The sequence below is a fragment of the Sminthopsis crassicaudata genome, chromosome 2, assembly GCF_048593235.1.
Source record: "Sminthopsis crassicaudata isolate SCR6 chromosome 2, ASM4859323v1, whole genome shotgun sequence".
In the NCBI taxonomy this organism is placed as follows: domain Eukaryota; kingdom Metazoa; phylum Chordata; class Mammalia; order Dasyuromorphia; family Dasyuridae; genus Sminthopsis; species Sminthopsis crassicaudata.
Window position 1 is genome coordinate 388,528,049 of NC_133618.1, and position 237,190 is coordinate 388,765,238.

The window sequence follows — 237,190 nt, forward strand, 5'->3', positions numbered from 1 at the left end:
CAATTTGGAACTTTCTTCAAAGGGCTGTAAAACCATGTGTACCTTTTGACCTAGCAATACCACTTCTTTCTGTATCCCCAAAGAGAAAAAACAAACAGGAAAAAGACTACATGTACAAAAATATTTATAGCACTTCTGTTCTGTTGGCAACAAGTTGGAAATTGAGGGGATGCCCATCTACTAGGCTAAACAAATTGTGGGATTTGATTATGATTGAATACTATTGTGTCATAAAAAATGATGATCAGGATGTTCTCAGAATAAAATCTCTAAAGACTTACATGAGTAGATGCAAAGTAAAATGTATAAGTTATAGCAATATTATAAGATTATCAGCTATGAATAACTTAACTATATAAGATAGCTCTGAGGGATTTATGATGAAAAATGCTATGCATACCCAGAGAAAGAACTGATGATGTCTAAATACAGATTAAAGCAGACTTTTTAAACTTTATTTTTCTTTAGGGTTTTGGGGTTTTTTGTCTATGTTTTCTTTTACAACATTCTATTTTGGAAATGTTTTGCATAGCTACACATGTATAACTTATATGGAGTAATTTGCACAGGGTCACACAGCCAGGAAGTGTTAAGTGTCTGAGACCATATTTGAACTCTGGTCCTCCTGAATTCAAGGCTGGTGCTCTATCCAATGCGCCACCTAGCTGCCCCTGCTTGCCTTCTTAATGAGGGGGAGTGGAGAGGGAAGAAAGGAGAGAATCTGGAACTGAAAGTTTTAAAACTAGTGCTAAAATTTTTTTACATGTAATTGGAGAAAAAATACCAAACAAAGTGGCATAGAAAAAGAAATGGATAGAACTCGAAGTTAATTCTATAGGGAAAGGCACTAGTAGTTGAGGCTTCTAGAAAAACCCTCCTAACAAAAGGAAATGTTCTCATAGAATATTGAAGCATGTCAGAGATTCTCAGAGGCAGAGGTGAGAAAAGGGGGCATTCCAAGCTTGGGGATAGACAATACAAAGGTAGGGAGGCAGAAGATAGAAGTTAGAAAGATATGATAGGGGAAAAAAGAAAGCAACTCAATTTTAAAATTAATTTTATTAATTATTTAATGCTTACTATGTACAATGTTCTAAGAACTGGGGATGCAAAAAGAAAGCCAGTTCTAGCTTTCAAGAAGTTCACGTTCTAATGTAAAGAATCTAAAAGAAGAAAACACAAAAGGATGCTGAAAAGTAGGGTTGGGTGAGGAGGGAGCAAGGAGGGGGATAAAGGTAATTGGTGGCCTGGTTTTGAAAGAGAAATTCAAGAGAAAGATGGGGACATGGACAGCCCGGATATCTTCAACATAGAGAAGATCTAATTCAGTTACAGTTGATCAATGATGGACAGAATCAGCTACACCCAGAGAAGGAACACTGGGAAATGAGTGTAAACTATTCGCATTTTTATTTTTCTTCCCAGGTTATTTTTACCTTCTGAATCCAATTCTTCCTGTGCAACAAGAAATTCGGTTCTGCACACATATATTGTATCTAGGATTTACTATAACATATTTAACATGTATGGACTATCTGCCATCTAGGGGAGGGGGTGGAGGGAAGGAGGGAAAATTCAGAATATATGTGAGTGCAAGGGATAATGTAAAAAATTACTCATGCATATGTACTGTCAAAAATTATAACTATAAAATTAATTTTTAAAATGTAAAAATATAAATAAATAAACTAATACAGCCCAACCAGAGACCCTTCACAAAAAGTCTGTCTCTGGAAGACCAGATTAAAGGGAAAAGAGGCGGAGTCTTATGGAGGGGCGTTCCCTGGTCAGTGGGTCTAGTGGTGATGGGCTGTTCCAGGACAAGAAAGTCCTAGGCTCCAAAGGAAGTTTCCGAGTGAGTCAGCAATGGTGGGAACTAGATTTGGACGTTCCAAGAAAGTCGTTGCACAAGCTGTGCAAGCCGTGGTTATGAAGCACTTCAGATGCAAGAGAGTGAAACTTCTGGAGAAATTCAATCTGAATGTAAAGGAGAGGGATGAAGACTGGGCAGGGACGCACTGAGCCGTGACTCACACTTGTCTCACCGGGTTAAAGTTTCCATTTGAAGTTGATGGTCAATTTCTGAGGGTTGGGCATCAGTAGTAACAAAGGGACGTGCACTGGTATGGACTGGGGAAACACACCCTGAGAGTAAATTGATTTCCTACAGTAAAACCTGGAGAAGGCAGTCAATGAACATGACTCCTTTCTGTTCTATGTGCATTTTTCTTTAGTCCAAACCCAAGTCTCCCCAACAACGCCCAGGGCCTGTGGTAAGTCAGCTTTTTCAGATTTCTGGGCACGTCTGTTGAATGGGTTTTTTTTTCATTAATCTTATAATTATAAAATTTTTTTGACAGTATATATGCATGAGTAATTTTTTTTGTAACATTATCCCTTGTATTCATTTTTCCAGATTTTCCCCTCCCTCCCTCTACTCCCTCCACCCCCCATGACAGGCAATCCCATACACTTTACATGTGTTACAGTATAACCTAGATACAATATATGTGTGTAAATACCATTTTCTTGTTGCACATTAAGTATTAGATTCCGAAGGTATAAGTAACCTGGGTAGATAGACAATAGTGCTAACAGTTTACATTCGCTTCCCAGTGTTCCTTCTCTGGGTGTAGCTGTTTCTGTCCATCATTGATCAACTGGAAGTGAGTTGGATCTTCTCTTTGTTGAAGATTTCCACTTCCATCAGAATACATCCTCATACAGTATTGTTGTTGAAGTGTAGAGTGATCTGGTTCTGCTCATTTCACTCAGCAACAATTGATGTAAGTCTCTCCAAACCTCTCTGTATTCATCCTGCTGGTCATTTCTTACAGAGCAATAATTTGAATGGGGTTTTAAAAATGTTTTGAGATTTGCTAAGACAAGATACCTTAAAACAAACGAGTTCTGGTCAAAAAGCACCCTCTTTCACAGCCGTGAATTAAAACTACAGCCCCACTCCCCACTCCCTGCCAAGTCCCTTCAATGTGAACTCTTCAAGACTTCCCATTTCAGAATAAGAGTATTCAAAGCATTTTAAAAGCCCCAAATCAAAGGGAGCAATTGTTATTACTGTTATTTTGACACGAAGTCTCAGGGCTGGGACGGGAGAGCCAAGGGAGTTTTATTTTATTTTTGCTGTCAAGGTAGTTTTTAATTCCAATTAAATTCTTAAATCTAATATGTTTGCAGGAGATATTAACATTTAAAGCATTTTGAGGCGCTTTCTAGTTTTAAGCCATTATATTTAAGCCTTGGAAAGATACAGCGTAAACCAGAGAGAGGGTTAGTAGACCAGGTAAGGTCAAGACCCCTGGGGTAAGGGCTGGCCTCAGCCACACCCCCTAGAGAAAAATCTGTTCCAGTCTGGCCCGAAGCCCGCACACGCGCGTCAGCGCCCGGGGCCCAAAAGAGCCCGGAGCCAGTCCCCGCCCGGCTCCGCTCCGCCCGCCCTTTCCCGCTCCCGGGATCTCGGAGCCTCGGGCGGGTTCGGTAAACTAAGCTGGAAGGGGCTCTGTGACGTCACCTCCTTGGCCACGCCTCATCTCGTAACTAGGGTGATCCCGTGACTTCGACCCCGGTTTCCTTCCCCCTCCCCCTGGAGAGCGCCCGTCTGACGTCAGCACCCGGTGGTTTCAGCCTTCGAAGCGGCAGGTGCAGCGGGCGCTCGCGTTCCTTCTCTCGTCCGGCGTCGGAGTGAGGGTGTTCCCAACTGGTCGCGGCTCCGCCGAGGTGAATTCTCTCAGCCGTCCCTCTCTCTCCCCGAAGGCGGGGTGGGAGTCCCTGGCCAAGGGAGCGCGGAGCCCCGCGGGAAGCTGGGAGATGTGGTCGGGGTCGCTAGTCCGGGAAGCCTGGGTTGGGGAGGGGGGCACCGGCGGAGCCCGAGGGGCGTCCTCGGGGACGCGAGGGCGTGAGGGCGTGAGGGGAGACCGTCTGCCTTGGGAGGTGTCCCGGGCCGGGGGCTCCGGGAGCGGGGAACGAGAAAGCAGAGGGCTCCTGTGGGTCGGCCTTGGGCCGGAGTGGCTCGCAAAGTTGGATCTGGGTGCTGGGACCGGGAGGAGGAGTTGGGGGAAGACTGTCCTGGGCACAGACTCGGGCCAGAAGCAGAGCTCTGCTCGGTGGGGAGAAGGGAGCGCATTGGGATGGCTTTGGGCTTCAGGCAAAACCGGATTTCTCTGGGTAAAGTGAGGAGTCTGGCGACGAAGGAACTCGAGGGATAGGTTGGGTCCCCCCTCCCGAAGGCATGAGTGCCGAGAATGAAATAAACATCCTATCAGTTTTCCGGTAACTCTGGGCGTCCCAGCGAACTCCCTTCTGCTGGGAGGGTTGGGTTGCTCCTAGCTGTTGACCCCAGAGTGCACTTTGTCTGATGTGAAACCTTCAGAGCTTCCAAAAGGCTGACTCCCAACATTGGAGACTGAGGACTTAGGAGCACTTAGGAAATGCACCTGCTATGTGGGGGTAGTGGGTGCACTTGGGGTTGATATTTGAAAAGGTTAGAGAACGGGCCCTTTGTACAGCCCTTGCCGATGGAACGATAACTGTTTTTGCATTAATTTTGCAGTAGTTGTTCATAATGTTTAACGTAATGCTTTTAAAAACTTATACTATGTTTCTACTTTTAATTGATTTGATTTGATAAGTTCTTCGTGTAAGTTACAGGCCGCATAGTCCTACATTTTAGTCTGTTGACAGAAAAATAAAAAGATCTTCAACTAGGACTTGCCGCACCCTATCTCTAGGGATATTAATGAGATGAAAGTGGATCTCAGAACCCTGTATCTCTCTGAGAACTATCCAGATGTGATTCCATGATGATGGCCTTTTAAATATTCATAATAAACCAGTATTGACAAGAGTCAGTCTAGTTTTAAAAGTATGTTAATCCTATATTTAAAGCATTGTTTCAGATGGGCAGTGCCATACAAAAATGAAAAATAGTGCTCTCAAGGAGATTATTCTAGAAGGGTGGGTGGAATAAAAGGAGGGAAAATGGGACTCTTATTCACAAAGAAGTTAAAAACAAGTTATTTGAGAAAGTATATTATCGTGGAGTGGACTTTAAAAATTAAAATCCATTCTTTATTAGTAATGGAGCTTATGTTTTTGAATAATTTCTTTTATGAGGTTTAGCAAGTAATGTCTCAAAGCTTAAGAGATCTATGCTCCCCACTGTTCTGATTTTAATTAGTTTGACTTTAATAACTTGTTTTTAGCATAAAGAAAGGATTCAATAATGTTTTACCAACTGTTACCAGAGGTGAAACAGATTTAATGGTCTGAGCATATTTTTGGGAAAAGAATTTGGGCCCAGCCCAAAGTTAGGGGAGGGAAGGTGAGAACATTTCCGGAAAGGTTAAGATCTTTTAAAATGTAAAAAGATCAGATGCAGCTGGGAGGAGCACCTAGCATTTGTGTACCATCCTCCCACTTATCCTCCCCCATCATTCCCTTCTTACTGTGTAAGAGCTACTTAAAAAGCATTATTTGTGCATTATAAGTAGAGCCAGTATGTTTTTCTACTCAGAAATTATCTCTATAAAATAATAAGTTTGTACTAAATGATCTTTAGAGATATTGGGAAGAGTAAAAAGAAATGAGACTTGGGAACTAGGAATTCATTTTGACTGTAGCTTTCTGACTGCCCAAGATCATTTAACCTTTCTGAATTGGTTTTCTCATTTTTCAGTCAGTCAGTAAATATTAAATGCCTCTTATGTGTTAGGTGTTGTTCTAAGCTCTGGAGAAAGAAAGAAGAGTAAAAGAATGTTTCTGCTCTCAAGAAGCTCACATTCTTGGTAACATGCAGATAATTATGTACAAATAAGCTATGCATAGGAGAAATTGGAAGAGAATAGGAAAGGTTAAGATTTTAGATAGGACTTGAAAGAAGTCAGGAAAACCAAGAGGCAAAGATGAGGAAGTAAAGCGTTTCAGAAATGGGGGACTGCCAGTAAAAATGCCCAGAGTCCGGAAATGGATTGTAGTATTTTAGGGATAGCAAAAAATGTTGGGGGGAGGAGGTGTGAAAAGACTGGAAAGATGGGGAAGTAGAGGGCAGGTTATGTTAGGTTTTGAATGCCTAACAGTATTCCATATTTGATGTGGAGGGAATAGGGAATCTGTATTTGTTGAGTATGAGGTAAGGGGAGGGGAGTATGTGTAACTTGGTCAGGCCTGCATCTAAACATGGTCACTGGCAGCTGAGTGGAAGATAGACTGGATTGTACATTTAAGGCAGGGAGACCAACTAGAAGGCTATTGAGGGAGTCCAGGTTTGAGGTGACCTGGATGGTGTCAGTATGAAGGAAGGGGGCATATGGGAGAGATATGAAGGTAAAACCAATCGGACTTGGCATCTCATGAGATTGGGGGGGGGAGGTAGAGATGAGAGAGTCAGGATGTGAGTCTGAAACCTAAGTTTCAAATCCAGATGATTAGAAGGATCACTTGACTGTAAAGGAAGTTAGAAAGAGAAGAAGATTTGAGGGAAATATTATAAATTCAGTTTTGAATATAATGAGTTTAAGATGTCTACAGGACATCTAGTTCAAGATGACCAATAGACAGATGGAGATATAAGACTGGAGGTCAGCAGAGAAGTTAAGGAAATCATTAAGGAAATGATCATTTTTAATTTAAGAATTGAGCATCGTCAGCATAAAGATGATTATTGAATCATTGGGTCCTGAGATCACCAAATGTAATGGTGTAGAGGGAGAACAGAAGAGGACCCATAACAGAGTCCTATGAGGTACCCATCCATAGTTAGCAGGCCTGACTAGATGAATCCAGCAAAGGAGACCAAGAAGTGAGATTAAAATTTTTGAACTTCTTAGATCACAGAATTGTATACAGATTGTTATCTCCTGAGGTTCTTTCTCTAAAATTCTGTGTCAGGTGATAGCTACCTGGCATATGTATTGGTGTAGTAACTTCTCTTTTTCCTGACAGGAAACTATTTTTCCAAGTATTACCAGTAGTTTACTTTGTTGCTTGTGACCAAGCTAAACTCTGAAAAGGGGAGCCAGAAAGCTGGTGACCTTGAGAAAGGTAATTTAATGCCTTATAATTATTTTGAGGGCTGACGCTCTTTACCCTACTTTGTTTTGTATTCCTAGTGGTTAGCATAGTGCCTAGCACAGTAAATAAATACTTCTTGACTTAAATGGACAGTATGATGATAGGTTGTATTTTAAGGCAAGGATTTTTAGTCTTCCTATGGTGTGGATACCATCCTCAGCTCCTCAAATGAGGAGACTAAAATGGACTGGACAGTCTTTAAGGTCCCTTCTTGCATTAATGTTCTATATCATTATGTGTGAAAGACGAACATGTGACGAGAGGATCCATAAAAAGCTATGACAGAATATGCTGTTTAGTGTTTAACAGTAGACTTCAGAGAAGAAATATAAATCTCATAAAGTATCATTTACAAAAAAAAAAAAAAAAGTTTACCGGAAGTGACTTGAATTCTCTGTGTACCTGCTTTAAAGACTCCACTGGAGAAACAGGTTAGGGAAGTACTTATCACTGAGTGACCTAGCCTCCACTGAATGTGGACTATACTTGGGACTTTTTGCAGGAATTCCAGGGGATATGACTTGAATGATTAGAAATTAGATACCCAAATCACATTAAACTAGCATGTGTTCTTCCTAGACAGTTTCCAAAACAGTTAATTTGATAACATATAGTTTGTCCACTAGCCAATATTTTCCAACGATAGCTTTTAATTTTTTTAAGTCTTGTGGCAAAAAAGAATTGCCTTTAGGGCAAGGGCAATGAAGTAGGACAGCATTTTATGGAAATTTTCCATTGGTTCACCTTTCCCCTACTCTACTCCTAACTTTCCTGTTGGCCCAAAACTGAGTTGAGTGGGGAAAATATTTGTGGGACTTGTGTCCTAAAGTTTTCTAAGCAGGAAGTATTTCACATAGGAGCTATAAAGGAGAAAGAAATATGCTTCCTTAAAGAATCTGACCTGGGTCAATGAGTACAAGACTTTAATGTTGAAGAGGATAGAAATGACAAAAGAACAATAGAGAAAAGAAACATCTTGAATTATGTTTCTAACCTTCAATACATTGAAAATTTCACTGGTTACACAAGATATTCTCCTATTTATAAATACAGGGATTATAGTCATTTAACTACTTTATTACAGGAATGCTGTAAAGAATTAATGAAACACAAGATACTTGAACAAACATTATTCAAACAAAATATTTTCAGTGTAAGGGTGGTAAGTGTTGAAATTTTAAAAAAAGGTTGTAAAACTGGACTAAATATAAGGTTGGCATTACTGTTGATTAACCTAATCCTAAAACCTGGAAAATATTTTAAGTATTTCATTTTCAGTCTTGATCTTTGTATTATATAAATTGGCTCAAATGTACATGAGTCCAGCTTCTTCTGGATCTATTAAATTATTTCATCCCTCAGTCTTTTTATCAGTAGGTAAAAGCATTAGACTGCTCTGAGTTTTATATTATTATCAGTGATTGCCACATAGACTTCTACTTTGGTTCAAATAAGTATTTCATTTATTATTTTCTTTTTCTGAGGCTGTGGTTAAGTGACTTGACCAGGGTCACACAGCGAGGAAGTGTTAAGTGTCTGAGACCAGATTTGAACTTGGGTCCTCCTGAATTTAAGGCTGGTGCTCTATCCACTGTGCCACTTAGCTGCCCCCTCAAATAAGTATTTTAAATAGCATTCAAGGAAGTATCCTCATTCCTTAGAGTAGGAGAGTCCAAATGAAAATAATGCTAATTCTAAGTTAACATGATGAATAAAGTAGTCCTTTCTTAAAATTTTTAACATTAGTAGTCAAGCAGTCGTATTCCTTATGAGATGATGTGACTAAGGACAAAAAAATTAAAACAAAATATAGTTGTTTCCAGTTTACAGATGAAGAAAATTGAGTCACAAAGAGAATATGTGAGCCCTTTAATCCATGGGAGCAATGATTAAGAATTTTGATTTCCATTTGCCTAGCTTTTGACTCTTGAGTTCCAGATCAAGGGTGCCAATTATTACACATATAAAATGGATGGCAACTATTAGAAAGCAAAGAGGTAATTAGGCTTCTCAAATCCCAAATGTAATTTTTTTGTTCTGGGTATTTGTATATTGGGAAAGAAGTAAGACATACACTAAAATCACATACAATATTATTGGGAATTATTGGGAATCCTTTTTAACTCTGAATTTCAAAAGAAATTTATCTCTTTTAGAGTTCCTCTAAAAAGTACTAGAGTAGCTAAATAATTTTCACCCAATGAATAAGTACTTCACCCATTGATTTTCTGGTAGAGGTGGGAGCTTTTTAAAATGTGTGTGCAATAGATACAGCTTCTTTATGAAGACTATGAAGACTAATGAAAAGAAACGTGGCTGGACCAGGAGCCCGAAACAAGAGAGAGTATTTTACATGTGTTTCTTTATAGCTAGCACCTAAGAATAACTAGAATAGTTTTCACTTTTCTCAACACTTCTGTTTTAAAGGTTAAATTAAGGAAATGATTGTTTGAAATGGAAGGAGGAAATTCTCCTTTTAAAAATATTTGTTTAAATGTACTTTTTCCCAGCTCCTTAAAAAGGAATTTAGGAACAAAAAATAATCATTAACAAAGGCCTTGAAGGACTAACCTGGAAAAAATTTCTTACTTAAAAGCAAATAGTTGTGGAATTAGATGAATAAGTTCCCACCTTCACATTATTCCGAATGTAAAAGGAACAATCTGTACATAAAGGGTTTGAAGAAAGAAAGCTACTCTGATGTTACTGAATTTATGGCCCTGTTTGTAAAATCAGAAGTATAGATTAAGAGCCAGCTGCAGACCTTAGACCATCTAGTTCAGATTGCTAGTGAAATGGATTTAAATGAGGGTGGGCTGTGCAAGGTCATTTGTCTCACTTTTCCCCTGCAGAGCTATCTAGGTCTGGGACCAGATACAGATCAGGATAACTAGAGATGGCCCTGAGTGGTATAGGAGATGCTGGCCTAAATAGCAATAATTTCTGCTTTGGCCAGAAACCCTGAGGGTTTTCCCCTCCCTGATTTATTTATTTAAGTTGTTAACTAATTTACCAGTCACCGAATCAGAGATAGGTATGTGCCCTTAGGTTACCTAGATTTCTAATCTCTGAATCCCAAATCTAAGTCTTGATAAGTATTTAGGGAGTTACCTAAACTTTTCCAGCCTGAAATAGCCAGGAGGTCAATGTCATTGGATCAAAGGATACTTTTCCAGAACTCCAATGATAAGAATCTTCCAATTTTCCTAAGCAGCCCATTTCTTGGCATCAGGGCAGTTAAAAGTGGGTTTTCCCTCCAGCTGAGAACAGTAAGGTCCTCAGAGAAATTAAATGACTTACCTGTGGTCACCAGCATAGGAGCAGAGCCAGATTTAAATTCAGGTCCTCACACTCCAAACTCATACTTTTTTCATCTCACATCTTGGGTCTTAAGTTGAAAAACCCCTGAAGACAAGGGATTCAAGGAGACAAGATTTGTTATTCTGACTCTTCCTGACCTGACCCCATTTGGGTTTTCTTGGCAGAGATACTGGAGTGGTTTGCCATTTCCTTCTTCAGCTCATTTTACAGATGAGGAAACTGAGGCAGACAGTGTTAAGTAACTGGCTGGGGTTACATAGGTTTGAACTCAAGAAGAGGTCTTGTCTTCCTCATTACAGCCAAGTGCTCTATCCACTGTGTCATCTAGTGTCATCTAGCTGCCAGAAACAAAATTAGCTTTTTTTTTTTACTCTAAAGAAACAAGATTGACTAGATAAAATTTGTAGTAGTTGACCCTCTTCAGTCTCCTTTGAATCTACCACCTTTTGATTGTGTATGCAGGCAACATGTACTCTTGACTTTTTAGAATTCCAAAGGTTGATGGCCTTCTTTTCCTCATAATTCCTATATTTTCTTCTCCTTTAATCTTTGAAAAGTTGGCTCGTATTTTATTAAGACTAAGCCCACTATTTATATCTTTGATCCTATCCATTTCCTTGTACCCAGCAGTTATTCCCCCCTTTCTTTGTAAAACTTCAAGGTATTCTGACATCCCCTCAATTTAATCCGTTTACTCTTTGTCAAATGCCTGGGAAATTCTGTCCATAGTCATTGCCTTCACTTCTTTGTTCAATTCTCAATCTTCTACACTTTAGAGTTCTGCTGTCACTATTCAATTGAAATCTCTTTTTCCAAAGAGACTAATGGTTTTTGAAATTGCCCACTCCACTTATTTCCCTGCTCTCCTCCTCTCCCCCATTTGCATTTCTGGCTTCTTTGAATTATTTGACACTGTTAACTATTTTATCTTCTCTGGCTTTTTCCTCTCTTTGTTCTTTTTCTACCTATAGGACTATTGTGCCCTTTCCTGGTTGATCTATATACTACTATAATGTAAGGATACTCCAAGATACTGTCCTAGGTTCTTTTCTCTCTTCTTTCCATATTTTCTTGGTTACCTTGTAAGTATCTGTGGATTCAGTTGTCAATTTTATGCAGATGACTCTCTAGATCTCTATCACTTTCCTGAATTCTACTCCCAATTAATCAATCAATTATTTATTAAAATTTATTAAAACCTGTTATGTGTTAAAAACCATTTATTAAATGGTTAAAACCATTAATGTGTTAAAACCATTTATTAAAACCTGTTATGTGTTAGACTTCTGTTGGCACACTGAGTTCTCATATCACCAACTGTCTGTTGTACATTTTAAACTATAATCTGAAACCTAAAATGTCCAAAATAGAGTTTATTTTCTTTCTCATCCCAATGCATCTCTTCCTAACTTCCTAACGTTCAGACCTACAATTTTTTAAAAAATCACTTTAGTGGTTGAATAAAGAATGAATTAGAGTGATGAGAGATTTAAGGCAGGCTGGCCCATTAATAGGCTATTGCCATAGTAGAGGTATGAGGTGATAAGGGTCTGCACCAGGGTAGTGGCTATGTCAGAGGAGAGAAGGGGGTGTGTCTGACAGAACTTGCAAAAGTGAAATTGGCTGGCTTAGTTAGAGAAGGTAAGAAACAGGAATCCAGGTGAGTCCTAGACTGCAAGCCTGATAGACTGAGAAGGGAAAATGGGGTTGCCTTCCATAGTAAGAGAGAAGGGAGGGAAGGAAGATTTAGGCGCAAAGATAATGAATTCTATTTTGGACTTTGAGTTTAAGGTATTTCCTGTAATCCTGTGTGAAATATCTGAAAGGCATCTTTTGTGGAGATACAAGATTGGAGGTCATCAGAGAGATTGGGGCAGGATAGGTAGATCTGAGAAAGCATAAAAATTAAGTCCATGAATTACCTGTTATCTAGGGAAGGAGGGGAAAAGTTGGAACAGAAGTTTTTGCAAGAGTCAATGTTGAAAAATTATCCATGCATATGTTTTGTCAATAAAAAGTATAATAATAAAAAAATTTAAGTCCATGGGAACTAATGATATCAGTATAAGAGAAGAAAAGTATCCATGACAGAGCCCTAAGGTTCTCCAGGTTAGAGTATGTGATCTGGAGGAGAATTCAGAGCAATCAGAAAGGTAGGAGGAAAACCAGGAGAGAGTGGTGACTCAAAAACCTAGAGAGAAAGGAGTATCAAGGAGAAGAGGATGATCAGATCATTGGTGACTTTAGAGAAAGCAATGTCGTGGGATTGTAAGGTCAGGAACTAGAGTGTAAAATGAGAGTGAGAAGGGAGAATATAAACACACCTAATGTAGACGGCCTTCTAAGAGAAATTTAGCTACAAAGGGAGATAAAGGCCAATAGGTAGTCTGAATAAAAGATTTATGTGAGGGTTTTTTCAGGATTGGGGAGATGTGGGCATGTTTGTAGGCAGTAGAAAATGAGCTAGTAGTGAGAGGTTGAAAATAAATGAGGGGATGACAGAGGAGGGCAATCTCTTTAGAAGGGGGCAGGATCAAATAGGATCATTTGAACTAGTAGAAGGATTAGCTTTAGTAGTTACTTCATCATGTGGAGCCAGGGGAATCTATGAGAGGTTTGAGGAGAGAGAAAAAGGATTGGAAGAGTTGCTGTGGAAAGTGAGATTGTCAGTTTATAACAGAGCTATAGTAGGATTGCCTAGCAACAATGAAGGCCTAGTTGGGGTTATGTAACATAATTTGTAGTAGATCCAGTCAGAATGGTTGTGTGATTTGTTTTACTTCCATTCAGCACCGTGTGTGGATGTGAAGGTAATGAATGGTTAGAGTGATCCAAGGTTTTGCCCAAGGCTGGGAATAATTGAAGATGATAGAGAGTCTAGCCTCAGTGTAGAGTGAGTTGAATTAGTTCATCAGAGTCAAGATGGAAGGAAAAGGAAAGAATCAGGGGAGAGAGTCTGAGAGAGAATTGAAGAGTAATGCGATTGGCAGCCACAGTGAGAAAGAAGAATGGTATTATTTAAGGGAAGGAAGAGAAAAAGTGAAGAGTGAGCAGATAAGAGGAATTTCAGAATTCTTGAACAAGGTAATAACATTTTTGAGTATTGACAAGACTAAGACTCAGCATATTTGTGTGTGACTGAGGTAGAAGGAATAACTCATGGGAGGTAAATAGGCTGAACTGAGTGATTAGAATTTTAAAAGAAGAATCAGGAGTTGGGGAGTAGAGAAAAATTATAGACCAGGTATTGAATTCACTGAAGTAAGAAGGGGAGTAACCTGGGGATCTGTATATAATAGCTACCAGAATTTTCACTGGGTGAGATATGAATAGCATGAATTTCAAATGAAGAGATGACACTAAACACTAAGTGATGGAGTAAGGAGGAGAACCTGAAAGTAACAATGGGGTACAAGGAGCATTCTAGTTCCCCACCCCCCTTGACCACTAAGCCAAGTGTAATTGAAGGTACAGCCAGTCCTGCAAATGATGGCCAGGGAGGCCACATCAGGGGCTGCCAAGTTTTAGTTTTCTAGTAGATGGAAGGAGTAGGAGAGGAACAGAGATATAGTTAATAAAACTGTCATTCAGAAGGCACAGTGGAAGGGCTGGGTCCAGTTAAGATGCAACTTTGGAGTGAGAGGGTTGAGGGAAATGGGCATGAAGAATTGAGTGATAAAGGGTGTGTAGAGTAGGATTGGGTTGATGACCTATGAGAATTCAGGCACTGGAATGTGAAAGAGAGGGCCACATGTGAGAACATGAGTAGAGAGTTTCACTCTCCACCTTCAAAGGACAGGTGCAGCAGCAGAAGGGAGACCTGAGGTGGAAAAGAGGATTGATTTTTGTATTTTGAGGTTCTCCACGTCCCCAGGCTATTTGGATAGGAGTGCTTGACAAACCTAAAAATAATAAGGTGATTCATTATTATTGTTATTATATCAAAAGAAAGTAGTTTGAAACCAGCACTGTTTTGTTGTTACATTTCATAAAAGAAAATGTTATACTGAAATAAATATACTATATTAAACTCCTGAAACTATACAGTGGAGTTTAGCTCTATTGACATTGTCTGTTACTATTCCCTCTATTCATGTATGAAAAATTTAAAGTTGTTTTTCAAGGTCTTGTGGGGAATAAAGAATAGTAATCTTTTAGTCATCGATATCACAAACTACTTTAAACTCCTATCTCCTGCACAAAGAGAACTAGTTTGGTGACAGTGTTTCTAATTACAGACAACTGAAATGTCATGCTAACATTTGTCCTTGGTAACCTTTTAGCTCTGAAAGGCCTCAGTTTTTAGAAGTCATTGGCTGAAAAGAGAAGGATAGAGAAATTTGTGGAAGGAATATGGATACAGAGAAATGAGTCAATTGACTTTAAACTATGATTTCTTCATTAGCCATTAAATGAGCTGACTTGACAATGTAGATTATACTTTGAATGAATGCATGTTGCTTCCTTAAAAAATTAGTAGCTTACCCTTTAATGTTGATGCAGTGGATTTCTTTGCATTGGTAACTAAGAACCCCTGAGTTAGTTATTTGTGCATGGAGCTGTGGGTACCCTTCTGAAATTTCTTGTTTTCATATAAACCCTAATATGAGGCCAAGAGAAGTGAGTAGCCATCATCTTTTGAAGGGCAGCCCCGTTGGGAAATTGTGCCCTGAAAAGTGACAATGTCAGGTATATATTGGGAGAGATTGAGATCTCTCTAGTCTATCTTTTTAACTGGGAATAGTGGAGGAAAAAAGAGAAGTTCTTTTCTTCTCTCCATAGCCCCTAACTTCTCCATTTCATTGATTTCTTCCTACTTTTCTTTCTAGTCACTACTAGCCCCCTTTTCTATCATCTCCTTTGCTAACACTGCTTTTCTGTCAGATCTTCCTTTGAGGAATAAATAGTCGAAATATAACAGTTACAGTGCCTATCTTTGTGTCCCTGTAGTTAAATTTTTTGTGAAGAAAGGTATTTTTGATTTTCTCAAGTCTTCAGAATATTGAGGTAGGGATGGAGCTAGAAAAAGGGCTGTTAGTGGTGACTTACTGTAAAGTCTTTGATTTTCTTGAACAGTAGCTTCAAAGAGATACTGATCTGTTCTGTTCACTTATCTGTTTGACCCCTCCATCTCAGTCTCCTTTGCTGGATCTTCATCCAAATCACATCTACTAACCCTGTCAATTCTAGATGTACCTCCCATAGGACTGGGTGCTGAGACCTCTTCTTTTCTACCTTTCCACACCAGCATCTCCACTGACCTCCCGGGTCCCATCACCAACTGCCTACTGGGCATCTTGAATTCAATGTCCTATAGACATGTTAAAACTCATCTTCGATTCTCCAAAACCTCCCCCCCCCCCCCCCTCTTCCTGACTTCCAGGTGTGCCACCATCCTTCTGGTCATTCCGACTTGAAACCTAGGTCTCACCTTCTTATGTTTCACATCTAAGCTGGTGCCGTGTCCTGTTGATTTTACCTTCATATGCTCTCTGCCATGTTTCCTTTCTCCTGATATGGCCACCTGTCTGGTGGGGGCCTTCATCGCCTCACACCCAGACTATTGCAGTAGCCCTCTGGTAGTTCTTCCTGTCCCCTCTTTCTCTCCAATCCAATCCATTCTGCCATCCTCTACTCAGCTCTCCCCCACCACCAGAGCTCAGTAAACACCACAAGCTCCCAATATCTCTATAGTCAAATATAAAATTCTGTTTGTCCTTCAGAGCCCTTCATAACCTCCACTTTCCCAGCATTTTCTTTGTTTCAGTGACGTTGGCCTCCTTGCCATCCCTAGAACACTTTACTTGTGACTTTGGGCATTTTTACTGGTTATCCCCAGTGCCTGAAAAACTCTTTCCTCATTTCTACCTTTTGGTATCTGGCTTCTTTCAGATTTCATATAAGATTCTACTATTTACAGCCTATCTACTTCCTTTAACAATTGTTTTTGTGAATTTCCAGTCTTTCCTCCTCATTATTATGTGGAGAACCTTCATTACTATTACTAGCTAGGCTCCATCCCAAATCACTTTATTGGCTGCAGATGCCTGCTGCCTCTGTTCTGGGATGGAAAGCAATCCTTTTATAGTATCATCTTCTAACCACGGAAGTTTAATTTTGGTGTCATCCTCAACTCACTATCATTTATACTAAATAACAACAATAATGATAGCTAGCATTTGTCTAGTGATTTACAAGTATCTCATTTCACCCTCATAACTCATTAGGTAGAAGTTATTATTGTCCCCATTTTACATATCCAATTGCCAGATATTGTTTCCACCTTCACAACAATTCTCTTATACTTATAATAGCCACATTTCAAGCTTATTTCCAGTCTTCATCACTTCTTGCCTGGACTATTGAAGTAATCACCAAATTGTTCTTCCTGTTTCAAGTTTCTCCCAGCCTGATTCACAGACCTGCCAAAGTGAGTTTAATAAAGATCAAGTTGATCCATGCCATTCCCCTACTCAGAAAACTCCTGTGGCTCCTATTGGTGTTAGGATCAAAAAGTATTTAATTTATATTTATTCTTTCAAAAATTAATCTTTTTTTGTATAAGCTTTATAATAAATAGAGTAGAACATGAACATAATTTGTGGTGTGGTTCAAATTAATTTTTTATTTTACTGATATTCTCAGTCAGAAAATTTGAGGACCACTGCTTTAGAGCATGTGAAGGGATACTAATTCTGGCAAGCTCTATATATAATTAGGATGTTGGGGCCATAAAAACTATATTGGAAATCTTAACAGGTAAGATTTTGAGAAATTGAGCACTCTTGCTCTAAATGAAGAAGGCTGTAGCAATTTGGGAGAGACCCTTAGCTCCAGGTTATGTTTCTGTTGTTTTCAGGGGAATCATTTACCACAGTTTCCTTAATGGATTGGTGTTCTGAAAATGGATTTTAGTGAATTTAGTGCTGTGTTTAAAGGAGTTTTTATCAGCTAATAAACTAACTGGCATGTGATTAGCTACGTTCATCAGCCTTCTGGTATAGGCAACTTTTTGCCAGCATGGGAACCTGTTTTTTCTACTCAGTAAAGAAGGCATTTACAACAGTCAAATGATAGGCCCATAGAAAATGGAAAGCACTAATTTTTGTAGGGCATGTTTTAGTTTATATTTAATGTATTTTCTAACTAAAGGCAAGAAGAAAATATGTCAGGCTTAGCTTCTTTGTACCATGGAAAGGGTTCTTTAGACCTCATATAAAGTTCCCAGGTGTGGGTGAAATGAATTTTTGTCTTGCAGATTCATTTGAGATTGGAGGCCATATTGGCTCACAGTCAAAATAGTCTAAAATAATCTTACATACTTAGTATATCAAAACACTTTGTGTATTCCATTTTAATTCATAAAATTCATTTCAATAAAGACAAATGATAGAAACAAACATATAACAACCCAATTATTCTGTGATGTTTGCCTACTATTCTCTTTCTCCTTATTTCTGCCTCTTGGCTTCCTTCAAGTTATAATTAAAACCCCACTTTATACAAGAAAACTGTTCCTGTCCTCCTTAATGCTAAGGCTTTCCCTCTTGGATTATCTCCCACATTTCTGTATCTTGTTTATATTTGGTTGTTTGCATGTCATTTCTACCATTAGACTGTGAGATCCTTGTTAACAGGATGGGTTTTTGTCTTTGTTTATGTTCCTGTTGTAGTGTCTGACAGAAGGTACTCGGTAAATGCTTGCTGATCTGACTGACTTGTACTCAAGTTTTGTGGTAAAGTTCAGTGATTCACTTTATTTTTTACTCATCCAGAGGATTCCTAGTTTTCTACCCTCAATGAGTTTGAATATAGAGTGTTTAGTGTGTTTAATGTTTAGATATTTAGTCTTAATCCACCTAAACTAAAGCAAGTATTTCATGGTAGAATCACCAGAAATCATAGAGTTGAAAAGATCCTTAGAAATAACAGCAGTTACTGATATTTATATAGTACTTTAAGGTTTGCAAAGTACTTAATAAACCTCTCATTTTATCTTCACAATAGTCCTAGGAAATAAATGCTCTTTTACAGATGAGGAAACTGGGAAAGCAAGATGGTATTAAGTGTCTGAGACTGAATTTGAATGTCTTTTTGACTGTTGAGTCCAGCATTTCACTCATGTGCTATTTACTCTCATCTAATTCAGTCACTACCCAGAGGGGATGGAACTTGAACTGGGTCTTAAAAACAGTTAGGCTAGGTGGCAGGGTGTTGCATCACTTCTCCTCTTTTATAAAAAACCTTTTACATTGCTTTTCCTTATAGCATTACTCCCAAATGACTTATCTAAGCCAAATTTCCATTCTCAGGTATCCCCTGCCTAATTTTTTGCATTCTGCTTTCCAATGCCTAGATTCAATCAAAATTATATATTTGACAGTCATTGATTTCATACTTCTTCCTTCTGTTGGTCACTGCTGTTATTTTAAAATTTTTTTTTATATCACTATAACTAGCTTTCTGCTACTACTACTCACTTTCCTTAAAGTAAAAAACAAAAGAAAACAAAATAAAAAAGTTCCTTGTAATCCTTTAGTCATACTAATCCAGTTATGCAAAATACGGGTTCACATATTAATCATATCTGAAGAGATATGTCTTTTTCTGCACTACTACACTGTGGGCTTGTTTTTAGTCCTCTGGAGTCATGGTTACATTGATCAGTGTTTTTAAGTTTTTCAAAGTTTTTTCTTTACAATGTTGTAACTATATCTTGGTTCTCCTCACTTCACACAAGTCTTGTCAGGTTTTTCTGGCTATATCCTTTCCATCATTTTTTATGGCATGATCGTATTACATTTAGCATCTACATACCAATAGCAGTTCTCCAATTTCCTTTATTTCTGCTACTTTGCTACTGTAAAAAGTACTGCTATATTTTTGTAACATGGGTACTTTTTCACTTTCTCTTCCTAATAACAATTTGCTAGGTTAAAGGGGTAAAGATCACAAGTTAATGTGTGTAGAGTTACAATGCCAAGATACAAAAAACCTATTTTAAGTCGTCATTCTTGTTCTTTGCCATAGTTGACTATACCTTTAAGCTCTCTCATTTTGCTATCACATCCAAAGAACTGATGGAATCTGAATGCAAATTAAAGCATACTGTTTTCACTTTATTTTATTTTTTTGTGGTTCTTTTACAACATGAATAACATGGAAATATGTTTTACATGATATACATGTAATCTCTATCAAATTTCTTACTGTCTTAGGGGAAAGGGGGAAGAGGCAGAAAATTTGGAACTCAAAATTTAAAAAATGTAAAAATTATTTTTACATAATGGGACAAAAAATACTATACCTTAAAAAATTTCATTTGTCATGAAAAAAGGAAAAAATAATTCTGTTCAGTGGACAGAAGTTATTTTTTTTTTGTGTGTTAACTCTGGCCTTTTTGCCAGGTAAAATGAGACCCCCCAGAATTTTTTGACATGATAAAAGAAGCTATCCAACAAGGTCTTTATTCAGATACTTTAAAAAGAGCTTATTTTTGAAGTTGAAGTGGTGTAGACTTTCTATAATTATGCTCACCTCCCCTATTTTCTCCTTCTTCCCTCCGGATATTTTTATTTACAAAATATATGCATGGGTATTTTTTCAACATTGACCCTTGCAAAACCTTCTGTTCCAACTTTTCCCCTCCTTTCCCCCACTCCCTCCCCTTGATCGCAGGTAGTCCCAATACATGTTAAGTATGTTAAAGTATATTTTAAATCCAATATATGTATTCCTTTATGCAGTTAATCTTGCTGCAAAAGAAAAATCGGATCTAGGAAGAAAGGAAAAAACCTGACAAGCTGTAATGTTCTTTTCTAAAATGTAATCTCCTCTGGGAGCAGATTTATTTGGGGAGCTTCTAGAGACAACCTTAGTTTCAGTTCAGTTCAATAATCAGCCAGGAGTTAAATGCTTTATTGTTTCCTTTTAAGTCTTGTCTCCTTCCTGGGGCTCAGTTAGCTTTCTTATAGGCCTATCTCTCTCCTTGGTTCCTGCTGCTAGTCTAAATACTAAGTACATCTAGAGAACTGTTAAGCACCCTGCTAAACAATCACTGTCTCTATCATTTTCACTGACTTAGCACCTTGTAAGAATTCTAACATTTCCAACTTTCTTTTGATTTAGAACATAGGTGGTCATGACCTCCCTGACTTCTCAGAGATGGGAACCCCAAAAAAGGAGGTGATCACGCCCTCCCTGACATCTTAGGAAAGGAGAAAACACCAAAGGAAATGGGAAATCAAATCAGATTAGTGGGTTTCTGTAGGGGCTCACTCTTTTTTTTTTTTTTTTTTTTTACACAATCATTTTCCCATTTTATTGATTAGTTTTCCTACTTTGTCTGTGGATTGATTGCTGTCATAAAAGAAATTCTGACAAAGTTAGCAAGGCTAACAATTGCAAAGAAATAGCATCAATAGCCTTTCAATTATCAAAGTTAGGGGCTCACTCTTAAAATATAAATCCATCAATATGAGAGGTATTATACATAATTACATAAGCACATAGTAACATAACAGAGGCTAGTAGTGATATAACAAATAACATGAATCAACATGAGGAATTGTATATGTCCTAGAAATAGTCCAAAAGTAATCTATTGTTCATTAGTTCACATGCCAGGAATACAGTAATTCCTGCAGGTTTTGAAGTCCTGCAATAGTCTCATCTTGTGTTAGGGAATCCAATGATTCCTGCTGGTTTTCAAGTCCTGCAACAGTCTTATCTTGTGTTACAGAATCCAATGATTCCTGCAGATTTTGTTCTTAGGACTTCTTTGTTTCCAGATTTTTCTCTTTTTCTGTCTCTCTCTGATGGACAAGGCAAATACGGCTCATTGGCACCCATCTGATTCCTTCTCTATCTGTAGAAATATAAGCACACCCTCTCTTCCAGGCAGTTAACCTATCTAGTCCTTTCTATTTACCACTTTTGTGATTTTTTTCCTCATTACCTGATAATTATATTGAAGCTGTTTGTCCTAGACATTGCCCTGTTGGGTTTTAAAAGCCTGTATTCTCCCCAATTGTAATCTCTTTCTGCTATCAGTCAGCGTTTTGGCTGACTGATCATGTAAATCCCTTTCTGCCATGTGATAGTTTTTTTGTTGTTGTTGTTTTGTTTTTTGTTTTTTTTTGTGCTGATTTGATTGATCACATCAGAGTATTAAGTTTCTAAAGACTCTCTGGGTGTAAACTCATCATGCCCCACCTGTCTTTTGTATATCTTGGGGTTGGACCCTGCCTCTCATTTCCCTGGGTCAATCTACATTCTGAGGCCCAGTGGAAGCCCTTGTGGCATTTTGGACATAGGGTTTTGGGTTTTATTCTCTCACCCTGTCCTCTCACTCTATCTCCATATCTATATTGGGCTCTGAGATGTTCAATTTTTCCACACTGAAAACATTGATGACTCTCTCTAGAAGTCCCTTGCCAAGAGGGACCCTGTCTTCCTGTGTTCATCATAGTCTGATAATAAGCATTTATGCCCACTGTGGTACAGTGTTTTATGAAAGGAGCATCTTTGTGTAGTCCCCATATAATTCTTCTGCAAACCTCATTAGCATTTTCCTTAGCCAGATGCCTAGTCACCATTTCTGTAGCTGAATTTTCTCTAATTAATCTGTTCTGAATTCTCTACATACTGACCTTCACCTCCTAGTTGGTCAAAAGTGATTTGTACATTATTAACTCCTGTTTGCCTATTTCATCGGGCTTGAATTCTACATAATTCTTGATACTCTGAAAGCCACAAGAAGTTTTGTCCAGGTTCTAAACATGTTCTTGCTATGGATTTCCAATCACTGGGGTTAGGATTTCATAAGCCAGATTATCTAGTAACATCTTAACATAAGAGGATGTAGCCCCATAAAGAGTGCAACCCTTTTTCAAATCCTTGATTTTTTTTTTCCAGATCGAAAGGAATGTATTTTCTCCCTTTTTGGCTTAAAGAGTCAAGCTCTTCAATCACAGGATATGCATTTATAAAATCTTAATAAGTGATTCTGTTTGTGTCACTGCCTCTCCCCATCCTCCTCCTCCTTCTCCTCCTCCTCCCTCCACCCAGGAAGGGTGAATTGAGGGAAGTAGGTCAGGGGAGGGGGAATGCTCCTTTTGTGAAGTGCCACACTCAGAATTGTACTTCACTCCATTCTTATTTGATTCTTCATCCTTTTCATCTAGTTTAGTTGGGACCTCCCCCTCCTGTTCTTTCTTCTTTTTCCTTATTCTATAAATTATATATAATTTCCTAAAGCCAGTTGTAATAAATTATATGTATTAAGTGTGTCTTTGGAAATTGAGTCAGGTCCATTTTCATTGTAGAATTGACATAGTTGCTCTTCTAGATCCAATTCTTTTCCCATAGAGAACCAAGGAGATGTGTACTGTACAGTTTCTAAAAGTTCAGTGATCTATTTCCAAATTATAATCAAACCTTGGCTTTTCATAAGTCTGACAATGTTTTCTATACATTTCCCTTGAAGAGAAACAGAAGGCTGTTTTCTAAACATCTGTCTCATTTCAGCTGAAATACTATTTTAGCCCTTTAACAAAGTTTCCTTGTTGTACTCACCCTAATTTCTGGGTCACACATGAAGGTTCTTGGTCCCACATTCAGATGCCAAAATGTAATGTTCTTTTCTAAAATGTAATTTTCTCTGGGAGCAGGTTTCTGGGGGGAGCTTCTAGAGGTAGCCTTAGTTTCAGGTCAGTTCAATAATCACCTCAAATGCATCCAGGAGTTAAGTCCAAATCCTTTATTGTTTCCTTTTAAGTCTTGTCTCCTTCCTGGGGCCTGGTTAGCTTTCTTAGAGGCCTATCTCTCTCCTTGGTTCCTGCTGCTAGTCTTTTGCCTCTGCCAGCTTCAGCCTCTAGCTCCCTCACAATCTCCATCCAGCACAAAGTTGGAAGTTGGAATGAATCTGTCTCCTCCTGGGAGAATGGACTTGTGTCTTAGTGGGCTCCTCCTTATATATGCTCTCTTAAAGGTGTGAATCTTGTGGAACTCTAATAAGTACTAAGTACATCTAGAGAAATGTTAAGCACCCTGCTAAACAACCATTGTCTCAATTCCACTGACTTAGCACCTTATAAGAATTCTAACAAGAAGGAAAACAAAAGTGCAAGCAAACAATAACAGAAAGAGTGAAAAATGCTATGTTGTGGTCCACACTCATTTCCCATAGTTCTCTCTTTGGGTGTAGCTGATTCTCTTCTTTACTGAACAATTGGAACTGGTTTAAATCATCTCATTATTGAAGGGAGCCATGTCCATCAGAATCTATCCTCATACAGTATTGTTGTTGAAGTGTATATTAATCTCCTGGTTCTGCTAATTTCACTCAGCATCAGTTCATGTAAGTCTCTGCAAGCCTCTCTGTATTCATCTTGCGGGTCATTTCTTACAAAACAATAATATTCCATATCATTCATTTACCACAATTTATTCAGCCATTCTCTATCTGATGGGCATCCACTCAGTTTCCAGTTTTTGGCCACTACAAGAAGGGCTGCCACAGACATTTTTGCACATGTGGATTCCTTTCCCTTTAAGATCTCTCTGAGATATAAGCCTGGTAGTAACAGTGCTGGATCAAAGGGTATGCATAGTTTGATAACTTTTTGAAAATAATTTCAAATTGCTCTCCAGAATGGTTGGATCTGTTCACAATTCCACCAACAATGCATCAGTGTCCCAGTTTTCCTTCATCCCCTCCAACATTCACCATTATCTTTTCCTGTCATACTAGCCAATCTGATGTAGTGGTATCTCAGAGTTGTTTTAATTTGCATTTCTCTGATTAATAATGATTTGGAGCATCTTTTCATATATTTTTCCATTTCTTCATTCAAAAATTGTTCATATCATTTATCAATTGGATAATGGCTTGATTTCTTATAAATTAGAGTCAATTCTCTATATATTTTGGAAATGAGGCCTTTATCAGAGGCTTTTGACTGCAATGTTTTCCCAGTTTATTGCTTCCCTTCTAATCTTGTTTGCATTAGTTTTGTTTAATACAAAAACGTTTTAATTTGATATAATCAAAATTTTCTATTTTATGATCTGTAATGATCTCTAGTTCCTTCCTCCTGCACAAATCTGAGAGGTAAACTATCCTATGTTCTTCTGATTTATTTATAATCTCATTCTTTACGCCTAGATCATGAACCCATTTTGACCTTATCTTGGTGTATGGTGTTAAGTGTGCGTCAATGCCTAGTTTCTGCCACAGTAATTTACAATTTTCCCAGCAGTTTTTGTCAAACAGTGAGTTCTTATCCCAAGTGCTGGAGTTTTGGGGTTTGTCAGGCACTAGATTATTATAATTATTGACTATTTTGTCCTGTGAACCTAACCTATTTCACTGATCAACTAGTGTATTTCTTAGCTAATACCAAATGCTTTTGGTGCCTGCTGCTTTATAATATAGTTTTAGATCTGGTACAGCTAGGCCACCTTCATTTTTTTTTTTTTTTTCATTAGCTCCCTTGAAATTCTTGCCCTTTTGTTCTTCCAGATGAATTTCGTTGTTCTTTTTTCTAAGTCAGTAAAATAGTTTCTTGGAAGTTTGATTGGTATAGCTCTAAATAAATAGATTAGTTTAGGTAGTATTGTCATCTTTTTTATATTTGCTCGACCTATCCAGGAGCACTTTTCAGTTTTTTAGTTTTTTATTTTCAGTTGTTTAGATCTGACTTTATTTCTGTGGAAAGTGTTTTGTAGTTTTGCTCATATAGTTCCTGACTTTCCCTTGGCAGATAGATTCCCAAATATTTTATGCTATTGACAGTTATTTTAAATGAAATTTCTTTTTGTATCTCTTGCTGTTGGATTTTGTTAGTGATGTATAAAAATGCTGATGATTTATGTGGATTTATTTTGTATCCTGCAACTTTGCTAAAGTTGTAGATGATTTCCAATAGCTTTTTAGGTAGACTCTCCCCCAGATATTTTTCTAGAGAAAAATAACATCAAATCCCCCAAGATTTACAAGATCCATTTTTAAAATTGCATCTTTCATAATATTAAAGGACAAGATTTTTGCCTGTTTTTTTTTTTTTTTTTTAACTCCCGTTGAAATTTGGATATTTTTAGCTTCCTAGACAGAGTTTTGCCAGACCTCCAGGGAAAAAACCTGATTGGGATAAATTACCCAATATTTTTCTTAATTCCTTGATTTTTTTTCCCCCCTCTCCAGTCTTTCTTGCTGTCATTCTACTTTTACTTACACCTCGTCCAATCTTTGCCAAATCTGGTAGATTCTGCCACCATAATATATCTTAATGTCAATCCACTTCTTCCTACTCACAGTCACTTGTTTATGCCCTCATCACCTCTCACCTATACCGAGTTTCATAGCCATTCCAAAGGTTTTCAATTTCTCATCTCTCCACCTTCTCCAAACCATCCTTTATAAATAGCTGCCAAATTGATATTCGTACATCATATATCTGACTCTGATTTTCCCTGCTCTGGAGGCTTCAGTGGTTTCCTGTTGCTTGCTGTTTAAGATAAAATACAAATCTTTTCTACCTTAACTCCAGACTACCTTTTAAAACTTGATTTCATGTTACTTTCCTTCATGCCTTCGTGTTCTAGCCAAACAGGCTTACCTGCTTTTCTCTGGACAAGCTGTTCTGTTTCCTATCTTTGTGCCCTTTGCTCAAGCTTTCTGTCCCCCGTATCTGGAATGTACTCCCTCTACTTCAATCTCAGTAAGATCAAATGCCTACTTTTAAAGGAGAAGCTTCCTAGTTGTTAGTGCCCCTCCCTCTGGAAAATTACTTTGTATGTATTTTGTATTTAAATTTCTATAGATACTTTTGTTTTCTCCTAATGGAATATAAACTCTTCGAGTTCCAAGAATCTTTTGGTTTTGCTTTGTCTCCGACCAGAGCCTTCCTGGCACATACATAGTAGGTACATAAGTGCATGGATAAATTCAAATAGTTCAGCTTCTATTCTTCCCCATACCCTTCTATTTAGAATGCAAAATCAGACATTCAAATTGGACTTCTAAATTCATCAGTTTAGACAGAGAAGTAAGATAACTTTCAATATGATGACATTTTTATTTTCTGTATAAATGGAAATGTTTCTTTTGGTTGATGTTTATCAAGATTAGAATAACAACAACAACAAAAAAACCTTCATCAGCCAATACCTGTGCCTTGTTTTAGCACCCTTCACACACATTTTTAAAAATGGCTTTTTATTTTCAAGATATATGCAAAAATAGTTTTCAACATTCATCTTTGTAGAATCTTTGTGTTCCAAATTTTTTTCTCCCTCTTTTCCCCCCAACCCCTCCCTTAGACAGCAATATCTTTTTTTTTTTAATTTAATTTTTTTATTAAATCTTTTTATGTACAAAACATGCATGGATAATTTTTTCAACATTGACTCTTACAAAATATTCTATTGCAAAATTTCCCCTTCTCCCCAACCCCTCCCCTAGATGGCAGGTAGTCCCCAATACATGTTAAATATGTTAAATCCAATGTATGTATACATATTTATACAGTTATCTTGCTGCACAAGAAAAATTGGATCTAGAATGGAAAAAAAAAAACCTGAGAAGGAAAAGAAAAATGTAAGTGAATAATAACAAAAAGAGTGGAAATGCTACCTTATGATCTACACTCAGTTCCCCTGGGTGTAGATGATTCTCTTCATCACTGAACAATTGGAACTGGTTTGAATCATCTTATTGTTGAAGAGAGCCACGTCCATCAGAATTGATCATTATACAGTCTTCTTATTGTGATATATAATGATCTGTTTCTGCTCATTTCACTCAGCAGCAGTTCATGTAAGTCTCTTCAGGCCTCTCTGAAATCATCCTATTGGTCATTTCTTACAGAACAATAATATTCCGTAACATTCATATACCATAACTTATTCAGCCATTCTCCAATTGATGGGCTTCCACTCAGTTTCTAGCTACTATGAAAAGGGCTGCTACAAACATTTGTGCACATGTGTGTCCCTTTCCTTTCTTTAAGATCTCTTTGGGATACAAGTCCAGTAGTAACTGCTGGGTCAAAGGTATGCACAGTTTGATAACTTTTTGAGCATGTTCCACATTGTTCTCCAGAATGATTGAAATCCAATATCTTAAATTATTTGCAATTCTTCTCCACATATTTTCACAACCATCATGCTGCACGGGAAGAATCAATTCAGAAAGGAAAAAAAAAATTGAGTTTTAGAAAAAAAATAAAAAGCAAGCAAATAAAAAAGGTGAAAGTACTATGTTGCTATTCCCATTCAGTCCCCATAGTTTTCTTTGTAGATGCAATTAGCTATAGTTCTCTTCATCACAAGTCTATTAGAATTGGCCTGAATCATCTTATTGTTGAAAAAACCACAGCCATCAGCTTTGATCATCATATAATTTTGTTATTGCCATGTGCAGTGATCTCCTGGTTCTGCTCATTTCACTTACCATCAATTCATGTAAGTCTCTCCAGGCCTTTCTGGAATCATCCTCTGTAATGTTCTCTGGTTCAGTTTTCTTGGGGTCTCTGGAGGCAGCTTTCATTTCAGTTGGAGTAATCAGCACAAGAGTAGCCAGGGGTTAAAATCCTTTATTATTTCCTTCCTGGAGAAAGGCTGGGCAGCTTTCTGGAGAGCCTTTCAGACCAACCTGGTATCATTCTCCAATTTATGGGCATCCACTCAGTTTCCAGTTTCTTGTCACTACAAAAAGGGATGTTACAAACATTTTTGCACATGTGGGTCCTTTTCCCTTTTTTATGATCTCTTTAGGATACAGACCCAGTAGACATATTGCTGGATCAAAGGTATGCATAGTTTTATTGCCCTTTGGGTATAATTCCAAAATACTCTCCAAAATGGTTGGATATGTTCACAATTCCATCAACACATGTTCATTTTTCTCCCATCCCCTCCAGTATTCATCATCTTGGCTAATCAAGAGATGTGTAGTGGTACTTCAGAGTTTTGATTTGCATTTCTCTGATCAATAGTGATTTAGAGTATTTTTTCATATGACTGGAAATGGTTTTAATTTCTTCATTTGAAAATTGTCTGTTCATATATCCTTTGACCACTTTTCAGTTGGAGAATGGCTTGCATTATAAATTTGAGTCAATTTTTTATATATTTTCAAAATGAAGCCTTTACCAGATTAATTTTTTAATGGAAAGCTGTGAGCAAGAGCAAGCACTGGGCCTAAGTTTGAAATTCTACCTTTTTCCACAAATCATTTGTCAGTTTCCTTGTCTTTAAACTGAGGGCTTTGTACTTAATGATCACTTAAGTTCTCTTCCAGCTGTTAATCTGTATTTTTATGTCACTCTCCTTTTCAAAAACATCCAGTGGCTTCTATTGCCTAACTTCTAAGGCTGGATTTCATTCAGTGGTCTTCTTGCTGTATCTTTCTAGCTTCATCCTTCTGAATAATTTTCCTATGTAAATGAAATGAGTAAAAAAACATTTCATTACTTATTGTGCTAAGTTCTAGGAATGGATACAAATAGAAAAAGAAGATAATCCTTGTTCTCAAGGCATTTATACTCTTATTGGGGAAAACATCACTTAGAAGCATTTGCTTATGGAACATAAGGAAAGGCCCAGTGGGTACATTACAGGGTCAGTGGCAAGACTGAGATTTCTTAGTATGAATAAGAGGTTCTGTTCCATTAGAACAGCCCAACATTTTTGGGAAAAGGGGAGTGATTCTAATAGTGTGAAGAGAATATTCTGTGTTTCTGACAAGTATAGAAGTTCATTGTTTACCAAGAGGGAACAGGGAATTGGCCGGAAGACTGCACATAGGCAGGAAAGGGAGAAGGGGGATGGGTTGGGGCAAAACCTGGTGCCAAGTTTTTCCTGTAGTTTTCTAGGCACCCTCACTGGGCTTCCTGGACCTATGCTACATTAAACTGAAATACTTGTTCATTATATGTGTGACGGATTGGGTGCAAGTCCCTTTCCCAATCCAATGAACTAATCAGAGACATCAGGTACAAAGAGAGAGAATTTATTTAATCCCTACAGGGAGAGGCCCAGACACATCTGGGAGCACGGGATGGATCCCAATATGTGCTCCCACCTGTGCTCCCAGAACTTGACCTGTTTCTACCTTGTCCAGGGTTTAAAAGCAAAAGACTCGAGCCTTCTCATTGAATAGACTAAAAGAATGGAACCATCCTTGACCAATAGCTACCAATGCTGGCTGCTTCCCACAGATCATGTACTGAGAAATACTTCATCCAATCAGTCCCATTCAGTCCCCCCTCTTTTTCATCAGTTTGAAGATTTCTCACCCCAATATGTACATCCCACATCAAGCAATCCAGATCCAGACTTATTTGGGACAAAGGGACGAAGGTCTCATCTTCTGGAGTTGCTTCAGGCTGACCAGGGGCAGAGAGCTGACTCTACCCAGTGGGGTCCGGACTGAAAAGAGGAGAGGAGTGAGTTGTAGGTAGAGAGAGGTGCTTGCAGCAGCAGCAGTATCTGGTCCTGAATGTCAGAATTGGGTCTCAGTGAATTTCAGGATGACCAAGTAGTTGGAATTTCATGACTCAGTCTGGAAGAAGCAATTCTCACAAAGTATATTAAAATGCATGGATTAAATATGAGTAAAAGAGAAAGAATAAACAAAGGTAGAGTTAATATGGAGGTTACTGGGGACAGTAACCAGGAACCCCACCCAGAAGAGGGTTGGGGGGGGAGAATGAGGCTATCAGAAATGCCTCTCATCCTAACAGCTTTCTTAGGATTGATGCCAAGGAATGCTTTTCCCAAATTCTTGCTTTTGTTTCCTCAAAGTAGATGCAATGGGTAGAATATGTGCCCTTCAGTGAGTGCGATCTCTCCCACAAAAACGTTAGAACCTTACATGGGAAGGTTTTTACCCAAGGTGTTTTGTTTTTTTTTTTTTTTTTTAACAGGTATTAACAAAGCAAAGCAGTTTGAAGTCTCTGCAAGAGGTAGGTGTGCAGGCCCTTTTCAGAATTTACTTGCCTGGGAGCTATATGAGGGAATGCTGGACTCAGGGAATTAAAGTTGCCATGGTCAGGGGCAAATAATCAGCAACATGGGCAGCTGATCTGTAGGCCTGCTTCCCTTCACCTGGAATGAATTCCCTTTCATTTAAAAAACAACAGAAACCCCTCTAGGTCCATGGATAGCTGGCAGTAATTATTTTCCCTACATATTTAATGGGGAATTGTTTGGGTGTCAAAAGTTTTCTTTTCATGTAGCCTCCTATAATCATGCATAACATGAAAAACACAATTGAAGACAGTATAGATCTTTGATAAATAAGTCAGGGATCTAGGATTGGGGTTCTAGAGACCCCAAGGATCTAGCTCTGGCTTCCATCGATATACAGTGTAAAAGACTCTACGAAGATTAGTTTAACTTTTAGGGTCCTTAAAAAAACAGCCTAATCAGGGCATGATGAGATTGCCTGGTTTCTCTCAAAGAACAAAAGGCAAAGTGAGAGTGGCCCCAAGTACTTGGGCAAAGTAAGCCTTTAGATAAAGAACCTCTAGCCCCAGAAAGTAAAAAGGTTAAAAAATATAATAGCAGCAACCAGAAAGTCCTCTAGGACTGGGCTGCAAATTAAAATATCTACATACTTGTATTTTATATCTCACTGATCACTTGCTCTGATTACAGACATTTTCTGTTAAGAGAAAAAATCAGGGACATGATTTATTTAAAACAGTTTTACTTCAGGTAACCATCTTAATTTTTTAGGCAAATGGCAAATTCACTAAGGATTTGTGCCTTTTTGTTCCTCATTTTTGGAAAGCTATTTTCCTCTCTTTTTCCTTCTCACCATCTCTTTCTGTCCCATCTCTGTCTCTCTCCTCCCAGTGCTTACTTTCTCAAACCCTCTCCCACATACTTTAAACACTTCCAAACCAATAATCCTTCTGACTAGATGCTCCATTTAAACTATTAATTACTTTTGCAAATCAATCTCTCTTGTCCCTTGTTTTCTTTAAAACAACTTTTTAAAACTTTAAACTTCAAGGTTTGCAAATCACGTTGAACCAAATTTCATAAAACTTATACATATACCCAACAGAGCTGACACTTTTTAAGGCATAACTCATAGTTTACAAACTGCTTTTGCTATCATATTTCAAATAATGAATTTCACTAAACAGCATAATTTCTTTCTCTCCCTCTGGCCCATGTGGCCCCTGCTGCAGTCAGGAAACGAGGGAAATAAAAGAAAGAAACAACCATCTTCACTCTCTCTTCACAATCCTCCCCAGTTTAATTGAATTTCTTTGGAATTTTGAAATGACCAATTGCCAAATTCTCTAACCATTATTCCTGGTGGACTTTTCTAAAGCTCCATCTTTGGCCAATTAGAGCTATAGAAAAGTCTCTTTTTTTTTCCCTAACAAATTATAGCTCACAGAGAAAACATGACGAAGACGTTTTTGCACAAAAACACACAGACAAAAATCAAATGGAAGAGACCATCTCTTCCCCACTTTCCCACATACAACAAAAATGACCAAGTGCACTTTTTTTTTTTCCCTTTTTGCTCTGAAGATTTGAGTTGGACTGCCCTCTCTCAGAACATCCAATCTCACCCTGATGAGAGTTAGGGAAGGGGGAACCCCTTTTGCATCGGTGCAAAGATAGTTGCATGATGGCGCAGAGTCCCCTATAAAAGGAATTTACAGGCCTGAAAACCTAGATTGATAAAAAGATTTATTGTAGGGATTTGGAAGTAAAGTTAAAGGTAGAAAGATGCCAGGGCCAAAGGTAGTCGCTGGGCGGACAGGAGTCCTTACGTGGCTAGAAGGAGACCATGTTTGGGGGAAGGGCTCCTGCAAAGAGAGAGCTCCAGTTTGGCTCTTTTATACCTAAAGGGGCTTGTGGGTGGTGTCCCAAGTTGGCTCACATCCGGTGGGGACTGGGACAGGCCCCATGACCAGGATTTGAAAATCAAAGGTCAGCCATGGGGGTTGGGAAAACCCAAGTTAATTCAGATCCTATTGAGGCTGAGGGACCAGGATTTGTCAATCAAAAGATCCTAGCTTAAAGGGACCTCAACCCCCATCAACCCCACTGGTCTCCAGCAAAACGAACATCTGACACTCCCCTTCCCCCCATGGCTTGGCAGACCAGAGTCAGAAGGAGTTGCCTATCTTCATAGCCAACCATCCTGTGCTGTTAACAGAAACCCTTAATCACCCAAGGCTTGATGATCCTAGGGCCCACAAGGATAGTTCAAGGGCACAGTAACAGACAGTGCCTCTAGGATCACGTATGGATAAGTTACCTGACTTTCTTTCACCCAGGTTTTATCTTCAAAGACTTGTGTGCCTTCTGTTTGTATCTGAGTGTCTCTTCTTCCTAGGCCCATTCTTCACAGAAAGGGAGGCTGAGAGTCTGATCTCAAGGTCAGTTGCAGAAACCAACCTGGTGCCTACCTTGAATCAGGGGTCCACTAGCTGTCTCTCTGGGAAGCCAGATAGACGAACCCCCATAAACTATATGGGACAGGTCAGGTGCAAGACCCCTTTCCCAATCCAATTAACTAATCAGAGACATCAGCAGGTACAAAGAGAAAGAATTTCTCATGTCATCCTGATTTATGGAATGGCCTCTTTTCTACTCCCACTGCTATCTCTGACTTTGTTAAAACTTGCCCATTTTTTAAGGCCCAGTTCAGATATTAGCTTCTTTTTTTTGGGGGGGGTATATACAAAATTATTAGAGATTAAATTGAATTTGCATACTAATGAGATGGATATGTTTGTTTTTTTATATATAAAGAAATACACATTGTTGAAATATTTGATACCTTTTACTGTTGCCCTTTTTTTTTTTTTTTTTTGTGATGCCCACATTCAGATACAACACCCCATGTGGGGTCATGACCCATAGCTTAAGAAGCTTTGATTTAGTTCTTTATAGTTTTTGGTTTCTTCTTTTGAAAACTGCCTCTTCATATCTTTGACAATTTATCAATTAGGGAATGCCTTATATTCTTTTTTTTTTTTTTTTGCTTAGGCAATTGGGGTTAAGTGACTTGCCCAGAGTCTCATAGCCAGGACATGTTTAGTGTCTGAGGCCAGATTTGAAGTCAGGTCCTCCTTGTGTTCTATCCACTATGCCACCTAGCTGCCCAATGACTTGTATACTTAGGCATTTTACTCAGTTCTCTATATATTTGAGAAATGAAGCCTTTACCAGAGACACTTGCTGTTAAGATTGATTTCTATTTTTTTTCTTTTTAATTTTGGTTTTTTTGTTTTGTTTGTGCAAAATAAAAAAAATTTTTTAACTTAATATAATTAAAATTATCCATTTTGCATTTTGTAATGTTTTCTAAAAATTATCCATTTTACATTTGATAATGTTTTCTATCTCTAGTTTGGTCATGAACCTGTAACTCATTTAAGTTCTTTTAAGAATTTGGATTCGATACCACTTGGTGCATAAGTATATTTAGTATTATTATTTCATTGCATATTATGCCTCTTAGCAAGCTGTAGTTTCCTTCCTTTTAATTAGGTCTAGTTTTTATTATTTTTGCTTTGTCTGAGATTTATTGTTGCTACCTTTACTTTTTTTTTTTTAACTTCAGCTGAAGAATAATAGATTCAGATCCAGCCTCATATCTTTATTCTTGTGTGTCTCTGCTTTAAGTGTATTTCTTGAAAACAACATATTGTAGAATTCTTATTTTTGATTCCCTCTGCTACTGCTTTCTTTTTATGGGAGAGTTAATTCCATTCACATTCATAGTTAGTAATGTTTGTCCTTTTTATCTCCTTTTGCCCTTTCATTTCAATCTCTCCACTGTACTAAATTGTTATGATTTCTTCCTCGAATCTCTATGTCATTTAAAACATTTTAAATTGCATTTTTAATTAAAAATTTATTGCATTCCTTTCTCTCTCTCCTAGTCCAACAGCAACAATCCCTTGTAACCAGTATGCCTAGTCAAACAAGATATTGGCTGTGTCCAAAAAAACATCTTTCATTCTGGACCCTGAGTTCAACTATCTCTAGAAGTAGATGTCATGTTTCTTTATTAATCCTTTGGTCATTGCATTGGTCAGAGTTCTTTGGTCTTTCTACATTGTTTATCTTTATGATGTTTTTGTATTAATTACTTTCTGAAGTCTGCCAATTTCACTCTGCATCCATTCATTTTTTGTTTCTCTGAAACTCTGTCCTCATTTCATACAGCATAATTACATTCCATTACATTGATATACCATAATTTGTTCAACCATTACCCAATTGATGTTATTCCCACTGCCACTACAAAAAGGAGCTACTATATTTTTTATTTATATGGGTTCTTCTCTTTAGCATTTGGTAAGCAATAGTCAGGATTTATATCCAAATAACGGCTTTGCTTTCAAATTCAGGATTCTTTTAATTGCATTATATTCTATGGTTTACTGTTTGTATGACCTTGGTCAGATCACTTCATCTTTGAGAGTCATTTTCTTATCTGTAAAATGAAAGGATAAGATTAGAAGATCTGAAAAGTTTCAAGTCTAAATCTGTTCTCAGACAAACATAAATGAATATTTCAATCTAGGAACACCTTTGCTTTCATTCATGTCAGTTGGTGGGGTATAGAACACTTGGGAGTTTAGAAATGTATTGCTATACAAGTCAAACTGCCAGTAAGTTATTTTAGAAATAGACAAATTCTTAGCAGAATTCTTTTGGAAGAGCAAAAGACCTAGACCTTAGACTCTGAAGGGGGAAAGTGGGAGGAGATCAGGAATGAAGCAAAACATTAGATCTCAAACTATAGATCTATAACCATTAAAATTGTTTCATATTGATTAAAAATTAGGCAAGTAAATAGTAGAGTGATCTTAGATAAGAAATTTGAATTCTCTAACCCTCAGTTTCTTCATTTTTAAATTAGGTTAGTATTAGCTACTATTATAGAGGATTTTTATGAGACTCAGTGAATTTTTTTTTTTTTTTTTTTTTTTTTTTTTGAGGCTGGGGTTAAGTGACTTGTCCAGGGTCACACAGCTAGGAAGTGTTAAGTGTCTGAGACCAGATCTGAACTCGGGTCCTCCTGACTTCAAGGCTGGTGCTCTATACACTGCACCACCTAGCTGTCCCGAGACTCAATGAATTAATATCTAAAACACTTGGCAAACCTTAAACACTACATAAATGTCAGCTGTCATCAACAGAACATTATATAAGCAAGATTCAGAGACAAATACATTGTAATGTTTGATACTCTTAAGACTCTTCTATCCATAATTGCAAAGATAATTTCTTCTTTGCTTTTAATTTGTGATGCAGTCTTTTAAATCTAAGTCATGTTTCCATTTGGAAATTTTTATGGTGTCAAGTGTTGATCCAAAGCTAATTTTTCCGTTAGATTGCTTTCCAGTTTTTCCAGAAGTCTTTGACAAATAAATGAATCCTTATTCTAGCAGCTGTAGTCTTTTAATTTATTGAACACTAGGCTACTAGATTTGTTTACTCTTAGTTCTGTATGTCATATAGCTGATCTGTTCCACTGGTTGACCTTTAACCAATACCAGATTGTGTTGATGATTTCTGCTTTGTAATGTGACTTGAGATCTGGTTCTAACACACCCGTCTTTCCTTCACACTTTTTTCCCCATTATTTCCCTTTAGGTTCTTGACTTTTTGTTCCTCCAAATGAATTATATTATTACATGGGTGTCTCTTGATCCAGAAATCTTACAAGTAGGTATCTATCTTAAGGAAGTCAACATACTTAGGAAGAAAAAAAGTGTCCTTTTATTGCACTAGCTTTACTCCCTTTCCAATTTAAGCTCAATCTCAGCTTTGAGACTTGGTTTTTATAGGACTGTGCCGTTGCACATTGTAAGTGCTTAATTGGTGCTTGCTAATTGATTGTTAGTAACACATTTTTATATGTACCTTCTGTTACCTGTCCTTGCTTTCATCTTCTAAAAATTTCTTTTAAAAATTGAATGCTATTTTCCTTGTGCATCCACAACCATCTCTTCAGACAGATCATATTTTCCCTCCTCATTGGAATATTCCCTTTGTCACTAGTTTTTTTCTTGAACATTGTCCATCCTTTTTAGGTTGACTTTCGCTGTAGCATTTTCTTCCATGGGATCCAAAATCTAGGTGCTATTACATTATATACCTAGATTTCCTTTCCTTCTGTACCACAAAATCAGTTCCACAGTAGAGTTTTTCTTTGTTGATTTCTTGACTTTTTTAAATATAAAATTATAAGGCAAGTCAAGAAGTTATTAGCCATTCTGCTTTTGTCAGAGAAATAGAGAATCAGATGATATCTGTATAATTGGAGTTCTCCATCACTACTATATCCTGCCTTTATGTCAGTCTTGTGACCTGTTTCCCAAACACCTCATCTATATTCTTATGGACTATAGTATTTGCTAATGATAAAATCTCTTCTACTGTAGATCTTCAGTCTAATGTTTTTCCTGTTGCCCTTTATGGTACCTGTGCTTAAACAAGCTAAAAGAAAAACCTGAGAGTAGTATCAGGAGAAGCAGAGAGTATTTGGGAAAGAAAAGGTGATTAGTAGTGTTGTGTCCTACAGAGTAGTCAACTTTGACAATTAAAGAGATTGAGTAACTTTGAATAGTACAGTTTCAGTTGAAAGGTAATATCAGATTGAAAGTCAGATTGTATTAAGCTTAGAAAAGAGTGAGAAAAAAAGGTGAGAAGGAAAATAAGTGGAATCACTTAGACTTTTACTAGGTGATTGAAAAGGGAGGATAATGAGGATGAAAGCTTAAAGTGATTGATAGTAGAGTATGGTGAGTGTTTTTTAAGAATGAGGAGACTTGGGCATGTTTTTCGATGGCAGGAAAGGAATCAGTAGGCCTGTAAATTTCAAAAATACCCTCTTTTCTTCAGTATGCCCCTGAAATGAGCGCCGTCCCTTACCTGCTTATGCACTTCTTTCACCCCCTTCTCCCCTCTGATACTGCTGTTTAGTCTAGTGTAGGTTTATTATCTCATGTTTTGATTACTGAAGAACCTGCTGGTGAGTCTGCCAGCTTCTCTCCCCAATCCTATCCAATCTCCACTCAGCCACCAAAGTACTTTTCCTAAAAATCCACTCACCTCACCCCTCCTTCAGTAAACTCCAGTGGCTTCCTATTACCTCCAGGAGCAAATACAAAATGCTCTGTTTAGTATTTAAAGCCCTTTATTACCTCGCCCCCTTCCACCTTTCCAGTCTTTTTTTATACCCTGCTTCTCCATTTGATCCAGCAACATTAGTTTCCTGGTTGATCCCTGAACAGGACACTCTTCTGCTCTGGTTGTCCCCACTGTGGATAGATTGCTCTCCCTCCTCAAATCTGCCTGTTGTTTGCCTAGCTTCCTTTGAGTTCTAATCTAAAATCCCATCCTTCTGTAGGAAGCATTCTCTAACTGCTCTTAATTCAACTCTTTTCCCTGTTAATTATTTCCTATTTATCTTGTATGTAGCTTGCTTTGTAGATATTTATATATTGTCTCCCCAATTAAGTTTAGGTTCCTTGAAAGACTGTCTTTTGCCTCTTTTTGTATCCTTGGTACTTAGCACAGTGCCTGGAACACAGTAGGTACTTGGTATTTTTTGAATTGAATTGAGAGGCAGGGTTGTGGAAGGGGAGCATTCTAGAAACATAAGATAGCCTCTGTAGATGTACAAAGATAGGAGATAGAGTGTGGAGTTGAGAGCCCTAAATTAGAATATAGATTGTATAAAGGAAAATCATGTGCAGTAAGCCTAGAAAGATTGGTTGGAACCAGATTATGGAGGACTTTAAATGAGAAAGGGGTGTTTTATGCTAGAGGTAATAAGAAGATAATTCTTAAACTTGTGTCTGAGTTAGGTGATAATGGAAGCTATGGTGGGTTGAAGAAGAGAAGCTACTAGAAATTAGGAGTCCAAATGTCAAAACAATCCAGGCAAGAGATGATGAGAGTTGAGCTGTCATGGTAGTCTTGGGATTGGAGAGCGAGAAAAAGGAAGCAAGATACCACAGTAAGGAAAAATGCTGGATTTGAAATCCAAAGGGTTGGATTGTGGATATTTGCTCTGCTACTTACTATATGTGTAACTTTGGCCAAGTCATAAGCCTCTGGGCCTCAGCTCTTCATCTGTAAAGTGAAAGTTTTAGATTTAGATGGTCTCTAAGAGCACTTTTCTGCTTTAAAACCAGAATCCTATGATTATGTGTATATACACACTATACATACATATAGATAGAAATATAATTCTTTTTAAACCAGTTCACATGAGAGTGAGGTTCGTGTTGCCCTCCTCTTCCATTTTCCCCTCAAACTCTTCCTTGCATTCCTCTTTTATGTGAAGTTATTTTTCCCACTCCTCTCCCTTCTCCTAGTGTATTCCTTTTTTTCACTCCTCCATTTTTAAATTTATATTATCCCATGATACATAATCAAGTCACATCTGCCCTCTATGTAGACTTCTTCTAATTGGCATAATAATTATAATAAAGTTCTTAGGATAATTTTTCTTTCACATTTATCTTTTTTATGCTTCTCTTGAGTCTTATGTTTAAATGTCAGATCTTATATTCAGCTGTTTTTTTTTCATCAGGAATGCTCAAAAGTCTCATATCATTAAATATCTATCCCTCCTCACCCCTTCCAAAAGGATTATACTCAATTTTGCTAAGTAGATTACTCTTTGTTATAATCCTGGCTTCTTTGCCTTTTGGTATAATATCATACCATATTCTAAGCTTTCCGATCCTTTATTATAGCTCTTGTGTGATCCTAACTGGTTCACAGTTTCTTAGTCATTTCTTTTTGACTGCCTTCTATATTCTCCTTGACTTAAGACTTCTGGAATTTAGCCATAATCCTGGGAGTATTTCTTTTTGGATCTCTTTCAGGTATATTTTTTTTAATTTTTATTTTGCTCTTTTGTTTTATGATTTGGGCAGTTTTCCTTGATAATTTCTTGAAATAAGATGTCAAGGCTCTTTTGATCATGGCTTTCAGGTAGTCTAATAATTCTTAAAGGATTTCTTTTTGATCCATTTAGCTAATTCTGTTTTTAAAAAAGTTTTCTTCAGTATTTTTTCTTGTCTCTTATCAAGCTGTTAATTTTCTTTCCCCAATTTATCTTTTATCAGTTTTATAATTATATATTATATACATATACATATATATACATATACATATAATTATATTTATATGTTTCCTTTTTAAAAAATCTTTTAAAAAAAATCTTTATATATTGCTTCCTAGAATTCTTGTTGGGCTTGTGTCCAGTTTGAATTTTTCTTTGAGGTTCTGTTCATAGCTATTTTTGTGTTTGCTTATTTTTCCAACAGATAATATGATGTTATGCTTAGAAAATCAACTAAAAAACTACTTGAAATTATTAACAAATAATTAAAATTATTAATAGTTACAGAATACACTATAAATTCACCTAAATCATCAACATTTCTGTATATTACCAACAAAATCCAGCCGCAAGAGATAAAAAAAGAAATTCCATTTAAGATAATTGTAGACAATATAAAATACTTGGTGTCTAGTTGTCAATAGAAACCCAGGAACTATATGAACATAATTATAAAACACTTTCACACAAATAAGATCAGAGCTAAACAATTGGAAAAATATCATTTGCTCATAGGTAGGCCAAGACAATATAATAAAAATGGTAATTCTTCTTAAATTTATTTATTTAGTATCATACCAGTCAAACAATCAAAATTCTAGAACTGGAAAAAATAATAAAATTTATCTGGAAGAACAAAAGCTCAAAGATGTAGAGGCAACCAGTGAAAAAAACACAAAAGGAGATAGCCATGCTCGATCTCAAACTGTATTATAAAGCAGTAATTATCAAAACTATCTGGTGCTAGCGAAGAATCAGATTTGGAATAGAGTAGGCACAAATTACATTATAATAAATGACCATAGTAAACTAGTCTATGTTAAATTAAAAGATCAAAGCTTTGGAACAAAAACTCATTATTTAACAAAAACTGCTGGGAAAACTGGAAAACAGTATGGCAGAAAACTAGGTTTAAACTAATGTATCATACCATATACCAAGATAATGATGTATATGGGCATATGTACCAAAATGCATACATTATTTACACGTAAAGAGTGATACCATAAGCAAATTAAGAAGGCATAAAATAGTTTTATGTTAGATTTATAGGGAAGAATTTAGGACCAAAGAAGGTAATATAAAGCATTACAAAATGTAATATTAAAAAAAATACAAAAAATAAAATTATGTAATCAAAATTAAAGTTTTTGCGCAAAGAAACTAATGCAATCAAAAATACAAGGAAAGCAGCAAACTGAAAAATGTTTTTCTTGATAAAGATCCCATTTCTTTATATGTGTATATATATATATATATATATATATATATATATATATATATATATATATATATATATATATATATATATATATATATATGTATGTATGTATGTATATATATATATAAAGAGAAAGAATTAGATTTATAGGAATAAGAGCTATTCCTCAATAATGATCAAAGAATATGAACAATCAGTCTTCAGAGAAAGAAATCAAAGGCATTTATAATCATTAATAATAAAAAATCTGGAAAGACTTACATGAACTGATGACATAGTGAAAATGAATAGAACAAGAGAACATTTTACATAGTAATAGCAACATTTTTCAATAAAGAACTATGAATGGCTTAGCTATTCTCAGCAATACAAAGATCCAAGACAATCCATAAGACTACTAATGAAGCATCCTATCTGCCTCCAGAAAAATAACTGCTATTTTTTTCTTGCTTTTTTCCCCCCATATTTTTCTTTTATTTGAATCTTCTTGTAGAACATAATATGGAAATGTTTTACATAAGTGCATTATGTATAACATATCAATTGCTTATTGTTTCAGGGAGAGAGATGGAGAGGTAGTGATGGAACTTGGAACTCAAAACTTTATTTTTTTCTTTTTTTTTTTTTAAATTTGAAAAAAACAGTAAGAAAAAAAAGAAAAAATACAAAACAAAGCCAAACAAAAAAGAACATTGTCATGTGCCCAGCAGAATATCAGGGAGGATTCAAAATGTATAACAACAAATTACCAGATCAAGACTGTGTGTGTGTAAATTGTCCATTAGTAGAAAAAATTATAATGCCCATTTTTTTCTTTACTTTCTTATAAATTGCTCTTTGGTACTCTGCTGGAACTCATTAAATAATAATGTTTTTTTTAAAAATGGGGGGCAGCTAGGTGGCACAGTGGATAGAGCACCAGCCTTGAATTCAGGAGAACCTGAGTTCAAATCTGGCCTCAGACATTTCCTAGCTGTGTGACCCTGGGCAAGTCACTTAACCCCAGCCTCAAAAAAAAAAAAAAAAAAAAAAAAAAAAAGGTTCTGTTCACCTGGGAGTGAGTGGTGGTGAAGCACTATTTCAAACTTGAGCACTGCTGTTTTCAGAGCTGGTTCTTAGAGTTTGGAAGTCTTTATAAGGTGGTGATGAGGGGGAGATATGACCACTGGTCTGTCCTCTGGTCTTTACCCAAGAAGGTCCCTTGATCCCTTGTAGCTACCAGCACTATATAGCTTCTCAGGGATCTGCTCCATTGTGATCCCATTGCTACCACTCTGGAGCTTGCCCTCAGAAGTGGTTATGGGTAGTGGAGTAGCCAAACAGTACCCATACTTGTGCCCAGTGCTAGTGCAGGGTATTCTCTTTCTGACTAGTTATTTAATTCCATTACCATCTTGGGATAGGTGCTCCCAAAGCTGCTGTCTGTATCCTATCACTGCTTCTTCCCAAGACCCACAGATGCCTACACAGCCCCCACTCCCTCTGATTTCTTAAGTTGCTTTTGGCTGGACATGGCTTTTGTTGACTGTGTCACTCCAGAATTCAATTTGACATATAATGCATTTAAAGTTGTTTGGAAGCAATATTGGTAGAGTTCATCTTTGGTACTTCCTCTTGGTCTCCATCATTTTGGTTTCCTCCAGAAATGGGGAAGTTTGGAGGAAAGGGTAGGTTTAAGGAGAAGATAATGAATTTTGGGGGGGAATGTTATGTCTGCAAATCCTGTCAAGAGTCTTGGGACTATGTAGATAATGCAACTAGGAGTTCAGGTAAGACTAAAGGTGGATGTAGAGATCTGGGAGTTATCAGCAAAGAGGTGGTATTTGTTACAAAGTTTTTTTGTTATATATATATTCTGAGTTCCAAATCCTCCCCCCTTGAAAAGGCAAGTAATTTGTTATCGGTTATACATGTGTAGTCATGCAAAACACATTTCCATGTAACTCATGCTGTGAAAGAAAATAAAAATCCAAAATAAAGAAAATTTAAATTACCTTCAATCTGCATTCAGACTCTACAAGGTTTTTCTCTGGAGATGAATAGCACCTTTCATCATAATACTTTTAGAACTGTGTGAATCATAGTATTGCTGGGAATATCTAAGTTATTTATGGTAGATCATCATACAACATTGCTGCTACTGTATACAGTGTTCTCCTGGTTCTGCTCATTTCACTTATACTTAGTATGTAAGGACAGGTATTACTGAGAGCATTTTGTCATTTTTTTTTTCTAGCTCATTAATATTCCATCACAATAATATCTGACAGGTTGTCCAGTCATTCCTCAGGTAATGGACATCCCCTCAATTTCTAACTGCCACCACTAAAAGAGCTGTTATGAGTATTTTTGTACACATTTTTGGTTTTTATCCTTTTGGGATACAGACCTAGTATTGGCATTGCTTGGTCAATGGCTATGCATGGTTTTATGACCCTTTAGGCAGTTTCAAATTGTGCTCCAGAAAGGTTGAATCAGTATATAACTTCACCAAATTCATTAATGTTTTAGTTTTTCACATCCTTTCTGACATGTTATTTTCCTTTTCTGCATATCAACCAATCTGTTAGGTGTGGAAGTAGCTCAGAGTTGTTTTAATTTCCATTTTGCTAATCAATAGTGATTCAGAGCATTTTTTCATGTGACTATAGTTTTGATTATTTTGTTTGAAAATTGTCTATTCATATCCTTTGACCACTTATCAATTGAGGAATGACTCATTTATATACATTTGACTCTCTGTTTTCTATATGTTTAAGAAATGAGGTCTTTATCAGAGAAACATTGTAAAATGTTTTTTCACATTCATGTTTACCAGGTATGTCTTTCCATCCTTTTTTCCTTCTATTTATCCTACTATCTTCTCTTCTTTCACCCAATCCATCCCCAAAAGTGTTTTGCTTCTGACATTTCTGACCAGGTAAGATTTCAAAGGCATTATCTTCTCGTGTTTTCTGGATGCTAGTTCTCATTCTAATAATGGTAGCCTCAGATCATGGTAGCTATTTTTGGTCTGCTTTAATCATATTGCTGCCTTAGGTTGAGCTTTCTGTTCATTTTTTTTTTTGTGTGTGTCCCTCCCCCCCACCCCCCATGAACTATTTACCCATAGTTTTTGATGAATTCACTTTTTGATATGTCAGTAGTCTGTTGTTTCTCCAGGCTAACCACCCCCAATTCCTTTAAACATTTCTATGTATGTTCTCTAGCCCTCTTAACATTCAGATTGCTATTCTTGGGCATGCTTGCTTCAATTTGTGACTTTTCTAAAATGTGGTGGCCCAGACTGAACACAGTTTTGATATGACCAGGCCAGCATATGAAACTTTCTTTACTCTCTGTGTCTGTCTGGGATAGTATTTACTGTCATGTAGCTTATTCCGAGCCAAGCTTCATGACATCGGCAGAATTTACCTGCATAAATTATGCCTTCATACAAATTTTGATAAAGATGCTGACCAGCATAAAAAACAAGGGATTTTTCACTATCGTTATTCAGTCATATGTGACTATCTATGATCCTGTTTGGGGTTTTCTTGGCAAACATACTAGAGTGGCTTGCCATTTCTTTCTCCAGTTCATTTTTACAGGTGAGGAAACTGAAATAAGTAGAATTAAGTGACTTGTCCAGGCCACATAGCTAGTAAGTGTCTGAGATAAATTTAAATTCAGGTCTTCCTGATTCCAGGCCTGGCCCTTTATCTACTCTGCTATCTAACTACTTAGCACTACTTCTGAGTTTACCTAACTATGTGATCCTCAAGCCCACAAGCTCCATCTTATTCATAAGTGTATTAAGACTTTTCTGAAATCTAGGCATTATGCTTTCTGCTTTCGTATGGTTTAGCAGTCTAGTAACCCAGTGTGGTGTAGTCTCATGGAACTGTTCTTGGCAAAGCCATACTGACTCTTCCTGTTCATTTCTTCCTTTTTCTAAATATTTGTAAGTAATAATAATTTTCATGTTTTTGTCAGGAAGTAATGCTCTCTGGGCTTTCATTTACATATGATAAAGACTCTGTTCTTTTTTTGTTTATTTCTTGGTCAGAGAAACAAATTTTTCAGACTGGGAGCTGTAATAATCCAGGGTTGCAGTTTATTTTCTGAAATGTTTGTTTCTTTTTCCTTCTGTCCAGATATTCTGGAGTAGACAGCATTGCTTTCTGTGTCTCCTTCTGTGCTTTTTCCATCTGAATCCTGTAATTGCATTTCCATATATAGTGTTCCTTACCTTCTTTCCCCCTTTTATCTATTTTCTTCCTTTTGAATACCCTTCTATGCTCATATTCTAGCTATGAAGCATTATCTCTACTTGTTATATATGAATGAGATGTAGACATTTGAGGCCATAGTTTTTATTACTGGTTCCCCTTTTAGATGTTGTCTTCTGATCCTTTTCTTCTGCTATTCATGTCTTACTGCTTTCTCTCATATGGTTGACAGATATTTGTGGTCAGTTGTCACATTTCTTTTCAGTTTCATATCTTCTGGATCAGGTTCGTAAAAATACAGACAGCTATCTGTCCTTTTAATCATACTTTGTTAAGTGTACTGCATCTTTGCAAGAGTTTATTACTATTTTATTTAAGGTCATGATCTAGGAACAAAACGGCTATTTTTCCTAACCTTTATTTATTTATTTTTGCCACTTTTAATTCTCCCTCTTCTAGAGCCACTGCCTTTAATCAGCATTAGTATATACTATTAGGGTATAGTATATATACTATATGTGCTCTGAAGTCAGTTTGTTGCCCAGAACTTCATAGTCTCTAAGAATACTTCCTAGGTCACTGTTGATGGCATCATTTATTGCCATATAAATCATCACACTGACAAGTCTTTGGAGGCATTCATCATATCCTAGATACAAATTAAAGGCAGGCAAACAGTCCCCCTCTCTGTTTTGTCTTCTTAACAGAGAGTGCTTCTGTACCTCTCCACAGGGCGTCCTCAGCTCTCGTCATTCATTCATCTCTCCTTATACTAGCTATTACTGAACAGCTTCCCTTCTGGTGGTGCTTCTGGGGCTACATTGTCCTTCCTAGGAGAATGGGAATTTCCTTCTGCCTCAGGTGTCCAGCCTCCCTCACTGCACCAAGAGCTTTCTGCAAACTGTTACTTACCCCTGGGTATTCAGGGGCCCTTCCTTTCCTTTTCCCTCACATAATTCCATCTTAAATTTCTTGATCCAGGGAAGTATTCCTCTCTGTCTGAAAATCTTTTCTTGAGACTTTCTTTTCATTCTCTCAAGGAGCTTTATTCGCCCTTATGACGTTTCTCTTTCTTTTTGAGGGAGTCTAAACTGGACTTTGGGCGCATAGATTTATTACTTGGCATTAAAAGAAATATTTGTACATTCTTTACAGGTCACAGCAACATTTTCTTTTTTTTTTTTTTCTTTTTTTTTTTTTTTTAATTTCAATTTTTTTTAAAATTCATTTTTCCAAATTATCCCCTCCCTCCCTCCACTCCCTCCCCCTGATGGCAGGTAATCCCATACATTTTACATGTGTTACAATATAACCTAGATACAATATATGTGTGTAAATACCATTTTCTTGTTGCACATTAATTATTAGCTTCCGAAGGTATAAGTAACCTGGGTAGATAGACAGTAGTGCTAACAATTTACATTCACTTCCCAGTGTTCCTTTTCTGGGTGTAGTTATTTCTGTCCATCATTGATCAACTGGAAGTGAGTTGGATCTTCTTTATGTTGAAGATATCCACTTCCATCAGAATACATCCTCATACAGTATTGTTATTGCAGTGTACAGTGATCTTCTGGTTCTGCTCATTTCACTCAGCAACAGTTGATTTAAGTCTCTCCAATCCTCTCTGTATTCCTCCTGCTGGTCATTTCTTACAGAGCAATAATATTCCATAACCTTCATATACCACAATTTACCCAACCATTCTCCAATTGATGGACATCCATTCAACTTCCAGTTTCTAGCTACAACAAAAAGAGCTGTCACAAACATTTTGGCACATACAGGTCCCTTTCCACTCTTTAGTATTTCTTTGGGATATAATCCCAATAACAGCAATGCTGGGTCAAAGGGTATGCACAGTTTGACAACTTTTTGGGCATAGTTTCAAATTGCTCTCCAGAATGGCTGGATTCTTTCACAACTCCACCAACAATGTATCAGTGTCCCAGTTTTCCCACATCCCCTCCAACATTTATCATTATTTGTTCCTGTCATCTTAGCCAATCTGACAGGTGTGTAGTGGTATCTCAGAGCTGTCTTAATTTGCATTTCTCTGATCAGTAGTGATTTGGAACACTCTTTCATATGAGTGGAAATAGTTTCAATTTCATCATCTGAGAATTGTCTGTTCATATCCTTTGACCATTTATCAATTGGAGAATGGTTTGGTTTCCTATAAATCAGGGTCAGTTCTCTATATATTTTGGAAATGAGACCTTTGTCAGAACCTTTCCTTTTAAAAATATTTTCCCAATTTATTACTTCCCTTCTAATCTTGTTTGCATTAGTATTGTTTGTACAGAAACTTTTTAGTTTGATGTAATCAAAGTCTTCTATTTTGTGATCAATAATGATCTCTAATTCTCCTCTGGTCATAAATTCCTTCCTCCTCCACAGGTCTGAGAGGTAGACTATTCTCTGTTCCTCTACTCTATTATTATCTCATTCTTTATGCCTAAATCATGGACCCATTTTGATCTTATCTTGGTATATGGTGTTAAGTGTGGGTCCATATCTAATTTCTGCCATACTAATTTCCAGTTTTCCCAACAGCTTTTTTCCAAATAATGAATTTTTGTCCCTAATGTTGGTATCTTTGGGTTTGTCAAAGATTAGATTGCTATAGATGTACCCTTTTTTGTCCTTTGTATCTAATCTGTTCCACTGATCTACCGTTCTATTTCTTAGCCAGTACCAAATGGTTTTGGTGACTGCTGCTATATAATATAGCTTTAGATCAGGTACACTTAGACCACCTTCCTCTGACTTTTTTTTCATTAGTTCCCTTGCAATTCTCGACCTTTTATTCTTCCATATGAATTTTGTTGTTATTTTTTCTAGGTCATTAAAATAGTTTCTTGGGAGTCTGATTGGTATAGCACTAAATAAATAGATTAGTTTGGGGAGTATTGTCATCTTTATTATATTCGCTCGGCCTATCCAAGAGCACTGAATGTCTTTCCAATTATTTAAATCTGACTTTATTTTTGTGGCAAGCGTTTTGTAATTTTTCTCATATAATTCCTGACTATTCTTTGGTAGATGGATTCCCAAATACTTTATACTCTCAACATTTGTTTGGAATGGAATTTCTCTTTGTATCTCTTACAGCAACATTTTCTTTACCCTGTAATCTTTGATGGCAGCAAGATTTTGTTGTCTTCTTTTCATTAGCTTTCCTGGCAAACAACCACTGTAACCAAGATCAAGTGAGAAAAATATGTGACACTTTGCAGATTGCAAAGTAGTATATCAGCATTACTTAGAATTTTGCCATGCCTGTTTGTGGGCCTAGCAAATCAGTAGCTGGAGGCTGATGACAGAAGCTTTATTATTATTATTTTTTTAATAGGTGACTAAGTTTGCTTACATTCTTGGGAGAGACAAGGTCACATAGATATATAAAAAACAAATACAAAGAAATTAAGTTAGCAAACATGACAAAAGAAAAAAAGTGAACAGATATTATTACTGTTAGTGAAGCAATGAATTGGCCCATTCTGGAAAGTAGAAAGTGACCCAACTTTGCATATCCTTTGGACTAGCTACCCTGCAATTGGACCTATACCCTAAAGAAAGAGGAAAAGAATGTATATGTAGAAAAATATTTGTAACAGCTCTTTTTTTTTTTTTTTTTAAATGAGAGCCAAAAATTGGGAACTAAGAGATTATTCTCTTAAGAGAAGGCTAATCAAATTGTGATATATGACTGCTATGGAATATTATTGTGCCATAAAAAATGATGAAATGAATAATTTCAAAGGATCTGATATGGAATGAGGGAACTAAGTGGCACAATGAATAGAGCACTGGCTCTGGAGTCCAAATCTGGCCTTAGATATTTACTAGCGGTATAATCCTATAGGCAAGTCACTTAACCCTTATTGCCTCCCACCCCTCAAAAAGTGAAGTGAGCCACATTTGGAATAATCTTACAAAGAAAAATAACTTTGAAAAACTTTAGAACTCTGACCAATATAATGATAAAGCACATACAAGTCCAATAAATGAAGATAAAACATATTTACCTCATGACAAAGAGATCTACACTGTGCCCATGGTTCTTGATACTGATTATCATTCTTAGATTTAACTTCCTTTTGGGTCACTGACCAACCAAGAGAACAATCTACCAGAAAGTGTGTTCATTTCCTGCTTTGTTTTCTTGGGATTGCTAATGATTTTATTATTTTTTTTTCCAATAATTTTTGTTGGTGAGGTTTGTTTGTTTGTTTGTTTTTTTTTTGTGTGTGTGTGTGTGTGTGGTTTTTTTTTTTTTGTATTTATATCTCATTTCTAGACATCCCCCCTTTGAGAAATTAATATTTCTTTTATATTTAATAACTAATTGTATTAGGGTTAGAGTTTTTCCTCTTTTCTATTTCCTCATTCAGAAACTAACCAGCCCATGATCCAATCACTCAGTAAAAGAAATTCTAAATTTAGAGCCTAATGGGTATATTCCTGTGCATTTGTGTTTGCTCAGACAGGTCCAGAGAAATATTAATACTCTGTATTATCAAGACATGATATGGAAATTGTTTCTTTGAATAAGATTTGAGTAACCAAAGTCATAGTCCTAAGAGAGCCCATCTCCCATTGTATTAACAATTCAGAAGTAATTAGGTATCTCTTAGGAATACCTCCTCTTTGAAGGGCATATAAACTGTGAGTCTGAGATGACCAAATGACTGTCTTTTGATTAATAATTGGCCGAATTTATTTATAAAGTTATTAAATTACCCAGAAACTGAGTCTTGAAACTTTTTAAATACCATACACATTCCACTGAAAAACAGTTGAGAAAACCAACCATTCACTAACCTTATCTGACATTCCTAAAAATGTCTTTTTTTGGTGTATGAGGTAGGGTGGGGTGGGGGTGGGAGAAGATTTACTCAGTATATCTCTGATAAATATTCCCTTTATTGCCTGGTCTGAATGACTCTCAAGAAAATCTCCTACGGTCCCTTCTTATATGGTGATGTTTAAAAAGAGGACTTCATCCATTTTGATCTGATGAACCAGTACATCCTACAGGGAATTGTGCCAAATTTTGCCTGAAATATAAAACTAAGGCCTAGAAAGTGTTGTAAACATTAAAGTAACACATTCCTTAACGGAAGATATAGTTGATTTTTGTCTTGGTGACTGAGGTTGGATAATTACATCCATTTTTCCTGACTTCCTCAACAGTTCTAGTTGAATTCAAAAACATTTGTTTACATTTGTTCCTGAATTTCAAAGAAAAGTCTAAACTTCTTTTGGATTACTATATGTGGCTTTATCTCTTTTATATCGTTTTGAGAGCACTGTTTGTAGTCATAGAAGGCTCATTGCACTTTTCATTTTAATTCTGATATTTTTACTGCTTAGTTTTGAATATTGGTCTCTTACCTAAGAAATGAAACATTTCTGTAGCTCAATCATTTCTCATTTTCTATTTTATTCCTTAATGAACAGTTCAAAGATTTCTTTTTTTATCTTAGCTAATTTAATCTCATAGTACCCTCTTAAAGTTGTTAGGCTATTTAGCATCAATCCTTATTTTAAATGTGCTGCTCTTTGTGTATGAAGATTACTAGGTAGTAAAGAGGAAATTAGTATCTTTGAAGAATTAAGAATTCACATACAATATCATGTATACTGGTAGTGTAATTGCAAAATGTGCTAGTCTCATGAAGGTGAATTATTGCATTTCCTGAAAGTGATTGGTAGCAGAGTAAAGCACCCTTGCTTTATTTTTATAATTAGAGGGCCCTAGTAAATTTTAACATTTTTAAAATTAAAATTTTAACCCCACAATGTATATTTGTGTCTATATGCAGGGGAGAGGGAAAGGGAAAGAACCAATGAATTAGCTTAGGCCTAGTAAGCACCTAATGAATTTATTTAGTGGTAAAACTACTAATTTAGTCTAAGTTGTTGACTTCATTTATCATCCTTTCACTAGAGTTTTTTTTAATTTTTAAAGAATCCTTCCAGTGAGCAGCAATATTAAATAGGAAATAAGTCACTGCTGTGTTGGGATATGAGGCATAATCAGCACTACAGGAAATGTGGAGTTTGGAGTGATAAGAAGCTTCACAAAAGGCCTCAATTACTTTCTGCTAATAAGATCAACCTGTTGTGAAGTTGTGAACTTGTTATATATTGGGAGAATGGGAAAAAATTACATTAATTTTTTTTCCTTTTTATTAAGTTAGTTTGATAACCAATTACTGTATTTTGGGTAATTTGCTTTTAATAAGAACTTTGGGATGTGAGTGTGTACAAGACAAAAAATGAAACTTCAGAGCTCCATAGTATTTTATAGCTAATAGTTGTCCATTAGTGATAAATTGATGCTAAAGTGCTGAATATCATACATGAAGATTATGCTTATTAATAGTTATATAAGAATATACTTAGGGGACAGCTAGGTGGCTCAGTGGATAGAGCACTAGCCTTGAATTCAGGGGGACCCGAGTTCAAATCTGGTCTCAGACACTTAACACTTCCTAGCTGTGTGACCCTGGGCGAGTCACTTAACCCCAGCCTGGGGGGGGGGGGAGATACACTTAGGATAGTTTTTCTAGAAACTGAGGAACCTGCTCCTCAGCCAAGATATTGTTGTTTGTGGCTAGAAGAATTGAGGGAGAGATGAGTAAGGCTCTCTCAATATAAAATACAAAAAGAAGCACCCAAACATCTTTGTTATATACCAAAGACAGCACATTTAAAATGAAATTTGATGCTGTCTTGATTAATAGCTTTAGCAGAGCATTATGAGAATAAATAAGGTAATACTTATTCTGTATAATTTTTGAGCTATGTCTTAGGAAAGTGCAATATTAAAATTCCCACTTTTTAATACAAAAATTTATTGAAATTGAAATTTTTAATTTTGAATATTGATATTGAAAAAGAAAATATTTCTAGCAGTGAAAGGGAACTTGTTGGGAGGTAACAGTCAAACCTACACACAAGAAAATTATCATAGCAATTTAGTGAATAATGGACTGGATGGGGCAGTGGGGGTCAGGTTAGCACAACTTGGAATTAGAGACTAACCTTAGAAGATAATTGCCACAATGCAGGCATGAGGTGATAAGGAACTGACTGGAGGGCAGGGGCTCACTGTATGAGTAGAGATAATGAGATGTATACCAAAGATATCATGAAGATAGAAACAAAACCTGATACAGATTGACTATATAGAATGAGTGTAAGATTAAACTAAGATTGTGAGCCTTGATGATTGGGAAAATGGTGGCACCCTCAACAATAAAAAGATGTTTTAAGAGGAGAGGGGTAGAGGGAAAAGGTAATGAATTCAGTTTTAATCATGATAAATAATCCTTTAAAGGATATCCATGGGAAATGGATGTGACCTGAGTGAAGAGCTAGCAAAGGAGACTAAGAAGGAATGGTTAGAAAGTTAGAAAAGAGCAGGGTCACTGTAATTTAAGTGAGTATCCAGAAGAAAAGATTGGTCAACAGTATCAAATGCAGTGAAAGAGGTCAAGAAGAATTAACAATATTCATTTAGAGAGCAGTTTGGTTTATTTGAGGTCAGAAACAATATTAAGAAAGTTTTGAAGCATGTGAGCAAAGTATAAATAGTTATCTCAAATTTAGCCAAAAGTGACAGGAAAGATATAGAATGATAGATAGTATGGATGGTTGGGTCATCATTTGAGTTGGCAATGCTGGGCTGGAGTTTAGGAAAGAGAGATATTAGATCTGGAAATTATCAACTTAGAGGTCATACTAGGAGGACTGATGATATCATTATGAAAAAAGATATAGAGCTAGAAGCCTATATCTGGGATTTATAGATTTCAGGGGGTCTGTGAACTTGCATAGGGAAAGTATATAACTTTATTTCAATATGATTAGAATCAGAGTTAGCTTACTGTTAACTTTGTTGATTTAAGCTTGCTGTTAGGATGAAATGAAGCATTCACAAGTCATTGAACAGTTAATGAAAGGAAAGTTGTTTGCCCAGAGAGAACAAAGATTTGCATCAAAATGCAAATTCTTAGCTTCATATGGAAATAGAATTGATAAAATTGATCTGGGCATCTAGGCAGGATATAATGAAATATGTAGTGACTCCCATGATGTTCAAAATTCCAAGTTGGTAGAGTCCCAACTTCCCTTCTTGGTGACTTTTTATGCCTTTTGGTGACTGGGAACCTCAGGCCAATCAGATCCCAGGGACACTTCTTCTCTTTTTAGGGAAAGCTAATTCCAGTCAAAGGAAGGGAAGAAGAGAGCCCTGGACCTGTTTCATGTTTTGGGTTGGGGAAAAGATGATATGTGAGGAAATGCTAATATCCTAGAACCACAGGGTAAAATAGTTAATTGAAAGAAGCAAAGTACTTGTTGGGGGAACAGGGTGAAAGGAAAGAAAAAAAGCATAAGCAAGGGAAATATAGAATGGAGGGAAATGCACAGTAATCATAATTGTGAATGTCAGTGCGATGAATTCTACCATAAAATGGAAGCGGATAGCAGAGTGAATTAAAAACTAGAATTCTATAATATATTATTTACAGGAAACACATTTGAAACAGAAAATCACAAGGTAAAAGGTTGGAGCAGAATATATTATGTGTCAGCTGAAGTTTAAAAAAAAAAAGAAAGAAAGAAAGCAGGGGTAGCAATCCTGATCTCAGATAAAGCAAAAGCAAAAATAGATCTAATTAAAAGAGATAAGGAAGGAAATTATATATTACTAAACGATACCATGGACAGTGAAGTAATATCAATACTAAACATGTGTACTAAGTGGTATAGCATCCAAATTTTAAAAAAATAATAATAGCTTTTTGTTTTTCAAAATACATAAAGCTAGTTTTCAATATTCATCCCTGCAAAATCTTGTGTTCCAAAATTTTCTCTCCCTTTCCCAATTCCCCTTTCCCCCAGACAGCAAGCAATCAAATATAGGTTAAATAGGTGCAATTTTTCTAAATTTATTTCCACATTTATCATGCTGCACAAGAAAAGTCATCAAAAAGAAAAAAAAAAAAAAAAAAAGCAAGCAAGCAAACAACAACAAAAAAAAAGGGTGAAAATGCTATGTTGTGATCCATATTCAGTCCCCCTAGTCCTCACTCTGGATGCGGATGGCTCTCTCCCTCACAAGACCATTAGAATTAGCCTAAAGCATCTGATAAGAAAAGAGCCATGTTCACCAAGAGTTGATCATCTCATAATCTTGTTGCTGTATCCAAATTCTCTTGGTTCTACTAGTTTCACTTACCAGTTCATGTAAGTCTCTCCAGGCCTTTCTGAAATCAACCTGCTCATCATTTCTTCTAGAACAATAATACTTCATTACATTCATAACTTATTAATTTATTCAGCCATTCTCCAATTGATGGGCATCCACTCTGTTTCCAGTTCCTTGCAACTACAAAAAGGGCTGCTACAAACATTTTTGCACATGTGGGTCCTTTTCCCTTTTTTATAATCTTTTTGGGAGATAGATCCAATAGTAGCACTGTTGGAACAAAGGATAAGAACAGTCCAAATTAGCATCCAAATTCTTAAAAGAGACTTCAGCTTTGGGATAAGAACTCACTATTTGACAAAAACTGCTGGGAAAACTGTTAAGGGTGGAAACTAGACAGACCAACATCTCAAACCAATATACCAAGATAAGGTCAAAATGGGTATATGACTAAGACATAAAGGGTGAAACCATAAGCAAATTAGGAAAGTAAAGAATAGTTTATATATGGAGGACAGAATTTATGACCAAAGAAGAGATAAGCAAGCATTATGACATGCAAAATGGATTTTGATTACATTAAAATAAAAGGATTTTACACAAATAAAATCAGTGCAGTGAAGATTTGAATGAATGCAGAAAGATGGGAAACTAATTTTTATAGCAAGTGTTTCTGATAAAGGCCTCATTCTCAAGTATAGAGAATTGAGTCAAATTTTCAAATAATATAATTCGTTCCCTAATTTAAAAATAGTCTTGAGGATATGAACAGGTCTTTTTCAGATGAAGAAATCTTTAGGTAAATATGAAAAAATGCTCTAAATTATTATTGATTAGGGAAATGCAAATTAAAGTTATGCTAAGAAATCACCTCATACCTATCAGATTAGTTAATATGACAGAAAAGAAAAATGATAAATGCTGGAGATGTGGGAAAATTGGGACGCCAATACATTGTTGATAGAGTTGTGAATTGATCCAGCCATTCTGGAAGAACAGTTTGGAACTATGCCTAATAGGCAATGAAACTGCATACCCTTTGATCCAGCAATGTTTCTACTGGACTTATATCCCAAAAAGATCATAAAAAAGGGAAAAGGGCCCACATACACAAAAATACTTCTAGCAACTCTTTGTGGTGACAAAGAATTGAAAATTGAGGGAATACCCATTAGCTGGAAAATGGCTGAACAAGTTGTGGTTTATGAGTGTAATGGAATATTACTTTGTCATAAGAAATGATGAGCAGGCAGATTTCAGAAAAGCCTGGACTGATGCTGAAAATGAACAGAACCAGGAGAACATTGTACACAATTACAGAAACATTGTACTATTATCAACTATGATTAACTTGGCTCTTCCCAGCAATACAATGAGACAATTCCAAAAGACTCAGGATGGAAAATCCTATCCACATTTAGAGAAAGAACTATGGAGTATGAATGCTGATCAAACATTTTCACTTTTTTGGTTTTCTTCTCCTTTCACAACATGATTAATTTGGACATCTGTTTCCATGATGTATAATTTTTATCAGGTTAGTTGTCATCTTGGGGAGAGCATATTTTTTTCATTTAATCTTTCTCTTGGTTTTTTTCCTCCTTTTTGATCTGTTTCTTCTTTCAAAACTGTAACTAAATACAGAAATATATTTTCTATGATACATATATAAAAACTATGAAATTGCCTACCATCTTTGAAAGAGGAGAAGGAAGAAAAAAAATGAATGTTAAAACTTTTCTTGATGTGTAAAGGGAAAAAATGAAATTTATGCAAATTTTAAAAAAGTAAAAAAAATTGTTAGGGACAAAGGGGAAAACAAAGGTATGATCAAAAGTATGACAGTCATAACAGTGAATATGAATACAATGAACTCACACATAAAGCAGAAGAGAATAACAGATTTAAACAATATGTTGCTTACAAGAAACACCCTTGAAATAATTAGATTCCTACATATTTAAAATGGAGGATTGAAGCAGAATTATTATTTCAGATGAATTCAAAAAAGGAGAGGAGGCAATCCATCTTAGACAAAGCATCGATAAACATACGCGTAGTTAAGAGAGACAAATAAGGAAACTATATTATACTTAAAGGCACCATAGATAATGAATTCTTATTTCAATAATTTGTGCATCAAGTAGCAGGAAGAAATAGAAAAACTATAATAGTTGGGGGTTTTAATGTGCCCCTCTCAGATATAGCAAAATCTAAGGCAAAAATAAAACAAGAAAAAAGTTTGTTATTGGATAGAATTTTAGAACTGTTAGGCTCTAGCATTAGTGAATAGGAACTTAAAGAAATATATATCCACATATACATACACACACATCACAGAAATAATCCATAATTTCTTCCATGAAAATGACAATAATGAGACAACCTACCAAAACCAATGGGATACAGCCAAAGCAGTTTTTAGGGGAAATTTTATATTTCTAAATAGCTATATAAATAAGACACAAGAGGAGAGCAATGAATGGATTAAGCATGCAACTATATATACATTAACTGTGCATGACATCATTAAAAAAATTAACTAGGGCACAAAAACTTCATAAATGCTAAAAAACATAAATAATAAACTCATCCTTTATACCACACCACAGTAACAATTTCAATAAGTAAAGGGCATATAAAAGAAAGAATTCAAACTTAAATGGAGACCAGTGCTATCTTAAAGAATATATGGATGAAAACAAATTCTAGAAATAATATGCAAATTCATTAGAGAAAATGATGAGAGATCATGTGAAAACATTTGGGATGTTGCCAAGGGAAAATTTATGCCTTTAAATGCTTTTTAGCAATAAGAGAGAAAAGATCAATGAATTTGGTGTGTGATTTTTAAAACCCAGAAAAATTTAAAACCTTTCTCTCCTTTCCCTCCCTGAACAAGTAGACATTCTGGAAATTAAGGAAAAGGAAAACAAAATTGAAAACAAAAATTGAATTGAAAATCAAGATCATATTAGCAAAAACAAATAGACTAATTTGATTTTTTAAAAAATCAAATTAGTCTAAGTGAAAAAGAATTCACAAGCAAAGAGGAAATAAAGTTATTGTAAACCATTTTGCCCAAATATATGTGAAATAAAGCTAATAATTCAAATGACATGGATGAGTATTTGTAAACTCATGAAAAATATCCAGATTAACGGAAAAAGAAATCAACAATTTAACTCAAAAACTCTCAGAAAAATAAATTGAACAAGTTATGTCACTTCCCTGAGGAAAATGCCTTACTTAGAAGGTAAACTCCTTGAGGACAGGCACTGTTTCACTTTTATCTATGTGTCCCTAGCACTTAGTACGGAGTAGTAGGAAGTGCTTAATCACAGTTTATTGATTTATTGAGGTGGCTGGCATTGAGTGCTTTGTTTCCTCATTGAAGAGATAGGATTGCTTTTTGGGCATTTTGTGAGGAAAATCTTGTTCTGTGGTAGGTCCCTTCCAATGCAATTAAGTGACTTGCCCAAGATCATACAGTTATCAAGAAATAACTAGAATTTGGACTATTCATTGCTCACGCTCCTAGACTATGCTACTTGTCACAGAAAATCAGACCTATGCTCTAGGTCTTGCCTAATTGCACTTTCTAAACAGGTGGATTTGTGCAGGTCATCAGTTACTTAACTTCCTTGAACTTAGTTGTCTCACTTAGAAATTAAAGAAAGAAAAGTTGAGCTAGATCATTGAGATATCTAACCTCTAATGCATTCTTGAGTTCTTTAGAAGGTTTTGGTTAACAGAGTTTTCTCCCTATTTTGCTATTTCCCATACTTTATAGCTGGGAGCATGGAAAGGGAAAATATCTTTCCCACTAAAACTCCTTGGTGATAGAAACAAGAGAAAAGTATGGACTCTAAAACTTGTTTCCCAAGTAAGCTAATCAGTCTTTTTGTCACTTATATCCCTGATAAAAGAATTCTGAAATTTAAAAACAAAACAAAACAAAACCACCTTGTACATTTACATAGAAATACAAATGAATAACAATAAAGACAGCAGTAGAGGAATTTTACAAAATATGTAAGCTAAGTGCCAATTAGTTGTCCATACTGTAAGTGGTATGGATTCTGAAAATGAGAAAGATCACTTGGGGTTTAGAGTGGGTAGGGAAATAAGGCCTGTGCTAATGAAAGCTAAAAAAGTGAAGAGCAAGTTGTAAATAAGATGAGAACCCTAGAGGCATACCTAGAGATTCCCTGTAGACATCTTTTTTCCAAGGAAGTGCTTTGCAGCAAATGTAAATAGTTTTGTGACAAGAAGTGGTTAAAATAGTGCAATGATTTTGGGCCTACAGAAGACAACAGAATCACCAAAGTGAAGATGAGTCAGTCAGCTTTCTTGGTTCTTAATTCCTGTGGCTGCAATAACCGGCTCTGTCCAGGATTCTCATTTAACCTGATTGACTCTGAAAATTTCAGAATTATGGTGATATAGTTTAGTTTCTTGAGACTTGCTTGCAGTGTTAATAAGTTAGCTATAAATTAGATATCCTTGCCCTGTGGTTAATTCTGTTTAGTCATGCTATAATTGTTATTTTAGTTGTCTCATCACATACACAGAATTATCAGAGGATTTTTAAAAAAAAACAAGATTACATCTTATGATGCATTGTCCTAAACATAGTGCCTGCCTGTTTATTAATTATTAGCAATTTCTAATTTGTTTGGAGGTTTTTTGAATGATTTAAAGTGAAACAAAATTAATTGTGTTTTTTGTTTGTCTTTTAGGCAAGGTTTTCATTCCATCATGAATTACGGAAATCCTCCACCCTACTCTGACCCAGGCCCAACGGCCCCATATCCACCATATATGCAGCAACCAGGAAGTTCTCAGCCATATCCTCCTGCTGGGCCTTACCCTGCTGGGCCTCCAGGGCCTTCAGGACCTTATCCACCCCCTAACACAGGGTATCCATACCAAGGCTATCCACAGTATGGCTGGCAGGGTGGACCACCTCCAGAAGCTCCCAAAACCACAGGTACTGTAAGCATTATATGTAAATTATGTCATAGTGAGAAATATTTGCATGGTTTTCTTGCTGCCCTCCTCTTCCCCCCCCAAAAAGGCAGGTCATCTGGCCTTTATAACAGGGTTCATTTTTAAGCTTTAGTGATTATTTTTCCTGCCTTATAGAGAATTTTTATTCTCTAGCAAGATAGCAGATATCTTTTTGATATTCTAAGTCTGTTTTTTTGTGGAATATTTTCCTTTGGGACAGAAATCTTGTTTGGCATGTTTTCTGAGAGTCACTTGAAAGTCTCAGGCTTCTGTTATTTATTGTTGCAGTAGTAGAAAATTTTGTTTTTCAAGATTAGATTTTTGGAGCCAATTTATCTGTAAGTTCCAACTCATCTTCATATCAGCCTTTTCTTTTCAAAAGCAGCTAGCAGACATTTAAAATTAGATCTAATGATTTTCTAAGCTATACTTAAGATTTTTACCGGCATTTTCAACAAGCCAATTAGGGCTGAGGGCCCCACATTTCAGGTCCTTAATTTTCCGTACATTTGCTGCTATCTGGTTCATCTGGCCTTAAAAAAAAAAAATTGAGATGATAATAAAGAATCTGATTCTTACTAACACCTGTCTTTTTTCTGTACCAAGTATTTGATAAAATAATAAAATTTTTTGAGCTGGAAAGTATCTTTATCTTATCTGTCTCAGACTCAATAAGAACTTGCTGGGTTTTTAAATCTTATATTGTCAGTTCTTTTTGCAGACACTCTTTTTGGTTTCTCATAATGATTAGATTCATATAGACTTAGAAATGAAGGCTGTCCCTGATAGAAGTCAAGTCGATAAATATTTTTAAAGTGTCTATGTGTCAGTCATTGTGCCATGCTAAGCCACTTTACCCATGTCTTAACCCCTCACTAACCTTAGAAATAGAACTGAAGGCTTATTTGTATTCTGAAAGTTATTTTAAACCCTAGCATTCCAGGATTTAGGGATTCATCCAAGGTAGGTGTCACATACCAAAATCTCTTTCCCTAGTTAGATTGAGGTCTATAATCATAGGAAAATACTACAGTTAGGAAAGACAACTTATTAATCTTATAAATGAGGAATTTCCTAAATAAAATAAAATAAGGCATTAAATATATTTTGAAGAAAAATCTTGACAAATACTAGGTTCTTTTTTCTTGGCTTTCTCTTGTAACAGTTTATATTACGAGTACACAGAATAGTGCAGGAAATGTGTCACCAAGTGCTGCCTGAGAAGTAACAAACAGAATTCAGGTCTTTGGCACTGAAGGAAGGATTTCTAAATTAAGTTTCAGAAACTGACAAGTTTTCTGTTTAACACAAGGCAATCCTAGCATTTGGGGACTTAAGAGGTTTAGACAAACTCTTAATCCAGTAGCACATGGCACCTTCTCAACATGTTCATCAGATCATTTGTTCCTGATGCTCATGATGGTTGTGTTAATTTTTATCTAGTAATGCTTTAATTTATATACAAGGTTGGCTGAGTTCTTTTGGTTGATGCTCTGCAAATTTGTAGGTATTCTGTATTCAAAATATCTAGCACTTTTTTTAGCCATTAATTTTGAAAGTTAGTGGTTTTTGTAGCTTGCTTCATTTTGAGGAAGGTGTTTTGTTTTGTTTTGTTTTTTTTTTAGTAGATTATATTTTAATTTTTAAAATTTTTATTTTTCCCAAAGGCCTCATTCCCAAAATATATAGAAAACTGACTCTAATTTATAAGAAAACAAGCCATTCTCCAATTGATAAATGGTCAAAGGATATGAACAGACAATTCTCAGAGGAAGAAATTGAAACTATATCCACTCACATGAAAGTGTTCCAAATCACTACTGATCAGAGAAATGCAAATTAAGACCACTCTGAGATACCACTACACACCTGTCAGATTGGCTAAGATGACAGGAACAAATAATGATGAATGTTGGAGGGGATGTGGGGAAACTGGGACACTAATACATTGCTGGTGGAGTTGCAAAAGAATCCAGCCATTCTGGAGAGCAATCTGGAATTATGCCCAAAAAGTTATCAAACTGTGCATACCCTTTGACCCAGCAGCGCTACTACTGGGCTTATATCCCAAAGAAATACTAAAGAGCAGAAAGAGACATATATGTGCCAAAATGTTTGTGGCAGCTCTTTTTGTTGTAGCTAGAAACTGGAAGATGAATGGATGTCCATCAGTTGGAGAATGGTTGGGTAAATTGTGGTATATGAAGGTTATGGAATATTATTGCTCTGTAAGAAATGACCAGCAGGAGGAATACAGAGAGGCCTGGAGAGACTTAAATCAACTGATGCTGAGTGAAATGAGCAGAACCAGAAGATCACTGTACACTTCAACAATACTGTATGAGGATGTATTCTGATGGAAGTGGAAATCTTCAACATAAAGAAGATCCAACTCACTTCCAGTTGATCAATGATGGACAGAGGTAGCTACACCCAGAAAAGGAACACTGGGAAGTGAATGTAAATTGTTAGCACTACTGTCTATCTACCCAGGTTGCATGTACCTTCGGATTCTAATGTTTATTGTGCAACAAGAAAATGATATTCACACACATGTATTGTACCTAGACTATATTGTAACACATGTAAAATGTATGGGATTGCCTGTCATCGGGGGGAGGGAATAGAGGGAGGGGAGGATAATTTGGAAAAATGAATACAAGGGATAATATTATAAAATATATATATATAATAAAAAATTAAAATTTTTTTTTTTATTTTTCCCAGTTAGATGCAGAAACAAATTTTTTTTTTTTTTGGTTCTTTATGTACTTTTTTTTTTTTTTTAACATATTTCCTTAAGAATAATGTTTAAAGAAAAGAAAAAATCATAACAAAAGGGAAAAACAACAAGGAAAAAAAAACAGAAGAAAAAGGGGGGAAGAGTGAACATGGTATGTGTTGATTTACATTGTCTCCATAGTTCTCTCTATTTGGATGACATTTTTCCACCTAAAGTTTTATTGGGATTGTGTTGGATCGCTGAACCACTGAGGAAGAGAAGCTTGCTTCGTTTTTTGAAAATGTTTTATTTATACCTTTTGTTTTTATGTTGGTCTTTTTTCACACCCATCCTCAATCTAGTGATTGAATGTCACATTCTGCATCAGTGGTGCCTCTGCCTCTTGCCAAGATGATGGTGGATTTGTTTCCTCGTCTTGGACTAACATAAGTCCTTGCAGATACTGTTATTTCCTTTTACTGTTTCTTTCCATTATTGTTACTATGTTTTTCATTTTTAGGTACACAATAATATTCTTTAACATTCATACACCACTGTTTGAAAGAAAAAATTTTTTCTTTTCATGCTTTCTGGAAATAATATTTTCCTATATTTTTTAAAGGAGATTGATCTGACCTTAATAAGAAAACAGAATGTAAAATCTTGCCAGAATTTTGGTTTTTTTTTTTTTTTTTTTTTTTAATATATTTTTTCAAGCTTTTGTTTTTGGTAAAAATACCATTAGGATAGTGATTGAGATAGGAGCAAGTAGCATGCTTCCTTGAAAGGCAAGTATATCAATTTTGATGGAGGGTTTGCTGATCTTTAATAGAATGGGGCTTCCTAAACTTTCATCTCCTTGGATTGTGATATTTTCTACTAAGTTTGGAATCCTTGCCCCATTATGGGGAGATTGTTTGTTTGCTTAAGAGTATTTTAATCAGGATTGGAGAGTTATGATGTTACAATTTAACAAAATACTTTAGGAAGAGAGCAGAAAATCTTGCTGGATATGCTGGTCTCCTGAATTTGCCAAAAGAGTAGTTACTGGGCTAGGTGGGGACAGTTGTTAGCCTATATCTTTTGATATTTGCAATGTCATATTTAAGATATCTTATTTTTAGTAGAAACTGCTATAATCTTGTGTTGTGATCCAGACTGTACTTCTTTGATTCTCAAACTTCTTTGGATGCTTACAATATTTTTTTCTTTGATATGTGTCTGCTCTTGATTTTGACTTTGATTGATATCCCTGGGTTTTTTTTCCTTTTGGGGATTTCTTTGAAAAGTCAATTGATAGATTCTCTTTAATTTTTTCTTTATCTTCTGATCCTGGGTAGTTATACTGTAATTACCATAATTTTGATTGGGTATTAATTATTACTGAATGATAGAGACAAACAAGAGAGTTACAAGTGACATTGGGGAATAAAGAGAATTCTAACTCCCCCCTTTGCAGTCTTGTTATCCTCAGCTAGGAGAGATGGTATAGCTATTGCTGGAGAGAAAAGCTGAGAGTGCCATCAAAGAGGATCCAGAACTTTATAAAGGCTGATACAAAAGATTGAGATAACGAGGTCCAGGATAAAGGGAAGTTTATTGAATGAACTGTTGGAGGACATAGTTTGAAACTAAATGAAGGGATGGAGATGAGAGAACATGAGGACGGAACAGATGAATGTACTTCTAAATAGCCACTGAGTCTCTTTTGCCACTCTGCATTATTTTATACAAATTTTCCCAGATTTCTCTAAATATTTCCCTTTCATTGGCTATTTTTTCATCTCGTTTTTCTTTATAATGTTCTTTGTAGTGTTCTCTTCTCTAACATATAATCGTTCTCTGTGAGCAGATCCCTTGGGGAGCTTCTGGAGGCAGCCTTAGTTTCAGTTCAGTTCAATAGTCATCTCTAGTGCAGCCAGGAGTTAAAGTCCAACTCCTTTATTATCTCTTCCAAAATCTTATCTCCTTTACTTGGCTCAGCTAGTTTTCTGGAGGCCTTGCTCTCTCCTTGGTTCCCGAGAGCTCTTGTCCGAATGTCTCCAGCCAGCACAAACGTGGAAATGGGAATGAATCTTGACTCTGAATCTCCTGAAGTTCTCAAGTTCTGGCATCTTCTTGTAGGATCAGATCAATCATACTGAACCACGCTAAATTAGATAATTATTGTCTCTATACATTCCAGTAACTTAGTACCTTGTAAGAATCCTAACAGTTCTGGTCATTCTAGTGTGAGGCAGTGTGGCATCCTAGGCAGAAATCTGGTCTCTAATCCAGAAAGGTTAGGCTTTAATTGTTATCTTTGACACATATTGGCTATGTGACCTATAAATTTCTTAGAAACAGGACCACTAAACTATAAATAAACATCCTTGTAGGCTACAGAGTGTCTTTAAAAAACTTAAATTGACATTACCTAGGTTTCATTGTCTGGGTCAATAGATAAAGCAGTAGGCTGGAAGCCATAAGGCCTGAACTCAAATCCAGCCTCAGACCCTTACTAGCTGTTTGACAGGTCACTTAACCCTGTTTGCCATGATCCAGCAGAGAAGGAAATGGCAAACCACCCCAACATCTTTGCCAGGAAACTCCATGGATAGTATGGTCCACATGGTCCACAAGGTCATGGGAAGAGCTGGACAGAACTGAATGAATGAATATTTCATTTTATATTTTTTTTTATTTTGTTAAATATTTCCCAGTTACATTTTAGTCTGATTCAGGCTGCACTCAGAAGTATTGTAAACCATACACGCTTGTTAAGATACCTCTGCTCTCTCTCTTTGATAGAAGAAGGTGTTGGACTTTCATCAGTAGAGGGTACCTCTTCCCCTGAGACTTTCCTAAGTTCGATCTTTTAACTCTGTTTCTGTTCTCATTTTTGTGTATGTTGATTTCTTGTTTCTGCTTTCTTTGTTTTCCATCAGGGCATACCAGTGTTTCTGAGTTTTTAAAAAATTCACTATATTAACATTTTTGCAGTAATATTCAGTTATATTTATATAGCTGTTGTGCCATTCTTTAATCATGGACAACTGTCTACAACAAATTTTTAAGTACAGTACCTACTATATTAAAGCACAATTTCATGTGGATCAATGAATTTTTGTTGTTGCTTTTTAAAAAAAAATTTCACATTTATCTTACCCTCCCATTGCTTCCATGCTAATAGAACAATAATGAATGAATGTATGAACAGAACCTCATAACAAATATTCATACCTCAGAAGGAAGTTCCCACATTAACTATGCCTACAAACATGTATTTTACTTTGTTTTAAACCCATCAACTCTCTGAAGTAGTTCTTTAGAATAAGATGCTTTTGGGGATTGCATCATGGTGAACATCTTTTACTTTTGGGATATGCAGTTCTAGTCTGCAGTTTTTCCTAAGTTACTCAAATTGAAGTGGTGGGAGGGGTGGTGGGAGGGGGAAGGGGAAGCATGGCATCAAATTATACATAAGGATTCTAGGGGGTCACATATTGACTTAGAAAATCATATATTAGCATTATCTCGTTTTTTTATTTTATTTTATTTTTAATTTTTTCATTAAATATTTCCCAAATACATTTTCTTCTAGTTCTTCTGACTGTTTAACACCCCTGCTTTAGAGTCAAATGATATGAGTACAATTCCAAATTGTTTTCTCAAATTACTAAACAAGTTCACAATTCAAACAACAATGCACAAAGGTGCCTGTTTGTCTCCAGCTCCACCTACATTTATAATTTTCCTTTCTGCCAATCTGATAGTATGAAATAGAACCTCTGTGTTACTGTAATTTGGATTCTTTAATTATTGGTAATTTGGAGATTTTTTAAAAAAGCAATTGATTTAATTGTTTAATCTTAATGATTATATCCATTAATGTCTCTTGTATTTCTATTTTTTGGAATGTTTGCAAATCAACTCAGTTTTTAATTTTTTTTTTAATTGTTTAAGGAATGCCTCTGATACTTCCCTCTCTTCCCCCCCCCCCCCCCCCATGGCCCATCTTATTACTGATGATTAAGCTAAGTTTTGAAGGATTTGCTTATTGGGGGTTGCAGTGAGATTAATATTTTTTACTTTTTTGATATCCTGTTCTATTCTGCATTTTTCTTAAGTTACTCAGATTGACGTTTCTTCATGGGAAAAACCTTTTTCTCCTACCTGATTGAAAAATTTTTTCTTTGATCTTGAAGTTGTGAAATTTAATCACTATGTGTTTTGTTTATGTGCTTAAAACATTAAGCGTTTTCTCCTTTGCTTCCATTGTGAAGAATATTTAACTTTTTTTTTTTGACAGTACATATGCATGGTTAATTTTTTACAACATTATCCCTTGCACTCCCTTCTGTGCCGAATTTTCCCTTCCTTCCCTCCACCCTTTCCCCTAGATAGCAGGCATTCTCATACGTGTTAAATATGTTATAGTATATCCTAGATACAATATATGTATGCAGAACCGAATTTTTTTTTTTTCGTTGTTGTTGCACAGGAAGAATTGGATTCAGAGGGTAAAAATAACCTGGGAAGAAAAACAAAAATGCAAACAGTTTATACTCATTTCCCAGTGTTTCTTTTCTGGGTGTAGCTGATTCTGTCCATCATTGATCAATTGGATCTGAATTAGATCTTCTCTTCGTTGAAGATATCCACTTCCATCACAATACATCCTCATACATCCTCATTGTTGTTGAAGTGTATAATGATCTTCTGGTTTTGCTCATTTCACTCAGCATCAGTTCATGTAGGTCTCTCCAAGCCTCTCAGTATTCATCCTGCTGGTCATTTCTTACAGAACGTTAATATTCCATAACATTCATATGCCATAGTTTACCCAACCATTCTCCAATTGATGAGCATCCATTCATTTCCCACCATTGTGAAGATTAAATCAATAAATATTTCTTTGTTTTTTGTATTCAAAATGTTCCTAGCAGTGTTCTTATTTTCTGGAATATATTTGTGTATTTTTTTATATATTTTTTCTGGGGGATCTGTGATCCTTAAATTAATTCTCTTCACTGCCTTATGTCTTTATACAGTTTTTGATGGAGCTAGATGGCACAGTGAATAGAGTGCGGGGCCTAAAGTCAGGGATACCCAGCCTTAGACACTTACTAGGAATGTGATCTTGGACAAGACATTCGGCCTTGTTTGTCTTAGTTTTCGCATCTTTAAAAAGAACTGGAGAAATAATGGCAAACCACTGTAGTAGAAAATCCCAAAAGGAATCATGAAGAGTCAGACATGACTGAAAAAAAAATTACTAAACTACAACAGAATGGTTTTCAGTAGCTTAGATTTTTTTCCTTAGAAAATTATTCATATTCTTTTACTAGTTATTAGGAATGGCTCTTAGTCTTAAAACTGTTGAATGTTTCTTGTATATCTTGGATATATGACCTTTTTCATATCTTTTCTAGTTTCTGGTTCCTTTCTAATAGCAAATATTTATTTTCATATAATCAGAATTGTACATTTTATTTTCTGTGATCCTCATCACTTTTTTTGTTGACTTCACTCCTGTAATTTGCTTATGAGGGCACCTTTTACATTAAATGGTGTGAGATAGTGGCCTTTATCTAATTTCTGCCAAAGTGCTTTACAGTTTTCCTAGCAATTTTTTGTCAGTCAATGATTTTTTACTCTACTTTGGGTTTCTAAAAACTTTGATACTATTCTTATTTGTTTCTGTATATTATCTATCTAAAACTTACTGATGAACCTTCTCAAATTTTAAACCAAAATGAAATAGTTTTAAAGATGTAACGTATTGTGAGGTCTGACACTGATAGACCTTCTTTCTACTTGTTTTCATTATTCTTGACCCTTTGTTCATCTATAAAAATTTCAGTGTTTTATTTCCCCCCCCCCCAGGTCTATAAAAATAATCTTTTTGTAGTTTGGAAACTGATTAAGCAAATTAATTTTTAAGGCATCTTGCAAATCTTTATTTTATTTTTTGCTTAGTAGTATTTTTTTTTCCAATTATAGGTAAAGATAGTTTTCAACATTCATCTTTGTAAGATTTTGACCTTGAGATTTTTTTCTCCCTCCATTCCCTTCCATCTCCAAGACAGCAAGCAATGTTATTTATATAAGTTATACATATTCAATCATGCCAAACATTATTTCCTTATTAATCATGTTGCAAAAGAAGACTCTAAATAAAAGGGGAAAACCTCAAGGAGAAAAAAGTGAAAATAGTATGTCTTACTCTGCCTTCAGACCCTATAGTTTTTTCTCAGGATGTGGTCAGAATTTTCTATTACATTTCCATTGGAATTATGTTAGATCACTGTATTGGTGAGAAGATCATCACACAGTGTTACAGTTACTGTATATGATGTTCTCCTGATTCTTCTTGCTTCATTCAGCATCAGTTCATGTAAGTCTTTCCAGATTTATCTGAAATCTACCTGCTCATCATTTCTTATAGCATAATAGTATTCCATTACATTCATATATTACAACTTATTCAGTCATTCCCCAATTGATTGTATGCATTCCCTCAATTTCTAATTCTCTGCCACCACAAAAAGAGCTGCTATAAATATTTTTTGTATATGTGTGTTTTTTCCCTTTTTTTATAATGGTATTGCTAGATCAGAGGGTATGGATGCCCTTTGGGTATAGTTCCAAATTACTCCCCAGAATATTTGGATCAGTTCACAATTCCACCAACAGTACATTGATGTTTCACTTTTCTCACGTCTTCTCCAAAATTTAACATTTTTCTTTTCTGATTAGCCAGTTGCTAGGTATGAGATGATACCTCAGGGTTGTTTCAATAAGCAAATTAATTTGAGTAGTGTTGTCATTTTTATCATATAAACTTGGCCAACACATGAATTTATATTCATTTCTTCAATTAAATTAGTCTGTCTTAATTTTTGCAGAGTCTTTTATGGTTGAATTTACATAGCTCTTAATGAATCCTGGTATAATGAATAATAAATAAAAGCTTTTGATGTCATTTTGATTGGATTTTGTTTTTGTTTTTCTCTTCCTGATAGTTTTTCTTTTTATTATATAGGAATACTGATTATGTTATTTTATATCTTGAAACTTGCTGAGTTTATTATTAATTTTTGATTGATTCTTTACAATTTTCTATAATAGTCATTTCATCTATAAAAAACTGATTTATTTTTTTTTTCCTTTTTGCCTATGTTTATTCTTTCAGTTTCCTTTTTGTCTTATTGCTATAGCTAGCATTTCTAGACTTAACTTTAAAAGGCCACTGCATTCAGGGCCATGGCCAGTCATCCTGATTTTGCCACTGGACCCAAGTGACTCTGGACAAGAAAGTGAAGCTGTTGATTTTGCCCAGCTCTGCCTCACTTATATACAATTTGCTTGCAAGTCATGTCATCACCTCCTTAATGTCATGATCCTGTTTGAGAATGACAGAATAGTATTGATAAGAGAGATCCTTGTTTTATACCTGATCTTATTAGAAAGACTACTTCATTTTTCTCCATTGCACATTAATGTTTAATCTTGGTTTTAGGTAGATATTTTTACTATTAAGGAAAGGTCTGTTTATTCATATGCTTTTTAATGTTTTGAAGAAAAAAAGTGTTGGATTTTTGCCCCAAAGCCTTTTTAACATCGATTGATATGATGGTGTAGTTTTTATTATTTATATTATTAACATTTATAGCTTTCTTTTGTTGAACCTGTCCTGCATTCCTGGTATAAATATAAACTAAGCACAAACTTTAATCTTTCTAATATATTATTGTAGCTTATTTGCTAAATGTTTTATTTAAAAGTTTTACAACCATTTCATTAGGGATATTTGTAGTTTTCTTTCTCTGCATTATCTTTCCCTGCTTTAACTATCAAGACCATATTTTCATAGAAAGAGATTGGAAGAGATGCTTTGCCAGTTATTGTAAATAACTTATATGATAATTAATTCATTGTTCTTTGAATGTCTAATAGAATTCCTAGTAGTGAATCCATCTGTTCCTGGAATATTTTTTTAATACAAAGATCCTGGAGTATTTACAAAGAAAGGCAAACAAGTAGCTATTTTTTTTTCTGTTTCTTTTTCTTTTTTAATTAATTTTATAATTACAACATTTTTTTTTGACAGTACATAATGCATGTAATTTTTTTACAACATTATCCCTTGCACTCCTGTTCCAAATTTTCCTCTCCTTCCGTCCACCCGCCCTCCCCTAGATAGGAGGCATTCCCATATATGTTAAATATGTTATAGTATATATCCTAGATACAATATATGTGTGCAGAACCGAATTTTTTTGTTGCACAGGAAGAATTGGATTCAAAAGGTAAAAATAGCTTGGGAAGAAAAATAAAAATGCAAACAGTTTACACTCATTTCCCAGTGTTCCTTCTCTGGGTGTAGCTGATTCTATCCATCATTGATCAATTGGATCTGAATTAGCTCTTCTCTTTGTTGAAAATATCCAATTCTATCCGAATACATCCTCATACAGTATTGTTGTTGAAGTGTATAATGATCTCCTGGTCCTGCTCATTTCACTTAGCATCAGTTCACGTAACTCTCTCCAAACCTCACTGTATTCATCCTGCTGGTCATTTCTTACAGAACAATAATATTCCATAACATTCATATACCACAATTTATCCAACCATTCTCCAATTGATGGGCATCCATTCATTTTCCAGTTTCTAGCCACTACAAAAAGAGCTGCCACAAACATTTTGGTACATCAGGTCCCTTTCCCTTCTTTAGTATTTCTTTGGGATATAAGCCCAGTAGTAGTTTGATAATTTTTTGGACATAATTCCAGATTGCTCTCCAGAATGGTTGGATTCTTTCACAACTCCACCAACAATGCATCAGTGTCCCAGTTTTCCCACATCCTCTCCAATATTCATCATTATTTTTTCCTGTCATCTTAGCCAATCTGACAAGTGTGTAGTGGTATCTCATAGTTGTCTTAATTTGCATTTCTCTGATCAATAGTGATTTGGAACACTCATGAGTGGAAATAGTTTCAATTTCATCATCTGAAAATTGCCTGTTCATATCCTTTGACTATTTATCAATTGGAGAATGGCTTGTTTTCTTATAAATTAGAGTCAGTTTTCTATATATTTTGGGAATGAGGCCTTTATCAGAACCTCAAACTGTAAAAATGTTTTCCCAGTTTGTAACTTCCCTTCTTTTTTTTTTTTTTTTTAATTATATATATATATATATTTTATAATATTATCCCTTGTATTCATTTTTCCAAATTACCCCCCCTCTCTCTATTCCCTCCCCCCGACGACAGGCAATACCATACATTTTACATTGTAACTTCCCTTCTAATCTTGTTTGCATTAGTTTTGTTTGTACAAAATTTTTTTAATTTGATGTAATCAAAATTTTATATTTTGTGATCAATAATGATCTGTTGTTTTCCTTTGGTCACAAATTCCTTCCTTCTCCACAAGTCTGAGAGGTAGACTATTCTCTGTTCCTCTAATCTATTTATGATCTCATTCTTTATGCCTAAATCATGTACCCATTTTTGATCTTATCTTGTTATGTGGTGTTAAGTGTGGGTCCATGCCTAGTTTCTGCCATACTTATTTCCAGTTTTCCCAGCAGTTTTTGTCAAATAATGAATTCTTATCCCAAAAGTTGGATCTTTGGGTTTGTCAAACACTAAGTTGCTATAGTTATTCCCTATTTTGTCCTGTGAAGCTAACCTATTCCACTGATCAACTAATCTATTTCTTAGCCAATACCAAATGGTTTTGGTGACTGCTGCTTTATAATATAGTTTTAGATCAGGTACAGCTAGACCACCTTCATTTAATTTTTTTTTTTTCATTACTTCCCTTGAAATTCTTCACCTTTTGTTGTTCCATATGAATTCTGTTCTTATTTTTTCTAGGTCATTAAAATAGTTTCTTGGGAGTCTGATTGGTATAGCACTAAATAAATAGATTAGGGAGTATTGTCATCTTTTATTATATTCGCTTGGCCTATCCAAGAGCACTTAATATTTTTCCAGTTATTTAAATCTTGACTTTATTTTTGTGTCAAGTGTTTTGTAATTTTGCTCATATAATTCCTGACTTTCCTTTGGTAGATGGATTCCCAAATATTTTATACTATAGAGAGTTGTTTTGAATGGAATTTCTCTTTGTATCTCTTACTGTTGGATTTTGTTGGTAATGTATAAGAATGCTGAGGATTTATGTGGATTTATTTTATATCCTGCAACTTTGCTAAAGTTATGAATTATTTCTAATAACTTTTTAGCAGAGTCTTTGGGGTTCTCTTAAGTATACCATCATAGCATCTGCAAAGACAAGTAGCTATTTTCAAAGAGGAACTAACATACAAACTACTGTGTTTGAAAAAGCTGTATGTGTATGAATGAGTGTGTGTATCTCAACATATATCCATACACACACACACACACACATATATATATATATATGTATATATATATGTGTGTGTGTGTGTATATATATATATATATATATATATATATATATATATATATATATATATATATATATACACTCTTAGTAAATTGAAGATTATTTCAGAGGAAAGGCATTACCATTAAGGAAAATTAGAAAAAGCTTCTCATAGAAGGTGAAATTTTAGCTGAGACTTTAAGGAAGCCAGGGAAGTTAGGTAGTGGAAATAAGAAAAAGCATTCTAAGCCATAGAGGACAGCTAGAGAAAATGCACATAATCTTGTAAAGGGAACAATAAGGAGGTAGTGTCACTTGAACTATAAGTACATTGAAAGAGTAAAGCATAAGAAGACTGGAAAGATAGGGAAGAGAAATAGTGTATTTCTTCTCTCTATGAGTGTTCATGGGTTCCCTCTAAATTACCAGTTTTGTTCCATTTCTTTCCTCTTACCTCTTCTTAACTCTGCAGTCTGACTTTTGGCTCCAGCCTCATCATTCAACTACTCTTTCTAAAGTTACTAATGATCTCTTAATTGCCACATCAAATGACCTTTTCTTGGTTCTCATCTTTCTTGATCTTTCTGCAACCTTTGGCATTATCAGTCTCTTTGATACTGGCTTCTGTGGCCCTTCCCTCTCCTGATTCTCCTCCTACCTCTGACTGCTTCTTTACTTTACAGCAGTTACTCTGCTGGATCTTCTTCCAAGATTGTGCCTAATAATCACAGTTCTAAAGGAGATTCTGTTTTCTTCTCAGCTCTCTCCCTTCCTCTCACCCTTTTCTGTGTTGTTTCTCTCTCTCTCTCTCTCTTTTTTTCCCCTGAGGCTGGGGTTAAGTGATTTGCCCAGGCTCACACAGCTAGGAAGTGTTAAATCTGAGATCAGATTTGAACTCGGGTCCTCCTGAATTCAAGGCTGGTGCTCTATCCACTGCGCCACCTAGCTGCCTCTGTGTTGTTTCTCTTGATGATCTTACAAGCTCCTGTGGATTCTGCTATCATCTCTATGCAGATAATACCTAGTTCTTTTTATGAAGCCCTAACTTCTCTCTCGACCTCCATTCTTACATCTCACTGTCTTGAACTGGATGTTCTGAAGAATTCTCCAACTCAGTATGTCCAAAAGAACCCATTATCATTCTCGACAAATCCTTCTGTGTATTACTTTCCAAAAGTATAGTATCATTTGCCCCGTCACTTACACTTACAACCTATATGTCTTCCTAAACTCCCCCTTTACCTTGAATTTCTAATGTCTTGCCAAATCTTATAGATCCTACTGTCCATTCCTCATACACATCTCTTTCCTCTGACACTACTACCCTGTTGTAGATGCTTATTATTTCACAACTCAATTTTGTAGTATCCTGATGAATATCTGTTCAACCCATTCTTATTCTACATTCGGCTGTAAAATTGATCTTCCTGAAGAACAAGTTTGACCATGTTATCTCCTTTCCCATTCATTAAACTCTAGGGGCTCCTCTGGATTAAATAAAATGCTCTGCTGTTTAAAGCTCTTTATTCCCTGGCTTCCTTTTACCTCTCTAGATTTCCTATAGGTCAGTGACATTAATATTCTTGTTTTTCCCTTGTGTGAGACATTTCTATTTCCTTAACTTGTTGCATTTTCACAGACTATCTTGCATGTGCATAGTTATTTACACCAATGTTGTGCTCTCTATTAAACTGAGTTATCTCACAATCAACAGTTTTTGCCTTCCTTTTTATCTGTAGCATTTGGTGCAGTGCTTATTTCCTCTTAGTTGTAGTTAATCATCTTTTTCATTTTGGATACACTTTGCTTTTCTTCTCTTAATCAAACTAGCAACTGTTTATCCATTTTTCCCTCAAAAAGTCAGCTCCTCATTTAATCAGTTTCGTCTTTTGCTTTCAATTTTATTAGCCTGTCTTTAGTTTTCAGAATAAGGAAGGACTGAGTTCAATTTTTTTTCAATAATTATCTTTTGATAAGATATATATTTATATATTTGTTGCACATATAAAGTATTGATAATGATTTTTGTCTATGGTTCCCTGCCCACAGACATTGGTTGCATGTGACTGAATCTACCATATAAGTCTAGAGTTTCAAATGACTTATAATTGTACCCTTTTTTATGTGAAAGTGAGGCATGTAAGATACTGTTCCCTTTAGTCTTTCTTCCATAAGCAAATTCCATTTTATGTGCCTCTGTTATGTCATAATGTCTTGTCCTTTCCTCCTTTTTTCCCAAAGAAAGTCCCTTATTTTTGTCTTTTCCTTAAACTTTTCTTGAATCAGAATAACTTTCTCTGGGGCCCTTAGAAATATTAATATTTTAAGAATATACTTATTTCTTATCTCCCATGTAAACAGTTCATCCCCACATAGTATTTCCAATTAAATAAATAGCTGTAATTTTCTGTATTTCTCTTTGCTCCCCTGTGTATATTTCAAAATATCTCTTCAGTACTGGATTTTTATGAGGAACGCTTGGAAATTCTGTATTTCATTAAAGGTTCATTTTTTTTTCCTCATAGGATTTTTCTTAGTTTTGCTGGGTGACTTATTCTTAATTTATAAGTTTTTATCATTTGTCTTTTGGAATATTGAGTTTTCTTTTTTTTTTTTTTTTTTTCCTCTGTGTGTTTCTCTCCTCTCTCAGACTCAAGATTCTTCTCTCCATTTTGAGGCACCCATAACCCACTGTCTTCTTTATGTGGTTGGTTTGCAAACATTTGTTTTCATGTTAACTCTCCTCATGAGACTGTGAGCTCTTCTGGTGCTTAGTGCCTGGAACATTGTGGGCACTTTAAAATGTTTATTAAATGACTTGACTTGAAAGCTCAAAGGCCTATCCCAACTAGGAAATCCCTATCCACTCATCCCAGAACCTAAAGCTATGAAGATCTTACTATCACTCTGAAAATTACTGTTGAGGCTATCTCTGAACTGGTTCCCTTCCTTTTATAGATGGGGAAACTGAAACTCAGAAGGCAGAAAAGGAGACATACCACTGCTGCACAGCTTTTACTGGTTTTAGAAAGATTATGGTTGCTCTATTCTTCACTTTGATTTTGCAGTTTAGCAGAATAGTAATTCAAGTGGATTCTTGAACCATCTGTCCTCTTTAAAAGGATTTTAATGTGTTACAGTGTTTAATCTTTCCTCCTGTGGCTATTTGTTTTCCTTTGAGCGCCTATATAAAATCTTGTCGAATTGCAGCCCCAACTCTTAACTAGCTGTCCTGTGCTCAGAATACTTGGAAGAACTGTTGATTAAATAAGAAAAATATTATGACTTAGAATGATAAAAATACAGCCTCTTCTCAGCCTTTTTCCTTATCATTCCCAGTTTTTTTTCTCCTTCAGTCTGCCTCATATATACTCTGCCCATTTCAGAAATCTGCAAGTCCAGCATAGAAGAGTGCTCACCTATGCTGCGAGATCTGAAAGTTTTGCAGAATACCTACACATATAAGTGGGGTGGATTTAATTCTGGAGCATCTGGTGAACCTTTAATTAGCATGGTTCAGATACTCCCCTGAATGCTCAGAAAGCCTCCTTCAGACATAGTGACAAAGTATTTCTAGCTTTATAGACTCTGGTTACATACACATATACATTAAAAATAAATAGATAGATAGATAGATAGATAGATAGATAGATAGATAGATAGACAGACAGACAGACAAACAAATAAATAAATGAAGCTTTAAGGGGAGGGAAGGGCAAAAAACCCTCAATTTGACTTTTTTAAATTTACAAATACTATCTTAGCCTTCTTTTTGTACAATTTTACTATTTGAGGGGAAAAAAAACCTATGATTTATATAGTGTTAGTTCTATTTAAAATCTTTTGTCTCATGGTTAAACAGCCTTTATCTAAGTCTAAGCTTTAGACTCAGACCAAATATTCTCCTTCAGCCCTATATTCTGAAGCTATTGAAAACAGAGTAAGACAGCAGCTCTGAGAAATGGTCTGATCGTGAACAGTAGTTTCGTGGATAGGCGTTGCTCGTGTCTTTGCTTGTTGGCAAAGTATCAGGTGGGCCCCTGGAGCTGACTTTACATGCTTACCATCACAGCTTGTACTCTAAAGAGCATGACTATCAAGATTCCTTGGAGATGGGCAGCTCGAAGGTGCAGTGGATAGAGAGTACCTTCTCTGAAGTCAGGAGGACCTGAGTTCAAGTTACTTAACCCAATTGCCTCAAAATCGGGGGGGGGGGGGGGGAAGGAAGGAGATTCCTTGGAAAAGAGATGGGGGGGAAGGAACAGGCCAGTAGACAGAAGTTGTGTTCCTTGTAGCAGGCTAGGATTTTAGAGAAGATTGCAGTGACTGGCATTTTCTCCTAGGCCAGGTCAAGTTTAAAACTATCAAGTTTTAAAAGAGATGTCTCAGACAATTGAACTCAAGTACAGGGTACTATATTAGCTGTTATATCTGGACTAGCCTGAGATTTGATTTTACTTTTTTCTTTCTCAGGAAGAACCTTGGTGTGCTTACCATTTTCATTCCTTCAAACCTTTCAGTTCACCCTCAAGAGCCCTGAGCTTCTGGCCTTGACTACTGGAGACATTTCCAGTTTGGGATTTAACAATATATGCTTACTATGTTTGTTATGTTTAAATGGAGGTTTTCTTGAAGTTAGCACTTCCTGTATTGGGACAGTGAAGTATTTGGAAGTACCTGACTTAAGTGTAAAGATATACCACCTAGCCTTCAGGCCCACTTCTCAGTTCTGAAATGTATAGGCAGGTACTAGAGAGGCACTTGAGAATATGATATATTTCTTCTCCTTGGACTGAACAAGCACTCGGGGTTTTGCTTTTCTGGCTCTGCCCTCTCCCAAGGGAGAGGCACTATAGTGTTGTAACTTTGGAAGTTTTATTTCCCTACTGTTTTGCAGAGAGGGATTGGAAGCTAGAGAACTAAACAGGAAGCCCAGTGGCTGGTCTAATACTGTGACCAGGACATGATATCAGTTCATCTTTAGAAATGGTTTCTGGACAATTTCTTAACTCTCAAGTATGTGTATTGTGATCATCTGTGAGGTTTTACTGAAAGAGGAAAGTTTCCAACTTTCCCCTCATGTTTCTGCTATGGGGATAAGATGCTAGTAATGAACCCTGATCTTGAAATAGTGTCTTACAAATTCCTATTCTGAGATGTACTTTCCTGTCTTGACAGGGGCGACCACAAAATAACCCAATCCTATCTAGGTGTTATTAGGTGCTGTATTTACAAAGTAAAAAAGATGTGTATCTATCATGGCAGCTTACTATTTGAATCAAGTGCAAATAAAGTCCAAAAAAGTAGGTGCCCAAAATAAATTGCTTCCATGCCTCCAACCCTCTCTCCAGCTACACAGTGCTATACTGAACATACTGCATTCTCCTTGAGCAGCTATTACTTACTTAGGTATACAGTTAATGCTTACAAACTATTGTTAATCACTTTTTCTTATTATATCCTTTGTAGTAAGGATAAGCCTGTTGTTTCTTTAAAGCATCATTCATTTTATTAGTCTTTTATGCCTCAAATTTCAGCAATTAGCTGTCTAGATAAAGCAAGAGGGGAAGGAATTGAAGGGAATAAATACCCACCTTATAGAAGCTTGACAATTTAATAAAAGTTATCCTGAATTGTGTTATTGTTTGACTTGCTGCCCTATTCCTGAAGGCCATCTCCATTCTTTCTGTCTTCCTATTTTTCAAGAATATAGAGCAAAATAGATGTATGGGTAACATTACCTTTATCCCAGTGGGAAGAGTCTCAGTTTCTTGGGTATTTTATATACTCAGAAATGAACATTGGTGTTTTCCAAGAATCATTTTAGGTTTATTTTATGTGAGATATCTATAGAATTCATGAGATAGATGTAAAAATAAAGCAGTATTTTTTAAAAGTAGAAATCTTGAGCTCTGAGAGAAAATTTTAAGACTAGCTAGCATTTATGTGGCTCCCCTAAAGCTTGCAAGGTGCTTTCCAATTATTATTTACAGTTATCCTCACAACAATTCTGGGAAATAACTACTATTATTATCATTATTTTATAAATGAGGAAACTGTGGGAGACAGAGGTTAAGTAATATTCCTAGGATTGTAGTTAGTAAATTTCTTGTGGCCAGATTTGAATTCAAGTCTTCTTGATTCCAGCCAGTACACTTATTTTTACAAATAAGGAAATCAAAGCCCAAATGCAATTAGCTAACTTAGACCCTACAGCAAAGAAGTCATCTGCACTTTGAGCCTACTTAGGTTCATAAATTCAAATTCATAAAGGCTGAATTTTTATTTTCACTAAAATAATAGTTTATACAAATGTCATTATCCATTGACAAATTTTGGTTAAACTTGATAAATGTTTCAGTTTGTTGTTTTTTTTTTTTTTTACTAGAATCTCGAAAACTATTTTTAAAATGGAAATAAATTTCAGTTCATAGTTTTTAGTCTTAGCATTCAGCTACTCAGTAAAGAAAAAGCCTGAAATATTTTGTACAAACTTACATATTGGAGTTAATAGGTAACAAGAGAATCTGGTATCTGTAGAAACCACTTGTGTATACCTAAGATAAGAATACTTTTTGTTCCATACAAAAGATAGGGCAATATTTGTTCTTGCATTGAGAGTATTTGAAGGAGACCCTTTGGTCTGGTACTTCCCTATGAGTCAAAGTAACTCAAAAGATAATGCAAAACATGTGCCAGTCCCTGCCCTAAAACAACAATCAGGAAAACCAAACATTTACATCTTATCCTTTCTCTTCAGTTTTGGGAGTTCTAAAAGCCTAGTTAGTCAACTTCTTTGCAAAATTGCTTTCAAGTTTTCTGTATCTTCCTGTCTGAAAACATTTAGCCAATGAATTAGTATTATTTCAGCTTTATATCTGAGGTTGAGCCAAGGAAATGACGAAATCATTTATTTAACTTGAGCCACTATTGCTTCCCCCAAAACAATTTAACATGAACTTTTTTTTTTACTCTGTGCCTAGGACTACCTTAATGTTACTTAAATTCAGATTCTTAAAATGTCTGTTTTTGTTTGTTTGAATTTTAATGAACATTGAAAGGAAAAAGCCCACATAAATAATCCTACTTTAAGGAACCATCTCCTAGCAATGATTCATAATCTCAAAGAGAGGGTCACATAGCTTCAGTTTCCATCTATTTATGTGTTATTTGTTTCTTTTCCTTGTTAAGCTTTTGTGATTTACTTGGTTCTGAACAGTTTTGCCATGTTCCTATTCTCTTTGCCAGCAATTCAACAAATGAACTTTGAGTTCTTGGCATTCTCAAAGATGTCTGTTCACTTCTAAGTTCATGTAATAAAGTTAAAAGGCATAGGGAGACTTTGAATCCTATAAAATACTCAGATTTCTAAGATAATCATGTATAAAGTAGATTAACTATTGCCTCCTTCACTGTTTCTGGCAGGAACAATAAAATATTCTGGCTATAAGCAAAATGACTCATTTATTTGTTGAGTTCCTACTATGTGCCTACCACTGCTTGTTAGTTCATCTTTGTTTTAGTCATTTGGAAAATATAAAAAAAGTAGAAGACTGGGGAAAAAAGTAGAGTCTGACTGGGAGATTGAGTTTAGACGGTGGTCTGGAAGGAGAGTCTAGGCTGGGAGAGTGAGTTGAGATGACAGTCTGGAAGGATAACTTAGAGACAATCGGACCTTTACATTTTGGCGCCCAACGTGGGGCCAGGACTTATTCTGAGCCCTTCAGAGGAGCTAGCCCGGAGCTAGACCTTCACATTTTGGCAAAATGTTAATTTTGTTCTTGATGAGTATACTTTTTTGTTGCAAATATTCAATTTACATTCATAAAACAAGAAAATAATTATAAAATGATTATAATTTGTTCAAATAGCCTTATAGAAACAAAGTTGGCTGGTTGACTGTAAGAGTGAAGGATAACTGATAAATAATCTGCATACTCCATTGGTTTCCAATTAAAGTCGAGATCTAGAAGAAATTCTCTCCCTGACTCCTCACTCCTACTCCATCACTCCATGGCCTTTACAAAATCTGGAAGGACATGGATGAGTTAAGTTTAAAATATATATATATATATCATGGTAAGTTTTAGTCATTCAAAGACTTTCAGGGCCAAAAAAAAGGCAGGGTCAAGTTGAACACTGACAGTGAACAGCTAGGATTTGGCTAAACAGACTATAGAGAGGAAAATAGGGGCTCTTTCTCATCTGCTTCCCTTTACAACTTTTGGTTAGGTACTTGCTTCTACTCAAGGGAAGTCTGGACTTGAGACATAAGAAAGTGTGTCAGCCTGGGTTGACCTGAGGGAGAACAAAGAGAAGTTTAAAAAAATGAAATGCTAAGAAACAGGCCAAGGAAAACAGAATGCATTTACTATGCTTATAGATGGATTCCCCAAAAAGCAACTGCCTTTTCATTACCACATAGCCACCACCTGCTTATGACAAGAGGTGAGGACAGAAGGCCCTGTGTCAGACAGGACAAACAACAACCCCAGATTCTAGATGGTCCTCCTATGTTGATAAAATGGGGAGGAGAGGAGGGAGGAGTAGAAGGGCAGTTTTAATTGATTTCTGCCATAAAGCATTTGAGGTGTTTTCTTTTCAAAGCCTGGTAAGAACAAGTAAGAGCCAGGATTTTGGAGTTAAGACCATGTAGGAACCTGATCTCATTACACAACGGACCTCAGCTTGGGCTTCTGCCCTAAGCAGTGGCAAAGAGCCTATTCATGAATCAGTCTATTTCTGGAATTATCAGGGAGAAGGAATTAAAGACAAAAAGGGAAACTTCTGTCTGAAATCCAGGCAAGTTGTTCCAGGTAGAAAGAAGTTTAGTGCTCATAGCAAGAATTATGTAACTCTTTATGCAGGATAGTCAAAAGTCTCCTATGCATTATTGCAACAGATTGTTTGTACACAATGAGGACTTTACTACATACTATTAATTGTACTTTTATTAGTTATTGGACTAGTCAATATAAAACCTGGCTCTGTTCCCTGGCTTCTCCATAGTCCCTTTCTGGGTTTGGAGCAAATGCATCATCCTTCTTTTCTGGTTTTTGCTTATGTTTCCCCTTATCCAAAGTTCAGCCAAGAAGAAGATGAGTCCCTAATCCTTAAATCTTCTCTGAACTATGGGACTGGATTTTCTCAAGTTTTAATAGTTCTCCCCCTTATGCTATCCTTCCCTCCTCCCCCCAATCTTTTCCCTGAAATTACCAAATAATGGTTTATCCTATGTCTCTTGAGTAGGCCAAAAAGAAGGGTATTAGAAGTTTTATGTAGTAGAATGGAGAGGGAGCATTCTACCTATGCAGGAAGAAGGTAGAACGACCATAAGACTTACTCAGAAACTGACTTTTAAGTCACTGTGCCTACATAAAGAGATAGTCCTTATGATAAGTTTTACTGCTTAAATAGACCTTAATGCTTGAGGTTCTCAGGACAAAACTGCATTCCCTGGCATAAGTGGTTTAGCCAGGTATGGGTATGGCAGAATTGGGATGATTTTAAAATGCCATATATTAGTATGATCCAGAGGTTCTCAGATGTGGTTTGCATGCCCTTGATACCTTTTCAGGGGTCCATGCAATAAAATCATTTTCTAAAATGTTTTACTATCTGATAAGAAAAATAAAAATGATTATCACCCACATAAACAAAAACTCTTGGGAAGTCCTTATTAATTCTTAAGAGTATAAAGAGTCGTGGAGCAAAAAAAAAAAAAAAAAAAAAAAAAGCTTGAGAACAGCTAGTCTTGTGAGTACTTCTCAGTTGTTGGGATATGAGCTGCCATACTCACCATTAGACCAATAAATCAGAAAGTGCTTATTAAATACTTACATAAAAACAACATACAGAATAAAGTGGAGGTCATCTTAGAGGGAATCATTATCATTGAGGGGAACCAGGAAAGGCTTCTTGTATAATGTAAGATTTTAGCTGGGACTTAAAGAAAACCAGGAAGTAAAGTGAGGACACTGAACATTCCTGGTCAGTGGAAATGCACAAAGTAAGGAAATGGAATATTCTGTGCAAGGAAGAGCAGAAAGGCTAGTGCTTGCTGTATTATAGAACAGATGGAAAGGAAGGAAGATATAAAATGATTAGAAGGGCAGGAGGGAACCAGGTTTTGAATGGCAAACAAAGTTTTTATTTATATTTCATAATGGAAGTCATAGGGAGCCACTAGAATTTATTGGAGGTGGGGAGTAACATAGGTAAATTTTGACAGCTAAATGAAGGAGGGACTTGAGTCTTTTTCTTGGAACTGATCAGGAGACTTGCAGTAGTACAGGCAAAAAGTAATGAATATCTACATCAGGGTAGTGGCAGTGTCAGAAGAGAGAAGGCAATTTCTCCAGTAGATGTTAAGGAAGTAGGGTTAAGGGCAACTAGACACTTACCAGCTGTGTGAACCTGAGCAAATCACTTAATTCCAATAGGCACCAAAAAAAGGGAAAAGAAAAAAAAAGACAGCAACAAATTAGAAATTTGGAGAAAGTAAGAGAGGGAATAGAGAATCAATGATGACATTGAGGGCAAAAGATGAGTTCAGTTTTGGATATGTTGGGTTTAGAATGTACACAGGCCATCCATTTCAAGCTATCTACTAGGCAATTGGAGAAGTGAAGTTGCAAGTCAGGAGAGAGGCAAGTACTGAATAAAGGGCTGAGAACCATTAGCATAGAAAGAGGTGACTGAGTCCAAGAGAGTTGATGATATTAATTACCAAGTAAAGTATTATAATAAAGAGAACTAAGTCGACCACAGTAACACAAAAACTTAGAAGACAGTATCTAGAGAATGATCCAATAGTCTCAAGGCTGCAAAAGGTCAAAAAGGATAAGGATTAAGAAAAGGCCCTTAGATTTAGCACTTAAGAGATCATTGGTAACTTTTAGAGAGCAATTTCAGGTGCATGGTAAAATTGGAAGCTGGCCTGCAGATTGGAAAGTTCTGGAGTGAAAGTACTGGAAATGAGGGCAAATCTAAATCTAAATGAGAAATCTGATGAAGAATAAGAGAAGATATAGGGTGGTAGCTCTTGTAATGGATAGATCACAAGGTCGTCTGGGATATGTTTTTTTAAGATGAGGGAGACAGCATGTATGTAGGCAGCAAAGAAGTAGTTACTAGACAATAGTTAGAGTAGGAGTCATAGCAGATTCCATCTGCTAGGAAGATGAGAGAAAATGGGATCAAAGTGCAGAAGAGAAGTTAGCCTTGGCAAGTAGCGCCACTTCTTCACATGAGATAGTGCTGAAGGAGAAGATACTGAGGGAAGGCAGCTGAATGATATGAGGAAGGGGAAAGAGGGATGAATGACTGGATGAATGACTTCACTGTAGTATAGGCAAAACTCTCAGATGGCAGGTCAGAGAAAAGGAGCCAAAAGAAGTTTAAGGGAGTAGAGAAACTGGTGAGTGCAATAGTAAATCAGTTTTGGCAGAGTACTTTTCTTGCTGTAGTGAGAGACTATTGAGATTAAATAACATAAATTTGTAATGGACCAAGTCAGTACACTTTCATAAATTTCTACAATTTTGTTCAGCAGATGGTGGGTATCCTCCAAGGTTTAGTCTTATGACGGCATGATATGAGAGGGAAGAATAACCCAAGACTGAGTCTTGGGCAAGACTTGATTGCTGATAGGATAGAGAAAGCAAGGGATTTGAATTCAGTAGATAAGGAACTGATTCACCAGGGTCCAAGAAATAACTGAAGGATAGTAGAGATTGGAGGTCATATTAAGGACAAAAATCAAAGATAAGGTTTTTAAGGCTATAAGGGAGGGATGGGATGAGAAAAGATTGATTAGGTAAAGGAATTTCAGAGTTCATTAACATGCAAGGGGGGGGGGGACACTTAGCTGAAAAGAAGACCAAAGATTCGGCATCTTATTGCAGTATAATAGTATTTCATTAGTTTCATATGTCATATAATTTGTTCATCTAGTCCTCAGCAGTTGAATACAAATTTGTTTCTAAGATTTCATCAGAATCAGGTATAAACATTTTTATGCTTGTGGGTCTTATTGAAAACAGTCTCCTTCACATGGAGACAGTCTTCATTAGTGAAATCTCTGAATCAAAGGATATGAATTTTCTTACACTATTCCAATCAGTGAGTTAGTGTTCCTGGCTTCTCTTTGCCAAGGTCCTTGAATTTCAATCACTTCTGTTTTGTAAGAAGGGCATCGTGGTGTAGGAGACACAGTGAATTAGGAATTAAAAGATCTTTATTCTAGCCTTGGCTTTCCTATTTAACATCATTTGTGAGTTCAGGCAAATAACTCTCAGCCTCAGCATTTTCATCTGTAAAATGTAAAAGTTGGACTAGAAAAATCTCTACCGTTTATTCTAGCCCCAAATCTCTATAATTCTGATTCTATGTTTTTGTGACTCCTCACCCCACTTATTATTGAGAAACCATCACTTATATTTGTCATAAGAAATAGCAATTGAAACTCTTTTCATCTTTAGTGAATGCACTTAGTACTTCATAACAGAATTGAGTAATATACCTTAGAAAACTGCTCTAAATCTTTGTTCTAATCTATTTGGCAAATGAAAGCAGCTTTAGTTGCTCTTGTTCGAAGTAAAAAACATTTGTGGGCTTAGTGGACAGTCCATTCTGCTCCTTGAGTATCTTGAGAGAGTAAAAACAAACCTTTTGACTTTATTTTGGGGGTCAGATATGATGTTTGCTCTTATGATATGAAACTGGGTCTTTTATTTATTTTTTTGAGCTAAAACCAAACTTTAATCATTAAAGATCACTCCTGGGCTGGGGAAGAAAAAACAAAAATCTTCCATGTCATGTCAAAATCTGGAAATGGTGGTGGAGTTGTGAAAGAATCCAGCCATTCTGGAGAGCAATCTGGAATTATGCCCAAAAAGTTATCAAACTGTGCATACCCTTTGACCCAACAGCGCTACTACTGGGATTATATCCCAAAGAAATACTAAAGAGCGGAAAGAGACATATATGTGCCAAAATGTTTGTGGCAGCTCTTTTTGTTGTAGCTAGAAACTGGAAGATGAATGGATGTCCATCAGTTGGAGAATGGTTGGGTAAATTGTGGTATATGAAGGTTATGGAATATTATTGCTCTGTAAGAAATGACCAGCAGGAGGAATACAGAGAGGCCTGGAGAGACTTAGGTCAACTGATGCTGAGTGAAATGAGCAGAACCAGAAGATCACTGTATACTTCAACAACAATACTGTATGAGGATGTATTCTGATGGAAGTGGAAATCTTCAACATAAAGAAGATCCAACTCACTTCCAGTTGATCAATGATGGACAGAAATAACTATACCCAGAGAAGGAACACTGGGAAGCGAATGTAAATTGTTAGCACTAATATCTGTCTGCCCAGGTTGCATGTACCTTCGGATTCTAATGTTTATTGTGCAACAAGAAAATGATATTCACACACATGTATTGTACCTAGACTATATTGTAACACATGTAAAATGTATGGTATTGCCTGTCGTCGGGGGGAGGGAATAGAGGGAGGGGGGGCAATTTGGAAAAATGAATACAAGGGATAATATTATAAAATATATATATAATAATAAAAAAAATGTTATAATTATAAAATAAAATAAAAAATTCAAAAAAAAAAAAAAAAAGAAATAACATTACTGGCTAGTCTTCTTGAAAGGCTTTGATTTTTAAGGATATTTCTCATTTTTTCTTTTCAAAGTAATGGTTTAGTATTTTTAAAGTATTTATAGTGGGAAAAATGGTGAAAGTCATAATAACCACTTTGTATAAAGATTGTTTAGCTTTAGAATCAAATCATTATAGCCTTTTAATAGTTGTAGTGGGTTGCTACATACATGAGATTTGATTTGATTTTGTACGGTGGAACTTGTATTAAAATTTTTATTTGCATTTTAAAAAAAAAAAAAAAATCTGGAAATGGTTATAGCAGGTTATGAATTCAATAAATGTTTGATGAAAATATTAAGGAGGCAAGGTAAACATATAACTTAAGTATTTTATTGGGTTGAAACTAAGCTCATTAACTACCATATGATGAAAATGTGTATGGGATAACATTGTAGTTTTTTTGATTAGATTTAAGTCAGACATTTGTCAATAACCAGTTTGTAAATGTGACTATTCTAAAAGCATAACTTTTATTTTAATCTAACCATCTGCCCTAGTAGTTAAAGTTATTGGAACTCAATTGACTAGAGAGTGATTTGTCACTGCTAGAAATAGAAAATTTACAGATGGAATTGGGGGAAAACCTGAATGAACTCACCAAGTTCTGTGACAGAACTAAAAAGGAATCTGTGATCTGATCTATTTGGAACCAGAGTGTCTCAGTCATAGTTCTGCGAAGTAATAAATTGTAGAAGTTTCTGATGGCTGCTTCTATCCTTCAAGATGTTTGGGAGAATGGGAATAGTCAGTGAAGTACTCTTTCCTGTCTAATCCATACCCATCAAAAATCTAAAAGCAAGATGCTAATGTAAGGGACCTTAAATGTTCTAATTCTAACATTAAAAGGCTCTCCTACTTTCTTCTAGATCCCTTGCCCCAGCTAGCTTTAACAAATTAGACAGCAGCTGAGAGAGTAAATTTAGAAGAAACCTGGGAGCTAGGCCCTTCACATAACTATCCTTCCTGCATTCTCATTTATTATTTCTTGGCCAAGAAATAAAACTACTTTGAACTGGGATAAAAGAGCTTCAGACTTGTAGTCTTTTCAACTCATCTCTTTCTGAAGCAACCTCAGGGGACCTATTAGAATAGCTTTAGACTCCTCCTCCCCGCTTTTTTTTCTCCCTGATGCTCCCATTTGCTTTTTTTTTTTTTTTTTTTTTTTTTTTTGAAGAACAAGTTAAAATTTTGTCATGGGTTTAGGAGAAACCTTAGGAGAAAGGCCTGCACCTTCTGCTTCTTGTTGTGGGCTTGATAGAGTATCCATTGTCTCAGTTTCTAAAAGTCAGGGTTCCTGGGCTCTTCACTGAGTGCTTATTTTCTATAGAGGGGAAAGGGATGTTGAATTCTAATCACTTACCAACATCCATGAGAACTGGTGGCCTTTTTACTTAGGCCATTGAGCACAGAAGACATTTCCCTTAAAGGCATTTTGTGTTACAGGAATTCTTGGTCTGATCTCCTTGGGGCCTGGGAAAAAGGATCGAATAGGTAAACTCAGGACTATGTTACCAAGTTCCAGGCTTATTTTTGTATCACAGTCCCAAGAAATGAATCCATACATATTGAGCTCAGCTCAAAATTGAATGTTGAGTTGACTTCAAACATTCACCTGGTGATTGAGAGTAAAGCAGAGGCTGAATTTTGGCAAAAGCAGTCTTAAGAACAGTAGCTTCTGAGCAGAGACAGTATGAATGAGAACTCTTCATGAGCTGAAAAGTAGATAGGTGGATGGATAGAAGGAAATAGACAGTGTCTTCAGAATCTTGTAGGAAAAAGGGGAAAGGGAGAAATAGACCAAATGTCCAGGCACAGATCTGTTGAGAAAGGAATAAAGGAAGTGGCAAGATGAGAGGGTTAACTATTTCTGCCTCTCTAAGGAAAGTAGGCTTGCAGCTTATTTTCTTCTTTGATCCTTTCTCTCTCTCCTTCCTTCTCCTCCCTTAGTGTTCATTGAACAGCGCAATGAGAAGAAAGGTTGCTGGGAAGCACTTGCAGCTTGCTGGACTGTTTTATGTTGCTGCCACCTTATGGACATGCTTGATTAATCAGCCAGGACCTCCTTGTGCCAACCAGGGGTTCTACAATTTTTCCTAACAGCATGTCCATTAGTCCTTACCACTTGGTTGCTATAATAAATCACTAACACAGCACAGTCAACTTATTGCATCACAGTGGGACCAGAGGTGTAACTTTTTTTCCTAAACATTTCATTTTATAATGTGATCTTTCTGGCGTGTTTCACATTATAGGCCCACTATTGCTAGGGTTTTTATGTTCAGATGAGTCTCACATGTACATCATCATTATAGAAATCAAGGCAGATGGTGACAAGTATTCAGGCAACGCCAGTGTTAACCACTCTGCTGAAAGGCAATGACTATCACTGCTTGCTCCAAGTGTCCAGGGCACCTGGACCTCAGTATAAAAGCACTGTGGCATCTACTTGTATTCCAGAGAAGAGTCCAATGGAGATCGTATCTCAGAATTAAAAAGTTAGATCCTGAAGAGTTGGAGAGAACTTTAAAGGTCATTTAGACTAGTTCCTTCATTTTATTTACATGTGTAAACCAGAAACATCATTTAAATGCAGTAAAGATTCAGGGGAAAACCTACAAGACTGGAAAAGATAAATACACATGAAAACCTTAGGGCCCTTAAGAAACAAACTAGCTTAAAAGTTGCAGTGCTGAAAAGGTTTGAAGAACTGAGGAGTAAGAACAGAAATCCTGGAATCTGGAAGTGTAGCTCTAATAGGGGTAGAAATACAAGAAGAATAAAGAAACCCAAAATGAGCACCTGTAGAAACAGAAGAGTGGGAAGCCCAGGGTAAACTGTTGTAGGGCTCCTCACTTTTCACATTTCCATATAGCAAAATCTGCTTGACTGGTTTTGGAGAGGAAGCTGGTGGGTGGGAGGAGAACCATAGTTCTATCTATTCAATGCACAGGCATGATAGAGAATATATTTATATGAGCTTTACCTTTAAAGAATATTTTTTCTTGTTTTTGGTTATTTATTTTAAGTACTAGCTGGGAAAGTAATGTTTCTCCTTCTCTGGCAACCTTCTGAGTTACTGCCTGCTGCTCAATCAGTTAATAAACATTAAGTTGTATGCCAGGCAAGGGGCTAAGTGTTAGAGTATAGAGGTAAAAGATCTTCCCTGCCTTCAACAGGATCAATAGGAAATAATTAAAAAGTCAAAGCACAGAAATTAAGATGGGTTGAGAAAGACTTCCTCTAAAAGACAGGATTTTAATTGTCTTCAGAGAAGACAATTGGCAAAGATAAGGAGGGAAAAGCATGTTCCAGGCATGGGGAACATCCAGAGAAAATACCTGAAGCCAAGAGATAGGTTTTGTTCCTGGAACAGCCAGAACACCAATGTCACTGACCTGAAGAGGATATATTGAGGAATAAAGTGTGAGAAGATTGGAAATGAAGGAGAGGGCTAAGGTATGAGGGGGTCTTTTCTTCAAACAGAGGGTTTTGTATTTTATCCTGAAGGCACTGAGAGTCACTGGACTATTGTGAGTAGTAAGGTGATCAGGTCAGACCTGTAATTTAGGAGGATAAATTTTGGTGACAGAAGGAGGATGGATTGGAGTGGCAGACCCATCAGCAGGCTATCAACTTATTCTCAGCAGGAGATGATGAGGACCTGTACAAGTTGGCGGAGTCAAAAGAGAGGAGACAGTATATTCAAGAGATGTTCCAAAGGTAAAATGGACATACATTGGCAACAGCTTAGATATAGGGAGTGAAAGGGTGAGCCATCAAGGGAGACACGTACATTGTGGCACTTCAAGGATGTAGTATTATCTGCATTTAAGGGGAAAGATGAATTCTATATTAGACAAAATGAGTTTAATTTGCCTCTCGGACATCTGGTTTGAAATGTTTGAAAGGAAGTTGAATGTATTTACTGATCCCTGCATGGTGGCTAAGACGATTTTACATAGCTTTTACATAGTGAGTATACAAATAAACACGATATAAGATGTCCCAGCTAGATTTAGCCTACCAAAAAAAATGTAATATTTTAAGTTGATAATGAGGTATAAGAATGAGAACTAAAATAATTTTCTTTGATAGAGTAATTCCAACAGGCATTCACAACATTCTTTAACTGACTTTAAATGTAATATGTAATATTGCAGATTTCCTTTAACAATGAAAGATGAGAAAAACCAAAACTATTAAGCAACAACTTTATTGGTACTTTTGATTTTGTATCATTGTCACTTCCTGATAACCACCCTCCCAACCTTCCTTTATAATAAAATTGGTTAAGCAAAATAATTAACATAAAAGCTATTTCTAACAGTGCTCTTCTTGTGACCTTTGCCCTTTGATTTAAGCTATGGAAGATCATGGCTCATCTTAAACTGGTTTTTTCTGCTTCACAATTTACTTCATCTTCCTTATGCAGATATAGTTACAAGACTTTGGCCAAAATGTATGTAAGAGATCCCTTTATGAAGAACTGAATAGAGATGAGCTTTTGAAAAGCAGCAACTTCTAAATTACCATCATATACATAGACTTTCTCAGTTTATTTTATCTTTCCATATAGATCTTTCAGTTTATTCCTTTCATATAAGGGAAAGTTTGGGTTGGCTCTTATATGCTAAAAATCTTAGTTTATAGCTTGTTTGCCAGAATTGTACCATAACATGGAGTTACTTACTATTTGGGGGGTAAAAAAGACTTTTATGGTATTTAATACTTCATAAATACCCTTTTTATGATCGCAGTCCTTGATTTGCTGCTATGTATAGCTAACAATCTCTTTTAAATGAATAAAACCAGTATGTACCTTGTGGTATCTCTGGAAATCTGGACAATATTTATTGTGCTTTCTGTTTCAAGGGGCTATCATAACCTAATTATTTCTAGGCCAGTACTTCTTAAGCTTATATTTGTACTTTGGGCTTCTTTAAGCTATACTGTCATTCTGGGATTTTCTGTTTATTTTTACGTGGAGGTTACTATCTCGCCAATAATAACCATTTTAGAAATTTGAAGAGTTTATGATTCTTGGCTCAACAATAATTGGCTCTTGGCTACCTCACCAGTCACAATTAGTTTGAGCATCTTCTGATTATCATCCATTTTTTCTTTAATGTGCTGTACCTTATTTGTCATAATAAGGGAAATTAAAATCATATAGGCTTGTGCTTCAATCTCTGTAGTCCTTTCTATTGATAAAATATAAATTTACTGCCCTTCACATAATTTAGCAGTAAATGAGAGTATGTCTGGTGTATACATTGCAAGTAAATAAGTTTTATAACTTAATTGTCATTCATCAAATCTTAAAGTGCAGCTTTCAAGTGATTTGCTAAATATCACTATCAGAACTCTGCTTGCAGAGGCATACCATTTACATATTATAATATGAAAATATTATCTACTCATTAAAATAATATACAAATTAAGCCTGTCATGAACAAAACATATTGAGTACTTCTCAGGTTCTATATGTCTAGTTTTTACATCCAGTTGCATGTTGGCACTGTTTTGTCAGTTCTGATGCAGAAATTTTCATAAGCTAATTTGACACAAGGTGCTGTAACAGGGAATGATAACTCTGGTGGTGCATCTAAGTCGTTGATCATGCTCTTTAATAATACCCCTCACTGTCTCATCTATTGAGTACTCATGTGCTGAATCTTTAGTCAGAACATAACATGTAGCACCAAATCAGGTATCATCTAGTCTACTCTGGAACAAGGACAGCAATGAAGTGAGAGAGAGGGGTGTTTATTTCATTCCATCATTTTAATTTTTTAAAAAAAATTTTGGCATGGCTATCTGTATATAAAGTTGATTACTTAATAAATTCTTGACATGTTTTTAAACTTTTATAGTCACCTCTTGGGATTTTCTTATGATAGATTTCACAGGCAGATTCTTTACCAAGTGGAAGCCAAATTTATATTATCTAATAAAGATATACTGCCTTGAGTGGTTTTCTGCTAATTAACTTCAGTGGCACGATCCTGACATCTAGCTTGCTAAAAGAACCACACATTTTCAAGCTGGGCCACATTCCTTTAGTATATGTTTGGAAATACTTTAGTATTTCCTTTAGTATTAGTTTATGGAAGTCCCTCATGTTTATACATCATAGATCCCAAAACATTATATTTCTTTGAATAATAGTGATGATGATGATGATGATTTATTTATTTAGCACTTTAATATTTGCAAAATGTTTTTCATATTTAATCTTATTTCATCCTCAAAAACAACCCTGGGAGGTAGTTTTACCCCCTTTTGCAGGAAAAAACTAGGGCTAAGTGACTTTCCTAGATTCAAATAGCTAATCTGAGGCTGGATTTGAACTTGGGTCTTTCTGACTTGAGATATAGCATTTTTATCTACTGCACCACCTACCATATAACTATCTAGTCTTTAGGATCTTCCACTTTAATCTCCTTTTAAATCTCCCAACCTGCAGACCCTGAATTTTAATTCCAGAAAATTGAACAACTATAAGATGGGGGAAGCATGGTTATTAGATAGCAGTTCTGAAGAGGACTGGGAGTGGAGGAGGGGAAAGGTTAGTGGATTGCAAGCTCAACTTGCATTAGAGGTGTGATGTGGAAGTCAAAAGAACAAACTAAAGCAATCTTGGGCTGCATTAAGAAAAGTCTAGCTTCCAGGGGTGGGAACGCTCACAGTCTCTGTCCTCTGCCATATATAGCACTCCTCTGGAGATTGTGCATCCCAGAATAAGGACAACATTATATCCTGAGCTCCAGAAGAGAACAACCAGGGTGGGGAGAACCTGGAGCCCATCTCATCTCAGATTGCATCCAAGAAACCAGGATGTTTAGGCAGAAGAAGAGAAGACTTGGGAAGCTCATGATGAGGAATTTCAAGATGTGCCATGTAGAGGAAGGAATCAGACTAGAGCACAGAACTCAGAACAGGGGCATGGAAGATGCAGAAAGATCAGTTTAGGCTTAAATTCATGAAAAACTTCCTCCTGTCCAGAGCCATCTGGAAGTGCAGTGGGAAGTCTTTAAGCAGTAGCTGAACAACCCATTTATCAGTTAAGTTCTACTAGAGATTCTTTGCATATACAGGTTGGATTAGATGGTCACTAAGTGAATATGATTCTGTGATTTTAGTCACTGACTCCTTGAATTTGAGTATTTTATATAGATGTCTGCACCCAGCAAAGGGATTCTTGATTATCCAACTTAAGCTGCCTTTTATTAAATGGTTAATATGTTCTCCTAAAAAAAAAAAAAAAAAAAAATTCCCATCTTGCATTTCTTTCAGCTCAAATGTTTTGCATTTTTGTATGTCTATCATGAATACCTTTGGTAGCCTAAGTGACATATAAGAATGGTTTTCATTGCATAAGATAATAAAATTGCAAAGGAAATAATTATCTCAAAATATTTTGAAAATCAGGTTCATGGATTCCAGGCTAACCAAGCACCCCTTCTATCTGGTTTCTTTGTTTCTATATATAGCCTTATCTATTTATAACAAGTAATACTACTGAATGATCAGCCCATTTCCCAGGATACAATTTCTGATGCCAGATTATTCCTTTTCAGAAAGAAATTCAGTTAATTTACATGTGCCACAAATTTCTGGCTAGCTTTTTGTTCATTGTAAGGTCTGTATCCATTCTGATCTACTTTTACACTCTAAAGCTTCATACTACTTAAACTTTTAGAATTCTTCTAATGAATGGTTCTTGTTTACTTTCATATTGTCTCTGCAAAATAAATGTATTATGAAATGTTTGAAGTCTCATGCCAAATAATAAATAAATGAATTATGCTAGATCCTGGAGCTTACAGATTTTAAAAAAGGAGATGCTCATTGAACATATATTCTCATAAGAGAAGACAACCCAAAAAGGAGAGTGGTGGCTGGAAAAGGCGATTTGAGTCTTGAGGAAGCTCTGGTATTAGGCAATCAGTTGTTAAAGCCTTTCTTTGCATAAGCAAGAGTAATATTGGTTTGGTTTGTATTCTGGGAGCAAAAGTTGGAGTTATAACAGCAAGGTTTTTTGGTGGATAGGGTGTTAGACCTGGAGTCAGAAATTTCAAATTCAGACTCAGATCCTAACTAGCTGTGTGATCCTGATAATCACTTAACCCCAGTCTGCCTTGGCTTCTTCATCTGTAAAATGGAGATGATAATAGCACCTGCCTTAAGATTGTTGTGAAGATAAAATGAGATAATATTTGTAAAAAGCCAAATGCTTGAATTATTCATTGAATGATTTCCCCTCTGCCCATTTCTCAATGTAGGGAATTTGATTCTTGTTTCTTTGAGCTACTCGGTTGCAGTTAGTTCACTGAAGAGAAATCCAGAAAAGATGGTTGCCCTTTTTTTTGGGGGGGGGGGAGCAGTTTATGGCTCCCACACCACATTCCTGTTTATTCTCACTGTAATGCCCTGAAGGAGAATGAATTTGGTAGGCAAATTCACAGCACCCTTAGCCCCGTTTTCTTTCACCTCAGACCTGACTGACTTGGTTTGTCTGGACTGGGTTGCAAAGGAGGGAGCTATATATTTTATTTCTAGTAAGCTCTCTTACTTTGAGCAGTTGACTTATCTTCTGAGCCTGTTTCTGCAAGCTATAAAAAAAAGAACTTGAATTATGTGAATTCTAAAGTACCCTCTGTTCCAGTATTCTATAATTCCAAGTTGTCTCAGGTGATTTAACAGCACCTTGGCTAGTATGAAAGTTCATCTCCTTTAGTATCTTGTCCCTTAGAAGGTAAGGAGAAATTAAGGCTTTGCCATTAAACAGACTTATGGCAGTGAATGGCTATATCATTTCTGCCAGGTCCCTCAAAGCAATTGCATTCCCCAAACTTATAGGGAGAAGTAGGATTCTAAGGACTCTTAGAAATCTAGGGGAGAAGCAAAGGTGAGCAATATCATGTAATTGGTGCATTTTAATTTATTTTCTTCTTTGATAAGTTCTTTTTTTCTTTACTCATTCTTTTCCTCATTTCTCATTTTATTTCATTTCTCACATAATGTCACCAAAGACATTATCATTTGACTTTAGCAATCTCTTTAATAATTTACAGGGTTTTTTTGGGTTTTTTTTGTTTTTTTGTTTTTGCATTTAGTGCATATTTATCTTCTTTACTCCTGAACCTTTTTTATTGCTGAAAGAAATAATCTATATTGCACAGATTATCTAAGTACTATATAAATCCTTGATCAGTTGGGTTTTGTTGTTTAATTTAATGACATAATTCATGTAATATTTGATTTCTTTTTTTATGAATACTTTAATATGTATTATCAAAAGATCATTCTTGCACATCACTAAGAGTTTGGATTGGTTAACTTCCAAGGTATCTTCCACCTCTGGAATTGTATTATTCTGCTTCTAGGATTCTCTTTCAATCTGTATCTCTAAAATTGGCTGCTCCTTTATTTCCAAAATTTGGAGAAAGGATAGCCAATCCCTATATTTTATACTTTTGTGTGAGACTTTGTGTGGGGTGGATGCTAGACCCCTTTCCCAAATTTACTAATCAGAGACATCTTCAGGTATACAAAGAGAAAGTATTTATTTAGTCCCTGCAGGGAGAGGTCCAACACACCCAGAAGGGATCCCAGCTCCCACCATTTGCTTGACCCAATTAAATAGGAAGCCTTTTCATTGGATAGTGGTCGCTTCCTGTGGGTCACATCACTTCCTGTAACTTCACTAACTTCCTGCATCCCAGGGTTCAAATCCTAATTTTCTGGCTCTGGGAAACAGGGGTCATGTGACTTAGTCTCAAACTGAGAAAACTTCATCCAATCAGTCCCATTTATCTTTGATTCCATCTTTTTTCTCCTTCCTCCTCAATTCTCTAAAGGAGTTTAAACTCATCATTTTTTCTTCTCAGTTTCATCTTAACTGACTATAAATAAACATATCCTGGTCTATCTCATTCGCTTAAAAAAAAAAAAAAAAAAAAACCTTCCCCTTTATTTTATTTTATTTTTTTGTTTTGTTTTTTTCCTAAGGCTGGGGTTAAGTGACTTGCCCAGGGTCACACAGCTAGGAAGTGTTAAGTGTCTGAGACCAGATTTGAACTCGGGTCCTCCTGAATTCAGGGCTGGTGCTCTATCCACTGTGCCACCTAGCTGCTCCTCTTCCCCTTTATTTTAACATCCCATCAAGCCATTGTACTTTATCTGTAATCTTTGTAATCCTATGTAGTAGGACATATCCAGTCTCCTAAAAAAAATCATTATAACTGTGCTTCTTGAGCTTTCTCGTTTTCTTAGTAATCCAGCTTTCTACCCCAGCATTGGATTAAAACCTCTTCAAGGTTATTGGAGATTTAACTTCTGAATCATATGGCTTTACTCAGTCTTCATGGGTTTTTAATTTTTAGGAAGTTTTTCTTAGTGCTGACTATCCCCTTCCTTTTGGTTTTTCTCAGTTCTTGGCTTTCAGGACATTGGCTCTCTCACTGCTTTTTTGAACTCTCCTCAGTTTCCTTTGCTACATCATTCCTTTCCCACCCACTCACTCCAGAGCTCAGTCCTGGGTCTTTCTCAGAAATCTTCACATCTCTTGGTTCAGTTTCTTATGCAAATGGATTTGTTGATCTGCAACTTTTGAACTCCATTAACAAAAACAGAATTCACTAAATTTTCACTAAAACATACTTCATCTCCAAACTTCCTTACTTTTGTTGAACACAACTGTACCCCACATGTACAAGCTGCCTCATGTGTTTTTGCCTCAGCTGTATTCACTAAATTCCAACACTATTAAGAAGAGCTTAAGAGTTGTCTTTATTTCTTTCCTCTGATTCACCTTTTCCATTCAGTCAGATACCCAGTCCACCCAGTTTTGTCCATTTTCTTCAGCTATGTTTCAAGTATTCATCTTCTCTCTGGCACCATTGGTTATCACCCTAGTCCGGGCCATTACCTTTTCTTAAAGCACAGGTTCTGTGAACACAATGTTCCCTTCCCCTTTCTCTTTAGCCTTTGCCACAGGAATTGGAATTAATTCTCTTATGAATCCCCTTGCTCCTTTCAAAGCTAAGTTCACATGCCACTTCCACCTTTCCCTTCTCAGCTACTACAATCCCCACCCCCAAACTGCTTTTCTGTTTATTGTGTGCATATTACACAATATAGATATAGATACAGTATACAATACAGTACAGAGAGAAGCTAAGCTTCTTTAGGGATAATAAAGCCCTTTAGGGAGTCCTGGAGGGTGGGCACTGCCCTTTCCCAGTGCTTGAAGTGAGGTTTCCCTCTGTTTGTGTTTGCACTGTCATCCCCCTTGCCTCCCTCTCCCCCCAATCTCTATCCTGGTGTTTTCTATGTCTTGAGGTTTTTTGTTGTGTTGTGGTTTTTTTTTTTTGCTGAGGCAATTGGGGTTAATAACTTGCCCAGGTCACATAGCTAGAAGTGTTAAATGTCTGAAGCCAGATTTGAACTCGAATCTTCCTGACTTCAGGGCTGGTGCTCTATCCACTGCCCCATTGAGCTGTCCCTTCTTTCCCTACTCCCAGTGTCTTTTCATGAGCATTTTCTACTAGGTAATTGAAGAAGCATTTTCAGAAGAGGAATAGAATAAGCTGGAGGAAAGCAAGCCCCTTTTGGATTCTTTAACAATTTGAATGACTTAGTTAATAATTTGGTGTCAAGACAAAACCTTTAAAACTTTAAAATTACAGGCAGAACTTCTCCCTGCCTGGTGAATCCGAGCTGATAGCTGCCACATAGAAACCAGAAAAGAGGCTGTACCCCTTTCCATTTGAGTTATTTCACTACTTATCACTGTTCTCCTAGGATGAGTCATTAAGATGGACAATAGACTGTGATTAAATTAAAACAGGGGAAGAGAGCTGGAGACAGTTACAACATGGAAGGAGGACAGTCTTTTTTCTGTTTGAGGATAGTTTTTGACAGGGATTATGACAAGTGATTGGATTAAAGTGAGGGAAGGTCAAGAGTTAGGCACATGGGTTGGGGTAGAAGAATCCCTTCCTTTGGGCATGCTCATGGCTATCAGATTCAAAAGTACCAAAGGGGATATAAACAAGACAGGTGATTACCCCTTTCCATTTGATGTGCATCAAGAACTGCTTTGGCTTGCCCATGTATACCTTTTCTTCTTCATCTCCTTGTACTTGAGGCCCCAGATCAGGTTGAGTGCTGGGTTCTTTCCTTGCTATGATTACACTGACACCTTTGGGGCATCAGGGAAAGACCTACTTTCCTAATAGACACTTGATCTTACCTGGTCTGCTTAGGCCCAACTCTTTTGCTAGGAATGGTGATTCCAAGCCTCAGGCCTTGGGAAGCGCCAAACTGTACCCCTGAACTTGTTCTGCTGTATATACATTATGTTTTTCATCTGCTCCACTCTCCCAGTGCAGGGGTTGTTACACAAGCTAGTGCCAGGGCCCTAAGGATAGAGTACAAGAGAGAACAAAGTGAATTTAGAAATAGCAGGTAACACTCCTGAGTCTGGCCCAAGCCTAACCATGGTCAGGGAGCTGAGTCCTTGCTTTTCAAGACCACTCTACAGGAAGAGGAAACTACGCTTAGTAATTAGATAGTAACTTGCAGCAACAGTGAAGCAGGGATCCTATGTGAACCACAGAAAAGATAAGCCCAGGGCCTCTACAGCCATGGGGGAAGAAAAAGGGTATAGCATTAGTTGGGATTGACCTTAGGGATGGCATCCATTACTAGTTAAAGTAAACCTGGAATCCCCCTCCTCCCCCAGTTTGAATTCCACGAAAAGACTTCTGCTCCCCTGCTTGACCCACCCACTCCTTTTCCACTTCTTTCCATTGTAGAGAGAGCACGCATGGCTGAACCATCTCAGGGCATTAGGAAAACAGTACTGTCTGTTTGCAAAAATCGAGCTTCCTCCCAAGATACTAGGAACCTCTGCCCATCAGCCACTACGTCAGCTCCGAGGAGCCTCAGTGTGTTTCCTCTGCTGCCCTAGATTCAGTCTTTTACTCAGAAGTCAGGATCAAACTTCTGCCACAAACAAGCTTTCTCTTTCCCAGGTACCATAGATAACAATGGTACTTAGTATTACCAGTGCCTGGGAGATGCCCACATGACAGCCAGTGAAAGTGTCCTTCACAGTCCTATGGTTTGGCAGAATAAGTTACGTGTCTCTTTGGTCAGAAGAAAGTGATAACATTGGAATGCTCAAGCAGAAATTCACTTCCTTGTCTTGGGTTTCTATCTTAACCTATAGCACTCCTTCCTCTGTCTTTGTAGGTAGTGACTTGGGTTCTCTAGATAGAACACTGGGTGCAAAATAAGTGTAAACTTGTGATTTGCCTATCTGAAATATATATTAGAGCATAAGGATAAATTTCTAAAACATACTTTGCCTCCCACATGCGCTACTGAAAAGCTTCTAAGAAGGGCTTTCCCAGAGTGCTTTTCTGTCCTGATCTTCCAGGCCATGAACATCAACCCAAATTTCCCCTGATGTCTCATCATGCTCTTTTAATTACAATAGACTGCTGGAAAGCTAAGAAAAACATAATTGGAATTTGGTTGCTAGGGAATCTAACTGAACAGTGATGAGATGCCCTTGGCCCACAGACCTAGTATTTCTCTTTCATATTCTCAGGTTGCTGGTACCTTAGCCCTCACATCCTCCATCCGTCTTTAGTTTTCATGGGAGGTATCTGACTACCTTGAAGCTAAAGATTGTAATAAGAATTTGGATACCTTGAAGCTTGTAAAATGTTTGACTAAAATATTTATGAGTACAAGGCAGATTAAATTTTCTGCCTTCCTACTTGCTTCTGGTAGAATGGATGTAGCACTTAATGTTTTAAGCCTGCCTTTCCATTTGTAGACATTGGCTACAAATATATAAAATGTTCATTTTATTTATATATATATATATGTGTGTGTGTGTGTATGTATATATAGATATATTTGTGTATTGTTACATGACATAATATATACATTATATATTATATAAATGCACAAAATACAGAAGATAATCAGAGGGCTAATCTGAGGAAGACTAGAGAGGGGAAAAAATACATGAAGCAGACAGACCTCAGCCTTCTCTTGGGCAGTCTGCATTTACTATTGTGATTTTTGTTATAGTAGTTCCCTGATAAAGCAGCTTAGTTGAGGAGGGAGAGGACAGAGGGCAGATGTATTCCTTTAAGACAAAAAACAGGGATTGCTTCCCTGCATGTCAAATGGTAGTAATTAGGTTAGGGTGGAAACTTTCAGTTCAACCTGATAATAGAGCAATTGGGATTATCCTTTTTCTGAGGCTACCAGTGAAAGCCCTAGAGTGAAATGTGGCATCATCCACCTTAGAAGAATCAGGGCATATGGGGTGAGACCACATAAAGATCATTACAAAGATGACCCAGCCTCCAACCAGAATCACAGGTAAAAGGTTGCAGATAAGTCGAGCTTTCTATTTCTGGGAATAAAGAGGAAGGGAAAGGTTCTGCTTTAAGTTCAGGGAAGCAGTCATAACACAAGGAGTAATCAATTGTTTAGTGTTCATTGAAAGGGAACATACACAGGTAGTTTGAAACGTCTCATTTGTATTTTATTTTGATAAATTGTGCAAGATGAAGCTAAAGTCTTGATATCACACTCCAGGAGGATTAAAAAAGATTGTTGGAATTCAGCTTTGGAATGGCTACATTATTTAAACACATTATGGAGAAGTGATTCTTTCACTGAACTAAAAAAGTAAGGAAACTTGCATCCTGAGAAAATGCTCTGAAGTCCCTCCTTGCATTCTCTCCTTCTATTCAGGATTCAGCTTCCAGAGGAATGAATGATTCTGTAGTCTTTACTTCTGTTCTGAATCCCTGGTCTTACAAACAGTACCCCTCAAATTTTTTTGATCTCAAGATCTGTTTATACTCCTAAAAATTATTGGACACCCCCTCTCTGAGCTTTTCTAGAGTCAATACTTAAGTTATCAGAAATTAAACTACCTTACTATTATATAAAAATAATTTTGACCTAATAAGTACTGCCCAAACTGCTCCCTTCCCCTCACCCCAGAAGAGGTCCTCCAAGGAGTGATCCCTGAATTTGAGAATTACTATCCTAGAGCATTATCAACAAAGAGGATTTGTAAGAGGCTCAATTTTTAAAAATTAATTTTTTTTCAGTTCTTTTCTGTATAACCCCAGTCAGTTAAAATTTTCCTTTATTGCTTACAGTAACCATATTACAATTTATTTGTCTCTCCTTTTGAACAAGAGAACCCAATAAATGATGGTGCATTAACTATTTTGTATGTATGTGAAAACTTACATCTGTTAACAATCACCAGTTTAAAAACTAGTAAGCAGGCAAGTCTAGAGCTATGTTGTTTGTACTAAGTCCTCCAAGACCCAGCCTTCTTAAATTGTGGTTTGCAACCCCATATGGAGTCTTGTATCTTAATGTAGGGGTTGCAAAATTTATTATCAGTAAATGTTTAAATGAAATGTTTAAAATGATACCTATTTTATATTCACTCACAAATTTCTCAGGCAAAAAGGGGTCATAAGTGGAAAAAATTTAAGAAACTGTGCTCTACTACACATTAATTAAGTCTTGGATTGCAATTTTTTTTCCCTTATCATTTCTCTTTCTTCCCTAGTATATGTAGTGGAAGACCAAAGAAGGAATGACACAGGCCAAGCTTCCTGCCTTACAGCTTGCTGGACTGCTCTCTGTTGCTGTTGCCTTTGGGACATGCTCACTTGACCATTTTCAACCTCTTCTTACCAGAAGGCTTTGAATCCTCAGATGATGGAGTTCTGAGTCCTGATCTCTTTCTCTTGCTCTAATGAATGACGACAGGTTCTACACAAACATCTCAATTACAGCCTAATGGAATCCTAGATTATAGTGATTTTTGCCATTTAAGTTAGTGACATGATCTTTTTAATGTTCATTTTCTATTTTTTTGTTGTTGTACTTTAACAAATGTGCTAAATGATTTTTTTTGCCAGAGGCTTGAATATGAAATTTATATTTATCATATTAAATTGTACTGGTTATGGTAGTGGCAAAATATGCAACAATATAAGCCACGGAATGATTTCTTTCCTAACTCCTTAATTATGTTTCGATATTCCCTTGTCAATAAAAATTTTCAAAATTCAAAGACCAGACCAGAAATCAAAACCTTTTGTTAGTGACTTTTGTGGATGATATTGTGGGCACACAGTGAGACAGGAAGAACCTTTGTAGTGCTTAAGATGCCAAAAGTATTTCTGTTCATTTGCTTCATCATTTAAAAACCAGGACAAAACTTTAAAAATTTTCATCACTGGCCTACTTTTAGCTTCAGTGATTCTGAGTTGAGTTTGTGGCTACCATCTAGAAGCTATGAAAGACACACACATTTCTGTGTTTGGTTATGTCACTGAGCCCAAGCTGGGTGGTAGACTAGGATGAAACCAATGAAAGTATCCCTGAAACTGTATCAGTGCCTAAAACTACCTAACAGACAATCCAATTTAGTAGGTAGGGAATGATAACAGCTTTGCAGATTGCCAGTAAAAGATATGGTGTCTGTCTGTTAGCACAGAAGACACTGTATCAATCAGACACCCCCCCCACCCCCGCTCATTATGTATATTCCAATCTTTATACCTCTGACACTATTTCTTTGTAAGGCCTATTCTGAGGCCTCTCTTGCCCTGATTAGGCTGTATCCTTCCTGAGCCCCTAGTGCCCCTGTCTGGCATACTGTTTCAGAAGTGAGTGGCCCTCATAATATTGTACATATGTGGCTAAGTGGAATTTGCTCTTTGTCCTCAGGATAGAAAGCCTCCAGATGCCCAGAGAGAAAACAAGTTCCCTGCTATAACACTATTTAGCAAAACATCTGCCTTCCAAGTGGTAATCTAACCCCAGATAATATTACCTAATTATAGTACTTATCCCACCTCCAGCCACTAAGTGGCACTAAACTACCAATCATGAAGCAAAAATGGCAAGGAATCAACTCAAGTTTACTCGGTCTGAAACTTCTTGTCTTCCCTGCTACAAATAATACTGATCTATGTTTTGCAAGTGAGACCCTTTCCTTATTCAGAAGATGGAGAAAAAGAAAAATCACACTTTCACAGCCTCCCAACAAATTCCAAATACTTAGGATTTCCCAACATTGACAAAAAGACCTTGACATCAAGAGCCTTGCTTTTTAAAAGAGACCACTAGGGACCCTAGCCTTTCTTAGGGTGATACCTAATAGCTTCCCTTTTTTTATTTTACTAGAACCTTAACTTGATGTCTTGCTGTCTAGAACACCAAGTTTGCATAGCAAAATCTTTTTGGATTTGATGCTAGTAGGCTCTAACTCCAGCATTAAGACCCCTCCCCCATTGGAAAATCTGTCACAATCTTATTATCCTCCATAGCCACAAAGGTTCAAGATCTGAAGATATTTCCATACAAAAATGAAGTCACTTTTTTGCTCATTAATCAGGATAAATGGACCCCTAAATCTCTTTCCTTTCATCTCATTCATTTGCTATATTCTGAAGCAGGGTAGGGAAGTTTCTCAGGAATGAAGATTTTCTCAAGGCTACAGGGGAAAAAAAAAAAGAATATAGGTACAAATAAAGGAGGAAAACCAGAAGATAGATTTCTTGGGGAGGAGCAGATTAGAATGTTAAAACTGAAGGAAACCAGGTCAATCTCATTTTACAGATGTGGAAATTGAAGCCTGGGGGGGGGGGGGGAAGCTAAGAAAAGGAAGCTTTGGGACAAAAGCTGAAGAAGCAGTAACATTCAATAGTGGAACTGGAGTACCAAGAAATCTTAATTATAGAACAGAAGTACATTTCCCTCCCATTCCCTAAGAAGCAAATCTCACAGGAAAAGTAGACTTGGAAGAAGGGGATGGATAACTTTTATTTGTGTAATAAAAATGGTAACATTGGAGTCATTGGGCAGGGGGTACTTCCTTTGCCCAGGGCTTTCTTCCTCCTCCTCATTCTTTTCCTCTTCCTTTCATCCTCAGAAGGTCATGATCAAGCCCCAGGCCAAGGATATGCCATTGGCTCAGCCAGAGGTACAGGATAGCTACCACATGAAGGCTGAAGCCTAACTGTGGTCCAAATAAAAGTAGAGTTTCCAAAACGTCCTCTAGGTAAAAGCCATCAGTCTGCTGCTCTGCCATACCCAACAGGAGCAGAGGAAGGGGGTTAAATATGGGTTTTCTCATGGTACTTTTTACTGTGCCCTTCTGGCCATCAGCATTTCCCGAATGTTGTCCTCTGCATCCTTCACACTGCGCTCAAGGTATGATTTTCTCTGCTGTAAAGTGAGGGAAAAAATATAATTAGAATCAGGGTGCTGGAAAGCATTGATGTCACATTTGTCACGTTGGGCTTTCAAAGATGTCCATCCACTTCCTAAAGAACTTGTAGCTTCTTCAAGCCATAGCAGGCTTGGTACATATGCCTGCCTCCAGTAAAGCACAGGAGCTTTGGTGGGACCAGTTGCCTCAGTTTCCCAAAACCTTCTCAAGGGTCCAACATGTCATGCCTGAAGGCACTAACTCAGGGGGATCTGAGATAATGGGAATTGCTTTTCTCAAAAACTAGTTTGTCCAATATGAGGAGGAAGACTTGGAAGGAGCTTAATTAAGAAGTCAGAATAACTTTAAGTGCCTAACAGCAAAAGAAAGCTGGAGAGAGGTAGGTAGATGCCTGCTTGCCCAGGAGTGAAGGGTTACTTGGCACAGGAAACAGAATGTGCAGTTTGGGAGACTGGCAACACAAATCTTCCCCCAGAAGGAAGTTAACACTAAAAACAAATCTCATAACACTGAGGCTGTAGCACACAAAGGCCAGGAAATTCCAGGACAAAGCTCCTGCCCCACAGCAGACAGTCTCCTTTCAAGGTTTTCCATGGCCTGGGCCAGGCGCCTGATTGAATGCAATAGCATCAACAGCACTAAAAGCTGTGCCCAGGGAGACCAGCTGGTCTTAGAGCACCAGAGTGATACCACACAACCACATCTTTCAAGCCTGAAATACTACTATTTTCATTAAATTATCCCATCCCAGAAATCTAGAGCAAAGCTCGAGAGACAATTGTGAGTTTGAAGGAATCTTCAGAAATTTACTTTTCTTTGGGTCCCCTGGCTAGAGGTCTTTCTCCCAGCCTTTTCCTTCAAAAGCCATATTAAAACAAAACAAAACAAAAAAAAAAAAACTAAGGTTTGCCTCTTAGGGACATTCTGACACAAAAACTACTTAAAACTCTTATTTCCCAGAGTTGGAACTTTTTTTTGAACCCAGTCCCAATTATGCTCCGAATCCTGGAGAGATCCAGATCTCAAGATACGTTAAAAATAGTCCCCACACCGATCCTGTGATGAAAGGGGAAATCCATACTAATGAGAAAAAAGCAACACCAAAAGCCTCCTCCTCCAACCATTCCCTCTTTACAATATTTTCTTATTGTCTTTGGCAAAAGTCATTGTTCTGACTTGATTAGAAGAATACTTTTGCAGCCCTAAAGTTCAAGGAGACAATGCCCACAGCAAAATTCTTTTGCTTCATTCTTACTAGGCCTTACTAGTTTCTTAAAAAAAGAGACAGACCTGATCAACCAGAATGCTCCCTGAAACTCATTAGGGTAATAAGTAAACTGGAAAAGTAGTATACCCTTTCCCATCCTAGATTAGACTGAATAATTTGAAGGAAATGATTCTTCATAGTATACTGAAAGTTATAATTGTTATTCTATTATACTCTGCTCTTCTTAAATCCTGACTACAGAATTTTGTCTTTGTTCTCAAACCTAAAAAACTAAGTAAAATGGCTTGAATCAAGAGAGTTTTTTGGTAAGCAAGATGGAATTGTCCCTTTGTATTTCTTTATAAATATTAAGTGCCTACTGTGTGCCAGGCATGAACAGATCATGATATCTCCAAGTAGAAGAGAATACATAAACTTCTCTGCACAACACATCCACTAAATTAATAGTGCATTCTTTTTAACTTAATTCCTGGGAATTCAGGAATGCAAAATTGAATCTAAGTTAACTAAATATTAGGCATGAATGAATCACAGCCACTAACTGGGGAAGAGAAATAATTCCTGAAAAATCTTTTCAGGAATACTTTGCCATTTTTACCTTATCAAGTTCTCTACTTTATTTCTCCCCACATATCCTCTCTACTATATATCCTCCCCCAACACTTACCCTTCAATCTAACCAAGAATTTAAGCATTTATTCACAGTGTTGAGCACTATAATGTATGTATGCACTTGGTGTAAATTCTGTACCTTTTATCCTGTGTTCCAATGTCTTGTCTATCCACTTCAGATCTCAAATTCCTTTCTCTTTAATGCATCTCCTTTCTGTATCCCAACAAGACCTTGAACAAAGGGCTTAATAAATATTTTTCAGTGATCATGATGATCATGTAGGGGCAAATGTATTGCTGTCATTAAGAATTTTCATTTACTTACATGACTAAACATGATACAGACATCAGTGCCATATCACAGTGGGAACTTAAACTTCCTCTGTTAGCTAAAGAAAGATAAACAACCCTTAGACTTTGCTTTTGATGAGTAAAAAAGGAGTTTAATATAAATAACTCCTGATGCATCACTAAAGAATGTGTTGCAGAGAATGGGAGTTGCAGCTCAGAGACATTGCCATGTGCCATCTGGGCATGGTATGGGTCTCAGCAGTGCAGGGGTCAGTGAGTCAGAAACTAACACGGCTAAACCAGGTGTAATCAGGAGACTGCTGAGCCTCTTATACACTGTTCTTATGCCCAATACACTATATTTCAATAGTCTTTTCATAACAAACCTGTCAAAACTTCTTCCTAGAGACTGAGGGAATCAACACTATTATTACACACCATAATCATGTTTCTTACAACCCATATAAGTATCCAATTCAGAAGTCCCAAGAATAAAAGCAGTAAAATTTACTAAACTGGATGCACTTGTTATAAAGGTGAGGGAGAGAGGCTAGGAAGGAGAAGATTAAGGAAAAAGGATAGGTTTTGGTAAACTTTAAAAAACTGTTATTAAAAATAAAGTTTTTCTTAATCACCAAAACATTTAAAACAATAGCAAATAAGGGATCAATGGTTGCATGAATGGTTCCCTCATTCTGCCATATTAAATCATCTTCTAAACTAAAAAAAGATTACTATTGAGATGTCTCTTTAAAAAGCAAAGAGATATGTGATGGTCATGGGGATCTATTTGTTGTCCCGATCATGCAATGAGTCCTTTAATACACCCAATTCATACTATTGAAATGTCTCTTTAAAAAGCAAAGAGATATGTGATGGTCATGGGGGTCTATTTGTTGTCCCGATCATGCAATGAGTCCTTTAATACACCCAATTCACAGATTGGGACAGCAGATTAGACAAGCCATATATGGCTAACCAGGGATTATTCAATCCCACAGATGGCAATAAGAGAAAGATTCCAGCAAATTTTTTCACTCAACTTTTTTCTGGGAATGAATATTGCTAGAAATGGCCTCCTTTAACTTCAAAGTTCTAATGCTTATATCCATAGTATGTTCCTTCTGCCACATCATTACTGGGCACTCCCAAATAAGGACTAACACAGCTGTATCCTGACCCTTTATCTGACCACTACTTATAAGAAAAAGCACTAAACACAGCTGAATACACATGAGAACAACTGGGCTAATTCTACCATTTGAGTCAGAGGCTCTATTTAGAGATTAGTCTGTAACTGGCTAAAGCAGAAATATCAGAGGCAGAAAAAGTAAATCCTCCAACTAATGTCTTAGCACCTTACTAAATAGAAGTATGTCTTTCAGGTGTCATCTGCAAAACAAATGTGTAAACATTACATTCCTTGGGGTAATTTCCACCATTCATTTGCTCTTAAAACTCTGCACAATTAAGAGAGAAATGTTCTGTTCTGCACAATTTTCCTCATGGTCCCTAAGTAAACCACCAAGTGGTTTCAAAGTAAAAGTATATAAATGAACACATACTTGTTCCCAAACCTTATTACTTTAAAATTAAATATAACAAGTCTCCCTTTATCCCAATAAGATTCTGCATACTCAGGGAAAGGAACAATTCCACAAACTACTTCTTCATCCAATATCACATTTTTCACAATTCCATCCAGCAAAGTAATTTTACTCCACTATAAAGCACTCAATTTTAAATGCATGCTCCAGATTCATTTAATTATTAGAAAAACTGCTCCAATGGTTTAGTAATAGCTAAATGCATGTATGTGTTGAGATAAATGGATATGGATCTCCCTGATATTGCCCTTCACCTCTCCTCTCTTTTTTTTTTGGGGGGGGGGGTCATTAAACATGTGTAACTCTTCTAAATGTATTTCCATATTTATCATGCTGCACAAGAAAAATCAGATCAAAAAGGGGGGAAATATGAGAAAATAAAAAGCAAGCAAACAACAAAAAAAGCCCCTCCCCCCAAAAAAACTATGTTCTGATCTACATCCAGTCCTTTCTGGATGCAGATGGCTTCCTCCATCACAAGTCTATTGGAATTAGCCTGAATCACCTCATTGTTGAAAAGAGCCAAGTCCACTAGAATTGATCATTGAATAATCTTGCTGCTGTGACAATATTCTCTTGGTTCTATTCACCTCACTTAGCATCAGCTCATGTAAGTCTCTCCAGGCCTTTTTGAAATCATCCTGCTAATCGCTTCTTATAGAAAATATTCCATAACATTCACATACCATAATTTATTCATCACAGACATACATTCAGTTTCCAGTTCTTTGCCACTACAATAAAGGGCTGCTACAAACATTTCTGCACATGTATGTAAGTTCTTCCCCCCCCCCCTTTTCCACTCCTTTCAAGAAATGATTTTCAGTATTTCAGATGCCCCATAATAACACACTTCTCAGTACACTCAGTACACTTGTTTAGATATTTCAATTGTATGCTAATTCTTCATGACAGCATTTAGGGTTTTCTTGGCAAAGAAACTGGAATGATTTGTCATTTTCTTCTCCAGTTCATTTTATGGAAACCTAGGGGGAACAGTTACTTACTCAAGGTCACAAAGCTAGTAATTGCCTGGGCCACATTTGAACTCCTAAAGAGTCGTCTTCCTGACTCCATTGCACCACCTAGCTGCCAAAGCACAAATTTAATATTTGCTGAAAACTGAATACTTCAAAATTGTAGAAATTCTTGGTAAAATCAAAGCCTTTTCCAAACGGGAAGAAGAGAACCCTGGAGGTTATTAGCATTTCATCATAAAAGAATATAAATTCTAAGTGTTTGTTGATCTAAGGAACATTGGAAGAACAATTCTACCTGATGTCAGCAACAAAGGCTACAAAAAAGTAAGGGAAACAAGGGAGTGCTGTATAAACCTCAGAAGGCACTATTCATCAAAATTATACTCCACAGTGTTGGAAATCATTTGTTCTCTTTACACATGCAAATGCACAAGGCTGACATATTAAGCATAATTCCCACAGACTTTTAAGCCACTTTTTTCAGCAAGTTCTTTGGCTGACACCAACCAACCAAAACCCACAAACCTCTGTGTACACTAACGTCCTCACAATGCCTTATGTCCTGACACAAAATACTGAGATTTCCTGTGGGGGCTCAATGTGATCAAAGGGAAATGAACATTCTTGAAGTCACTGCTCATCATAACCCTGTGGTTCCTAAGAGTCATCCTGTAGGAGGTTGGTATTTCATTCTCACAACTAGAATGAAGGAAGAAGCTAAAGTCTCTAGAACTATTCTACTATGACACAATCTCTCAAATAGAATACTGATGTAACTTATCTTGTGATATCGTCTCATTGGATTTCTTTTTCTAGGAGCTTTCTCTTTCTAAACTTAATACTTCTCCCATTTTGTTCCTTAAAGGCTAATCAGGGGAGACATGAGTCAGAACGACATGGGGTAGGGAGTGCAAGGATGTTTATATTAAGCCCCTCTTTTTACTATTCAATGTTTCTTATCCTTCACCTGAATGGCTTAGTCTAGGAAAGCCAGATTTCCCCCCTACTCTCATCAAAAATTAACCTTTGGGTTTCTCCTATCTATCTTTATGTTTTCCCATTCTTGTGTTATGTATGGCACAGCAGTTAACTCATTAAAAGATGATATCTGTGGTTTACATGGATGCATCAGTTTAATCACTTAAGCAATAGACCAAGACTTCCCTAAAAGTTCAGAAGGCATACCTTATTGGCCAGAAAAGAAGGGAAGAAAGGAAAAGAATAGTGGGAGGTGGTTTTTCAATGAGAAGATACATGTGGTTTAAAACAAAAAAACAAATGGGGAAATGAGATCTAAAAAGATAGGAAATGGGAACAGTCATGGGCAGGTTAGTGCAGAGCAAATAGAATCCAAAAGGGCAGAATCTGGCAAGAAAATCAGAATGAAACTAGGAACTCATTTCAGATCCAAACAAACTGTGGTCTAATGAGTTTACTCCACAAAATATATCAAGCTTCTTGAGATTGTGGTTAACCTAGAGAATTCATCATTTATAACCAACTTCCATAGCTCAAAAAGGTAGGGAGATAATTACATAAAGCGCCAGCAAGGAAGCACTATGCCACTTTCTCCAGTAACAAAAATCTGTTTCTGCAATAAGAAGATGAAGTTCAAATCCCAATCAAATATACACATGCTCTTAGGAAAATCAATTAACGTTCCTCAGTCCCCTCATTTGTGAAGTAGTGGGGCTATGTCTTCCCAATATGTAAAATAGGGATTGAGCTGGATGATCTTTAAGGTCCTGTCTAACTTTACGTTATTTGGGTTTTACCATTTTATGGCTATCTTCATTCAGTTACCAAGCAAGCATTACCTGCACATCTATCTGGCTTTTACCTTCAAGTCAACTAGGAATGCAAGATGTTGCCTTCATTTCCTCTCTCCATAAGATACACCCTCTTCTCTTTGTCTATAACAGTGCTAGTTTGAATGTCTTGATCCTTTCCCTGGATTCCTCCCCCCCCCAAAAAAAAAAAATTGGTTTTAGACCATCTGAAGTATAAAAATTGTGTTTTACTTTGATTATAATTATAATCTATCAGAATAGATTTTTCTTAGCTATGGATATCTGAAAAGAAAACAAATTAAAAACTTCTTGCACAAGATTTGCTTATTGAATACCTTCATTTTATACTTCAAATGTATTCTGTTTTCATGGAAGATGAACTATATAGAAATTCTTCTAAAACTGTAGTCTTAGTAGGAAAGAAATAATGATTCAATGATAAAAGTAATACTAGTGCACATTTGTATAGTTCTTTACAGTTTACAAAGTGCTTTCCTAACAACTCTTGTGAGGTAGAAATAAGAATGTTATTCCCATTTTACGGATCAGGATACAAAAATTAAGTGATTAAGTAATTTTTAAAATGACAAAGCCAGGACTTTATCCCAGGTTTCTTGACTCCAAGTCCACATTAAAATATAGCTAACATGATGTGACATGATATGATATGATATACCTTATATTAATATTGGTGATAACACTCTTTATAAACCTGAGACATAGTCTAACTTTCTGGGGGACATGTGTACTAAATACTTTTAAGAACTGATTTTTTTTAGCAGAGGTAAACCTGGGTATGAGCCAACTCTCCATCAACTTTGATATTAAAGTCTAGAGAGCTGCTACTATAGGTAAAGAGATCAAATGACTTTCCTGATCTCAAAGCTAGTATCAGAAGTGTGCTTTGTATTTTGAAAAATAAAAAACTTTTATTAAAAAAAGAAGCAGCAGCTAGGTGGCGCAGTGGATAGAGCATCAGCCCAGAAGTCAGGAGGATCTGAATTCAGATCCGTTTTCAGACACTTTAATACTAACTAGCTATATGACCCTAGGCAAGTGACAACCCCAATTGCCTTAGCCAAAAAAAAAAAAAAAAAAAAAAAAGGCAATGGGTTCCCCCTCCTTGATGGTTAAGCAGAGGCTGGATAACCCCTTGATGTGACTGATGGCAAAACCAAGGATTAAACCCAGGCTTTCTGAGAATAGCATTCTTTCCAATATATTAGACTATCAGATTCTATTAGCACAAAGGGTTAAAAAAGACCCAATCACCAATAGTGCTACACAACAGAGAAAAGAGCTAGAAAGTTAAGCCCCCCACTAAGTCACTCATTTTAAAATTATAAGGCTATAGTGTATAAAGAAAAAGACATCATAAATATTCAAAGTGGCAGTGACATAAACCTAGACAGGGTGCAATCTCTTTTTCAATCAACTTCTTAAAAAGAAACAGCAGGTAAATTAAATAGCATTGAGAAAATGAGTAAAAATGAAGTTGAAAGACAATGAAACAAATATGGGAAAAGAATCTTTGTGTAAATCACATTACTGTTTTCCAATCAAATTAAGCATTTATACAACTAACATGACAAATATATGGCTAGCAGAAAACCATAAAAGCACCTGGAGACAGTGAAAATATTACACAAACCAAGACCTCAAAGCCATTGAAACCACAGAAGTATGATTCATCTGCCCAGGGTCATCAGAGGGCTAAAACAAATTCAAGTATACATGAATAACTAATTACTGAATATTTTAAAACCTTTCCCTAAAGCTAAGTGTAAAGACCTATTCCATATCAAACTTTTGATTTTCTTTAGAAATTAGTAAATATCATGAAGATATGCAAAATGTCAGATTTATGTAAAATAATACTTCCCAACAAGCCAAAGCTAAAACTTTAGATTGGGAAATTACTTGAAATTTTTCTCATATGTTCTGAACATAAGAACATAATGGAGGGGCATGTAAGAGGTAGAATAAATATCTTGCTTGAACTGACAAAACTCACTAGAGGATGACACAACTACTGCTTCAATTTCTTTTCTTTTCTTTTTTTTTTTGGGGGGGGTGGGGGTTGCATGGTTTGGACTGTGATGAAATCATTCACCAGTACATGGACCATAATCTAATAGATGCCAATTGTCCCCAACTCCACACCCACCAAGTTACCATAGATACAGAGCAAACAGAAAGGAGGTTAATATACTTATTAACTCTGATCTAAGTAGCTGACATAACACTAATTAAAGTTATAATGACGTTGAAGTAATAAAAAAAAAAAAACACCCAAGTCATATTTCTCTTTGCAAATATGATCTTTAATTTTCAGGTCTTTCTTTTTATATTTACAAAAGGAGAAATAATTCATGATCTCCTTGGGTACTGTGTTGCCATGGAGAATTGGAGTAGGGGGGAAGGGAGAATAAAGTCTGTCATTTTAAAAAATATACAAAGACACATCAAAAGAAACCAGTTTTTAGAATTGTCCATACACAAAGAATAACTATTTCTTCTCTTTATTTCAAATGCTTTCAGATAAAATTATTGTGCACTTGGAATCTTACATTTCTACCACTCTTTTCACATCTTGTCTTTGCATTCCTAAGTATATTAAAAACTCCAATCTCAATAACACAGGTAGAACTAAACCACAAAAATCAAGATGGCTTCACACAGGATTTAATCGTCATGCACCCCATGATGTTCAAGAGGGCATCTTCTCTACCTCATCCCCTTTTCAGTTTCCATGTGTTGCCTTCCCACCTTAGAACCGGAACTTGTGGATGTTAGGAAACAAGCAAAAATTTAATCAACTTGTTGATTCATAGTAAATAAAGGAATAACTGCAACTCCCAAGCCTTGAAAACTCCTACAAAAATTGGTTATGTTTATACTTCATCTGTAAAGGACTTTACTCAGCTCGGTGGAGTGGAAAGCATCAGGTCTGAAATAAGTGAAACCAATCTTCTTGATCACAAATATTCACCAGTTGGGTAAGTCACTGAAACCTGTTTGCCTCAGTTCCCCATCTGTAAAATGAGATAGAAGAAAACACGGCAAACCTCTTTGTATCTTTGCCAAGGGAACCTTAAATGAGGCTTCAGTAATATGTGAACTGAGAATGTTAAGAACAGGTTGGTTTTAGAAGCAGAGAAACTAGAGACCAAATTGTCAATTATTAATTGGCAGACAGAGAAAGCAAAGGAGTTCCAGAAAAAACATCTACTTCTGCTTCATTGACTACACTAAAGTCTTTGGCTATGTAGATCACAACAAATTGTGGCAAGTTCTCAAAGAGATGGGAGTAGGAGATCATGTTACGAATCTCCTGAGGAATCTCTATGTGGGTCAAGAAGTAATAGTTAGAACTAAACATGGAACAACTGAATGGTTTAAGATTGGAAAACAAGTACAGCAAGGCTTTCTACCATCACCTTATTTAACCTATATGCAGAATACATCATGGGAAATGCCAGGCTAGATGAATCAAAAATTGGAATTAAAAGTGGCAGGGAGAAATAGCAAGAATTTCAGATATGTAGATGATTCTACTCTGATAGCAGACAGTGAAGAACTTATTAAGAAATCTCTTGATGAGAGTGAAAGAGGTGAGTATAAAAACTGGCTTGAAGCTTAACATCAAAAAAATTAAGATCTTGGCAACTACACATTTCTTCTTGACAAACAAAGGGAGAAATGGAAAGCAATGTCAAATTTTATTTTTTTGAGCTCAAAGATCACTGCAGATAGCAACTATAGTCATAAAATTAAATTGCTCCTTGGAAGGAAAGCTATGGCAAATTTGGATAGCACAGTAAAAAGCAAACACATACTGACAAAGGACTATGTTGTTAAAGCTGTAGTTTTTCCAACAGCAATGTGGTTGTGAGAGGTGGACTAAAAGAAAAGCTGAATGCTACAGAATTTTGAGTAAATAATAAAATTCAATGTTATTTTAAAATCTGTCCATATCATGTTTTCTACTCACCTATTTTATGCATATTTAAATGAGTCAATGACCTTTTCCCTTTTTTTCCCCTCATATTGGAAAACATCACTAACTTTGCTCCCCCTTCCCCAAATCCTCTCTCAAAGAAAAATAAAATTCTTATATATGCAGCCAAGCAAAACAAATTTTCACACTTAATTATGTCCAAAAATATAGATCTCATTGTATACTTCGACTTCATCACCTCTGTCAGAAGATAAATAGTATGTTTCATCACCAGACTTTTAGAACCATGTATTATATTGCACTGACCAGAGTTCTCAAGTCTTTCCATATAAATTGTTCTATAAGTTTTTCTCACTGTAACGTCTATATCCCCTGATTCATCAATCCTATTGGCAGATATATCCTCAGGTGGTAATTTAAGTGGCACTTTTTATCTATCACCTGAGGAATGGCTAAACAAATTGTAATATGTAAATGTAATGAAATATTACTATACCCCTTCATTAATGAGATCTTCACATCCTGAAATATTCCTCTCTCCCTGTTTTCATATTGGTAACACAAGACTCCCTCCAGTACACTTTGGGTGACCTAACTCTTCGATTCTGCAGTGACTTCAGTATTCTATCAGTCACACAGTACCACCAAAAGGATACTGCTGTTAAAAATACAAACTTTTCCCCAGGAAGAAGTTCAGGACTATCAAAAAATACTATAATAGTTCCTCAAAAACAATCCAATCCATTTACCTCCATTTATTAAATTATAATTCAGTTCACTAACCAGGTATAAACTCTGCCTAAGACATATGAGCTGATGGGTCACCTTTATGAGCTGTACATCCAATTTCATTTCAGTAATAACAGTTTAGAGGTAGGAAGCCTTTTCTATCCAAATGGTTTTTCCTAGGTGGACAGTTAAGCTCCAAAGTTTATCATTTAGGATAAACTCTGTAATGAGCAGTGAGGTGTTCTAATGGATAAGAGTGCCAGCCTTGGAGCACCTCAAGTTCATCATTTATAAAAAGATCTGGAGAGGGAAATGGCAAACCACTCTGAATGAGATATAGTGAGAGCTCTCAAAACAGCTGTGAAAATTGAAAAGGCTTCATCTACCACAGAATTGGAGTAGGCCTAAAGGTCCTTGGGCATTGACTCAAGGGCATACCTACTTCCATTTCCTGCTATCCTCCCATGACATCATTTTCTTCCTACCTAGATCAAATACGGGCAACTAAGTACTTATTGGCCAAAGTTCAATTTCTTGGGTAGTTCCCACGTTTAGAATGTAAGACCCTCAGCCAATGAGAATGATGGTCAGTGGTGGGAGAAGTATTTGCCTTAGGGACTATTTAAAGTTTAAAACCTATCCCAGAAGATGCCTCCTCCTTTGCATTGCTTGTCCAACTACCACTGACATCATTTTGGATTTCCAAATTAAAAAGCTTCCTGTCTTTAACACAGTTCAATGAAGAATTAGGGAAAGGTGGTTTTGATGTTATAGAGGCTTCCATTCAAACAACAAATCAGTAATCCTAAATCTTCTGCCTCCAGAACTCCCACACTCCCAATCAAAAAACAACAATCTGTCTGATTCTGAATAGACCACTCTTCAATTCACTGCGGATTGCCAGGTAGCTTCTGGCCTCAGGATAATCCCTTGGACCAAACTCCAGAGATAAGGGATAATCTGATTATCAGTGAGAACCAAATTCCACAGACTACTCCCTAGTCATACCCTTGAGCCACAGAATTAGCATGCTAATGATATAAAACTGGATAAAAGTGTCTTCTCTCTTTCAGCATTTTACTATATCTCTTGGAATTTAGTCCACTTATAATAGCATTATAATTACAAAAAAACTTTGTCCCTTGACCTGGAAATGGATTCAAACCTGCAAATTCTTTTGAGACACCTTACAATTCCAGTCCATGATCCCAAACTTTTGGAGTCTCCTTCCCAATCTCAATAGTTTACTCTGGTGATCATAGTCTTGTAGTTAAGACAGTACTTTTAATTGGACTAGATCTAGGAACTGCAAAATTTTTTGCTCAAATTTTTAATATCTAGAATTGGATCTAAGAACTTGATGGGACCTCCAAGGTCATATCCCTAGCAAATAATTGTCTGGTACATTTGTTAATTGTTAAGTTTTTCAGTCACATCTGATTCTGTGACTCCAGTTGCCGTTTTCTTGGCAAAGACACTGTAGTGGTTTACCATTTCCTTCTCCAGCTCACTTTACACACAAGAAAATTGAGGCAAACTTACCGGGGTAAGTGAATTGTCCAGGATCTCACAGCCAATAAGTGTCTGGGATCAGCTTTGAACTCATGAAAATAAATTAGGCCCAACACCACCTAGCTGACCCTACTACTAACTAACATATAGTAGGCCCTTAATAAATGCCAACTAAATGACTAAACTGCTGTTTTCCTTCATTTTCAAAAAGTAAAAGTAACATCACAGATGATGGCTTGATTCATGTGTGAATTGGACTTACATGAGTAGAACTGCACAATTATCAACCTCATTCTCTCTTCTAGAATCAGCAAAACAGCAAAACAAGAGTCAAGAGAGTCCTCTTGATAGCTTAAGAGGCAGTAAATGCCAAAGCCCAAAATGTTCCACAGCACCTGCTTCAGTCAATTTCATGGTTATTACAATAAATTGTTTTAATTCGCCCATTCCATCAGAAGTCTTCATATGCTTAGGGTAGTCATCCCCTAACTCACCAATAGGTTTCAGACCTGTTGGTTATCCTCAACCTGGTTTATCATATCTGCCAGAATGGTTTTATCAGGGTGTGATCACTACATGCAACAGCTTCTTAGAACCACAGATCAAAGCCCAGAAAATGGCTGAGCAAGCTCTCACACCAGAGATGCTTCGTCCTTCTAGAACACCCCATATACACCTGACAACTTAATAGAATAAACCCTTTAGGATGCCTACTAATTTTTGAAAAGTAAATTTTTTTACCCATGCAGCTTTTCTTATGTGGATCATAAAAGCCAGCATTTATACAATGTGTTGAAATTTGTAAAGTGCTTTCTACATTTTCGTGTAACCCTCATAACATCCTTGTGAAATAGATATTATTGCCATCTCAATTTTATTCAAGAGGAAACTGAAGCTCAGAGAGCTTAAGTGGCATTGCCAGTGTCACACAGCTATTATTCTAAGGCATCATCATCTGAACACAGATCTTCCTGACACTGCCTTTAGACCAAATGCATTTCATTTAAGAACTTTTGCAATGTCTCAGAGCTTGACACAAATGGCACAATGTCATTTGCAAACAGATACATCTGGAAGATCTTATACTTTATATAGCAGGTATTCAGGTAAAACTATGTATTTTATAAGTCTATGTATCTAAAAATATTCTGAGAAATGATTCACAGGTCAACTTTACAAAGGAGTCCATGATAAAATAGTGAAGAATATGTGACCTATAAGTAACCTCTCAACATGGAATTTAGTCTAAATATTCTCCATCTCATTGACAAAAAAAATTTGGCAAATATCCACCTTCCCACTTTATGTCTCAGTTGATATTAACGATCAAGTGTTGTTAAGCAAGGTTAACTCTATAGTAATGTTTTGAATAAATTTGTATAATGCTGACATGAGACACCAGAAGAGCTTACAAAGCTCTATAAAATTATGCAAAATTATGCATATTTCCATAATCAACAATTGGCTCAAACCTTGTAGTCTCTATTTTTCAATCAAATGTGTAGTGATACAAATATGCAATCTATTGTTCTATTGCAGAATTTCACTTGAAGTCTCCCTGTTCTTAATACCTCCATCAAAAATATCTAGGTGAATGTATATTTTTTTCCATAAAAATTGTACACATCTGGACAACATGTACTACAGCATATGTGATAGAATATGTATTACAGCAATGTAGCAAATTCTGCAACATGGATTTTGGAAAATGATGTCCTAATTTTGCATTAATCTGTTTCATCAGGTAAATTAAAATAACATATCTCTATTTAATTAACATTGGGAGGCAGGGGAAATGAAAGCAGATAAATCCCACTAGTCCTCTTCAAAAATGAGGGATAAACACCAACTTGCTACAGACACAAAAGTGTCCTAGAGTTAAGGCTTCTTAACACCTATATCCCAAAATACATTCCCTAAGAAAATCTGACAAAAACAAATCACTTTTTCATTTTGTGGTAAAAACAATTCAATTTCACACTTCAAATGTTCAAATGTAGTACCACTGAATAATTTCATATAAAAGAGATTTAATGGGAATATTTTAAATTTCTATTTCTGTACAACTTATAAGTTTTTAAAATATTTTAATTATATTCCAAACAATACAGATAATCAAATTAAGCAGTAAGAAATCTAGCATCAGACATTGACACTTACTATGTGTCCCTGAGTAAGTCATTTAACTCCAACTGCCTGGCCCCCACCTCCAAAAAAAAAAAAAAAAAAAAAAAAAAAAAACCACTAGTAAAAACAAAAGAAAAAGACAAAGGAATGCAAATGATAACATATGAAACAATGAACTTCCATTATTTATCATTTATATTTTTAAATCTATAACATTAACAATATAGTAATTATATATTTCTGTTTGTTGCCATGTCATCTTACAAATATCTTGGAATTTATCCAAGTATTTGTTACTAAGCAAATTTACAACTTGAAGATATATGAGACACCAGAAATATAAGTGTGAATTTGTTTTCAATCTTGGACATTTCACCACTGGTAATTGCCTATCACAAAGCAGGAGAGACACTCCAATTAGATTTTCAAGGGTTTCTAAATAGTTTTATAGATTTAAGTTGCATATGTATGTTTTAAGGGAAAAACATTTCTAAAATTAAGAAGAAATTAATTACAGCAAACACCAAATGAAAAATAAAAAAGTACAACTTTATGTTATCAATGCGGGTTCAAATTGAACCTAGGTACATTTTTTGGGTGGTTTTAAAATTTTTTTGTTTATATAATCTGATCAAACACTTGATTCTTTGGTTAGTACATCTGGACACAATAAGTGTAAAAAACAAAACAAAAACTCAGGATTTCTGATTCTATAGAAATACCTCCAAATCTAACCTAGCCCTGAGTTCTTTCAAAAGTGAAATGCACAATTAAGACAACTCTGAGATACCACTGCACACCTGTCAGATTGGCTAGAATGACAGGGAAAAATAATGCAGAATATTGGAGGGGATGTGGGAAAACTGGGATACTGATACATTGTTGGTGGAGTTGTGAACATGTCCAGCCATCCTGGAGAGCAATTTGGAACTATGCTCAAAGAGTTATCAAACTGTGCATACCCTTTGATCCAGCGGTATTTCTACTGGGCTTATATCCCAAAGAGATCTTAAAGAAGGGAAAAGGACCTGTATGTGAAAAATGTTTGTGGCAGCCCTCTTTGTAGTGGCTGGAAACTGGAAACTGAATGAGTGGATGTCCCTCAATTGGAGAATGGCTGAATAAATTGTGGTATATGAATATTATGGAATATTACTGTTCTGTAAGAAATGACCAGCAGGATGATTTCAGACAGAGCCCGGAGAGACTTACATGAACTGATATTGAGTGAAATTAGCAGGACCAGGAGATCATTATATACTTCAACAACAACACTATATGATGATCAATTCTAATGGACCTGGCCCTCTTCAACAATGAGATGAAACAAATCAGCTCCAATAGAACAGTAATGAATTGAACCAGCAACACCCGGCAGAAGAACTCAAGGAAATGAGTGTGAACCACTATATAGAATTCCCAATCCCTCTATTTTTGTCTGCCTGCATTTTTTATTTCCCTCACAGGTTAATTGTATACTTTTTCAAAGTCTGATTATTTTTGTGCAGCAAAATAACTGTATGGAAATATACACAGTATATTTAACATATACTTTTAACATATTTAACATGTATTGGTCTACCTGCTATCTGGGAGGGGGTGGGGGAAAGGAGGCGAAAAATTGGAACAAAAGGTTTTTCAACTGTTGATGCTGAAAAATTACCCATACATATATCTTGAAAATAAAAAGCTATTAAAAAAAAAGTGAAATGTACATTTCCATTATACAAAGGCTCATCTAAAGGGCACAACTGCTTGCTTAAGTCTCCAGTAAAACCACAGGATCACAGCATGCACTTTCAGAGCCTGAGGCTCTAGTTCCACTCTGTAAATGTTCATGGGCATGCATGAACTAGCAGTGCTCAGGAAATGGGAGCACTGAAACAACGTTTTTGTCAGCATTTTAAACAAAAAAATCCATTCAAAAAGAATGGCACCATGATCCTTTTGCCCTTTCTCTGAAGGAACTAAATTAAACAGATTACAGACAGTGGCAAGAGCTGGCCCCAGAACAGCCTCCCCCTTATTTGTTATTTTTAGCAATTTAGTCCGACAACGCCTGACAACTAAACATGCCTAGAATAGCTGATGGGAGGGGGATTATCAGATACTACCAGTGAAAAAACAGTAGTCATCACTTCCTCCAACCCTAAGAAGGATTCATTTTCCATGTCTTTACAACATCACATATTGGGGACTTGCAAAGCCTTATATAAAAACAGATTATATATAAATATAAAATACAGTGGAAACTGATAACATTTCCTGACCTGGAGTATTGTTCCACCACTCATACATGACATTTCCTTTAAAACAAAAAAACAGAAAAAATGAACTCACATTTGAACTTTGCTAAACAAAAGCTAGAGAATTATAATGCAGTTGTATGTCAGTTTTGAAATGCTTCTCTCAAAAAAATGAAGATGTTCAAAAAGAATGGCTTCACAAAATGAGAAGAATAGGGATGCTTTTACCCATTCATGCTGTCCAAGTTTAGGACAAAGTAAAGATGTGGCAATTCTCTATGTTAATCATTATCATTGACAAAATGATAAAAGCAGTTCACATTTATATGGAACTTTTTAAGAGTTACAAAATGCCTTACTCATAATAACATTAAGAGACAGGTAGAACAAATACACAAATAAGAAACTGAATTTGAAAGAAGTCAAGCGTCTTGCCTAGTGTCACATATGGCTAAGAAACTGTGGAGAAAAAGAAGATGTGAAGACAAGTCTCTCCTAAGTATTGTATTTCTTACCTATTCAGTGTGTGGGAGAGGACTAGAGGGAGGGAAACATTTGGAAATTTTGGAAAAAAATAACAATAATTTAAATAGGAAAAAAAAAAAATCTCTCCTGACTAACTCAAATGCTTTTCCCTTTTTTTTTTTTTTAAATAAAAATTTCAAATTGGAACTCATTACTGAACACCAAATAGATAATTTTGATTAATGCAGATAAGATCAGAAGGGAAGCAATAAATTGGGGAAACATTTTTACATTTAAAGGTTCTGATAAAGGCCTCAGTTCTAAAATATATAGAAAACTGATTCAAATTTATAAGAATTCAAGCCATTCCCCAACTGATAAATAGTCAAAAGATATAAACAGACACATTTCAGGTGAAAAAATTGAAATAATTCTACCCATATGAAAAGATGCTCCAAATCATTATTGATCGAGAAATGCAAATTAAGACAACTCTAAGATACCACTACACACTTATCAGATTAGCTAAGATGATGGAAAAGATAATGATGAATGCTGAGGGAATGTGAGAAAACTAGGACACTAATACCTTGTTGGCAGAGTTGTGAACAAATCCAACTTTTCTGGAGAGCAATTTGGAACTATGCTGAAAAGGTTATCAACTCTGCATACCCTTTGATCCAGCAGTGTTTCTTAAAGGAGAGAAAGGGATCCACATGTGCAAAAAAGTTTGTGGTAGCCCTTTTTATAGTGACAAGAAACTGCAAACTGAATGGCTGCCCATCATTTGGAGAATGGCTGAATAAGTTATGATATATGAATGTTAGAGAATATTATTGTTCTATAAGAAACAATCAGCAGGATGATTTTAGAGAGGCCTGGAGATAGTTTCATGAACTGATGCTAAATGAAATGAACAGAAGCAGTACATTGTCATTGTACATGGCAATGGCAGGATTATGCAATGATCAATTTTGATGAATGTGGCTCTTCTCAACAATGAGACAATTCAGGCCAGTTCCAATGATCTTGTGATGATGAGAGCCATCTACATCTACACTCACATGGGAACTCAGTGTGGATCACAACATAGTATTTTCAGTTCTTTTGTTTTCATTTGCTTAAATTTTATTTTCTTTCTCATTTTATTCCCCTTTTGACCTGATTCTTCTTGTGCAGCAAGATAATTGTATAAATACGTATGCCTATATTGGATTTACATATAGTTTTAACCATGTTTAACATATATTGAATTACTTGTCACCTAGGAGAGGAGGTAGGAGGAAGAGGGAGAAATTGGAACACAAGGTTCTGCCGGAGTCAATGAAAAATTATCCTTGCATATGTTTTGAAAACAAAAGGCTTCAATAAAAATGAATAGTTTAAAATATTAACATAAAAAAAGAAAAATGAAAAATTTTACTGGTGATAGTTTTTTATATCAAGTTCACTACTCAATAATTGCACAAACCCAGGGGAAACCTTCCCTACAACAAATATAATCAAGAAAAAGAAAACACAGTAATATCTAAAAATGCATTCTTCATTACACATCCAAAGTCCAACCCCTCTCTACTGAAGAGGCAGAAAGCTTTTCACCATTAATGCATCAATCCTTCAATCCATTAGAGGTCACTGAATTGATCAAAGGTCTGAAGTCATTCATGTTGTTTTCTTTACTTTTATCATTAATGTGTGCAAATTGTTCTCCTGCTTTTTCTTGCTTTGCCCTGTATCATTTCAAATAAGTTTTCCTAAAATTCACTGAAATCTTCATATACATAATTTCTTCATGCATAATAGTACATTACACATTAGTCTGTTCAGTGTTCCCCAATGGGCCCTCTCTTTCTATTTCTTTGCTAATATAAAAATACTGCTATAAAAATTTTTTGGATGTAGAGAAATTCTCTCTACCTCCATTTTAGAGTACCTTCCTGAAAGTAGTATTGCTAGATTTAAGGATATGCATAATTTAATGACTTTTTTTGCTATAATTTCAAATTAGATTTTTTTCCAGAATGGCTGGACCAATTCATACAATATTGCATTAAGTGTGCCTAACTTTCCAAAGCTTCTCCAACATTTTTATTTGCAACTTTTAATATTTTTGTAAACTAGAAACTGGAAGGGAACGTGGCTTTAAAAAGTTCTTTTAGCATTATCAATTTGGAGAATTCTTTCATATAGCTAGTGTCAGCTTATAATTCTTTTTAAAATTGTATTTCCAATTCTCACTGGGCTATACACAATGAGAATGAAAAGCATTTTCCACAACCAAATCAATGACAACTCAGAAAATGTAAATGTCTTTCTAAAAGGCTGAACAACTATGAAGGGCAAAAGGGGAATTCTATTCAATTCAATCTTATCAAGTCTATCCAATTTCAAGCTTATCAATGTTGAGTTCAGTCTCTTTTGGAGAGAGGATAAAAAGCTCCAGTGTGACAGATAGTAGAGAAATTGAAAATGACTTCCAAAAGTTTACACAGTCAGTAATCATGTGCAAAACACAATCAAAGCTATCAAACTAAGTTTTTGATGATGTCTATGAGTGCTCATTTCCCCATCAATGCTGTTAAAATGAATGGCTCATCTATTTGAAATCAGAAACTTCCTGAATAACATTTGAAAAGTTTGCATGGAATTACCATGGGATGATTCCTTTTTTTTTTTTTTTTTTTAAACTAGTAAAAACATTCAAGGGAATTAATGAAGAAAAAAGCAAATGAAGGTAGCCTAACTATACCAGATCTAAAACTATATTATGAAGCAGTGGTCATCAAAACCATTTGGTACTGCCTAAGAAATAGAGAAGTTGATCAGTGGAACAGATTAGGTTAACAGAATAAAATAGTCAATGACTATAGCAATCTAGTATTTGATAAACCCAAAGACCCCTGGTTTTGGGATAAGAATTCACTATTTGGCAAAAACTGCTGGGAAAATTGGAAACTAGTATGGCAGAAACTAGGCACAGACACACACCTAACAGTATACGAAGATAAGATTGAAATAGGTTCATGATCTAGACATAAAGAATGATATAAACAAATTAGAAGGGAAGCAATAAACTGTGAAAACATTTTTACATTCAAAAATTCTAATAAAGGCCTCATTTCACAAGGAGAATTGACTCAAACTTATATTAGTTCAAGCCATTCTCCAATTGATAAATGGTCAAAGGACATGAACAATTTTCAGATGAAGAAATTGAAACTATTTGTATTCACGTGAAAAGGTGCTCCAAATCACTATTGATCAGAGAAATGCAAATTAAGATAACTGAGATACCACTACACACCTCTCAGATTGGCTAAGATGACAGGAAACGATAATGACCAATATTGGAGGGGATGTGGGAAAAGTAAGGACACCAATATCTTGTTGGCAGAGCTGTGACTGGATCTAATTATTCCAGAGAGCAATTTAGAACTATGCCCAAAAAGTTATCAAACTGTGCATTCCCTTTGATCCAGCAGTGTTGCTACTGGGATTATATCCAAAAGAGAAGTTAAAGGAAGGAAAAGGACCCACATTTGCAAAAATGTTTGTGGCAGCCCTTTTTGTAGTGGCTAGAACTGGAAAATGAATGGGTGCCCATCAATTGGAGAAATGATTGGGTAAATTATGGTATATGAATGTTATGGAATATTATTGCTCTGTAAGAAATGACCAGCAGGATGAATACAGAGAGGCTTGGAGAGACTTACATGAACTGATGCTGAGTGAAATGAGCAGAACCAGGAAATCATTATACACTTCAACAACAATACTGTATGAAGATGTATTCTGATTGAAGTGGATATCTTCAATATAGAGAAGATCTAATTCAGTTCCAGTTGATCGATGATGGACAGAAACAGCTACACCCAGAGAAGGAACACTGGGAATTGATATACGGTAACACATTTAACATGTATGGGATTGTCTGTCATCTAGGGGAGGGAGTAGAGGGAGGGAGGGGAAAATTTAGAAAAGAAGTGAATACAAGGGATAATGTAAAAAAAAAAAAAAATCACCCATGCATATGTACTGTCAAAAAAATTATAATTATAAAATTAATAAAAAAATTTTTTTTTAATTTTTCAGAGAGGCTTGGAGAAACCTACATGAACTGATGCTAAGTGAAATGAGCAGAACAAGGAGATCATTATATATGACAAGACTATGTGATGATCAATTCTGATAGATATGGCTCTCTTCAACAATGAGATGAGTCAAACCAGATCCACTTGTCCAGTGATGAAAAGAGCTATCTACACCCAGAAAGAGAACGTTGGGAACTGAGTGTGAACTATAACATAGCATTCTCAGTTATTTGCTTGCATTTTGTTTTCTTCCTGTTTTTCTTTTTTCCCCCTCTTGATCTGATTATTCTTGTGCAGCAAGATAACTGTATAAATATATATATACATATATTGGATTTAACATGTATTTTAACATATTTAACATGTATTGGACTACCTGCCAGCTAGGGAAGGGGGTGGGGGGAAGAAGGGGAAAATCTGGAACAAAAGATTTTTGCAAGGGTCAATGTTGAAAAAAATTACCCATGCATGTTTTGTAAATAAAAAGCTTTAATTAAAAAAAGAAAAAATAAATAAACTAGTTAAAACAAAAATGTTAGGGTGGTATTTATTTTAAAGGTTACTGGGTCAATAACTACACAAAGCACATTACAAAATTTCATTTAAAACCAGTGCTTAACAAGCATTTATCGAGCAAATTTATTAATTTTCTAATTTTCTAAGAAGCCACTTAGTAAGAAGGCCTAGTTAAATATGAAAACTTGAGAAAAATTTAGAACTCTGCCAATTTCAAAGAGAATGTAGACACATTTAAAATTTTTTTCAACCATTCTAGTTACAGAGAAATGGAATTTATTTGCGATTAACTGATACTACAGTTAAACTTTCTACCTATAAATCCAAATGATAATTTCTAAAGTTCCAAAAAATAAATTAATTCTTAGATAATTTCACACCTCCACCAACAACATATTAGTATTCCAGTTTTCCCACATCCCCTCCAACATTAAGATAAATTAATTCTTGAAGGAAATTATAATTAACTTGTATCAAACTCACATGCCCTAATACAAAAGAAAAAAATATATATGTGTGTGTATGTATATACACATATATATATATTTAAAGGATATCAATTGTTAGAGTAGATATGGGAAAACTGGGGCACTAACACATTGTTGGAGTTGTGAATTGATCCAACCATTCTGGAGAGCAATTTGAAACTATGCCCAAAAGTGCTATCAAACTGTGCATACCCTTTGATCCAACAGTGTCTCTGCTGGGCCTGTATCCCAAAGGAATGATAAAAATGGAAAAAAGACTCACATGTGTAAAACTGTTTGTAGCAGCCCTTTATGTAGTGGCAAGGAACTGGAAACTGAGGGTATACCTGTCGACTAGGGAATATCTGAATAAGTTATGGTATATGGACGTAATAAAATATTGTTCTGTATGAAATGAGAATTTCTGAAAGACCTCAAGAGACTTATATGAAGTGATGTAAAATGAGGCGAGTAGAACCAAGAGAGTATTATACACAGCAACAAGATTATGTGCCGATCGTTTCTGATGATGATACTCTTTTCAACAATAAGGTGATTCAAGCCAATTCCAACAGACTTGTAATGGAAAGAGCCACCTGCATCCAGGAAGAGGATTATGGGGACTGAATGTGAATCACAATACAGTATTTTAACCATATTTATTGTTTCCTTGTTTTTTGTTTTCTTTTTCATTTTTTTCTCTTTTGGATCTGATTTTTTTTTTGTGCAGCATGATAAATGTGGAAATATGTATAGAAGAATCGCACATGCTTAATCTGTATTGGATTACTTGCTATGTAGGGTTAGGAGGAGAAAAAAGGAAGAAAAATCTGGAACACAATTTTGCAGGGGTGAATGATGAAAACTATCTCTGCATGTATTTTGAAAAATAAAAAGCTATTGTTATTCAAAAAAAATTTTAAAAGGATACTAGATATATTGCTTGATAGTGGATAGGGGAAAGGGAGGGAGAAAAGGAAAGAATTTGGAACTCAAAATTTTAAAAGAAACATAAACTTAATATAAATAATAAAAAATTTGAAGGGGGAAAGAAAAAAAGACTACCTCCCCAAAAAAAGGATGGTAACTGTTTCTGAGAAACCTATGATACAATATGATACAATGAATTCATGTAAAAAAGCTATACAGATGCCAAAGACAGTGTCCTAAAAATTCAACATTTACTCAGATGTTAAAATACATTTGGCCAAAAATAAATAAATCTTTAAAATTATCCATTCGTATCTTCTTACCATTGGGGAATAACCTTATATATTCGTTTTAATACCTTAAATATCTGACCTTTATTAGACATACTTATAGTAAAGACTTTTTTTTTCTAATTCTAGTTGAATTTATTTGTTCACATAAAAGCCTTTTGATGTTATATAATTTACCTATTTTATCTTCTACTATCATCACTATCCTTTGATTAAGAATTCCTCTGATTTATACAAACTGATCCTAAGTGAAATAAGCAGAAACAAACATTATATGCAATGATTAAAACAATGTAAATGGTAAATCTCAAAAATGAATGCCATATATAGTATTATAATTACCATGCTTAATCATCTTTCCCCCCCAAAAAAAAGATAAAGCGAAAGCTTTCTATGTCCTCCCCTCTTTGTTTATTATTTCCCTTTAGATTTCTGATGCTATTATTATTTCATCAAGTTCCATAAAGTATCTCATTGATAATATTTACTATAGGACTAATTAATTTAAATAGTATCACTGTGTTCATTATTATATTTTGATGGCCCAACCAAAATTAATCATCCTTCGAATTATTTGTCTTCCTTTATTTCCATAAAATATTTTATTTTGTTGTTGATTAAGTCTTAAGGATGTTTTGGTAACTTGGCTTCTAGATATTGTTAGCTATTTTAACTACATTTCTTATTTTAATCACTTTCTGCTCGATTTAGTTAAAAATACACAAAAAGGCAGATGGTTTTCATAAATTTGTTTTATATCCTACTTTACAGAAGGGAAGCTCTACTGTTCTTTGAATTATACCAAGCTATCTCTAGTTTTTCTTTTTTCATCAAGGAGTACACTAAACAATTTTTCAAGTATAGTGTTAACAAACAAAACAAAACAAAACAAAACAAACAAACAAAAAAAAAAACCCAGCCTAGTTTAGTATGGAGTGGGTACATAGGTACAATGGCAACTAAAAGACAAGTTGTTTGACCATGGAAATGCATAAAATATATGAAAACATGAAAAGGCCCTATGTTGCTGTAGTTTTAATGGTAGCAGAGTAATCTTTTCTATTAGAGAGTAGAGAATGCTAAGAATCATATGGTTTTAATACTATTTATAAATACTAATTTATCTCTTTTACCCCAAATGTGAAACCTTTGTACAGTGATTGAAACATGAGACTACTGAGGAAATACACTGCATCCACACTGAAACTATTTTTACATATGGAATCAGAAGACAGAAAAAAGTTTTTGGGAAATTAAAAAATGGCTCATAAGCTTCATTCAGAGAAGTGAATAAAAGAAATGGTGAAATAATTTCATCTTGTATTCAAAGGCAACAAACAGCAGCATTTCGTGTTATATTTGGTCATACTACCTTTTCAAGTACTCATGATGAGCTTAAGCAAAAAATCACCATGAAGATAACTTAAGTTTATGCACCAACATCTGTTGGAGACAAGGAAGAATTACACTACTTCTATGAGGAACTTAAAAAGATTCTCCAACCCAAGAAAGAAGATGCCTTAAACTCTAGCCACATGAATTAGAAATATATATATATATATATTTTAAATATGGCACATTCTGGAAGAACAAAAGGTCAAGAATATCAAGGGAATTACTCTTTGATACTCTAACAATCTTTCTACTGGGCTTATATCTCAAAGAGAACATAAAGGAGGGAAAAGGACCCACATGTGCAAAAATGTTTGTGGCAGCCCTTTTGTAATGTGGATGCCCATCAGCTGGCAAATAGCAGAATAAATTATGATATATGAATATTATGAATGTTCTATAAGAAACAATCATCAGGATGATTTCAGAGAGACCTGGAGAGACTTATATGAACTGATACTGAATGACATGAGCAGAACCAGATCATCATTGTACATGACAACAATAACATCATTTGAAGATCAATTCTGATGGACATAGCTCTTTTCAACAAAGAGATGTCTGAGGCCAATTCCAAGATCTTGTGACAAAGAGAGCCATCTACACCCAGAGAGAGGACTGTAGGAATTGAATAAGGATCACAACATAGCATTTTCACTTTTTTTGCTGTTGTTTGCTTGTATTTTGTTTTCTTGTTTTGTTTTTTCCCTTTCTGATCAGATTTGTCTTGTGCAGCAAAATAATTGTATAAATATGTATACATATATTGGATTTAATATACATTTTTAACGTGTTTAACATATACTGGATTGCTTGCCATCTAGGGAAGTGGGTGGGGGAAGATGGGGCAAAATTTGGAACACAAGGTTTTGCAAGGGTCAGTGTTGAAAAATTATCCATGCAAATGTTTGGAAAATAAAAAGCTTTAATAAAATAAAATAAAATATGGCACATCAAAAATTTTTATAGCAGCTCTTTTTGTGGTAGCAAAGAATTGGAAAATGATTAGATGCCCATCAATTGGGGAATGGCTGAACAAATTGTGGTATATAAAGATAATGGAATATTATTGTTATATAAAATATGATGAACAAACTGATTTTAGAAAGGCCTGGAAAGATTTACATGAATTGATGCTGAGTGAAACAAGCAAAAGCAGAATGTATTGTACACAATAACAGCAAGAATGTGTGATGATCAACTATGAATGATTTGTTTCTTCTCAATGGTTCAGTGATCCAAAGCAATCAGAAAATGTCATCTGCATCCAGAAAAAGAAGTAAGTAAATCAACACATGCTATATTCACTTCTTTTCTCTGCTTTTTGTTGTTGTTGTTTGTTTTCTTTTTCTCTGCCATGGTTTTTCCCTTTTGCTCAGATTTTTATCTCCCAAGATGATTCATAAAGAAAAAAAATTAAAACAAGGATGTTAACAAAAAAAGTTCCCTCCCAAAAAATTTGGCACATTATGAAGAAATGAAATAAAACAAAAGCTTATAAAATAGAAACCTCATACATATAAATCATAAATAATTTCTTAAAGAGAGTGATAAGGCAGCATGGCATAGAGGATAGAAATTTGGCCTCAAGCAAGTCAAGAAGACCTATGCTTAAGTCTAACCTCAGACTTTAGGGGTAACTCACTTCTAAATACTCCAGAGTAAGAGTATAAATTTTAAACAAAGTATGTACTGGTAAAGAAAGTTTCCTACACCAATGAAATTAGAAATCCAAAAACCTTTCACTTCAACTGGCATCTCCATTTGTCATTTCTTCTCCGTTCTAACTTGCCAATCTGATGGTTGTCATGATTATCATTACTTCTAAGAGACAATTAACAAATGTAAAAATCAATGGCACAATGAAGTGAAATGAGTTCAGAAATGCATCAGAAAGAAAACACTTTTATCACCTTTCCAAGGAAGGTAGCAAGGACAAAAAACAAATCGGTAAAAATCTTATTCTAACACATCACCTGAGTTAATTTATCTTAAGCATTAATGGATAAAGATAGATAACAGATATCAAAGGAACAGATATGCCAGCATTTCTACAATTTGTTCTCATAAACAAAAATAAATTAATGCTTCAAAGCGATACTATTTTAAAAGCACTCAAACCTCTCCATAAAGGATTACAGGTTTAGAACTGGAAGGCAATTCAGAGATCTCTGGTTTAAATTCCTTATTTTACAGAGAAGGAAAGTAAAATTCAGAGAGCTCAAGACTCAAACCAATATTTAAAGAGTTAGGCTTTAGACTCAAGTCCTGTAACAAGTACAGCACTCCAAGTTTAATTATGAGCTTTTCCCACTGTACATTATCTCCCACATCTCAAAAAAAGGAAATGATTTCAAAAGAACAGATCACAAACAGCTTTACTCCTCTAAACAGTAATCCCAAAAGACATCTGCAACCATCAACCTATATACTCACATTTCCATCTCTATGATATCTTTATTATAATGACCTATAAACATATTGAGGATATTTAAATTTTTAAAAATTTTATCTTTTTTAAATCAACAAAAATTTTCCTTCTCTCTCTTTCCCATCCCTGCACTCAAAAAGAAATACAAAACTATTGTATTAAACATATATAGTCAAGCAAAACAAATGATAGCACTGGCCTCATCTCCAAAAATATCTTGTACTACTGGTTTCTTCAATGAGATTCACAGCCCCTGAAAAGAAATCAGCTTAATAATCCTTTGTAGAAAAAATAAAATGGATAAAGAAACCATATTACCTTAATTATGACACACAACTAGACTGGCAGTCAACTGTGTTAGTCATAAATACGTATGTTGAATAGGCACTCAGACAATGATCTGGACCATATTTAAAAAGGACATAGGACTTTAACATATTTACCATGTATTGCTCAACTTGCCATGGGGAGGTTGGGTGGGGGAAGGAGGGGAAAAATCAGAACAAAAATTTTGGCAATTGTCAATGCTGTAAAATTATCCATGCATATATCTGGTAAATAGAAACTATTTTTAAAAAAAGAACATAGGAAACCAGGAAGACTGCAAATACATACTGTTTTCAATTACAAATGACTCCCTAAAACAAAAGCCCAATCTTTTCAACATAACATTCTTCCAATGATGCTATATTGTTTCAAATCAGGATACATACCACAATCATCAAAGAGTCAAAACTATGAAAGATTTAAAAAGATCCATTCAGAGATAGATGGTGGCTACAAATAAGTTGCAATGTATTTACCAGAAACAACGTCTGCACAAGAAGTGGCAGAAAATAGATAATTAAAGACACCTATAACTGAAAAAAAGTAGAAGACTTTTATAGCAATCACAAGAAATAATGTTAGGACATACACTTAGGAGAATATACTGAAGAACTAATGGTATCTAAACCCATTAAAAGAGCTAGAAGGAAGGACTCTAGAACAGTGACTAAAACATTCATAGAGGTTCTACAGACTGGACTAAAATGACAACAGTGGATTAGCATGGATAAGTTGTGTTATTTTTTTCAATGGAGCAATACTTTCATCATTGTAATCACATAGCTATCAAAGTTCTGAAATATCAATAAAATTCATAAAAATCTCTTTAATGTAAATAATTAGAGACACTCAAGAAAGTTTATCATTATTCATAGATATATCTTAAGAGCCAAGAGGTCCCAAGATACTGTTTACTATTCTGGATATATGTCCCTTATAAAACAGACCTGTAATAAGGCAGTCAGTATAGCCAGACAAAATAATAAATGTGCATTAAGTAATTTGACACTTTGTATGTGGAACTGATAATATTTTAATACAAAGGTATATGCCTCTAAGATAAATTATACTTAATATGAACTGCTCAGACCATACCACTCCACAAACTCCTTTTAATCAGTGTTGTCACAAAATATTGCACACTTAAATAATTCTTGTTAAAAAAAAAACATCAAAAAAGCTTTAGATTATATACACCTTACATTACATACAGCTAATAAACTAAACTTACTAAACACTAAAGAAGTATAGTAGTCAATATGAACAATACTGATTCATTCTCATTTTCAAAAACAAGTCTTAATTTAACTCTGAAATTATATTGGTGAACTAGATACTCAAATTATTTCCTTATTATTATTATTATTATTGAGTAAAGCTAGAGCTTTAATTCTCAGAGGGTCATATAGAGACAGACCCAGACCAGATTTTTAAATTTAGATGATCCCATGTATATAAAATTCTTATATTTTGAAGAAATGTCTACTACATTAATCCAAAATGCCTGCAATTTAATTATTAAACATTCCTTTGAACTGACTAACTAAACGCACCTATCATTTAAAGTTCTAATTGTTTATATTAATTTCTACCTATATACCCTTTTCTCTTATATATCTTTTAGGCTAGTTTTGCTTCAGTTGGGCAAATCTATGAAATGAAAGCAGATTGAGAAATCCACTTAAATTCTGCCTTCTATCCAACCAAGTGAAAGATAGTACTCAACAAAGCTAAGAAATCAAAAGAAATGATTCTCTAGACTATATACAGACACCTCAAGAAACTCATTGGAGGTAAAAAGAAAGTAATTCATTTATCTAGAAGGCAAGATCATGTAAAATATAAAGCTTCCAGAAGTCTAAAGAAATCCAAGTTCCTAACAGAACAAACATGACCACAAAATGATATAACATGTGATTGGAGAAGAATACAAGAAAATAGCAAAGTGTAAAGAGCTACAATCTGAGTTAAGGTTCTTTTCTTCACATATTAAACATGAAATTAAAATTTACCCAAAAAAAAGATTAAATCAAGGATTTCAATATTTTAATACTATACATCTGGCTATACATCTACAATCTATTGTACGAAGAAGAGTTTGTGATTAAGTACCTTACTACAGAAAAAATTAAATCCAAGCTTATAACAAACTACTTTTAATTCTTGATTTCATTTTTCTTTAACAAAATTATTTTTAAAATTAATTTTGACTTTTCCCAACTTGAATTAACCTCAAAACCCTCACCAAATCCGAGGTGTTCATGCCATTCCTTGAAAAGGGAAAAGATTTCCAATATGGGAAAATGTGGTCATTTGGACCATAAATCATTAAGTACTTGGGATATAAAGAGATTTTTTTCAATCACTGAAAACTCCTCACTGCAAATGACCAGCAAATATGGACTGGTATGTAATCAGCCTTCTCAAAAGGCACACTAAGTACACAGAAGAGGATTCTAAATCTGTCTCTGACACAATACAACCATATATCCATAAATTCAGGATATTGACAAGTCAATGTGAATGCTGGGATTTCCAAATGTCAGTCTCTTTTAGACTTAAGTACTAACAACTATTTTGAAACAAATATCCATTCTTGTGGATATCAAAAATGCAAACACTGTACAAGAACAATACATAGCACATGGCTGAAATCATAATTTATGGAACTGTAAGAAAAATCACTCCACCCAACAAGCCTCTTTTTGGTGTCTTATGATTGTTGTGATGGTAAAGAAATAGTTTAATTCTGGAATTCAAGTTTATCAAATGAGATAGAAGAGACCACCAAATCAAAAATGCTATTTGAATTTTTACTGTAGGACAAAGTAGCAAATAAGCTTTTGCAATGCACAGGAGTTTTTCCCACTATAATCATGATTCAAACTCTGGTGGGATCTTTATAATCAATCAACGAACACATATTTACTAAATACCTTCTTTATGCCAGCCATGTGGTAAGTGCTAGAGGTACAAACTAAAAAACAAGTCTCTTCTCTTAAGGAATTTATATTCTACTCTGGTAGAAGAGTTATACATACATAAGTAAATATAAAATTGATTTTTTAAAAGTTATCCTTAGCAAGTGACTACAAAAAGTCAACTGCACAACAAAGAACATGTCAGGTTATTGAGGAATTCTGATTAGTTAGACCTCCTTAGAATTAACTAATTAGTTAGAATCAATTAATGGATGCTACTCTCTTTTCTAATATGGGAAGGCATTTATTCTCCTCATAGTTTATCACTACCTCTAATCTCTCAACTTCTTTACAAAAAAAAAATACAATGAAAAACTGTCCATAAGTTTTCATTTGATGCCTCACTTTTTCTCATCTGTAAAAAAAAACTAGGCTAGATGGTCTATAAAGTCTCTTACAGATTCAGATCTATAATTTTAAGATTCTAACATGACACCACTCTTAAAGAAGGCCTGCCCATAACTGTACCAGCTCAAAAATAAAGTGGTTAAGGCAAAACTGGACACATATCCAAGTCCCTACCAGCCACCACCCGGACTATGGAAAGAATGACCCTCTCTAGGAGGGGCAACATTTCCTCAATTATGGGAATTCCTCCAAAACATTCTCTCATCTGAGTATCAGAAGTAAATCAACTGCAAAGTGTTACAGGGCTCCTCCCACCCAGTTCTCTCACCACTATTCCTGTTCTCATTATTAACCACTTTTAAAATTGCCAATCCAAAACTAATATTTTTGCAGAAAATGTTGTTTCTTATTATGTCTTAAAAGTATACACCAGTGTTATTTTTCAATCTGTATGCTGCAAAAATTAGGTGCATAACAAAAATGGGTCAAAATTTTCTGGATTTCCTTATTCCCTTACATCAATTTTTAGCCAGAGTGGGGTGGGTAGTAATAACTAACCATGGATGACTGATATTTGTCAAATGGTAATTAAATGTAATTAGACATGGCAGGACTAGCATCAGGATGAGGCTCCAAGAGTGAAATTTTAAAAGGGCTGGATTTGGAGCCAGAAGACCTTCAGTAGAATAATGGCTCTTCCAAATACTACCTGTATTTTCTCAGAAATTATTCATCTCTTTAGAGTTGTTTAATGATTAAAAAGTACTTAATGCATGCTTGTTGACTTGCCTTGCTTTTCAACTCTAATTCTATGATTCTACAAACTTCTGAATGGGAAGGAACATCAAACAAGCTTCCTAATATAATAATATAATATTCCTAGAATGGAAAAGATCAAAAAACATAGGGCTTGATGGAGAAGTATCAGACTAAGCTAAGATCTGAACTCTGGTTTACCACTTACAGGAGGTACCACTCACATGAGGCAGTTTCATGATAAAATGAATCTGTCCATTGCTACAAAATTAGATACAAGAAAAGTCAGATTGTATAACTTCTGATCTCACTCAAAGTGCCAGTTCATATTCCCTCTATTTAAATATATATATATATATTTAAGAACTTCAGAAACACATTTATATAGGTAGATATTTTTCTAATAACAGAAAAATTTTTCATGATGCATCTCAATACTCAATTTTCCCTTTTTAAAGAAATTATTTGTCTGCACTAACCTCCTGATAGAAGTAATAAATATGAAGAACATAACACATTTTTGGACATAACAAATATGGGAAAGTATTTTGCTTGACTATATTTATTTGTTACATGGGTTTGATCTGGTTTAATTTTCTAAGGAAGGGAGAAAAAAAATAATATTAAAAAATAACTTGTTTGCTATCAGTTCTCAAAGGGATGAACATTTTCCCAAACAACAAGGAAGGTTAATACCGCACATTAAAATCTCTGCCTTACATTTTTCTACTTAAAAATAAGAATATCATTATCAGACTTCCAATTATCTCAACAATGAAATGGCCACTAATCTATTAATCGGAAAAGAAAAATCTCTAACAAATTAGTATCCCTTAATTTACAAGCCATCTAATCACAACACTCTGATTTAACAAAAAAACTAAGAAGCAAAGACTAGTTAAGTGTCTTAACAACAAAAAATAATCCCTCACTCCTTAAAAATATTTCTTGCTAGTATAAAATAATTACCGATAAAATCTTAGTTGTCAAATGTAATGGCTTTTTAAAAATCCTCATCTTTCTTGAATTCTGTGCAGCCACTGACAATGCTGATCACACTGTTCTCCTTGTTATTCTCTTCTCTCTAGATTTTGATGATATTGTTCTCTTCGGGTTCTCCTCCCACCTGTCAAACAACTCCTCAGTCTCCTTTGTTAGATCTTCCACAGGACTTTGTCTTGGATCCTCTTCCCTTCTCCCTAAATACTATTTTACTTGGTGATCTCATCAACTACATGAACTAAATTATCATCTCTATGCAGATAATTCTCTGTATGTCCAGCCCGAACTTCTTTCCCAACTTGCAGCTCTGTCTACTGAATATCTTCAAGCTAGATGTGTAAACATTTTCATCTCTATATGTCTAAAACTGAAAACATTATCTTTCCCTTTCCCTATTAATGTTGAGGAAACCATCACATTCCCAGTCACCCATCCTTACATATTTAACTACTACTACTCTCTCTCTCTCTCTCACTCCAATAGCCAATCATATGTCAAGTCCTATCATCTCTACCACTTAATATCTCTCATATACTTTCCATTCTCTCCTGTGACATATAACAAGTCTGACAATTTCTGGGTACTTAATCATTTTATTAATTATGTTTGCAGATAATTAATAAAAGGAGTCAGTGGCACTCTAGAATGCCCAAGATCTTTCATGGAAACCACTGAGCGACTCTACATTCTTAGAAGAGTAGGTGTTCCTAAGGGTGGCAATGAACACTGATTCCTTAACAATTGAAAGATTATTATTATAAGAAGGGCCCATACTAATGAAGGGCTGAAAGATATGACTGAGATCACTTCTTCTTTTTTTTTTTTTTTAAATGAAAGTAACTGGAGTTAAGTGACTTGCCCAGGGTCACACAGCTTATAAGTTTTAAGTGTCTGACATTGGATTTGAACTTAGGTCCTTCTGACTTCAGAGCTAGTGCTTTAATCACTGTGCCATCTAGTTGCCCCCCTTAGATTATTCTTGCTCCCAAACCAAACCCAGCCTGCCTCAATCAAACTCAATCCTAGCCTGCCTGAGTGGAACATAATGGGCCCAAATTCACTTTAGGTTAAAGTCTTTCTTAACTTTTCTATTTGAGTGAGTCTCCCACCCAGAATATGTATCAGAGATTTGGGCAATCTCATCCATCAACACTGTCCTTCAGAGAATAAACAATCTACAGGCTTCTGAAAAAAAAAAAAAAATTCTGATTCTAATTCAATAATTAATTAACAATATAAGAGAAATGACCATTTTTCTTATCCCCCTGGTGCAGGTCCTCATCACTTCACAATTAGATCACAATAATCTTATAGCTATTCTCCCTGCCTCAAATCTCTTCCCATTCTAATCTGTTCTTCATTTAGCTGTTAGACTGATCTAAAGAGCAGGTCTGACCATGTCACATACTGCCTGCCACCATTCAAAAAAGTCCAATTTTGAATCTCTATTACTTTCAGGATCAAATATAAAAACTGTATGCCTTTTAAAGTGCTTTATAGCCTTACTTTGTTTTCTGGTTTAAAAAAATGGCTAATACAGAAATGGTTTGCATAATTTCAAATGTATAACCAATATCATTTCTTGCCTTCACAATGGGGAGGAAGGAGATGGCAGGAGAGAAGAAAATATGGAACTAAAAACTTTTTAAAGAATGTTAAAGTTCTTTATAACCTTGCCCCTTCCTACCTTTCCAGTCTTCTTGTACCTTACTCACCTCTTTATGTTCTCTGTCTTCCCTGCTGTTTCTAGAATAAGGCATTTCATCTCTTACTTCAGATATTTTCATTGGCTATCCCTCATATCTGGAAATTTCTTTCATTCTCCTTGTCTCCATCTCCTAGCTTCCCTGGCTGACTTCCAAAGGCAGCTAAAGTCCCACCTTATACAAGAAATCTTTTCCAGTCCTCCTTAATCTTGGTGCCTTCTCGCTCAGATTATATCCAATTTACTTTGTTTAAACATATTAGTTTACTTGCTGTCTCCCATATTTACCTAGGAGCAACCTGAAAGCCAAAGACTGATTTTGAGAGAAGTTTTGCCTTTATATGCACCTACAGTGCTTAGCACAAGAGCTGGTACACAGTAAGAGTTTATAGAGTACTGATCCTGGAGTCAGGAGGAACTGAGTTCAAATCTGTCTCAGACACTAGCTGTGTGACCCTGGGCAAGTCACTTAAGCCTGACTTCCTCCCCAAATATACACACACACACACACACACACACTCACTCACTCTCTCTCTCTTTTTTAAAAAAATGAGGTTTTTCATTTAATTCAATGGGCAAAATCTATGCAAGCTCTTTGAATTCTTAAATAAGTTCTCCTTATTCCCCATCCTATCCATTTAAAGAGCACAAACCTCTTCCAATTTACATTTCAGTGGTGAAAGAATATAGATATAAGATCTTTTATTGCTTTTCACTTCCATATAAGTTAAGTGCAGATTGCTCCTTATCCCTCATTTTTAATTTTATTTCAGATATCATTTGCTTAAAACTTACTTCCAGTTCCTTAATTTTTTCTTCTGCTATTTTCTGTTTCTCTAAAAGCTGGTTGTGAATTACCTCCTTGGACTGAAGAATAAACCTAGAAAACAAAAGTTGAAAATTAAGCAAGAAAGTTTTGTTCACTACAAACTATTATCCATAAATAAAATTCATTAAAGGAAAGGAAGTTTTACTAGTCAAACCAAAGGAAATAGTTTGTGTGTTATTATGTTTCAGAGGAAAGCAACTCAGTGTTCTTGGTGGGGAAAGAATTATGTTACAAGTTTATAGAAAGAGGAAAACAACCCCCTCCCCCAAAAAGATATCAAAAAGTAATAGTTTAAACATCTTTAAACTACATTTAGTATTTTATAAGTTGTAGCTCACTAATTATTTTATCCAGCTATATTTAAAGCTATATTTATATTTAAATCTGTAAGTTGCTGTTCTCCCTCACCCATTTTTCTAACAACAGTAATCCTTGACCTTTTAAAGTCATACAATCAAGTACTGTGTAAGGATCAGTGCATTTAGTGTATGTATGAATTCCTCACACAAAAGGCAGTGTATAAGTCCTATTATTTTTTAAAAGGCCAAAAATACAAATAAGGAAAATACATTTTTCCTCTTTATATTCAGTCAGTGTTATTAAAAAAAAATGGGAAAAAAAATTTAAATGCAAATTATCTGTTTCACTTTCTTTATATTTTACCACTGACTTAACAAGTCTGGGGATAGGAGTATAAAAAACTGAATTTAGAAAATCTGAATTAAAGTTCTTGTTATACAACTTACTAGGTATAGGTCCTTACTTAGTATCTCTCTTAACCTCAAGCTTTTTTATCTGTAAAATGGAAAAAATAATAGCTGGACTACAAAAAAACAAGAGATGGGAAAAATCTATGTATAGAAAGATTATGAAAAGACAGGCAATGCTGGTAAAATCGTGAATTGTTCCAACCCTTCTGGAAAGAAATTTAGAATTATATTGAGGAAGTGAGTAAAATATACACGCCACCCTTTGATCCACAGATTTCACTGCTAGGCTTAAACCACAAGAATAAAAAAAATTCATATGCATCAACATAAAATATAATTTTAGCAACAAGTTTGTAGCAGCAAAGAGTTGGAAACAAAGTAGTTCTGCCCTGATTTTGAATGGCTAAGCAAACCAGGGCACGTGAATGTAATAGAATATTACTGTGCTATAATGTAACACAGAGTATTACTGTGCTATAATAATAATAATAGCTAACATGTATACAGAGTTTTAACATTTGCAAAGTGCTTTTACATGGGTTATGTTATCTGATTATAACCACTCTTTTTACAAATGAGTCGACTGAGGCTTACAGGGTAATAACTTACCCAGGTTCACATAGTAGTATGTGTCTAAGGCTGGATTTGAACACTGACTCCAACAATTTATAAACTAGAGACTCAGCTATGACGAAAGAAAGGATTAATGGCAAAATACAACAGTCACCTTTTTTAAATAAAGTAGATATCCACTAATTGGGGATGGATGCAGAAATGAAATGGAAAATGATTGAGCTTTAAGATAAGAAGACTATGTTGAGCATAGAGAAGCACAAGAGGAAATGTAAATTGATCAAAGTGAAGTAGAATCAGGAAAACAATATGCATAATATTTATAACAATATAAAAGTAAAGAATAAAGCAAAACAAAAGAAACTGAATACTGGGAAATTATAATAACCAAACTTGGCCCAAAAGAGCTATGAGAAAGCACTCCACCCCCCAACTTCTTTGAAAAAGAAAAACATAGGTATGAAGCATTGCATATATAGCCATTTCATAATACTTTGATAAAGTTAATTGAAAATTTTCCCCCCCCTTTTATTCTTTGTTTCAAGTGATACTCTCAGGGAAAGAAGAGGAAAAGGATACAATGAAAAATATGTGATATAAAGACAAAAATATAAAATAAAAATTTTAAATAATATATAGATTAGTTTCCTTGGTAGGGTTGCTATAAGTAAAGTGCTTCTTTGCAAATGAAAAGTGTCGACGAAAAATGAGTTACCACAATTTTAATTTATGTTCTCAAAAAGATTATGTATTTTCATTTCCTAGAAATAAATTTTTTAAGTGGAAAAACCTAAAATAAACAATACAAGATATCTGGAAGATATTCCAAGAGAAGTACTTTATGGGTCAAATTTTACAATTAATGAAAAACAAATGATTCTATTTCAGCACTAGTTAATATTTGTATGTTTGAACTTCAGAGAGTTAGCCAGTTGTTCAGCCACAGTGACACACACACAGTAAGTGCTTAATAAATGTTTACTGAATTGAACAAAAGGCCAAATATGTTATTACCTGAATCAACTCTATAATACTAAGAGATATGTGTAGTAAAATGTTCTACATTCATAGACTTTACATACACAAGATTTTATATACCTATATATCTATATCTATCTATCTATGTACATCTATATATAAATCAAGTGAAATCAGTACAAATCAAGGGCCAATTATTTTTTTGAAAATGCCCAGGATACAATATCTTCTCTTCCAGCTCCTTCTCCTTCCACTCACCATACCCACAGACTGCCAGAAGACAATCCCATGGTACTCTCCTGGGACCTGATATATTTCTTTTTAACCTGAGTGTTTGAAGCTTGTACCTTAGGTAAAGAGATCAGTTATTATGATTGGTGATGCTATTCTTAATTATATGAAAACTCTGATCCTTTAAAAAAAAATCTTACTCATTTATGGGCCTAAATGACTTCTTATATTCATACAGATTAAAAATTTTATGTAAGATATTTTGCTTTGATAACCATCTCTAAAAATTCTCATTTAATCCTAAGAATACCTGCTCTTTGTGATTTTAAGGCTAAAACTGACAATATAAGTAAATTTTACACTTCAGTTTGTTAAGAGAATAAAGAGAGCTATTTGGGATGGTACTTGCTCAGTCACCTTGTAAAATGCAGAAAAACAACAGGTCACACAGCTGTCAATTAAATCCAAGACACAAAATTCTCAGACTGACAAAAACAAGATTACATCCAAAAGTCTCTTAAGCCAGACATGCTTTCACAGTAAAATGTACATTTTTCAAAATGCCCTTGACTTATGGCCTAAGAAGAATATTTGAATAATAGGTCACCAACGCATCATCTTTATTAGCATCTGGAAAACTTTCAAAGCTAAGATTAGCGGTCAAGTCATTATTATGTAGCCTTTAAAAAGAAAGGATCTGAGTAGATATTAAATCCCTTGAGTAGAAAATAAAGTTACTAGAAAGCAAGCACATTCAGCAAGCAAAACATACTTTCCACATCTCCATGCCTTTCAAGTGCCTATGTTTTTCTGTATCATCCTCAAAGGTCAGACAGAATTCACCAAAGCTAGAAACAAATACATTTAACAGACTCCTAAAAGCTTGTCTCAATGAATACTGACTTAAAACAAAAGGAAAAAAAAAATCTATCACAATAGCTAGATGATGTCAAACTTAATAATCAAGTTGAAAGTAGAAGAGATCTGATGCCTGAAAGAAATTTAGGTTTATATAAAGCTGTCAGAAACCACTGTAATGCCAGATATACTTGAACATTTATTTCATAGGATCTGTGATCTTACTAATATAGCTATTTTATCTAACAACAGAAATCACAAAATATTTATGCATTCTCAGCCTATGCTATTCTTATCTATGTTCTTTCTTATCTATATATAACTATAACTTCTCTACAGGAATACATATTAGAGGGAGGCTTTCTTCTGCATTGCTTGACATTATGTGGGTACCAGTGCAGCATATAAACTATTTGTTATCCAAAAATGCTATTCCTCACTATAAAAACTACTAATCTCTTTCAATTACATAGCACTTTATTACTTTTGCCACTTTTTGGAAGCAGTATGTTACTGGTGCCTATTTGTGTCCACCATGCATCTTTCTATTGTCACTCATGAGGTAACCATTTTGTTTCTTCAGAATGCAGTATTATTCCATGATTTGTAATCCTATAAGAACCATCACAGGAAGAACTGGAATTAAAAAGATGAGATTTTGTTTTAGAGAAGCAAGAGGCCAGCAAAAGTGCTATGTGGTTTTCCTAATGTTTATTCTCTTCCTCCTAGTCAATTCTGGGTCCAATTAGTTGTAAACTGCAGAATTTGTCTATCCAAAGCATATGTACTGATAATCCAGCTCAAATGGGCTTTCCATCCAAATGGATGTATCATAGTGTATCATAGACTGGCCAATATTAATTCACCCTCCTAGTTTTTCCTCTGTAGAAAATCAGGCTGAACACTTGAGTGATTATGAATTTTAGAAAGTGAGATAGGAAGGTGGCACAATGAATAGAGCACTGTCCCTGGATTCAGGAAGATTTGATTTTCAAGTCCAGTCATACTTACTAGCTACGTCACTCTGAACACTTGCTTAACTCCATTTGCTTTCCCTTCCTCTCCTCCCCCCCAAAAAAGAGGCCATGAAATATTTCAGAGCTTGAGAGAAACAACACAATGTCTACATTGTCCTCTACAGGAAATCAATCTTTCTTCTACTCAAACAGTACACTATTATCTTCTATGATAATGGCAAACATACCTGATAAACATGTACTTCTATTTTTTGTTTAACTTAATATAAATAATCAGAATATCAAACAAAGTTCTCTCCAAGTTTTCTTCTAACAAGGAATCCTCTAACAAGAAAAACTTTGTTGGAGGAGAATCCTCAAGGTTGCACTGTCTTCAACTAAATCAAAGGTTTGTTACAATCAACAATTGCAAGGAGAGTACAATAAAAGTATTAGTTGCATCTTTTAGTCAAAAATTTAATTACAGAGATGTGATCTGGTTTAGAACATCATTTACAAAACCATTCCTGTCCTATCTCAAGTTTTCAGCAAGGATGCCCTTGGAATGCACATATATTTTTCATAATACAGAGAAAGTCTGTAGTAAGTAGTTACTGGTATCTTCCTAAATGCTTTTTTCCCCCTTGTAGCAATATCATATATGTCTTTTTTTTATCTTTACATACATTAAACTCTGTACTCAGTATCTTTGTATTACATTCAGCGTCTTTCCCTCTTTCCTTCTTTTTATGAGAATAAATTCTTCAATGTCCTCAAAATTATGTCATCTTCAGTATAGAGATCCCCTAGATACCCCTAATCTCGTTTAATTATTCTTCCTCAAAGAACAACTTATAAGTCAATTAAAATTACAGCTCCCAGGACACATATCCTCCTTTAAAAACATAATCATAAATACAAAAAGCATAAAACACTCCATAAATGCAAAAGTAATATTGAAAAGGTTTTTTTTTAATAAGAACTTTATTCCTCTTTTCTACTAATAATTATGTGCTACAAATTATTAGTCCTGACCCATAAACATGCAATCAAGCAGAGTAATTTCAGACTCACTAAAATTAAATCTAAATTCATTACAGGAAGAAGTTTTGAGTGATGACACTAAAAATGTTGAAAATTGCCCCAGCTGGATTATTATGGCTTAAAATTCACTATGAGTTAAGAAATCATCAGGCTAAAAGTATATCTCATCTTCTGGTACTATAGACATATCATAATTGACAGACAGATGGATAGAACTTGTGAATTAAAGCAGTTCACACATAGCACCTAATAATTTATATAAACCATATCCCTTTTTGTTAGGCAAAAAATCCTCAACCTTCACATAACAAAATATTGTCTCAAAATAGATTCATCTACAAATGCCTTAGATCTTTTTTCCAAACTTTATCCGCTTTCCACTTTGAGGACACGAGGGAAAAAAGTGGTCATTTTTTTTTTTTTATCTTTGATAGGACCTGTGATTTCATTGGTACAAGAAATAAGTGGTAAAGAATTTTCTCTAACAATGCAAATCAGCATCTCTTCAGCAACTTGTAATCTTGGATACTTGCCTGGAATGCTGAGAGGTTAAGTAACTTGTATAGAAGACACATATACAGGCAGTATGTGTCAGAGGCAGAACATGAAGTTGTATGTTCCTAGGGCCAGCTCTCTAAACAACTTGCCATATCATTTTCATGTCTTTATTTAGTGAATACAAAGTATATACTACATTTTCTAAAATGATGCTATTTACTAAGTGATTATAATCTATGTATGACTCCTTAAAAATCATAATAATCATTTAATTTTTATTTCCTCCACCTGGTAATGCTAGATCTGTTTGCTATTCTGCCTCTCAGATCTAAAGTCTTTACTCAAAAATAAATTCTCCTTTTCACAGCTATATATCCATCTTCTACTACAATGTTTTGGTCATCTACAGTTAAACACAATGCACAATCCCTAAAACACTTAAAAAAAAAAAATCTCTGCTGGTCATTACTACACATTAGTTCATCACATAACAGCTGTTTGAGTATTCTGCTGTATTCTATCCTAGATGTTGTATCCACAGATGTTGTATTAGGAGCATCTCTTCACTGCTGGCAGGCGGACTGGCTGGAAACCAGGACATCAATGTTGCCCATTATAAGCTTACAAAATGTGTTCATGAAACTTCTTAAAAATCCAGATGGAACATCTGTGCCTGAGTCAAGTATCTTAACTTTTTAATTTTTATTTTCAAATTTTATTTAATTTTTCCCATTACATTCAAAACAAAATTTTTAAACACTTGTTTTTAAAATTTTTGAGTTCTAGATTCTACCCACAACTAAGAAATCACTTGTGAAATTATGCAAAACATTTCCATAAGAGTCAAGCAGCAAATAAATAAATAAATCTTTCAACCTAATGAAAATAAAAATCTTCATCATAAAATAGTATAATTACTTTGTATATAATACATTTCACTTTGTTTGAGTTCATGGAGAATTTTCCAGGTTTTTTTTTTTTTTTTTTTTTAAGAGCATCCTGCTTATCGTTTCCCAAAGAACAATAATATTCCATCAAAACACATTCCATAGTTTATTAAGTCATTCCACAACTGAAAGGCCATCCCCTTAATTTCCTTTTTTTTTTAATCCTGAGAATTGCTAAGAATATTTCTTAATATACATAGGTCATTTCCCTTTTTTTTTTTCTTTCTTTTTTGGTATTCATGCCAAGCAGTGGTGTTGTTAGATCAAAAGATATGCATGAATTTATAGACCCTTGGGCACAGATCATATCTTTTAATCATTTATCAACCGGTGCATGGCTTTTATTTTTTATAAATCTGACTCAGTTCCCTCTGTTTGAGAAATGAGGACTTATCAAAGAAATTTGCTCAGAAATTTATTTTATAATTACTATTGCTAACTATTTACCCCCATTTACTCTCTTTCCCCTTTCACCCTGTCCCTCCTTAAAATTGTTTTAGTACTGACCACTCCTTTTCCCAACTTGCCCTTTCTTTTATCATTCTCCTCCCCTTCCCATATTCCATTTCCCTCCTATTTTCCTGCAAGGTAAGATAAATTTCTATACTCCTATTGAGTATACATGTTATTTCTTTTTTGAGTCAATTCTGATGAGAGTAAGGTTTATTCTCTCACCCTACCCTCTTCTTCTCCACTGTAAAAGCTTTACTTGCCTCTTCTGAAAGGCAGATAATTTATACCACTTCACTTCTCCTTTTCCCTGTCTCCCAGTATATTCCTCTCACAATTCTTTATTTCATCAAGTATCTTAACTCTTCTTTTCAAAACATATGCATGGCTAATTTTTCAATATTAACTTTTGAAAAGCCTTGGGTTCCAATTTCCTCCCCTTTCCCCATTCCCTTATCTAGCTGGCAAGTAATCCAATATATGTTAAACATGGTAAAAATATGTATTAAATCTAATATATGCATGTATCTTAACTCTTTAAGAAGGTATAGACAACCACTGATTTATAGACTTATAACTGGGTCCTGACTTTGATGTATGTTGATCGTAGACTATTTTGATTGATTTCATTATTCCTTTAATAGCAATGTTTCTATGGACATCATGTTGTCTAAATAGCATAATTAAAGAACAGTTTTTAGTTCTATATTATTTACTAAAAATTCATGACCAAACACTGGATCTACTGGGTGTGCAATGACACCTAAAAACATTCTTAAAATTTATCATTAGTTCAAGGTACTGCTCTTCACTATGAGCAAATGCATGCCTTTTTTTTTTTTTTTTTGCCTATTTTTATAGTGTATAGAAACTGCTAAATGACTATCAAAATCAAAATTTCAAATGAAAAGGTCCTCCTAACTTTGATAATGCAGAGTAGGTACATGTCTAAAAGAATATTTTGATCTCAATGTTGCACTGTAACATATGGATATATAAAAACATTGAATAAAAATTTGCTTATCATATTTTATTCCACTGGCAACAGCAAATGGGTCAGTGAAGGAAACTGATGAAGTAATGTATCTTGTCTTGGACCTTTGGTCAACTTTTTGAAGTAATCAAATTTGTTCAGAAACTATCATAGCCCAGTTTTATTGATAACATTGAAAAATGTTTCCTAACTTTTCTTAAATCTTAATATGTAATAAATGTAACCATGTGAAAAGATAAAAACACCTTAATAATGTACAGTACAGAACCTACAACTTACAAAATGTTACTGATTGCTGACCTGAAAAAAAATTTTTTTTAACTATTTTCCATGACAGAACAAAAGTTCTACACAGCAATAAGAGACCTACCTCAGGCTCTGAGTTATCTTCTTGAACCCAACATAAACTTTCAGTCACATTATTTATTTTTATATACACACCACTTTTCTTAGAAAATATATGTTCCAAGGTTTTTTGAGGGTGAATGTTGAAAATTATCTATGCATATGCTTTATATGCTTTGGGGGGAGGGGAGGGGGAGAATATATATATGTTCATGGATTGTGTTTTACATGTCAATGCCATATAATATGTCAAATTGCTTGCTTTATCAATGAGGGGAGGGAGTGAAGGAAAAGAATTTATAATTCAAAAATTTAAACAAAAAAATATTTTGTATTTATTTAATATTTCCCCCATTACATTTAAAAGTTTTTTAACATTTGTTTTTAAATTTTTTGAATTCTAGGTTCTCTCCCTTATCCCCATCCACAATTAAGATACCATATGTAAAGGTATGCAAAACATTTCCATAAAAGTCAAATTATGAAAGAAAACACAGATCTCACCCTAATGAAAATTAAAATCAAGAAAAATTAAGGAGAGAGAGAGAGAGAGAGAGAGAGAGAGAGAGAGAGAGAGAGAGAGAGAGAGAGAGAGAGAGAGAGAGAGAGAAAGAGTGCTTCAGTTTGTATTCAGACACAATCATCATATGTCCCCCAGAGTAATCATGGATGATTGTACTACTGAGAATAGCAAAGTCATTAACAACTGGTCATCTTAGAATATTGTAACAACTGGTCATCTTAGAATATTGATATTACTTTATATACAGTACATTTCACTTTGCTTGAGTTCAAGGGAGGACTTTTCAGGTTTGTTTGGTTTTTTTCCCCTGAGAGCATTCTGTTCATTTCCCATAGAACAATAACATTCCATCACAAACATATACCACAGTTTATTAAGCCATTCCCAATTGATGGACATCCTCTCAATTGGAACTCAAAATTTGAAAAAAGAATGCTAAAATTGTTTTTATATGTAATTAGGAAAAAAAGAAAATATTTTTAAAATTGTTAAAAAGAAAAAAATGCATTCAAATACTTTTCTTCATATTTCCAAAGTTATTCCTAAGAACTTTATAGAGAATAGTTAAAATAAATAAATAAAACAAAAGGGGGCAGTTAGGTGGCGCAGTGGATAGAGCACCAGCCCTGAAGTCAGGAAGATCTGAGTTCAAATCTGAACTCAGACACTTAACACTTCCTAACTGTGTGATACTGGGGAAGTCACTTAACTGCAACTGCCTCAGCAAAAAGAAAAAAAAAAAAAAAAAGTCTTATCCACACAAAAGAATTATAATAATAAGCAGTCATTCTTAAATCTCCATCTCTGTAAGTCACTTTTAATTTTGTAAATATCTGTAACAAGACAACATGTACAGGTGTTCTCAAACTGTGCCCAGTGAGGACATTTATGCAACCCGACAGGTTATGGCAAATGGGCTGAGGGGCAGAGACAGGATGTGAGTTTTTGTTTTTACTATAGTCCGGCCCTCCAACAGTCTGAGGGACAGTGAACTGGCCCCCTATTTAAAAAATTTGAGGACCACTAGATTCTACACTCTAGTACAGCACTAACAGTAACAATTAAATTAAAATTATTCTTAAGAACAGAACTTAGAAATTCATATACACAACTTAAAAAAGACCTAGTGGGTCTGACTATAAAGACAGCTAATTCTCAAATGATTTTTCTATCAATAACCGGTCCTTTTCCACTTGAAAATAATATTCTATTTAATTTTTTGTGATGCTGTGTTCAATGACCTCCAACTTTCTTCTTAAACAGATTCATTATATCCTATATATAGGCTTTCAATAGTCTATAATGCTTTGATCTCTTCAATTTCTTAACCCTACCAAATTTTCCAAAGTAATTTTCATTGTACTCACTTTCACTACAGTCCAGAATAAATGAGTGTTAAAATACCAACTTCATTTGGAGGATATCATCAATCAAGTTGTTCAGAGAAGCTCTTCAAAAGTTGTTGGTGCATAAATTGCAATTATCATCATGTACGCTTTTTATTAATCTCATTGTAAACACCACAATGCAAGATAACCAAGTGTCCCATGAAATAAAGTTTCTTGCTGTCTTAGAGGCACAATGAAATTAATTCTATTTCCTTTATTATTTGCCTTTCCAAAGAGAATCTGTGGAGCCATCCTGTGCATTTTAAACATAGACTAACACAGGATATATACTTTGGTCGTAATTTTTTACACTAGGCCGAACAACATAAAGAACAGGGCCTATCACAGTAATGTTCTTACTTAAAAATACTTTTAAAAAAATACTATTTGTTATATGATGGCTCTCTGGGAAGAGAAGTGACTGAGAAGGGACAGTCACTGAGGAAAACTATGATGATGTAAAAAAAAAAAAAAAAGACATCAATAAAAACTTAACTAAATATGCTTTTAAATAGTGAATTTGTATTGCTCTGCAAACTTTTCCTTTGTATGATGATAAAGCATTTGGGTTTTCTTTAATGCCAATAGAATAGTGTCTTCTAAATAAGCCAATATAATTTCTAAAGTTAAGTGATATTCCTTAGACAAGAAGCTGGCAATGAGAGTTTCTGGCCATCATGGAGCAAACATTCCTCCTGACAAGTCCATTTGAACTTAAATTCTAAAAATAACATGAGCATACATTCTTTACAAAAGCACAAGCACTAATTATATATGCAACAATCTACACTCCTAATTACTACAACAGAATGAACCTCACAGCCAAGTCCCAATATAAATAGAAAAGTTGAGAAAGAGGTATTAGTAATTCATTGTTATAGTTTTGTTCATTTATATAGTCTTAAGTACATTTAGGTCAATTTTCTTGTCAACTTTTTTTGGATGTTTCATTAAGCAGATTATGTTCCCTAACTGAAGCATGAGTCTTCTCATCTCAAGCAGATTAAATAGCACACTGCTCCTAAATTTGCCACTATGAGATAAGTGACAGCTAAAATCAGAAAACTCTTGACTATAGCTTACTCTGTTTTTCTCCTACCAGAAATCCTGTTAAGAGTTCAGCTTGTCATGGCACACGATTCTTCCTTATCAGGGTAACAAAATTCAGAAAGTTTCTACCTTGCTGATTTACCTGAATATAGCAAAGTAATATTTTTCTTTTGGGGAAAAGTTAGAGCAGGAGACAATCAGGATTAAGTAATTTGCTCAGTCACTCAATTACTCTCAGAGGCCAATTTGAACTCAGATCTTCAGGACTCCAGGGCCAGTGCTTTATCCACAGTACCATCCAGCTGCTCCAAAAAATACTTTTCGTTTTTCTTCCATTTTTATGCACTCAGAGGTTCACTGAATTATTTTGGTTTTATTCTACTTAATAATTACTTTTGAGGAAATTTCATAAATCATTTAATTCTTTAACGTATGAATTAGAAGAGGGAAAAGGATCCATATATGCAAAAATGTTTGTAACAGGCAAAGAACTGGAAATTGAGTGGATGTTCATAAGATGGGAAATGGCTGAATAACTTATGGCATATGAATGTAATGGAATGTTGTCATTCTATAACTGAGAAGGCCGATTTCAGAAAAGCCTGGAAAGACTTACATGAACTAATGCTGAATGAACAGAACCAAGAGAACATTGTACACACAACAACAAGATTATGTAATGATCAACTGTGATGGACTTTGCTCTTTTCAATACTGAGGTGATTCAGGCCAATTTCAATAGACTTGTGATAGAGTCATCTGCACTCAAAAAGAGGGCTGTAGGGATTAAATGTGGATCAAAGCATAACATTTTCACCTTTTTTTGTTTGCTTGCTTTTGTTTGCTTTAAAAAGGTGGAAATTATCTTGTATTTGGAAAAATAAAATATTATTTTAAAAATGGATTAATCTTGCTATATGATAAATATAGAAGATAAATTATCAACATAAGCAATTTCCATCAATATCACATATTTTTTTTAAAGAACCCTGAACTTCAAGTAAACAAAAACTACCATCTAAATACATTAAATAAAAAACATGACTTTTGCACACTTTTACTTTCAAGGATTCAAACTGGAAACTTTACAAAATAATGAATTTATGATTAGCAACATCTTAAAACTCAATTTCCTGATTTCCAATGTGAACTCTATGGTCTTAGGGATTTAGAGAAAAAGAGAAAGAATCATGGTATTCTTCTGCAGAAAAAAAAAAAAAATTATGCAGTTGCTACAAGTGTTTCCTGAAGTCCTCAGTATTGAAAAAAGTGATGTGATGTCATTCTAGGAAGCAACTTTGTTTTTTAACTGAGTATCAATTTTGAACATCAAGTTTTTAAAATTACTACCAAGTTAAGGAAATAAAGGATTATTCAAAAGACTCAATGTCTATAAATGACATCTGTAGAAGACTAAAGCTTTTGGAGGTTTATTCATTTGAGGTTGTGTGTGTGTTATTCAGTGTCAACAGAACTGAAGCAATTGTTCCCTTATGAAGTTTTTCCTATCTTATGAAGTAATTTAGCCTATGAGTCTATATTAAAAAAAAAAAGTATACTATATATTGTATCAATGGAGCTAAGATTCAAAAAATTAAAAGTACATGCAAACCAAAGCTATTCATAACATTATTACATTGTAATATGATTGCTTCACAATCTCTTAACTTCAAAAAGTTAATAATAATCAGCATTTCCCCTATGTCGAATTTTTCCCCATCTTTAGCTCCTAATCATTCAGTAGCAAACTACAGTAAAGATTAAAATCACATTTTTGTCTTGGATTTTCATAATAATGCTACTCAAAGTCAAGCAATCTATGACAAAAATCATATATTATTACTATTTTATATAAAGTTTATGATGCTATGAATCCATATTTCTAAATCTATCCCTCTACAACTGTAAAAATGGCAAAACTTAAAATCTTCCCCAAAAAATCTGAGTTGTGTCAAAAGTATACCTTATTGTGTTCAAATTAAGTTTTACTCTTCTGGATAATAGTTACAGCCTATTAAATTACTTAACCAAATAGAAATAGAAGCACAGTTCCCAAAGAGCAATTTCTGCATTGCTAGACACTTAACTAGCTGGTAGATTTATACCATTGTTCATTCTTAGTTCCTTAAATGTAAAAACAAAAACAAAAACAAATTACCAAAAAAAAAAAAAAAAAAAAAAAAAAAAAAAAAAAAAGAAAGAAAGAAATGCGGCACACCTCTAAATTAGGTTTAAAATAGTTCAGTTATTTACAGTTCTGTTCAACTTTAAAAGGGCAGTAACCATTCTTCTTAAAGGCTAATCTACTCAAGTTCCACCCATAAAAACATCTAATTTCTCTTTGGAAAGGATGAAAATTATTCATGTAGTGCTTAACCAAAATAACCACTGAGAAATAGTATCAGAAAAATAGATAAGGCATCAAAACAGAGTCATATCTTTACTTAGAAAAATATCCACAGCTCTATTTTTCCTGACCATGGTATTTTCAAATGCCTTATCACTTTTGAGATGCATTTCTTATATGCATTTTTAATACAATTCTTACAAAAATAGAAAAAATAATCCTCTCACTGAATTACATGCACCATTATAATTTTCTTTCTTTTCAATCACAAACAATGCAAGGGCTACACTGCCTACTTGTAGGCTGTATACAAAAGCAAATGCCTCCAAATATTCAGACAGATCATTCCACAGTTGTAACTTTCATCATGGTTCTCAAAGTAGCACAATGAGGTCAGCTCACAAACAGCTTAAGTAGCAAAACTAGAAATTGGTGGTAGTAGTATCAGGCTACATAACAAGCTTCTCCAAAGAATATGAAGTAAGAGAATGAAAATGTGTTGGCAACATGCCACAGGGCAGGAATATAGTTTTAAGTAATGAATGCTCACAACTTACAGTATATAGTAATCCAGCATCTTTTAACATGAAGCTTGATTTTACTTGTACTAACCCCAAAATAAACTATTGCATAAGTCTTAAATATTACAATCAAATTTTCCCTACATAAGAATTGAAGGACAGATGATCTAACAATGGTTTTACAAATTCCTTTGATGAAGTGATTTTCTTACTAATTTTTGTTTTTCTAATACTTTATATCAGATTTTTTTTCTTCTGGACTGGGTCACTAGCAATATATTAAAATGCATGAATATTCTATCCTCTCTAAGTTACTGTTCTTTTTTTCCAAAGGATTTTTTTTTAAGTTCAAATAAAATGGGAATTAAAACAAGGAAGTACTCAAATCCATCATACTTGAATTCAGCAATCTAAATACCATACAAAAAAGGAGTGTTAATAAATCTTTTATCCCCCAAAGAGAGACAAACTTAAGTAGGATAATTAGAAATTTAAAAAAAAAAAAAAAAAAAAAAGAACTGAATCACAAAGATACTGCACCAAGAATACAAATTCATAAATAGATAGTTCAGGCTTAGCATCAAGAAAGAGAATATCTTTGTGACTAGACTGATACTCACAAATCTTTATGCATTCTCATTCTAGCTAAACAAACTCGATTCACCTTATATGCCCCTACAATGCAGGGTTAAACTCACACTGCCAGTGTGATATAGGAAACACAAAGGCCAAATTAAAAGTTAAGGTTTAAATCACTGAAGATAAAATGTTAGGTTTTCTAAAAGAGAAACAGTATTTACTTAAAATATTCTGGGTGGAACAGTGGTCTATTGTGAACTAATTAAATATCTCTTTTTTTTTTAAGTTAAATAAGTAAAATTACTTTAATGGAAGTATTTGACATGTTCCTAGCTACTAGATAGAAGAAATTAAATTAAAATATTCAAGTAAAAATAAGAACTCTCTAGAAGTTAAAGAAGTGGTAAGAGACAGTGATCCCCATTTTCTATTTTGGAAATTCCTCAGATGCTACAAAGGACAAGGATGTGAAACTCAAATGCATCACATTGGTCTTAAGGAAATTAAAGACATTCTCAAGACCGACAGATAAAATTATCATGTAGTGAATACCAAGTATGCAGTCAGTGCTTCCCAGTCACATAATTCTGCCTGTTCTACTATGTCTCAACAACTAATTCAAATAGGGATTTACTTCCTCTCAAAACACACTTAACTAGAAAATGTTAGACTTTAGACAGCTGCAAATTAATGTGACAAAACACATTCTGATAAACTAACAATCTGATTAACTCTTATTTTATGTTATTTTCAAAGAGAATAGAGGAATTCATAAACCTAAATATGTTTTCATGCCATTTTACAAGTTGTCTTTAATTACAAATGAATCACAAACAAGATATAGCAATAGAGGTCCAAATCTAAGAAATAAAAATTTCTGTGTAAAGTATTGCTAAACCTCAAGCAATGATCCCTTCATAGAAATAATAGATAAAATTTTAATACAAATATAAACAATAATAAAAAGACATATACCAATTGAATTATAATGGACTTTGATTATTGCAATCAAGTTTCTCTACCTTCTTTCCTACTAAGAGAAGATAAAATGCACTTGGTCTATAATACAAATGGAAATTAATTTATATGATTGATTATAAAATAAAGCAGTACAAGACGAATTGATTTCCTTATATAAATTGATATCCTTGATGTTTGAATAATGCTTGAGACTGGCAACTACTAGATTTTCATATAAGTTGTATGCTCATTTGACTTTTGTTACTGCTGAATCTTTTTGTCATACAGCTTAAAGGAAGAACTTTGTTAGTTGTTCACTTGACTTTTGTTGCTGCTGAATCTTTTTGGCCCATAACTTCAAGGAAGAAAGGAAGTCCACTGAGTTCGGAAGCAAGAATAAATTGTTTGACATGGTCAACATTGATTTGTTTTACTCAAAGTGTTTTTTATTATAAGGGCAAGTTCTACTGGAGTTGAGGAAAAGGAGTAAATGCTGGAAAACGACTTTGAAGTTTTATAAAAAACAAACCTCAAAACATCAATAAAACAATTTTAACAGAATTAATTCAGCCACAAACCATCCCAATAAAGGCATTTTACTTACATTCTCCCTACACCTTCATACATGTGAGTCTCATCTACCAAAGTCATAATTTCTGTATCTGTAAGATGTGCATGCTTTTTTGTTCTATTTAGTTGTTCAATCTGTATATCTGCAAGCTTCACCTTCTGCTGAGTATCAATAACTTTGGCTTGTAGTTCTGTGAAAGCCTGACCAAAAAAATACAAAAACAAAACACAAGTCACTGATTTAGTAAATAAGACATTTGAGAACAAGTTAATAAATCAAATCTAAAGTACAATTTAAAACAGTTTAAATTGTCAATACAGTCAAGGCATTACTGTAGCAATTTAACAAGTCAAGACAATAAATGTAGAATAAGTTATCAACCAATATTTATTGAGAACTTATCATATGCAAAGAATTCTTCTCAATATGGGAAATACAAATTCAAACAAATATTTACAAAGTATCTATGGTGAATGAAGCACTGGGAAAGAAACAACAATAAAGTTAATGTAAAGCATGGGGTCTACATAAGTATAGTTTGGATAAACCTTAACCTCATGAAGTTTTATAGTCTAAAAGAAGGCACTCAAAAAATAATAATATATACTATAAATGACAAGTAAATTAGAAAGGTATAAAATACTATATAAAAATCTAGGGGGGGAAGAGTTTTAGAGACAATCCTTAATTTCAAAGAAGTTATAATTTAGTTGAGACAGAACACATTAAAAAGATAATAAAACAAAGTATGTAAATTTCACATAAATGGATTAGACAACAATACAGGAGCTCAAGGAAGAAATTGAGAGAAAATACAAAAATGTGAACCATATGTGTAAAATAATGGTTCAGAATATCACCACTATAACAGAACAACAACAACAAAAACAAAAAAAACTAAGGAAATTTAGTTATGGAATCATATCCTGCTTCTCCCACACAAACACCAAGCAAAATTCTACTACTGTTTACACATACCCAATTCTAGGGATAAACACTGTCCATGAATACACTCTTGCTGAACTGCCTGGAATGATTTTCACATGCTCTCAAATTTATACCTTAATAATAGCATTTGTGATTACTAAGGCATAGTGAAACCATAGCTCATCTTTCCCTCTCATCCCTTTTTCCCTCACTCATGACTGTTTCAGATTATTTAATTCGTGAAATTTTCCACATTTGTCTCCAATTAATAAATGACTGAGAGAAAAGTTTAAAAATAAAATCTTTAGCCTACTTTAAAACCAAAACACATAACTGCCTTTCACTAAAATCTAATTGTTATTAAGCTCTTGGTTAAAATAACTGTGAGCCAATTTTAATTTTTATTCAGGACTAAAATTTTCTATTGCAATTTTTCCTATTTAACAACAATATGAAAAAATTCAATATCCCAGAAACTGAAAGAGGTATATTGTTCATTGTAACCTCTACCTGTCTTCTCTTTCCCTTAAAGCATACACTCATACTAAATTTAAAAGCACAAACTTATTTTAGCAATTATTTTTTTCTAAGAGAGGAAATGTATGACCATGTGGCCTTGCAAACAAGCAAGGCTAAATATACTCTCTAGTATAGTGTAACAGCACTAGAATTATCAGGAATCTAGGTCCCAATCTTGGCTTTCCTACTTACTTGTTGTGAAACTCTGGTCAAATCATTTAAACTCAGTGGGCCTAAGTTTTTTTCTTCTAAGAAATAAAGGCTGACCAGATGATTTATCTATCTTTTTATCCTTTAAAAAAAAAAAGAGAGAGAGAAAGAGAGAGAGAGAGAGAGAGAGAGAGAGAGAGAGAGAGAGAGAGAGAGAGAGAGAGAGAGAGAGTGAGAGAGTGAGTGTGTTGGACTCTCATCTTTTAAGATCCCTTCAAGCTCTCTATCATCGTCTTTCTGAAGTATTTTAAAAGCCTAAAATTATTTTGGAAAATGTGCATACATAGGAGCCAAGATTTAGACAGAAATTCTTAATCTTCTCATTTTACTTCATAGGGAAATTTTTTTTTAGATTTTTTCCCCCCAAGTAAGCAACACCAAGAAGTGGTCTTTAAAAACAAATTAAAAAAAAAAAAAATCGTTGAAAGCATGAGATGGAAAGTATTATAAGAACATCAAGTGGTTCAAGACTTCCTACTAAAATCAGAGGGACTGGTAAAAGTTTGGGGAAAGAGCACTATTGATAAAAACAAGAACACTTGTAGGATTTAATAACTCCTATTTATATAATGCTTTGAGATTTACAAAGTGCTCTTTTCAGAGCAACTTTGTGAGTTGGACTGAATAAATCTTATCACCTTTTTACAAATAACAAAGCTAAGAAAACAGAAAAATGAAGTGATTGGACCATAGTCACACTGCTAGTAATAGAGTCAGAATAATAAGGAACTCAGAACCCAGGATACAAATCCAGGCATTCTAACTCCAAGCCCAGAATTCTTTTAATTATACAGTACGACCTCTCCGAGCCGAAAGAAACCTTTACGTAGTCTAACCCCCTAATTTTATTAAACTTTTTTTTTTTTATTAAGTTTTATCAATGCCTTTATTTTAACAGTACATTCTCTTTGGATAACCTCCTTGATGGACCAAAAAAAAAAAATTAAGTAACAACAACGGCTGGTCACCTCAACTGACAAATGAATTCAACATTCTTCCTCCCTGTGCCAAAAGGAAGGTAACAACTCCCGGGCCTCCCCTCTCCCTCGCTCTTCTCCGTATCACAGCTCCTCACTTAGTAGCGTAAGAAACAGGAGCCCAGCATCTCACAGTGTAGCAAAACTGCGTTTATCCTCGAATCCATCCTCTGATTCCAGTGTCTTCGCTAACTCTACAAATTCTAAGCGTCGTTTCACTTATAATTCGTGTTTTGATTTTTTTTTTTTTTTTAATGAAGGGCCAGATACTAGAAAACACGGATAATGCAGACTCTACAGGTCTTTTGGAGAGGCACTGGCGATTGGGGAGAGTGGGGGAGGGGGCGTGGTTCCAACACGAACAGTTGGAATCTCCCCAACTTTTGACTCAAAGCAGCTTCGACCCTCTTTCTATTCCGGAAAATTGGGTTCCTTCCCCCACCCCCACCCCCAAGCCACAGCGGCTCTACAAGCGGACTGGAGCCTGGACACTCGGCCCATAGGCCGAGAAAGGGAAGCCTGATGGGCCCGGCCTGACCCCCAGAGGCCCCCAGCTCCAAAGAGGTCTGACCCGTGCATGGGCTCCCAGGAGCCCCCTTTCCCTCCTCATACCAGGTATCTCTCTCGGGTTTCTCGCTTAAGGGTTCCTCGGCCTCCCTAGAAACCACTCTTCCCACTCCAGACCCTCCTTTACCTTCTTCAACTCCAGATCCACGGGGGCAGCCATCTTGATTCGAACTCTGCGCCTGCGCACTAAACAGCCGGAAGCAAGGTACGACACCAAAGGAACAAATGGAACGGAAGAACTCGCTTACCTTCTGCGCCTGCGCGGAGAAGAATTGCGTTTTTTGTTTTTTGGTGGGTTGGTGGTTTTTTTTGTTTTTGTTTTTTTTATGTTACTTCTCTTTAAGTTCTCCTTTTAGGGACCGTCTTCTTTCATTTGTACCATTGTTGCACATTCTTCTTTTAAATCCCTCCTTTGTGCTCTGTGGTAACTAGAAAAATAAACATGCCCTTTCCCCCAAGGAACTTAAGAGTCTAGTAGGGGAGATAAAGCAAGTTCACAAGCACTAATATTTGGGACCCCACAATGTTTTAAAGCACTTAGTCTGGGAGCAGGACCACAGTTCCCCGGACACGCCACCTGGTTCATCTGCTGATTCTGGGCCTCAGTTTCCGAACTTGTCGGACAAAGAGCTGGACTTGATGGTCTATGAGATCCATTCCAGGACTATAATTCTATTACATATGGAAACCTTAATTATTTCAAATTGCTCCTCACGGTTAAGGCCCTCTTGGAAGTGTGCTATAGAAAGCTCCCTGGACCTGGAATCAGGAAAAAGCTGAGGTTGACATCCTTCGGACATTTAGGAAAGACCAGTCACGTCATTTCCCCAATCTCGCTTTTCTCATCTGATAAATAATAACCTCACTAGGTTGTGCAAGACTCAAATTTAATTATGACAAATGCTTTAAAGCTCATTACCATTTAAAAGGGAAAAAAAACACATTATGTACAAACAAAAGTAGGCACTGTGCGGCTATAAATCATTGTACACCGTAGTTTCATAAATATCAAAATCGTAGATAACAGAAAAGGTAAAAATCTGTACCATAAATTAAGTAATTACATCGTAAAACTAACAATTACTTTTATGTGAGAACCATAAAATGCATTATCCAAGATTTGTAAAACTTGAGGAAGGTGGCCTGGTCATCCGTGTAGCCTGAGGAAAGGAGATAACAAACAATAATAAAATATCAAATGATTAGAATCCTGGCCTCGTATTCTCCTTTGCCAACAAGAATTGCATAAAATGTGAAGACATGTTGCAGTGTCCACAGATAGTACCAGTACCAGAAAAGTAAGTGCAATGTAAAGAGAAGGGTGAAAAGTGCTGAGATCAAATAAAATAAGAAATCTCAGGTACCTAAGAGGCAGTGTCTTCAGGTTCTGAGACACATTTAGTCCTATTGGGTCTAAATGCAGTCCTTTAGAATCTGAGCACACCCCACACATACCCAACCTTCAATAAGTCATTACACCCCACATACAAATTGGTTTTGAAGCAGGTCGTGGTCCCTTTAAGAAATAGTATTTCCTTTTGATCTGTGATCCCTTTCAAATTTTCAGCTCCTCCTGGGGAAGGCATATCCCCTAGATAAATTATCTTTCCAGGATGCCAGAGCCTTTGATTTAATTAGAAATCCTGGTCAAAAAGCACCCCTTTTGAAGTGTTGTTAATTCCAATGGGAGATCCAGGCTGATAAAAATCCAAGCCTGGGAACCTGGGCTCTCCCAGCTCCCCTCCCTCCACCTGATCTGAGCCCCCTCCAATACACCCTATATAATAACTTCCATCAACTAAAGTCTTTGCAGATTGGCCTCAGTGGATCCCTTAGCTGCCAGGACCTTCTGTCCACTGAGAACTGCAAAACTGCATTTTCCAATAGATCTGCCACTGTAGAAGTCAGTTTCTTGGTAAACAATAACTTTCATTCTGCAACTAATAATTCGGGAAGGAGTGAATTCTTTCACTCCTAAAAACCTGCAGCCAGTTTAAAGGGGGTTCTTAGCAACTCTCTTATAGCCACTAACCTCTAGACCACCAGGAATCTAGACCACTCAAACCACATCAGTACGACAGCAACACTTTAAGTAAACTAATTCTGTCAGGCTCCCAGGTAGGATGGGTACAGGACCAGCAGAAGACTACTCCATATTCCTTACCAATATATTTCCTTAGTTGAGCTAACCTAATCTAGCCAGAATAAATGCATAACTGTATGTATTAGAAATTGAATTCATTGATCATACATAAGATTAGCAATGTGGCATTAGACAAGGTAAGAGATTTGAGTTAGAGTCAAAGATCTGGATTAAAATTCTGCCTCTACCACAACTAGATCTGTATCCCAAAGAGATCATAAAAAAAGGGGAAAGGACTCACATAGATTTTTAGCAGCTCTTTTTGTGGTGGCAAAGAATTGGAAATTGAAGGGATGTCAGTCAATTAGGGAATGTCTCAACAATTTGTGATATATGAATATAATGGAATACTATTGTTCTATAAGGCAAATTTCAGGGGGAAAAACTGGAAAGATTTCCATGAACTGATACTGAGTGAAGTAGGAACTAGGAAAACATTGTACATAGGAACAGCAACATTGTGATCTGTGTCAACTATGAATTATTTAGTTCTTCTATATGATACAATGATCCAAGATAATTCCAAAAGACTTGTAGAAAATGCTATCCAGAGAAAGAATTATAGAGTCCAAAGATCGAAGTCCATTGCTATCCAACAATTCTTTTACAACATGACTAATGTGGAAATATGTTTAACATGATTATATGTGTATAACCTATATCTGATTGCTTGCTTTTTGGGGAGATGTAAAGGGAGGGAAAGAAAAAAAATTGGAACTCAAATTCTTATAAAAGTGAATGTTAACAACTAACTTTACATGTAATTGGAAAAAATGAAATACTATCAAGTAAAAAATAAATATCTAACTAAGGAAACCGTGTTTATTCTTTAACTGATCTGAGAAATATTAGACAGATTCTGAGTTTTTCAAATCCACTGGGACCTCATGTTAATCAAACATGATGACATATAAAGCAAACACCAAAGCACCATAACCCTTACCCTCTTATTCTATGACCAGTCTTGCCTTGTTAAGTTTCGGTTTTGGATGATTCCTACCATGTACTTCTCTTTATCATGTGCTACCAGATAAATGTGCTGATTGGGTCCACTAATAAAATTATATTGCATAAACTCAACTATTGCTATAGCAATAGTCCATTGCTACAGCAAAGCAATCTTTTTACACCTCCCTAATTAACTCATTATACAACTTATCACAGCAGCTTTTCCAAACCTTTTCATCCCTTCTCAAACTTTCCATAACTTTTCCTTTCTCAGGTGAGAATCTTATCTCATATTTCCCTGAAAACATTAAGGCCATTTACCAGAAGCTCCCTCCTCTCTCCTTTTTCTCATTTTATATCTTTTAGATTCTTTCTTCCACTATCTCTGCCTTCACCCCAGTATCACAGGAAGGATCCTTTCTCCTATACAAGTGATCTCATTCCATCCTGTCTTCTTGAGCAGATTGCTCCCATTATCATCCCCACTCATTTATCTTCAATCTTCTGTATCCACTATTTCCCTATTACCAAGAAACATGCTCATATCTCTTCCATCCTAAAAAACAAAACAAAACAAAACAAAACAAAACAAAACAAAAAAAAAAAAAAAACGCATTTGACTCATCCACCCCTGGTAGCTATCACCCTACATCTCTCCTTCCTTTTTTTTTTTTTTTTTTTTTTGTATGAACTTCTTCAGAAGACCATCTACAGTTGATACTACCACTTCCTTACCTCTCATTCTCTTCTTAATTTTCTACAATCTGGCCTTACTGTTATTATTCAACTGAAACTGCTTTTGGCAAAATTACCAGTGATCCCTTCATTGACATATTTAATGATCTCTTCTCAATCCTCCTCTTTCTCCAGACTTTGGCTCTTCTTTTTAATATTCTCTTCTCTGTAGGTCTTCATGATACTATTCTCTTCTGATTCCTCTCCTACCTCTTTGACCCATCGTCAGTATCCAATAAACATTGATGTCCCACAGGACTCTGTCCTCTTCTTTCTCTATACTCCAGCTTCTTAAACTTTTAGGTCTGGTAACTGAATGTAGGGGTTGCAAAATTATTGTTATTATAAGTAAACATTTGGTTTGTATACCCATTTTATATACCTGGGATCATGTAAAAATTTCTTGGACAAAAAGGGGTCACAAGCAGAAAAAGTTTAAGAAGCCCTGATCTATACTACTTCACTTGATGATCTTATTGGTTCCTATAGATTCATTAATCATTTCTATGCTGATGATTCTCAGATCAATTTATCTAACCCTAACTCTATACTTACCTCTAGTATTTCATTTCCAATCACCTATTAGACATTTCAGGCCAGTTGTCCCACAATATCTTCAGCAAAATGTGTCCAAAATTTAATTCATTATCCTTCCCCCACCAAATTCTCCCCTCTTTTTACTTCTCTGTTACTATTGAGAGTGCCACCATCCTCCCTATTAACCAGGCTCACAATCTCAATGTTATCAACTTTTCTCTGGTTGCCCCACTGCATTTTAGATAGAAACCCTTCTACATCCCCCCACCATATTCAATCTGTTACCAAGTCCTGCTAATGTAACTTTATAACATGTCTTATATTCACTTCCTTCTCTCCTCTAACACTGCCACAACATTGGCACAAATTGGCTGCCCAGGGGGAACAGCTAGGAGGTGAAAGTAGCTAGAGTACTAGCCCTGGAGTCAGGAGGATCTAAATTCAAATTCAGTCTTAGATCACTTATTAGTTGTATGATCCTGGGCAAGTTATTTAACCTTGATTGCCTCCAAAAGAAAGAAGAACAAACAAACAAACAAAAAACCCAGATCCTCATCCTCTCATGCCTGAATTATTGCAAAAATCTTCTCATTGGTTCTCCCTACCTCAAGTCTCGTCCAACTCTAGATCATTCTCCAACAGGCTCATAAGGTGGTCTTCCTAAAAAGTGGGTCTGACCATGTGATACCACCCATTGATAAATTCCAGTGACTTCCTGTCATGTCCAAAAGCAACTATAAAATCCTTTATTTGATATTCAAAGCTATTCATAACCTGGGCCTTTCCTACCTTTTTAGTCTTCTTACTCTTTACCCACCCCCAGGTACCTTGCCATTCAATGATATTGGCCTTCTTCTTCTTCTTCAGTTGTGTCCAATTCTTTGTGATCCCATTTGAGGTTTTCTTGGCAGAGATACTGCAGTGCTTTGTCATTTCCTTCTCCGATTTATTTGCCAGATGAGGAAATTGAGGCAAATAGGATTAAGTTACTTGTCCAGGGTCACACAGCTTGTGAGTATGTGAGGTTTTTGTGATTCTATCCACTTCACCATGTAGCTACCCTACTGGCCTTCTTACCTTTTTTCAAATAAGACATTGCATGTTCTCGAGGCCTTTTCTTTGTCTGTCCTTCATGCTTGGAAGTTTTTGTCTCCTCATCCCTGCCTCATAACTTCTGCAAGTCCATGGTAAAATCCTACCTTCACAAGAAGCCTTTTCTGGTTTCCCTTCATTTTAGTGCTTTTCTCTATTAATTATCTCCATGTATGTAGCCTGGTTGTACATAGTTGTTTGCATATTGTCTCTGCCAATAGACTGTGAATTCTTTGAGAACAGAGTCTGGTTGGGATGTCTTATTTTGGAAGGATTTTTCTCCTAATGCTTAGCATAGTGACTGGCACATAGTAGGTACTTTAAATATTTATTGACTAATTGACTATATTCATGTTAGCTATAATTAACTCCATATTTTTAAGCCTCCAAGCAGAGAGATCATGAGATCAACACTCAAAATACTTGGTCCATGACAGAGAAATTGATTGTCTATAATACTACAGGTGCAGTCTGAAGCAAAGTTACTCCAAACTTTCTGATTGCCATGCTAATTCATAACTCTGCTTAGGACAAGTTCTTTGAGGAGGAGAGAGGGGATGGGGCAGGAGGAGAATAACCAAATGTGTAACTGAAAAGAGGGGCATAGGGGTGAATGGATCATGAAAATGCAGAAGGACATCCCAGCTATGGGTGTAGTTCAGAAAGTCCCTAAGGACTGGTGGGATTTCACAACATTGACACTTTGAGGCTAGCAAATAGGAGTAGTTGTATCATTTATCTCCAGACCTTCACAAAGTAAGTTGTAGAATTCCTGCTGCCCCATGCTACTTACATCTATGCCTTTTGACTCTCACAAAACTCAGATTCTGAGGCAGTGTAGTATGATGTAAAGAGCACTAAATGGGAAGGTCATAGAACCTGAGTTCAGGTCTCTAATTTGACACAGAATCACAGGATTTGAGAATTGGAAATAACCTCATCAGGTCCAATCTATATATAAAAGAATGGGGATTTCCCCATTCTTAAATACCTATAATTAGTCATCTAATCCCTACGTAAAGACCCCACATGGGCAATCCTAGCATCTTCCCCTCTCTGGAATTCATATTTTTTTCCATCTATAAAATGAAAGGGATAGGAAAATATATCTAAAATCTCTTCAATTCTAGATTTATTCCTAATGCAGTACTCATGTTTTCTTGGGCCTTTAAATAAATAAGCCTCTCTGAATCTTGCAGGGTGACAGGAAGAGACTGCCCCCTGATAACACAGAAGAGTTTGCAGCACATGGGCAGCTTGCCCAATGAATCGGGTTCTCTGTGCTTACTGCTATTGTTCTCTCAGGGAAACTGGCTGCTGGAGACTCAAACTGAAACCTAATTGGCAGCCAGCCCTGACTCAAGGATATGATTCCTTCTGAGGTTTAACCAGCTTCCGATTTGTGGCATCTAAGGGAAGCAAGGAATCTTTTTTTCATGCCCCAACCTTACTCACCTTTGGCCAGTCAGCATTCCTCCTACTTGACACAGCCTATGTTCATGCTCAGGGCTGCCCTGTCAGTATTTAGTCATCTCGCCCTCTTCTGAGTCATATATTCTCTTTCAGAGCTGGAACTGATTTGAAATCTCTATTTCCCATTTAGGGAAGCTGTGGAAAGGAACAGCTTTGAAGAACATTTGGGAACTAGTCCCAAAGAGACATAGAACACCAAGGATGCTACTCCACATTCTAGTATAGACTTTTGCTCTACCTTTACAACTCTACCCATGATTTTTGTTGTTGTTCAGTCATGCCTGATTCATCATGACACCGTTTGGGGTTTTCTGGGCCTTGATACTGGAATGATTTGTCATTTCCTTTGCCAGGTCATTTTACAGAGGAGGAAATTGCTGCAAATAGGGGTAAAGTGACTTGCCCAGGATCACACTGCTAGTGGCTGAAACTGAAATGTGAATTCAGGTTTTCCTGATTCTAGGCCCAGCACTCTATCTATTCTACCACCTAGTTACCCTTCTAATCCCACTTTTGGTACTCCTTTTAAATATTGACAAAATGGATCTATTTAATGTCCAAAGACACAGATGTTAGCCTGTAGGCTTTCTCCCATATCAATTTCACATCTGCCTCATAGCATTAATTCTCAGAGTATGAGCCTGTAGGTTCTTCTTTGTGATCATCCAACAAGGCCTCTTGAATATAATAAGTGTTTGTGACAAAGTTTACAGTTTGGTTTGTGGAATGATTTTTTTTTTGGTGGGGATGAGGAAAGGCTGGGGGTCATACCAATGATTTCATCATTATTGATAACTTCAGAAATGGAAATCCACTCCACCAGTCATTTCACCAGCAATTCTTCTGTCTTAGAAAATTACCTGAAATGCTCCTGGAAGATTAACTGACCTGTCTGCAGTCAATATGTGTTAGAGTCAAGACTTCAAGTCTGGTCTGCCCAATTTCAAAGCTAGCCCTCTTTCTTTCACTAGGTCATATTGCTTAAATATTTCCTACTATTTAATTTAAAACTTCTAAAGCAAATATGCATTTATTTTTTTCACTAGTAGTTTTTTTTTTATGGTATTACAGATATTTGCTTAATCAAAGTTGTTCAAGACTTAGAATGGATATAAAAACAAAAGTTGTGTGGAGATCAAATTTCAATCAATTGGTCCTCATTCTTTTCCTCTTCATTAAAAAAATTTATGCATATTACACTAATGAAACTTATGAATTTATAACATGTAATAGTGAATTTATAAAATTAAAAAAGGAAAAGTGCAACCAAGCAGTATATCAATCAAGTCTGATAACATATGCAGTTTTTTCATGTCCTTTGTCCTCCCCACCCCTACAAAGAATAAAAGGGAAAAAAAGATTGAAATATGTTATACTTTCTCAATTTTTTTCCAGAACTAAGCCTCTAATTCATTATAATCATACAATATTTAATTTATCTTTTTGTTCATTCTTTTAATTATGATAATTATATATGATCATGCTTACTTTATTCTGCCTCAGTTTATTAGACTATAAATTCCTTGAGGGCAGGGACTGTCATTCTTTTTTATATTTATGTCTTCAGCATGTGGCAGATAGCAGACACTAAATAAATGTTTGACAATTGACTCTAAATATTCTTATGCTTCTCTGAATTTTTCATGTTCTTCAGTAAAGTTCTCATTTTACCAAGTGACTGGTATCATGATTCAGTAATATTTTGTTACATTCATTTACAATAACATACTTGACCATTCCTCAGTTAATGAAAATCTACTTCAAATTTTTTTGCTACCACAAAAATGTGTTACTATAAATATAAATATTAATTTCCACATTCACTTTGTAAGCTAAATTAGGTAACAGGAGATGATCATCTTACCTTGACTGTTACCCTCCCTTACTACATTGGAGAGGTGATAAATTGCCTTTAAAACTATTTGATTTAGCAGGATGGTTTCAGAAAGGCCTTGAGAAACTTACATGAACTGATGCCAAGTGAAATGAGCAGAACCAGGAAATCATTGTATATTGCAACAACAAAATTATATAATGATCATTTCTGATGAACATGGCTCTTTTCAACAATGAGATAATTCAGTCCAGTTCCAATGATCTTGTGATGAAGAGAGCCATCTGCATCCAGAGAGGACTGTGGGAACTGAATGTAGATCACAACATAGCATTTTTGTTGTTGTTTGCTTGCAATTTTTTCTCATTTTTTTTCTTTTTTTGGTCTGATTTTTCTTGTGCAGTAAGATAATTGTATATTTATGCCTATATTGATTTGACATATATTTTTACCATGTTTAACATATATTGGATTACTTGACATCTAAGGGAGGAAGTGAGAGGAAAGGAGAAAAAATTGGAACACAAAGTTTTGCAAGGGTCAATATGAAAAATTATCCATGCATATGTTTTGAAAATAAAAGGCTTTAATTAAAAAAGAAAACAGAAAAAAAAAAACCTATTTGATCTGATGTGTCTTGTGAATTCCAGTTCCTAATCTCCTCAATTATCTGTAAAGCTCTCATTTTTCTTGGGGAGATAAGACTCCCCATACCAAGTTCCTGATTCTAGAAATGATCTTCATCTCCAAACTTATTTATATCTACTTCATTCCTATCCTGTGGATCAGTGAGGTGGCACCATACTGCACAGAACACTGGACTTAGAATCAGGAAGATCCATCTTTCTGAGTTCAAATCTAATCTCAGATATTTTTCTAGCTGTGTGACCCATGGCAAGTCACTTACCCCTGTTTGGCTCAGTTTCTTCATTAGTCAAATGAGCTGGAGAAGGAAAGGGCAAGACATTCCAATATTTTATCAAAAAATCTCCAAAATGGAGTCACAATGAGTCAGACATTACTGAACAATAATAGCAATTTTTTATTCTAATCAGTCAATGAGCAATCAGCAGGTGTTCAAATTATTATTACACTTATGCTGGAGTATTGGTAAAGTAAAATTGCCCTAGTTCCAACAAGTAGCACAGTGCCTTGCATATAGGAAGTGTCTAAATATGTATATGAATCTACTACATATCAGACATTTCTAAGTGCCAGAAATAAAAATGCAAAAATAAAACAATGTCTGTCCTCAGGAATTATTGTTTCAGAGGAAAAAATTTATAAAGATAAGTGCATTCAAAATACATTTGGGGGAGCTGCAGAGTGGAGCCAAGATGGCAGAGTAAAGCCAAGAAGCTGCTTGAGCTCTTCAATTTTTCCTCCAAAACCACATGAAACCAAGCCTCTGAACAGTCTGACCAAATGATAACACTCTCTAGATCAAGATAGATTGGAAGGATTTCAAGAAAGGTCAGTCTCACTGGGATGAAAGAAGAGTTCAGCTCAGTTTGGAGAGAATCTGGGAAAGCCGTGAGAGGGTCTTAATCACAGCAGATCAGCAAAGACCCTCAGTCTTCCGCTCAGTAGTGGAACAGAACAGTGGGTCAGCCTCCAGTCCCAGTTCATAAGGCAAATTCTGAGAAATCAGGTTGTTTCCTGGAAAGAACAGGTAAAGCTACCCCCTGCTGTGAGGAAGACACCAAAAATAAGGGGCTCCTATGCTCAAAGTTGAGGCTCAAAAAAGGAAGGAAACTACATATTGTTAAAGGATACAATAAACAATGAAGAAGTATCAATATTAAACGCATATGTAGCAAGTGGTAAAGCATCCAAATAAAAGATAAGATATTAAGCCAGTTACAGGAAGAAATAGACAGCAAAACTATATTAATAGGGAAATTTCCCTCTCAGAATTAGACAAATCTAACCAAAAACTAAACAAGAAAGAAACTAGGGAGGTTAATAGAATCCTAGAAAACTTAAATATGAAAGATATCTGGAGAAAATTGAATAGGGACAGAAAAGAATACATCTTTCTCTTAGCAGTACATGGCACCTACACAAAAATTAACCATGTATTAGGGCATAAAAACCTCACAAATCAAATGCAGAAAGGCAAAAATAGTAAATACTTACTTTTAAGACCATGATGCAATAAAAATCATATTCAATAAAAGGCCAGGGAAAGCTAGACTAAAAACCAATTGGAAATCAGATAATCTAATGCTAAATAATAAATGGCTCAAACAACAAATCACTGAAACAATCATTTTATCCAAGAGAATGACAAAAATAAGACAATATACCAAAACTATGAGATGCAGCCAAAGCAATTCTTAGGGCAAAATATATTTGGGCGTGGCAGTGAATTGTTCAGAAAACCCTTGATCTACTGATTTCCCCCTTAAGTAACAGAGACGACCACTTGTTAATATGTTAAATTAAGTGCAAAGACCATCTATGCCACCTGGGCACATGACCTTTGCTGTAAAGGTGATTTGGCTTGGCTCAATAGACTGGTTCCTTCTTTCACCATATGATACCCATCTGCCAAATGGTAGGCCCAATTCTCTCTGTGTGCGTATGTGTCTGCTGATTGTTTATTTTAATTATTTTTATTTCTAAATTATCTTCCTCTCTCTACTCTTCTCCATCCAGTGAAAAGGCAAGAAATACAATACCCATTATACATAGGAAGTCATGCAAAACAATTTCCACAATAGCTAAATTGTGAAAAGGAAAAAAAAAAAGCAAGAAAAACAAATACAGGAAAAAATATGCTTCAATCTGCACTCAGGGTCCATCAGTTTTCTCTGTGGGACTAAACATCTTTTTTTCATCATGAGTCCTTTGGAATTGTCTTGGATCAGTGTATTTCTGGGCATTGTTGTTATTCAGTTGTTTTAGACATGTCCAACTCAATTCCTCATGACCCTATTTAAGGTTTTCTTGACAAAGACACTAAAGAGGCTTGTCATTTCTTTCTCCGTCTCTTTTTACAAATATGGAAACTGAAACAAACTGGATTAAGTGATATGCCTGAGGTCACAGAAATAGGAAGAATCTGAGGCCAAATTTGAGCTCAGGAAAATGAGTCTTCTTGACTGAGAACTAGCACACTAACCCCTGTGCCATTTAGCTGCCATCCTTTAGGCATAGTCACAAATTATTCTCCAGGATGATTGGACCAGTTCACAGCTCCACCAACAATGCATTAGGGCATCTATTTTTCCACATCCCCTCTGAAATTTTTCTTTTCTGTCATGTTAACCAAACTGATAGGTTCAAAGTGGCATCTCAGAGTTGTTTTAATTTGCATTTCTCTAATTACTAGTGATTTAGAGCCTTTTTTCACTTGATTATTGAAAGCTTTGATTTCTTTTTCTGAAACTAGCTATTCATATCCTTTGACTGTCAATTGGGGAATAGTTCTTATTTTTATAAATGTGGTTCAGTTTCCTGTATATTTGAGAAATGAAGCCTTTATCAGAGAAATTTGCTTTTAAATCCACTCCCTCCCAGTTTCCTGATTTTCCTCCCAATTTTGACTGCATTCATTTTTTGTGCAAAATCTTTTTAATTTTTAATTTAAAGTAATTAAAATTACCATTTTACCTTCTGAGATCCTCTCTATTTTTTGTTTGGTCATGAATTCTTCCCTAAGTCATAGATTTGACAGGTAATTTCCCCCCATATTCCCCTAATTTGCTTATGATATCTTGTTTTAATGTTTAAATCATATATACATTTTTAACTAATCTTGGTATATACTATAAGATGTTGGTCTATGCCTAACTTCTGCTAGACTATTTTCCAATTTGGGGCAATTTCTGCCATAGAGTGAGTTCTTGCCCCAATATCTGGGATCTTTTGATTTATCAACAGTAAATTACTTTGGATATTTACTCGTTTATATTGTAAGTCTAATCTATTCCATTGCTCAACCACTCCTTTTCTTAGCCAGTACTAGATTGTTTTGATGACCTAATTCTATCACTCTTCTCTACTTCCCAAGATCACACTCCTGACAGTTGCCTCCACTGATTCACTTTGTTCCTTCCTATATGATACTTCTACTGCAAGAACTCATGGCCAGTGTTGGGAGGAAGAGAGAAATCTCCATTCTACTCTCTCATCTCATAGGGACTCAAGGCAAAAAGCAAAAGTGATCCCGTCTCAAAATCAAAAGATTTTTTTTCCAAAGTTGTCTTTTCTCTAGACTGTCAGAAGTCACATTCCTTGAAGCTGCTTTACAGGAACTTTCTATCTTCCATGTTTGCAATTTACTTCCTCATCCCTCTATGTCTTGAAATCTCAATCTTCCTTTTGGGGATAAGACCAAGTTTCATATACCCACTGGCAGCTGTCCTCCAATTCCAGCAGGAAAAATACTTTATACTTTGTTCTATACATTAACACCTCTTTGTCTCTGTTTCCACCCCTTCCATGATTTCATCTACTAGTTTGGGAGAAGTGCCATCACTTTTCTTACCTATATACAAAATAAATTTGAAGTAAAGGGTATGCTGGGGGAGAATACCAGCATTTGGGGGAATCAGAAAAAGCCGCAGGTTGAAGGTGGTATTTGTATTGCTAAATTGCAATGTACTGCAGCAAGGAGTTTAGTTTCAGTTCGGATCACGCTGAATAAAAACACTCCTACACTAATTAAGAAACAAGGTTTGTTGTAATAAAAGAAAGAAAGAATGAAAGATAGAAAAATATATCATCAAATTACATGGAACACCTACTTCTGGATCACACAAGGCTGGGAAGTTCCAGTTAAGCTTCCAGAGTACCATTTGGAAAGTCCCAGGCAATGCATCCATTCCATTGGTGAGACTCCAGAGAGTAAAGGGGAAGGCCATGCTTTTTATACAGTTTAAAAAAAAAGATCTTTTTTTTTTTTTTTTTTTCCTCAAGTTAAGTGTGTGATGACCTGACAAACATATCCTGGTTATTCATGGTTTTGTTCATTGGAAATGAACCATCTACCAGAGTCATATTGTTCACCTATGAGAATACAGATATTATTTTCTCATAACAACAAGGGGGTCATACATCGGGCATGTTCTTACAATGTTGAGTCTATAATAAGGCCCATTACAGAATGAGATGGAAGAGCTTTATATTATTTCCTTTAATCATTTGAGCTAAATTATTAGTAGGAGAGGGAAGATAAGAAAGCATTCCAGTTAGGGAAAATGGCCTATATAAAAGCATAGCTATGGGAGAGGGAAATGTTTATGAAGAACAAGGTGGTCAGTATTTTGGACCATACAGTCCAATGTACATGAAAGGAAGTAATATATAATAAATCTGAAGAGGTAGGTGTGATCCAGTTTGTGATGGACCTTATGTGCCAAAAGAGGTGGTATTTTATCCTAAAAGAGGAATCTTATTGTTCTTGGTAAATGAGTAAAATGATCAAACTGAAGCAAATTTACTTAAGTGACTTGCAGAGAGAGAGAGAAAGGGAGGGAGGGAAGAAAAGAGAGAGAGAAGGAGGGAGGGAGGGAGGGAGAGAATTAGACAGACAAATAGATAGAAAGAAAGAATATTAAGCAACCAAGACAGAGTCTTAAATTACATTCACACATGGAGACAAAGCACAGAAAATGATCTGGGAAGAGCCTTAAAAAGGACAAATAGGGTTGCAAAGTGTTTTACAAAAATTTTCATTATATCTTGACAAAAACCTTTTAAGATAAGTACTTTTATTATCCTCATTTTATAGATTAGGAAACTAAGACAAAAAAGAGGTTAAGTGATCCAGGATCACACAGCTAGTAAATGTCTGAAGATCAGTTTGAACTCAGATCTTCCTAATGCTCAGTCCAGCACCCTATTCACTGCATTACAATGCAAAACAACCATTGCAAGTGTGTAAAATTTAGTTAAAAAGAAATTACTTTGTGTCCAGCAGGGTAGTATATATGTAGGGGAGAGAAAGGTCCAAGCTATTTTTACCTGTTTCTTTTTAAAACTAAAATTCATTAGAAATTTCTACTTATATGTATAAAGATGAATCTTGGGGCCTTAGGAAGGATCAACTTTTAGGTGATAATTTGGGTAAAATAGTTTTTTAGATGATAAATAGAAAAGCATCTAAGAAAAATAAAGTTTTGCATTTAAACTTTCCTTTGAGAGAAAGGGGCCCTTAGAAGTGACCACCAGATGAAATATTAATAGGAAAATATGCCAAGAAAGGAAATGAGTCGTCCCCAGCAGGAACTGCTTTTCCTAGGCAAACAGCCACAACTGATTCAATCTGTTTACAAAAAGGCAAAGGAGAATGACTATTCTCTATTGATCTTGATGATTTAAAACCATGTAAGACATGGAGTATTGCCAGAAAGAGATTGAGTTATTTATCCCATTGCTCACCAGGGAGAGCAAAGGCACAGAGCCAGCAGGAGGTGGTGGCTAAGGTCAGAAGAATCCACACTAAAACAGGTTAAAAAGAAAATGAGAGGAAACTTAAAACAGCAAAGGCTAAAAGAATTGTCTAGTCAGTAAAAAAAAAGTCTGAAGCATGTGCTTACTTAATAAATCAGTGATTCCAAATCACCTTCAAAGGCAGAATTTCATAGTAATTTAGATCAGCAGAATTTAAGAGAAATGCTAGGCAATACAAATAAACTTTACCAATAAGAAATATATTATTGATCTTTCCTCTCTACAGAGGATACGTGTAATTAATTCATGGTAATCAATTCTTGTTCCCAGCTCATAGAGATCAGTTATTGGATACATGTAACTTCAGGAAAAGTTTTGCTTAGAATAACTGTGCTTTAATAATCTGTGCTTTTGAAACAAGAACTATTTCTTTGCTTACTAGTATCAATGACAAAGTTGTAACTAACATGGAATCCCTGGAATTTTGCTCCAAAGGGCCAATATTGAAAGAATGGTGACAGAAATAGAGATTGGATGAAAAGGGGACTAAAGTAGGACTGTCACTGTGAAGAAATATGTTGTCCTACTGCATGTAAGGACCTTGAGAGAAAGAAGAATACCCCTATATACATATCTGGCCCCCAATACTGCCCTATTTCTGAAGATTCTGCCTTTTGGGAATCTGGCTTTGCCCACCCTGTCATAAGTTCTTCTCAAAGAATTATAATACTTGGTTCATATTCATCCTCTTCAAACCATTCTCTTCTCTCTTTGGTCATTTTGTTATTTGTATTAATCATCTATTTGAATACTCTGGACTGCTCTACTCTCACAAGCTCAATCTCTATTCTATCACAATCATCTACTTCCCCTCTTAGCCCTTAATGATACCCAGTTAGTTAGTTCCTTCCATAATCTAAAACCCTGAAGTTCCTATCTCTGATCACAATTATCTATCTCTACTATTCTTTTAATCTCTCCTTATTCTCCCAGTTAATCATCCACACACTGGACTAATTTTCCTTTCATCATAGACTTCTGACATAGTTAATCAAGTCAACAATGCACTGGAATCCTTTGTTTTCTTCTCCTTCTGAAGTTCATATACCCTAGTAATTATAAATTCTGGGTCATTTGTATTGATTTCTTCCACTCTTAACCTAAATTCTGTGGTGCTACTGGTGAAAAATTACCAGAATTATCTACTACATATTCATATTTTCTAACCTCAGATAGGCCTGGATAAAAATTCTTTTATTTATCTCAACCTGGTTTTCTCTCACATGCTTACCAATAGTTATTTCAAATTTTCTCTTCTCAAACCCTCACTACTAACCTGACCCCATACCTTCAGAAGATGACTTGATTTTCTACTTCATGGAGGTAATAGATACCTGTCCTGACCTTCATCTTTCCAATTCCAAATCTCAAAAAAAATAAAAACAAAAAAAACCATTGTGTTTACTTTTGCCACAAGCCATAAAAAAGTTGAAAGTTTCTATTACTATAGAAATTCTTCTTCCCTGGAAAAATCTTGGAGAAGTGAAAAGTGACAAATGTTTCCAAAAGAAAGTATGCCAAAAACCACAAGTGTTCCCAAGACCAGGTATCTCCAATTAAAGGAAGTATGTTAGCAACTTCAGGGTAAACCAGCTACAAGAGAAAAAGAAAAAGGGGCTTACCTTGATATGAAGGCAGTGAAATCAGACTGTCCCCATGGAGGGTCACCAAAATGTCGAGGTGAGAGGGAACAGTTAGACTCTTCCTGTCTCAGGCCACCAGAATGATGGGATGAGACCCTAAAAGTATATTGGAGTTATGGGCTAGTATCCCAAATCATCTCAAAAGAATGTGTAGGCTTAGACATCCTCCAAATCAAGAGGCAAAGATTTTATTATGCTGCTAATAATGGGCTAAATGTTTAAGGGTTTTTAGTAAGGAAAGAGATTTTAGTAATTAGCAAGGGGGAAGATAAGTTCCCTAGCAGTAATCAGGAGGAAGATACCATGAGGGATTACACCATTGATGAGTGAGCTAACCCTAAAAAGGATTTAGCACCCTAAAAAGGATTTAGCACCCTAAAAAGAGTTAGCTTTCTCCATAACTCTTACCCACCTCCCAAACCTCCCCAGAAAAGATTTCTCTTGTAATAGATGAATAAGGTCAAACAAAGCAGATTCACACAGACACTATGTCTGAAATTGTATGTTGTTTTCTGTACCTCTAGTCTATCATTTCTTAACCAAGAATTGAGAAGCAAATTCATCATTATTCTATATTTGATTATTTTGGGTTATTTCATCAGTCACAATTCTTGAGCTATTCACAGGTATTTTCCTTTACAATTTTATAGCTATGTTTTCAAGGTTTTACTCATTTAACTCTATATCAGTTCATATATGCTTCCCAGATTTCTCTGAATCTGTCCCTTTTATCATTTCTTCCAACACACTAATATTCCATTACATTGAAAATGTTGATTCAGCCATTCCCCAATTAAAGGGCACACATTTTATTTATAGATCTTTGCAACAACAAAAAGTGTTGTTATCTTTATAAGTCCATCCTTTTTTTAAACTCTTTGGAGTAAAAGCCTAAATTGGTACTGTTGCTTTCCAGAATGATTGGTTCAATTTATACCAGTGCCAGCAGTATATTAGTGTGCCTGTCCTCCTACAGCCCCTTCAACAATTGTCATTATTCTTTTTTGAATTTTTTTTTTTGACAACCTGGTGGGTGTAAGGTGGAATCTAGGAGATTTCAAATTTGCATTTCTCTCATAATTAATGCATAATTAGAGCATTTTTTTTCATATGGTTGTTGAAAGCCTACCTTTTTTTCTTTTGAAAACTGTCTGAATCACTCTTAGGCTCCAGGACCTCTATTTAAAAACAGGGCTCAACACAGTCTTCTCTCATTTCCCACCAGCACCACTGCTTTTGAACTTCTTCTAACATCTCCATCAGGCTTTCCTTCTCCAAGAAACTTATCATATATATATTGTATTTAACATATAATTGAACATATTTAACATGTATTGGTCTACCTGCCATCTGGGGGAGGAAGTGGAAGGAAGGAGGGGAAAAGTTGGAACAAAAGGTTTTGCAACTGTCAATGCTGAAAAATTACCCATGTATATATCTTGTAAATAAAAAGCTATATTAAAAAAAAAAAAAGAAAAAGAAAAAAAGAAATGCATCCTTGGGAAATTTCAATATCCTGCAAAATTGAATATTCCTAATATTTACATCTCATCAGTATCCTCTACCCCTCTGATTGGACCCACTTACCTGAAGAACAAATCAATAGTCTCCAGAACCTCTGTTTAAGAAAGGAACTCAACATAGTTTTCTTCTCATTTTCCAGATACATTATTTTTGGATTTCTTTGGATTTCTCCATCATATTCTTCCTCCACCGGGTTTTTCCATTTACTTTTTCCTCATTAGATTGCTTCCATTTTACAGCTGAGAAAACTGAGGCAAAAAGAGATTAAATGACTTTACCATGGTCACATAGGTTAGTGTTTGTAGGAGCATTTAAACTTAGATCTTCCTAACTTCAAGCCTAGTGCTCTATCCCCTGTGATACTATCTTCCAGTATTTGGAGTCCCTGCGCTTATCAAACACTATGATCAGTTTACAACCAAGAATAAACTATTCAGCAAAATAAAGTACAATCCAATAAATGGATTTTTAATGAAATAGAATACTTTCCAATACCCCTGATGAAAAGACTAAAGCTGAGTAGAAAGTGTGACATGCAAACACAAGAGTTGAACAAAAAAAGTAAAAATGAGGAAAAATCATAAGGGACTAAATAAGGTTAACCAATTTTCTTTCTTACATACATCTTTCCCTTCCTCACAATAATCAACTATGAAAGACTTAATAACTGATCAACATAATAAGCAACCATAATTTTAGAGCATTTATGATGAAAATTGCTATCCACCTCCATATAAAGAGCTAACAGAATCGGAATGAATATGAAAGCATATTTTCTTCTATTTCTTTCTTTCTTTTCCTTAACTTCTTTTTTCTTTCCTTTCCTTTTTTTTCTTGACTTGGTGAATGAATGGGTTTTTGTTTTTCTTGCCTTCTTGCAAGATGTGGAAAAGAAAGTTCCTAAGAATTCAAAACTTTAAATAAAATAAAATTGAATTTTTAAAAAAGATGACTGCTTTTTGTGTCATTAGCTCAACCACTTCAGAAATAGAAAAGGCAATGTTCTAAAAAGACAAGAGTTAAGAGTGTACAACTACTGGACATGATTAAACAAATTGTGAATGTAATCAAATATTATTTTGTGATAAAAATTGATGAAAAGGATAATGTCAGAGGAAACTGGGAAGACCTTTATGAACTAATGTAGAATGAAGTAAGCAGAAGTAGGAGAACAATTTATATGATGATAACATTATAGAGAAAAACAACTTTAAGAGACTTTAGAGCTCTAATCAATGTGATGAAACCACAAGCCCAAAAGAATGAAGATAAAGCATATTACTTCTTTTTTCTTCAATAGTATTTTTTCCAAACACATGGAAAGATCATTTTCAACATACACTTTTGTAAAACTTTGTATTCTAAATTTTTCTCCCTCCCTTCCTTACTTCCCCCCTTTCCAAGACAGCAAGAAATCTGATATATTAAATATGTGCAGTCCTTTTAAAGATATTTCCATATTTGTCATATTGTGCAAGAAAAATCAGATCAAAAGAAAAAAAAAAAAACATGAGGAAAAAAAAAAAAAGGGAAAATATTATGCTTTGGTCCACAATGCAGTCTCCATAGTTCTTACTCTGGATGTGATTGGCATTTTCCATCCCAAGCCCTAAATCACTGCATTGTTGAAAAGACCCAAATCCATCACAGCTGATCATCACATAATCTTGCCGTTACTGAGTATTACTAACTTCTTGACAGAGAGATGATGATAAACTTAAAATTCATAAAGAGGCATTTTTTTGGGCATGGTTAATATGGAAGTTTATTGTTTTGGACTATATACCTTTAGCTCCTTTCCCTTCTCTCCCTTTTTAAGGATTTTTTGTGTGTCATCTTGCCCAATTAGAATTGTCAAATCCTGAAATAAATTACTGCCATGGGTTGAGGAGGAAAAAAAACACCTTTAATTGAGATAACAGGATAGCAAACCTGCCACCTTAGGGATTGTCCAGTGGATTTCTCAATCAAAGAGACCCATGAAAGTTTTCTCTAGTTTTAGAATGAGAGGGGAAGGAGACAGCATGAGATAGCAACGACTGATCATCAGACCTCAGAAACCCTTGACAATCCAGGCAAGGAAAGCTACTTCATTCTGGCTGTTTTGACCTTCATGCCATGAATCCTAATGGAAGGGGACAAAGATGCTAACAGCTGAGGTGCCCCACTAGAGCTGGGTACCCCCAAAAGACAATATCCCTAGGTAGGGAAATTTAGGGTGTGGTTCAGTTCAACCTAATCAAGCATAAATATCTTAAGAGTAGGAATATAAGAACATTATTGGAATCTTGACATTGTCATAATGACTAAGATTTAAGCAGTCTATGTTACAATAGATATTAACAATTTTCTGTCATTACATTAACAATTACATTAAGTTTTGTCAGAATGTAAACTCTTTGAGGTAAAAATTATCTTTTTGTTATTTGTATTTGTATCCCTAGCACTTAGCATCATGTCTGGCACATAATAAGTGTTTGATAAATGTCTATTTCCTTCCTTTCTTCACTCTTTCTTATCTTCTGTCTTTCTGGCTCTTATGCTAATAAATCAGCTAATGAATAAGAATTTATTAAGTGACCACTATATATACCAGGTTCTGGGGATACATTAAAAGTGAAGTAGTTCAGCAGGGGAGAGGGAGAAGAGACAATGATATTGATTGGTTTTTCGAGAAGATTGGTTCACTTCTCTACTCCCCTACCAAAAAATATATTCAGGTCTCCTATGTTGTTAAAAAAAATCATTGACCAATCATTCCTTTAAGCTATCATCCTATGTCCCTCTTCCCTATCTTTTAAAAAAATCATTGTTTTGATTTATTTTATTAGTGCACTTAAGATCTGACAAATATGAATAGAATACAAAGTTTTAAAAATTCTACCTTCTTGTTTTAATTAGATGAGTCAACAGTGTCTGAAATATGGGTAAAATTGTGCTTGTTTTGTGTTAGTCCCTTCTACTGTTTAGCTCTTTAAAAAAAATTCATCTATAACTTCTTTCTCTATTTGTTCACTCATCTCCTTGAAGCCTGGCTTCAGATTCCACCATTTTACTGAAAGGGCTCTTTCAAAGATTGTCAATAATTTCTTACTTGTTGAATTCTATGGCCTTCTATAACTTCAGACCCTGTAGAGTATCCCCTCCTTCCCTTATTTCCAAGGCTAGGCTTGCCTCATTGTTCTGCTTATTCTTTCACTAGACTTTTTCAGCCTCTTTTGCAACTTAATAATAATAATAATAGCTATCTATCGAAATCATTTAAGAGCACAGCTTTAATGTCACCCTCTTTATGCACCCTTCTCAGATTCTCTTAGCTGAAAGTGTTCTCTTTCCTAAAATTTTATTAAATCATTTTGAATATTTCTGTTGTCCCCATCATTCTCTATTTTATACCCTGTAAATATAGTTTCTCTCCCTCTTGCCTTTTCTTCCATTTTCCCCTTCAATTTATCTTTTTCTCTCTCTTCTCTTGCTCTCTTTTATATTCTTTTTCTCCTTTGCCTTTCTCTCACTTGCCCCTCTATCCCTCTCTTTTTATATGTACCTCTCAGTTTCTCTCTATCCCACTAACTAAGTCTCTACCTAATCCACTCCCTCTTTCCATCTCTCCTTTTCCTTCTCTCCAGAAGGTAAACTTAAGCACACACCCAAAAAAAAATCTGTTAACATTATTTTGGTAGCCACAGTGTACATGCAACAGTATCCTGCACATAGAAGACACTTAAGTGTTTATTGGAATGAAGGGAATTTTTCAAAAATTCTGGAATTTTTCACTTGGCTCCCACTGTAGAAGAAATGCTAAAAATAGTCAGTCAATTAATATTTATTAAGTGCTTACTATGTGCCAGGAGCTGTGCTAAGTGCTGAGGATACAAAAAGAGGCAAAAAAAATTGCTGATCAAAAGAAACTCATAATCTAATGCATGAAACAACAAGCAAATAAATAAGCACGATCAAGATTTACACAATAAATAGAAAATACTTAATAATGATAACTAGAACTAAGAGGAATTAAGAAAGGCTTCCTGTAAAAGGTAAAATTTTAATTGGGACTTGAAGGAAGCCAATAATAAGCAGATATGAGCAGGGAGAGCACTCCAGATATGGAAGACAGCAAGAGAAATTGCTCAGAGCTGAGAGATGGAGTGTCTGGGTAACAACAAGAGGCCTGTGTTACTGAACAAAAGAGTATAGGGGAGGTATGTGGTAGGGAGGGTAAAAGTTAAATGTGATAAGACTGAAAAAGTTGCTGGGAGAGGAGGCTAAGATATAAAGGTTTGAGCATCAAATATAGGATTTTGCATTTGATCCTAAAGTTTAATAAATGTATGTAGTGGGAGGAGAGCCAAACTGAGACCATAAATAATTGTAGGGAAATAATCACCCTTTCCCTTAGTCCCTTTAGCTGAATTTGGATAACCTCAGTGACCTCATAGGTCTTTCTCCTTTCTAACCCATGCCTCAATGGGGTACACTCAGGAACAGTTACAAGAGTGCATCCTACTAGCTCCAATATTAGGGAATTGGTTGGTGGGAAGGAGGTCATGTACAGTAGGGTAGATACCCAATGGAGCCTCAACTAACCAAATTACAGTTGCTATTTATTCCTCTTGCATTGAAAGTTTCCATTGGATGGTACTTTAGAGATCATTTAAGCCATGTTTGTCACTTAGGTGGTTAAGGATAGAATACTAAGTTTGGAATCAGGAAGATTCATCTTCCTGAGTTGAAATATGATCTCAGACACTAAATGAGTGACGCTGAGCAAGTCATTTAACCTGTTTTGCCTCAGTTTCCTTATCTCTAAAATAAACTGGAGAAGGAAATGGCAAACCACTCCAATACCTTTGACAAGAAAACCCCAAATGGTGTCACAGAGAATCTGAAAAAATTCAATAATAATTCATCTCTTTCACTTACAGATAATAAAACTGAGGCCCAAGGAGAAGTAATCTTTCTAAGGCCCTATTGCTATGGTTACAACAGCCCTAGAATCCAGGTTTCCCGATGTCTAGCCCAGTAATTGTTTTTTTTTTCTCCCCACTCTAGAACACTGTCTCTTTTGACTGGATTCTGGCATTATGCCAGTACCTCAATACAGAAAGAATGTGGGGGCAGAATATTGTAGGTAGCATGCTGCATTTGACTTGTTGATTCATTCAGCAGTCATTTTTTTATTAAGTGTCCACTAAGTGCCAAGCACTGTATTAGGTGCTGAGGATACAAAGATAAAAAGAAAACAGTTTCAACTCTTGAGAAACTTAGATTCTAGTGGATAGGGATGAGACAGAGGGAAAATGGTGCTTTTTGGAGGAGAAAACAACACATATCCAAACTGAATTCAAAATATGTACCAAGTAACAATTAATTATATGTCTTTATTAAGCATACTTGAAATACAAGCGCAAAGAATGAAACAATTCCTACTTGTAATTAATTTAATTTCTAATTAGGGAGACAAGAATTAAATAGAAAATACATAAAGTATAAATAGAAATATAAAAGTACTTTGTAAGGGAGGGGATTGGCAGCTGGAGAAAACAGAAAAAGTCTCATGTGGAGGCCAGCCAGGTGGAGAGAGAGTTGAACCTGAAAGCAGAAAGATCTGAGTTCAAATTTAGACTCAGATATTAACTGTGTCACTCTAGGCAAAGTCACTTAATCTTTGTCTGCTTCAGTATCCTCAATTATAACACATTGATAATAATAATAGCTCCTCCTTTCCAGGATTGTTTTGAGGATCAAGAGATAGTATTTGTAAAGGGCTTGTCACTATGCCTATTAAGAACAAACAAAAAGAAATAAGTTAGGCTCACAAGACATAATAATCAATGATCATAGTAATCTAGTGTTTGATAAATTCAAAGACTTCAGCATCTGAGATAAGAACTCACTATTTGACAAAAATTGCTGGGAAAATTGGAAAATAATATGGCAAGAACTAAACACTGACCAGCATCTAACATCCTATACAAAGATAAGATCAAAATGGTTACATGATTTAGATATGAAGGGTAATATTATAAGCCAATTAGGAGAACAAGGGATAGTCTACCTCTCAGATCTGTGAAGAAGGAAGGAATTTATGGCCAAAGAACTAGACAACATTATGAAATGCAACATGGATAATTTTGACTATATTAAAAGTTTTTGTACAAACAAAACCAATGCAGATTAGAAGGGAAGCAGAAAACTATGGGAAAATTTTTACATCCAAAGCTTCTGATAAAGGTCTCATTTATAAAATATATAGAAAACTGACTCAAATTTATAAGAATATAAGCCATTCTCCAATTAAGAAATAATCAAAGGATATGAATAGATAATTTTCAGATGAAAAAAGTAAAACCATTTCAAGTCATATGAAAAAAAATGCTCTAAATCACTTGATCAGAGAAATGCAAATTAAGGCAACTCTGAGGTACTATAACACATCTTTCAGATTGGATAAAATGACAGGAAAAGATAATGATTAATGTTGGAGGGGGATATGGGAAAACTGGGACATTGATACATTACTGGTAGAATTATGAACTAATTTAATCATTTTGGAGAGCAATTTGGAACTATGCCCAAAGGGCTATACAACTCTGCATATCCTTTGATCTACCTGTGTCACTGAGTCAGTATCCTAAAGAGATCATGAAAAAGGAAAAGGACCCACATGTGCAAAAATGTTTGTGGCAGTCCTTTTTGTAGTGGCAAGAAACTGGAAAATGAATGCATGCCTATCAGTTGGAGAATGATTAAGTTATGGTATATGAATGTTATGGAATATTTTTGTTCTAAAAGAAATGATCAGTAGACTGATTTCAGAGAGGCCTAGAGAGACTCACATGTACTGATGCTAAGTGAAATGATTAAAACCAAGAGAACATTATACACAGCAACAGCAAGATTATGTTGGATTATGATGGACTGTGATGGACACAACAATGAGGTGATTCAGGCCAGTTCCAATAGATTTGTGATGGAGAGAGCCATCCTCATCCAGAGAGAGGACTAGGAAGACTGAATGTGGATCACAACATAGTATTTTCATCTTTTTTTTGTTGTTTGTTTTTTCCTGTCTCTCTTTTTTTCCCTTTTTTGATCTGATTTTTCTTGTGAAGCATGACAAATGTGGAAATATATATAGAAGAATTGTACATGTTTAACATATATTGGATTGCTTGCTGTCTAGGGGAGGAAGGAGGGGAAGGGAGAGAGAAAAATTTAGAGCATAAGGTTTTGCAAGGGTGAATGTTAAAAACTATCTTTGCATATATTTTGAAAAAAAAAAGCTATTATTAAAAAAAAAAGTCTGTCACATACATCATAGAGACTCAATAAATACCCGTTTCCTTCCTTCCTTCCTTCCTTCCTTCCTTCCTTCCTTCCTTCCTTCCTTCCTTCCTTCCTTCCTTCCTTCCTTCCTTCCTTCCTTCCTTCCTTCCTTCCTTCTTTTCTTCTTTCCTTCCTTCCTTCCAGAAGAAGAAGGTACATCAGATGCACCCTAAAGGAAAAAAGAGTAAAAAAGGAATATGAAGAGGTAGTGATAAGGAGAGAGTGCATGCAGTTTAAACATAGGTGGTCTGTACAAAGGTCCTGAGATTGGCAATAGAGCATTATACAGGAGGAAAAGAAAAAAAAAAAAAAAAAAACACATTTTGGCAAGATCACAAAGTACAGAAGTAGTGTTGAATGAGACTTTAAAAGCTAAAAATAGGACAGAGAAAATTTATATCTTTTCATACAGGAAAGAAGAAGCTACTGGGGTCGGCTGAGAGGGAAGTTACATGGAATGGCTGACTTGAATGGGGGAATGAACTAGACTTTGAGTAGAAGATGGCATACAAGCTGAGTCCTGAAGGAAGCCAGGGATTTTAAAAGGTAGAAGTAAGGTAGAAGTGTATTTCACATTTACAGAGCAGCCTGTGGAAAAGCAAAGAGATAGATATGGAATGTTGTGATTGGGGGATGCCTTTGGATATTGAGGTTGGGAATTCCAGGCTCAGGCTCAAAAAGTGATAAAAATGGACTCTGTAGCCACAATCCTATGACTAAATTTAAGCCTCTGGGGTTTGTGAAAGGTCTGAATACTAGAATACAAAGAGAAGATGAGGCAAGAGGTGAAAGGCTCCATTCCCCAGGGCTTACTCAGATTCGAAGTAGCCCATCAGTAATTCCAATCCTATGGAGTCAAAAGATATACAAGAATGTTATCTGAGGGAGTGAAGAAAACCAGCTGACTATTTCTAACAATCCTATTTTTCAGCTTGAGAAACTGAAAAACAGGTCAGTTGTGTAAGCAGATACAAATCATTAATAATAATTATGTTTACATATTACTTCAAAGTTGACAAATCCAAGACTCTTTCCAGGAATCCAGGAATGAAACCACATTGCCCTATGAAGCACAAGGGGGAAAATGTGTGAGAATTCCTAGAAAGTAGAAGAAGTTAAAACAAATATTTAGAAAGCACTAAAATTCAGAGGATCCTAATTGGTTTTTTTTTTTTTTGGCATTTGATACACATTTTATGTCTTAAGTAAGCTAGTCCTTTAGACAACTTGTTGAGCCAAAACATTATTCTTGTGTACTCGATGACTACACATTTTATAGATTTTGAATCTAGTATATGTTTGAAAAATCCATGTTTGGGCTACATAATTACTTCTTTATGGCTTTTTAGTGTAATGCTGGAGAAACTGAGTCAAGATAGAGTTTAGAGAGTATTTAATAATTTATTTAAAAGGAGAGATTTATTGGGACAAATGGATCCATGGTTTGGTCCCAGGGCTGAATGAGACTATTGTCTCCAAGAATCCAGCCAACAATGACCTACATACACATGGCTCAGACTCAGGGGATAAATTGAGGCAGGGGCAGAGTCCAGGTGCTAAGAGCATGAATGGGACTCTGACAAGGTGGGGTGAGCCTCTGGAAGGGGGGAGACATCTTGATAAGATGGTATCTGACATTCTGTTAGCTTAGGATGGGGAGAGGCATTCTGATATTCTAAAACATAAGATCTTTTATCCTTATTAAATATTCTGATAAAGAGGGAGGGGAGGTTTTGCAAGACTGAGCTTTGAGCTGATAATTATAAACTGAATCAGGACAATAAAAGAGAACTGTGGCATAACACTAATACCTGAAAAAGTCTATAACAGTATTGTTGATAAATTAATTTCACAAGTAGACTTAAGAAGTGTGATGGGATTTTGAAACTTATTTTTCTTTCCCAGCCATAAAAATTTTAGACCCCACTGAAAACATACTTGGAAGGAGCCTGGATCTTAGGGAGGTACTACTGAAAGGGCAAGGGGAATGTCTTTCCAAGTTAATAATAATAGGCTACATTTCTATAATGATTTACAGTTTATAGAGTGCTTTTGTGGGGCAAATATTATTATTCCATTTTAAAGATAAAACTTATGGTGACATAGATAGTAAGAGGAAGATCTAAGACTTGAGCCAAGGGAAAAATGCAGGACTTCTGACTTCTAGTCCCATGCTCTTTCCAGTACCCCATGTTACCTCTTGGGTACAGCTGGGTGGCATAGTGGATAGAGTGCTAGGCCTATCATCAGAAAGACCTGAATTCATATATGGACTCAAAACATTCACTAAGCTCTGTGACCCTGGGTAAGTCGCTTAACCCTTAACCTCAATTTCCTCATCTGTAAAATGAACTGGAAGAGAAAATGACAAATGATTCCAGTGTTTTTGCCAAGCAAATATCAAATTGGATCACAAAGAGTCAGACCTGAAACAACTGAATAAGAATGTTATCTCTTAAGAATCAAGCCTTGTATATACTGTATTTCATTTTCTTTGACAATTTAACACAGGGTTAAATATAGAGACCATAGGAAGATAGATTTATAACCAGAAGGAACCTTATAGGCTCCTCATTTTACATTTGAGGAAACTGAAATCTAAAGAAGATCTTAAATTAGACTTGGAAAGAAGAAAATAAACATTTTATTAAGCACCTATGTACCAGGTATTAGGCTTAGCATTTTACAAATATAATTTTATTTGATCCTCACAACAATCCCGGTAGACAGGAGCTACTATTGTTATTATTCCCATTTTACATTGCAGAAGCTCAAAGATTAAGTGACTTGCCCTGAGTGACACAGTAAGTGTCAAGGATACATTTGAACTCAGATCTTCCTGCCTCTAGGCCCAGCACTCTGTACCACTTAGTCAATGCTCCCATTTTATAGTTGAGGAAAGTGAGGGACTTGTCCAACATCTCATTGGGTCTGAGACTTTGAATGCTATATCCTTTTCACTCCCTGGACTGTTGCTTGCTATATATTACGTCCTCAATAAATCCTTGTTCTTTCATCTGACCTGACCTGTCTGATTGTTTGGATGCCTTGCAGTTTTGTTCCCACATACTTCTGAAGCTCTGAGGATGTTTCAGTTGATTCAGAAGAAAGTGGAAAAGGTGTGAGGGTGACTGGGATGATGTGGAGAGCTTTGTAAATTTCCAGAACTGAGTAAAGAGGTGGGACTTTGGAAGCATACACTAGCTTCTGCATCCAGAAACATGCATGACTGTGTTATCTGGAGACATGAAGAAGTCTTCAAGTTTCATAAGCATTAGCCCAAAAGCATTTTGTGGAATATTGCTAATTCTTACATGATGCAAGTAACAAAATATACTATCATACATGCAGATTGTTTTCAAAATAGAAAAGGAATCTTATTTTTAATACCTGATATCATAGGGTACCCAGCACATTAATAATATTCTCAGGGCATTAATTAGCTAGGTAGCACAGTAGGTAGAGCACTGGACTTCAAATCAGGAAATTCTTCTCTATGAGTTCAAATGCAACCTCAGATATTAACTAGCGGTGTGACCCTGAGTTGTATTTGTAGGAGTCTTCCTCATCTGCTTTATGAACTGGAGAAGAAAATGACAAACCATTCCAGTATTTTGACCAAGAAAACCCCAAATGGGATCACATAGAATCAGACACTGTAGAAATGATTCAACAATAAACCCATACACCTTTCCATGTAAAGGCTTCCCAGAAAACTTGTATGTAAGTTTTTTATAAATGGAATCACATTTCAAAACAAAAATGTGCTGGCTCTGTAGGTTGTTAAATTGCCAGTATAAGCATTTTCACTTCAGAAATCTGTAAATGTTACAAATCAGCACTCATTGTTTAGTTGATTATTAAGACTTAAGAAAGTGATGAAAATGTTAATAATGGAGATTAAACAAAAAATGTCATGGGAACATTTTTTAGTGTTAAATATTTATCAACACATCAAATATAGAAAGTTTACAGTAAAGTAAGAATCCTACTGTAAATAATTACCACTTTATTTTTTTTGTTTTGTTTTTTATTTTTTTGACAAATACAAGATCCTCCATTACCTCCTATATCTAGTCTGAAGAATATAACTAAAACCATGGATTGGAAAGTTGGAAGGGGAAAAAAAGGAACTTTGATACCAGATCTCCTAGTGATGCTTATAATGGGCCTCACACCATTTTTTGGTGCTTGATATGATGTTCAAATAAAGATATATAGCATGAAAACTGAATTAATATCTTTTTCTATTAAGAATTATGAGATTTTTTTCATTTTATACTTCAACAACAATATTATACTTTGATCAATTCTGATGGATGAGGCTGTTTTCAACAAGGAGATGAACCAACTCAGCTCTGATAGGGCAGTAATGAACTGAACCAGCTACACCCAGCAAAAGAACTCTGGGAGATGACTATGAACCACTACATAGAATTCCTAATCCCTCTACCTTTGTCCGCCTGCATTTTGGATTTCCTTCACAGGCTAATTGTACACTATTTCAAAGTCCAATTCTTTTTGTACAGCAAAACAACTATTTGGACATGTATACATATATTGTATTTAATTTATACTCTAACATATTTAACATGTATTGGTCAACCTGCCATGGGGGGGAGGGGGAGGGAAGGAGGGGAAAAATTAGAACAAAAGGTTTGGCAATCGTTAATGTTGTAAAATTACCCATGCATATATCTGGTAAATAAAAACTATTAAAATATATTAAAATATATTTTTAAAAAGAATTATGTGATTTTTAAAAGAGACAAGAAAAAACTTTTCAGTAGAGGGGAAGATGAGGAAGAGAGGGCGAGTGAGTGAACATTCTCACATCAGAACTGGCTCAAATAGGAAATAACATACATACTCAATATGAGTATATAAATGTGTCTTACCTTGCAGGAAAATAGGAGGGGAATGGGATATAAGAAGGGAGAAAGTGATAAAAGAGAGTGCATATTGGGGGAGGGAGTGTTCAATAGCAAAAAAAAAAAAAAAAAAAAAAAAAAAAAAAAAAAAAAAAAAAGGTAGAGAGAATGGGGTAGGGGAAATACAATTAGCAATAGTAATTGCAAAAGAAAATTTCGAAGCAAATTTCTTTGATGGAATATTATTATTCTCTATGAAATGATGAGCAGGATGCTCTCAGAAAAAAAAAAATAACAACAACAACCTGGAAAGTCTTCCATGAACAAAGTGAAATATATTGTATTCAAAGTAATAACAATGTTCTGGGATGGCCAGCTGTAAATGACACTGTTTTTCTCAGTAGTGCAACCATCCACAGCTACTCTTGAAGGACTTACTATGAAAAATCCTATCCATATCCAGAGAAGAAATTGATTGTATCTGAATTCAGATCAAAACATTTTCTATTTCTCTCTCTCTCTCTCTCTCTCTCTCTCTCTCTCTCTCTCTCTCTGTCTGTCTGTCTCTCTCTCTCTCTCTCTCTCTCTCTTTGTCTCTTTTTTTTTCTCTTTCTCAAATTAATTTTTCTTGAGTTTTTATTTTCATCAGGGTGGGAGATTTATGTTGGTTTTTTTCACAACTTGACCTTTTTGAAAATGTTTTGTATAATTTCACATGTGGTTTCTTAATTGTGGGTGGGGATAAGGGAGAGAATCTAGAACTCAAAAATCTTAAAAACAAATGTAAGAAAAATTGTTTTGAATGCAACTGGGGAAAAATATTAAATTAATTAATTTAAGAAGTGGGAGGGATGACAGAATTGGGATAAAAAGAAATGTTCTAAAAGGGGAAGGGAGCTAAATATTGGTGCTGAAGCTCCATTGGACATTATGTATTGAATAATAACCTGTTTCTTCCTAAACTAAAAGAGAAAAAGAATAATTATGAGATTTTAAAAAGAGAGAGGGATAGAAGAGAGAATGGGAGAAAAAATTGGAACTCAAAATCTTATAAAAAGTGAATGTTAAAAATTGCCTTATGTAATTGGAAAAATAAAATATCATTAAAAAAAAAAGTCTCATTCCATGTCAGGTTGGGGGAAGTCATTTTAAAAAATAAAAATAAAAGAGAATAGCTGTGAGAACTAGTGTTTTCCTGGAATTTACAATGAGTATCTGAATTGAGCCTTCCTAGAAATTCCTATTGTCTTCAGCAATGTGAAAAACCTAAAGCCAATCTAGCTAGTTACAATGAGGGAAAAAAGGTCTAAGTGATGATTAGGTGGGTCAGGTCACCTTGATTCTGGTGGATGCTTTAGTCCTAACTCAGACAAATTATTCTTATCTCTACTAAATGATTCATAGGTTAAAGAGAACTTGGAAAATTGGCTGGGGGGGAGGATGAGCAGGGAAGCATCAATAAGGTCATAACTTATACCTCTGTTATATTTCTACCTGATGTTAGTTACACATCTCACTCAGGATTTTCCAAATAATGATATTCCTATGATTCAATTCAATTCAGCCAATGTTTATTAAGCCCTTTTTGTTTATGAAGCATTGTGCTTCATGCTAAGAGGAGAGGTGAAATTAGCAGCAAATACAGTCTCTCAGCCTTCATAAAACTTATGCTCTAGCATCATGATAAGACACATTTACAGACAGCTGTAATATATGGTAAGTGCAATACCAGGAGCTTGACCAGGCTTTTTCAATCCTGACTCTGACTTTACTAATTCTATGATTGTAAATGGTCATTTAATTACTCTAAACCTCAGTTTCCTCTTTTGTAAAGTAGAAATAATACATATGCCACCTGCCTCAATTGAGCAACATAGATATTTAAGTACCTTCTCTATGTCAAGCACTGTGATGTTATAAAGACAAAAATGAAGCAGTTCCTGCCTTCCAGAGGCATTCTATAGGTGAAAACAACCAGAACCATAAAATTAAAAATTTTTAAAAATATACAAAGTAAGTTAGGCAGCTAGATAGTGGAATAGATAGAATTCCAAACCTGGAATCAGAAAGATTCATCTTCCAGAATTCAAATCTGACCTCAGACACTTGCAAGCTGTGTGACCCTGGACAAGTCACTTAACTAACCCTGTTTATGTCCTTTTCCTCATGTGTAAAATGAAGTGGAGAAGGAAACGATAATTCACTCCAATATCTCTGCCAAGAAAATCCAAACTGGGGTCGTGAAGAGTCGAAGATGAGGGGGAAATGCTGAACTACAAAAACAAAGTGGCTCACAGGATTATTGTGAAGAAAGTGTTTTATAATATCAAGAAATGTAAGGGGGTTTTTGTTATTCTTATGATATAAGAGCCAATCTCTGAAAAAAGGGAGAATTTATGGCATTGGGGAAGGAAAGCATAACCACCACCCTAATTTAAGAAATAACTAGCCAAAGTAATTCCACGTTGAAGATATGCTCTGACCTTGTTGAAGAGAAAAAAAATTAAGTTTTTTTTTTTTTTTTTGCTTAAATGGGGAGAAATTGTTTCAAGGGTCTTAAGTGAGAATTCTAACATCTTAAGGAAAAAAACTGATTCAGCAATGGCCAATTTGTGACATTTCTTTTAGACTACTTGTGATTCTCAAAGGACTTTGAAAGTATCAAATATTTCATCCCGAAAATTCTTTTGTGAGATGAGTCAGGATTATTTCCCCAAGATTATAAAGTAACTGAGGCATAAAGTTATAGGTGATTTGCCCCAAGAAAGCAAATCAGTGTTCAGTACTCTAGCTCTGACTGCATCAGCCCCCTCCTCCTCCTCCTCCTCCTCCTCTTTCTCCTGCTCCTCCTACTTCACTTGTTTCTTATTTCCATGAGGAAATGTCATGACACATGGGGGATTTCTTTTTTCCCTTACATTCTTCTGATGTGACTCCAGCTGGAGGGAGGGAGTGCAGCCCCCGGGGGGAGGCGGCGGTGGCTGCGGCAATGGGGAGGTTAGCGGGCGCATTCCACAGGGGCCTCCGTTTGTATAGCCCTTAAGAAATAAGCTCTTAGCAAGCTTTGGCCAGGCAGCTTCTGAATTCATCTCCTGTTCTGGTAATGCTAGAGCGAAGCTTGTGTCATAGAGGCCAGAGCAGAACACAGGAGCTGGGAAAGCAGAGGGGACAGCGCTCCTTTTCGTAACCCCAAGCTATTTGGATGGAGGGAACAGGATCAGCACCTCTCAAGTGAAAACATTCAGGGAAATCCTTTCCCTGCAGCCCTGAGGAGAGGCCGGCTTGAGTAGCTTTGTTTATTTTCAGCAATGTTGAAGAGGCAGACAGGAGGGAATGGGAGAACTTCTTAAAAGAGTGGAGAGAATAGCTGGTGATTCCAAAAACCTGCGTTCAAATCTGTTTGCCGGCTGTGGACTTTGTCCAAGTCACTTAGCCAATCTTGGACAAAGCTGTAAAATTAGAGGTGACCCCTAAGGTCCCTTCTAACTCTCAGGCTCCCGAGAGCAGGGATCTGGCTCCCAATGTTGAGGGGCCTGGAGAGCCGAGACCCTTCCGTGTAGTCTCAGTGTCCCACAGTTGGCACTCGTGCCATCACATTCCAGTGTGGGGGTTGAGAGCCGCCAAGCGTGGCCTGGGAAAGATCATGGGGCCCACTCACCATGGAAACCAGACTGCCCAGGAAAAAGGTCACATAACTGGTGGGGCTGTCATCTGGGCACCTTAAATGCAACACTGTTCTCATTTTCATGGGGACAAAGGTCCGCCAGAGGAGGTCTCTAACAAGTGAGCTGCCCCAAGCTTGCCCTTCCCCGAGAAGCCCCATTGCCATGCTGTTCCGTTTTCTCCAAGGAGGTTCTTCGTCATCACCACTTCCCAAGGACCCATCTTGTAGTCAGCAGCCCAGGGTCATAGGAGAGCACAGCCTCTGTACTCCGAACAGCGAGTTTGTCTGGAGCTGCCCCAGTTGTCCACAAGATATCAGAAACACCAAGTAGGCAGAATGAGATTTGGGGGGACCAAAGCCGTAATTTCATATATAGGGGCCAATGTTGGAATACCCGCTTGGAAATAATAGAATACAACTCTTTTCCCTGATGCAGATCAGCCATTCACAGAGGTATAGCAGAGAAGATTCTGGCTTTGAAGTTAGAGGACTTGGGTTCAAATCCCAGCTCTGTCACTTTCCTTCTCCATGCATGATGTTTTGCAAGTTGATTATAAGCTTCAGTTTCCTCATCTGTAAAATGAATTGGAGGAGGAAATAGTAATTCCTTCCCTAGTATCTTTGCCAAGAAAACCCCAAATGGGGTCACAAAAGAGTCAGATACAACTGAAAAACAACTGAACAACATTGTGAGGATGGGACTGGTCAATGAAGGTTACACCATAGGTCTTTACTACCTTACAAGGATCCTATTTATATAGTTCTACTTTAGTCATCCAGCCAGCTTTGCTGACAAAGGAGAATAAAAATGACTATTTCTGATGCTGTTTCTTTTCTTGCTTGCTTTCTTGTAATCTGTCTAACTTATCTTTCCAGGCTGACTGATTATTACTCATATACAATATTCCAAGATCAACTAAGCTACCTGTTCCCCATATGTAACATTCCATCTCCCACCTCCATTCCTTTGTACAAGTTGTCCCCAGAGTCTGACATGCTCTTTTTCCCCTCCATCTCTTAGAATTCTTAGCTCTAAGGTTACCTCTTCCTGATTCTCCCAGGTGTTAGTTCTTTCCTCTCCCCTTCTCCAAAATTATTTTGCATTTCTTTTGTGAATATTTCTTATTCATTTATTTGTATACATGGTCTCCCCCCCCAGTAGAATATAAATTCTAAGCAGCAAGTTTGTCTTTAAATCTCTAATATTTATTTCAAACAGTACCTGGTTATGAATTGCTTGATTTTTTCCTTTCTTTTTCCTTATTCTCCCCGCCTTTCCTTTCTCTCCTGTTTTTTATTTGCTTTTGAAACCCTTTTGCTGTTTTCAATTAGATGTTAGTGGACAGCAGCAATCAAACTAGTGTCTTGCCTTAGAGAAAACAAAACAGTGATTTTTGCATCAACCAAAGAAATTTGGGTTTGGAGAAAACTTAGAAGAGTGACTTAATTTCTCCAGTCTGTCTGGGTCCTACACCCATACCATCTGCCTTAAGGAAACCTCCCACACACCCACAAGGATATGAACCAGTTAGCAGACTGAAATAATCCCCCTTCTTCAGACTGCCCTGTTACTGCAGCAAGCACAAAAAAGGTGTTAGCTACCCACAACATCACCAAGGTTTCGATTTGCAGCAGGACTAAAGGGTCTTTGCTCTCCAATCAATGTAGTCTCCCTAAAAGCAGAAGTCAAGAGAAAATTAGCCAATTATATTTAAAGCACACTCTTATTTTACATTAAGGTTGTACTTGCTTTATAAGTTGGGATATAAAATCAAACTTCCTCCTCCTGCCTACTGACTGGGTGCCTCTGCTATGACCACAGGGTCTGTTTTTGCCAAAAGAGACTCCAGGCCTTGACTTCATAGCCTTTCTTTAGACAATAGCAGGTGGAACAGAATCTTTGGATTAGCCAGAGACTTGTTCTACAGGACTTGAAGTGAGGGCACTAACTCATGCTGGAATCACCAGAGTTATAACAAGGAATCCCAGTATCTGGGGCAAATTTAGTGGGGGAGATGGGAGAAGAAGTGTAAAAAAGCTTTAGAAGAAACAGTCTGTACATGCTCTCTTCTAACTCCTCACTCCTTCCCCTAACTACTGCCTCTACCCCCCCCAGCCAAGTGAACACTGGCCCTGGCAAACTGCCCCAGGGAGGAAGGAAACCCCTCCATGTTGGCACATGAGACAAAGCCCCAGCTGCCCTGATCTAGTTACAGTTTGGGGAGTCACCCAGCCAGGAATGGGATGAAGGAAAAATGTGAAGTCATTGAAGCTTATCCTTGCGTATTTTTTTGCCACACTCCCCACCTCCTGGCATCTCCTCTAAATCTGTCTCCCAGGCACCCAATGACTTCACTCTAGACTATTGCTGACCAGAATCTTCTGTGAATGAATAAATGACAAAAGCATTTGTCTAACTCTTGCTTTATGCTAAGTACCGAGGATACAAATACAAAAGCAAGATGTCCTAAGGAAGGGAAAGAACCACAGATGAACTGGTTTAAAAACAAAACAAACAAACAACAACAACAAAAAAAAAAACCCTAGCTCTAAGAGGAAAGAAAGAAAAGTTATTATGACACACTTTTATATTTAATTTTCATTGTTAAAATTTTTTTCATCATTTTCTTAAATTTAGATATTACAAAACAATAAATCAAGCCTAATATGTAGCATTTGCTGATTTCTAAGTGGAAATGCTCACACTGAAAAATTTAACAATAGTTTAAACTGGACAATTCTGGACTGTTTCCAGTTAAGAAAGTAGTGACCAAGGAGGTGTGTTTTACTTATGGAAGTAACAGGAATACTGAGTGGAATAGTAGGGAAGTTGACTGATATCCTCTTTCAGAAGCAACAATAGACAGCATTAGCTGAAAAGTGAAGAAGTGACTCTAAAGGGAATCAGTTGGGAAATGGCTGAATAAATTATGATATATGGAATATGACTTCTGTAAGAAATGATGAGCAAGCTGATTTCAGAAAAGCCTGGAAAGACGTACATGAACTCATGCTAAGTGAAATGAGCAGAAAAAGGAGAACATTGTACATAGTAACAACAAAATTATGTGATCAATTGCAATGCTCTTGGCTTTTCTCTCTCTTTTTTTTTTTTTTTTTTTTTTTTGTTTTTTTCCTGAGGCTGGGGTTAAGCGACTTGCCCAGGGTCACACAGCTAGGAAGTGATAAGTGTCTGAGACCACATTTGAACTCGGGTCCTCCTGAATTCAAGGCTGGTGCTCTATCAACTGCGCCACCTAGCTGCCCCCTGCTCTTGGCTTTTCTCAACAATGCAGTAATTCCAGGCAATTCCAATAGACTTGGGATGGAAAATGTCACTCACATTCAAAGAGAGAACTACAGAGACTGCGTATGGATTGAAATAGTATTTTCACCTTTTTGTTTGCTTGTTTTTTTTCCTCATGGGTTTTTTTTTTCCTTTTTGTCTGATTTTTCTCACACAACATAATATGGAAATATGTTTAAAGGGATTGTACATATTTAACCTACATCAGACTGCTTGCTGTCTCAGAGATGGGGAAAGTAAGGGAGGAAGGGAGAAAAATTTGGAACACCAGGTTTTGCAGAAATGAATGTTGAAAACTGCATGTATTTGGAAAAATAAAATTCTATTAAAAAAAAAGTCTCAAGGAAGTGGTAATTATTTGACCTTGAAACTTTAAATACAGAAAGTCAGGGAGGATCCATAGCTGATACAGTTAAATAGGCAACTTTGCATATAAAAAGTCCAAGAAAGGCTCCTCAAGTCCATACCTTAGTAACTCCTTGAGTACAAGCCTGTCGGGTTTTTGCCTTTCATGGTATCCCCAAGAGCTTATCACAGTGCCTGGCCTCTAAATAAATGCTAGCTGACTAGCTGACCACCCCATCTCACCTTTTCATTTTGTTAAATGGATATACCTGAGACAATATCAATAGTTTCTTTAAAAAAAAAATTTTAGTTTCTTTCTTTGGGATTAACAAGTATCCTATTTTAATAGGCACAATTACCCCTGGAATGGTTAACATACTCAGTGCTTATCTTTCTTCTTTTTAAAATTTTTTTATTTTTTTATTTTAATAGTTTTTATTTACCAGATATATGCATGGGTAAATTTTACAACATTGACAATTGCCAGACCTTTTGTTCTAATTTTTCCTCTCCTTCCCCCCCCCCCAGATGGCAGGTTGACCAATACATGTTAAATATGTTAAAGCATAAATTAAATACAATATATATATACACGACCAAACAGTTATTTTGCTGTACAAAAAGAATCGGGCTTTGAAATGGTGTACAATTAGCCTGTGAAGGAAATCCAAAATGCAGGCGGACAAAGGTAGAGGGATTAGGAATTCTATGTAGTGGTTCATAGTCATCTCCGAGAGTTCTTTTGCTGAATGTAGCTGGTTCATTTCATTACTGCTCTATTGGAACTGATTTGGTTCATCTCCTTGTTGAAAATGACCACATCCATCAGAATTGATCATAGTATTGGTGTTGAAGTATACGACGATCTCCTGGTCCTGTTCATTTCACTCAGCATCAGTTGATGTAAGTCTCTCCAAGCCTCTCTGTATTCATTCTGATGGTCATTTCTTACAGAACAATAATATTCCATAACATTCATCTACCACAATTTATTCAGCCAAGCTCCAATTGATGGACATCCACTCAGTTTCCAGTTTCTGGCCACCACAAAGAGGGCTGTCACAAACATTCTTAGTGCTTATCTTTTGAGTGAATTAGTTTTCTCAGATCTCTTCCCAAATGGGAATGGGGAATCTTGATAGGGTTGATGGAGAGTGAAGGAAGGACCTTTGCAGAACAAGACAGGCCTGCTAATGGTGCCATAGCTTTTTGGGGAATTCCCTCTAGTGCTCCTGTCCTGACTGATGAATGCTTCACATGTTCCCTCATTTTTATCCATTCCCAAGCATGCTATTCTTGCCATAGATCCATCTTCTCATCCTCTCCACCACCACCACCAATCCCCTTTCCCTATTTGGAATTACTTGTTTTTCAGTTATGTCTGATTCTTTATGACCTCAATTTTGGATTTTCTTGGCAAAGACACTGGAGGGGTTTGCCATTTCCTTCTCCAGCTCATTTGACAGATGAGAGACTGAGGCAAGTAGGGTTAAGTGACTTGCTCAAGGTCACATTACTAGTGTCTGAGGCCAGATTTTAACTCAGAGCTTCCTGACTACAAGCCTGGAACTCTATCCACTGGGCCATCCAGCTGCTCTCTTTTATCAATAGCACTTTTTCTTTGCATCATTCTATTTATGAATGTCTCATGTCCACTACTACCACCTCCATTAGACTATAAACTTCATTCTTGAGAATGAAAACTGTCCCTTTCCAACTTTCAGCATGCTGAGCACATGGTATCGAATTGAATCAGTTTGAAGCAACTGGAATTCAAGGCAGTATAAGAGGAGAAAGAAAGCAAGCTAGAATAAAAGATTTCTTTAGGGGAGAAAATAGTAAAAGGGGATGACTCAAAGATATCTGAAAAGAGACAGCTACCCCCTGCAGAAATAACATATCGTTCTGGCAGGCCTCTCTTTGAGGAATGAAACCCAGGATGACAACATTTCTTATTTGGTCCCAGCCTCATGAAGTAACTCAAGGGTCATCGATCCCCCAGGGCCACATATAATTACTGAGACATTGTGGAGAACTACTAAGGTTATGAGAAAAGAACAGCTTGCAGTGGAGGAAGCACAATACTAGCAGGAAATAGCAGTGTAAGGAAACTGAGTGGAACAGGAGAAGAAAAGCACAATATGAACAACAGATGAGCTGGGGAGCCTTCCACCTACATTAGCCACCATCTGGGAAACCAGCAGAGGGATGACCCATGTCCTGTTTGAAACTCTCCCCTACACTCCAGTCCTGTGAATTTAAAAATTAAAGGCTAGGACTCTTTGGACATAAATCCATGATTTCATAAGGGTACAACTTTACCCCACAGAGAGGATATGGCCCATCAGACCACCCCCTGGGCCATATCACACAAGGAGTATGGTTCTTCTCACTCTCACTACCAGTGTGTTTATCACAGACATAAGCCTGGGTCCAGCAAATTCTGACTAAATGACCTGAGTTGTACAACTCCATAGCCAGGCCAGCATGGTTTTTAGAGAATCATTATATTTTTAAGTATAGTCCCAAAATATGTAAACTGTGCCTGAGTTTCTGGGGCTATGTCACAGAACCAAAGGTAGCAATGGAGTAGTAGCCACAACACCAGCCTCACAGTCAAGTAGCCTTGGATTCCAACTTATTAGTTAAGTGGTCATGGGGAAATCAGTTAGGTGCTCAGTTCCCCACAGACAACTCCATAAAACACTAAGTTATAGAAGAAATGTCCATCTATAAGGGAAGAGGAAATCTCCTCACTGGGAGTTCTCCACACCAATGAAATCATTGGCCTGGAACAGCAGAAACATTTCCAGAGCTTATTCATCTGGTGAAATCACAGCCCCAAATATATCATCCTTCTCATGGGAAAAAGTCCCTTGATGAAATTCACTGAAATAACAGTTTAAAAATTTTAAATGACAATTTAAAACCCCATGTTACTTGAAAGACTTTCACTTCTTTGACATGGTGATGCATCCCTTTTCACTAAAAATCATCACTCCCACCTCAAATGCTCTTAGAGCCTTTGGTCTAGGTCTCTTTTGTCAGTAACACTTTTTTCTTATACCATACCAACTCTTCTCCCCTTTTCTATCCTTCTCATTTTCAGTCTCAATCCTTGCCTTCTGCTTTCCTCCCATCCTCATTTCCTCAGAGAATTCATCTATTCTTTTGGCTTCAACTGTCAAGTGATTTCTATAAGGAACACAAAACAAATCTGTATTCCCAAGCCATATTATATGTGAGCTAGGACCCGAGCCTGTACTTCTAGCTACCTGCTAGACATTTTCATTTGAATGTCCTGCCATTACTTCTAAGTCAACATGTCTGACTCTGCACTCATCGTTTTTTTCCACCAGACTGTTTCTCCTCAATTTCTCCATTTCTGTAACAACATTTTCCCAGTCTACAGCTAGAATCATTATAGGCCATCAGTAATCATATCCTATTGGTCCCACTGGTTTACAGTGTCTCTCAGATTCATCCCTTTCATTCCACCCCCACCCTTAACCACCCTAATAACAGGGCCTCCACCCCTCAGGCCTGAATTACTGCATTAATTTCCCAACTGCTCTCCATAAATCTACTCTGTCCCTCCTCTAGTTAATTCATCCTTTGTACCGCTGCCAGATTAATCTTTCTATAACATTGCTTTTGATTAATGTTACTGCCTGATTTGGAAAACATAATGTCTTCCTTTTGTTTGTCCATTTAATCTCAAAATCTTTACCAGAGCATTTAAGGTTTTCCACATTTCAGCCCCAATCAGCTTCATCTTTAGCCACTCCCCAACACAAAGCCTCCTTTTCAATCAGGCTGCTATTATTGTATCCCACGAAGAGCCAATTCTTCCCTCCATGCTTTTGTCCAAGGTGCTTTCCCTTCAGGCAGCTTCCCATCACCATCACCACCTAGAAGATCCACCTGACTCCTGTAAGTGGAAGTATCAAGCCTTCAACACTTTCCTTCATCTTTTCCCCTACCCCACCCCACAATGAGCTTTGTTGCTCAGTAAACTTCAAAGCTGAGATTTAAATCCAGATCTCCTGATGCCAGGGACATTGTTCTGTCCATTACTATTGTTCTCTAGTTTTGTCCTGTTATTCCCCCGACTAAATGACAATTAGTTTTAGGACAGGACCTGTTCCACCACTGTGCATAGCTGTGTCTGCTACCAAAGGAGAGAACCTCCCTCAACTGTAGCCCCAAAACCCACTTAAACAAAACACAGTGCTACGGAGTAAAGGTTATTTTTATTTGGGTTGTAGAGTGTAAATATGAACCAGATTTGGAAGTATAGAATGTAACAGTTCAGTAAAGTTGCTAGAAACTATTGGAGTTAATTAACAATGGCAGAAATGTTTTGTTCTTGTTTTGGAATTTTGATGGGTGGGATATGCTTAGAAAGAAATCCACCCTTCCTTCTCACAGACAAGGCATCAGTTTTAAACAACAGAGACCTATAGACTCAGATTTTTCTGTTTGTCTTCCATCCCAATTCTCTCTTTGCCCCTTCATTTTGTTAACCCATTCAGCACCTAGTTTGCAGGGCCGCACCTCTGGATATGTGGAGTAGCACCAGGTGAATTGTTGGAATAGTAGTAGAAATGTATTGACACAGGAAGTGATTTCCCACTCTCTTCGTCTCACAGGGCAAACACCAAGTTGTGCTAACCAGGCCGGCCCGTGAGCCTGTGCCTTCATGAGATTTCAGAGGGAGAAAACAAGAGCAAGGCTGAAGTCTGTTACATTGCAACATCAGCACATCCAGTATTTGAAACAAACAGCAATATAAAAAGCAGTAGGCAAAACCGCCATCCAACTCATAGAGTGGATCGAGCATTTTTAGAGCCCCGAAATATAGACCCTGACAGTGCAGATTCTGTGGCCTCTGCGGCATCCTGCCCATGCAATATCATCAGAAATGTTCACAGACAATAATACATTATTATCACAGACAAGTAATACTGCTGTCTAAGAACAAGCACAGATATAGGAGGTTTTCCTTTCACCCAGATGGTGGGGTATGAAAATGCTGCTGAAGTAACAGTCTAGGCACTTGAAATATTATTGTTAGATTGTTAAAAACTAAATAAATTAACATATATAGAATAAAATAAATACATAATTTAAAAAGCATTTTTTTACAAACAAAAATATCTGTTAAATTATTTTTCTATGTAGGTAAAGTCCCAAAGTTCAGTGTTCTGGGGTTTGCAGTCTTTCACAGTTAGCTCATCAAACAAACAGCTGGAGAGTCCAAAAAGCAGATTTCTCAGTGACTACTGGAGTACTTGGCTTATCAGTCTTTTTTTTCTTTCCTTTTTTCTTTTCTTTTTTTTCCTTCATTCTAAAGCCCACAAGTCTCTCCTTCTTCAGTCAAAGACTTTTAGAGCATATGGAATTTTACTGGCATTTTAAATCCAAAAGATAAATGTATAAATAAACTTGGGGGGGGGAGGGGAAGAGAAGAGATGAGACATCATTGTTTCTTCTTGAGCCTTTTTCCTTTCCAGATTCCTTTTGACATAAATCTGCTTGGCACTTGGAGGCTCTGGCATTTTGATGAAGCAGTTGTAGAGGCCCAATTGATACATCAGCTTGGAACAAAGGAATCTTCATCTTCATGAACATTGGGGAAATGCCTCCAGTTGGCAGAGTTTGCAGCTGTGCTTTTGTGTCTTCTCAGGAGGTAGCACATCCCAGCTGATACCTGCAGCCCAACAAAAAAGGATTAATTTTCTCGAATCTGGTATCATAATCTATTGGTTTTGGCTATTGTTTTATTTTTGTCGGGGGTGACAGAACAGTTCCGCTAAAAATCCTCTTATTGAGAATGACAAAAAGAAGAAATAGGGTTTCAGATGTCAAAATATTAAAAACAAACAAAAAACACAAACAAACAAAAACAAAAACTGAGGTCCACAGGTTACAGCATTCCTATTATTGCATGTCTATCAACTTTCACCTGAAAGAACTCCAAAGCATCTATTCTTCTATACTAATAGATCAGTTCTATTCTGGGAAGTAATCCCATTTGGTAGAAAGAACCCTGATTAGTGCTCAAATCACCACTTGGCCACTTACTAGCTACATGACCTTAGGTAAATCTCTATAAGCTTCAGTTTCCTAATCTATAAAATGGGAATAATGCTTGTTCTATCTCTCTCATAAGATTATTGAGTAGGTAAAATGAGATATAATATTTGTAAAAGCCCTTTGGAACTACAATTTCCCATTCAACTGTGAAAAGAGAAGAGAACTGTGGTTCAGTGGAAAGAACTCTTTCTTGGATTCAGAGGACCTGGTTTGAATTTCAACTCTGCTATTTGGCACAAAGTAAATTCTAAATAAATGGCTTATCTCCCAAGTCATATCTACTTGTGTAATCTTGGACAAGTCACTTAATGGAGCTCTCTGCCTCAGTTTCTTTATACATAAAATGAGGGGCTTGGTTTAGATGTCTGTTAAGATCCCTTCCTTCCAACACAGCAACTCTGCTACTCTACAATTTTCCTCCAAAAGGAAAATTTCAGGTAGAGTTGAAACAGATTACATTGGGGAAGGGAAATCAAATATCAGAAAAATGAAAAGGAACAGGAGCCAAATAACAAGAACTGATAAAGTCAGAAAAGAAACAACATTTCTGAAAACTACTAAATAGGTGAGACAGACATGCAAAGGCTCCTAGATCAAGAATTCCTCATTTGGAGTCCCTAGGAATTTATGGAGAGATATCAAGGGGCCTATGAACTTGGAGGGGAAATCAAATACATCTTTATTTCTACTAAGCATTTCTTTCAAGTATGAAATTTTTAAGCAGAACATGACTCAGAGATGGAGTTCACAAACTTTACCAGTCTTCCAAAGAAGTCCACGACATTAAAAAAAAAAAAAAAAAAAAAGTTAAGCAGAAAATATGACCCAGGCATTGTCTTAAAAGACACAAAAAGGAGTCTAACTCTGCCCCGAGGACAGAAGCTAAGATTATTACCTTAAACATTCAGGATTTCCATCAGTGGACAGTAGGAGTTCCCAGCTTAACTTTCTCTTCACTTTCTACATCATAAACTCCTCTCTTATGGTACCTAAGGAAGAAAAACAAACTTCATGAGCAATACCCCCTGGCAAAGCAATCATCAATATCTAGGAGGAGAAAAAAGCTAGGACCTTTTTATTTTATTCAATTTTTTCCTAATGGTTTTATTCTCATGGCAAGAGGGACTCAGAGAATAGAAATAACTTGGCCTAGAAGGTGTATTGGGTACACCTTCAAGATACTAGCAGAATCTGCTGTTACTCTTTGCCTCCCAAAAAAAGTACAAACATTCACAGGTTATCCAAAGGAACACTAGGCGCAAGATTTTAATTGCCTTTGAAAGGAAGCTAGCATTGAGTAGTAGAAAATTTTGGAATCAGGCTAAATTCCTCTAACTGATACCTTGACTGCTCAACAGGGTCAAAACTTGAGAAGAAAAGGAGACAAGGAGAAATAGGAGTAGAATTTACAAAAATAGGAAAATGGGTTGTTAAGGCACATAAGAATAGAGGAAAATCCCTGGAGGAGAGAGAGGGGTAGGTTTTAAGCCATTTGGTTTAGCTTGGGTTCCAATGAATTCATCTCACCCTAGCGGAAAAAAAAAAAAAGTTCTGATTTAACTTATAAAGACAATAGAACAATAAGCTAATAGTCTGTGGGTGGGGGACAGGGTGGCTCAAATAGATAGGATTTCTATTCACTCTCACCCCTTTCAACACTAGCAGATAACTCTCACCCCTTTCAACACTTGCAGATATTCATGGTTGGAGGCAAAGAGATGACTTAGCAGAAGGACCCCTAAATGACCCACTTAGTATAATTTCCAATGGTTCTCCATGCTTTCCCATCCTTAGAGAGACGGTAAAGGATGTTAATTGGGAAAAGAGAGGACACAAAGGGAGTACGATAGCTATCTTCAAGTGTGGGAGAAAATCTAGATTTGTTTTGTTCGGTCCCAAAGGACAGAGCCAAGAGCAAGGAGTGGGAGTTTTAAAGGCAAATTTAAGCTAGAATTTCTAAAGCTAGAATGATCTGCATCTGATAGCAAGGAGCTCCACCTTACTGGAAGTCTTCAAAGAAGGGAGGGAGGGAGAGAATGAGCATTTATATAGCATCTATCATGTGCCAAATATGTCACGAAAGTGCTTTTTACAAACGTTGCTGTTGTTATCCCTATTTTACAGATGAGGAAACTGAAGTAAATAGAGGTTAAATGATTTGCCCAAGGTCACACAAACAGATTTGAACTCAAACTAGGCCCACACCCACAATACCACCTAGAGAGGTTGGAGGACCACTTATTGGGAATGTGAGAGGATTATTTGCGTTGGCTTATAGACACCTTTAAACTCTAAAAATTTTTAATTGTGTGGCCACAAGTAGAATACCACCAAAACTTCTTACCTGAACATGAGCAGCCCAGCAATGATGAGGAGACAGAGCGAAGAGAGCACTACTGCCACCACCGCCAAAATTGTTGTGTGGTCATAACCATATAAGGGGTTTTCCACAGGGAGACTCAGTCCGTGGCACCTTTCTCCATGGTATCCAGTTTGGCAGCTGTGGAAGAAGAAAACAAAAGTTTGGCGTGATTAGTTACTTAGTCCTATTGCTTGAATTAGTTCTCTCCCCGAGGGGAGAGCTGAACTCTAATTAAAGAATAATGTTATTGTATTGTATTGTAATGCAATGCATGTATTCATGCATTAGGACCATTAATGGAAATTAATAGGGAATCAGCATTTATATAGTACCTATTACACTGGGTTGTCTCACAACAATCTTGCAAAGTTAGTACTATTATTATTCCCATTTAACAATTAACAAAATGGATGCTAATAGTAAATAGCTAGTCCAGGGTCATCCAGCTAGATCACATTTGAACTCTGGTCTTCCCAACTCCCACAACATTTTATAGATGAAGAGTGTCTTACTTAAGGTCTTAAGTGTCAGAGACAGGATTTGAACCAAGGTGTTCTGACTGGAACCAGCATTGTTCGCATTTCAAGATTAACATTCAGAGACCTCAGTTTGAATCCTAGTGCAACTGCTACTTACTATTTTTGTGACCTTGAAAGGCATTGTACTTCATCTGTAAAATGAAGAAGTTAGGTTATTGCAAACTTCAAGTTCTAAATTCTAGGGTTCTATGGACAAGATTTCTGCTCCTGGGTTTAGAAGTATTTGGTGTTTTATGGCCTCCATTTATAGCTTTGTTACCTGTCCTTAATCCCTAGCCCTTATCAGGACTTATCCCTTATTTTCCCCTCTTTTGCAGCTTCAGAGCCAGATAGGATTTAGAAAAGAAAAGACACTGAGATGAAAAGCTTTGTATGTTGTCCCAGAGACTACTGGTTTTTCCTTCTAGCACCTGGTTTCAATTTATTGGGCAACAAGAAAACAGAGATCCCTAGGCTTGTGATAGATTAAGGTCCAAGAACATACAGCTGACTTCTCCTTAGGCCCTTAGAAGGCTTCTGGACCCTGGTCAATGTGGCTACTGAGTGGGTGTGTCTAGGCTGATGTGGGGAACATGTGGATAACTAACATCCTAAGCCTGCTCCTCAGAGATGCCAGTGACAGGAAATGCCGACTATGCCAGAATTCTGAGGTTGGCCCTAATACTTCTGCCTTCAAGGGGCAATGGAGGGTGGGGGAAGCAGCTCACAAAAACCCACAGCCTCAGTCCTGGCTGCAGACACAGGAATTAGGAGCAAAGGCTCCTGCATCCTTGTGGCCAGAGGAATTCTGCCAGTGACCCAGGCAGGATTATAAGGATTCCTAGCTGGGTGATTAAGCAGTCCCAGGAGAAATGGGTTCTGGGTTTTTCTCTGGCTCAGTCTGACTTCTGTTTGTGATCCTCTTAACTACAAATATCATGTAAATAATCGAGGTGGGGGTGTTGTGACAGGTGTTTAGGAGCTACTTAATGACTCTACCTGGCTTGAATAAAATTCTTTTCCTCCAAGAAATCACCAGTAACCAGTGGGGGTCTGAGGTCTGCCCTGAGGTGGCTTTTTGACGTTCTTTAAGACGAATTCTGAGATGAGAGCTCACATTCCACAATGATGGGAATCTCAGTTACAAAAGATTTTATAAATTCACTATCCCCTGAGACAGTTCATTCTACCCAGATTGCTTTGAGTTTTAGGAAATTCCTCAAGTCTGCTCCCTCTGCAACTTCCATTCATTACTTCTAGTTTGGTTGGCTTGGGCTCTGAGAAGAAAGCTAGTCCACTCCTTCTTTTATACAATAGCCCTTTAAATACTGAAGCAGTTATCATGTCCCTCTGGTAGGGAGTAACTAACCTTGCCTGATTTATCTGAACCCCACCTGTCTACCCCGCATCAGGCCTCTCCGTACCCTCACCCAGAAATAAACTCAACCCTCTTCTCAGCTCATCTATACTTTCAACTTCCAACCTCTCCCCTTGCTCCTCCCCCACCACTCCCCAGACTATTATTAGGTTTATTACTTTGCCAGAAGCAGTTTTGTTGGAGTTCTCCCGGTTTCCCCTTGGTAGAAGACCAGAGCCAGAGTGTTACAGGCCTAGATGAAGACTTGGCCTTCAGCCTCAGTGCATAAAGAAACAGAGCACCCTGTCTGGTTTCATGCATCAGATCAGCTCCTGTAGCCAAGGAGTCCCACTGAACAAAACAGACCGAGACAACATTTTCCTTCCCTAGCCTGCTCACACAGAAATGATAGCAATACTGTCCAGTTCACCTGGACAAGTGAAAATGAGATAAGAGGCACAAAACTCATGATAGATCTTCTTCCCTGCTTTCTTGAAAGCAAGTGCTAACCCTAACTCCAATCAAATCCTATTTCCAATCAATTGAGATAATATTTGTATATAGTAGGCACTATATAAATGCATATTCCCTTCCATTCATTCTCTTTCCCCATCACATGAATCAAGTTGGAACCTGGGCAGGGAGAGGAAAACAGCAGGCAGAGCTTAGGCTGTTAAGACAACCCTAGTAGGCACATGGATTGTGACAAGCTCCCTTTCCCATGCTGGCTGATTTTCTAGCTTTAGCTAGGGTTCCTACAACACTTGCTGACAACTGCTTTCTGGGAAGAAGGCCATTTCCCACTCGGGCTGCAGAGATAGGGATTCCTCTTTGCTCATGGATTTCTTCAGGGTGGTGTGAGAAAAAGGCATAAAAGAGACAACTTAGAACTCATCTCTTCTGAGGCTGTGGTGAGGGAACTTGATTTCTACCTCCTAGCTCTATCAGCTAGAGACACAGCTTGGTGTCCCACAGACAAGGTCCTCTCCATCTCCTGTATGAGAACTCTTGGATACCTGATGGATAGATGCCCCCAAGCATCAAAAAATACCCAGATGGGTTTTCAGGCTGGACACTTCCTGGGAAAAAGGACAACAGGGCAGATAACCACGCATACATCCAGCCTGCATGTATTTATGGAGTGAAGGTCAATGAGATGGTGGGATAAGCATGGCATAAATTTCTGCTCTATTCCCCTTCTGGTGCCCTCCTGCCAATCTTCGCAAAACAGACTGGTGCTGTCTCCCATCATGGGAGACACTGGGCAGAGTTCCAGGGTTTTATTCTCCCAGAAAAAGTATGAGCAATGCAACTTGCTCCCTGGTCCCTGGCGAATGACTCCTTATGTCATGTGGGCAGTCTGATCTTGCTCTTTGCTGGCTTTCCACTACTGCCCTGTTATTCCTCCCCTCTTCCTAGGGGAGGAAAATGAGCTCTCTGGACTTCCCTATCCTTTACCTAACCCTCTCAGGTAGCTTACTCAGATGATAGAAATAAAAATCTGCATCAGAGCCATGAGATTCTGTTACATAATCCTTCTCTGCCCCCATCCTGAGTCAAAAGGATAATAATGTAAACACCCTAATATACCCACTCCCCCTCCTTTATAGACACCTCCCCTCCTGACTCTTGGCTCACACATTGGAGGGGATGAGCATATCTCCAAACATGTGGGTCCATTCTAAGCATCTGGGGGCGGGATCAAGTATCCTGCCCTGAGCCAGCCACTCAAACTCTGCACATTCCTCCTGTGCTGTGTCCCATTTCAGAGCTCATCTTACAGTAAAGGCAAGAGCCACTCGGGGTCTGAGAGATGCATCTTCCACCTTCTCTCAGAGTCAGAATCCAGAGCTCCTGTGGAAGTGGCACAAAGGCCATCAAAGCCAGGCCAAGTCAGAGGGAGTTCAGGTAAAGCCTGAGAATCAGTCAGACGCCTCTTATGGTACCAGTACCTACACAATAATTGTGTTAAAGGATCACAAACAAAATCAGACTGAGATGTAGAAAAATTCAGAACCCATCTCTATCAAGACTGTTAGAAATCCTCATTATCCTCTTAGGTGATGGGGATGAAAAGGCCTTTGCTACTAATTCCTGTGTCTAGTAATGTCTGTGGGTTCTTGGGAACTGCTCCATTATTGCCCCCTTGAAGGCAGAAGTCTAGGGCCAACCTCAGGACTCCGATGTAGTCAGCATTTCCTGTCACTGGCGGCTGTGGATCTGGCTGAGGATGTCAGCTATCCACATACTCCCCACATCAGTCTAGACACCCTTCCCGGCAGCCACACTGGCCAGGGGACAAAAGGCTTCTCAGGGCCCAAAGGGCAGTCAGCCATGTTGTTCCTGGACACTGATCTCCCACCAGCCTTAGACCCTCTGTGTCCACATCATGTACCCAGTAAATCAGAAGAACCCAGAGGGAAAAGCCAATAATTCTTTGGGCAGTGTCCAGATTTTCTGGGGAGCCACTCTTGCCTCTTCTCTCCTTTGAAGAGGCAGGAGAGAAAAAAATGCAGGTGAGACAATAAAGTCAGATGAGAGGATTGTGGGAAATCTTTAATTGCCAAATACTTCTGATCTAGGGCAGTTTACTTGCAATCCCAGCCTGGAGTTGTGGTGGAAATGAGAGTAAGGGACCAGTTTAGCTTGGATAGAGGCATGGTCAAATACCTGGACAGAGACCAGTTTTGTGCCTTTAGTGCCACTCCTCCACCCTGAGTGGATAATGCCAAATTTTGTTTTGTATTGTTTAAAGAGTTAAAACCTCTCTGCAGTCTCCAGGTTTAAATTAAGTGAGAAAACAAATATTTTCCTGGCTATTCCTGAATCCCATGCATACTACACTCTTAGTTGAGACATAAAAGTAGAGACCTATCTAGTGTTCACAGCTACAAAACTGCAAAAGAAAAGCAGAGACCTAGGGTTTGTCTTGCTGGCTGCAAGGCAAAGGGAATGTGGTAGTTTTAAAAAGCAAATAGAATTGTAGTAATTCTATCAAATCAGTTGAATATTCACTGTGGGATTAGCATTCCCCATAGCATTCTCCTGGCTATTTTAAAGTCTTTCATGAAATGAAAAAGAAAAGTCTTCCCCTGATTGGGCTTTCATCTGGGACACTACAGACATTATTCTCAGGGAATATAGTGTGATCCATCTGTGTACTGGATCTCTCTCAGCCCCCCCACATTTTATCTGAGTCCAAGTCTCAGATTACCCCTTAAGGCAGACAAAAGGAAGAATCCAAATGCTTTCATGATTTAGGATGAGGTACCCTCAGAATTCGTTTATATTTCCTTTTAATCCTGCACACAGGAATTTTCCCAAAGACACTCCCAAAGACAAATGAGCCCTTGCTTTCCCAATGAACCCAAGTTCCCCTCTTCTCCTTTAACTCTCATCCTTAATCTGAAGGAGAGTGTTCTATCCATCCCTGCAGAATGTCCAGTCACCTAGGACTGTTGATTTAGATCTGGAAAGGACTTTCATAGTTATCCAATCCAATTCTTTCTTAAAGGTGGAGGGAATTAAAGCCCAGAGAAGTGAAACAATTTGCCCAATATCATACAGTTTGGAATCCTGCTTCTCTGTTTACAAATCTTTCCTTTCTTTACCCCAATACACTTAGAATCATATGTATATCATATCATATGTTTAAGTAGTACACACACATATGTATTCACAAAGATACATATGAGGACCAAGAAGTGAGCTGGGGCACATAGCCCTCTTCTAATATGAAAGGATAAAGGGAAAAAAGGGGAAAGGGTTGTCCTGGAAAGGACAGCCAGGTTTCAAAGTGTCAGCTCTGTGAGCCAGAAGGCTCATTTCTGGGGAAGTATGAAGCATCCAAAAGAATGCAAGAATGTCATAAAAACCAACAGTCCAGGAAATTGTATCCAAATAGGGGGCCCTTCCGTTAACTAAAAATACTCCCCTCCTCCTTATTTCCGTTCTGTGAGAAATTGTGAATTCGAGGAACAGCACAGAGAAGAAATATAGATGAGAAGTTTCCCAGGAGTCACGGGTTAACACTTACATGCATGATGGCATCCGAAGTTCTTTCACATATTTGCATGCTCCATGGATGCAATAATCCTTATACTTCCGCGAACAGGGGTCTCTCTTCCTCCCCATTCCCTTGCCTTTTCTTCTCTTCTTCCCATTTTCTTCCTTGCTTGGAGTGACCAGAGGTTGTGGTTTGGAAGAAAATGCAACTAGAAGGGCAAAAGAAAGAGAATGCTGACCCTGAAGGAGTAGCTGATTTTCCAGAACAAGGAATATTGAAAACAGTTGAAAAAAAAATACTTCTCCTAGTTGGGCTCCTAGACCTTTAGTTTATAAATTACTCTCTAGGAATGTCAGAAAAATTGATCCTATTTTGGGGGCAAAAAAACTAAAAGGGAAATAGAGACAGGAAATCAGAACCAATGTAATTCACACACCCCTTCGGGGATCACACTTCAAGCATATAGGCTTCCATCCAGTTATTTCATCCAACAGATTGGGCAATTCTGCTAAGCTTGTTTCCCTCCCCCCTCCCCCCATCTCTGGGGAACTCAGAATTGCAATTGATTCTATTTTGTCCTATATTAGCCTCATTTCCCGAAGTGAACGTGATGACCTACTTCCAGGGGAACAGCGTCAGAGAAGGAAGCTGCTTTTTCCTGGGAGGGTACTTGAGGAAGAGAATGGGGAGTTTTTATAAAATAATGGCTACTGTCTTTAAACTGCTCAGCCTCAGATGACAATCAGCTCTCTAGTAGTACCATGAGTAGACTTGTTTCGACAGCTTATATTGTACTAAAAAGCAAAGCAGGGACTTCGGCACTATGGTCAAAGTCAGTACACGAGCTGTCCAGCTCAGACAATATTATAAAAGGATGTCTCAAAGGTCTTAGTGCAGTTTTAAGCTTTTAATGGCTTAAAAATGCACTAAAGTCTTTTGGGATACCCTGTATTTGCTCTTTTACAGCCCTTCCCTTCCTTCTCCTCTCTTGTTTATTAGCAAGGCTCAGAGAGTCATTCTCATTCCTCCTTAAATGCTCCTATTTATAGCTCTCTCAGGCCTGTGAGGAAAAAATATATATAAGGGGCAGAGAGATGGAAAGTGGAGGAAATGACCAAAAGAGGCTGGGGGTGTTTTTAAGGTTGAAACAGCAGCAAAAAAAAGCAGTGAGGAAAATCCGCCTTGCTCCATGCTTCCAGCTGGGGCTGGCAGACACTCCCCTTTGATTATTAGTTCAGGAGTCTGACCTACATCCTTCATCCACTCCCAGGCTCTGGAAAGAGTGGCCTGCCACATGGATCTCCCAACTCACACACACACACACACACACTAATGTTAAGTGGAAGAGTCAGTTTCACTAAGCTTGGTGATAGAGGGGTTTAGGATGGGGAAGGCAAAGGTCAAAAAGTTCCCAGAAATAAGGAGTCTCAGCACAAAAAAGCCAAAATCAAGAGCTGAGAAATGGGGATGAGTGGAGGTAGCAGAGAAAAGTAACCACAGCTATCACCAAGCTCCAAGTCTTATATTTCCTCTGTCCCCTATTCTCTGCTTCCCTCTAGAGCAGGAATTCTTAATCTTTTTTGTGTGTGTGGCACATATCCGTTGGGCAGTCCAATTAATTCTGTGGACCCCTTCTCAGAATGCTTTTAAGTGCATAAGTATATAAGATTACAAAGGAAACCAGCTACTTTGATATTAATTTATCAAAATGTTTTTAAAGAAGGTTCTTGAATCCCAGGTTAAGAACTCCTGATCTAGAACCCTGCAAAGGGAATAAAAATGGCTTTTAGTGTGTGGAAAGACAGGCAAAGGAAAACCCAAGCATGGAGGGAGAAAGTGACAAGGTGACAGAGAGCCTGCCCCAGGGAAGAGAGAAACGGTGACTCAAGCCTGTGAAGGTATGAGGAGCAGCTTGTGTGGGTGGAGAAGAATGAGTCATAGCCCAAGCCCTACCCCAGTTGGGGTACACCAAGAGAGCCCCACCTCCCCCAGTGTGTAAGGGGGGAGGTGTGGAAAGCCAAATTCTAGAGGAAGGGTGGGAGCACAGGCCTGGATCCTGCAGCCAGTCTTGGTTTATCCAAGAGATAGAGAAAACAAATGCAAAGCAGCATCACAGGGGAGAGGGGAGAAAGCTGTAGGCTATGGGTCTGCCAGGCCTTAGGGTTGCTGCTGTACTCCAGGTTACTATTTTCCTAACCAGATTATGAAGTGATTACGACAAACCACACCCAACTCCAGCCCCCTCCTTCTCTTCCTCCCCCCCCCAGGAATCCAGTCTAGCTCCACCTACGGAATTATATTTGTGAAGGAGGGAGTAGTATAACGCCCTGGCTTCTGGACTCTGCACCAGGTACTGGCTAGTAAAGATCAGCATCTAGGGCAGGGGTTCTGAATCTTTTTTTGTGTCATGAGGTCCTCTGGCAATCTAGTAAAACCCATGTTCTAAATATGCACAAAATAGAATATAACATTTGAAATGAGATCAATTATGTAAAAATAACACTGTTAAAGCATTTTAAAAAACAAGTTCATAAACCAAAGGTTAAGAATTCCTGACTTATTTAAGGGAAACAAGACCCCACTAGATCTAACTCTTAATACAGAAGGCAAGGTCTCAGTTGGTGGATACTCTGGGAGATCAGAGCAGGGATATCTGAACATCAATCCTGTCCTGGACAGTTGATTTTAATTCCACCCCTTGAGACATGTGGTCAGGATAAACATAATGGCGTATTTTATGGAGCCCCCAAAGTGTCCAGTGACCACAACAACCACAAGAAAGATTCCTAGACATTCAATGGCTATTTTTAAACTGCCTTCACCATTGCCTCCTGGGGTTTTCAATTCAACAAATATTTAATAAGGACCTGCTATGGACAAGGGATCATGTTAGACACTGGAAAAATGATAATGTTCTGGCCCTCAGGAAGCTTACAGAAAAAACTGATGCTCACCTTCTATCTTGTCTAGGATCCTGACTTCCGCATATGGGGCTCAAATGGTCTGTCTAGAACTCTTCATCATGCCCAAAAGTTAGAAAAACGACTAGAGGAGAACCTCAAATAAATGACTAATTCAACCACAAAGACTGATCAGAAAGGAAAAATCCATTGATCTGTCCATTCTCCAAGTAGACTGACTAATTCAGCTATCCTCAGTTGCAAAAGGAGGTTGTAATTGGACTGACTCAAATATAAGAAAAAGAAAGACAGGTCCTGGAAGTTCCAAGCTACCCTCTCATTACTATGGATTGTACAAAGGCGCTCCTAGCAATCTCCCATGAAGCAGGGATTCAGGGTCTCTGCTCCCCCACCTGGTAAGCATTTGCCATCCTGCTATCCCAAGGCGGCAACATCTCCAGTTCTCTTGCTCTCTGGACCCTGCCGTTGGATAGGGAATCAGCTAGGATCCAGGCCGTCCTTAGACCGTGTGGACTTTAACCCAGATCAGATTCAATTAAAAATTCCCATTGAGTTAAACTTTTTGTCGGCTGCCTAGGCGATGCTTGGGGTTGACACGCTTACCTCTAACAAGGTCAAGTTCATCGGCCTGTAGGTCAAGGACTTGGGTTCTGCTAACCGGTGAGTGAAGCAGCAGGTTGGGCGTTTGAGTGGATGAGTCAGGGTTCTCCTTCTCTGTCCTCTGGTTTTCTGATAGCCGGCTCTGAACTCTCTCTAGGCTTTCTCCACTCACCAACGCAGAGAGCACTATAAGGCAGGGAAGGAAAGGCAGGGGAAAGAGAGAGCAGTCATTCACATGCCCCAGTGGAATCCAACCCATCTCGGACAAGCACAACCTCCTTACACATGTACCAATCCCTACCAGAAGGTGTGCCCTGAGATCGTGGGAAAGGATATGACGGACCATGTGTCCCAGGGAAAGAATGAATGGAAGGAGCAGACACGGTGATCAGAGATCACTTCAGACTCAGATTCCCCTTGCTCTACCTCACCCTCGTGCACCTCGGTCTTTCTTTGGAAGAGCTCTCAGTCTCAGGACCTAGGCTTTCTCTTGCCTTTGACATTTACCTGCGTAACTTTGAGCAAATCACTTCATCTCCTGGGCCTTGGGTTTTTCACGAGCAGAAACGAGGGGATTGTGCTAGGACTTCTGGGGCTCCTTCCGTCTCTAAATCTCCGAAGCTCGTACCGAGCCCCCACCCGTGTCCTCGGGCCGCACCTTTTCTTCGCCTCCCCTACTCCCCACCCCCGTCGCCTCCCCTAATCCCAGGTCTGCATCCCGGATGACATGGACAACGCCGGCGGCTTCCCAGCTTCCTCACCTGCAGCCAGAAGCAGCTTAAGAACAAGCGATGGCAGCTTCATGTTCCCGAGAGCCGAGACACGGGGGCCAATAATCCACTGACGCGGCCCCGCGAGGGTGCGGGGATCCGGCGGAAGAGAAGAGTAAGGGGCGCCCGCTCACTGGGCCGGGGTCGGAGCGCCTGCTGTCGGCGGCGGCAGTGGCGGCTCTGGGTGCTCTTCCACTCCAGTCCCTCCTCCGTCAATCACTCTATTTGTCAGTCTGTCAATCCGCCTCTCTGAGGATGCGGTCCCTCTCAGTCCCGAAGCCCGCCTGCCTCTATCGGGAGCAGCCGAGGAAGCAGCAACAGTAGCAGCAGCAGCAGCAACAGTAGCAGCAGCAGCAGAAGCAGCAACGTCAGGCGGGCTCGGTTCCTTCCAGCAGTCTGAGCTGCCTGGAGTCGGAGCCTGAACTAAGTCTCCGCCACCCCGCCCTCCCGTCCCCGCCTACCCCGCCCCCTGCCCGGAGTAACTCTATACACGGGAGGAGGGAGCCTGGCGGCCGGGAGAGAGCGAGAGTCGGAATCATCTGGCGCCGACCCCCACCCCTCCGGAGAAACGCTGGGGAACCGTTTCGGGGTCCGCGCCAAAGAAGAGGTCGCCCGAGTGGCCAAGGACGCTGACCAGCAGGCGGCGGGATGCGGCCTCCTTCCCTCCCCATCTCCCTTTTGCAGCCCTAGACTCAGACGCACAGCAGAGACTCAGAATGTGGGAGCTGGGAAGGGACCTTAGAGAGCGTCTGGTCCGCGAGCCGGGCTCTTTTTACAGATAAGGACTCAGTCCTCGGTCAGTCAACTACCATTTAGGAGAGTGATTACCGCGGAGACCGTGCTGGGCACGGGAAACATCCATGTTTGGGAAGTGACTTGTTCAAGATCTTGTGGGCAAGGCCAGTTAGCGCCGCGCTTTCCCGATCCTCCCCTCTCCGCATCTCCCCCCTTTCCCCCGAGTTTTCTAGCCTTGATTCTGCCAAGGAAAATCAAAGTTGTAAAATGTAAAGTTGTGAATGCAAAGCAGTAAACGCACCATTTTTCCCCATGCCCCACCTTCCAGGCTTTCTTCTTGTTGCTCTGGCTGCCCAGATTATTCTATTCTGGATCTGGAAAGTGCTCCCCCTCCCCCAGACTGACCCCTTGCTTTAATACTCGACAAATATTATTTAATTTTACAAGCATTTATTAATCCCCTACTATTTATGAACTAGTGGCAGTTAGGTAATTCAGCGCTTAGTGTACTGGGCCTTACAGCCATACACTTAATAGCTGTGTGACCCCGGCAAGTCACTTAACCCCGTTTGCCTCAGTTTCCTCATCTGTAAAATGATAGAGCAAATCATTGCAGTTACTCTGCCAAGAAAACCAATCAAGTAAGGCCTCGTGTAGGACAGGCACTTAAGGGGAGTATTAAAGGGAGACAGAGGTGAGGAGGGAGGATATTCTAGGCTTGGGGGGACAGCTTGTGCTAAGGAGCAGGACAGGAGAAGGAATGACATGTATTTTTGCGGAGCACAGACCTGCTGTGTCAGGAGGGGAGTAAAGTGAAATCGGTCTGGAAAGATAGGTTGGAGTCAATTTGTGAAGTGTATTAAATATCAAATAGGATTTGTATAGTAGGTGCTTAATAAATGCTTGTTGATATTTATCTTGGTGGTAGTTAGAAGCTATTAAAACTTTTTGAACAGGGGCCTGATATGGTCAGACTTGCTTTAGGAATGTCTATTTGGTAGCTGAATTCTAGATGCATCTAGATTTAATTTATTAATTTATTTTATTTAATTTTTATTTATTTATTTTAATTTAATATTTAATTTAATTTATTAAGATATATTTCTATAAGATTATATAATATATTTATATATATAATATAAATATATATATTTATATAAGATATTAAGATATTTATTTAAGATATAATTTATTAATTTATTAATATTTAATTTATTAATTTATAAAGATCTATTTAAAGGTTCAGGTGAGAAATTCATCCATCCCTTATCAGTGAACTAATGTGTCACTCCACCCAGGTAGCAAAACTGCATATTTGCAACAGCAAGCTATGCCTCCTATGCTGGGAATTTCAATTCCAGGTGACATATGCTCAAAAAGAAGTTTGGGGGAGAGTCTTTCAGAGACTTTGACCTTGTGTAATCCTGGGTAAATTGATTGACCACTGCCTTCGTTTTCTCTTTTGTAATATAGGCATCTGTCTTGCACAGTTATTATGAGCATCAAAGAATGTATATTTAGAGATGGAAGACACATTGGAAGTCATCTAGTTCAATCCTTTTGTTTTACCAATGAGAAAATAGACCCAGAGAATTTATGTTACATCCAGGGTCACACAGGTAGTGAGTGTCAGAGCAAGGATTTTTTGTTAAATATTTTTTTTCCAAATACATACAAAGATAATTTTCAACATTCACTTTTGCAAAAGCTTGTGTTACAACTTTTTCTCACTCCTTTCCTCCCCTCCCCTTGACAGCAAGCAATCAACCATAAATTAAACATGTGCAATTCCTCTAAACTTATTTTCATATTCATCATGCTAAGCAAGAAAAATCAGATCAAAAGGGGAAAAAAAAAAACATGAGAAAGAAAAAACAACAATAAGCAAGCAAACAAGCAAAAACCACAAAGTGAAAATACTATGCTTTGATCCACATTCAGTCTCCATAGTTCTCTCTCTGGAGGTACGTATGGCTCTTTCCATCCCAAGTCTATTAGAATTGTCTTGGATCACTTCATTGTTGAAAAAGCAGTCCACATAATCTTGGTACTGTGCACTATGTCCTTTTGAGAACAACGATTTGCATTCAGGGTCTCTGATTCAAAATTTAGGCTGCTTTTCCATAAATTCAAAGATAAAATGAGTTAACTAGATGAATAGAAGGTGGGTAGAAGGCTGGGTGGATGCAGTAGATAGTGCACCAAGCTTGAAGTTAAAAAGACCTGGTGTTTCAGGATGCTCTCAGGAAAACCTGGAAAGCAGCAATGTTGTGGGATGATCATCTGTGAATGACTTTGCTATTCTAAGCAATATAATGATCCTCAACTACTCTGAAGAACTTATGTTGAAAAATGCTATCCATCCCCAAAGACAGTACTGATTGTATCCGCATACAGATTGAAGCACAATTTTTTAAACTTTATTTTTCTTGAAGATTTTTTTGGGAGGAAGAGAGCTATGCTTCCTTTTACAACAGGATTTTTTTGTTGTTGTTATTTTAAAGTTTTTTATTTTTTATAGTAGCTTTTTATTTTTCAAAATATATGCACAGATAGATTTTAACATTCATTCTTACAACACTTCATATTCCAATTTTTTTCTACTTTCTACTTTTTATGGGGGGGAAATCTACATTTTCTTTTAAAAACTTGATTTTTATGGAAATGTTTTGCATAATTACACCTGTGTTTTCTCAATGGAGAGTGGGGGAGGGAGGGAGGAAGAACAAGAATCCAAACTCCAAATTTGTTTGTTTTTTTTTTCTTTTTCCCTGAGGCTGGGGTTAAGTGACCTGCCCATAGTCACACATCGAGGAATTGTTAAGTGTCTGAGACCACATTTGAACTCAGGTCCTCCTGAATTCAGGGCTGGTGCTCTATCCACTGCGCCACCTAGCTGCCTCCCAAACTCCAAGTTTTAAGAATAAATGTCAAAAATTGTTTTTCATGTTAACTGGGAAAATAGTAATAAATAAGATAATAATTTTAAGGTGCTTAGCACAGGGTCTGGCACATAGTACTATGTAAATGAATTCTATTGTTATTAATATATGTAAAGTGCTTCTAGAAGCCTATGTAAATGTGAATTTTGGGGGTTTTTTTGTCTCAGGTCACACAGTCATTTACAGGTGAGGCTAGAAAATAAAATAAAGGACTCTTCCTAGGGGTGTGCTGGAGCTGATTTAGACTAGCTCCAAACAGCTGATTGTTAAATTTTCAATTTAAAGTGAGTATTTTCACTTGGGAAATCAACAAATGCTACAAATCAGGGCTTGATTTATTGTTTAGTTGATTGTCTGTACATAAGGCATGATAGAGAAAATGTTAATAATGCAGAAAAAACTTTTTAAAAAATTTTATTAATTTTATAATTATACATTTTGACAGTATATATGCATGAGTAATTTTTTTTATAACATTATCCCTTGTATTCATTTTTCCAGATTCAGAAAAAACTTTAAAATATGTTACAAATGCATTTTTTCTGGAGAGCTGGTTGTTAAAAATTTACCAACACATTTAAGATTGTGGATGATAAAGGGATCTAACAAGTAGTGTACATAAGCTGAATTGTCATTCACCATATACAATTCTCAGACCCTCATATAAAATAAAAAACATAGCATTAGCTCCATGCTGAAGCAACCTTCTACTTCCTGATGTTCATGCCTTATCCCTGTTCCCCATAGTCTCCCTTTCTTTCTTCCCCCATTATTCCATGTCTTTAAGTGTCAAAGAGATGGAAGTATAGAATTAGGACCTTTGCCTCAATTGCTACCTAACCTTAATCACTGAATGGGTGCAGCCTCAGTCAAACTGAGTCCTATTGAAGACCTTAGCTTAAAAAGGCCAGATCTCCCATTGCATCCAGGGTTATTTCTAGGAATCCTGATCTACATCTAGCCACTGTCCCTAGATGGCTCTGGAGGGAAAGTGAGGTAGGTGACCTTGCACAGCCCTCACTCACTAGAAGGAAAGTTACTTGCATGTCATGGCTTCACTCTCTGATATCATGTCCTCTGAAAACAGACAACCAACCACCAACATATCACTAATTTCAGGTGCCTAGTTCAGTTTTCCCTTTTCTATTCTATCTTTCCTTCAACAAATGCTTGCTGAATTGGTAAAAACAAAAATAAAAATACTTTTTTTTTTTTTTTTTTGGCCTTTCTTACTCTTGAATCCTCCCCATCCCACAGGCCCTGATGTCTAAATTTCTCAGTTATCACATATATTACTAAGTTTCTTTTTGGCTGCCTGCCCCATTCCCCTAGGCTCAGGCTTGAACCCCGTTTTGAGTTAGTATTTTCTTTTCCTTCTCTTCCCCATTCTTTCAGGCTCTCCCTTGTTGTGTGAGTTCCTCATGAGCTACCACCATGATTCTGGAGAGGAATCTTACCTGTCATTTCTTTGGCCCAATTCCAGTTGGAACAGCAGCCTGCTAGCCATTAATATCTCTAGCCTTTTGATGTTGCCAGGCCAGGGCTGGGCCCTTTCCTTCCTTTTTCCTGGCCCCACCTCTGATTGAGTCCGACATCCCAAAGCCACAGAGCCACCTGGAGGTTGGGGTTCTCCCCTACAAGAGAGGATGAGAGGAAGCACTTCTGACCAATTGCCAAGTCACCTCACCTGGATTCCGGTTCACACCCCGGGCACCTTGCCTCAGCTTGCCACTCCCTTCCCAGCCTCAGGCCCCTTCCGCCTTCTCAGTCACACATGAGAGCTGGCAGGATTCGGCAACTCCAGACTTTCATCATTCCTACCCTGCCCCACCCCAGAGCAACCTGCAATTCTGTGTCTTTTCCTCCCTCAGTCCTCCTTCCCCCAGCCTGCAATCTGGACAGCTTCCCTGTCTATAGCCACACTATGCCCTGCTGACTCCTCAGACCACCAAAAGTCAAAACTCCAGCCTGGAAGTCATAGCTTTCAGTTAGTTTATTTGACAGATTAGGGTTAGTTAGGTCTTGAATGATTGACTTGCCCTAGGTTACACAATGAGTCAGAAGAAGTAGATCCCGGACAGAAACTGTAGGGACCAGATTCCCAGCCTTGGGTTTGGTTCCCAAGGTCTCTTGGGAAAGGTCACCACCTCACCATCTCTGAGAATCTATGACTCACTAAGTACCTGGCAGGTTTTAATAACTAACTCTATGCACTCACTCACGCTATCCCCCATTGCCTGGAATGCCTTCCCTCCTCAGCACTACCTGTTAAGGGATTTTTTTTTTCCTTCAGTGCTCTGGTGCTACTTCCTCTATGAAGTCTTCTCTCATTTTACCCCTTCACTCCTCAGGTGAAAAATGATCTTTCCTCAAATTTTTCTGGAATATTTTATCTGAATCTCTCCTTTGAAATGAACTGAAATAGAACTCCTGTTTTGGGACGAGGTGGAGCTCAGATGTAAGTGGAAGAGAAGAGGAAGAACTGAGACCAGGGCTGTGTATAACTGGTAGTTTCTATTTCCTATCTCAAAGCATCAAGATAATTGAGTTGAAAAATAACCGGATGAACTTCCTATCCAGCTGCATGTCATAGTTTGGACAACAGGCAATCTATCCATTTGATTCCTACATTAGTTGAGAGACACTTTTTTGAGTGAAATCATTTAGGAGGCACTGTAGAACTCTGTGAGTTGATGTAGTCAGGTCTATTTCATCCCCAAACAACAGCAACTTCAGGATCTTACCATCCATAAGGAATCCTTTTTTCCATTTGGTTTTGCACAGAATGGAGAAATAAATTGGTTGCCATGTTTGATGGCTTATGGCTCTCTTGATATTGATCCTTAAAAAAAAAAAATTATTGCTGTGGCTGCAGCCAACCAAAAATTTTGTGCAAACCTGGCATAGGCATGGGATCCTTTAAGGCTGCATTTTGCTCTAAAAACAACTAATAAGCCCAGTGAATTTTTGTAGAATATGCACTGAGGAAATTGTGGGACTGTGAGTCTATGATCCCAAGATCCTGTCTTGTCTCTTCTAAGAAATCTTGGGTGGAGGCCTGTCCTTTCAAAAAAGACAATACCTAGGCAAAAATCTACAAAATCACATTTAAATAGCAGCACCCTCATCATAAGAGCTGAACTAGTAAGAAAAAAAACTATGCCTACTTCTTACTTTTCTTCAGCATAGAGCTAGAAACTACTGATTGTTGTCTGCTGACTATGGTAGGGAGCTTAGATTATTAAATAAATTCAAGTTTTTATAGAATGCCAATAAGGCACAAGGAACACAGACCTCAGCTCGACTCTCCCTTCCAACATATAGAATAATATGTTACCATGCACAAATCACTCAACAGATCTCAGTCTGATTTCTCATCTATAAAATGGAAATAATAATTACCTCACAGATTTCTATGTGACTCAGATGAAATTATGTAAAGTTAAATGCTCTCTAAATTCAGAGTATTACTGTTCTTACTTTGTTCTTATCTTAGTTTGATATAATTTAGCTAGCTAGTTCTTTTATATTTAATGTGAAGTTTGAGTGGGAAGTCATTTCTATTGTGATGGGCAGGGATGAGATCAGGAAAAACTTTATGGGGAAAGTGGTATTTGAAAGTGTTTAAACTGAATGATTAGGGCAATAAAGAAAGGGAAGAGGGTATTCTCAGTGAATGACAAGAACATAGAGGAGATAGAGTACAGTATGTGCTTGGAGAAAGAGTAAATGATGTCTAGTTTGCTTGGAATGGAGCACCCACAGAACAAGAAGCAGGCATGGGTGAGATAGGTGAGATAACTGTGATCAAGGGAGCTATAACTGAGCATGTAAATGGAGGAAGGTGAGCAGAAGGGAGTGTTCAGGGTTATTAAAAGAGTTCCCCAGTGCCTTAGATTGGAGATACGAAGGTAACAGGCTGAGAATCTGCTTCTAGAAATACTTGATAAAACTGCCAGGCTAAGACATTATAAGGTGGTGGGTCAGGTCACAGGATGACTGGGCCCAGTTGATGATTGAATACTGAGATGGGTGAGAGTCTTTGCTGAAATCAGGGTAAGAGATATTGTTGCACCCTCTCTCACCACCCCCACCCCAAGGGAGAACACAGTCTGAACAGACCCAGGAGGAGACACCACAAATATGTTGGAGGGTGTGTGTATGTGGGGAGGTGTGGGTGTGGGTGTGTGGGTGTGTTAGGGGGATGGAAAGATGGAGAACAGGTACAAAATGAGAATGATTGTGATGAGCATGGGCAGGAAGACTTGAATAAACAAAGAGAAGTCCATGGGAGTAGTGGATAGAGCACTGGCCCTGGAGTCAGGAGGACCTGAGTTCAAATCCAGCCTCAGACTTACTACATGCTAGCTATGTGACCCTTGGCAAGTCATTTATTCCAACTGCAGAAAGAGAGACATAGAAATTCATTTTCACCCATTTTAGGAAGCCATCATAATGTAATTAACAAAACTTGGACACTAGGACACTTCTTTCCCAAGTCCTATTCTTTGCACTAAAGTCTTAGTCAATTCAGTTAAATCTGTCAGTCAATAGTAAACATTAATTATTAATTGTTTATTCTGTTCAGGGCACTGTGCTAGGCATTGGGGAATAAAAAGAAGACTGTCCTTTGAAACAGTCCCTGACTTCAAGCAGCTCCAGATCTAATGATTTGCTCAGAGCGGCCATACATAGGGTTTGTTTCTGTTTTAACCAAAAATCCTGAAGATCTTCCATTCCTGGATTGATTTTTTTCTTTTTTTCTTTTCCTCTAGATAAAAGAAACCATTCTCAGTCTCAATTTTTAGGGCATTTCCTCAGTTAAACTAAGACTTGGAAAAAAAAACAAAAACCTTAGCTTAAAAAGGTCAAGGATTCCCATTTCATAGAAAGCCACGAGAAAGAGAGACTGATGACTTTGCACAACCCTTTCTCACTTAAGTCTCATTCACTTGCAAGTCATAGCATCCCCTCTCTGATGTCATGGTTCTCTGAAAACCAAGGACAACAAACAAGCAAAAATTTGTACAAACAAGCTATCTATAGATAACTATTAAATCATTGGAAGAGAGAAGGTACTAGAATTAAGAGAGGTTGGGAAATGTTTCCTATAGTAGGTAAAAATTTTCTATTTAATAAGTGTTTATTAAGTTACCTTGGATCCCTCACATTTCTCCTCCCTCACAGTCAAGCTGTTGCCAAAATCTTTGGATTTCTCCAAGATGCCATCTTCTCTCCAGTGCAGACCCTCTCTACCTCATACCTGGACTATTGCAATAGGCTGCTGGTGAATCTGCCTTCCTCTGGTTTTTCTCCAATCTAATCCATTCTCCATGCAACCATTAAAGTTGGTCCAATTGGTTATGTCATTACCCTACTCCACAAACATCACTAGCTCCCTTTTGCCTAATCCTAAATCTATGCTCTTATACATATAAATGTAAGTTATTTTTATCATCTCTATTTCCTTTCTTAAATACTTATCAAAAGAGAAGAATATCCTTTCAGAACTTTGGTACTGACCCTCACCCTCTCTGGTTCACTTTGTTCTTTCTGGAAAAACTGTCTAGAGCCTGTCTTTTAAAAAGTATGAGGCCTTTAGGTACTGGAAGTGGGCTCTGACACAGCAAGGCAAGGTCCTACTTCCCTTCACTGGATGGAACTGGAGCACTGTGGTGGTCTTTAGAAGGGTTGAATTGCTAATTGTTTGAGCCCAAAGTCTCATCTAAGTTGTACACAGGATAATGTGAGGCTGAGACTGAGGCCAGGGGAACTTAGGGGTCTCTATGAGCCCTAAACTGATACTCAGAGATGGACTTATTAATCTTAATCTTATTAATTATTAATTAGGGGTCTTATTAATCCTGGTAGATCTCTTTCCTGCATAACCTTTCTTAACAGAATTATTTTTTTCTCACACATATTTTTCAAAATACTTAAAGAATGTTTATTTTTTCCTCAGTTACATGAAAACTTTTTAACATTCATTTTTAAAAATAATTTTTGAGCTCTAAATTCCCTTTTCCCTTCTTGACAAAGCAAACACTTTGATATAGATAATACATGAGTCCAACAAAATATATATCCATCTCAAACTCATGCCCCTCCCAAAAAAAGCCCCAAGAAAGAAAGAAGATTATTCTTTGATCTCCAGATTCCATCAGTTTTTTTCTTTAGAAGTGGATGGGGTTCTAGATCTATGGAATCCTATTGTCACAACTCAGGAATAGAATACAGGACTAAAAGTCAGATAGTGATGGTAATTGAGGCTCTGATCCCTAAGTTCCCTTCTGATTTATAGGATCCCTATAGGGCAGCTAAGTAGTGCAATAGATAAGCTTCATCTTCCTGACTTCAAAACTAGCCTCAAATATTTCCTAGCTATGTGACCCTAAGTAAGTCATTTAACCCTATTTGCCTCAGTTTCCTCATATGTAAAATGAACTGAAGAAAGGGCAAACCATTCCCAGTACTGAAATGACTGAACATACAGGCGATATTATGTAAAACATTTCTATATTAGTTATATTGCAATTTTTTTAAGTAAGAAAACTAAAGAAAATGAAAAAAGCATACTTTGATTTAGACTCAGAATTCAACAGATCTCTCTGGAGAAGGATAGTAATTTTTTTATGGGTCCTTTGGAATTATTTTGGATCATTGTATTGGGGTTAGAGTAAAAGGTTACTTTTTATACCTTTAAGGTTTGCTAAATCCTATACCTTATCTCATTTGATCTTTAGAGCAAGCCCTGTGAGGTAGATTATCATCATCTTCACTTTATAGAGCAGAAAACTGAGGTTCAAAAAAGTTAAATGATTTTCTGTAAGTTACAAAACTAGTAAGCTTCTGAGGCAGAATTTGAATCCAAATCTCCTGACTCAAAATTCAACTCTCTGGCCACTAGATCACACTTCTGAGGCTCACACAGTAAGAGATATAATGGAGGAGGCCTGAGCAGATGGGTCCAAGTCAAAACAACTTTCCATTGTCTATGGTCTAGTTATGAATACTTAAGTCTTTTCCAACTCAGGTCATATATTGGCAGGATACAGGCATTTCCAAAGTGATTGCTGGGGGTTGAGGGGAGTGGAGAAGGGGGATGGGAGGAGAGAAAGACAAGAAAGGAGCTTATGGCAAACAGAAGGAGGTACAGGAGGAGTTGGGGAGGGTATTTAGAACTGTGTTGAGAGCCCAGAGCATAAAATCAGTATGAAGAGAACATAGTTAGGTAGCTGATTTTCTTTTCTTTTTTTATTATTTTTCAAAATACATGCTCTCAACCTTACAAAACCACGTGTTCCAAATTTTTCTCCCTCCCTTCTTCTCCCCTCCCCCAGATATTAAATAATCTAATATAAATTAAACATGAACATATTTCTAAACATAGCTGATTTTCTAGTTGAGATTCCTGTCTATCTGAGTTAAGTTTTGGTCATTTCTTTTTGTCTCACTTTTATTTTAACTGAAACTTCTTATTGCTGCTCTTCTAGTTGCTTCAGAGGTTGATGTCTTAGGAAGTGTAACCTTGTACTGTCGAGCACAGTACCGATGTATAAGGTCAGGGAAAAACAGACAGAGGTTTTTCTGCCGAATTTTCTTCAGGCTCTGTCCCAAACATCTGCCTCCTCCCCCATATTACTTGACCTCCCTCTCCTGTCTTCATAAGAAAAGGGTGTGAAGAGAATGAGTGTGCAGCAGTCAGAGGAGGAAGCATCAGAGACTAGTTTAGCCCTGGTCTCTGGGAGGTAAAAGTTCATTCTTTCCCTCACCCCCACCCCTACCTCAGACCTGCAGGCAAGTCTGGGCTTTGTTAAACCTCTTGCTGACTTGAGTGACTATAGTCCCTGAGATGTTTGGGCACATTCTTAAGGACACTGGTCAGAGGCTTGTGCCTTCATTTCCTATCCCTCTTCCAGACTGAAACCAGTGAATTAGCTACTATCCATGCCCTCAGCTCTCCCTTCCCCAACTATTTGGTGATCTGGTGACTCACTCTGACCCTAATCCCTAGGGGCCTCTTCCCCACTTTGGGGTTGAAGTTCTCAGCATTTGGTGGTGGAGGCAAAAGGGGTTCAATCTTATAGCTTGGTTCTTTTGAAAAGATGACTTTCTAGCTAGAGGGTTTGGATGCTAACCCACATTTTTTACTACCCATGTGTTCTTGTAAAAATAGAAGCTTTTCTGGGGCTCACTTTTCTTTTATCTGTTAAATAAGAAGGTAGAATGAGTTGATTTCTTAAGGTCCCATTCGACTCAATTCTCTATAATCCTGTGATCTTGGCTCTAATTATTTATTATTTATTTTAAAATTTATATATATATATATATTCATATACATATATGTATATATATATTTTTAATTTTTATTTATTTATTTATTTTTTTGCTGAGGCAATTGAGGGTAAGTGGCTTGCCCAGGGTCACAGAGCCAGGAAGTGTTATGTGTCTGAGACCAGATTTGAATTCAAGTCCTCCTGACTTCAGGGCTGGTGTTCCATCCATTTCACCACCTGACTACCCCTGGCTCTAATTATTTATCCACAGATTGAGAACTGATCTCAGGATCAGGGAAAGATAATTCCAGATTTTGAGGGATGGGGAGAGCACTGGGAGAAAAGAGATCTGTATAGTTGTTTATTCACATCCTAATCCTTCTTCCTTTCGTCATTCTCCCTTCTGCTCTAACTTGCCTTCCTCAAAAATAAACAGTCCCATTTTGCTGTCCCTACCTCCATCTCACCATTCAACAGATTTCTCTGTCCTCTCACTGGTATGGGCTGATTGTTGGGGAAAGAGAGGGACTGTGAGTTAAGGATGTGGGTGGGGAGTTGCCTGCTTAGTCTTGAAACTAGAGCAGGAGTAGCTGGAGGGAGAAAGTGCCCTCCAGTGGCCATTGAGAGAAGCACATATGATGCACTTCAGCTTCCAAAGGCAAATAGAAGGGACTTCAAAAAAGCATTTACTTTATCACCAAATCACAGGTTTAAAGCAGAAAATGACCTTAAAGGTCATCTTGTTTGATCCCTTCATTCAACAAAGAAAATAAGCCTTCCACCACACAAACGAATACTTTCTTCCCAGTTCTTACAGTACCAATTTAGGGATAGTGCAGACAATGTTTTGTTTTTTTTAATGGCATACAAGAAAAACTTACATGAACTGATGCTAAGTGAAATGAGCAGAATCAAGAGAACATTGTACACAGTAACACAAGATTATGTGATGATCAACTGTGATGGACTTGGCTCTTTTCAACAATGAGGTGAATCAAGGCAATTCCGATAAACTTGGAATGAAGGTACGAGTTGCCTACAGAGGGAGAACTATGGAAACTGAATGTAGATCAAAACAAAGTATTCTAAACTTTTTGTTGTTGTTGTTGTTTGTATGTTTGGGTTTTTTTTTCTCATGGTTTTTCCGTTTTGATCTGATGTTTTTGCAAAGCCTGATAAATATGAAAATAGTTTTAGAAGCATTGCACATCTTTAATCTATATCAAATTGCTTGATGTCTTGGGGGGAGGGAAGTGAAAGAGGAGAGAGAAAAAATTGGAATACAAGGTTTTACAAAGGTGAATGTGAATGCCAAAAACTATCTTTGAATGTATTTGAAAAAATAAAATGCTATTTTTAAAATAGGAGAGGAAAATAAATAAATAAATGAAAAATGACAAAGAGAACCACCAATAACGAAATCATAAAATCTGGTTACCAGGAACTGACTTTTCCTATGTTTCCTTTAATTAACCTACTATCTTCTGATGAAATTCTCCATTGATGCTTCATCAAGTCATGGAGACAAACTTGGATAAGTATCTGGAAACTCCATTAGGCCTCATGCATTTTTTTTTGTTTCATTTTCTAATTTCATTTTTATTTTATTTTATAATTATAACTTTTTTTTTGACAGTACATATGCATGGGTAATTTTTTATAACATTATCCCTTGCACTTACTTCTGTTCAGATTTTTTTCCCTTCCTCCCCCAACCCCCTCCCCCAGATGGCAGGCAGTCTTATACATGTTAAATATATTACAGTATATTCTAGATACAATATATGTGTGTAGAACCAAATTTCTTGTTGCACAGGAAGAATTGGATTCAGAAGGTAAAAATAACAGTTTACACTCATTTCCCAGTGTTCCTTTTCTGGATGTAGCTGATTCTGTCCATCATTGATCAATTGGAATTGGATTAGCTCTTCTCTATGTTGAAGATTTCCACTTCCATCAGAATACATCCTCATACAGTATCATTGTTGAAGTGTATAATGATCTTCTGGTTCTGCTCGTTTCACTCAGCATCAGTTGATGTAAGTCTCTCCAAGCCTCTCTGTATTTCTCCTGTTGGTCATTTCTTACAGAACAATAATATTCCATAACATTCATTTACCATAATTTACCCAACCATTCTCCAATTGATGGACATCCATTCATCTTCCAGCTTCTAGCCACTATGAAAAGGGCTGCCACAAACATTTTAGGCCTCATGCATTTTGAAGAGTTTCCAATATGAGTTGTGAAATTTCATATATTTTTCAACTAAAAACCAGTATAGAGAAGTTCAAGGAATCTCATCACCAAATGCCCCAGCCATGACCAACATAATATTGCTCAAAAGAAGCTCCACAATGACTCAGGGTAAGATTAAGCAGGCCACCTAAGCAGTTAAGAGAAGAAGAAAACATGTGAAAACTTCCAAGAAATGGACTACTGGCCAGAAAAAACAGGAATTTATAATGAAGAATGCAGCCAAGCTTGTCTGAGAAACTGAAGAACTTTACCATGACAAGAGTCACTCTAGAAATGGATAAAGTGATCCAACAGAACCAACAGGACAAGGGACTGACTCAGGAGGATCTGATCATAAAAGCCAATGAAGTCTCATTATCACAGATGATGAATATGGATGGACCATTTTTTACATAAAGCCTCAAAATCAGTTCATACTTACTGTTCTGGTCTAGTGATTCTCCTACATAGCTAGAACCAACATATCTCTTCATGTTGCCAAGCTGAACAAACTTGATTGGGGGAAAAATCTTCCAAATCTCTACTGTAGTTAAAAGAAAGAGCAAAACCTTGTAAATTAATTTACTTTCTGACATCTCTCTTTGTTTTTTAAAATTAAGGAAGAAAAAGTAATAATTCTCTTAATTTTGTCATAAAAGGTTTATTTCTCTAGAAGCAGTTTTACCTTTTTGAGGCATTGGAACATGTGTTGAAATGGGATCAATTTATCTTTTAATTTCTTTCTTTCTTTCTTTCTTTCTTTCTTTCTTTCTTTCTTTCTTTCTTTCTTTCTTTCTTTCTTTCTTTGTTTCTTTCTTTCTTTCTTTCTTTCTTTCTTTCTTTCTTTCTTTCTTTCTTTCTTTCTTTTTTTGGTGAGGCAACTGGAGTTAAATGACTTGCCCAGTGTCACACAGCTAGGAAGTGTTAAGTGTCTGAGGCCAGATTTGAACTCAATCCTCCTGAATTCAAGGCCAGTGCTCTTATCTACGGCATCATCTACTAGCTCCTATGAATATCTTTTAAGAGGAGGATTTACTGTGGAAAGGGTTATATATCTGTTTGGCATCCAGAGATTTTGCTCCTCATCTCACAGACAGTGCAAATATGTTATTAACTTAAGTGACTTCTAGTCTTCCTAACCTGCATTTTCAAGAGAAACTTATAAAAATTTGTGAAGAAAGGAAGGAAGGAAAAAGAGAAAGAGGAGGAGGAGGAAGAGAAAGAGGAAGAGAAGGAAGAGGAGGAGGAGAAAAAGGAGAAGGAGAACGAAGAGGAGAAGAAAGGAGGAGGAGGAAAAGGAGGATAAGGAGTAAGAGGAGGAGAAGGAAAAAGAGGAGGAGGAAAAAGAGGAGGAGGAGAAAAGTCTTATCACCAAAGTGGTCACAAGATGATGGATTTTTTGGTTGAAGAAAAGTAGTTATTTTTAGTCAGTGTTAAGAGGATTACAATATGTCTCAGATTTAGACAAGTGAGTTCTTTGAAGGAGGAATTCCAACACTTCATATATAAACACTTGAGGAGGAAAAGAGCAGTAGTGGGAAGGGGAGTAAGGGGAGTTGGTGATGATATAATACTAGAATAAGGTGAGCTGGGTTGAACCTGAGTCAATTTTAAATTTTAATTGCTGAGTTCATTATAAAAATTAAAAAATTCATATTTTCTTTGCTAATTTTGCTTTCATATCATCTTCACTACTAAATACATCCCTTCTTAACTCTCTTACAGAGAAAGGTATGCCCCCTTAATAGAGAATTTTTAAAAAGAGAAAGGAGAAAAAGCAATTTACTAAAATTTACCACCATATCAACTCAATTTGATAGTTTATCCAGTTGAACACCTTAATGGTTACTCACCTCTGCAAAGAAGGGAGAGCAGCACATTTTCTCACTCCATCTCTGGGGCCAAGTTTGATTATACAGTGTTCATTTGGGGAGCTTTTCTTTCTAGTTACATTGTTGGAGCTAAAGTTATATTGTTTTCCCAGTTCTACTTGATTTTTAATATATATCTTCTACACATGTCTGCATTCTTAATAGTCATCCTTTCTTACAGTAGAGTAATATTCTATTACATTCATGTACCATGATTTGTTGAGCCTTTTCCCAAGCAACACACATCTATTTTGTTTTCATTTCAATGCTGTTAAGAATATTTAGATTTACATAAGGCTTTTCTTTCTATCTTTGACCTAGTTGGGGTATATGCCTAGTCATGATTTATCAAACAGAAGGGAAATTTTAGTAACTTTCTTGGCATAATTCCAAATTACTTTTTAGAATAGTTGGAGTAATCCACAGCTTTACCAATAGTGTATTTGTAGACCTGTTTTCCTGAACTCTCTCCAGCACTGACTATAGGCTACTTATTAACAAAGTGATTGCTCACCTAGAACTATGCTCCAAAAACCATTAAATTATGCATACCCTTTATCTAGTAATACTATTATGTCCCAAGATTAAAGGAAAAGGAAAAAAGCTCATATGTATGAAATTATTAATAGCAATAGTTTTTTTTTAATAACAAAGAATTTGAAATTATAAGAGTGCCAAACTACTGGAGAATGGTTAAACATTATGAGATATTATTACATCATCGGAAATGAGGAAATGGAAAGGTTCAGAGAAACCTGGAAAGACATGTATAAAATAACATAAGTAGATCCAAAAGAGTAATTTATATAACATTATAAAGAAAAACAATTTTGAAAGAATTAGGGATAATGTAATAAATAATGTGATAATGTGATAAATGTAATGGCCAATTGTGATTCTAGAGTAGTAATAATGAATAATGAAACATGCTACTCATCTTTTGACAGAGAGATGATGGACATTTTTTGGATACAGTCAAAGTGGGAATTTGTTTTGCTTTACTCTGCATATCTGGTACAAGGTCTTCATATTTTTTCTTTAATGGTGAAGGAATAAGAGAAAAAAAGAAAATGAATAGAAAGAAAAGAGTAAGGGTCATTGAGACATCTTTGTAGTGTGTGTGTGTGTGTGTGTGTGTGTGTGTGTGTGTGTGTGTGTGTGTAGAGAGAGAAAAAAAAAACAGCACAGCTTTGAAAACTACAGATTGAATTTATGCACTTAAAAAGAAAAGCAACCTGAATTAAAGAGAGGACTCATGTGCCATTCTCATTTTTGGTTCTAGTATGTATATGGAAATTATATTTGATGTTTGTTCAGAAAAATTTTAGTGATTCAATATGACAAATATGGAAATATATTTAAAATACATATGCAACTTATATCAGATTGCTATTTTGGGAAGAGGGGAAATAAGGAAAAGAGGTAGAAAACATTTAGGATATAAAATCTTGCAAAAATGAATGTTGAGGGGACAGCTAGGTAGAGCAATGGATAGAGCACCAGCCCTGAAGTCAGGAGGGCCTGCATTCAAATCTGTCTCAGACACTCAACACTTCCTAGCTGTATGATCCTGGGCAAGTCACTTAACTCCAATTGCCTCAACAAAAAAAAAAAAAAAAAAAAAAGAATGTTGAGAACCATCTTTACATGTATTGGAAAAATAAAATCCTACTGAGAAAAAAAAAGATGAAAAAAATTTCATTGATTGCTCCCAACTCCCTTAAATCTTCCATCCTTCCTAATTCCTACTCCAGAATCTTTGGCCTTACTATTTATGAGCTCAGTTACCCAATGAACCCTTATGTTGGTTCCCTCCCTAAATGTGACTATTTCCCACCCCCACTGAGTTGATGACACTGAAAACAGTCTTGGATATTTATTGTTTGCTCTTGACACAAAATAATGGAAGAAAGGGGGGGGGGTGTACAATGTGCCCAGAGGGGAAGGAAGATATTATTTGTTGGCTTTTCCAAGCCTCCTATTGTTTATACACAAACAACCTGCCCAATGCTCCTATTCCTCCCCTGTCACCTGGGGGGGATGGAGAAAAGCTATACCTCTTAAAAGTCTCTCAGACAAGTGAATTCCCTAAGGCAGGAATACCCGTGATGGTCATACACAACAAACACTCACGGTTAGGGTGAGGAAAGAGTGATTAGTAATGGGGATAATGGAATAGTTTGAGCTGGACTGATCCAGAGTCAACCGGGACTGATGTGTTTTTGTTTGTGTATGTGTATTATGTATAATACACATGTATTATGTGTATGTGTAGAATGGGATGTAGATGGTGTGAAGGGGTGGTGACCCATTCAGCTGGGACCTTGGAGGGGCCTCCTTTTTAAGGTAAGCTGTTTGGCTCTCTCAAGTCAATCTGGGCTTAGGGACTCTAGATGAGATAGACACTTAAGACTTAACAGTTTCTCTGTCTTTCTGACCTGTTGGATAGATGAGGCCACCAGAACCGGAGCTTGAAAACCTTGGGGATCCTGAGGCTTCCCCACTGAGGAACTCAGGCAGCTCTAGCCCTATCCATCCAGACCCCTCAGAAGAATGGAGGAAGCAAAGAGGGGTGGAGAGTCCCTATCTCTTCATTCAAATGAATGAGCTCCTGGGAAGCCCTGAAAACCTGGAATGGAGGGAAACAGGCAGGTGAGTGGCTTAAAGACTGTTTTTTTAAAACTTATTCTATTTTGGAAGATGAGATACAATCCTAAAAGTCAAAGAAGGGGTGGTCCCTTTTTTTTGTGGAGGAAATATTGCCACTGAGACTTCCCCCACTTTCCATTCTCTCCCCTCTTATCCTTAGCAGATCTTTAATAGGGAAATTGGGGGGGGTTCTTTTGTTTTAGTTTTATTTTTACTCAGGGCAGTGAGTAGTAGGGTGGGGAGGAGGAGAGGAAGAAGGGTTGGGTATTTGGCTCCATGCAGCCTGACACTATTCTCTTCTGCACACATCCAGATGGATACTGTTTGAAGAAAAGCTCGACCTAGAGGCCAAGCACTGGAGCAGCCCCCATGTACCCACCTTGTCCCTGTCAAGCATCTGGGAGCTTCGAGCCTTGTTGACCACAGGGCTAGTATTGTTAGAATCTTCTGTACAAAGTCTCTCTGAGCTTACAGGTATCCAGAGAAGATAAGAAGTGGATGGCCCCTAAGCAGGGATGCAGCTATAAAGACTATAGCTTCCCACTCCAGAGAGGTCCCCTAACTTCTCTAGATTTAGAGTATTTCTGTGAGACCCATAAATTCTGGGAGTGTCACAGACTTTCTTACCCCTTCAGCAAAGGTATGGCTAGATCTCACAATCTTCCTTATAGTCACTTCAATCTTCTATATGGATTCAACTTTCCCTAAGACTCAGGCATAGGGAGGTCACTGATTGGGGGAAAGAGCTGGGTAGTCCCAGAATTTCACAGAATAGAGCGATGACCACCATTATTAACCCCTTCTCAAATTTTCCCAGAATTAGAATATGATTGCACAACAAATTTAGCTGGAGGAGAAATAATTAGAGGAGGGAGCAGTCCCTAGAATGAGAAGCAAAAACAGAACATAGTGTTTTGTGTCTCTTGCCCCCAGAACAGGTAAGCAGGCTGGAATCATTGAACCCAGAAGGGAGAGAGAGGCTGAAATCAGTCCTGCTCCAGAGACCTCAGCATCATATCCAGCCCATGTGTTGGTCAGCTGTCAGGAGACTTGGTACAACACTCTGCAGGGGTAAGAGACCTCTCCCCAAAATCTTAGAGGGCACAATTCCTTCAAGTGAATTCCTAGGAAAAATATTCCTGATAACAAAAATAATTGTGTTTTGAAGGTAGGGAGTTTGTATAATGAGTTTCTTTTGCCTTTTCCCCCTACAAATTCAGGGGGTCCTAGAATTATTTGATTGGAAGAAACCTTAAAAATATTTAATTTAACCTCTCACCCAATAAAGAAATACTCCCAGGATAGTTAGGTATCTGAGTGGATAGTGCACTGATTGTGGAGTCAAATTTTGTTTTAGATACTTAGTGGTTTTGTAACTCTGGACAAGTCACTTAGCCCCATTGCTTTAAAACAGAAATACTCCCTACAAATACTACTCTATTTGTGGACTTGTTGTCAGTCTGGTAAAGCCTTTATATTCCTCAGAAAATGTGTTTAAAGCACAAAATAAAAATTTAATTAATTTAATGAGTACAAAGGAAATTAATTATACCAAAAATTATACCAAATTATACCAAATTTTATACCAAAGTACAATGATCAATTTTTTTAAAAAGTAGTTTACAAGCAAAGTAGACTAAGAATCCCAGTTCTATGACACCTATGGCAAGTGTTCATTTGTTTGTCCTTTGCTTTTACATATCTGGTGATAAGAAGTCCATCATTTTAGATAGCAATGTATTCTATTGCTGGACAGTTCCAATCCCTCAAAAGTTTTTTCCTTATATAGTGCTGAAATCTGCTCCTACATTACAGTCATCAATTAGAGAATCACAGAAACTTAAAGTTAAAAGGAACCATAAGAATCATCTAGTTCAACCTCCCACCCCATCAACTCTCTTTATACTATCCCTTGTAGGTGGACATCCTACCGAGACTCTTTCTTCTGCTGTGGAGCCACACCTAAAGGACCAGGTTTGTGTAACTTCCTACCTTTAGGCAGTACTTGAGGGGATGGTTATAAGGATGGGCATTTACCTCTCTCCCCATATGTGCAACTGGGCCTGAGCATAGGTGAGTGGGAAGAAAGGGAAGATCTCTTAGTCCTCCACTAAGACCGTATGATTCTCACCAGCAATGATTCTCTTCATCCTTACTTCCCCAACTTAATGCCTCCCATGAGTCTCTCTTGCAGACAGCCCCTCACTCTTTGTGCTCCACCCAATTCACTAGCTACAGAGCCCTCTGTGGCAGAAGCTGCCCCCTGG

At 36.5% G+C, this 237,190-nt stretch overlaps 4 protein-coding genes across 6 annotated transcripts in view; 2 read left to right on the forward strand and 2 right to left on the reverse strand.

Annotated features, from left to right (window-relative positions):
• The first annotated feature begins 3,464 nt into the window (after positions 1 to 3,464).
• CYSTM1 (cysteine rich transmembrane module containing 1) lies at positions 3,465 to 102,190 on the forward strand. Of its 3 annotated transcripts, XM_074291553.1 has the most exons (5): positions 3,515 to 3,735; positions 30,339 to 30,377; positions 32,780 to 32,822; positions 58,946 to 59,196; positions 101,661 to 102,190. In XM_074291553.1, the coding sequence occupies exons 4-5, from the start codon at positions 58,965 to 58,967 to the stop codon at positions 101,765 to 101,767; spliced, it is 339 nt and encodes a 112-aa protein (XP_074147654.1). In that variant the 5' UTR covers positions 3,515 to 3,735; positions 30,339 to 30,377; positions 32,780 to 32,822; positions 58,946 to 58,964; the 3' UTR covers positions 101,768 to 102,190. The 3 variants fall into 3 exon arrangements, with proteins under 3 accessions (XP_074147653.1, XP_074147654.1, XP_074147652.1); XM_074291551.1 differs by lacking the exon at positions 32,780 to 32,822 and having other exon boundaries at positions 3,529 to 3,735; XM_074291552.1 differs by lacking the exons at positions 30,339 to 30,377; positions 32,780 to 32,822 and having other exon boundaries at positions 3,465 to 3,735.
• A 1,710-nt stretch (positions 102,191 to 103,900) lies between these two features.
• On the reverse strand, positions 103,901 to 159,929 carry PFDN1 (prefoldin subunit 1). The gene is made up of 4 exons (XM_074291550.1): positions 159,800 to 159,929; positions 156,506 to 156,672; positions 139,916 to 140,000; positions 103,901 to 104,332 (listed from the first exon to the last, which is right to left on the reverse strand). The coding sequence occupies exons 1-4, from the start codon at positions 159,830 to 159,832 to the stop codon at positions 104,249 to 104,251; spliced, it is 369 nt and encodes a 122-aa protein (XP_074147651.1). The 5' UTR covers positions 159,833 to 159,929; the 3' UTR covers positions 103,901 to 104,248.
• Positions 159,930 to 202,882: 42,953 nt separating this feature from the next.
• HBEGF (heparin binding EGF like growth factor) lies at positions 202,883 to 216,610 on the reverse strand. Its single transcript, XM_074291554.1, has 6 exons — positions 216,204 to 216,610; positions 215,446 to 215,628; positions 211,952 to 212,129; positions 206,023 to 206,178; positions 204,574 to 204,667; positions 202,883 to 203,292 (listed from the first exon to the last, which is right to left on the reverse strand). The coding sequence occupies exons 1-5, from the start codon at positions 216,244 to 216,246 to the stop codon at positions 204,595 to 204,597; spliced, it is 633 nt and encodes a 210-aa protein (XP_074147655.1). The 5' UTR covers positions 216,247 to 216,610; the 3' UTR covers positions 202,883 to 203,292; positions 204,574 to 204,594.
• Positions 216,611 to 234,723: 18,113 nt separating this feature from the next.
• SLC4A9 (solute carrier family 4 member 9) overlaps positions 234,724 to 237,190 on the forward strand; it is a 16,739-nt gene continuing 14,272 nt past the window's right edge. The window contains exons 1-5 of the mRNA XM_074285146.1: positions 234,724 to 234,926; positions 235,237 to 235,397; positions 235,857 to 235,994; positions 236,842 to 236,897; positions 237,156 to 237,190. The exon at positions 237,156 to 237,190 is cut by the window's right edge and continues 123 nt beyond it. Of these exons, the coding sequence (XP_074141247.1) occupies positions 234,724 to 234,926; positions 235,237 to 235,397; positions 235,857 to 235,994; positions 236,842 to 236,897; positions 237,156 to 237,190 (593 nt within the window). The remainder of the gene's footprint in view (positions 234,927 to 235,236; positions 235,398 to 235,856; positions 235,995 to 236,841; positions 236,898 to 237,155) is intronic.

What these genes read in the sequence shown, in the direction of transcription:
- HBEGF (XM_074291554.1), bottom strand. Translation starts at nt 216,246, where the DNA reads ATGAAGCTGCCATCGCTTGTTCTTAAGCTGCTTCTGGCTGCAG. An exon ending in TGAACTTGACCTTGTTAGAG is followed by an intron (nt 212,130 to 215,445) that starts GTAAGCGTGTCA and finishes TTGCCCTTCTAG; the next exon opens with TTGCATTTTCTTCCAAACCA. An exon ending in CTTCGGATGCCATCATGCAT is followed by an intron (nt 206,179 to 211,951) that starts GTAAGTGTTAAC and finishes CTTCTTCCACAG; the next exon opens with CTGCCAAACTGGATACCATG.
- CYSTM1 (XM_074291552.1), top strand. Translation starts at nt 58,965, where the DNA reads ATGAATTACGGAAATCCTCCACCCTACTCTGACCCAGGCCCAACGGCC. An exon ending in AGAAGCTCCCAAAACCACAG is followed by an intron (nt 59,197 to 101,660) that starts GTACTGTAAGCA and finishes TTTCTTCCCTAG; the next exon opens with TATATGTAGTGGAAGACCAA.
- PFDN1 (XM_074291550.1), bottom strand. Translation starts at nt 159,832, where the DNA reads ATGGCTGCCCCCGTGGATCTGGAGTTGAAGAAG. An exon ending in TGGATCTGGAGTTGAAGAAG is followed by an intron (nt 156,673 to 159,799) that starts GTAAAGGAGGGT and finishes TTTTTTGGTCAG; the next exon opens with GCTTTCACAGAACTACAAGC. An exon ending in TATGAAGGTGTAGGGAGAAT is followed by an intron (nt 140,001 to 156,505) that starts GTAAGTAAAATG and finishes TTTGTTTTCTAG; the next exon opens with GTTTATTCTTCAGTCCAAGG.